A 280,346-nucleotide genomic window follows, 5' to 3' on the forward strand; every position below is an offset into this window, starting at 1 on the left:
TAACTAAGAGAGATTATCTTATACAGAGAGAAAATTCTTAGCTTTAAAACTATTTAACTAAGATTGCTTGATACATTTTTTAACTAACACAACTGGACCAACCTGTATTTTATGTTTAGTCGATGTAAAAATAAACATGAGCCGAATGGCAACCAGATTAAATTGTAAAACATTAATTTAGGATCAGGAACTAAACCTGTGTGGTGGAAGACTGATGTCCCCCTTCTCTGAGTCATCTTCACTCTTGGACTTTTTAGGATGACCTGGATTCAGTTGTCATATACTTGCCTCTTGAAGCAAGAAGCACATAGTGAACTCCTAAAAATGATGCTTTTAATCCAGAAATTCTCCTTTCTAATTCTCCAAAAGGGAGAGTTTCTCTGGTCATTTCCAGGCTCTGCAGAGCCAAAAGATGCATGAGAGCCTATTCTGTAAGAGTTCAGGGACAGACCCGAGAATTTATCACAAGAAGCTTTGTATCCCACGTTGTTATCGAGCAAATGTATCCAATTGCTCGATAACAAATTACCCCCAAACTTAATGGCTTACAATAATCATTTTATTCTGCCCACTGATTTTGTGGGTCAGGGACTCTGACGGAGCACAGTGGGAGTCATTTGTCTCTGCTCCACCATGTCTGCGGCCTCAGCTGGGAAGACTGGGCTGGGGTAACTCAAAGTCTGGGGGCTGGAGTCATAGGAAGGCATCTCCATTCTCGTGTCTGCCTATTGATGCTGGCTGTTGGCTGGGACCTAGGCTGGAGATGTTGACAGAACTCTACCCCGTGTCCTTTCCATGTGGGCTGGGCTGCCACACAGCATGGTGGCCTCAGGGTAGTCGGACCTTTTACATGGTGAGTCAGGGCTTTAAGGTTAGTGTCCCAGGGAACAAGGTAGAAGCTGCATTGCCTTTTCTGACCTGGCTTCACAAACATACAGCATCACATTTGTCTCATTCTATTGATTACAAGTCAATCACAAGCCCACCCCAGTTCAAAGAAAGGAGACAGAGGCCATATGTCTTGATGGAAGGAGAATCAAAGAATTTGTGGACATGTGTGATGGTTAATTTTATGTGTCAACTTGACTGGATCATGGGGTGCCCAGATGTTTGCCTAAACATTATTTCTGAGTGTGTCTGTGAGGATGCTTCCATATGAAGTTAGCATTTGAATTGGTGAACTCAGTAAAGTGGTTTGCCCTCCCCACAGTGGATGAGCATCATCCAATCTGTTGAGGGCCTGAATAGAACAAAAGGATGGAGGAAGGAAGAATTCGGTCCTTCCTGACTGACTGTTTGAGCTGGGTATTAACCTTCTCCACCGTTGGCGCTCCTGGTTCTCAGGCTTTTGGAGTTGGACTGAATTACACCTCCAGCTTTCCTGGGTCTCCAGCTTGCAGAGAGTAGATCGTGGGACTTCTCAGCCTTCAGAATTGTGTGAGCCAATTCCTTGTAATAAATCTCTTCACACACACACACACACACACACACACACACACACACACGCACGCGCACACACACACACACACACACACACACATAGCGCAGGATGGGGACCCCTTCCAGGGCCTGAGAGTGGGCTCTTGTTGAACACTCAGAAATGAATTGTCCGAGGAGACACACGTGCTAACAAAGCAAAAGACTTTATTGAGAGGGGGTGCCTGGGCGGAGAGCAGGAGAGTGAGGGAATCCAGGAGGACGGCTCTGCCTCGTGGCTCACAGTCTCAAGTTTTATGGTAATGATGTTAGCTTTCTGGTTGTCTCTGGCCAATCATCTTGCTCGTGCCCACATTTGGTCTGACTCAGGGTCCTGCCTGGTGGTGTGAGCACCTCTCAGCCAAGATGGATTCCAGCAAGAAGGATTCTGGGAGGGTGGTAGGACAATATTATGGGCTGGTATTTCCTCCCTCTTTTTGGCCCCGCCCAAATCCTCCTGGTTAGTTTTCAGTGGCAGCACCATGTTTCTCGTCAGGACCTCCTGTTGTGAGACAACTCATGCAAGTGGTTATCTTAGAGCCAAGGTGGGTGGTTTTGGTCAACGTTCCCTAACGTATATATCCTATTGGTTCTGTTTCTCTAGAGAACTCTGACTAATACAGCATGGTTTTTTTTGGTTTGTTTTGGTTTTTTGTTTGTTTGTTTGTTTTTGTTTTTGCGGTATGCGGGCCTCTCACCGTTGTGGCCTCTCCCATTGCGGACCACAGTCTCTGGATGCGCAGGCTCAGCGGCCATGGCTCACGAGCCCAGCTGCTCTGCGGCATGTGGGATCCTCCCGGCCTGGGGCACGAACCGGTGTCCCCTGCATTGGCAGGCGAACTCTCAACCACTGCGCCACCAGGGAAGCCCACAGCATGTTTTTAAATTGCCACAATGTGTTAAGCTTTATATATTTATCTCTGAAGGATTATATCATGATTTTTAAGCAATACATTAGACTGGACAAAAATGATGAAATAAATGAACTGTAACCTCAAAAATGAATGAAAAGAACACAGTAGAATTGCCGTCAGATACTGAGCTCAGGGGCCCTGTGTTTAAGATTGACTTAGGCAAATTTCCAGGATCAGTGACTTACACCTCTAAAAGGAGGAAGAGGGAAGAGCTTGTCGGCCCAGTTGCTAAGTGTGTTGTGGGTAGACAGCTTTGCTCAATGATCGCATCCAATGACTGATGGATGCAGGAGTAGATGGCCTGGCCATTTTGGCCCAGCCCAGGACAACTCTGAGGGGCCATTTTATCTCCATCACGGTTCATAGGGTTGGTTGAGGTTCTTGGGCCTATTTTGCAGCTTGACTTGTCTCTCTGCCCAGTTCTTCTCCCTTCCCTTTTTGTTCCAGGTGTTGTTTGTGTCGACTGAAAAAATTCACAACCTAGAAGTTGAGAACTATGTTTTATTTGGTGGACAAAACTGAGGACTTGAGCCTGGGACGCAGCCTCTCAGATAGCTCTGAGGGACTGCCCCAAAGAGGTAAGGGAGGAGCCAGGACATATAGGAGTTTTTGCAACAAAGACCAGGCAGTCAGAACTTCAAAAGATTACTGTTAATTAAAGAAAACCAGACATCTCAGGTTAAGGAATGTGGTGCTTTTCTATGTATGAAAAGATGCAAGAGTCTGGGCTCACTGAAATTGTTCCTTTGATATGCACCCTAGCCATCCAGGGCCAGTATCCTGTGCTTTCCCATCCTGAGTCCCCTTAGGGTGCACCCTCTGGGATGACTGTATTGGCTGAGAGCTTGGCAGTGGGCAGCCCAACCCTTTTGTCTCCATCCTGAGTTCCCTTAGCGTGCACCATGGAGGTGGGCAGCTGTAGTGGCTTGATGGCTGCAACATCCTTTGTTTACTGACATGACAGGCAACATTTTTCATTCACATTTGCAAGGACACTCTTTAATAAATATTCTGTATGCTAAACTCTGTCTCAAGAGTCTGCTTCTTAGAGAACACAACATGCAACATTATCTGCACTCCTGAACTTTACCTCCATGTTATCTCCTATCAACTTTGTCTGTGACTGGGCCCCAAACTGGGAATCTCATGCATTCCCTGCTTAGTCATGGTATCTCTCTCTTTTAAGCCAAGGTTGACCTAGCTTTAATCTCCACTCAGCTTTTACTTCATGGATTGAGCTTGGAGCCCCATCCCACCATCCAACTCCTAATGTGGCTCTTTGGTATATATTTTGGGTGCTCAGCTTGAAACACAGGGCTCACCAACATTAAGTATTTACTGAAGGCAGGGTTAGTAGTTGAGGGTCAATTGTCATGGGAAGAAGACAACCATAGTGTTTTAGACCACTTTAGGAATCACGTATTCATAGCAACAATTTGGTTCAGATGGAAAGAGAGAACATGCAGTTGTTGACTGAACTAAAGAACACAAAAAGAATTTAACATAGTCAGATACACAGCTAGAAATCAGTAGTATTTTCAATGACAGAGGGAGGTGTTTAGTTCCAGATCCCCAAAAGGACCTTACTGGTGGACACACAGCTGTACATAGTAAGTCTGAGAGAAGTAACCTCACATCCAAGCTTCTGGAAGCTCAGCAATATGGTGACAGAGTATAGTTCAGATCAGAATACTCAGATATGTACACAGCCTTTATTTCTTGTCCTCATCTCAGCTAGACCAACGCAGCCTGGGCCAACTGCTTTTCAGAGCTCAGAGCTGTGAGAATGTAATGAAAGTCAGTGACCCAGACATCTCTGGAGGTCTTAGACTAGCTCTAGAGCTAATCCTGGAGGAATCTGTTAGAAGGAGCAATGATAATGTAAAAATGATGCCTAAGAATGATGACAGAAGTCACAAATGGATTGAGACCAGGGTGGGTACCAAAGATGAGAGTCTGACACCATGGTTTTAGTAGATTAATTGCATTAATGGCCCCAATTAATAACTCCTCCCAGTATCCATACCCTTTGACAAGTAACTTGGAGGCTACTCTCATTGCAATGACTGAATATATTTCTGTACCCCTTGATTCCAAGTTTAGCTATGTGACTTGCTTTGGCCAATGGCACGTTAGCAGATGTGAGGCATGCAGAGGCATTAAAAAGCACTTGCATGTATCTGCTTCTGCTCTTGTTCCTCTGAGAACATGCCCAGGCTGGCCTGCTGGAGGATGAAATACATATGAAGCAGAGTCAAGTCACCCCAGTACCAGCCGAGGCTATCTGAGATAAGCTGACAGCTAATCTATCCCCAGAGAGTAGAGTGATCCCAGTGAAAAACAGAGGACCCCCTGCCCCTCCCCCACCACACACAATCTGGGTCCAGTCTATATTTGCTGAGCCACAGTTCTGAGCTAAGTTCGTGCTTACTGTTTTTAAGCCACTGAGTTTTGGGGGTAATTTGTTATGCAGCAATGTTGTGCCAATAGATACCTTAGCAGTCAAGACTGAACATGTTCTGAGGAAGTGTACCGAAATGAAGACTAGGTAAGCAAAAGCAGGGATAAGCGTCAGAGTACTATCTATGAGGTATAATAGGGGAAATGCTTCCCTCTGGTGGAGCAGATGGTTTGGCAGAGGCTGCCCTTTGCTCACATTCCATCTCCATCACTGTCCTCTCCTGCTTTGCAATAGAGCCATCCAGCATGCACATTCTGTACATGTTTTGGTTTTTAAAAAAATAAATTTATTTATTTTTGGCTGTGTTGGTTCTTTGTTGCTGCACGGGGGCTTTCTCTAGTTGCCGCAAGCAAGGGCTACTCTTCATTGCGGTGTGCGGGCTTCTCATTGCAGTGACTTCTCTTCTTGTGGAGCACAGGCTCTAGGTGTGTGGGCTTCAGTAGTTGTGGCATGCGGGCTCAGTAGTTGTGGCTCGTGGGCTCTAGAGCACAGGCTCAGTACTTGTGGTGCACAGGCTTATTTGCTCCACGGCATGTGGTATTTTCCCAGACCAGGGCTCGAACTCGTGTCCCCTGCATTGGAAGGCGGATTCTTAACCACTGCGCCACCAGGGAAGTCCCTCTGTACATGTTTTGTCAGATTTATACCGAAGTATTTCATTTTTGGAGACATTGTGAATAGTACTTTCCCCCCAGCTTTATTGAGTTACAATTGGCACATAATACCGTGTAACTTTAAGGTGCTTAGTGTGTTGATTTGATACATCTATAAATTGCAAAATGATTACCACCATAGCATTAGCTACCACCCTATCCCATCACATAATTACCATTTCTTTTTTGTGGTGAGAACATTTAAGATCTACTCTCTTAGCAACTTTCAAGTATATGATACAGTTTTATTAGCTATAATCACCACGCTGTACATTAGAGCTCCAGAACTTGTGCATTTTATAACTGGAAGTTTGTAGCCTTTGACCAATATCTCCCCATTTCCCTCATCCCCCACCCCTGGTAACAACCATTCTACTCTCTGTTTCTCTGAGTTTGACATTTTTAGATTCCAGATAATATTTGTCTTTCTCTGATTTATTTCACTTAACATAATGTCCTGAAGGTCCATCTGTATTGTTGCAAATGGCAGGACTTCCTTCTTTCTTATGGCTGAATAGTATTCCATTGTATATATATATATATATATATATATACCACATCTTCTTTATCCATTCATCCATTGATGGATACTTAGGTTGTTTCCATATCTTGACAACTGTGAATAATGCTGCAAATAAACATAGGTGTGCACATATCTTTTCAAATTAGTGTTTTCATTTTCTTTAGATAGATACCCAGAAATGGAATTGCTGTATCATATGGTAGTTCTATTTTTAATTTTGAGGAACCTCCATACTGTTTTCCATAGTGACTGTACCAATTTACATTTCCACCAACAGTTTACTAGGATTCCCTTTTCTCCACACCATCACCAAAACTTGGTATCACTTGTCTTTTTTGATGATAGCCATTCTAACTGATGTGAGGTGATATCTCATTGTAGTTTTGATTTGCATTTCCCTGGTGATTAGTGATGTTAAGCATCTTTTCATGTATCTGTTGGCCATTTGTATATTTTATTTGGAAAACTGTCTGTTTAGTTCCTCTGTCCATTTTTTAATTGGGTTGTTAGGGTTTTTTTGCTATTGAGTTGTATGTGTGCTTTATGTACTTTGGGTATTAACTCCTTATCAGATATATAATTTGCAAATATTCTGCCCCATTTCATAGGTTGCCTTTTCATTTTTTGATTGTTTCTTTTTCTGTGCAGAAGCTGTTTAGTGTGATGTAGTCCCATTTGTTAATTTTTGCTTTTGTTGCTTGAGCTTTTGCTGTCATATCCAGGAAATCACTGCTGAGACCAATGCTGAGGAGATTTTCCCCTATTTTTTCTTCTAGGAGTTTTATGGCTTTAGGTCTTAAATTTAAGTCTTTAATCCATTTTGAGTTAATTTTTGTGAGTGGTATAAGACAGAGGTCCAATTTCATTCTTCTGCATGTGGTTAACCAGTTTTCCCAGTACCATTTCTTGAAGAGACTATCCTTTCCTCATTGAGTATTTTTGGTTCTCTTGTTAAATATTAGTTGACTACATATTTGTAGGTTTATTGCTGGGCTGTTGATTCTGTTCCATTTGTCTATGTGTCTATTTTCATACCAGAACCATAATGTTTTGTTTACTATAGCTTTGTAGTATAGTTTGAAATCAAGACGTGTGATACCTCCAGCTTTGTTCTTCTTTCTCAGTGTTGCTGTGGCTATTTGGTTTGTGTGTGTGTGTCTCCATACAAATTTTAGGATTTTTTTCTATTTCTATGAAAAATGCCATTGGAATTTTGATAGGGGTTGCATTGAATCTATAGATGACTTTCGGTAATATGGACATTTTAACAATATTAATTCTTCTGATCCACGAACATGGATTTGTTCATGTCTTCTTCAATTTCTCTCATCAAAGTTGTGTAGTTTTTAATGTATGTATCTTTTACCTCCTTGGTTAGATTTATTCCTAAGTATTTTAGTGTTTTTGATGCTCCTGTGAATGGGATAGTTTTCTTTATTTCCTTTTCAGATGTTTTGTTGTTAGTGTATGAAACACAACTGTTTTCTGTATGTTGGTTTTGTATTCTGCAATTTTATTGAATTTGTTGATTAGTTCTAGCAGGGTTTTTTGTGAAGTCTTTAGAATTTTCTATATAAAGATTATATAATTTGCAAACAAAGACAATTTTACTTCTTCCTTTCCAATTTATATGCCTTTTATTTCTTTTTCTTGCCTGATTTCTCTGGCTAGGACTTCCAGTATTATACTGAATAGGAGTGGTGAGAGTGGGCATCCTTGTCTTATTCCCAATGTAAGAGGAAAAGCTTTCAAGCTTTCATCATTAAGTATGATGTTGTCTGTGGGTTTGTCATATGTGGCCTTCATTGTGATGAGGTGTTTTCTATCTATAGGTAATTCCTTGAGTGTCTTTTTTAAAAATCATGATAGGATGTTGCACTTTGTCAAATGCTTTTTCTGCACCTATTGAGATGATCATATATATTTTATCTTTCATTTTATTAATATAGTGTCATATTATTCATTTGTGTATGTTGAATCACCCTTGCACCTCAGGGATAAATCCCACTTAATTATGGTGAATGATGAATGGTACTGTTTTTAACTTCTATTGCAGTTGTCTATTACTAGTATAAAAAATAGAATTGATCTTTGTGTGTCAGCCTTGTATTCAGTGACCCTGCTAAATTCACTTATTAGTTATAAGTCATTTTGTGGATTCTTTGGGATTTTCTACACGGACAACTATCATGTTGTCTATAAATAGGAAGTGTTTTTTTTCTTTCTTTCCAATCCATATCTTTCTCTGTATTTGTCTTGCATTGACTATTGCATTGACTAGGACTTTCTGTACTATCCCTATTTGTACATAACATGATGAAAAATTTGCCATAACCACATGAGATTTATCCTGGGAATGCAAGGCTGAGTCAATATTCAAAATCGATCAATGAATTACATCATATTAAAAGAAGACAAATCATATGATCACATCAATTTATGCATAAAAGTATTTGCCAAAATTCAACATATGTTCATGAAAAATACAAACAAACTCTCAGCAAACTGGAAGTACAAGAACCTTCCATAATATGATAAAGGGCATGCACACACACACACACACACACACACTAAACACTATAGCTAACATCACACCTAATGGTAAAAGTCTTAATGCTTTTTCCTGAGATCAGGAACAAGGTAAGAACACCCACTCTCCCCTGAATTGCTTAGAATCAATATATTTTAAGTGGAATGCAGAAACATTACTATTGCCACCATAAGATTACTTTCAGGCTTGGTTTAGGAGAACAAAAAAAAAAGAAAAGAAAAGAAAAGGACAACATAACTGGGGATTTCCATATGTTATTTGAGTTTTAGAAGATTCCTTTCCCATTCTTCAAGCCTGAACTAGAGGAGTTCTTTTGGGGCTCTCTCTGTCAGCACTTATGGGTTCAGGCTGCCAGGGGATGCCAGAGGGAGGTAAAAAAGAGGTAAACTCACCATCAGTTCAGTGATACTTTGAGTTCTAGTCTTTTCCCTAATGTGCCTACTCTCATCTTCTTTTCAGAGTCCTGAAAGTAACTGCTCCAGGCTTTATAGCTGCATTCAGTGGGTGAGACAGGCAGAGTATGCTTACTGCATCTTACCTAGAACTGGAACCTGGCATTATTTAATGATATTGAAGCAACACAGGTATGTTAACATAGCAGTTCTACTCCTAGGTATACTTCCAACAGAAAGGCATGTGAATGTGTACTACAATTATACATACAAAAATGTTCATCACAGCACTAATGCTCATGAACAGTAAAATGTATAAAAATTATGGCACAGTCATACAATGGAATACTATACAGCAATAAAAATGGACAAACTGGGCTTCCCTGGTGGCACAGTGGTTGAGAATCCACCTGCCAAAGCAGGGGACACGGGTTCGATCCCTGGTCTGGGAGGATTCCCACATGCCACGGAGCAACTAAGCCCGTGTGCCACAACTACTGAGCCTTCTCTCTAGAGCCCATGAGCCACAACTGCTGAGGCCTGCACGCCTACAACCTGTGCTCCGCAATGAGAAGCCACTGCAATGAGAGGCCCGTGCACTGCAACAAAGAGTAGCCCCTGCTCTCCGCAACTAGAGAGAGCCCACATGCAGCAATGAAGACCCAATGCAGCCAAAAATAAATAAATAAATTTAAAAAATAATGGACAAACTATTTCTATACAATACTATTTCTATTTCTATAACAACATGGATGAATCTCACATATTGTTGAGCATTAAAAAGACAATTCACAGAATATTATATACAATGTGACTTGATTTATACACATATATTTAAAAAACAAAAGCACACTATATTTTTAGGGTTGTATTCTTAGGTTGTAAAACCATGAAGAAAAGCAAGAAATGATTAACATAGGGAATTCCCTGGAGGTGCAGTGGTCAGGACTCTGCACTTCCACTGCAGGGGGGCACGGGTTCCATTCCTGGTTGAGGAACTAAGATTCTGCATGCTGCAGTACAGCCAAAGAAAAAAAGAAAAGAAAAGAAAAGAAAAGAAATGATTAGCATAAAAGTCAGGGTAGTGGTTACCTCTGGTGGGGGATGGAAGGGGAGGAAGTAGGGATCCATGGCAGGGGTGGCTTTTAAAGGGTGACTATAATGTTCTGTTTCCTGACCTGCTAAGTAAACACAGACATTTACTTTTTAAAAAACTTTAATAGACTTTATTATGAGAGCAGTTTTAGGTTCACAGCAAAATTGAGCAGAAATGCAGAGTATTTCCGTATCCTCCCTAATCCTACACATGCACAGCCCCCTTCACTATCAACATCCCCCATTAGACTGTACATTTGTTACAATCAGTGAACCTACACTGATGTTTCATAATCACCCAAAGCCCACAGGTTATATTAGGGTTCATTCTTGGTCTTGTACATTCTATGGGTTTAGACAGATGTATAATGACATGCGTCCACTATCATAGTATCATACAAAATAGTTTTGCTGCCCTAAAAATCCTCTGTACTCAACCTATTCCTCCCTCCCTCCCCTGTAATCCTTGGCAACCACTGATGTTTTTTCTGTCTCCACAGTCTTGCTTTTTCCAGAATGACATTTCATTGAAATAAAACAGTATGCAGCCTTTTCAGACTGGATTCTTTCCATTAGCAATAGACATTTAAGGTTCCTCCGTGCAGGTTTGACAGCTCATTTCTTTTTATCACTCAATAATATCCTATTGTCTGGATGTATCACAGTTTATTTATTCACTCATCACCTACTGAAAGACATCTTGGTTGCTTCCAAGTTTTAGCAATTATACATGAAACTTCTAAAAACATCTGTGTGCAAGTTTTTGTGTGGATACAGTTTACATTTTATTTTTTTTAATTACCTTTTTTTGTAGGTAATTCTATTTATTTAAATTAGATTGAATTTTTTCTGAACAAAATATAGAGGTCAGAACAATTATTAAAGAATTAACTTGGGGGCCTCCCTGGTGGCGCAAGTGGTTGAGAGTCCGCCTGCCGATGCAGGGGATACGGGTTCGTGCCCCGGTCTGGGAGGATCCCATATGCCGCGGAGCGGCTGGGCCCGTGAGCCATGGCCTCTGAGCCTGCGCGTCCGGAGCCTGCGCGTCCGGAGCCTGTGCTCCGCGACGGGGGAGGCCACAACAGTGAGAGGCCCGCATACCGCAAAAAAAAAAAAAAAAAAAGAATTAACTTGGGTAGTTGAAAGAAGTCATCACAATTTTAAGTTTCATTTATGTGATTTTTTTAAACATCTTTATTGGAGTATAATTGCTTTACAATGGTGTGTTAGTTTCTGCTGTACAGCAAAGTGAATCAGCCATACATATACATATATCCACTCTCTTCTAGACTCCATTTCCATATAGGTCATTAGAGAGCACCTAATAGGTCACAGTTTACTTTTTAACCATTTGGTAAAATGTGCCTATAACTTATATATTTTTTGTGTATTTCACACCAAAACATATTTCAAAAAGAGAGACTACATGTAAAGCACAGTGTTTGGCATATAATTAATGCCTAACAATGTTATGTGTTATGATTAAATAATTTACATTCATCTCCCTCAAAGAAAAGAATTTGGGCTTCCCTGGTGGCACAGTGGTTGGGAGTACACCTGCTGATGCAGGGGACACAGGTTCGTGCCCCGGTCTGGGAGGATCCCACGTGCCGTGGAGCAGCTAGACCCATGAGCCATGGCTGCTGAGCCAGCGGGTCTGGAGCCTGTGCTCTGCAACAGGAGAGGCCACGACAGTGAGAGGCCCGTGTACCCCACACACACACACACAAAGAATTTGAGTACCGTTTAAATCAAAGGATCTGACCAAAGCCAAATGTAGCCAATGTGGGCTTTTTCACATGTTTCTGTTAGCAACATATTTCTGCTTGTTATGAAGATAAGACTCTGTTATGGCACAAAGGCCTTATTGTGCTTCATCAAGTATTTCCTTAAATGCACTTCCCTTTGTATGTGTTTCTAGTCCCCACTTTTCTCCTAAGGTGTTAACAATGCAAACATTTTAATGTAATCAGCAAGCTTATTGAACATTGGCTCAACCACTATTTTTAGGTCACTGATAAGAATATTCATTCCAAGCCTCTTAGATAGCCTCATCCACCAGAGGGCAGTCAGCAGAAGCAAGAAGAACTACAGTTGTGCAGCCTGTGGAACAAAAACCATATTCACAGAAAGATAGATAAGATGAAAAGGCAGAAGGCTATGTACCAGATGAAGGAACAAGATAAAACCCCAGAAAAACAACTAAATGAAGTGGAGATAGGCAACCTTCCAGGAAAAAAATTCAGAATAATGATAGTGAAGATGATCCAGGACCTTGGAAAAAGAATGGAGGCAAAGATCGAAAATATGCAAGAAATGTTTAACAAAGACCTAGAAGAATTAAAGAACAAACACCCAGAAGACTTAAAGAACAAACAAACAGAGTTGAAAAATGCAATAACTGAAATGAAAAATACACTAGAAAGAATCAATAGCAGAAAACCTGAGGCAGAAGAACGCATAAGTGACCTGGAAGACAGAATGGTGGAATTCACTGCTGTGGAATAGAATAAAGAAAAACGATTGAAAAGAAATGAAGACAGCCTAAGAGACCTCTGGGACAACATTAAATGCACCAACATTCGCATGAAGGAGAAGAGAGAGAGAAAGGACCCGAGAAAACATTTGAAGAGATTATAGTCGAAAACTTCCCTAACAGGGGAAAGGAAATAGCCACCCAAGTCCAGGAAGCGCAGAGAGTCCAATACAGGATAGATCCAAGGAGAAACACACTGAGACACATAGCAATCAAACTGACAAAAATTAAAGACAAAGAAAAGTTATTGAAAGCAACAAGGGAAAAACAACAAATAACATACAAGGGAACTCTCATAAGTTTAACAACTGATTTCTCAGCAGAAACTCTACAAGCCAGAAGAGAGTGGCATGATATATTTAAAATTATGAAAGGGAAGAACCTACAATCAAGAGTACCCGGCAGGATCTCATTCAGATTCGACGGAAGAATCAAAAGCTTTACAGACAAGCAAAAGCTAAGAGAATTCAGCACCACCAAACCAGCTCTACAACAAATGCTAAAGGAACTCCTCTAAGTGGGAAACACAAGAGAAGAGAAGGACCTACAAAAACAAACCCATAACAATTAAGAAAATGGTAATAGGAACATACACATTGATAATTACCTTAAACGTGAATGGATTAAATGCTCCAATCAAAAGACACAGGCTCGCTGAATGGACACAAAAACAAGACCCCTATATATGCTGTCTACAAGGGACACACTTCAGACCTAGGGACACGTACAGACTGAAAGTGAGGGGATGGAAAAAGACATTCCATGCAAATGGAAATCAAAGGAAAGCTGGAGTAGCAATACTCATAACAGATAAAATAGACTTTAAAACAAAGAATGTTACAAGAGACAAGGAAGGAGACTACATAATGATCAAGGGATCAATCCAAGAAGAAGATATAACAATTATAAATATATATGCACCCAACATAGGAGCACCTCAATACGTAAGGCAAATGCTAACAGCTATAAAAGAGGAAATTGACAGTAACACAATAATAGTGGGGGACATTACTATCTCATCCAAACAGAAAATTAATAAGGAAACACAAGCTTTAAATGACACAATAGACCAGATAGATTTAATTGATATTTAGGGGACATTCCATCCAAAAACAGCAGATTACACTTTCTTCTCAAGTGCGCATGGAACATTCTCCAGGACAGATCACATCTTGGGTCACAAATCAAGCCACAGTAAATTTAAGAAAATTGAAATCATATCAAGCATATTTCTGACCATAACGCTATGAGACTAGATATCAGTTACAGGGGAAAAAAAATGTAAAAAACACAAACATATGGAGGCTAAACAATATGTTACTAAATAACCAAGAGATCACTGAAGAAGTCAAAGGGGAAATCAAAAAATACCTAGAGACAAATGACAACGAAAACACGACGATCCAAAACCTATGGGAAGCAGCAAAAGCAGTTCTAAGAGGGAAGGTTGTAGCAATAGAAGCCTACCTCAAGAAACAAGAAAAATCTCAAATAAACAATCTAACCTTACACCTAAAGGAACTAGAGAAAGAAGAACAAACAAAGCCCAAAGTTAGTAGAAGGAAAGAAATCATAAAGATCAGAGCAGAAATAAATGAAAAAGAAACAAAGAAAATAATACCAAGATCAATAAAAGTAAAACCTTGTTCTTTGAGAAGGTAAACAAAATTGATAAACCATTATCCAGACTCATCAAGGAAAAGAGGGAGAGGACTCAAATCAATAAAATTAGAAATGAAAAAGGAGAAGTTACAATGGACACCGCAGAAATACAAAGCATCCTAAGAGACTACTACAAGCAACTCTATGCCAATAAAATGGACAACCTGGAAGAAGTGGACAAATTCTTAGAAAGGTATAACTTCAAAGACTGATTCAGGAAGAAATAGAAAATATGAATAGACCAATCACAAGTAATGAAATTGAAACTGTGATTAAAAATCTTCCAACAAACAAAAATCCAGGACCAGATGGCTTCACAGGTGAATTCTATCAAACATTTAGAAAAGACCTAACACTCATCCTTCTCAAAGTCTTCCAAAAAATTGGAGAGGAAGGAACACTCCCAAACTCATTCTATGAGGCCACCATCACCCTGATACCAAAACCAGACAAAGATACTACAAAAGAAGAAAATTACAGACCAATATCACTGATGAATATAGATGCAAAAAGCCTCAACAAAATACTAGCAATCAGAATCCAACAAAACATTAAAAGGATCATACACCATGATCAAGTGGGATTTATCCCAGGAATGCAAGGATTCTTCAATATATGCAAATCAATGTGATACACCATATTAACAAATTGAAGAAAAAAACATGATCATCTCAATAGATGCAGAAAAGGTTTTGACAAAATTCAACACCCACTTATGATAAAAACTCTCCAGAAAGTGGGCATAGAGGGAACCTACCTCAACATAATAAAGGCCACATATGACAAACGCACAGCAAACATCATTCTCAATGGTGAAAAACTGAAAGCATTTCCTCTAAGATCAGGAGGAGCAAGACAAGGATGTCCACTCTCGCCACTATTATTCAACATAGTTTTGGAAGTCCTGGCCACAGCAGTCAGAGAAGAAAAAGAAATAAAAGGAATACAAATTGGAAAAGAAGAAGTAAAATTGTCACTGTTTGCAGATGACATGATACTATACATAGAGAATCCTAAAGATGCCACCAGAAAACTACTAGAGCTAATCAATGAATTTGGTAAAGTTGCAGGATACAAAATTAATGCACAGAAATCGCTTGCTTTCCTATATGCTAATGATGAAAATTCTGAAAGAGAAATTAAGGAAATATTCCCATTTACCATTGCAACAAAAAGAATAAAATACGTAGGAATAAACCTACCTAGGGAGACAAAAGACCTGTATGCAGAAAACTATAAGACACTGATGAAAGAAATTAAAGATGATACAAGTAGATGGAGACATATACCATGTTCTTGGATTGGAAGAATCTATATTGTGAAAAGGACTATACTACTCAAAGCAGTCAACAGATTCAATGCAATCCCTATCAAGTTACCAATGGCATTTTTTACAGAACTACAACAAAAAATCTTAAAATTTGTATGGAGACAAAAAAGACCCCGAATAGCCAAAGCAGTCTTGAGGGAAAAAAACAGAGCTGGAGGAATCAGACTCCCTGACTTCTGACTATACTACAAAGCTACAGTAATCAAGACAATATGGTACTGGCACAAAAACAGAAATATAGATCAATGGAATAGGGTAGAAAGCCCAGAGATAAACCCACGCACCTATGGTCAACTAATCTATGACAAAGGAGGCAAGGATATACAATGGAGAAAAGACAGTCTCTTCAATAAGTGATGCTGGGAAAACTGGACAGCTACATGTAAAAGTATGAAATTAGAACACTCCCTAACAGCATACACAAAAATAAACTCATAATGGATTAGAGACCTAAATGTAAGACTGGACACTATAAAATTCTTAGAGGAAAACATAGGAAGAACACCCTTTGACATAAATCACAGCAAGATCTTTTTTGACCCACCTCCTAGAGAAATGGGAATAAAAACAAAAATAAACAAATGGGATCTAATGAAACTTCAAAGCATTTGCAAAGCAAAGGAAACTACAAACAAGATGAAAAGATAACCCTCAGAATGGGAGAAAATATTTGCAAATGAATCAACTGAGAAAGGATTAATCTCCAAAATATATAAACAGCTCATGCCGTTCAATAATAAAAAAACAAACAACCCAATCAAAAAATGGGCAAAAGACCTAAATAGACATTTCTCCAAAGAAGACATACAGATGGCCAAGAAGCCCATGAAAAGCTGCTCAACATCACTAATTATTAGAGAAATGCAAATGAAAACTATCATGAGGTATCACCTCACACCAGTTAGAATGGGCATTATCAGAAAATCTACAAACAGCAAACACTGGAGAGGGTGTGGAGAAAAGGGAACCCTCTTGCACTGTTGGTGGGAATGTAAATTGATACAGCCACTATGGAGAACAGTATGGAGGTTCCTTAAAAAACTAAAAATAGAATTACCATATGACCCAGGAATCCCACTACTGGGCATATACCCAGAGAAAACCATAATTAAAAAAGAGACATGGGCTTACCTGGTGGCGCAGTGGTTGAGAGTCCGCCTGCCGATGCAGGGGACACGGGTTCATGCCCCGGTCCGGGAAGATCCCACATGCCACGGAGTGGCTGGGCCTGTGAGCCATGGCCGCTGAGCCTGCGCATCCGGAGCCTGTGCTCTGCAATGGGAGAGGCCACAACAGTGAGAGGCCCACGTACCGCAAAAAAAAAAAAAAAAAAAAAAAAAGAGACATGCATCCCAATGTTCATTGCAGCACTATTTACAATAGCCAGCACATGAAAACAACCTAAATGCCCATCGATAGACGAATGGATAAAGAAGGTGTGGTACATATATACAATGGAATATTACTCAGCCATAAAAAGGAATGAAATTGGGTCATTTGTAGAGACGTGGATGGACCTAGAGACTGTCATACTGCGTGAAGTAAGTCAGAAAGAGAAAAACAAATAGCGTATATTAACACATGTATGTGGAACCTAGAAAAATGTAACAGATGAACTGGTTTGCAGGGTAGAAATAGAGATACAGATGCAGAGGACAAACGTATGGACACCAAGGGGGAAAGCTGCAGGGTGGTGGGGATGGTGGTGTGATGAATTGGGCAATTGGGATTGACATGTATACACTGATGTGTATGAAATGGATGACTAATAAGAACCTGCTGTATAAAAAATAAATTTAATTTAATTTAAAAAAACTACTCATTCTGACACTTAAGTCAACTCTTTTGGGCCAGGCCTGGACTCACCCTTCTCCACCAGACCTATGCCCTTCTGGGATTAAGAATGTGAGAGTGAGGGACTTCCCTGGTGGTCCCGTGGCTGGGGCTCTACGCTCCTGTGCGGGGTGTGGGGTGGGGTCCAGCTTTGATCCCTGGGCTGGGAGCTGGATCCCACATGCTGCAGCTAGAGGGTCCCGTGTGCCGCATCTGGGACCTGGTGCAGCCAAATAGAGAAATAAAAATAAAATATTAAAAAAAAAGAGAATGTGAGAGTGTATATGTGTTGGGAGTAGAGGGTGACAGCTCAGAAATGAAGGTCTGCTTGATTTGGTCTTGGCTGCAGCCATTGCATGCAAGCATCTCCAACCCTGTCCTGGCACAACTCCACTATGCTCCAGTGCTTCCTAGAGTCCTTTGTATGCTTTAGCCCCTGTTAGCCCTACCTCCATGCTGATGCCCACTCTCAAGGTCAAGGTGGAAGACATCTAATGAGGGTGGCGTTTTCACCATGGTCCTCCCATGTGCTCCAGTGATGCCCTGTTTACTCAAGTAAATGAGCTTTCTGGGGCAAGCATTGTTCTGCATAAGGGAATTTCCCCTATAACTCAATTTACTACTTTTAGTGCCAATTTTTTTCTCTAAAATTGAACAGTCTTAATAGAACACTTTTTTCTTTTGGCCGCCCCGCGCAGCTTGCGGAATCTTAGTTCCCCGACCAGGGATCGAACCAGTGCCCCTTGCAGTGGAAGTGTGGAATTGTAACCACTGGACCACCAGGGAATTCCCAGTGGAACACTTCTTAAAATGGATTGTAGAATTATCTGCCTTCTTTCAAAGTGTATATTACGTATAATTTGATCTTTCCTTTGTGTCCCATGGTGCCATGGCTACGAAGATGTGTAGGACCGTTTGCCCTATGGCTCACCTCATTGTGCTTTCATAGTTCTACCAGCTGGGGTTGTAAAGTAACATTTGCTTTTCCCCTCGTATAAAAATATTACATCTTTATTATAGAAAATTTCAAAAATAGAAAAAAGTAGAAAGAAAATTACTCATTTAGACTTAGAAACATTTAGATGTTTTTCCTTCTGGTCTCTTTTTAAAATATTTCTTTGAGACATTTTTCTATGTATAGCTTATTTATTCTACTTAGTTGCAGTTTCTTACAGCTTCCACAGATGGTTCTGTGTTGGGAGGCAGAGATATTGAATAATATTGTTCAAACTGAGAAGGAACTTCGAGACTAAAAAGCGAAGCAGGCTGCTCCATAAAGTGCAATTATGAAGTTTATTGTGAGTAACTTACATACAGGCAGGACTGGGTGGACGACTACGATCCAGAGGCATTCGAAGCTGCACTCCACACTGATGAAAGGGGTACAGGGGAATTTAAAGGGGCCAAAGCTAAAAATAAAATCTGACTACCAAGTGAGAAGCACCGCCTACATTGATGGGAACTGAGGGTTTTTCCTCCCCGAGGGTGCTCATGACCATTAAGCATCCACGTCAGCAAAAGGCACTCTTCCAGTTTTTATATCAGCTGAAGGCAAGGGTAAAAGTTGATAGGGAACTTATCTGGCTTGAGCTAAAGCTCAGTCATGTGGAAAGAGGAGGGGGTAGGAGTGCAGGCCCAAGATGGAGCTGACAAAATGGAGTCAGTGTGGTTCAGCCACACCATCTCTCCTCTCTCTCTTAGCCTGTTAGTCATCCCTTCTTACTGTCTCTAGGATCACACTGTCCACTCCTCCTCCCTTTCATAATCTGTGACTTCTAAACTGAGCAGGAGAAAGAGTTTACCATGACTATTAAAACTGTAGGCAAAAGTAACAATGGATAGGCTCTTCAGGAAAGCCTGTGGTTCACATCACCATAGTCATATATGTGGGTTTTGAAATGGCTTCTCCAGCCAATCAGCAGATTTCTTGGTTTTCTTGCTCCATTCCACATGTGTGAGATTCCTAGAAAGTCTACTCTTCCCTTAAAGGTGTTGATACCATTCTGCAAGTACCTCTTGTCATTGACTGAGTAAATATTTGATTAAATTTTAAATACCTTGAGGGTAGGGACTATCTTCTAACAATAACTTGTATTATGCTCCACACGTGATAGGCACTCTAGAAATGCTTTTGGTGAATAACATTCAATTGAGATATTCCCAGTCTCAGTCTAGACTCTGTTTTACTGATATCCTTTATCTTGACCAAAGTTTAGATTTTTACCAAGTTTTAATCTGAATAAGATTAAGAGTGTCTCAAGGAGTGATTGTGGGGGATGTGTGAGCATCCTTTTACCCAATCTCTGCCCACTTCCCATGGCTTCCATATGGCAAATTATTCCTCTCCCACCCTGACTCAGTGTGAAGCATGTGTCCTGGACCTAAATCAATCATCATCGCCTTCTCCCAGCCATAGTGATTGGTTCAGACTTGGGGCATTTGATCCAGCTAGACCTAGCTAGAGTAAACTTCAGGACTTCTGGGAATGCTGGGATAAATAAAGATGCTTGTTTCTTCTTGCTGGCTGTGAAATTGGAAGGCTACCCCAGAAGTTCCTTGCTGCCACCTTCCAGCCATGAGGTTGCCTTTCCTGAATGAGCTAACATACGGACATGAGCAGAGCTGTACTGAGAGATAGAAAACAGGGCCTGAGTACATCTTTGAGCCTCTTCATTCCTGTGTATGGCCATGCCTGAAGCCAAATTTACCACTGGTCAGACCACTGTTGCAGGTCGGGGTCTCCAAAAGCAGACACTGATATGCAATTTGGGGAGCGAGAGGTTTATAAGGGGTCAACACCTGTGAAAGGAGGAGGAAGCAGGATGGGGCAGCAGTGAGGCAGGTCTGACAAAGCCTCAGCCAATGCAGCAGGGATCTCCAGGGCAAGTATTTCCTGTCAGAGTTCAAGTCTCAAGGTGAGCCTTTGATCCTCTGCCTTGCTCTGTCATTGGATATGGGCTCAGAAGGGTGTGACCTTGTGGGAGGTGGCCCTTTGCACTTGAGGCAGCCCTGGAAGGAACTGACAACTGGAGGCTATCACAGCTCTCTTAAGGGACACCTGGGGGGTGCATCTCTGTGTCTAGCACAGTTACGTAAGCCTTATCATTATTGTTATTACTATGATGATGCTAAACTAGTTTGAGCTGAATTTTCTGCCACTTGCAGCCAAAAGCCTTCAAATTAATGCAGTGATGATTTTGACAGTTAAAGTCCCACTGTGATGTGATAGAGGCAATTATCTCAGACCCAAATAGTAGTACTTGGATTTAAGTATCTCCGTTTGAGATGTTGAGCAGACATCAGCACTGAAGCTTGACCTGGCATTAGGATTCAGGGACTAATAATGTTGCTCTTGCTTAAATGGTCCCCATGCATCCTTCTGTTATGCTTCTATGCCCACACCTGGCTTCAGAATGTTGGAAGTGGAGCCCTCTGTCAATATTCTTGATTATTTGGAACGGAGGTTATGTCCTCCACAAAAATAAGGGATATTCTCCTACAGTGAAAGAATCACTCATTCAAGGACCCAGAGAATCTCATATGAGTGAAGTCAGACAGAGAAGGACAAATACCATATGATTTCGCTTATATTTGGAATCTAAAAACTGGTACAAATGAACTTATTTGCAAAACAGAAATAGACTCACAGATGTAGAAAACAAACGTATGGTTACCAAGCGGGGGAGGGGGGCAGGGGTAAATTGGGAGATTGGGATTGACATACACACACTACTATATATATATATATATATATATATATATATATATATATATACTAATAGGAACCTACTGTATAGCACAGGGAACTCTACTCAATACTCTGTAATGGCCTATATGGGAAAAGAATCTGAAAAAGAATAGATATATGTATATGTATAACTGATTCACTTTGCTGTACAGCAGAAACTGACACAACATTGTAAATCAACTATACTCCAATAAAAATTAATTTTAAAAATACACCAGGACCCAGACAATCTGATGGTTGGGCCCTGTGGTATATTCAAGATGACCACAAATTCTTTGCCAATCCTCCCATCAAGTGCTGGACTCTGTCTTCCCACACCTTGAATCTTGACTGGTCTTGTGACTTGCTTTGACCAATGGAATAAGGTGAAAGTGTTATTATGGGATTTCTGAGCCCAGGCCTTAAGAGAGAATGACAGCTTCTGCTTTCTTCCTCTTGGAGTCCAGCTGCCATGCCATAAGGTAGTCCAGGCTAGATTGCTGAATGATTAGAGGCCATGTGGGGAGAGGTCCTGGAGCCTGAGAGGTCATCTTAGAGGTCCCGGACCCAGCCACCCTTAGAGATCCCAACTGAACACAACTGCATAAGAGATCCCAAGACCAGCCAAAGAACCACGCAGCTGAATTCCAGCCATCCCACAGAATTGTGAGAGATAATAAGCAATAATTATAATAATTATCTTTTTATTTTTAATTGCAGTTATAAACACGAACATGTAATTTACCATCTTAAAGTGTACAGTTCAGTAGTGTTAAGTGTATTCACATTGCTATGCAACCAACCTCCAGAACTTTTGTATTTTGAAAACTGAAACTCTGTACCCATTAAACAACTCCCCTGTCCTCCTTCCTCCCAGCCCCTGTCAATCCCCATTCTGTTTTTTGTTTCTATGAATCTGACTACTTTAGATACATCAGGTGAGTGGAATCATACAATATTTGCCTTTTTGTGACTAGCTTATTTCACTTAGCATAATATCCACAAGGTTTATCCATGTTGAATAAATAATTATTTTAAGCCACTAAGTTTTGGGATGGTTTGTTACACCACAATAGATAGTGGATGCAGGATCATCTGACAAGTTTTGTTTTTCAAAAGGAATAAGCATTTTAATTTTTTTCATTAAAGGGCTGGACCTATAGGAGAATTAAGAAGATCAGCTTATCTGCTGATAGTTTGTAGCATATTCCTTTTTTAATAATTAGATTGCATGATAGCACCTTGATTAGGAATCTTTTTCTTTCAGTTTTATCGAGGTGTAATTGACATTTAATGTTGTGTAAGTTTAAGGGATACAGCGTGATGATTTGATACATGCATATATGGTGAACTGGTTACCACAATATGGTTAGTTAACATCTCCATCATCTCACAGTTATCTTTTTTTTCTACTCTCTTGGCAACTTTCACGTATATATAGTATTGTTAACTATAGTCACCACGCTGTACATTAGATCTCAGAACTTATTCATTTTCTAACTGGAAGTTTGTACTCTTTGACCAATATCTCCCCATTTTCCCCACCCACAGCCCCTGGTAACCATCATTCTACTGTCTGTTTCTATGAGTTCAGCTTTTTTAGATTCCACATGTATGTGAGATCACACAGTATTTGTCTTTATCTGACTTATTTAGCATAGCACAATGCCCTCAAGGTCTATCCATATTGTTGCAAATGGCAGGATTTCCTTCCTTCTCATGGCTGAATAATATTCCATTGGGTAGATAGATAGATAGATAACATCTTCTTTATCCATTTATCCACTGACAGACACTTAGATTTTTCCATATCTTGGCTATTGTGAATAATGCTGCATTGAACACTGCAGTGCAGATATCATGACAAGATCCTGATTTCATTTCCTTTGGATATACATACAGAAGTGGAATTGCTGGATCATATGGTAGTTCTATTTTTAATTTTTTTGAGGAAACTCCATACTGTTTTCCACAGTGGCTGCACCAATTTGCATTCCCACCAACAGCGCACAAAGTTCCCTTTTCTCTGCAGCCTCACCAACACTTGTTATCTCTTATTTTTTTGGTAATAACCATTCTAACAGGTGTGAGGTGATATCTCACTGTAGTTTTTTTAAATTAATTAATTAATTTTATTTGTTTATTATTTTTGGTTGTGTTGGGTCTTCACTGCTGTGCACGGGCTTTCTCTAGTTGCGGCCAGTGGGGGCTACTCTTCATTGCGGTGCACGGGCTTCTCATCATGGTGGCTTCTCTTGTTGCGGAGCATGGGCTCTAGGCACACAGGCTTTATTTGTTGTGGTACGTGGGCTCAGTAGTTGTGGCTCGTGGGCTCTAGAGTGTAGGCTCAGTAGCTGTGGTGCACGGGCTTAGTTGCTCCGCGGCATGTGGGATCTTCCCAGACCAGGGCTCGAACCCGTGTCCCCTGCATTGGCAGGCGGATTCTTAACCACTGCACCACCAGGGAAGCCCCTCACTGTAGTTTTGATTTGCATTTCCTTGATGATTTGTGATGCTGAGCATCTTCATGTACCTGTTGGCCATTTGTATGTCTTCTTTGGAAAAATGTGTATTTAGGTCCTCTGCCTATCTTTTAATTGGATTGTTTGTTTCTTTTGTTGTTGAGTTGTATGAGTTCTTTGTATATTTTGGATATTAATCCCTTATCAGATACATGACTTGTAAATATTTTCTCCTATTCCTTAAATTGCCTTTTCACTTTGTTGATTGTTTCTTTTGCTGTGCAGAAGCTTTTTAGTTTGATGTAATCCCACTTATTTATTTGCTTTTTCTGCTTGTGCTTTTGGTGTTTTAGTGGATATAGCATATTTCAAAAACACTGCTTTAACTTATTCAAACATTTGGTTTGATAGTGTAGTCAAATTCTTGGAGCTTTGATTTTCACTGCTCGGCTCAAATAGGCTATCCATATAAAGAAACAGGAACTAATGTTAACATTCATTTCAGATGGCCATACATTTATTTACTGATTCATAGGCCTGGGAAGGAATTTGATGGAATATTTATTTAGCCCATCTCTAAGCAGACTTATACTAGACAGATAGAAAACAGGCCTTTTAAAGGAACTAGCAGAATTATTTTAAAGAAGCTATGGCACAGTGGTTAAGAGCACAGGCCTGGCTTTAAGTGTGGGCTCTGCCATGAATTTTAATACTTTCGTAAAGTGGGCATAATGATAGCACCTATCTCACTATCTCAGTCTTGTAACGAAAACTAAATGACTTAATGCATACAAAGGACATAGTAAACACTCAGTAAATATTGGGTTGGCCAAAAAGTTCATTTGGGTTTTTCCATAAGATTACAGAAAAACTCGAATGAACTTTTTGGCCAACCCAATATATACTATATTAGTAAATCACTCCAGTGTTTAATCACATCTTCAATATCAAAAGCTTCCTTCTACTTTTCAGTGTGTGTTTCTAAACTCATATTAAAGCAAACTCAAAGAGAAGAACTCCAGCCATAGAGATAATAGTCTGTTTTCATTCAACAAATATGTATTGAGCACCTAGAATGTGCCAGGCTCTATGTGGGGTGAATAAAATGATATCGTTGATCTCAGATCTTGCATTTTAGAGTAATGGGAGACACAAAATGCATAAATAAGCCAAACCAAAATGGCAAATGTGAAATTTGCTGAGTAAGAATTAAACAGGGCACTGTAATAGAAAGTAACTGGCAAGAGTAGTGTGCATTTAGATAGGGTCGTCAGAAAAGGTCTCTTTGTGAGGATGACATGTAAACTGAAACTTGGTAGATGAGGAAAAAGCAGACACAAGGGACAGGCAAAGAAATGAGTGGTAAGGCATTTCAAGGAAAAGGAACAGCATGTGCAAAGTCCTAGATGCAAGCCCTGAAACTGGGAAAACATATCCTCTAGTATTTCTCTACAGCTTAACACAGTAAAAGTTCTCTCTTTCTGGAGGAACATAAAACTACTACCCAGAGGTATCCATCCTTTCCACTAACATTCTTATCTCATTCATGAGCAGATAACACTGTTCCGTGGTTACAGCAAACTATAAAGACTGTGCATGCAAGAGCAAGAGTTGAGAACTGTAACAGAGGTTAATCTGAATGCATTTAATGATATGATCTGGGCAAATTGACCAGCCCCTCTCTTCACACTCATCTTCCAAATGATGTCACCAATCTCTTCACTGCTCAAGTCAGAGCCAGGGGACCCATTCAATCACCAAGTCTGGTCACTTGTCCCAAGTCAATCTCTCATCCATCCTCACTGTCATTAACTTGGTTTGGTTCTTATCATTTATTTCCTTCTGAATTACAAAAAGTTACCTCCCAGCTGTTGTAGTGGATTGCAGAAATGGCCACAAATAATTGCAGCTCCTTCCATCAAGAGATGGAATCTCTTTCTCCAGTCCTTGACTCTGGGCTGGCCCTGACACTTGCTTTGCAGTTGAAGCAATATTGTGTGAATTTCAAATGAGAGGCTAATGGAACCTTCTGTGCTTCCACTCTTTCTCTGGGAACCCCTACCACTACTGCCATGTGGGCAAACCCAGAATAGCCTGCTGGAGGCTGAGAGACCATGTGGAACAGAGATGAGCCATCCCATCTCAGCTATCCTGGACCAGCCAGCCCCCAGTTGACCCAGCCACTCACAGCAAATGCATGAGCCCAACCAGGTTCAGCCAAGCTTGGCCCAGATCAGCAGAACTTCCCATCTGAGCCCAGCCCAAATTGCCTAAGCACAAAACAGTGAGATAAATAAATATGAGGGTTTTTTAAGCCATTAAGTTTGGGCTTAAGTTCCTGCCACAGCAAAAAGTAAAAAAAAATTAAAAAGCTAACTGATACAACTCATTTCCTGGCTTCTGGTTTTGGTCCCACCACAATCAGTGGTCCTTCAAAAACACGACCCAGTCATGATGCTCCCCAACATTTTCCCATCACCTTCGTGTAAAACCCAAACTTCTCAGTTGTGCCTCATCATTCACCACTCAGTCACAGGCTATACCAATTTCCTGCAACTGCCCAAGCATACAATGCATCCTTTCACCTCCATGACTTTGTGAATACCTGTCATGGGCTGCAAATTTTGTCCCCTCTCCAAACTCATATGTTAAAGTCCTCAGGACCTCAGAATGTGACTTATTTGGAGATAGAGCCTTTAAAGAGGCAACTGATGTAAAATGAGGTCATATAAGTGGGCCCTAATCCAATATTTCTGGTGTCCTGATAAGAAGAGGAGGTTAGGACACAGACAACATAGACAGAGCATTGACCATGTGAGGATGCAGTGCGTAGGCAGCCACCTGAGAGCCAAGGAGAGAGGCCTCAGGAGAAGCCAGCTCTGCCGACACCTTGATCTTGGACTTCCAGCCTCCAGAACTGTGAGATAATAAATGTCTGTTGTTAAACCATCCAGTTTGTGGTATTCTATTATGGGAGCCCTAGCAAACTAATACAATGCTATTCCTTCTACTAGGAATTCCTTCAAACCTCAGTACACCCACACCTGCTACTTCTTCACCTGGCTAATTCTGACTTGTCTTTCACATCAAGCCCACCACCTTGGGGAAGCCTTCCCTAATTCCCTTGAGGCTGGTTAAGTGACCCTGGTCTGTGATTCCTCAGCTGTATAGTGCACTTATCCTGGTGTATCAAAAATTTTTTGTGTGTGGTAAGAACATTTAACATGAGCTCTACATTCTTAACACAATTTTAAGTCTATGATACAGTAATTTTAACCATAGGCACTATGTTGTAAAACAGATCTCTATAACTTAATCATCTTACATGACTGAAACTTTATACCCACTGAACAGCAACTCCCCATTTCTCCCTTCCCCCAGCCCCTGGCAACCACCATTCTACTCTCTGTTTCTATATGTTTGACTATTTTAGATACCTCATGTAAGTGGTATCGTGCAGTATTCATCCTTCTGTTATTGGCTTTTTTCACTTAGCATAATGTTCGGGTTCATCCATGTTGTCACATATGGCAGGATTTAATTCCTTTCTAAGGCTGAATAATATTACATTGTATGTTTATATTACATTCTCTTTATCCATTCATCTGTTGATGGACATTTAGGTTGTTTTCACATCTTGGCTAATGCTGCAATGAATGTGGGACTGCAGATATATCTCCGAGATCCTGATTTCAATTCTTCTCGATAAATACCCAGAAGTGGGATAGCTGGATCATATGGTAGTTCTATTTTTAATTTTTTGAGGAACCTCCGTACCATTTTCCATAGTGGCTACACCATTTTACATTCACACCAACAGGGTACAAATGTTCCAGTTTCTCCACATCTTTGCCAATACTTACCTTATTTTGCTGTTGTTAATAACCATCCTAACAGGTATAAAGTGATATCTCATTATTATTTTGATTTGCATTTCCCCAATAATTAGTGATTTTGAGCATTTTTTCATGTACCTGTTGGCTATTTTGTATGTCTTTTTTTGGAGAAATGTCTAAGTCCTTTGCCCATTTAAAATTGGATTATTTGTTATTTTGCTGTTGAGTTGGAGTTCTTCATACATTTTGGATATTAACTCCTTATCAGATAGATAGTTTGAAAATATTTTATCCCACTCCATAAGTTGCCTTTTCACTTTGTTGATGGTTTCTTTTACTGTACAGAAGTTTTTTAGTTTGACGTGGTCTCTGCCCACTAGACTGTGAACACCTAAGGGCAAAGAGTGTGCCTTTCACGTCTTAGTCTCCAGTGCTGAACAGAGTGCCTGGCACACATCATATGTTTGATAAATGCTTGTTGGAATAAAATCCTGTCATTTCCTGCCTCCACATTTTCCCAACTCTGTGTATTTATTTTTTCACGCTGCCCCCTCACTTGTAATGCTCTTCTCCACATCTTCCCAAGTCCAAATCATACCGTCCTATAAAATTCACCTTAAAAATCATCTTTTGGAGAAATTTTTCTGATTGCACGAGCTAGAAGTGATCTACCTTTCATTTGAATGCCCATTGTACTTTATATGTAGCTCATTTAACATATTTTTCATTGTTATGTTGCCCAATATCTGAACACCCTACCTCTGCTGCTCATCCTATAAATTTTTTTCATAAGTTTATTTATTTATTTTTAGCTGTGTTGGGTCTTCGTTGCTTCACACAGGCTTTCTCTAGTTGCAGCGAGCGGGGGCTACTCTTCGTTGCAGTGCACGGGCTTCTCATGGCGGTGGCTTCTCTTTGTTGTGGAGTACAGGCTCTAGAGCACAGGCTCAGTAGTTGGGGTGCACGGGCTTAGTTGCTCTGTGGCACGTGGGATCTTCCCGGACCAGAGCTCGAAAAGCTGGTGCTTGCTTTGCCTGCCTTCCTTGCAGCTAGGGGGCTGGCACATGATCTAGGCTGAGCCAATGAAACACACTCACCTGGTACTCTGCATCGAAAGCGGGAGAGGTGAAGAATTAGCAACAGTGAGGAATGTGTCCCGTGGTGGTGGCAATGGCAACAGCGACGCCCAATCTCCACTGAGATGCCAGGACCCCAGGGTCACAGTCTACACTCCAGCCTCCAGGAGTCACAGGAAGCAGCAGGGGTGCTTCTGTTGGAATGGTTTGGGGGCACAGTTTGGTCTGTTCTGGCTGCCTTGCTTACCTTGGTCTCTGCTCATTTTCTGAGTGTGATATTCCAGCCTTGCCATTAGCTCTGTGAAAAGCCTACATCTGTGGCTGGAGCAGAAGAGCCTCGACTTGTAAAGAATGATAAGGTCTTTGACGACAGGGCTCTGACTTGGTGAATTCACTAACTTGATTGCAGAGCATTGTACACAGGAGGAATTCATTAAATATTTCCTACATCAATGAAAAAATAATGAGTGATTATTAGATATAGGGAAACCAATTGTTCATAGCTTTCTTTTCCATTTGTTAGCTTCTGGCATTTTTCATCAATGTCACTTTTCCTTGATATATGGACACTTACCATCAACATACTCCATATTCAGAGAAAAGAGTTTAATTCCTGAAGTTGATTCCATTAAGCTATAATGCCTGCTATAAATTATAGTGCTTGTATATGATTGACACCGGATATTTCACTACTTGGTGAAATGAAGGGTTGAGAGAAGTACTTTAATAACAGTTCTATGATCTGTATGGCTGAATATGGGGACGGAGGAAACTTGGTCAGAAGACATAGTCGCATGCTTGCTCACGTATATCTTTTTGCATTATTGTTAATAGTCATCCTAACAGGTGAGGTGGACAAACACACATGCATAAGCAAGTAGAAGGCTGCACATGAAGAAGTGATGATGAATGTGAACCTGTGTGCCTGCATTTGATTGTAAACATGGCTTTGTCCCACCTGGAGAATAGACATTGACTTTTTTTTTTTTTTAATGAAAGCTTCTTTCTTTCTTTCTTTCTTTTTGGCTGTGTTGGGTCTTCGTTTCTGTGCGAGGGCTTTCTCTAGTTGTGGCGAGTGGGGGTTACTCTTCATCGCGGTGCGCGGGCCTCTCACTGTCACAGCCTCTTGTTATGGAGCACAAGCTCCAGACGTGCAGGCTCAGTAGTTGTGGCTCACGGGCCTAGTTGCTCCGCGGCATGTGGGATCTTCCTAGACCAGGGTTCGAACCCGTGTCCCCTGAACTGGCAGGCAGGTTCTCAACAACTGCGCCACCAGGGAAGCCCTAGACATTGACTTTAATGCACAGATGGTAGAAGAGGTAGTTTATCTCAGTCAATTTAATCAAAACTGAAAGAAGGAAAGATTCAAATAAATATAACTTGGATATGAGATTTTCTGTTTTGTTCTTGACTTTATTTATTTATTTTTACAATATTGTAATAAGAAAAAGCCTTTTAGATGACACCCATAACAATGCAAAGCTACAGCAGTTAATTGTGTTAGCCTCTGCCTATTATGTAGAAACCCCGGAGGCCACTATGCTATAAAAATCCTCTTCCATTACCTGGTTTCACTTGAAATCCAGTGGGTCTGAAAGCCCATTATATGCTGTTCAAGGATGGCTATTAGAAAACAGAATAGAGATCATCTCTATTTTGTTCTGGCTCATTCTTTTCTGTTTTTTACTTGCATCTCTTCATCATTTCCCTGTTTCCATTTCTGACTATTGCTTCAAATCATTGCAGAAACATTTTTTTTCCTCCTGGCTTTGAGAGATCATGGAACATGATTGGTTTGGAAGGGTAGCATGATTTTATTCACTGTTTTTTGGCAAAAAGAGGGACCAAATAAAACCCTGTAGCTTCAGTTTTAGTCAGAAACAAACCTAGCCTTTGTAGGGAAGCACACATGATTTTGCCTTTGGAAGATGATTTTAAAACCTCTCTTTCCTTTTCTGAGCTCCCTTCAAAACACACTGTATCCGTTAGGGATGCTTTAGGTCAACACTGTCAAGTAGAGCTTTCTTGATGATGAAAATGTTCTAAAATTCTGGCTGTTCAATACATTAGCCACTAGCTCCATATAGCTATTGAGGATTTGAAATTTGTCATGTGATTGAGGGACTGAACATTTAATTTTATTGACTTTTAATTAATTAAAATTTAAACAGTCAAATGTGGCTACTACATCATATAAATAGTAGCCAGCCCAGACTGATAAAGCCATCTGGTAGGATTAGCAAGATGCAATCCTCAGATTTCTGCCCTGGTATCCTTAATATGCAGGCCTCCATCCTCATGCTCCTTGACTTGTGGCTGCAAATGACTGCTGTACCTCTAACCATCATATCTGCATTCCATCAGGAAAAAGGAGGAAGAGGAAGAAGAGAAACTAGAAATCAGCTGTACTTGTCACAGGGCTTAACTGTAATGGAGATTGGGAAATGGAGTTTTTAGTTTTTATTGCCTTGATAGCAGAGGTAGGCAAGGAGAAAAATGAGTTTGAGTTAGCCAATCTATAATGCGTGTCTCAACACCGAAATTTATTAGGCCCTCATGGATTACTGAGAAACTACACATATGCTTAAAGAAAAATAGCTGATTAGGTAGCTGCCTGGCAAGGGGGCAGGCAGACAGCTGGAATCACCCAGGTGATTCAGTGTAAAAGTGATTATGCTCATTTTCAGTTGATGAAATCCAAGAGACTTAAGTGCAGAAAGGTTAAGTGATCTAAGATAATATGATAATACCTTGGGCCTCCCTGGTGGCGCAGTGGTTAAGAGTCCGCCTGCCGATGCAGGGGATACGGGTTCGTGCCCCGGTCTGGGAGGATCCCATATGCCGCGGAGCGGCTGGGCCCGTGAGCCATGGCCGCTGGGCCTGCGCATCCGGAGCCTGTGCTCTGCAACGGGAGAGGCCACAACAGTGAGAGGCCCGCATACCGCAAAAAAGAAAAAAAAAATATGATAATACCTTAAAGAGTAGGGCTTCTCAAGCATGGTTGAGGAATGGAATTACCTGGGGAGGTTTTAAAAATCCCAATGCCCAGGCTGTACCCTTGACCAATTCATTCATTCTCAAGGGGGGGATGTTCAGAGTGTAGCTAAGCTTGAGGACTGTGTTGCCTGTTGTGGAATAATAAAGTACCCCCAAGACTTTCTGCCTTAAAACAACAATCATTTCTTGGACTTCCCTGGCAGTCCAGTGGTTAAGATTCTGCACTTCCACTGCAGGGGACACAGGTTCAGGGAACTAAGATCCTGCATGCCATGTGGTGTGGTCAAAAAAAACAACCCAACAATCATTTCTTATGGTTTATTGTGGTGATTCTTCTCTTCCACGTGGTATTGACAGCAATCCTTCTATGATGTGCAGCAAGCAGATGGGCTGGAGGGTCTAAGATAGATCTACTCATGTGCCTGATACCTTGACAGAAATGGTTCTTCAGAGGCTGGGCTCAGCTGGGACTGTTGACTAGAGCATCTACATGTGGCCTCTCTAGCACTGGGGCCTCAAGATAGGGACTTTTACATGTCTGCTCAGGGCTCTAAGAGAGAATATTACCGTGAATAAGGTAGACCATGACTTAGCCTCAGAAGTCACACAGCGTCACTTGTGCCATACTCTATTGGTTAAAGCAGTCACTGGCTCACCCAGCATCAATGGGAGGGGCATAGACCCCTCCTATCTTAGTCCATTCAGGCTGTTATAACAAAATATCACAGATTGGGTTTTCTTATAAACAAAATAAAATTTTATTTCTCACAGTTCTGGAGACTGAGAAGTCCAAGATCAAGGCACCAGCATAGTCACATTCTGGTAAGGGCCAGCTTTCTGGTTCATAGCTGGCACCTTCTATAGTATCCTCATGTGGTGGAAGGGGTGAGGGAGCTCTCTGGGGTCTCTTTTGTAAGGCACTAATTACATTCATGAAGGCTCCACCCTCATGACTTAAGCACCTCCCAAAGCCCCCACCTCCTAATAGCATCATTTTGGGGCATTAGGATTTCAACATACGAGCTTTGCGGGGAGGACACAAACATTCAGACCATAGCACCCCCCAACTCTCAATGGGAGGAAAGTCAAGTAATTTGGGGCCATGTTTTAAAACCACCGCAAAAGGTTACAGAGCAGTGGTTCAAACTTTAATATGCATTTGAATCCTCTGGGATTCCTGTTGAAATGCACATTCTGATTCAGGTCTGGGATAGAGCCCAAGATTCTATAGCGGGATCCAATGCTGCCGTTCCTCAGACCACACTTTGAGTAGCAAGGGTGTAAGAAAATTTAAACTTCAAGTTGGTCAGCTGTGTCTTTCTGTTTGCCCCCCACCAAGCACAGTCACTCAGAATCCAATCCTTGTTGCCTTGGTGAGTGTGTGTGTAATAAATGTTGTTAGGAAGGAAGCTCTTGCCCCTTTCAATGAAAGGATTAAAATATCAAATCAGGCTCAAGTGGTGAGCAAAGAAACAGCAGTTGAGTTTTCAGTAAGAACCTATGGTTTTCTTAAGCAGAATCTATCATTTAGCTAAATGCTTTTCCGGGCCAGTCTGGGACCTGGATCACACAGTGAGACCTGGGTTCTCATTCTTGATTTGCCACCAGTTACCTGTGTAAGCATAGGTCAGTTGCATTTATCCCTCAGTTTTCTCATCTGTATAATTAGGTAAATACAGATCTTCCTTAAAGTCTCTTCTGACTCCAACTAGCTCCACAACCCAGTTTCAAAGAGTGGTTACACTTGTACACCTGTTTCACTGAAAATGTAAGTTTGTCTCAAAAATGTAACCAAAGAGACAATATAGCATATTCTGAGGGAATATGGCCTGATTTACCCTCTTGTTCTAGGTGTGCCCTTTGCCTTGGTTAGAAGCACCTGCCCTAGCCTCAGTCCTGGTCAGAACACTTCAAAGTCAGCCTTAATCCTCCCCCACCACAGCCTCTCACCAGGACAGTATAGCCATAGGTCTCACAGACACTAAATTAGGACACTGAATTTTGATAAGGACAGCCATTTCTCCAATGGAAACATTTAACCTCTGTGACAGAATGGATCTAATGGGTAATTAGGTTTCTGCTGTGATAATGCTGTGTAACAAACAATCCCAAAGTTCAGTGTCTTACACAAGCATTTATTTCTCACTCATGGGCCTCAGGGTTAGTTTGGGCAGTTCTGCCTCAGGCTGCAGGCTAAGTTCAGATCTGATAACAGCAGCGACATGGGTCATGTTCTTTTCATGGTGATGGTGGAGGCACAAGATGCCAGGCTAAGCCGAGTAAACACATTTAGAGCCTCTGCTCATGCTGTGTTTGCTATTGTCTCATTGGCCAAAGCAAGTCACATGACCAAGGATGAAGCCCATAGGGCAAGGAAATCTACTCTACCTACTTTACTGGGAGTCTCTGAAAAGTCACATAGCAAAGGGTGTGGTGACATAATGTTAATAAGGGGAGAGAGTAAAGAGTGGGCACAATAATCCAATCTGCTACTGTGGGGCATAGCTTTTTTCTCCCCGATATTTTATTATGAAAAATTTCAAGCACAGAAAATTTGAAAGAATTTTACAGTGAACACCCATATACTCTCCATCTAGATTCTATAATTAATTTTTCATTATATTTGATTTATCACATTATCTATCTCTTCATCATCCATCAATCTTATTTTTGATGCATTGCATATATCAGTACATCTCCTCTTAAGTACTTAAGTATGCATAAAGTTAACTGGAGTTTAATATTGTTGATGGTTAATTTTTTCATTTGAGATAACAATTACATACATTAAAATGCATGCATCTTAAGTGGACCATTTCATGAGTTTTGAAAAAAGCATACACCTGTGTAACCCAAACTACATTCAAGATATAGAATATTATTATCACCCCCGAAAGTTCCTTTGGGACATAGCTTTTCAGTAGTTTTCTTTTTCATCTCACATGTTTATCAATGGTAGATCCACATAATGCAGTCTAAAAGTTGTTCCACCGCTAAGTGAAACACATAGGAATGAGCAGAAACACAACAATGGGAAGCCCCATGCTGCCCTTCCTGGGGCCACCTGGGGCTGTGGCCAGAATTACAAAGTGCTCATAGAAGGAGGGCATTTATTTATTTAAAAGTTATTTGTATTTTATTTTATTTTTTAAAAAAATTAAAAGTTTTTAATACAATTTTAAAGGTTACATTCCAGTTACAGTTATTTAAAAATATTGGCTATATTCCCCGTGTTATACAAGACATCCTTGAGCCTATCTTACACCCAATAGTTTGTACTTCCCACTCCCCCACCCTTATATTGCTCCCCCCCCCCACTGGTAACCACTAGTTTGTTCTCTACATCTGTGAGTCTGCTTCTTTTCTGTTATGTTCACTAGTTTGCTTTATTTTTTAGATTCCATACATAAATGACCTCATACAGTACTTGTCTTTCTCTGACTTATTTCCCTTAGCATATCAAAATTATTTTTGAGAGCCTCCAGAGCTGCTACCACTCCACAAGAAACCTCTGTGTGAATTACAAAAATGCTCACTTTCTGGGCAAGTGTAACTCTTCTCACTTAGCTTGGGGAGCCCAGACGACCTTTGTGCAAGTTAGAAAAACCCTCATCTTCCCAATTGGAAGCAGCCCCCACCAGGGCGCAGGTTTGGTGAGCAGGGAGGGCTGGATTTTAGTCCTGGCTAATGTGCTGTCCTCTTGGCGCACACTCTAGGAAACAACCTGCAAAACCATACACGAAGCCCTAGGTGACTGCTATGCACCGGGCCCTGTGTGCTAGGTGCTGGGGAGACTGCAGTGAGAAAAGCAGACATGATTTCTGGCCTCAAAGAACTTACATTCAAGTAGGACCAACTTACATTCCAGAGTTGAACGATCCATTCAGCAGCAACTATTCAGCAGTAGTTAGCAGCCTGGACACGTAGTTGATCTGTGAACTGCCTGTGGTTGATAAAGACAGACTGAAAATCTTTGAAGTCCAGATACAAGGAAACAGACTCTGACACCGGTGGAATTGAAGTTCAACAGGACTAAGACAGAAATGCTTCCCTAATCACATCCTAAGGCGTTCTCTTCATAGAGAGAAATTTGAAAGTAACATTGGAGCCATGGGGTATATTTTGTATTGTCTGCTATCAATACATTCAGACTTCAGTTCATTGTTAGTGAATCATTTCAAGCTGAGACATTCTTGACTAATTCTCGCCACTTCCTTTATTTCTTAAGTATCAAGTTGAATGAATCATTTCCAGGGACAGTTCTCATTAATGCCTTCAGGAGCCCAGTAGGTTCTGTACAGATGTGAGGCACTCAGCTTGAGAAAATACAGTGAGGGGATTATGGGAAACTGGAGAGCACATGCCCCCTTACCATGTTCAAGTATAATTCAAAAATAATAAAAAAATAATAACAGTAGTAATAATAAAATAAACAAATGTGATGGCCAAACAAAATGTACTTACGGAATGGGTTTGGCCAACCTGTGACCTCTGAGGTATATTGATAGAAATGTACACTTAGTGTTCTTATCAGACAGACCAGGTAAGTGGCAGCAACGCCTGTTATGGAACAGGGCATAGCCCTGTAGGCAGGTCCATTCTTACCTTGGAGCGGAGTATGTTACTCATGCTCTGGGCTGTATGATCTTTCTTTTTCTTTAATAAATTTATTTACTTATTTATTTAATTTTTGGCTGTGTTGGGTCTTCATTGCTGTGTGTGGGCTTTCTCTAGTTGGGTTACTCTTCATTGCGGTGTGTGGGCTTCTCATGGCGGTGGCTTCTCTTGTTGCGGAGCACGGGCTCTATGCACCCGGGCTTCAGTAGTTGTGGCACGCGGGCTCAGTAGTTGTGGCTCGTGGGCTCTAGAGCACAGGCTCAGTAGTTGTGGTGCACGGGCTTAGTTGTTCCATGGCATGTGGGATCTTCCTGGACCAGGGCTTGAACCCGTGTCCCCTGCATTGTCAGGTGGATTCTTAACCACTGAGCCACCAGGGAAGCCCTGGGCTGTACGATCTTAAATAAGTTAGAGAATGAAGGATTGTCTGAAGGAGGTTATGCTGCTGTATCAGTTACAATTAGGTTTGCTTGTAAACAACAAGCTTTGGCTTCCTTAACAAATAATAAGATAGAACTTTCTCTCCCATTTCTCTCAGGTAAAGGAAATCTGGAACTAGGCTGTCTACGAATGGTATAGTATCTTCAGTCTCTTCTCTTTTTGCCCTACCATACTCAGAGCACAGCTTCCATCTTCAAGGTCACTTCACGGTCTAAGTTGGCAGGTGATGCTTCATCCATCAAGTCTGTTTTGCAGGCTGGAAGACAGAAAAAAAAAAGGTAGGACAAATGGTCATACACTGTTAAGGATCCAACTGGGAGACCTGCCCAATGCTTCCATTCACATTTCACTGAACAGAACTTAGTCCTATAGCCATAGCTTGCTGCAAGGGAAGCTGGGAAATTATAGCTTTCTGTTTTTGCTTTTTTGCTGGGCACATTGACTAGGTTTCTGTTACTAAGGAGCAAAGGATAGAAGAAGGGGATATTGGAGGCTGACTAGTTATCTCTGCCTTGGTTGCAAATCAGTGGCTCTTATTGAAACTACTACTGCCAAAATGAGTTTGTAGGAGCTGAAGAATAAATGTTATACAAAGATTATTTGCATAAAGCTGGTATTCATTTTTTCAGTAGAAGGCAACAGAATACCCTTTTTTATTGAGTGAAATTCACAAAACATAAAATTAACCATTTTAAAATGAACAATTCAGTGGCATTTAGTGCATTCACAATGTTGTGCAAACATCAGCTCTCTATTTCCAAAACATCTTCATCACCTCAGTGGAACCTGAACCCATTAAGCAGTTGCCGTCGTACCCCTTCTCCCCCACCCCTGGTAAACACCAACCTGCATTCAGTCTCTATGGATTTACCTATTCTGGATATTTCATATGAATGGAATCATACAGCATGTGACTTTTTGTGTCTGGCTTCCTTTACTTAGCATGTTTTCAAAGTTAATGCATATTGTAGCATATGTCAGTACTTTGTTTCTTTCTCATGTCTGAACACAAGAGGAGAATCCTTTTAGCAGGTATGGTACCTGCCCCACTCCATGCCACATTCTAAACAAAGGCCTTTTAATTGGGTATAATATTCCTGAACAGTCTTGCTGAGGCAGACATTGGTACAAGTCCCGAGACCTTGGTGTAAGTACCCTCTTTGTAGCTAATGAATGGATCCTTGATTTTCTATGAAGCAGCAGCCTCACAACTGCACTAAGCCAATTGTGACAATCCCGCTCCTTGTTTTGTCAGCCTCTCTTGCAGCCAGAGGTGGTAACTTAAGCTCCGGGTGATGAGACCAAGCTGAAGTATGCTGGGACTCAGAAAGATAGGTCTAGAAAATCTTTTGCCTTCTTGATAAAAGGAGAGAGGCTGCAGGGGCCCTTCCCCCATCTTCCTGCTCTGAACCTAGACCCTATGGTTGGAGCTGTCTTACCAAACTGAACTTGGGTCCACTTGACCGCTGCACAGCACAGCCAATTTACTGACACCAGGTTGAGGTGAAGGAAAGTACAAGCATTTATTGCAGGGCACCAAGCAAGGAGAACAGGCAGCTCATGCTCAAAAGGCCTGAACTCCCTGATGGCTTTCAGGGAAGGGGTTTTAAAGGCAACATTTGGGGTGAGGGTTGCAGCTTGTGGACTTTCTTCTGATTGGTTGGTGGTGAGGTAACAGGGTGATGTTTCAGGAATGTCAGTTATCAACCTTCTGGTTCCAATCAGTCTGGGATCTATGTGCTTGTGCTCAGCACGTAGTCATAATCCTCCACTGGGTAGGGGGTCTTAGTTCCTGCAGAGCAACTCAAAGATGTGTGTCAGATTGTTATGTATATTCCTTGAGGAGGAACTAGGACTGTTTTATTGCTGACTATTGTTTAAATTATCATTACTTTTCTTTTTTAACTGCTTTCTCTTTGTTTCTGCATTCCCTCATTTCCTTAATTAGTAACTGCTTAAGTCTGCTCTTTGGAACTTGGGGAAGACCTAGGAGACTAAAACCTTTTTCCTACAAACAAGAAATAGGGGATACAGAGGGGCTTTTATTCCCGGAAAGGCCCTGAAGGGTCCTGTTCAGTTTCAATCCCCCTTTTTCTTTGATACTCCTCAATCCTAAGGGGAACAGGAATGTGACAAGAAAGGGAATAAAGTTTTGGCTAGAGAAGTTAATCATAAACTTGGCAGGGGAGCTCAGTTTTAGGGGGGACTCGGTTTTACCTGAAGTATTTGTCTCTCAATCATAAAGGCTGGGCTATGTGAAGATGCAGTCCTTATATCCTTGAGGCACTGAACTTGTACTAGCAGCTTCCTACAGAGAGAACTCCTGTTATATGCGTAAGATGAACTCCTATTTGCTGTAGCCATTGGGAGACAGATTTTCTGCTACTTATAGCAAAAGTATTTCTAATAAACCTGATGAGTTCCTTTTAACTGATGAGTTTTTCTGTACATGTCAGAGGAAAAAGTTTACAACCACTATGGGAAGAAGGATGGCGTCTGTGGAGGGGACTCCTAAGGTATACTGTGGCTAACCTCTGACTAGAGTCTGAAGCAGCACTTTTCTAATATGGCTACCGAATCATAAACAGGTAGTCTGTGTGGTTACATGCAGGCATGCAGGTAATGGTACCTGGGTCTTCTCTGTGTCTTTTTGCCCATCTTGCATTACGGAAAGGATAATCTATTTATACTTGTGGTAGTCAACACATCCACAGAAGTTCCCCAGGGGCTATTTGACCTTAGCTGTCATCAACTCACAGAGTGGTGCACTGCAGCCATCCCTGGGTGGAAGCCCAAATTTGGAGGATGCTAAAAGGAGCTTAAAAAATGCAATACCAACATTTTGCTTAATGTAGTGAGACAGGAGCAGGCAGATAGAAGGGACAAACCTGAACTGTTAATAAAAGCTTTGAGGAGTATCTTTAGCTCATAATAGGCTCTTTTTAAAAATTTTAAAACATCTTGATAATAAGGGCATTCTCTCCAGCATTTGCTTAACTATCTTCAGATTACTTTAAGATAATTAAAAGGAATCTGGAGGTTTCCCAAGGCTTTGCTTAAATGATTCACATTTAGAGGAATTTCAATGTGTTTAATAAGAAACATAAAACAATGAGTGTCTAGAAATGACTTTGCCTTTTTTCAAGAGAATCTGAACTGAGACTGAATTTGAATTGGGAGGGATTTTTGGCCTTTGGAAATAGAAGAAAAAATGGAGAACTGTAATTTGGGGATTATAAAATAGCTGAAAAAAAACTCCAAACCTTTTCTTTTATATTTAAAAGTAACTTTAATTTGGAATATGTTACAAGGGTATTATAGTATTAAATACATAAAATATATTTAAATCCTTTCAGTTTTCCAAGACTGCACTGAATTTTAACTATACATATTTACTGACACAAATCAAGTAAGTGGATTCCATAGAAATAGATCAATGAAAGTAAGAAGGGGGCAGAAAATATATTAGACAAAAGCAAGTGATAACTAAAAATATATGAATTCGAAATAAAGTAGATGATCAAAAAGCCACACGAGGTACCTTGGAAAAATATAGAATTCACAAAGTGACTTCCAGTTAAATTGTATTATATGTATATAGCTAAACATTAAAAAAATCATCTGCTTTATTTATGTATGTTTAATCATTTATTCAGCAAATGTTTTTGAACATCTACTATGTACCAGGCACTGTGCTCAATGCATTATTTAGCTAGAGATAAATATAAAAAGCAACAATAAAAAATACAACAACAACAAAAAAGACTCAATTTCTGCCTCTAAAGAGCTTAATGTAAAGTGGGATATCAATAAATAATTAGATAATGTGATGCAACATGGGAAGGGTCATATTACAATTAATCACAAGGTATTAGGGGAAAATATAGGAAACAGACCTAACCTAGATTAACAAGGCTTCCTGGAATAGGTAGCATCTGAACTGGGCTTTCAACTACTGGCAGCAGGTGTCAGGTCAAAATGATTATAAGGCAGACAGAGGAGCATATGCAGCAGCCCAGAGGCATTAAGCTTTCTTGATGTTCTTAGGGAAGAGTAAGAGAGTAGGGTCCACAGCTAGAGATGAATCTAGAGAGGTGGGCAGGGGACAAATCACAAATGTATTAGTCAGTATAGGCTAGATTTTACTGTGGTAATTTATTTTATTCTGTTTTATTTTTTAAATTCATTATTTATTTTTAAATTTATTTTTGTTTGTGTCAGATCTTAGTTGCAGCATGCAGGGTCTTCCTTGGGGCACGCGGGATTTTTCATTACAGCACGCGGGCTCTTCATTGTGGCACGCGGGCTTCTCTCTAGTTGTGGAGTGCGGGCTTTCCCTCTCTAGTTGTGGTGCGGAGGCTCCAGGGTGCGTGGGCTCTGTAGTTGTGGCATGCGGGTTCCAGAGTGTCTGGGCTCTGTAGTTTGCAGCATGTAGGCTCTCTAGTTGAGGTGCGCGAGCTCAATAGTTGTGGCACAGGCTTAGTTGTCCCATGGCATGTGGGATCTTAGTTCCCTGACCAGGGATCAAACCCACATCCCCTGCATTGTAAGGCAGATTCTTTGCCACTGGACCACCAGGGAAGCCCCCTGTGGTAATGTTACTGAGTGCAAATTTGTGTGTCTGATGCACAGTGAGGCCAAACAAACCAAAAGGTCGGCGTTTGGAGCAGAGAATGATTTATTGCAGGGCCAAGCAAGGAGAATGGGTGACTCATGCTCAAAAACCCCCAAACTCTCTGATGGTTTTCAGGGAGAAGATTTTATAGGCAAAATTTGGGGTGAGGGCTGCAGGGTGTGTGAATTTCTCCTGATTGGTTGGTGGTGAGGAAACAGGGTGGTGCTCCAGGAATCTCGTGCTCAGCCTGAAGTTACCATCCTCCACCAGACTGGGGTCCTTAGTTGAAAATATTCGAAGTGGTTTTTTTCTTTTTAATTAAATCCTCAGTAAATTAGTAACTCTCCAGCTTATCTGTGAAGACCTATCAGAGAGTTAATTTTGGACACTTGATTTCCAATTCTAGAAAACAGGTCCCTCACCATGATGCTAAGATTTATGCCCTAGGCTTCATAGTACCCTATGGATGTCCCTGGACTTAAGGGTTCAGCTTTCCTTTCCTGCCACATCCTGCCACATTTCAGGGTAACTGAACTTAGGATATATCTCTAGTGGACTTTTTTTTCCAAATCATGGTTTTTATTTTACTTTTTATTTGTTTCCAGTTTCATTGAGATCTAATTGACATACATCACTGAGTTTCAAGTGTACAGCATAAAGGTTTGACTTATATTGTGAAATGTTTAGGGGACTTCTTGAAGCCTTAACGACCTCCTTAAACCAATATAAAATTGGAGAATGTCCATGGGTAACAAAAGGGCTTGTTAACACATGATGTGGAGGAATTATTTAGATCAACACACAGTAAAATGTATTTTTTAATATGCACTTGTATGAATTTAGCATGTGTACAGATTCATATAACCACTACAACAATCAGGATACAGAGCAATTCTGTCACCCCAAAAACCTCCCTTGTGCTATCTGTTTATAATTACACTCTTCCTCTCCTACTAACTCCTGGCAACTACTGATCTGTTCTCCATAACTATAGTTTTGTCTTTTCAAGAATGTCCTAAAAACTATGTGAAGGGTTGGAGGTGGTAGCTAACACTATGGTGATAATCATTTTGTAATTTATAAATGTATCAAATCAACACATTGTACACTTCAACTTACAATGTTATGTGTTGATTATATCTCAATAAAGCTGGGAAAAAAAGAGAATGTCATAAAAATAGATTCAAATAGTATGCAACCTTTGAGACTGCCACTCATCATAATGCCTCTGAGATTCATTCAAGTTATTAGGCATATCAATTGTTTAGTCCTTTTTATTGTTGAGTAGTATTCCATTGTGTTATGTACTAGAGTTTATTCATGCATTGAAGGACATATGGGTTGTTTCCAGTTTGAGGGGTATTACAAGTAAAGTGGTGATTAACTATATATATATATATATATATATATATATATATATATGTATAGTTTTTTTTATGAACATAAGTTTCATTCCTCTTGGATATATACCTAGGAGTGGGATTGCTTGCTTTTATGGGTAAATATATATTAATTTTATAAGGAACTGCCGAACTATTTTCCAGAGTGGTTATACCAGTTTGCATTTCCACCTGCAGTGTACAAGAGTTCTAGGTACTTTGCTTTCTCACCTTTATTTGGTATTGTCAGCATTTTTTACTTAAGCCGTTCTAATAGGTAGTAATCATGGCATTAATTTTCATTTCTCTAATGGCTACAGATGTTAAACATCTTTTCATGTCATTATTTGTCCTCCACATATCCTCTTTTGTGAAGTGTCAAAGTCTTTTGCCCATTTTTAAATTGAGTTCATTTTTTGGGCATATGAATATCTAATTATTTCAAACCATTTGTTGAAAAGAATGTACTTTCTCCATTGAATTGCTTACGTACTTTTGTCAAAAATCAATTAACCATATTTGTGTGTAGACCTACGTCTGGACTCTATTCTATTCCATTGATCTATATATCTATTCTTTCGCCAATAATACCTTGCCTTGATTGCTTTATGCCTTATTACTTAATATAGTAGCTTTATAAGTCCTCTTAAATTGGGTAGTATGGGGTCTCCAGTTTTATTCTTCTTTTAAAAATTTGTTTTGCGTATTCTAGTTACTTTGATGTTCCTATTAATTTTAGATTTTCCTTGTCTATATTTACAAAAATTTCTTCATAGATGTTGGCTGGAATTGCATTAAATCTGTACATAAGTTTGGAGGGAATTACCATCTTTGCTAGGTTTCTGATACATAAACATGGTATGTCTCTCCATTTATTGAGGCCTTCTTTCATTTCTTTCATCAGCGTTTTGTAGTTTTCGGCATATAGATCCTGAACATGTTTTGTTAAATTTATATCTAAGTATTTTGTTTTATTTTCTACCATTGTGAATGATATATTTAAAAATTGTTACCTCAAATTGCACATGGCTAGTACATAGCAATAGTTCTAGGATTTTATGGATTCCTTGGGATCTTCTAAGTAGACAATGATGTCCATCTGTGAATAGGAGAAATTTTCTAATATCCTTTGAGAACTCCTTTTATCCCCCTTCCTTTTCATTTTGTTTCTTCTGGGTTTTTTGTTCCTCTGTTTCCTCACTATTCGATTTAAATTTATATATTGTGATTTTTTGCAATATCTGTATGCCTTTTGTTATTTTTTTCTGCCTTATTGCACTGACTAAGAGTTTCACTCCACTGTTGAATAGGAGTGGTGATAGTGGACCTTCCTGCCTCTTTCCTCCTCTTAGGGGGAAATAATTCAGTCTTTAACCTTAAGAATGATGTTAGCTGTAGTGGTTTTTTGTTTGTTTGTTTGTTTGTTGTTTTTTTGCGGTACGCGGGCCTCTCACTGTTGTGGCCTCTCCCGTTGCGGAGCACAGGCTCCGGACACGCAGGCTCAGCGGCCATGGCTCACGGGCCCAGCCGTTCCGTGGCATGTGGGATCTTCCCGGACCGGGGCATGAACCTGTGTCCCCTGCATCGGCAGGCGGACTCTCAACCACTGCGCCACCAGGGGAGCCCTGTTTTTGTTTTTATACATGGTCTTTATCAAGTTGAGGAAGTTCCCTTTTATTCCTGTTTTGCTGAAAGTTGTTATCATGAATGGACAAGTCAACAATTTTGTCAAATACTTTCTCTGCACCAATATGATCATGTGGTTTTTCTTTAGATAGTTAATATGGTAGATTTCATTGATTAATTGTCTCATGTTAAACCAGCCTTGCAATCCCAGGAAAAACACCACTTGGTTATGATGTATACTTCTTTTTTTTTGTTAGATTCAATTTGCTAATACTTTGTTGGGGAGTTTTATGTCTAAGTTCATGAGAGATAGTGTTCTGCAGCTTTCTTTTCTTGAACTGTCTGTCAGCTTTGGTATCAGGGTAATGTTGGCCTCATAAAATGAGAAGTGTTCAGTCCTCTTATATTTTCTCCAAGGGATTGTGTAGTATTGGTGTTATTTCTTCTTAAAAATTTTCAGTGGAATTTACCAGTGAAACCACCTGGGCCTGTAGAATTCTTCTTTGGAATGTTTTTTACTACGAGTTCAATTTATTCAACAAGTATATGTGGTATGCTGAATTATGACCTCCTATATCTATGTCCTAATTTCCAGAACCTGTGGATATATTACCCTACTGGCAAAAGGGACCCTGCAAACGTGATCAAGTTAAAGATCTAGAGATGGGGAGATTACCTGGATTGTCTGAATGGGCCCCATATGTACTTACAATAGTCCTTTAAAAAGGGAGGCAAGAAAGTCAAAGGAGGAAGTAGGAGATGTGGCAATGGAAGTAAGACACTACATTGCTGATTTTGAAGATGGAGGAAAGGACCATGAGGCAGGTAATGCAGCTCCATTAGCTGGAAGAGGCAAGGAAATGGATTTTCCCCTTGAGCCTCCAAAAGGAACCAGCCTTGCTGAATTTAGCCCAGTGAATTTAGCCCAGTGAAAATGATTGCAGACTTTTGTTCCACGTGCACTTAAAGACAATGTGTATTCTGCTGTTGTTGGGTGGAGCGTTCCATAAATGTCAATTACATCCAGTTGGTTGATTGTGTTGTTCAGATCTTCTATATCCTTGCAGATTTTCTATTAGTTCTATCTATTACAGAAAGAGGAGTATTGAAATCTCCAACTCTAATTGTGGACACGTTTATTTCTCCTTTCAGGTCTATCGTCTTTTGCCTCATGTATTTTAAAGCTCTGGTATTTGATGCACACACATAGCTAGAACTGTGTGGTGGGCAGTCCCTAAGAATGTGTGTCCAAATGAACTAACCTCTTGATGTTCATGCCTTTGTAATACCCTCCCATTGAGCAGGGGCAGGACCAGGGACTTGCTTCTAATGGGTAGAATATGGCAAAGGTTATGGGATGTCACTCTCTTGATTGTCATGTTATATGGCAAAGATGATGAAATGTCGCTCCCATAATTATTTCACATTATATAAGACTCCATTTTAGCAAACTAGAGTGAGAGATTATCTTTGTTGGACTGATGAAGTAAGCAGCCATGTTGAGGAAACCCACATGGCAAGGAGCTTCAGCCAGCCTCTAGGAACTGCAGGTGGCCTCTCATATCTGAGGGTGGCTTCCAAAGGACAGCCAAGAAAAATCTAGGGCCCTTAGTTAGTTATACTGCTGCAAGGAAATGAATTCTGCCCCAAACCTGGATGAGTTTGGAAGGGGATTTTTTCCCCAGTCAAGCTTATGATGAGACTGCACCCTTAGCTGATACCTAGGTTGTAGGCACCTGAAGCAGAGAACCTAGTTAAGCTGTGCCCTGATTTCTGACCTACAAAATCTGTCAGATAACAGATGTGCATTGTTTTAAGTCACTCAGTTTGTGGGTAATTTGTTACACAGCAATAGAAAACTAGTGCAGATTGTAATGTCTTCTTGGTGTATAGATCAGTTACTGTTATGTAATGTCCCTCTTCGTTCTTAGTAATTTTCTTTGCTGGGAAGTCTAAGTCTGATATTAATAAAGTCACTCCAGCTTTCTGTTATTCATGTTTACATGGTATATATGTTTCCATCCTTTTACTTTAAACCTACCTATGTCAGGATATTTGAAGTGAACTTCTTCCTTTCTTTTCTGAATGACAAAGTCAGGTTTATTGCCCTGGGTTAAACCAGTGGAGAAAGGATGTGGGGAGGGGGAGGGAGGACATAGGAAGTGGCTGAAGGCATCCTCCTGGCCTTGGCCTGTGTGGAGTCCTCAGCACTCTGGGAAGCCAACCAGTGTACTTCGGACCTGCTGATCACTTGCTCACGGGCCAGGGCCCCACTAAAGTTCAAGGCGCAACCCAAGGCTCTGCAGAGCAAGCCCCCTCCTCTGTATGGAGTTACCTGTATAGGTCTGAGCACAGAGGAGGGGATTGCGGTGACGGCCTCTACTGGGGCAGCATCCTTAGGAAGGTGTCTTGGTGGAGGAGAAGGCTGCCGCCTTCTTGGTGAGGGTCTTCAACAGTGCCAGGTTCTCGGGCAGCCTGGTGCTGGCTTTCATCACATCATGTTTGATGTTCTTCCACATCCTGACCGCTAGGTTTTTCTCAAGCTTTTGCTGCTGCACCACGCTTGCCTTCTTGGGTGTGATAAACCAGTGGCCCTTCCTCGGGCCCGATTCCACTCCAAGGCCACCGCTGTCTTGCTCTTTGCTGGCTTCTGCACTTGAAGTGAATTTCTAGGCACTTATTTTGGGGTCTTGTTTTTTATCCATTATGACATTCTCTCTTAATTGATTTGTATAGACCATTTACCTTTAATGTAGTTATTGATATGTTTGGAAATCTGCACTACAAAGAAGTATCACTTCCCACCGGTCAAAAGGGACATCCACAGAATGTGTAAAAACCAGAAAGGCAAGACAGGCCCTGGAGAACACGGAGCCTTGTTATGCTGATGGGCGGGATGTAAATTTTATTATTTGTTTTTATTATTTGTTTTTATTTTTATTTTATTATTTGTTTTCTTTTGTTCTCTCTGATTTTTGTTACTCCATTTCCCCTTTCCTGCCTATTTTTGGGTTCCTTTGAACACATTTTAGTATTCCATTTAATTCATCTATTGTGTTATTAAAATTTTTATCTCTTTGTATATTCTAGGGGATACAAAATACATACTTAAGTTTTTACAATCTACCTAGAATCAATATTTTACCAATTCAAGTGGAATATAGAAACCATACTAACATATAGGTCCCTTTATCCCCTTACCCCTTTATGTTATGGTTGTTTGTGTATTACATCCACATATATTGAAAATCCCATTAGATCATGTTATAATTTTTGTTTTCAAAAAGCCTATTTTAAAGAGAAGAACTTCTCTTAGCCATCCTTTTATAGCAGGTCTGCTGTCAATGGATTCTCTCAGTTTTCCTGCTTTGGAGAATGTCTTTATTTCACTGTTACTCCTGAAAGCTATTTTTGCTGGATATATTATTTGGGGTTGACAGTTCTTTCGGCACTTTAAAAATGTTCTGCACTTCCTTATGACCACCTTGGTTTCTGATGAGAAATCCATAGTCATTTGAATTGTTATTATTCTAAATGTAATTTGTTATTTTTCTGCTTTCAATGTATTTTCTTTGTCTTTCTTTTCAACAGTTTGAATATAATATGTGTGGACATTGATTCTTTTGAGTTTGCCCTGTTTGGACTTTGCTGGGGTTCTTGAATCTGCAGGTTTATTTCTTTTGCTAACTTTGGAATGTTTTTAGTTATTATATGCTCACATATTTTTCTTTTCTGTATCACACTCTTTTTCCTGTCCTGGGACTCCAAACACATGAATGTTAGACCTTTTGTTATTATCCTACAGGTCTTTGTGGCTCTATTAATTTATTTCTCCAATTTTCCTCTGTTGTTCAAGTTGGATAATTCCTATTGATCTGTCTTCAGATTTACTGACTCACCTTCATTCTGCTACTGAGCCCATTTAGTCACCTTTAAAATTTCAGTTATTATATTTTTCAGTTATAACGTTTCAGTTTGGCTCTTCCTTTATTGTTTACTCCTTTGCTGAGATTTTCTGTCTTTATATTCATTTCAAGACTGTTTGCTTTAAATCGTTGGAGCATTTTTACACTTGATCTTAGCCAAAAAGTGGAGAAGCGATTGTTGGAGTACTTTTATAATAGCTGCTTTAAAGTCTTTTTTAGATAATTCCAATAGCTATGTCATGTGTCATCTCAGCACTGGTGTCTATTGAACGCCTTTTCAATAAGCAATCAATAGTTGAGATTCTTACGGTTCTTCATGTGCCAAATAATTTTGGGCTGTAGTCTGGACATTTTAATTATTATGTTATGGGGCTTTATATCTTGTTTTAATCCCATGGAGGAATATTCATATTTTTGTTTTAGCTTGTAGTCAACTTGGTAGGGTCCAGATCGTAAGTTCTGACCTGCCTTTTGTGGATCATGGCTCCAAGGTCAATTCGGTTTTCAAAAGTTTTACAGTGCTATTTAGATCTGTCCCACATGTGTTTTAACCAGTGGCTAGTCTAGGATCTGGGTGGTGATCTGTTTCTTAGTTCAATTACCACAGTCTTGGTATGCTATGTAAGATCAGATCCACATGCAGTTTGGGGTGAATCTAGGAGCTCATAAAACAATGTGATAGGGTTGTTTTCCCAAGCAACTCCCTCTGCATAATCTCCCTGTTACTTTGCTACTCCTTGGAGTTCCCCTTTTCAATTCTTTGGCAAGAAATCTGAGTCTTTATTTACTCCTCTCTGCCGTGCACTTCCTGCAACTTCACTCATGTCTGGGGCCAAGTAGTAGGAGGGCAGAGAGAGAAAAATATATATAAATAGGGGGTTGCCCCACTGGCTTGGGACCATAGCTACTCCAATCAGAGGAAAGATCTCCCCTCCCTTGTCATTTTAGGCACTTGAGAGCACTGCTCCCTCCATTGTCACAGTTGACTCAGCTGTCATAGGGGGATTGCCTATTGGCTAGGGTGTGAGAGATTGGAGAAAAGAAATGGTACTTCACTATTTTCTCTGAACATTAGGAGATCTATTTCTTGCTCGTCCTGTTGTGCTTTCTGTCCATGTCAATGCCCCCTACTGGGTTTTGGGCTGCCTTGAGTCCAGTCCAGTGGCTACCGGAGGGAAAAAAATTGTAAACTCGCTGCCAGTTGTTTTACTTCAAATTCGGGTGTTTTTCCTCAAATTACCTGGTACAATGTATTTTTTAGAGTCCTCAAATAGCTGCTCCATGCATTCTGTTCAGGTTTTATAGTTGCATTCAGTGGGAGAGAATGGGTTGAGTGTGATTATTCTGTGTTAACTGGAATCAGAACCCTTGTATCATATACATTAGTTTTCATATATAAATATATATAGATAATGGAGTGTTTTCTTTGGTGTATATTTGTGAATAGCTGGGACTAATCTTTTCATACTCTACCTGAGGCAACCACTTTATACTATAAATACTCTTCTGGTTATCTATTGCTATGGGAGAAATCACCCTCAAACTTAGTAGCTTAAAATAACATAAATTATGTTATTATTATCTCATAGATTCAGGTATTGATTAGGCTCAGCTAAGTGGTTCTTCCTTGCGGGGGGCGGTCTCTCATATGTTTACAGTAAAATGGTATCTGGGAATGAGATATCTGAAGGCTCACTCATTCATGTGTGTGGCATTTGGTCTGGGAACATTCAAAAAGTTTGGCTTCTGTGGTGTCTGTCTCTACTGCTATGTGGTCTCTCCATGGTTTCTCCAGCATGGAACCTTCAAGATAGATAGATTTCTTTCTTTTTCCAGCTTTATTGAGGTATGACTGACATATAACATTGTGTAAGTTTAAGGACTACAACATGTTGATTTGATACACATATATATTGCAATATGATTGCCACCATAGCATTAGCTAATGCCTCCATCCTGTCACATAATTACCATTGCTTTTTTTGTGGTGAGAACATTTAAGCTCTACTCTTTTAGCAACTTTCAAGTATATAGTACAGTATTATTATCTATAACCACCATGCTGTACATTAGATTCCCAGAACTTGTTTATCTTATAGCTGGAAGTATGTACTCTTTGACCAACATCTCTCCGTCTCTTCCACCCCCCAGACCCTGGTAACCACCACTCTACTCTCTGTTTCTATCAATTTGGTTTGTTTAGATTCTACATATAAGTAAGATCATACAGTATTTGTTTTTCTCTCTCTGACTTATTTCAGTTAGCATAACACCCTCAAGGTCCATCCATGTTTTTGCAAATGGCAGGATTTCCTTCTTTCTCATGGCTGAATAATATTCCACGGTGTATGTATATACCACATCTTCTTTATCTGTTCATCTGTTGACAGACACCTAAGTTGTTTCCATATCTTGGCTATTGTGAGTAATGCTGCAATGAACATGGGAACACAGATATCTCGATGAGATCCTGATTTCAATTTCTTTGGATATATACCCAGGAGTGGGATTGCTGGATCATATGATAGTCCTATTTTTAGTTTTTTGAGGACCCTCAGTACTGTTTTTCATAGTAGCAGCACCAATTTACACTCCACCAACAGTGCACAAGGGTTCCCTTTTCTCCACATCCTCACCAGCATTAATTATCTCTTGTCTTTTTGATAATAGCCATTCTGACAGGTGTGAGGTGATATCTCATTATGGTCTAGATTTCTTACATGGAAGCTCAGGGCTCCAAAGTGAGTGGAGAGCAAGAGCATTAAGAGTGAGCCAGGCAGGAACCCGATTGCCTTTTATGACGTAGATTTACAAGTTACTACATTCTATTCTTTGAGGCAGCCGTAAGGGTCTACCGAGGTTCAAGGGGTGGTGGACATAGATGCCACCTCTTAATGCGGGAGTGGCAAAGTTCTGGAAGAACATGTGGGATTGGAAACACGGTTTCTGGTGCTTTTGGAAAACACGACCTGCCATAAGTACTAAGAAATCTTTCCTTTTTTTTTTTTTTTTTTTTGCGGTACGCGGGCCTCTCACTGTTGTGGCCTCTCCCGTTGCGGAGCACAGGCTCCGGACGCACAGGCTCAGCGGCCATGGCTCACGGGCCCAGCTGCTCCGCGGCATGTGGGATCTTCCCAGACCGGGGCATGAACCCGTGTCCCCTGCATCGGCAGGCGGACTCTCAACCACTGCGCCACCAGGGAAGCCCAGAAATCTGTACTTTTAAGGTAGCTCCTGAGTTGTCCTCAGTGTTACCTATAGAGAGAAGCTTTTCCCTTGACTTTTGGGAATCCAAGAGGCTGTGATATTAAATATTTATGCTCAGTGAACATGGCTTTTAGTGACTCTCCAGAAATTAGATTTTCAGCAAACATGGCTTTTAGTGAGTCTCCAGAACTTAGATCAAGTTTTCCCATTGGTTAACTTTCTCTGTGACTATCCACATTTTTAGTGTTTGCAGTTTCATTGGGAACCTGCAAGGAACTTCAAGGTATATTGATTTTGTAGGGGCTGTGTGACAGTCTGGAGGAACGGGGAGAGATGCTAGCTAAAATCTAGATGAAGAGATTCCCCTGCTGCAAAGAAGGTGCTGGGTAGCCTTGGCAGTGTGCTCACCTAGAGGGGATCCAGGAAGTCTGCAGTGCTCCACATATCTTTCCTACCTAATACCATCTCTACCCTATTACTACTCCTTTTAGTTAAGCATTGCTCTCTTCAATGAATCCTCTTAAAAATGCAGACTCCTCTGGGAGACAAAACTTGGACAGTTGGTACAGATTTCAGAGTGGTTCAATAAACGCTTATGAGCACAGTGCTAGGCGCTGAGAATTCAGTGATTAACTCAATCTCTCTTTTCTTCCTTGACCAGAGGAACAAGGTAGATTGAAAATTCTTGCTCCTGAGGATTTGTTCCAAGAGGCTTTATCATTTAGAGTCCACTTTACGATTTTTTTTTTTCCAGACCTGGGCCCGGTCTTAAGAATCACCAAAAACTCCCTGGGCTACCAACAGGTCAACATAAAAGGGCCACCAGGGTAGTTGCCCCTCCCCAAACACCTGCTGCTCATCTACCTGGAATGGCAAGTGTCCAGTTCCTTCTGGTTCAACCCGCTTCCCCCTGAGGGTTAGTTACACAGTCCAGAATAGGAAGTCAGTCTACTTGCCAAGTGGTAAAGGTGCTATTTTAACGCTCTTCCCTCATTTCAACCCCTTATCGGTCCTCACTTTGGGTCAGGCTAAAGCCGAGGTTTGAATGAAGCCTGGCGGATTCTGGGAAGCCCGGAATGCTGGAAGGCACTCTGAGAGACGTGGGAAGAGAGGTGTAGGGGGTAACGTGGCTTCGAGGCTCCTCGGCTTCTCCAGAGTCCCCACTTTACTGGGCCCAGGGCGGCTATACACTGGCAGGAGATCAAATACTTCGAGTGGTCCCAGACACAAGACTCGAGACCGCACATCCAAGAGGATGCTCCTGCCAGGCACAGGCGACCTCTGGCGTCCCGTTTACGAAGCGCGGCGGCGAGTGCCCAGGAAGTGGCCCCGCGAGCCCAGACGGCCTGGCCAGGTACGCCGGGACCGGGCGAGGAGCGCAGAAGGCGAGGGGCCAGAGGCCCCGCCCGCAGGCTGGAGGGCGACAGGCGACCCCGCTGGGGAGGCGGCGGGGCGGGCGCGCGCAACCGGGGGCCGGACAGGTGCGCGGGCGGGGGGCGGTGCTTGGGGATCCTGCGCACTGCGCGCGCCCCTCCCCCAGCGCGGCTCCCGGCGCGGCCCCGGCCCCGGCGCGAGCGGGAGGAGGAGCTGCGGCTTCAGCGGCCACTCGGGCAGGTCGGCGGCGCCACGGGAAGCCGCCGACGGCGCGGGCTGCCGGTCCCAGCGCGCAGGAGGCGCGCGGGCGGCGCTGGGGCCATGGAGCCTGGTGACGCGGCACGCCTCGGCCCGGAGCGGGTGGTTCGGGCGCTGCCACAGCGGCTGCTGCTGCTGCCACTGCTCCCGCTGCTGCTGGGTCGGGGGCTACGCGCGGCGGCCTCGGCCTCCTCCTCTGGGGCGGCGGCCGAGGACAGCAGCGCCATGGAGGAGCTCGCCACGGAGAAGGAGGCGGAGGAGAGCCACCGGCAGGACAGCGTGAGCCTGCTCACCTTCATCCTGCTGCTCACGCTCACCATCCTCACCATCTGGCTCTTCAAGCACCGCCGGGTGCGCTTCCTGCACGAGACCGGGCTGGCCATGATCTACGGTGAGCACCCCGTACCCGCGCCCACCGTCCCCGACTCCCCTCGTCCGCCCGGGCTGCTGCGCTCCCCCCGCCCCCCGTCGCCGCCTTGTGCACCCCCTTCACTTGCCGACGTGTTTCGTTTCTTTTCCGTTTCCCGCTGCGACGGTCTTGGTTCCCAAGGTCAACTGTCTGCATTTTCGGGCTCTCTATTACCATGAGAAAGAATTCCACTCCATTTCGACGTTTCTTCAGGGGGAACCGGGAAAATGAAAGGCACCGGGGTGGCCTGGTTCTGTCCGGTCGGTTCTGTCTCAGCTTCGCCCCCTCTCGCGCCCCCGCCCCAGTTCAGCTCCAAAGGGTGTGTGCGGTGGCGGGAGGTGGGTGACCTCCCAGGGACCGCACCGCCCCAGGAAGCAGGCCACCGTGAGGGTGGGGCGAAGGCTGAGCGTTCCTCGGCTTGGGTAGCGGCTGACGGGGCTTGGTGGATGCCGCCGCGTCCATGGTCAACCTGGGTGGGCGCCCACTTCTGACATCTGTGTTCCCGGATCTCTTGTGAATAAAGTCGAAGCTTGAAGCACTGTGAAAGGTGAGCGTGGTCCAGGACTTAAGAGTGGTGCACCGCCATGGCGGGCCTAGTCGGGGAGATGGGCACGCCTCCCACCCTTATGTCCAGGTGGGAAGTTATACCCAGTTACTTGCCTTCTCTAAGCTAAGAGGAGCTTTCCTATTCCTCAGATTGTAAGAAGGACGCGACTTCGAAGATACATTTGAGGGTGTATGAAGAGGAAAAGTAGTGGTTTTAATTCTGGAGTCAGCCTTCTTTTGTTGTGAAAGGTGGGCTAATGCCACCATCCTGTTCTGGATTCAATGGCACACGGTGTTTTACATGCACAGTGGTCAGCACAAATCTTCCGTTACTACATGGATGTCAGCCACAATCTGAATCATCCCTCTTCCCCCGCCATGCCCCTCCTCCGCCCCCACCCCCGCCCACCATGACATGACTCCAAACTGGAACCAAGTATTCTCTTTTTGAATTTAGTTCAGTGGAGATAAGGCCCGGGTTAGCATCATCATGTGAAATAGATGAGCCCACTTCACGACTGTTCTCAGTAGGGAACATTTGACTTCATCCCTTATACTGGAGGGACCTCTCCACTCAATTTCCATTCAGGGTTCCCTGATAGAGAATGGAAAGCAGACGCCTTAATCTTTAATGTGACAATTACCCTTGGCCCTGGGCCTCGCTTCTCATGGTTCTTGACTGTTGACAACCCAGGCTCATGGCCACCAAGGTTATGAAGTACTATCAGGGAGCCCTCTAGTTTTAAAGAGGTAGTGGCCTAAACAGGTCTTGAATTGAAACAGGACCAGATCTAAAACTGAGTTTGGTTATTGCAAATTATAGGTGTGAACACAAACCTGGCCGTTCTTTAGCTTTGTGGTTTGTGTCAGTCGGTGACGACTGATGCCCAGGCTGCAGGTAAGCTCGAAGTTTTCCTGAGCAGGTAGCAGAGTGGGGAGTTGAAGCATGTTGTCATTTCAGGCGATTGACTCTGCCATAGTGCAAATGAACATTGCCTTTATATGTATATAGATAGCCATGAAAATATTTTTGTTTTATAGCCCTTAGATCCAATTCATTAAAGTACAGTGTGAAATGCTTTTAAAAGGTAGATTTGACAGGCTCGTAAATACATGCTCAAGTGCATGGAAATGGGATTTAAAAATGGATTTTCTGAGGAGTACTCCATGTTCTTAGCAGCTCAGTCACCTTTGTCTTAAGGCTTGAAAACAACAGTGGAATTTTCCTTTGTGGATATGTACTTTTTGAACCCATCTCAATCTTTTAGTCATTGGGATTGTGCTACCACAGTGTACTGTTTCATTTTGTCTTGGGGAAATCTGGTTTAATTGATGATGTTCAGAAAAGGCAGCATCCTCTCATAGCATTCTCTGAAATTTTGTTCTGTGTCTTTGGGTTTTTTAATCTTACTTTGAAATGCACTGAGAAATTTGTTTGTCAATGTGAGATGTCCTAGGTTCTGCCAAATATTAATATTTTGGTGTGGGTTGCCTATAATTGAGAGAAAATATTTCTCTCTTTCTCAGGGATATTTAGTCTTCTGTTTCAAGTCCCCCCCCCACCCCCAAATCTGAATTCTAAAGTCATTTGATAAGCTAACTAGCCAATATATACTTAGACTATTGGGATAGGGATTCTGATTAAAATTCGGTATGAAAATCTTTGAATACTTATGTGAATGCAGTACAGATTTCAGGACTTCTCTTTCTTAATAGTAAGAAAGCAGATTTCACTTCTTGATATCAATAGAGGAAATGAGTAACTGTCCTGTTGCCTCTGAGTAATAAAGGACAAAAAGATCTAAGGAAACATTTGTTAAGTATCTGCTGTGTGCTGGGTGCCCAACTTAATTTATGGAGGTGACCAATTTAACTTTTAAATGTTCGTAAGTTTTCATGAGTGAAAAGAGTTCAGCTGCGAATTTCAACTCTTTACTTTGAAATTAAAAAAAATCTAATTCCTGACACTTTAAAAATATTTAAGTTGTACTTTGAGAGGGAAGGCTTTAATATTTAAAATAAGTTGTGATATATATATATATGACACAATGTATTAATATATAGTAATATATTAAAATGTGATGATATATGTATTTGCTGGTGTAGTTGTAAAATATCTCTGGAAGGACATGCAATAGACTAGTACCATTGGTTTCCTTGTGGGGGAGGAACTAGGTGGGTGGGGCATAGGGGTGGGAGGGAGACATCACTTTATACCCTTTTGTGCTTTCTTTTTAACTTTGGAAGTGGAATCACCTAATAGCATGTCCACGCCTCCATTCTGTGGCATTGTTGTGGCATTTTAAGATGCTCCTCAAATCATCCAGTTTGATGCCCGCTTCTCCCTATTCAAATCACATTGTTATCAGTTTTCTGTGATCTTTCAGTTGTTGACTGTACCCATGAAACTTTTGGAACCCTGTGTTTGGAAGGGAGACAAAACAGGGAAAGGGGAAGAGATTTTCCCTCCTCTTCCTCGCTCCTTTTATCCCACTATCCCCCCAAAAGAGTTGATGTTACTTTAGGAGCGGTGTGTACAGATAGATCCCAAAGGACCTAAGGACAAGAAGAGACACTCTGTGAATGCTTAGCATTTAAATTGAAAGGAGTTCCCCTACTCACCAAGGGACAGTTAGAAGCACTCCTCCTCCCTGGCCACTGGTCCAGGCAGCTACAAGGGAAGGTGACCAAAGACTAGACTCTCCAGGGACGTTGAAGGCAGCCCCCAGACCCTGCGATGGGAGCTGCAGGGCAGTGGGTAAGGTACTTGCCTTTCACCAGTCTAACCTGTTTTGTCAGGGCAGGGAGCTCCCAGCTGTCTGGCTCGGTACGTGATTAAGTGCCATCCTGAAGTTACCGAGCCCCGCATGTCTGTGCAGCAGAAACAGCAAGTGTCTGAGGCAGGGAAAGGTGTCATAAACAAACTGTGTCAGTTAATTGTGGTTCTCTCTCGTGTGTACAGTGGTTCCACTTCCCCCATAATGTTTTTGTGACAATTGATATGGGTCCAGAATATCTAACTCTGCCATGCTAGCCCACCACCTGCTTCTGGCTTCCCCCTCTTCCACGCCTGTCAACTTTCCAAGTACATGTTGGTCAGCCCCTCCAGATTCTGTGGTCCGTGGGCTCATTGTTGTTTTGTTGAAGCTGGATTCCTAAGCACAGGCTGAGGTTGGGTTCAAAGCCAAAGTCTGAAAGAGGAAATATGGCTTTTTGCAGTAGCATGAAATTAACATTTGAGCCTGTGAGCAAACATTTCAGAACAACCCTCTTCCTGGTTAATCCGGAGCCCTTATTTATTTATTTATTTTTAAGAGCCCTTTACTTTGGCCCTAGTTTGGGGAAGCTCTGTATAGTCTCGGTTTGGTACCAGATCCCCTGGGTTCAAATGTTGGCCCTGTTACTTATAAAGCTGTGTAACATTGGGCAAGCTCTCTGAGCCTTAGATTCCTCTTTTCAAAAATGGAGACAATGCCACTCACCTCACAGAATTTTTGTATTATTGTGATATTGTAAAGGTCAAATGCAGTGTCTGGTACTTACTTGGTAAATATTAGTTCTCATTTTCAATTTAGATTTGTGATTCTTTGGCCAGCATTGCTCCTTGAGCAGAGACCTGCTGTAATTTTAAAATGCATTAGGATACAGTTAGTGAGAGTGATGAGAATCATAATTTTTGGTGGGCTATTTGTTAATACTTAGAAAAAAATTTACAGGGTAGCTATTCTACTCTTTTATCCAGCAGTCTCCATTTTTGGACTTTATTTTTCAGAAATACATGCACTAGCATGTTACGTTATATAGATGGCAATATTTGTTGCAGCAGAAACAAGTTGCAGTACTCATTAAGAGGGAACTGCTTAAACTACAGCACATTCCCACTAAGGAATACTATGCAGCTGGGAAAAAGAGGTGTTTTGAGATGTCCTTTTAGGGCAGCTGCCCACACATAGTGTTGTGGGAAGAAACAAGGCACAGAGCAGTATGTATAGTATCTCATTTATTTTTTGAAAGTCATATGATGTATATACATAAACATGATGTTTATGTATGTATATACATAAACATGATGTATATACATAAACATGATACATACATTTATATATGATATGTGTGCTCTGGAAGGATGCACAAACTTAGCAGTGGTTATCCTTTGACAGTGGGACCTGTTGTTGGGAGGGAGAGAGGGGAGATGTTACTTTTCCTTTTGTACTCTTCTGAATGGCCTGACATTTCTATAACACTGACACACTACTTTTGCAATTAAAACGTTTAAAAATAAAGCAAACAAAGAATAGATGCATGTATATGTATAACTGAATCACTTTGCTGTACACCCAAAACTAACACAACATTGTTAATCAACTATACTCCAATATAAAATTAAAATTAAAAAAATAAAGCAAACACCTTTTTTGTAGCAAAAATGCATTAGAAATAGATTATAAGTTGTGTGGTTCGGTAACATTAGTTATTTAAAAGTTAGAAATGGAAGGAAAATGTGTCTTAAAATTAGAAAAATGACATTTCCTGAAAGCATTTCTTAGAACCTTTTTGGAATGATGTAATTAGAAATCACCATTTCACAGCCCCCAAGGACAGTTGATTTAGACAAGGATTTTCAGTGAATTCCAGAGCCATAGGTGAGAGGTTGTTGGGGAACATGGTACTTGCGTGGTACTGAGTATCACCCCACAGATTACTTACCTATCACAAAGGAAAGAAGGTACCTTTACGGTGGAGAGGTCTGGCAGTCACCATCTTATACTCAAGTCATCAAATTTATCCTTGGTCCTTGTGGAACTATCTGGTATTATATGCCTCCTGATGTGTTGCAAGAGGAAGCATACAGCTTTACCTATGTAGTATTCATCCTCAAAATGTTTCATCTGAATCTAATCCAGGTTTAGGCACATATTCCAGTTTATAGGAAATATAGGGGATAGAGAAATAAGTTATAAAATACCATGTGAAAACGGGCATATCCAAAATATGGGACAGTCTACAAGACAGTTGGTCCTGGTTTCTTCAAAAAGTCTATGTCAAGGGAAACAGAAAGGCAAGATAAGTGACTGAATTGTGTCCTCTCAAAATTCATATGTTGAAGTCCCAATCCCCAATGTGATGGTCTTTGAAAGTGGGGCCATTGGGAGGAGATTAGGTTTAGATGGGGTCATGACGGCGGAGTCTCCATGATGGGATCAGTGCTCTCTCTCTTCTACCATGTGAGGATACAGCAAGAAGGCAGCAACCTCCAAGCCAGGAAGAGCATCCTAACCAGACACCAAATCTGCCAGCACCTTGATCTTGGACTTCCCAGCCTCCAGAACTGTGAGAAATAAATGCTGTTTAAGCCACCCAGTCTGTGGTATTTTGTTCTAGCAGCCTGAGCAGACTAAGACAGTGTTCTGAGTTAATGGAGACCAAAGAGACATAACCAAATGTAGCACAGGACAGTTGATTGTCTCCTGGTTTATGAAAATGAGCTATAAAAATGTTTTGGGGACAGTTGGGGATATTTGAATGTGGACTTGGTATTAGATGATTAGGAAATTACTGTTATTTTCTTAGGTGTGATAATTAAGGTTATTTATATAGGAGAATGTACTTATTTGGAGATGTAGGCTGAAGTATTTAGGGGTGAAGTGTATGAGTCCTAACGTATGCAACTTTCAAAAAGTTCAGTCGAAAAAAATTGCATGAGATGATGTTAGGCTTACATGACTTCTTTTTCATTTCAGTTTTTTGGTTTGATTTTTAGGTTCACATGTCTTTTGAAAAACTGCCTCTGTTCCACTTAGAAGAGAGTATATGTTAGGAGACTTTTCTCTTTTGGTTAAATCATGCTCCCTGTCTTTTTTTTTTTTTTTTTTTTTTTGCGGTACGCGGGCCTTTCACTGTTGTGGCCTCTCCCATTGTGGAGCAGGCTCCGGACGTGCAGCCTTAATGGCCATGGCTCATGGGCCCAGCCGCTCCGCGGCGGACCGGGGCACAAACCCGTGTCCTCTGCATCGGCAGGCAGACTCTCAACCACTGCGCCACCAGGAAAGCCCATGCTCCTTCTCTTTTAATCAATGTGAATATTTGTATTAGGGTAATGCTAGCTGTCATAATAGACCAACCCCAAATTTCCGTGGCCTAACTAGAGAAAAGTTCATTTTTTACTCATGTAATGGGCCAGTGCAAGGGTCTGGCAGGTGGCTCTCCATGTGGTGATTCAGGGACCAGGTGTCTTCCATCTTGTGGCTTCCCCATCCCTTGGGGCTTTGGAATCCTCTCCCTCCAGCCAACGAATGAGGCAAGAAAAAGAAGATAATATGGGGAAGCCTTACACACTAAGCCTGGAAGTGTTGCACATGGCTTTGCTGCTTCTGTTGGACAGAATTTGGTCACGAGGCCACATCTAACTGGAAGGGAGGCAGGGAAATATCGTCTAGTTGGAGTAAGAGGAACAGGTTTGGAAAGCAGCTAGCCTATCTCTGATGAAGTATTTGATGAGTACTTTGTAATACATAATCCAGAAAAGAGAAGTAGGAGGATTTGCATGCATATTTCTTGTTGTTGTCAGCTGTTGATAAACTAAATTTTGTATTTTAAGTGATCCAGTTTGAAGAGGGCATTCATCTTCAGTTTATGAAGTTGTTTCAATAGACCTATCAGCATTACCTGGGAGCTTGTTAAAAATAGCATGTCTGGCCCCAGACTGACTGAGAATGTCTCAGTGGGGCCCAGAAATCTGTCATTCAATACACTACCAAGGTTTTTTTCTTTTAAATACTGAAGTTTGAAACTCACTGCTATAGAATATTTAAGTTTTCACCCTTTAAATACATTCACTATGTTGCTTGTAATTAAATAAATGCAGGAAAAAATAGCAACTGTTTATTGAGCACCTGCTATAATAGTCAAGCACCATATTAAGTACTTTGCATACTTTAAGCCATTTAACCTTCACATCAAATGTATGAAGACCGTATTATTGGCCCCATTCTGCGAGATGAAGAAATTGAAAGTTAGGCTTAGTACCTCATTTGTTTAGAGTCACATGTTTGAGATTGGTAAATGGGGATCTATTAAAGGATGAGATCAATAGGTTGAGGATGTGTTTAGCCAGGATAGAGCAGAACCTGAATTGTGCCCTGATTACCTGGTTCCAGGAGGTCTTTGAGGGAAATCCATGCCCAGAGTATAAAACAAAGCAAAGTGACCCTTTATTATTATCTGGGGCTTTGTCTCCAAACTCCAGTGTACAGTTGCAAGGGGTGAGGCTGGCCAGTTTGGAAGAATCAATTTTCCTATGCTAGATCTGTCTGGGGCCCTTGAATCCAAGTAAACCCAAGATACCTGCTCATTTGTTCCCCAAAGGCCACATTCCAGGTGTTACTCCATTGATATGTGTTATGGACTGAACATTTGTGGCCTCTCAAAAATCATATGTTGAAGTCCTAACTCCCAGTGTGATGATTTGGGACATTTGGCCTTTGGGAAGTAATTAGGTCATGAAGGTGGAGCCCTCATGAATGGGATTAGTGCCCTTAAAAAGAGGCCCCAGAGAACTCTCCACCATGTGAGGATACAATGAGAAGGCGTCAGTGTACAACCCAGAAGAGGACTCTCACCAGAACCCGAACATACTGGTACCCTGATCTTGGACTTCAGCCTCCAGAACTGGGAGAAATAAATTTCTTTGGTTTATAGGCTGCACAGTCTATGGTACTTTGTTATAGCAGCCTGAACTAAGACAGTATGACAGAAGTCTCCCAGTGTTATGGAGGAATGTAGTCAAGCGATGATCAGAGTGGCTGCACTAGGCCTTCTCAGGTGGGAGCAGTTGCTTAAAAGTTTTCTCATCTCTAGACATCGCTATCACAGAGGTGGGGAAGTGGGTAGAACTGGGTCTGTCAAGCGCTCGGGTCTCTCTGCTCTCACTGTGCTAGTTGTCACAGGTATATCATAGTCTCCTGGAGAGATTTTCCAAAACACAATACATGAGAAAGAAGCCTAGTGCAGGCAGGAATGTCTCTTTTGTTTGCTCTGTCTCTGCCCCTAGAACAGTGCCTAACCCATAGTAGGTGCTATGGGAATAGTTGTTTAATGGATTCTACTTTGTCTAACAAAAAATGAGATGCTGTAATACTGCTTAGCATTAAAGGTCCTTCCTTCAAGTTGTTGTGCCCCGGATTCACACTAAGAGTGAAGTTTCTGAGAAGGAAACCTTTGTGAAAACATCTGCTTGAATCACAGCGAACTGTTTAAGAAAGGAGAATGAAGGGATAGGTGAGTATGTGTTTGCAGAAAATTGTATATTTAGCTAATAAGCCACATGGTGGGTTTTTCTTTCTTTTTTTATTGTGGTAAAATATATATAACATAAAATGTCATTTAAATTATTTTAACTGTATAATTCACTAGCATTAATAACGTTCATAAAATTGTGTGACCATCACCACTATTCCCAAAAGTTTTTCATCACCCCAAATAGAAACCTTGTACTCATTAAATAATAATGTCCCATTCCTCCCTCACCCTAGCCCCTGATAACCTTTAATCTACTTTCTGTCTCTATGAATTTGCCTATTCTAGAGATTTCATATAAGTGTATTCATACAATATTTGATCTGTTTCACTTAAAATAATATTTTCAAGGTTCATCCATGTTGTAGCAGGTACATGAACTTCATTCCTTTCTATGGCTGAATAGTATCCCATTGTATATATACGCTACATTTTGTGTATCCAGCCATCAGTTCAGGGACACCTGGGTTGTTTCCACCTTTTGGCTATTAGTGGTATAATACTGCTATGAACATTTGCATACAAGTGTCTGTTTGAGTTTCTATTTTCAGTTCTTTTGAGTATATACCCAGAAGTGGAATTCCTGGGTCGTAGGGTAAGTCTGTGTTTAAATTTTTGAGGAACCACTAAACTGTTTTCCAAAGTGGCTGCAGTATTTTACGTTACCACCACAATGCACAAGGGTTCCAATATCGCCACATCCTTTCCTACTTATTTTCTGTTTTTTTTTAATAGTCACCCTAGTAGTTGTGAGGTGGTAGTTTATTATGGGTTTGATTGATGCTTCCCTAAGGACTAATGATGTTGAGCATCTTTTCATGTGCTCGTTGGCCATTTGTATATCTTCTTTGGAGAAATGTTCATTCAAGCCTCTGTCTATTTAAAAAATTTGGTTATTTTTTGTTGTTGAGTTGTAGTTCTCTACATATTCTGGATATTATTCTCTTATCAGATATATGATTTGTAAATATTTCTCCTATCCATTGGGTTGCCTTTTCACTCTATGATAGTGTCCTTTGATGTGCAAAAGTTTTAATTTTGATGAAGTTCAGTTTATCTATTTTTTCTTTTGTTCCTGTGCTTTTGGTATCGTATTCATTGCAAAATCCAGTGCCATGAAGCTTTCCTCCTATATTTTCTCCCAAGAGTTTTATAGTTTTAGCTTTTATTTATTTATTTATTTATTTGGCCATACCACGTGGCTTACAAGATCTTAGTTCCCTGACCAGGGATCAAACCTGGCCCTGGCAGTGAAAGTGCCGAGCCCTAACCACTGGACCACCAGGGAATTCCCTGTTTTAACTTTTAAATTTAGATCTTTGATCTGTTTTTAGTTAATTTTTGTATATGGTGTTATTTTCTTAATTTCCTTTTTGGATTGTTCATTACTAATATATAGAAGTATGACTGATTTTTTTTTGGTATTGATTTTATATCCTGTAGCTTTGTTGAATTTGTTTATTATCTCTAACAGTGTGTGTGTGTGTGTGTCTATTCTTTAGGGTTTTATGTGTGTAAGATCATGTCATCTGCCAATGGAGATAGTTTTACTTCTTCCTTTCCAATTTGGATGCCTTTTATTTCCCATTCTCGCCTAATTGCTCTGGTTAGAACATCCAGTACTATGTTGAATAGAAGTGGTGAAAGCAGGCATCTTTGTCTTGTTCTTGATTTTAGGGGAAAAGGTTTAAGTCTTTCATCATTGAGTATGATGTTAGATGTGTTTTCTTCACATATGACCTTTATCATATTGAAAATTCCTTTTTATTTCTAGTTTATTGGGTGTTTTATAATGAAAAGGTGTTAGATTTGTCAAATGCTTTTTCTGCATCAATTGAGGTGATGATGTGGGTTTTTCTCTTCATTCTATTAATGTGGTATATTACATTGATTGACTTTCATATATTGAGCCACCTTTGCATTCCTGGGATAAATTACATTGGATCATGGGGTATAATTCTTTTAATATGCTGCTGAATTCTGTTTACTAGTATTTTGTTGAGGATATTTGCATCTGTATTCATAGGGACTGTTGGTCTGTAGCTGTCCTTGTCATGTGTTTGTCTGGCTTTGGTATCAGGGTAATGCTGGCCTCCTAGAGTCAGGAAATGTTCACTCTTTTTCAACTTTTGGGAAGTTTGAGAAGAATTGGTGTTAGTTTTTCTTTAAATGTTTGGTAGAATTCAACAGTGAAGCCATGTGGTTCTGAGCTTTTCTTTTTGGGGAGGTTTTTGATTATTGATTCAATCTCCTTGTTATAGATCTATTCAGATTTTCTATTTCGAGTCAGGTTTTGATAGTTTGTGCCTTTCTAGGAATGTGTTCATTTCCTCCTGAGGCGCTCAACAGTATATTTGAGCAGGCAGAAGAAAGAAGTAGCAGTTTAGGTTTATACTCAACAAATCTTTTCTCATCACTCTTCTCCATATCTACCTCTGTAACACATTTTAGGTAAAGACACGTTGACCTCAAATTATCTTAGGTTATTAAAACAGTTGATTCACAGATTACTTTGTTTTGAGTGTAGAACTAACTAGGTGTAGCAGAGACTCCAGTTACCTCCCAATATCCATTCTCCCTTTCATCTTTCTAATGGAACCCTGAGTTTAGCTCAGCATATTTCTGTGCAATGAAAGCACTGCATTTCCTGGCCTCTCTTGCAGTTAGGTATGGTCATATGACCAAGTTCTGGCTTAAAGACTAGAAGAAATGTTGTGTGGGGTTAGTGCAAAGTATCCCTAAAAGGAAGGGAGCATGCCCTTCTTCTGCCATGCCTTCTGTTATCTTGAATGTGGATGTTATGGCTAGATCTCCAGCAGTCATGTTGGATCAAGAGGTAACCTTGGGAATGGAAGGCATTTCTGGCAATACAGTTAGATGGAGCTGAGATCTCTGATAGCATAGAGCTGCCATGCCAGGCTTGGACTACATACTTTGGGACTCCTTGTAAGTGAGAGAGAAATGGGTCTTTGTTTTTTGCTGCTGAACCTAATTGTAACATTTACACCAGGCTCTGAGTTCCACTTGGAACTCGGGTGTCACATATGAGGCTCTTTCAAGGGCCTAATGCAGATGTTCAGGACTACAGTGGATATGGCACTGCTTGGGATTCTAGGAGAGGCTAAAGGGTAGGCAGTACAGATCCAAAAAAAGGGTTTGAGGAAAGGGTTAAGATTTAAAGTACCTGTTTTGGGCATTTGACGATCACCCACCCATTTGGTGATTTGCTAGAAAGACTCATGGGATTTAGAGACATTTGTAGTCACCGCTATGGTTTGTTACAGTGAAAGGATACACAGCAGGATCAGCAAGGGAAAAAGACATAATGGGTGGAGTCTGGAAGAGTCTAGATGTGGGCTTCCATAGGGGTGGGGTTTCACAGAACAAGCTGCTTCCTCCAGCAATTAAATACAGCAGTGCCTGCACAGTGTTTCTGCCTAGGGAAGCTTGCTCAAGGCTCAGAGTTTTTTTTTTTTTTTTTTTTTTTAATTGGGGACTGATTAGGTACTGTTACTGAAATTTCTGATTCCCAGAAGAAAGCAGGTGTTCTCTATGAATTACATTTGCAGAAACTATCTAGCAAGGCTGGTATGGCCATATTCAGCATTCCAGGCACATAAAACAACCTTATCAATTAGTAGCATAGGGGATATTTTACAGGCCAAGTTCCTATTGCATGGATCAGTCATACAAGCAGGGCCTCCTAGAAATAGCAACATCAGGCCTATTATGTTAACTTTTTCCTGTGTTATCAATTGACTGTTAGCTTTTTGTGTTCCTGGGGGTTCTTTGGTTTCAAGACACTTTTTTTTTTTTTTTGGCCACGCCTCGTGGCATTCAGGATCTTAGTTTCCCGACCAGGAATCAAACCCGTGCCCCCTGCACTGGAAGCGTGGAGTCTTAATCACTGGACCGCCAGGGAAGTCCCACTTTTATTTTTAAAATCTTTACTTTTTTAGATTTATTAATTTTATTTGAAAAATTATCATAAGTAATATTGACTTTTGACATACAGTTTTATGAATTTTACAATATATATATACATATGTGTAACCATCACCACAATTGAGGTGAATATTAGTTCCTTCACCCTAAAAAACCCATGTTACCACCCTACTGACAACCACTGATCTGTTCTCCATCACTCTTGTTTTGTGTTTTCAAATGTCAACATAAATGGGATCTTTCAGTATGTAACCTTCTGGGATTAGCTTTTTTACTCAGCATAAGGCCTTTGAGATTTATCCATGTTGTTACGTGTCTATAATTAGTTCATTTTTATTGCTTCCATTTTATGGATATACCATAGTTTATTTGTTTGCAAGTTGAGGGACATTTAGGTTGTTTCCAGTTTTTTTGTGATTATGAATAGAGCTACTATAAATATTAGTATACAGGTTTTTGTGTGAATGTAAGTTTCCATCTTTCTATGGTAAATACCCAGGAGTGGGACTGATGGGTCATAGGGTAAGCATATGTTTAACTTTATAAGGAAACTGCCAAACTGTTTTCTGGAGTAGCTGTACATTCCAGCTAGCAATGTGTAAGCGTTCCAGTTGCTCCACATTCTCTTCAGCACTTAGTATTGTTAGTATTTTTAATTTTAGCCATTCTAATAAATGTGTAGTGGTATCTCATCGTGGTTTTAATTTGCATTTCCCTGATGCTGAACATCTTTTCATCTGCTTATTTGCCATTCACATATTCTTTTTGGTGAAGTGACTGTTCAAATCTTTTGCCCATTTTCTAATTGTATTGTTTTCTTTGAATTTTGAAAGTTTTTTTATATATTCTGGAATCAAGTTTTTTGTTGGATATGTAATATGAAATACATATATATTTTTTTGGTGGGGGGGGCACACCACGCAGCTTGCAGGATCTTAGTTCCCCGACCAGGGATTGAACCCGGGCCCTTGGTAGTGAAAGTGCAGAGTTCTAACCACTGGACTGCCAGGGAATTCCCTCAATTGCCCATATCTGTATGGATGTTTTTCTGGACCTTCTCCTGTGTTCCACTGACACCTGTGTCTAGCTTTGTGCCAGTTCTATACTGTCTTGCTTGCTGCCGCTTTGTAGTACATCTTAAAATTGGCTAGTGTGAGTCCTCCAATTTTATTCTTTTACAAAATTGCTTTAGCTCAAATCTTCTATATTCTTAATGATTTCCTATGTAGATCTATCAATTATTCACCACAATTTTAGGGCATTTTTATCACTCCCTCCCCCAAAGAAACCCTGTATTCATAGTCCTTTCAGGTTATTCTTTCCCCTCATATGCATATGTTGCTCTCTTCTGAATACCTGAGGTAGAGACCCCCTGTGGATCTCCAGGATTCTTTCTCTCTTTAGGTCTCCTTTCTGGTACTCAGTCCTGAGAACTTTAGCTGCTTTTGTATCCAGAATCCCAGCATTGTCAGTTTCAGGAGTTGGCTAGACTTTGTTTCCCCTCCCTGTTTTGTGGCTTGGAAATGCTCTTAAGGCAGTAAGCTGGAGCAATCAAGGGCTTACCTCATTTCCCCCCATCTCTCAGGGATCACTCTTCTTCATTGCCTGATGTCCAGTGTCTTGAAAACCATTATTTCATGTATTTATGTTTGTTTTTGTTTCAGGCATGAAGATAATTCCAGTCCCTCTTTCTCTTTCTTGTCTGGAAGTGGAAGCCTTAATTCCATGAAGGAGTTTTGGTCTTCCTTTTTTGTCATGGTAACCCCCATACAGACTCTTTTTGTTTTATTTTTCTTGAACTGTGGACTTCATGTGTGTGTCTGTGTTTTTACGCAGTTATGCATTTTTATATACACATAGACACACATTTAAAACAAGCCTACCGTGGATGATCTTATTCTAGTCTAGGAATCTGTTGGCTACTGTACATTTTTGCTGTTGAGAGAACTGGGGAAGGAAACAATTGCATTCATTAACAGAGTAGGCTATGAATGGACCAGAGTGATTCTCTTCAGTGACATGAATGAGAGAATTGTCTCTTTTCAATGGCAGTGTTGTGCAGAGTGTTTATGATGGCACTGGAGAGAGACACAAACAAGATGGTAATACTGTAGTGTTGCCTGAAAGAAAAATGCACGACGTGAAAGTTGTGAGTTAAGTTTTATTCGGGGACTTTAGCCTGAGAGACAACCTCTCAGTTAGCTCTGAGGAACTGCTACTAAGAGGTAATGGAGGAGCTAGAATATGTATGAACTGGTGGGCGACTGCAGTGGCTAATGGCTTGATCCTTGCAGAATTGGAATGGCAGGCAACATTTTTTTTTCTTTGCAGTAGTGATTTTTATTCATTGTGGGGAAATCTGGTAAAGAGTGAAGCTCTGATGTGGCAGATGAAGTCCCAATCCCAGTCCACTCAGGAAAAAAGAGGCAAGTAGTACAGTAGGAGACAACTGTGAACCAAGGCATTGGAAGAGCTGAGAAGCCAACCAGCGTGCATTGAAGCGACCTAGAGATAAGGAACAGCAGGAAGCCACTGTCACCCCTGGGGCGGACATAGGGAGAAGGTGGTGTTACCAGAGCCCGGTAGTGAGATCGCCTGAGATACCCTGACTTCATTCCTCTCACCCTCTAGTCTCTTATCAGTGCCACCCATTGGATTAATTTAACTGGAAGCCACTTGCAAGGGGGCCTGGAAAAGTCGTTTACAGGAGTCCCCCCTCTTTTCCTGTCCCCTGCAACACATAGCAGAGCAGCAAAGGGCAGAAAGTGGATCTGAGGGCACATCAGCTCAGGACTGGTGTGAAGGTCCTTCCTCAGATTGAATGTCCATTCTGATATGCAGTATGTCCAATACCTAGATATGGTCCAGAAGGGAGGAGGGAAGCTGCATGGTCAGGATCAAAAGAGCCAGTATTCCTATCAGCAGTCTGGGGGAAAGGAAGCTAGGTGTTGAGGCACAAGCTACATTTGCTATGATAATATCTGCTTAAAGGATGAGATGAGGTAATTATGATAAGCAGTTGTTCACATTTGAAATGTTAAGTTTATGCATTAACAAACCCCATATCAGCTATTTTTTAAGCTTATCTACTGATGCTGTTTGATTGAGTTATTATATATTATTTAGGGAGAGGAAGTGGTGGTAGATATGAGGAGAGACAGGAGGACCCTTTTTATTTTTTTATAATTTTTATTTTTTATTTGGCCATGCCATGCAGCTTGCAGGATCTTAGTTCCCTGACCAGGGATTGAACCTGGGCCACGGCAGTGAAAGTGCCAAGTCCTAACCACTGAACTACCAGGGAATTCCCAATAAGTTCTTTTTTTTTTTTTTTTTTTTTTTTTTTGCGATACGCAGGTCTCTCACTGTTGTGGCCTCTCCCGTTGCGGAGCACAGGCTCCAGACGTGCAGGCTCAGCGGCCATGGCTCACAGTCCCAGCCTCTCTGCGGCATGTGGGATCTTCCCGGACCGGGGCACGAACCCGTGTCCCCTGCATCGGCAGGCAGACTCTCAACCACTGCGCCACCAGGGAAGCCCAGTTCTTTTTTTAATTGAAATTATTGCAACCCAGGCAAGAATATCAGTTATTTCAAACTGATCAGGATCCTTGATTGGGTATTAACACTATAAGAATATCCAGTCTGTTGGATTAACAAAATGTTCAGCGAATTGTTAGTACATTATACTTTGCTTGACACAGTCTTTTAATATTTCAAATATCTAGAATTTGTGGGAAAAGGCTGCATATAAGATATAACTACACTTGTAAAACTAATCAACAGCCTTCTGGTTTCAGCTCAGAGATGTGGACTGTAGAGTTCCCATCCTTAGAACAAGAAAAAAGCTAGACAAATTGCAAATTAATGACTTTTCTTGAACCCAGTGGAAAACTAAGGTTTCCAGGCTTACACCTAACCCCAAATCAGGAGAAATGCAGGTGCCACTGCAGGGAGAAATAGCACGTGAGCATTTGCTTACCTGGGATAGACACTGCCAATGTCATATAAGCCAATAAGATTAAATTGTTAATGAATTACTAAAGGTTGGGGGCCATAGGTATAGAAGGTTCTGTCTTGCAGACTTTTCCTTCAGAATCCCCACCAGGTGCTCACAGGGAAGATCAGGGAGACTCCTGAGAAAGTGTCCCCCATGTGCTGGCTAGGATAGCAGAACAACAGCCACTGCCAAAATCTGCCTAGACATGTCTCCTCATCTCCCAAAGGAACAAAAGTCTTAATCTGCAGGAAGAAGGGGAACAAAGACTGGTAGAAACCCACTGCATCTGGGAAAGAACAGGAAAAACAAAGAAGCTCTACTCTTAGGGAAGGAAAGGAATACCATAATTCTGGGCACAGAATTTTGCTTGGAGGAGGATCACATGCTTATGGAGGCCACAACCCCAAGACCCAGGGCCACAGTACTTATCTAATATTGATGATTGACCGGAACAGAAGAGACTGCCCCCATCTCCCACCTCCCCACTACCAAGCTAACAAGCATTAAGTAAACATAGCAATAGAACTGATAAAATGGAATCATAAAAAATACTAAATAAGACCTAGAGAAAGCAGAAAGAGAGGAAAAAAAGAAATGAAGAACAAATGGAACAAGTAAAAACCAGCTAACAAGATAGATTTTAACCCTACCATATCAGTAATCACTTTAAATGTGAAAATGTGAATGGTCTAAAAGAGATCATCAGATTGGATTTAAAAAAAAGACATAACATGTATGCTGTTTACAAGAAACCCACTTTAATTAATTAATTAATTTTGGCCGCACAGGGTCTTAGTTGCGGCACTCAGGGTCTTTGTTGTGGCATGCGGGATCTTTTTTAGTTGCGGCATGCAGACTCCTTAGTTGCTGCATGCATGCAGGATCTAGTTCCCCGACTAGGGATCGAACCCAGGCTCCCCCTGCATTGGGAGCTTGGAGTCTTACCCACTGGACCACCAGGGAAGTCCTGAAACCCACTTTAAATATAAAAACATAGATTCAAAGTAAAAGGAAGGATAAAGATACACCATGCAAATGCTAAACGAAAGAAAGCTGAAGTAGCTAGGTTAATCTCAAATAAAGTAGACTTTGTAACAAGGAAGATTAGGGACTTGAATTTTATCTGAAAAATCACTTCACCTTTTTCATATAATATAACATAATTGCAGGAATGATATCCCATCACCTTTGCCATATTCTTTTGGTTAGAAGCAAGGTAGAAGTCCTACCCACCCAAAACATAGGTAGTCCTCACTTTGCATCAGTCTGATATTGTAGGAATTTCAGTTACCATGGTTTAGTTAAATAACATCAGTCCCTAACAACACAGTTCAAATTTCTGTTACCATGGTATATTAACTGTGATTAACTGCACAAAGTTCAGACTTTCCTGCTAGCTCTTTGTATTACATAAATAACAAATGGACATCAAGATGAGTGACCAGTCTTTCAAAGTCTGTCCATGCTCACTGCCCACCTGTTATTCAGTTCACACACAGACAGCAAAGCATGCAGTTGGGTTGCCTCCTTGTCTCCCAGTGATAAATCCATGTGACATTTTACAAAAATGGGTAGCTGAAAGAGGGAATTGGCCAACAAAGATGAAAGTGCAGCAGAGAAATGAAAAGTAACAACACTGAAATTTGTATCAAACATAAACTGAATAATAGAAGAAAGGGCTGATAGCAGAAATGTTGACACTGCCACCATTCGAGAAACTCTAAATATACAGCCAGATGAACTTAGTGAAGAACTTACTGATGTAAATGAGCAAAGTGGTTGTGATGAAAAGGATGACGATCCAGAGGAAGTGATGCCAGCAAAAGCTCTTCATATTGAAGGAGCTGTTGGAGAGATTTCAAGACATGGAAAGTGCTAAGGCTATAATGTGAAAGCTGATCCTAACCTAGAAAGGAGTGTGACAGTTCACCAAGGCATAGAGAAGACACTTACTCTGTATCCCTCTGTGTTGTACAATAAGTTATACAGTGAGAGAAAGCAAGCAAGCACTGTTCAGACTACTTTTGATAAGTTTTCTACAAAGAAATAACCCCTTTAAAAATATTTATTTATTTATTTTGGCTACACCAGGTCTTAGTTGCGGCATGCGGACTCTTAATTGTGGCATGCATGTGGAATCTAGTTTCCCAACCAGGGATTGAACCTGGGCCCCCTGCATTGGGAGCGTGGAGTCTTACCCACTGGTCCACCAGGGAAGTCCCAAGAAAAAACCCTTTAATTCTTAATATTTTTGGTGTTTTAACTTACAGGGTACTAAATAAATATAAGTTTTACTACCTTTTCATTTCTCTTTACATTTATAGCCAAGAGTAAGAGTCTTTAATGTTTTGATGACATTTTTTAAAGATCATTGAACGATTATATTTTCCCCATTGATTATTACGTTTGCTTTTCTTGCTTTCAGCTTGCATAGTCATTTTTGCAGTTCCCACTACCATGCAGGACTGTTTATACTATTTAGAGATTAAAAAGAATGAAGTAGTGATTCATGCTAAAACATGAATGAACCTCAACATTATGCTAAATGGAAGAAGTCATGCACAAAGGTTGCCTACTGTGTGATTCCATTTAGATGAAATGTTTAGAAAAGGCAAATGTATAGAAACAGAAAATACTGGGTTGGCCAAAAAGTTCCTTCGGTTTTTAAGTAAAAATAAAAGACATTTTTCATTTTCACGAAGAACTTTATTGAACAATGTATTCATTTTATTCCACTACCTTCTGCCGTTTTTCAGGCAACTTCATAATTCCATCTTCCCAAAACTTTTTATCTTTTTGAGCAAAGAACTGGTCCAGGTGCCTTTTACAGTCTTCCAGGGAATTGAAATTTTTCCCATTAAGAGAATTTTGTAAAGACTGAAATAAATGGAAATCTGAAGGTACAATGTCTGGTGAATACGACAGATGAATCAGGACTTCCCAGCTAAGCTGTAACAGTTTTTGCCTGGTCATCAAAGAAACATGCAGCCTTGCGTTATCCTGATGGAAGATTATACGTTTTCTTTTGACTAATTCCGGACGCTTTTTGTCGAGTGCTGCTTTCAGTTGGTCTAAATGGGAACAGTACTTGTAGAATTAATCATTTGGTTTTCCGGAAGGAACTTATAATAGAGGACTCCCTTCCAATCCCACCATATACACCTTACCTTCTTTGGATGAAGACCAGCATTTGGTGTGGTTGATGGTGGTTCATTTCGCTTGCCCCATGATCTCTTCCATTCCACATTATCGTACAGTATCCACTTTTCATTGCCCATCACAATTTGTTTTAAAAATGGAATGTTTTCATTACGTTTCAGTAGAGAATCACATGGAAATGAAGCTAACAATCAAAGAAAGTTTCAGTATTTTACTGGAATTAAATTAGCATCACACTGAAGTAGATTGCGATCAAGATGACTATTGTAATCCCTGGAACACCCACTATGGAAATAAAAAATAATTCAAAAATATAGTAAAAAAAAGGAATTGAAATTCCACATACACACAAATTATATATATATATATATATATATATATATATAGAGAGAGAGAGAGAGAGAGAGAGAGAGAGAGAGAGAGACAGAGAAAGCATGCGCATGCACACAAGAAAGCAGTGAGAAAGTAAGAAAGAACCAAAAGGGCATGAAACATAGAAAATAAATAGCAAATGTGGCAGTCATAAATCCAACCATTAAATGTGACGACTAAACACTGCAATCAAAAGGCAGACATTGTCACACTAGGAGAAAAACCTGAGATTCAACTCTATGCTGTCTAAAAGACATACTTTAGATGAGGTTTATCAGCCTTGTACCATTGAAATTTTGGACTGGATAATTCTTGGTTATGGGGGCTATCCTGTGCATTGTAGGGTATTTAGTAGCATCCTTGGTCTTTATCCATTATATATCAGTAGCAGCCATGCAATTGTGATAAACATAAATTTCTCCAGCTATTGCCAGATGTCACTCGGGGGACAAAATTGCTCCCTGCTGAGTACTACGCTTTAGATTCACACACACACACACATGCACACAGAGGTTGAAAGTAAAAGGATGGAAAAATACATGCCAGCTAATGCTAATCATAAAAGCACTGGAGTAGCTATGTTATCAGACAAGATAGACTTTAAAATAAGAAATATTATTGTAGATAAAGAGGGACACTTCATAATGCCATCAGGAAGATATAAAAATCATGAATGTGTACACACCTAAAAACAGCTCCAAAGCACATGAAACAAAAATGGACAGACTTGAAAAGAGAGATGCAATTCAACAATAATGGGTAGGGACTTCTATACCTTTCTCTCAGTAATTGAAAGAGCACCTGCATGAACAGGTAGCAAGGTTACAGAAGATTTAAACAACACCATCAACCTACTTGACCTAACTGGCATTTATAGAACAGTCTACCCAGCAACAGTAAAATACATGTCCTTTTTAAGCAGACATGGAACATTCTACAGAATACATCATATGCTTGGCCATAAAACAAGTCTTATTAAATTTTAAAAGATTGAAATCATAAAGAATGTTCTCTGACCAAAAAGTAATTGAAGTTGGACTCAAGAACAACAAAAGAAATTTAGTAATAATTTAAATGGTCTATATAGTTTTATAACAAGTATATGTAGCTCTTAATAATTTTATTGTTATTATTTTTTGCCCTTCCTGAGTCTCTTTTGCAAATATTAAAAAAATTTTGAATAGGTAATACATTTACATGGTCCAAATAGAAAAGAAACTTAAAGGAGACACATTGAAAATGTATGCCCCAGTGAGACCTTCATGATGGCGGAAGAGTAAGATGTGGAGATCACCTTCCTCCCCACAAATACATCAAAAATAAATCTACATGTAGAACAACTCCTACAGAACACCTGCTGAATGCTGGTAGAAGACCGCAGACTTCCCATAAGGCAAGAAAATTCCCATGTACCTGGGTAGGGCAAAAGAAAAAAGAAAAAACAGACACAAGAATAGGGATGGGGCCTGCACCTCTGGGAGGGAGCTGTGAAGGAGGAAAAGTTTCCACACACTAGGAAGCCCCTTCACTGGTGGAGACGGGAGATGGGCAGGTGGAAGCTTCGGAGCCACGAAGGAGAGCACAGCAACAGGAGTGCAGAGGGCAAAGTGGAGACATTCTTGAACAAAGGATCCATGCTGACTAGCACTCACCAGCCTGAGAGGCTTGTCTGCTCACCCACTGGGATGGGCGGGGGCTGGGAGCTGAGGCTCGGGCTTCGGAGGTCAGATCCCAGGGAGAGGACTGGGGTTGGCTGCGTGAACACAGCCTGAAGGGGGCTAGTGCACCACAGCTAGCCGTGAGGGAGTCCAGGAAAGAGTCCGGACCTGCCTAAGAGGCAAGAGACCGTTGTTTTGGGGTGCGTAAGGAGAGGGGATTCAGAGCACCGCCTAAATGAGCTCCAGAGATGGACGCGAGCTACGGCTATCAGCGCGGACCCCAGAGACGGGTATGGGAGGCTAAGGCTGCTGCTGCAGCCACCAAGAAGCCTGTGTGCAAGCACAGGTCACTATCCACACCTCCCCTCCCGGGAGCCTATGCAGCCCGCCACTTCCAGGGTCCCGTGATCCAGGGACAACTTCCCTGGGAGAACACACGGTGCACCTCAGGCTGTTGCAACATCATGCTGGTCTCTGCCACTGCAGGCTCTCCCCGCATTCCAATTATAACCACAATACCCCTCCCTCCCCCAGGCCTGACTGAGCAAGAGCCCCCTAATCAGCCACTGTTTTAACCCCCTGCTGTCGGGACGGGGAACAGATACCTAATCTTATACCTAAAGCAATTAGAGAAAGAAGAACAAAAATAACCCTGAGGTTAGGAGAAGGAAAGAAAGCTTAAAGATCAGATCAGAAATAAATGAAAAAGAAATGAAGGAAACAATAGCAAATATCAATAAAGCTAAAAGCTGGTTCTTTGTAAAGGTAAACAAAATTGATAAACCATTAGCCAGACTCACCAAGAAAAAAACGGAGAAGACCCAAATCAACAGAATTAGAAATGAAAAAGAAGTAACAACTGACACTGCAGAAATACAAACGATCAGGAGAGATTACTGCAAGCAACTATATGCCAATAAAATGGACAACCTGGAAGAAATGGACAAATTCTTAGAAAAGCACAATCTTCCAAGACTGAACTAGGAAGAAATAGAAAATATAAACAGACCAATCACAAGCACTGAAATTGAGACTGTGATTAAAATTCTTCCAACAAACAAAAGCCCAGGACCAGATGGCTTCACAGGCGAATTATATCAAACATTTAGAGAAGAGCTAACACCTATCCTTCTCAAACTCTTTCAAAATATAGCAGAAGGAGGAACACTCCCAAACTCATTCTAGGAGGCTACCATCACGCTGATACCAAAACCAGACAAAGATGTCACAAAGAAAGAAAACTACAGGCCAGTATCACTGATGAACATAGATGCAAAAATCTTCAACAAAATACTAGCAAACCAGATTCCAACAGCACATTAAAAGGATCATACACCATGATCAAGTGGGGTTTATCCCAGGAATGCAAGGATTCTTCAATATACGCAAATCAATCAATGTGATACACTGTATTAACAAATTGAAGGATAAAAACCATATGATCATCTCAACAGATGCAGAAAAAGCTTTTGACAAAATTCAACATCCATTTATGATAAAAACTCTCCAGAAAACAGGCATAGAGGGAACCTACCTCAACATAATAAAGGCCATATATGAGAAACCTACAGCCAACATCGTTCTCAATGGTGAAAAACAAACCATTTTCTCTAAGATCAGGAACAAGACAAGGTTGCCCACTTCCCCTGCTATTATTCAACATAGTTTTGGGAAGTTTTAGCCACAGCAATCAGAGAAGAAACGAAATAAAAGGAATCCAAATCGGAAAAGAAGTAAAACTGTCACTGTTTGCAGAAGACATGATGCTATACATAGAGAATCCTAAAGATGCTACCAGAAAGCTACTAGAGCTAATCAATGAATTTGGTAAAGTAGCAGGATACAAAATTAATGCACAGAGATCTCTTGCATTCCTATACACTAATGATATAATATCTGGAAGAGAAATTAAGCAAACACTCCCATTTACCATTGCAACAAAAAGAATAAAATAACTAGGAATAAACCTACCTAAGGAGACAAAAGACCTGTACGCAGAAAACTATAAGACACTGATGAAAGAAATTAAAGACGATACAAATAGATGGAGAGATATACCATGCTCTTGGATTTGAAGAATCAACATTGTGAAAATGACTATACTACCCAAAGCTATCTACAGATTCAGTGGCATTTTTCACAGAATTAGAACAAAAAAATTCACAATTTGTATGGAAACACAAAAGACCCCAAATAGCAAAAGCAATCTTGAGAAAGAAAAACGGAGCTGGAGGAATCAGGCTCCCTGACTTCAGACTGTACTACAAAGCTGCAGTAATCAAGACAGTCTGGTACTGGCACAAAACAGAAGTATAGATCAATGGAACAGGATAGAAAGCCCAGAGCTAAACCCACGCACATATGGTCACCTTATCTTTGCTAATGGAGGCAAGAATATACAAGGGAGAAATGACAGCGTCTTCAGTAAGTGGTGCTGGGAGAACTGGACAGCTACATGTAAAAGAATGAAATTAGAACACTTCCTAACGCCATACACAAAAATAAACTCAAAATGGATTAAAGCCTAAATGTAAGGGAAGACACTATAAAACTCTTAGAGGAAAACATAGACAGAACACTCTATGACATAAATCACAGCAAGATCCTTTTTGACCCACCTCCTAGAGAAATGGAAATAAAAACAAAAATAAACAAATGGGACCTAATGAAACTTAAAAGCTTTTGCATAGCAAAGGAAACCATAAGACCAAAAGACAACCCTCAGAATGGGAGAAGATATTTGCAAATGAAGCAACTGACAAAGGATTAATCTCCAAAATATACAAGCAGCTCAGTAGCAAAAAAACAAACAACCCAATCCAAAAATGGGCAGAAGACCTAAATAGACATTTCTGCAAGGAAGATATACAGATTGCCAACAAACACATGAAATGATGCTGAACATCACTAATCATTAGAGAAATGAAATCAAAACTACAATGAGGTATCACCTCACACCAGTCAGAATGGCCATCATCAAAAAATCTACAAACATTAAATGCTGGAGAGGGTGTGGAGAAAAGGGAACCCTCTTGCACTGTTGGTGGGAATGTAAATTGATACAGCCGCTATGGAGAACAGTGTGGAAGTTCCTTAAAAAACTAAAAATAGAACTACCATATGACCCAGCAATCCCACTACTGGGCATATACCCTGAGAAAACCATAATTCAAAAAGAGTCATGCACCACAATGTTCATTGCAGCACTATTTACAATAGCCAGGACATGGAAGCAACCTAAGTGTCCATCGACAGATGAATGGATAAAGATGTGGCACATATATACAATGGAATATTACTCAGCCATGAAAGGAAATGAAACTGAGTTATTTGTAGTGAGGTGCATGGACCTAGAGTCTATCATACAGAGTGAAGTCAGAAATAGCAAAACTAATACCATATGCTAACACATATATATGGAATCTAAAAAAAAAAGGTTGGTTCTGATAAACCTAGGGACAGGACAAGAATAAAGACACAGACTTAGAGAAGGGACTTGAGGACATGAGGAGGGGGAAGGGTAAACTGGGACGAAGTGAGAGAGTGGCATGGACATATACACTACCAAATGTAAAATAGATAGTGGGAAGCAGCCACATAGCACAGGGAAATCAGCTTGGTGCTTTGTGACCACCTAGAGGGGTGGGATAGGGAAGCTGGGAGGGAGATGCAAGAGAGAGGAGATATGGGGATATATGTATATGTATAGCTGATTCACTTTGTTATAAAGCAGAAACTAACACACCGTCGTAAAGCAGTTATGCTCCAATAAAGATGTTAAAAATAAGAAAATGTATGCTGCATCCCCCTGTATTCATTTCTCCTTGACATTGTAGTAACCACTTTTGTTTGTCTTTCCTGTATTTCTTCACATAAATATAAGCAAATAACAAATATATGTTCTAATTTGCACCCTTCCTCTATAAAAGGTAGTATATACCATGTGTCCTGTAGTGCATCTTGTGTTTTTCATTTAAGTTATCCTAGAGATGTTGCCATATTAAAACAAAGAAGTCTTCCCCATTTTCTTTTATAGCTGCAAGGTATTCTATTGTGTGGATGTACCATAATTTAGTCCTTTGGTGGTGGACACTAGGATGCTTTACAGTCTTACTGTCACCAAGCAATACTGCACTGGATAACCTTGAGCATCTTGTACATGTGTGGTTGTATCTGTGGCATAGATTCCTAGAAGTAAGATTGCTGGCTCAAAAGGTAAATACATTTGCAATTTTGGGTGATATTGCCAGATTCTTTTCATTAGAAGTTGTACCATTTTTCACTCTTACCAGCAATGAAAGTGCCCATTTTCCCAGTGTTGCCAAAAGAATGTGTTGTCAAACTTTTGGATTTTTGTCAATTTGAGAGATAAGATGGTATCTCAGTGTCATTTAATTTGCATTTCTCTTATAAATAATGATGAATATCGTTTCAAGAGGTTAAGAGCCATTTCTATTTTTTTCTTGTGAAATGCCTATTTATATTCTTTACCTATTTTTTCCTATGGACTTGTCTGTTTCTTGATTCTAGGACTTCTTTTAACGTCTTTATTGGAGTATAATTGCTTTATAATGGTGTGTTAGTTTCTGCTTTATAACAAAGTGAATCAGCTATACATATACATATAACCCCATATCTCCTCCCTCTCGCGTCTCCCTCCCACCCTCCCTATCCTGCCCCTCTAGGTGGTCACAAAGCACCGAGCTGATCTCCCCTGTGCTATGCGGCTGCTTCCCACTATCTATCTATTTTACATTTGGTAGTATATATATGTCCATGCCACTCCCTCACTTCGTCCCAGCTTACCCTTCTGACTCCCCATGTCCTCAAGTCCATTCTCTATGTCTGTGTCTTTATTCCTGTCCTGCCCCTAGGTTCTTCAGACCTTTATTTTTTTAGATTCCATGTATATGTGTTAGCATACCGTATTTGTTTTTCTCTTTCTGACTTACTTCACTCTGTATGACAGACTCTAGGTCCATCCACCTCACCACAAATAACTCAATTTCATTTCCTTTTATAGCTGAGTAATATTCCATTGTATATATGTGCCACATCTTCTTTATCCATTCATCTGTCAGTGGACACTTAGGTTGCTTCCGTGTAGGACCTTTTTAATATATTAGGGAGATTAGCCCCCTTATCTGTGATGGATTGCAAATATTTTTTTCAGTTTATCTTTTTTTTTAAACCTTGATTATGTGTCTTCCTCCTCTTAGAAGTTTGCTGTTTTTGCTATCAAGTAGTCAAAGTTTTCAGTTTTTACTCTTAAGATGTCTGGACTTCATCGTTAGAAAGATTCTCCCCAAATATCTACTTAGTTGTCCCATCATCAGTTACTAAAAAGTTCATATCGACCCTGCTGATTTGAGATGCCTTCTCTATCATATCCTAAATTTCTATTCTGGTCCATTGGTATGATTCTATTCATGAATTAATGCCAGCAATATTATTACTGTACCAGTATTAAATAGTTCCAATGGTTTCAGCCCTTAGAATATTTTAAATTATGTTAGGGCTAATGTCCCTCATTGCTCATTTTTCCCCTTGAGTTTTCCCTGGTTCTTGTCTGTTTAGTTTTGCGTATTACTCTAGAATTCTCTAGTTCCTACCCAAATGCCTATTGGTATTTTTATTGGGATAGCCTTGAATTTATGAATCAGTGTGGGAAGAATAATTTTTACAGTGTTGATTCTTCCTATTCAAGGACCTCCTATGCCTTTCTACTTTTCAAGACTTTTGTGTTCTTCAGGAGTATTTTTGAGTTTTCCTCTTAAGTTTTGCACCCTTCTTGTTAACCTTAAACCTAGATATTTTATATTTTTGTTAATATAAATGAGGTCTTCTTGTCCATTATATCTTTAAATTGTATTGTTGTTCTGGAATACTTTTCATTTAAATTTGCTTAGCCACATTATTTTTCATTTTCTTTACTCTCATTTTCACAGCCCAGGATATTTCCTGAAAATTGTCAAATGATTTTTACTATATTTCTGCCTTGAAATGAAGTATCTTGAAAATTAATGTAAAAAAAATCAAAGTACTGAAAATGGCTTAGGGTTTCTAGTGTAGATGTTAGCGTAAGTGCTTGAAGGCAGAGAAGGCAAAACCCAGAGTGTATTTTTTTTATTAGTTTCTGCTTTACAACAAAGTGAATCAGTCATACATATACATCTGTTCCCACATCCCTTCCCCCTTGCGTCTCCCTCCCTCCCTCCCTCCCACCCTTCCTATCCCACCCCTCCAGGCGGTCACAAAGCACCAAGCTGATCTCCCTGTGCTCTGCGGCTGCTTCCCACTATCTATCTACCTTACGTTTGGTAGTGTATATATGTCCATGCCTCTCTTTCGCTTTGTCACAACTTACTCTACCCCCTCCCCATATCCTCAAGTCCATTCTCAGTAGGTCTGTGTCTTTATTCCTGTTTTACCCCTAGGTTCTTCATGACATTTTTTTTTCTTAAATTCCATATATATGTGTTAGCATACGGTATTTGTCTTTTTCTTTCTGACTTACTTCACTCTGTATGACAGACTCTAGGTCTATCCACCTCATTACAAATAGCTCAGTTTCGTTTCTTTTTATGGCTGTGTAATATTCCATTGTATATATGTGCAAATGAAGCAACTGACAAAGGATTAATCTCCAAAATTTATAAACAGCTCATGCAGCTCAATAGCAAAAAAACAAACAACCCAATCCAAAAATGGGCAGAAGACTTAAATAGGCATTTCTCCAAAGAAGATATACAGACTGCCAACAAACACATGAAAGAATGCTCAACATCATTAATCATTAGAGAAATGCAAATCAAAACTACAATGAGATATCATCTCACACCAGAGTGTATTTTGATATTGGTTTGGTGGAGGCTGGCTTGTCATGAACCAAAAACTTGGCATCCTTAAAGTTAACAGATTGATCACTTGTATTAGAGATAACACTGAATAACTATTTTGCCTAATTGTTGAATGGGAAGTGTTGAAAATTCGTATTTGGCCAAGACCAAACCAAAGTATCACCAACTTAAAATGAATCTCTGAGTTTACTAAATCTATATTTTATTCAGGGATGTATTATTATTGCAGTTTTATTAAAAATGTCAGTTGTCATGTTTTCAAAGTTTGACCTTACAGAGTGTAATTTCTCAGCACTGTCAGCTGCTAGATTGCATGGGGGAGTTCATTAGGTCGTATTTGTGTGATACCAAAGAGATAACTAGAAATTAAATGCAACTCTAGAAGTTTGTTTTGTGATGTCAATGGTACCAAACAATTCTACAAAGATTAGAATTATAACCTAATGTCTATTATTGTATCTTGTGTTGTTACTGAAACTTTTAGATATTTTTGACTTAACCAGATATATTGTTTTTCCTTAAGTTATTTAGTGATTGTACTGTTCATTCAACCTTCACTGTTTACCCCTTTATTTCTTAATGCATTCCTTTTTAAAAGTCAGGTTTATTGAGATATGCTTTCATACAATAAGATTCGTTCTTTTTATGTATACAGTTTGGTGAGTCTTCCCATACACATACACTTGTGTGACCACCACCAAAATCAAGATATAGAACATCTATCCCCCAGAAAGTTCTTGTGCATCTTTGCAGAGCATGCCCTCCTCCTACCCTAGCCCTCGGCAACTACTGGTCTGTTTTCTGTCCCTATAGTTTAGCCTTTTCTAAAACTTCAAGTGAATGAAGTCATATATTAGGTACCCTTTTGTGTCTAGCTTCTTTCACCTAGCAAAATACTTTTGCAGTTCATCCATGTTGTTGTGTGTATCAGTAGTCTGTTTCTTTGTTATTACTGAGCAGTATTCCATTGCATGGATGCATCATGGTTTACTTGCACATTCACCATTCGTTGAACATTTGGGTTGTTTTCAGTTCTGGGTATTATAAATAAAGCTGCTCTGAACATTTGCCTACACGTCTTTGTGTGGGCATGTGTTTTCATTTCTGTTGGATAAACACCCAAGAGTGAGATTTCTGGGTTGTATGATAAGTGTATGTTTAACTTTAGAAAAACCTGGCAACCTTTTTCAAAGGGACTGAACATTTTGCATTCCCAGCAGCAGTGTGGAAGATTGCTCCACAGCCTTACCAATTTTTCTTATTTAGGAATTTTTAATTTTAGCCATTCTAGTGTGAAGTGGTATCTTATTGTTGTTTTAATTTGCATCTCCCTAATGATCAATGATGTGGAACTTCTTTTCTTGTGCTTATTTGCCATCTGTTTACCTTGTTGTGCTCTGTTCATATTTTTTTGGCCCATTTTTAATCTTCTTTTTTCTTTTGGTCTTCTTGAGTTGTGCTTTTATATTTTTTGGGTACAAATTCTTTATCAGGTAAGGGGTTTGCAGTACTTTCTCCCTGTCTGTGGCTTGTTTTTTCATTTCCTTAGCAGTGCCTTTTGAAGAGTAAAAGTTTTAGATTTTGATAAAGTCCGATTTGTCAGTTTTTCCCTTTATGGTTTGTACTTTTTTGTGTTCATCTTAATGCATTATTAATAAGTTAACTGTTGTATATAAAATCAACAGCTCTCCTAGTCATTTATCAATATTTATTTTTACAATAATAAAGATGAATATATCACTCAAGAGACTGGTAGAATTTCTACATGTAAAACACATAAGGCAATCTGTACTCCAAATTACAAATAGACTTTAAATACAAAAGGCATGCCTTGTTTATATTACTCATGTTGATATGCTGGTCACATGTAATGACATTCTATATCTTACTATCACATGGTCGTTGATCACTAACAGTTAAGGAATACCCAAAATGCCATTGAGGGAGACATTCAGTTACTTCTGAAGACTGAAGCTGATTTGTGCCTGAGTCAAACTTTGGGACATCCCTCATTTATACTGATTAGTTCTTTGTGTTTATTTTGGTATTGTTTATTAATTACAGATTTCAATCTTTCCATAAAGAGACCCAAGTAAGCCCAACCTCGATTTTCACAAAATTAAGTCATATGTTGACTACCCAAGTATTTGTGGCTATTTATTGTACAGGGACACAGACCCTTCTCACAAGGACTGCTATGGGAGTGCTATGTGGAGGAGGTTATTAAGAAATTAGCTTTATGATCCCTCTGGAGCTGCTTCTTCCAGCAAGAGAAACAGAAAAATCGAGAGAGTGGTTTGGATTAGGCTTTTGGTCTTTAACATTTCATGTGTGTCCTCACTGTCATCCAGACACTGAGACTTTTAAAATGACGTAACATTCCTTCACTGTAGCAGAATAATTGTGACCCAGCTTTTATTTATTTATTTATTTATTTGAGTTTTATTTTATACAGCAGGTTCTTATTAGTTATCTATTTTATACATATTGGTATATAAATGTCAATCCCAATCTCCCAATTCATCCCACCACCACCACCCCACCCTCGCTTTCCCCCCTTGGTGTCCATACGTTTGTTCTCTACATCTGTGTCTCTATTTCTGCCTTGAAAACTGGTTCATCTGTACCATTTTTCTAGATTCCACAAATATATGTTAACATACGATATTTGTTTTCCTCTTTCTGACTTACTTCACTATGTATGACAGTCTCTAGGTCCATGCACGTCTCTACAGATGACCCAATTTCGTTCCTTTTTATGGCTGAGTAATGTTCCATTGTATATATGTACCACATCTTCTTTATCCATTTGTCTGTCGATGGGCATTTAGGTTGCTTCCATGTCCTGGCTATTGTAAACAGTGCTGCAGTGAACATTGGGGTGCATGTGTCTTTTTGAATTATGGTTTTCTCTGGGTATATGCCCAGTAGTGGGAGTGCTGGGTCATATGGTAGTTCTATTTTTAGTTTTTTAAGGAACCTCCATACCGTTCTCCAGTTGATACAGATAGTGGCTATATCAATTTACATTCTCACCAACAATGCAAGAGGGTTCCCTTTTCTCCACACCCTCTCCCACATTTGTTGCTTGTAGGTTTCCTGATGATGCCCATTCTAACCGGTATGAGGTGATACCTCATTGTAGTTTTGATTTGCATTTTTCTAATAATTAGTGATGTTGAGCAGCTTTTCATGTGCCTCTTGGCCATCTGTATGTCTTCTTTGGATGACCCAGCTTTATTAGTTGCTTAAATGCAGTTAATGTTTTGCTGAGTTTTTCAGGTTTAAGAGACTATGCTGCGGTGCTGGGTAGTGGGAAGAGGAAATAAAGAAAAAGGTTCTGCACCCAAGGAGTTGACACTGAATGGAACACAACTGTCTATGGTGCACCGAAAGCCAGGTCAGGCTGTGTGGCTGAGGTTAGGGCATGTGGCGATCCCTGTAGGGCATAACACAGGAAACATAGGATTCAGGGAACAGAATTCTTTGTGGACCTCATTTGCCCTTTTGGAGTTTTGAGGCTCTGTTCTGTTAGAAGATGGGTTGGCATTTGTGAGCAAAGGTTTGGGTTGATTTAAACCTGCCTTAAGAATGATCTTGGTCTCCCATACTCTGTGTCTTTGGAAACAGTCGAGTTAAGGTAATTGGGGGATATTGTGTCTGCCTTGGTTGTTGTATGGAGCTGTACCTGGCTTGGGGATGTGTCAGCTGGAGTGTGGACCTTTAGCCTGCAGAGGATGGTATAAAAGACTGATGGGAAAATGGGCTGTAGTGTCTCAACAAGACCCCCAAACGTCTTGGCTCCCACTGTGGCAGTCATTCACCACTGGTGTGGGTGAGGGGACAGAAGAACTGTGTACTGGGATGGCTTCCCATGGAGATGAAGCTGCTGTCCCTGATGTATTTCCTGTCCATATCCTACTCTAAAGTGAAGTAAATGTTGTATTAACTGAAAACCTGTTTGGGTCTTGGGAGTCTGATTGCAAGCTTGAACCCATCACTGCGACTGCACTGCTGCCTGGGAATGAGAGGTTAGTGGTACGAGCTGGGGAGATGCCTTTAGAGTGGTTGTGTTGGGGATGAGGAGGACCTGAATCAGGGTTATAGCAATGAGAAGGTGAGAATAGTGAATATCTGTACCCATCATGGGCACTGAGACTCCCGTTAGCAGTTGTGTTAAGTGGTCTGGGGCAGAAGGGAGAACAGAACTCCAACTACAGCTCTGATGAGAGGTCTGAATGGGGTCAGGGGTTCTTCCTAGCTGTGTAAACATTTATATTTTATTTCATTATTTTATTTTATTTTACTTTTTAAAATTTAATTAAAATTTTAATAAACAGTGCTCTCAATATGTGCCAAGTACTATTCCGGGCACTTTATAAATATGAACTCAATTCCTCATAACAACACAATGCCACTTAGCATTTACTGATGAGAAAATTGAGGCAAAAAGAAGTAACTTGGCTGAGGTCATCCAGCTTAGTAAATGGTGAAGCTGAGATTTTTTTGATATTTATTTTATTTTATATATATATATTTATTTATTTATTTGGCTGCATCGGGTCTTAGTTGCGGCACACAGGATCTTCTTTGCAGCATGCGGGATCTTTTGTTGTGGTGCACGGGCTTCTCTCTCTAGTTGTGGCTCGTGGGCTCCGTAGTTACAGTGCATCGGCTTAGTTGTCCCGAGGCATGTGGTATTCCAGTTCCCTGACCAGGGATTGAACCCACGTCCCCTGCATTGGAAGGCAGATTCTTAACCACTGGACCACCAGGGAAGTCCCTTAAGCTGAGATTTGAACCCGGGCAGTCTGGCTCCAGAATCCCTACTTTGAACCATTCCAATTCCTCTAGCTTCTCTTCTGCATTCTTCATCATAGCAAAAGAATGGAACTAGTAGTTGTTTTTTTTAAGGTTATCGTTGATGACTGAGTCAGAATGCTCATGCAGGTTACAGCTGTACAGAGTTATGTCATTGGGCAGTTTCTAGGGAGCACGGATTCCTTACATGGGTGAGGAGAGCACCTACTCCTTGGCTTATACCCCTGTACAAGCCAAGGGAAGGCTTATGCTACAGTTATAGGGCCTCACTTCACATCTGTTGACGCCCTCTGCTATTGAGGCAGCACTTTCCTCAAAGTTCCTCTTGGCATCGTTTGCAGGGCTCACGGCTGTGATGCTTCTGCAGTCTCCTGCTTTGCCTCTTCATAGGAGAGTGAGGGAGTTTGCTTTGGGAGGAAACCCAGGCAAGCTCTGAGCAATGGGTGTGCACTTGGGGCTGGCTCAGGGCTTCAGACATTGCTCTGTTGAGGTTTTTTGCCTTTTCTTGTGAGAAATCTCATTGTTAATACATGGACTGCCCAACCCAGGCCCTTTAGTCACAGCAAAGAAAGCAAATTGTTCCTTTTCCAAGATGAGCCTTATAATACCACATTATATTATTTTATTGGGTTGGCCAAAAAGTTCGTTTGGGTTTTTCTGTAAGATGCTACCAAAAACCCGAAGGAACTTTTTGGCCAGCCTAATGTAATATATTACTTCTCATATCAAGCCCTCCAGTTACGTGTGGTAGTGATTTATGTATTTTATTCATCTTTCTTTTGCTAGGTGGGTAGATTGAACGTGGCTTTTGTATCATGATTTTTATTCTTTGCTACAAAGCAGTGATTTGGTTTCTAGGTCGACATTGCAAGCAGCCTGATGTTTTATCACAGCACCTCAGCTTCCTCTCACTGCTGGCTGACCAAGGGTTGCTGAAATATATTGTCAACTGAAAAAAACCCACAGAACGTGAGAGTTGAGAGTTATGTTTTATTTCGAGACCTTACTGGGAGACAGCCTCTCCCAGGCTCTCTGAAGAACTGATACAAAGAGGTAAGGGAGGAGCCAGGATATACATATAGGAGTTTTTGCTAAAAAAACAAAAAATAAAAAAACCCAAACAAACCAACCAAAAAAACCATGTAGTCGAACATCCAAAGATTACTGCTGATCACAAAAAACAGACATCTCAAGTTAATGGTTTTAGTGTGCTTTTCTAGGTGTGGAAAGATGCCGGAGTCTATGCTTATTGATAATATCAAATTATTCCTTTAATATGCATCTTAACTATTTAGGGCCAGTATCCTGATTTTCCCCCATCCTGAATTCCCCTCAGGGTGGCCGGCAACATTTGGGTACCTGAATGGCAGGCAACATTCTTTGTTTACTGAAATGGCAGGCAACATTTTTTTGTCCACAGTATTGACCAAGTTATTGGTATTTTCATTGTCCTATTTTGTACCGAATGAAGAATGATACGTCCCACTCTGTGACTGAAGCTGTGAGTGACAGTTATTTCTGTGTGGTGGCCTAAAATGACAGAAGGTTACTGCTTACTGTGGAAGAATCTTCTGGAGGTCCCCCCCCCATACCTCTGCTTTGAGCCCACAGCAGAACTTGTGACCGGCATCTAGTAAATTACAGTCTCATTGTTACAATGACCCGCAGACACAAAGGAGTAACTTTGTATATAAAGTTTTGGAGCACTCAGATCACTTATTTAATGCTATTTTTCATGGTTTTATTGGTATATGTGCCTGTGAAAAGGCTTTGTGATCAGCATCTATCTCTTTTTTGGTTACTTTCTTTAATACTCCAATTCTTTGTGTGAAATGCTTAAATTAAATGTCATAAGTGGGGTTGATAAAACTCTTTTCTTGCCTCACTGAACCTTAGTTTTTACAAATAATCTTAGAATAATTCAGGTAGCTAAGATTTGGGGAGGAAACAGTTTTTACTTGTACATGAAAAACCTCTATTACTCTCTCTTATGTTCCATTTTCTGCATATAACTCTTATTAGCTAGATTAACTAACATTGTAACAAAGTGTTTTTTAAAGCCGTAGATCACTGCATTTATATTTAGAAAAGCCATAAACAAACAGGCATTTCTCCCTTATTAGGAGGACTTAAACAGATGTTTAAACATTAAGGTAGTGATGACTCTAAAGTATAATTAAACTCTAAGTTAAGGCTTTATGCTTATTTTGAAACCTGTGTTCATAGGCTACTCATGTGTGGAACACCTTTGCATTTTGTGGCAAAGTACCACTAAGACTGTTGCTGATCCTGGTACCCAGTCACCCACCCCTCCACAAAAAACCAGAGGCAATTTTTCATAGAGCACAGGATCATCAAAATAGGTTTTTGGTTTATCAACCCTTAGACTAGAATAGAAAATCCATGTTTGTTCTAGTGTTGGTGCAATTAATAGTCCAAACCATGAAGTTACATGTTTATTGAGAATGTAGGAAGCAAAATGGATAAAAAAGTGCCCCTTGTTGGTGCATGTCACCAACTGCTTTCACTGACGGCACTTAGCACAATACATAATCATCTCTTCTCTTGATTTACTTTTTTATTTTATTTTATTTTATTTTATTTATTTTTTGCGGTACGTGGACCTCTCACTGTTGTGGCCTCTCCCGTTGCAGAGCACAGGCTCCAGATGCGCAGGCTCAGCGGCCATGGCTCACGGGCCCAGCCGCTCCACGGCATGTGGGATCTTCCCAGACCAGGGCACGAAGCCGTGTCCCCTGCATCGGCAGGTGGACTCTCAACCACTCCGCCACCAGGGAAGCCCTTGATTTACTTTTTTATTGGCTACGCCTCCCTACCTGCACTAGACCACAAGGTCCATAAAGGCAAGGCCCATGGTGGCCTTCTTCTTCGTGATGGCTCCAATACTGGCTGACTGAGAGTCTCCATAGTCTGCAGTGGGTTGGATGGTGATGCATGGAGGGGAGGGTCTTTTCTCAATCCTGACCCTTCACTTTGGAATCCAAGCTGTGTTGTGATACTTATAATAATTTAAAACTGTGAAGCATCTGAAGATGACTTTACAGGAAACTGAATTTCAAAGCTAACTTACTTATTTCTTGAAAGCTGAATGGATGAATTTAAAGAAAGAGGACCATTTGCTCTAGCTTTAAACCAGAGAAACCAGAGGCTGAGGGATGTGCTCTTTTCCCTCAGTCTCCTATTCCCTTTCAGCTCTGATTTCTATCCAGGGTAACATGACCTAGGTGAACTATTTGCATCTTTGAAAATTCCACTCTTCTGCTAGCTGATTAGAGTGGTAAAATGGAAACATATCTTGTGTGTTCTCTATCATTCTGGAGAATTATTAATAAAGTCTCTTTCTGGCAGTTCTCATTGAGTAATTTAATTTTAGAAGTGAAAAGAACATTATCTGTTGGAACACTTGAACCTAAGCAGGCTGTTATATTAAACTCATTTAAGAATAAAAATATTTACTAGAATTTTGTAAGAACAACTCAAAGGTAAATCAAATTATATCTTCAAATAGGATCAGTAAGATAATCAACACAGGAAATATATTTTAAAAGCACTATTAATATCATTGTATGTATTTGGACCAGAGCTAATCATCTTGTGGGAATGTGATTTGAAGTCCTTTCTTCAATTTGTTTATTCCTAAGTTTGGGTTTTCGTGTATCAGGAGACTTCATCTTTAACATCCACTCATATGATGCTTTATCACTTTTTGGAGAGATTTTGCTCTGGGAATTCAGGATATAGCCTCGGCAGTCTTTATGTGTAGGTGGTTTTGCTTTGATACATCATCTCAGAGATCCCCAGGGTTTATTTGGAATAGAGGCCCCCTTAGCTGAGATTCCCTTCTTCTCCATTTTTCTTGTCTTCCTTTTTTTTCTCTCTCTCTCTTTTTTTTTTTTTCCTTTTCTCCTCTCTGCCAATGCTGTGAGGAAGGTCTTGGAGGACATCATTGTCAGGATGATAGCAAGGTGAGTGAGGGGTACTCTGAGGTGTTTTTTTTGTTTTTGTTTTTTATTTTATTTTTTAGCCACGCTGCGTGGCATGTGGGATCTTAGTTCCACGACCGGGGATCAAACCTGTGTCCCCTGCATTGGAAGTGCAGAGTCTTAACCACTGGACAACCAGGGAAGTCCATCTCTGAGGTGTTGAATAGGACGAGTGTTTATGTGTGAGGGGCAGATGGTGGTAGAAAGTGAAATTGGAGAGGTGGCAGATGCCAGGTCTTTGTGGGCCTTGAATGCCATGTTAAGAAGCTTGGGTTTCTTTTCCATGGGCAATGAAGTCACTGAAGAATTTTAAGCAGGACTATAGCATGACTAGCCTTATTTGTGATTCAGAGAAGTTAGTCTGGTGGTGGTTGGAGAATGGACGATTAGGGAACCAGGTTAGCAGAGAGGAAAGTTAAGAAATTATTGTGGAAAGTCCAGGCAGGAGACTGAACCAAAGTAATGTTAGTAAGTTGAACTACTAACTTGCTATGATGAGCAGGAACAGTGAGTACTTAAGAAGCAGGGTTGGCAAGACTGGGAAATGATAGATGTGGAGGTGATGCAGTGCCCCTCAGTGGTACCAGGCTTTTGTGCTTGAATCAAGTAATTGCTCAAGTGCTTGAACCAGAGTTGCTTTCTGAGGAAATCTTGTTTGTGATTTAAGAACCTTTCTTTAACAGGCAAGAAGATACACTTGGAAACTGTAGCTTATAGAGCTTTTAAATAAACAGCTATTGAGGTCCTCAGTAATGATCTTAGTCATGTTGGTCATTCATCCTGCACGTGTCAGAAGCCTGGCTGAAAATTTTAGAATTTGAGAATGTTCTTAAGGAATATATTACTTATTAATTCTTTAAAAAAAATTTCAGCCTACAACACCAGGAAATGAAAGATTGGACCATAGTATTTTGTTCTCCAGTGTTCCACCCCCAGAGTTGTCCTTATAGAATCAAACTGACATCATGTCTTTAGTTTTCTCTGAGGGCTACGTATATATGGAATACCTTTGCGTTTTGGAGAAAAATGTTATTAAGGCTATTGTTGACCATAGTGGTCCTCTTCCCCTCAATTTCCACAAAGACCCTGAGACAGATTCTTCTTAGAGCACAGGACCAACAAAATAATTTTTTTAATTTAATCAACCCTTAGTATCTATGGCTGAGTTGCTTTACTGTGCACCTGAAACTATCACATTGTTTATCGGCTATACTCCGATATAAAATAAAAAGTTAAAAAAAAAGAAATGAAAACTAGAACTACCATATGATCCAGCAGTTCCATTCCTGGATATATATCTTAAGAAAACGAAAACACTAATTCAAAAAGATACATGTACCCCAACGTTCATGGCAGCATTATTTACAATAGCCAAGGTATGGAAGCAACCTAGGTGTCCATCGACACTGACATTAGCAACAACATGTGTGGACTTGGAGGGTATAATGCTTAGTGAAATAAGTCAGACACAGAAAGACAAATACTGTATGATATCACTTATATGTGGAATCTAAAAAATAAAAAAAGTAACTATAACAACAATAAAAAAATTTATTAACCCTTAGGCTAGATAATGAAACTCATGTTTATTCTTGTCTTTTCACTTTGCTCTTGTCAGCAAAAAGCACAGAATTTTAAGCTTATTTTCTATGGTTTTCCTCAGATAACTTTTTTTCTTTTTTTCGATTATGGATTTTTTTCTGTTCTTTTTCTTACTGTATTTATTAATCTTTTAACTAGATTTGTGTTTTTACTTTAAGTCATTTTAATCAGTTGGATATATATTAAAGTATGTTTCTAAGGAGAATGAAGATTTTGGATGACCCTACGTCAGTATTTATTAGGATATTTAAGAAGAGGACTGCTTAGACTTCCTTGAACAGTATTTTTTTCTCAGTGACTTTAATACTTTATTACCCAAACATAATATAAATTAACAAGAGAAATATTAGGGCAATTTTTGTGGTACTAAGTGGGATTTCTAGTCACTTGACCCTTTGTATAATTAATGCCTATACTATATATGACCATTTTATATTACTTGGAGCACCTTTGGAGTATTTTCCAGGAATATAGACTGTAGCTGCAACTTTGCTTTTTATGACATAGCTCCTGTCTGCAATGCTCAAGAATGTGACACCCCCTTCCCAATTATTTCATTATTTGTGGGGAAAATGCAATTAGATTATTCTAGTGACTGCTTTGGCATAACTCATGTGACCAAATGTCCAGGATGGAGAACCAGGACTAGGTTTTTTTAAGTTATCATTTGTTTATTTTATAATTACATAAAGAGTTAAATATTACATCCACATTAAGTGTCTTTAAAGTTTATTCTCTTTTTTTGTTGCTTTAAGCTCTTTTTTTCTTCCAGTTTTTTTTTTTTTTTTTTTTTTTTGCGGTATGCGGGCCTCTCACTGTTGTGGCCTCTCCCGTTGCGGAGCACAGGCTCCGGATGCGCAGGCCCAGCGGCCATGGCTCACGGGCCCAGCCGCTCCGCGGCATATGGGATCCTCCCAGACCGGGGCACGAACCCGTATCCCCTGCATCGGCAGGCGGACTCTTAACCACTGCGCCACCAGGGAGGCCCTCTTCCAGTTTTATTGAGAGAAAATTGATACACAACGCTGTATAAGTTTAAGGTGTACAGCATAATGATTTGACTTATATACATCATGAAATGATTAGTAAACATTCGTCATCTCATACAGATACAAAATTGAAGAAATAGAAAAACTTTTTTTTCCTTGTAATGAGAACTCTTGGGATTTACTCTCTTAATAACGTTCATATATAACAGAGCAGTGTTAATTACATTTATCATGTTGTACATTATATCCCTGGTACTTATTTATCTTATACCTGGAAATTTGTACCTTTTGACTACTTTCATCCAGTTCCTCCTCCTCCCCCCTGACCCCGCCCTCCTCTGATAACCACAAATCTGATCTCTTTCTCTATGAGTTTGTTTGTTTTTGAAGTGTAATTGACCTACACCACTATGTTAGTTCTTATTATACAGCTTAGCGATTTGATATTTTTGTACATTTCAAAATGATCACCAGGATAAGTCTAATTACCATCTGTCACCCTATGGAGATATTGTACAATTACTGATGGATAGAGAAGATGTGGTATATGTATGAGGGTGAGGGGAGAAGAGAAATAGGTGAGGGAGAGTAAGAGGTACAGATTTCCAGTTGCAAAATAAATGAGGCACACGGATGAAATGTACAGTGTAGGGAATACAGACCTAGGGGTTTTGTTTTGTTTTTGTCCTGGGCAGCCCATATCTTTATGGTCAGACTTCTGGCTTTATCTGGAAGCCAACTGACTTCAGGACAGGGTGGTCCTCCCTTTCCCAAACAGCAAGGAACTGGAATGAGAAACAGAAAGAAAAAAAAAGAAAAGAAAAAAAAATCAAGAAAAACTAAAGCATGATCAAAACAGCTTCAAATAGGGTTTGAAAGTCATTTGGGAATTATTTGCTTATTGATATCAGAGTCAACCCTTCCTGTTTGGGTGTAAATCAGTTAGACCTCCAATTTCCTGCTGCTGAGTATTTTGAATGAGAAGAATTAGTGCCTTCACAATAGGCTTAGATCTCTTACAGTTCAATATTTCAAGTGTTTTTCAGGGTGAGTCAGTGGGGAGTTTGAGAGCAGATTTGGGAAAGGTATTTACTTCCCCTCCTCTGTGCTTCCTTAGCCCTTGCCTGTACTGCCGGGCTCCTGCTCTGTGCTAGGCTTCTTGTCTTACTGAGTAGGATCCTGCCTTAGTCATCTCAGGGCTTTCAGCATCTAGTGGCTGAGTAATGCAGGTAACAGGGAGTCCTTTCTTGACTGATTTCCATTTGTTATGAGCTTAAGTACTCTAAAAATAAGCATATGTTACCAGAAGTTACTGGAAGGCAGAGCCCTTTAAGGCCCTGCAAATGTTCACTTAACCAGTTAGCCACTTGGAGATGTATTGTGCATCCACTTCTGTGCATATGAGCACTGGCTTAGGAGTCAAAAGTCTTGGGTCTGAGTCATTGCTTCACTCTTCAATACCCACCTGTACTTGAGCAGACCACTTACTATCTGTAGATTCCGGCATCTTGATTTACAAAATAGGGCTAATATGTGCACTGCCTACCTTGGAGGGCTTTTGCCAGGAATAATATTAAGTAATGTATATTTAAGGACTTCTCAAGACTGAAAAATAGACCATATGTGGCATTTGTCATTCTTAACTGACCAGGGATGATGGTGCCCTCACAGAAATTTGATTAGATCCACAACTTATATTAATGGACTCATATTTTAATTTTAGGATCAATGAACCACAGTATAGTTATTAACAATATTGCGGCCATTTCCAGGAGCTAACTGCACTTGAGCCATTATAGAGAAGAAGCTGTTCAGTCAAGTCATATGGTGGCAGGGATCTCTCTGGAACCTCTTTTAGAAAACACTAATCTGATTCATGAGGGTTCTACCCTTATGACTTAAGCACCTTCCAAAACCCTCATCTACTATATCACCTTTGGGGGTTAGGATTTCAACATATGAATTGTGGGAGCAAAGGAGAGGGACACACATTCAGACCATAGAAATCAGTATTTTAAAATCTAGTTTAGCAATCTTTTTTTTCTGCATTCTTTCTTCCATTGGCTGAATATACTGATCTTCCCTTTCCTCCTTGAAACCAGCTTTTTACCATTCTGCCTGTTCCCTAATTAAGCAGTTAAATATTTTTGACATTTGTTCACTATGCATTTTAATGAGAATCTTGTTTTTAACTCTTTGAAGTTCATACTTCAACAAAAATGAGAACCTAGAAATAATATATACTGTGGTTAATCCCCAGCCATCCTCCAAATAGATTTAGTCCATGATGTAGCTGATAGAATATACAATTAAACTTTAGAAAATTAGACGGTTGTAATGACAGTAATTTAAAGATAATATTAAGGAATGTTATCTTAATTGACTTTTTCTCTTTTTTTGGCTGCATCGGGTTGTTGAGGCACGCGGGCTCTTCCTTATGGCGTGCAGGCTTCTCTCTAGTTGTGGCACGCAGGCTCCAGAGCGCGCGGGCTCTCTCATTGAGGTGCGTGAGCTCAGTAGTTGTGGTGCACGGGCTTAGTTGCCCCGCATCACGTGGGGTCTTGGTTCCCTGACCAAGGCCAAACCCACATCCCCTGCACTGGAAGGGAGATTCTTTACCACTGGACCACCAGGGAAGTCCCTTAATTGACTTTTTGATGACAAGTAGATTTGATTAGAGGATGAGAAGAAAGTAGATGGAAGGAGGCATTTATAGTTAACTATTCTGATAGGACAGTTTACAGGAGCTCAATACTTTTAGACATTTGATCCCATTGGTTCTTTTTTTGTGTGTGTGGGGTACACGGGCCTCTCACTGTTGTGGCCTCTCCCGTTGCAGAGCATAGGCTCTGGACGCGCAGGCTCAGCGGCCATGGCTCACGGGCCCAGCCGCTCAGCGGCATGTGCGATCTTCCCGGACCAGGGCACAAACCCGTGTCCCCTGCATCGGCAGGTGGACTCTCAACCACTGCGCCACCAGGGAAGCCCTGATCCCATTGGTTCTTTATTGTCCACACTTATCTCAGAGCTTCTGGTGTTGTTTCCTTGATATGAGTGTATTCTGAGCACAATTCTTACATTTTCCAGTCACAGATAGTGTCCTTGGTTACAAATATTACCTCAACATTATGAGGCAGGTACTGTTATTAACACATCTACTTTACAAATGAGGAAGCCAAGGTATGATAAGTAGTTTACCCAAAAACCATCAATTGAGAAGTAATTGAGAAGCAGAGATTTGAACTCAGTCAGGTTGAGGCCAAAATTCACCTACTTAACCTTGCTTAAGCAGAGCTGCCTGTCAGTTCTGGCTTTGCAAATAGAGCTCACTTAACCTTGGCTGCCAGGAGGGAAAATTGAGGCCCAAGAGGGTTCAAGCAATATGCCCAGGGTTAACTAGCTAATTAGTAGTGATTGGACAGTCAAATGTTTATTGAATGCCTACTGTATGTACTGTGCTGTTCCAAGTGGGAGATGTAAAAGAAATCTTATCTATAGAACTAATCCTTAAGGAGTTTACAGTCTAGTTAGGGATATGGAATAATTTAAGAACTGGTCTGATCTGTGATACAAATAAATTTTTTTTTGTTTTGGCTGCGTCGTGCAGCTTGTGGGATATTTGTTTCCTGACCAGGGATCGAACCCACACCCCCTGCAGTGGAAGCACAAAGTCCTACCCACTGGACCGCCAGGTAATTCCCAAATATTTATTATTTTAAAATGATAAGTAGAGTAATTGTTCAGAGAAATAAGATATCAACATGAACAAGAAACTTGAGTAGACTTTAGAAAGTTGAGGTTTAACCTGGGAATGTAATCCAGGTGAAAAGAAAGTTTGTGAAGGTATAAAGGTGGAGTAATTGCATCTAGCACAATGTCTGATATATGGTAGGTGTTCAATAAACATTAACTTGCTTGATGAATGAATCTCTTTCAACACATTTATCTTCCAGTTTGCCAGTTCTCTCTTCCACTGTGTCTAGTCTGCTGTTGAACTTGAAAATGAAACAAAAATTCTAAGGTTATGTTTTTCTCTCCTGGAGTTTCTCTTGGTTCTTTCTAAAATTGCAATCTTCCACCCCACACTACTCTCTTTAACCCTTTCTCTGCTTTATTTTTTGCCATAGCACTTACCATGTTCTTTACTTATGTAATTTACTAAGTTTGTTTCTTGTGTTTCTCCCTCTACTAGAAGTAATGTTCCACGAGAGCAGGACTTTCTCTTCGTTTTGTTCACTGATATGTGTCCCCAAAGACTAGAACAGTGCATAGGACATAGTAGAAGCTGAAAAAATATTTGCTGAATGAATGTGTGGTCTGTAAATGTGGAGGCAATGATGAAACCTGTCAGGTCAGATTGAGGGAAGAGATCCGTGTAGAGCATAGTAAGAAATAAGATTGGGGGGAGGGACAGTCATTATGGCCAGATTATAGAGAGTAGCCTGTGTTGAGGGGAGGTTTGGGGGTTCAATAAAATAGGTAATATATTATTTATAAAGGTGAGCAAAATTTTTCCTACAATTCATTTGTCATCTGGGAGGCATCAGGAAATAGCAGAAAGAATTCTGGCTTTGGAATTGAAGTATATGAGTTTGAATCCTAGTTCTATAGTTTTTGTGACCAGACCAGCTTTGTGACCTTAGGCAAATTATTTACTCTTGAAGATCTAGTTTTCTTAACTGTAAAGTAGTGTTAACGATCCCTACTTCATAAAGTTATGGTGAAAGTTAAGAGAGAATATTGTTAGGTAAAATCCTTAGTACAAATTAGGTATTCAATAAGTATTTCTTATCCTGCACTAATTGATTTGAAACTGTTGTAACATACTAAAATGTACCTTTTCTGTTTGGGGCAAATTAGCGTAATAAGGAGAAGCGAACAACGTTGGGGTAGTGTATTATAACTGTGATTTAGAAAAAGTAACTACTTAATATGAGTAAAAATGAAAAGGAAGATACTATATTTGGGTGTTTTACAGTCATGAAAAAAACACACAGAAATAACCAGTATCCTTTCACTTCTCCAAAATGGTTTGAAACCTTGAGTAAATTACAGGAGAGAGAAAATCCCCTAATTATACCAGAGTCACTAATAGTATGATCTCCAAAAGTACCAAACCACAGGGAAGCCACCAGGCTCTGGGGGAGAATTGGCCTTTCCTGAGTGGTCAGGTCCTCATGGATGTCCTCCTCCAGGCAGGAATCTCATGTTGAACCTGGGGCACTACCCTGACCCTCTGTGGAAAAATTTTAATGTTAAGTCTTCTGTTAAGGGTCAACCAAGGAAACATTCTCCTGGAGAAGCCTTGTGCATTTTTTTGTATAACTGGATGTAAAAGACATTATCCTTTCGTGCTATTTGAGCCTTGGACAAGGGCTCTTGTGACAGATTTGTTTTAGAATTAGGATTAAGCAAACATCTGTTTTACTTAACTGGTTTATTTCCTTTTATCAGATGATGTGAATCAAATAGAACACAAGTTTCCTTTTTATTTCAGTTGTCAAGAAACCCAGAAACCGTGTAATGCTTGACTACAGCAACAGAAAGTCAAGGAACACCATAGGTTTAATTCTTTCTTTTATGTACAGTGTAGTTAATATTATCGTTTTCTATTTTAATTGGCTTGCTGTAGGGTACCTTAAAGGCTTTAGAAGCAATCAGAGTGTTCTGAATACATATTCAAGTACTATATACTCCATATAGTTTAGCATTTAACTGACATAACATTTCCCCTGATGTGATCCAAACACTGTAATTTAAGTGTTTAAAAGACCCAGGTGCTTAGCAATAGGGGAAAAGTTTAATAAATGTGGTGTATTCATAAATCCTAATTTAGGATTCATAGATCCTAAATTGTAAAGCAGATCTGTCACGTGAGCCCTTATAAGGTGCACGACATACAACTGAACAGCAGTGAATGTGCATGAACTTATATGTTTCGAACATGGGTAACTCTCAAAAACATCAAAAAAATGTCATATTTGAGCGAAAAAAGGGAGATGCAGCAGAATCCATCCAGTAACTATGGTAGAGAATGCTACTTGTCCCCAAGTATCTGCTTTCTATTTCTTCCATATACATGGAATTTTAGAAGAACAAATGGCTTTCCAGAAAGAAGACTTTGTTTTCTAACCTCTCTTACAGCCAGATGTGACCACGTGACCAGGTCCTGGCCAGCGAGGTGTGAGGGTGTGGGTGGAAGTAGTGTGTGCAGTTTAGAGGCTGTCCCCATAAAGAGAAAGGGAGAGCCTTTCCTTTTCCTGGTCTCAGTTCTCTCTCACTGAAATGTGGGCCTGATGGTGAGGGCAACACCCCGTGGATGGTAGAACAGTAAGACTGGGGAGCCACTATTTTATCCCAGAAATATTTATACTCTGACTCTTATGTGAGAGAAAAATAAACTCTTGTCTCAATTAAGCCACTATTATTTGGGTCTTTGTTCCAGCAGCTGAACCTGTTTTCTAATTCTATATGATACTATTTATATAAGTTAAAAGAAGCAGAAGAATATTTTATATTTATGGATATTTATGGATATTTAGTAAACCTTGGATGGGACATAAAGTAACACGAGCGATGGTTGTCTTGGAGGCAGAAAGGAGAGAATGGGACTTGGGCGGGGAATACAGCCTGCTTGCTCTGTATAGACTAAGCCGTAAGGGGTTCTCTCTCTTCTGTGTGTGCTGCTCAGTCAGCCATGTCCGAGTAGGACAGTTAATTCAGTAATGAAGGATGAAGAGTCTATATATCTGAGATTTTTGCGATTGCTTTATACCAAGCTGTTTTCTGATGGCTTTTAACAGTGACTTTTACCCCGGTATAAAGTGACTGGGTTAGCAGAAAATATTGGTGTTATCTAATCACCCTTAAAACAGACATGGAGAACACAGCTGCCGTTGTCATGAGAGGAGCGAGCTGCGAAATAGAACTGGGAGAATAGACGCTTTTGCAGTTCGATGTTAAGGCCTGTGGCACAGATGTTGCTAGGAGAAGGCTGGCAGGCTGCAAGAAGTCACACTGGTAGCATGTACCTTGGTCCAGACTCTAGATAAGGACATTGCCTGCTCAAACGCTGCAATCATCAGCAGCCTGAGTGACTGTCTCTCAGGACCAGGCTTATGTTGGTCAGGCTCAGAGAGCCTGTACCTAAGCCAGAGTGCCAGTTTATTAATTTATGGTAAGGGAGTTGACTGTGCAGCATAGCAGAATGTACATTCAGGCAGAGCAGAGCGTTTTCTTTGTGTAGACCAGCAGCAGGGGACCCTCGGTTGTCGTCAGAAGGTTGTTTAGGACAGAATAAGAACAGAGGCATTATGCTATGTTTATATACAGACTAGAAAAGGCTAGTGAACCCATGTCCTTGCTAGGGATAGGCTTGTCGCCTACCCCCTGACCCCGCTGCCAGTCCAGTGCAGGCACTGTATCCTTTCCATCAGCCAGTGGTTGCATGGATAGTCTCACCATCTGACTTTTGGAGGTTTGCTTTTCTTCTTTTTTTTTCCATGTTATTTTTCCATACTAGATACCACATGATGGACTGGATTTCCCTCCAGTGAATCTCAGATTTATGTCACCTTGTGGTTTGGGGATTCCCAGGCTCTTCAGGACACATGAACAGCTAATCTGGTTTACTCCCACAATTTGCTAGTCACATCCGATGTATGGCAGTTGTTGGCTAACTCTGAGGAAAGCCTTCATTCTCTTACCTTTACATCTGTGGGGGCCCTCACTTCTGCTCCCCTATTCCAGGTACATTCATGATGCTTTCAGTAGTATTTTTGAATGAGGTTCTTCCCGTCACAGAGGAGGATCCTCTGTCTGCCCAGTTGTCCCTCCTTTCACTCTGTTTGCCTAAATGTGGAGGTGCCCAAGGGCCAGTCCTTGTTCTGATAACTTTCTTTCATTCTCTGATCTGTGGCTTCAGATGTCATTTTTGCATATATGCCTTACAGGTCTTTGTATTCAGTCCACATGTTAACAGAGGTTATTTTGGAAGGTGGAGTACATGGGATTTTGCTTTCTGTTTTTTACGATTTTATATTGCTGTCTTTTAAAAATGTGTGTATGTATATGTATGGGTATTACTTTACACATACATATAGGAAAACTGATTTATATAATAATAATAAATCAGGAAAAAATGTAATTCCTACAATACAGTCCTGAAACTCACCACTTTTCTTTTTAATTTTTTATTTTTGGCTGCATTGCGTTGCTGTGCACAGGCCTTCTCTAGTTGTGGTGAGCGGGGGCTACTCTTCATTGCGGTGCGCGGGCTTCTCATTGCAGTGGCTTCTCTTGTTGTGAAGCACGGGCTCTAGGCGCGTGGGCTTCAGTAGTTGCAGCATGCGGGCTCAGTAGTTGTGGCTCGTGGACTCTAGAGTGCAGGCTCAGTAGTTGTGGTGCATGGGCTTAGTTGCTCCACGGCATGTGGGATCTTTCCGGACCAGGGCTCGAACCCGTGTCCCCTGCATTAGCAGGCAGATTCTTAACCACTGTGCCACCAGGGGAGTCCCATTCACCACTTTTTTTTTTTTTTTTTGTGGTACGCGGGCCTCTCACTGTTGTGGCCTCTCCCGTTGTGGAGCACAGGCTCCGGATGCGCAGGCTTAGCGGCCATGGCTCATGGGCCCAGCCGCTCCGAGGCATGTGGGATCTTCCCGGACCGGGACACAAACCCGTGTCCCCTGCATCGGCAGGTGGACTCTCAACCACTGCGCCACCAGGGAAGCCCTCACCACTTTTTAAAATTAATTTTTCATAAGGTAATACATATCATAATACAAAATTCAAAAGTTCCAAGAGAAGACAGCTGAAAAATAGGCCTCCCTTTGTTGCTGGACAGAAATATATCCCTTTCTCTTCCTTGGAAGCAAATGCTCTCCTCATTTGGGCCATTTCCCCCTGAATGTGCCATGCTCTGAAATCAGTGTATGTGATGACAGAGTTGGCACCTTCCATTTAAAAAAAAATTTTTGAATTTAATTTAATTTATTTTTTTATACAGCAGGTCCTTATTAGTCATAATTTTATACACATCAGTGTATACATGTCAATCCCAATCGCCCAATTCATCACACCACCACCCCCACACCCCGCTGCTTTCCCCCCTTGGTGTCCATATGTTTGTTCTCTACATCTGTGTCTCAGTTTCTGCCCTGCAAACCGGTTCATCTGTACCATTTTTCTAGGCTCCACATATATGCGTTAATATACGCTATTGGTTTTTCTCTTTTTGACTTACTTTGCTCAGTATGACAGTCTCTAGATCCATCCACGTCTCAACAAATGACCCAATTTCATTCCTTTTCATGGCTGAGTAATATTCCATTGTATATATGTACCACATCTTCTTTATCCATTTGTCTGTCAATGGGCATTTAGGTTGCTTCCATGACCTGGCTATTGTAAATAGTGCTGCCATGAACATTGGGGTGCATGTGTCTTTTTGAATTATGGTTTTCTCTGGGTATATGCCCAGTAGTGGGATTGCTGGATCATATGGTAATTCTGTTTTAGTTTTTTAAGGAACCTCCATACTGTTCTCCATAGTGGCTGTATCAATTTACATTCCCACCAACAGTGCAAGAGGGTTCCCTTTTCTCCACACCCTCTCCAACATTTGTTGTTTGTAGATTTTCTGATGATGCCCATTCTAACTGGTGTGAGGTGATACCTCATTGTAGTTTTGATTTACATTTCTCTAATAATTAGTGATGTTGAGCAGCTTTTCATGTGCTTCTTGGCCATCTGTATGGCTTCTTTGGAGAAATGTCTATTTAGGTCTTCTGCCCATTTTTGGATTGGGTTGTTTGGTTTTTTTAATATTGAACTGCAGGAGCTGTTTATATATTTTGGAGGTTAATCCTTTGTCCGTTGATTCGTTTGCAAATATTTTCTCCCATTCTAAGGGTTGTCTTTTGGTCTTGTTTATGGTTTCCTTTGCTGTGCAAAAGCTTTGAAGTTTCATTAGGTCCCATTTGTTTAATTTTGTTTTTATTTCCATTACTCTAGGAGTTGGATCAAAAAAGATCTTGCTGTGATTTATGTCAAAGGGTGCTCTTCCTATGTTTTCCTCTAAGAGTTTTATAGTGTCTGGTCTTACATTTAGGTCTCTAATCCATTTTGAGTTTATTTTTGTGTATGGTGTCAGGGAGTGTTCTGATTTCATTCTTTTACATGTAGCTGTCTAGTTTTCCCAGCACCACTTATTGAAGAGACTGTCTTTTCTCCATTGTATATCCTTGCCTCCTTTGTCATAGATTAGTTGACCATAGGTGCATGGGTTTATCTCTGGGCTTTCTATCTTGTTCCATTGATCTGTGTTTCTGTTTTTGTGCCAGTACCATATTGTCTTGATTACTGTAGCTTTGTAGTATAGTCTGAAGTCAGGGAGTCCAGCTCCGTATTTTTCCCTCAATACTGCTTTGGCTATTCGGCATCTTTTGTGTCTCCATACAAATTTTAAGATTTTTTGTTCTAGTTCCATAAAAAATGCCATTGGTAATTTGATAGGGATTGCATTGAATCTGTAGATTGCTTTGGGTAGTATAGTCATTTTCACAATATTGATTCTTCCAATCCAAGAACATGGTATACCTCTCCATCTGTTGGTATCATCTTTAATTTTTTTCATCAGTTTCTTATAGTTTTCTGCATACAGGTCTTTTGTCTCCCTAGGTAGGTTTATTCCTAGGTATTTTATTCTTTTTGTTGCAGTGGTAAAGGGGAGTGTTTCCTTAATTTCGCTTTCAGATTTTTCATCATTAGTGTATAGGAATGCCAGAGATTTCTGTGCATTAATTTTGTATCCTGCAACTTTACCAAATTCATTGATTAGCTCTAGTAGTTTTCTGGTGGCATCTTTAGGATTTTCTATGTACAGTATCATGTCATCTGCAAACAGTGACAGTTTTACTTCTTCTTTTCCAATTTGTATTCATTTTATTTCTTTTTCTTCTCTGATTGCCGTGGCTAGGACTTCCAAAACTATGTTGAATAATAGTGGTGAGAGTGGACATCCTTGTCTTGTCCCTGATCTTAGAGGAAATGCTTTCAGTTTTTCACCATTGAGAATGATGTTTGCTGTGGGTTTGTCATATATGGCCTTTATTATGTTGAGGTAGGTTCCCTCTATGCCGACTTTCTGGAGAGTTTTTATCATAAATGCATGTTGAATTTTGTCAAAAGCTTTTTCTGCATCTATTGAGATGATCATATGGTTTTTATCCTTCAGTTTGTTAATATGGTGTATCACATTGATTGATTTGCATATTTTGAAGAATCCTTACATCCCTGGGATAAATCCCAGTTGATCGTGGTGTATGATCCTTTTAATGTGTTGTTGGTTTCTGTTTGCTAGTATTTTGTTGAGGCTTTTTGCGTCTATATTCATCAGTGATATTGGTCTGTAATTTTCTTTCCTTGTAGTATCTTTGTCTGGTTTTGGTATCAGGGTGATAGTGGCCTCATAGAATGAGTTTGGGAGTGTTCCTTCCTCTGCAGTTTTCTGGAAGAGTTTGAGAAGGATGGGCACCTTTCATTTTTTAATACCAGCTTTCCCACTGAACATTCTCATTTCTATAAATGGTATCCACATCTTACCAGCCACCTAAGCTCAAAGCCTTGGTGTTTTCTTTTATTTCTCTTTTGTCCTTTTGCCTCATTCATATCTTCTTAATCATCATATTCCGTTGACTTATCCTTCACAGTGTATTTTGCAGCAGGCCTTTCCTTTCTGTTACAGTAGGCTGCCATCGACACCCCGATAGACAGTGAGGTGACCTCCCTGCCCACACAGCATTTGACTGCTTCATGATTCTTCTGAGAACCATGAGCGTCCACTGCTGGAATATAACTAGAAGGATGATAGATGCATTCTCTCTCTAGTGCTTTTTTTCTTTTCTGCATTTTGCCTTCAATTGGATTATGGACTCTTAGAGGGCAGGAGTTATCGTGTACTATTTCTGGTCTGTCCCCTTTAGTGCTTTTCACAGTCTTATACATAGAGTGGGTTCTCATTATGCGTTTGTCAAATGATGAGATGAACACTGTTTTATTTTTGTCAGTTTCAGTAATTAAGATGCGGGCATTTTGTTTTTAAAAACATGGACAGACATAACTGGTGGAGAATATAATGGCAAGGAGAAGAGCAGATAACCTGTTATATTTAGGACGGTTTATCACCTCTTCTTTGGTCTGTAATATTGCATCACTGTCTTACCTCAGGACCACCCACAGCACCACCTGTGCTCCTTCCCTCCTTTATTTCCTCCCTAGTACTTACAATGTACTATTTAACTTATTTATCTTGTTTTTAAAACATTCTTTACCCCAGTAGACTGTAAGCCCTACGAGGGCAGGATTTTTGTCACTCTTGTTGAATGCTGTACTCCCAGTGCCTGGCATGTGGTAAGCTACTCAATGAATATTTGTTGAATGTATAATCCGGAGAGGTACCAATTGTGTGTGTTGTCATTAAATTGATTATTGTCACCAATCGTAGATTTCACTTTCTTCTGTTCAGTGTTAATTAGTATCAATGCTTTGAGGCTAGGGAGACATTTTTCATCTGTCTGCAAAAAAAAAAAAAGCTATAGTTTGGGGCTGAGTGACTGAGAGGCACATGGAAAGAAGAAATAGACAACATAGTGGATGGTATTGGAAAAAGACATCTTGGGCTCTTCTCTCCAGTGGCTGGCATATTCTCCAAACACTCTCCACTTGAATTTTGCTAACCTATTTTGAGTGCTTTTTATAAAGGTGATTCATACGCCTATTTGTTATTCTTACCAGAAAGTATATCCTTTTTAGTGGCTTAATTTCTCTTCCTTTTATGGTTAATATCTGGATTCCTTTGCTTAGGAGCTGTCACTATGATATTAAGGAGGAGGACAGTTGATTGGGTTTGAGTTTGCACCTTAAATAGATCATTTATTCACACAGAGCAAAATTCTGTTTTGTGGCCACATTTTGCCTATCTAGTCAGCCAGCCGCTGTGAATATATGAGCCTTGGGTCCCATCTCTCGTGGGGGCAGTCGGGGGGGCCATGGCATGAATATAGAACTGGGGGGTTGCTGGCTGAATGGCGACACTGGCTTTCTGGTAAGGGCTGCCTGGCCACCCCGCCTCAGGAGATCCCTCGTTATGACTGTGGCTGTCAGAGGTGAACTGGCTGTGCCACTCACTAGTCAGATAATGAGCTCTAAAATGGGTTTCGTGTCCTTTGTGAGAACTGGATTCACTAAGATGGTATCAGGAAAACCTCAGGGCTGATAAACACAAAGAAATCAACAGAGTGTGCTTTGCTCAGAAGTGGAGACTTTTGTGCTATAGATGGTAAGGAGCCATCAGAAGGCTCGAAGCTTGGCAGAGATGTTTATTTTAGAATTGCCATCCTTGCAGTGGTTTTGAGGTGGACTGCTGAGGAGCATGAGATGGGTGCAGGGAGGTGAGGAGGTTGTCAAAAAAAAAGTTTATGTGAGAAGAATTGTTGCTACTTGTGCAGAACTAGATGACTGCCTTGTGAATGAATGAGATAAGGATGACTTGAAGGTGTCTGGTCTCACAGGGACAGGGAATGGGGGCGAGAAGCGATGTTTACAGGGAGGAGTGAGAATCACCTCTCGGACCTATTGAGTTAGAGGTGTTAGGGAGATGTGGAGCAGAAATTTGGATAAGGTTCTGGAGCATGGGGGAGAAGACTGTCTTAGAACTATAGTTGCTAGAGTCTGCTTTAAAGCTTCAAGTTGGGTGGATGACTTTTTTCAGTTTTTATTATGGAAAATTTCAAACACATAAATGTCAAGACAGTAAACCACAATATAACAAAATATTATGATAGTGTGATTTATAATAAGAAATATATATTTGGTTTCTTTGTTTCTGGCACCGAGCCTAAAAGCCTTGGAATTTCCTAAGTAATAAGAGCTAGAATGGCATCTTGATATTCATAACAAGCCCCTTTCAACCACACCTCAGTTTATGTTAATGAGGTGACTTTTGGAAAGCACCTTAGGGTGGGTGCTGGTTGCCAAGGAAACCAGCTAGTGATTATAGGGGTGGGACTTTCAGTCCCACCCCCCTGACTTCTGAGGAGGGGGAGTGAGGCTGGAGATTGAGTTCAGTCACCAATGGCCAGTGATTTAGTCAATCATGCCTATATAATGAATCTTCCATTAAAAAACCAGAAGGACAAGGTTGTAGATCTTCTGGGTTGGTGAACATGTGGAGGTGCTGGGAGGGTGTCATGCTCAGAGAGGGCATGGAAGCTCTGCAACCCTTCCCACATACCTTGCCCTAAGCATCCCTTCCATCTGGCTATTTCTGAGTTATATCCTTTTATGATAAGCCAGTAATTTAGTAAGTAAAATGTTCCTCTGAGTTCTGTGAGTCTCTCTAGCAAGTTAATCCAACCCAGAGAGGGTGTTGTGGAGGCCACTGATCTATAGCCAGTTGGTCAGAAGGACAGGTGAATAACCTGGACTTGTGATTGGCATCTGAAGTGGGGTTGGGGGAGTATCGTGGGACTGAGCCCTTAACCTGTGGGATCTGATACTATCTCTAGGTAGATAGTGTCAAAATTGAGTTGAATTATAGGAAACCCAGCTGGTATTGGAGAATTGCTTGGTGGTATGCAAAACACACACATACAGAGAAGTATAATAAACCAAACCCCATGTCCCCATTACACAGCGTTGTTAATTACCAGCTCATAGTCAATCATGTTTCATCTATATCCCCCATGGCTACCCCTCCCCATGTCACTGACACAAAATCCCCAATTTTATTTGTAAATATTTTTGCATTTATCTCCAAAAGATAAGGGATCTTTAAAAAACATAGCCACAATACATTATCACCCTTCAAAAATAACAGTAATTTCATAATATTTGCCAAATATCCAGTGAGTTCACATTTCCCCAATTGACTCTTCTCTTTTTGCAATTTGATTTAAGATGCAAATAAGGTCCCTACAACTACATTTGGTTGCTTTGTCTCTGTAACTCCTAAATCTGTCTTAATCTGTAGGTTTGGGTGGGTAACTTTTCAGAGCATTCTGGGTCCTATTTGTGTGAACCCGAATGATAACCAGCACTTGAACAAAAGAAAGAGGTGGAGGCCGATGGGATAATGTAGGGATCTTCTTAATTGGAGGAATGATTTTGATATTTTTCCCCTGAGAGGCAGATGTTTTTAGGAAAGCCTGATGAAGTTCTTATTCTTGTAGCCTCTCTCTCCAGCAGTTAATTCTCTGTATTGCTACTATGGTATCTTCCAAAAGTCAGGCCCGATCATGCCCCTTCTTAGCCCAGAAGTCTCTGTGGCCCTGTGGGCTGAAGTCTGCTCTTGTGAGCTTGGCTTAAGGAGATGGCTCACCATCTTCCTCCCTCCTTGATGCTCAGTCTCCACCTTCCCCCTTCTCCCCAGCCTTGCTGCTCTAGTCAGTGTTCACTTTCCCACCTCATGCTGAGGGCTTTCTCTGAAATATAGTTCACACCCCCGTCTTCTTTCATCAGAATAAGTCTGACTCATCTTGAAAGGCCCAACTGAGAAGTCACCTTTTCTGTGAAGTTTTCCTGAACTGTTTTTTCACCTGAAAGAATTATTCATTCTGTTCCTCACTGGGCCGCCTTTTTATGCCTCTGAATTCATTGTTAATTATGTGTTCCCCAGGGTGGGCTGGTGGGGGGCTGAGGGGGGAGGTGCTGTGTCCCAGCCAGCTCAAAGTCTCCTCAGCACCCAGCCCAGAGCCCTCCCCTCTTGGAATGTAGAGTATATCTGTTTGGTACCAACTCTTAGAAGGATGAACAACAGATTTTCTATCAGAGAAAATCTGGTAGAAAATCAGATTTTCTTCTCCACTCTGTTTTGTTTTAAAATAATTTTATCAAGTAGGCTGTTAAATAATGTATGGTTTTCAGCTGGACTGAATTAAACCCAGTGAGTAATTACATTTTATTCTGCTCACATAAGCACATAAAGGATTTTGCTGGGTATATGGTGTGAAGTGTTTCTTGTTGTGTCATTAGTGTTGACTTTGATACTTCCCAGACACCAATTTCATGACTCAAGAAATTGCAACAAAAATACAGAAATCTAATCTTTCCAGATACTGTTTCATTGCCTGCCAAAACCCAGACATAAATTGAAAGGGAAAAAGGCATTATCTTCATAATTTAGGGAGCTGATGCTTCCCTATGTGTATAATCTGTTAATATTATTTGTAGTCAAATTATAGTTTTTGATTTCCATTATCTCATTCTTTCAGCAAACATTTATTGAGTGATGACCGTGTTCCCGACTTTGTGAGGGGGTAAGACTTTATTTAGCCATTACCCTTTGGAGGAGACATGTAGGCCTTTTATAATAATGTGTTGTTATCCATTCCATGACGTAGATTGGAATAAGTGAGCAGCAGCCACAAGGTGCAGAGCTGAGGATTGTAGATACTGTTTTCAACTCTTAGTCCACATTCTGTTAACTCACAGAAAGTCAGGTGTATTTGGTAAAGAACCAAATAGAATTTCAAGAAATTGAAAATAGTCATTGAAACTACAAACCCAATGGAGAGGGTAAAGAACTGAAGAGAGAATTGGTGAACCAGACAATGTATCTGAAGCATTATCCAGGAAGGGGCACAGAGAGGCAGAAGGAAAGTGTACCCATATACTGAAATACTACACAGCAGCGAGACCACATGAACCAGAGCCACATGTCAATATGGATGACACTTACAAGCATATTGAGGGGTGAAAAAAAGCAAGTTCCAGGATAACTCATACCATACATAATTCAAAGACGTGCAAAATTAAACAATATATTTATCCGTAATTTAAACTCTAAGGGCATAATCAACATCAGATTGAAGTTAGTGGTTTCCAGGCAGTGGAGTGGGAGGAAGTGGGGGGATTGATTGGGAAGGGTACGAAGGGTTCTTAGCTCTCTTGGTAATGCACTGTTGATTAAGCTGAGTGAAAGCCATGTAGATGACTGGCAGACCATTCTTGTCCTAATAAATTCTTGTGAAATATAGTAAATATTTGAAATACTATATATAACTTATGTACAGATAAAAAATGGAATAAACACCTGTGTTTACTGTCCAGCTTATGAAACAGAAAATTACCTGTACCTTTGAACCCCCTTGTATATTCCTTCCCAATTATATTATTCTTTATCCCTTATATATACTATACCTCTACTTTTAGGTATCTAATATAATTCATAATAAAAATTTTTTAAAGGATACCCTATAGTCTTATTATAGTTATCTTACTAGTATATGTAATTAATCAATTTGAACTTAAACCTTTGTCCCCACCCCCCGCCTTTTATTTCTTTATTTTTAGCTTCATTGGGTCTTTGTTGCTGCGCACAGGCTTTCTCTAGTCGTGGCGAGCAGAGGCTACTCTTTGTTGCGGTGCACGGGCTTCTCATTGCGGTGGCTTCTCTTGTTGAGGAACACGGGCTCTAGGCGCACGGGCTTCAGTAGTTGCAGCTCACGGGCTCAGTAGTTGCGGCATGTGGGCCCTAGAGCATGCGGGCTTCAGTAGTTGTGGCTCGTGGGCTCTAGAGCGCAGTCTCAGTAGTTGTGGCGCACGGGCTTAGTTGCTCCATGGCATGTGGGATCTTCCTGGACCAGGGATCGAACCCGTGTCCCCTGCGTTGGCAGGTGGATTCTTAACCACCATGCCACCAGGGAAGTCCCGTCCCCCTTTTCTGAATTGTTGTATTGGTCACCTAAGTAAAAAATTATGTATTGTGTGACTATGACTAAATTTCTAAACATTTTCAGGATCTTCCCAAGTGTGTGATGTTTTAAAAGCATTAATGAAAATTAAACTTGGGTCTGGCCCTATCAAGTTTGATCAGGGAGAACAGAGGTGTGGTAATTTCTTGGTTAGAGCCATAAGATAATACTTTCTACAAAAGTGGGACTTCATGTCAGGAGGTCAACATGGTGTCAGTCTCCTTTGGAAGATTAAGAAAACTCATGATGGTGGTATGGTAAGAGCAAAACAAATAAGCAAAAGACATTTCTGGAGTAGGGTTTAGGGACCCTGTATTACAGCAGTGAGAGCTTAACTTCTCATCTGTAAAAGAAATGTTTCCTGGTTGGCAGGTGGGATGTGAGTTAGCTGTAGAGGTAGGTATTGCTGATGGTCCAGAGAAACCACCTGCAGTTTCTCAAAAAGACAGTATACTAGTCTATATGGGCTACCATAACAAAATACCACAGACTAGGTGGCTTAAACTGTAGAAATTTATTTTCTCACAGGCTGTAAGTCTGAGATCTGGGTGCCACCAGGGTTGGGTTCTGGTGAGGCCTTTCTTCCTGGCTTGTTGGATAAGCCACCTTTTCACTGTGTGCTCACTTGGCCTTTCCTCTGTGCATGTGCACAGAGAGAGAGAGATCTCTCTTCCTCTTCTTATAAGGCCACTAATTCTATTGGATTAAGACCCCACCCATATGACCTCCTCTAACCTTAATTACCTCCTCAAAGCTTGATCTCCAAATACAATCACTTTGGGGGTTAGGGCTTCAGCATATATTTGAGAGTTTGAGTTTGAGTTTGAGAGGACACAGTCAGTCCATTGCAGATAGTTTATTTTGGTTGATAGTCTTTGAATTCGGGTGAATTCTTAAATAGTTTTTTAAAAAAATATATACCATCAAAAATTGAGGTAAGTACACACGAGCTCTGTTTTGTTCATTTATTTTACCATGTGTTCTCCAAACCCGCCCTTTTCAGTTGTGTATATCTGTATATTTGCATGTATTTCAGTTTAAGACTCAACCATCCCTTAGTAATTGGAGTAACTAGAGCAGCAAATGGAGTTACTATTGTATGTTCCAGTTTCATGGCTCTCTAAGATAACTGTGATTCGTGCATTTGTTTATTTGCAGTGTTGTTTAAATCCAGGGCTTCTAGGAAGTAGATTCTGTAATATGCCTCAAAATTATTGGAAGTTTTTTAACCTATGAGAGTACTGGAATTTTATTCATTAATTTGGGCCAAATTATAAAGGCTGATAAAGGTGGGCATCCTTGAATTTAATGGCAGGTAAGAGGCTGAAAATATGTAGTTGCTTCCTTAGGCGTCAGAACTAAGGCTCTTTCCTTATAACTCAAATGGAGTAATTCCTTGTTAACACATGGCTACTGGCTCATGTCTCCGTAGTCTCTTGTCGTTTGCTGAGTGGTTGTGGTAGTCAGATGCAGGGATGGGTGGTGAGTACTCATTGAGCATTGCCTTCAGGAAAATTAGCCCTGGGGATGAGGGACAGGCACTTAAATGGCAGTCACAGTGCAGTGCAATCATTGTTCTGATAACGTAGTCACTATCAGAGACTGTTCCGGAAATGCATGATGAGATGGGTTGCCACATACGGTTGTGTACATTGTGCCCTGAACAATTCCAGGGAGCCTCTTTCATGTTGAAGTCTGTGAGGGCAGCCCTGATTGTGGAGAATCCAACCCAGTCCTGAGGTATCAGGAAGGGCTTCCCTGCCAGGAAGAAGTGATATCTACATTGTGACTTGAAGGATGAGTAGGAGTTAACCCAATGAAGATGGTTAGGGAGCAGAGAGTGGGAAGAGAGTTCCAGGCAGAGGCTCAGAGGAAAGATTGATTCATTTATTTCAAAAGGTAGCTGATGTTTAGCTGAAAGTCTTGTCCTGGACCTTTAAAGAGTGGCAAACGGGTCAGGAAAATGTGTGATAATCTGCTGTAGTAACATTTGTAGTCCTTTGGCAGTTGACTTGAACTTGATTAATGTGTTTTAATTAAAGGGGGAATACACAAAACAGCAATTAAAATGTGTTGAGTGATGATTCAGCCACAAGTACACTGTCCTTGATTTTGGGAAATGTCAGAGTATGAGGCAGAATCAAATATTTAAATACCTGACTTAAGGTCCTTAGACATTATCCAGTAATCTGCTAGCCTCCCATTATTTTCTCAAAATCTGTGAATTTTATTTTAAAAGCATTTTAAAGAAAATATGTTTAAGAATTTGGGTGGTCATCCATATTGCTTGGGATTTGAGGGGTTGAATTAGTGATGCTCTCTCTGTTATCAAAATTTGGAACCAATTGGGAGATAAAGGAGCCAGGTGGATAGAGCTTGGAGAGTGTGGTTTGGGTGTGTGGCAACAATGGCTTCCTGAGACTGTAGCCCTGGATTAGACAGAAATAATCTCTCCAGGCCCTGGAGGTGTTGAGCCAGCAGAGACCCCTCCTAGAATGAGGCAAGTGTAATCAGTTTATACTTGGGTACCATATTGGACTCTAGTTAAAAGTTCAGTCATCCAGATGAATGGATAAAGAAGATGTGGCATGTATATACAATGGAATATTACTGAGCCATAAAAAGAAACGAACTTGAGTTATTTGTAGTGAGGTGGATGGACCTAGAGTCTGTCATACAGAGTGAAGTAAATCAGAAAGAGAAAAACAAATGCCGTATGCTAACGCATATATATGGAATCTAAAAAAAAATGGTACTGATGAACTTAGTGGCAGGCAGGAATAAAGACGTAGGCATAGAGAATGGACTTGAGGACACGGGGGCGGTGGGGGAGAAGATGAGCGAAGTGAGAATAACAACGACCTATATACACTACCAAATGTAAAATAGTTAGCTAGCGGGAAGCAGCAGTATAGCACAGGGAGATCAACTCGGTGCTTTGCGATGACCTAGAGGGGTGGGATAGGGAGGGTGGGAGGGAGGCTCAAGAGGGAGAGGATGTGGGGATATATATATGCATATGGCTGATTCACTTTGTTGTACAATAGAAACTAAGACAGTATTGTGAAGCAATTATAATCCAGTAAAGATCTATTTTAAAAAGAGTTCAGTCATTGAGTCCAAGTCTGCCTCCTTGGTTCCTAGTTTTCAATGAAAGACTCTCCCACTCTTCCATTATATACTAGAATGGGCATCTCCATTTTGTAAAGACTGTCAGAAGGTATGTGGTATCTGGTCACCCATAGAGAAATGCTGTGCAGCACAGCAATGATGAGAAGATGTTCCTGGTGTCCCAAAAACTTCATGGGACGATATAATGATTTTTCCATATCTTGTTTTCCCAAGTAGATATCTAAGACCTAAAGTCATTTTCTTCCTCTTATTCTTAACTGTGACATTCCATATTTAGGGAAACTACTTAGAAATGATGGTGTTTTTTGACTCACATAAACTTGTTGCATGTTGGTTTTAATCAAATCTTTGGAATTTTAGCTGTTGAAGAAGAGGAACATTGGATTGGAGGTTGAACTCTTGGCTAATGGGCCTGATTTTCACTATTTTAGTATCTCATATACTGATGGAAGCAAGACAGAACATTTGTCTTGAAGGGCTACAGACTCAGTTTATTTCTTTAATTAAAGTCAAGCTTTATCAGAATAGCATTGGCTGGCTGATTGGCGATTCACAGATTTTCTGTTGTATTGTCAAGAGTTATCAGATTTGAAGCAACTAGAACTCTCATACATTGCTTGGCGCTGGGTAGATTGTTGCAAAATGGTATATTAACTCTGGGAAATGATTTGACCAATTCTTATAAAGTTAAACATACACTTGCCCAATGACTGAGCAATCCCACTCTGGGTGCTTGCCCTAGAGAATTGAAAACATGTTCACATAAAACCCTGTTTTATGGATGTTCATAGCAGCCTTATTTGTGATAGCCAAAAGTATGCTTGACATCATTAGGCATTAGGGAAATGCAAATTAAAACCACAGTGAGATATCACTTAACACTCTCTAAAATACATACAATCAAAAGACAATAACAAGTGTTGTAGAGCATGTAAACAACCTATAACTCTCATACTTTGCTGGTGGGGATATAAATTGTATAAAATGGTATACAGTTTCCCATATGGAAAACAGTTTGACAGTTTCTTAAAGTAGTAAACATAGATTTACCATATGACACAGCAGTTCTGCTCCTAGGTTTCAACCCTAGAGAAATGAAAACATATGTCCATACAGACTTGTATGCAAATGTTCATAGTAGCATTATTCATAATAGCAGAAAAGTGGAACCAATGCAAATGCTCATCAACTGGTGAATGGATAAACAAAATATGGTATATCCATACAATGGAATACTATTCAACAATAAAAAGTAATGAAGTACTAATACCTTTCTTCCACACTGGGTGAGCCTTGAAAACAGTATGCTAAGACAAAGAAGCCAGACACAAAAGAGTACATATTGTATGATTCCATTTGTATGAAATGTCCAGAAAAGGCAAATCTATAGAGAGAAAATAGATCAGTTGCCTGGGGCTGGGAGTGGGAAACAGAGAGTGACTGCAAAAGGAAATGTTCCAAATTAGATTGTGATAATTGCACAACTCTGCGAATATAATAAAATCATTGAATTGTACACTTAAAATGAGGAATTTTATGATATGTAAATTGTACCTCAATAAAATTGTTTTTAGGACTTCCCTGGTGGCGCAGTGGTTGAGAGTCCACCTGCCGATGCAGGGGACACGGGTTCGTGCCCCGGTCCGGGAAGATCCCACATGCCGCAGAGCGGCTAGGCCCGTGAGCCATGGCCACTGAGCCTGCGCGTCCGGAGCCTGTGCTCCGCAATGGGAGAGGCCACAACAGTGAGAGGCCCGCGTACCACACACACACAAAAAGTTTTTAAAAAGTATTTCACTACATATTCAAAACAAGTAACAAAAATATTTTAAATGAATTCTCCTTGAAACGAATATATCAATGAATAGCACAGCTGCCTAATAAGTAATAGAACAAGTAGAAAAGGATATTGAAAAGGCTGTAACATACATTCTTAAAACCAGAGTCGCTTAAATGACCCCCAAACTTGAAAAATCATTGTCACTGCTGGCATCCATTGCATCCTCTTTATTTGCTCAATTAGACATAGTTATCACTCTCTTCAAACACTGTGTAACGGGATGTGGAATGGGATGCTTTCTTTTCTCAGAATTTCAGATGAAGCTTTAGAACTCAGAACAACTACAGTGCTGTAAAAATCCCCATAGCGGTGGCCAAACCGAACTGATGATCATCTGCTCCCAGTAGCTCATATAAGGGAAGGTGGAGTCTCGTTAGAGAACAGTGCATCCATGCACCTGTTTCCAACTCCTTAACAAAGGCTTATTAATAGAGACATTTAAATATTGCAGCAGGTGGATAGCTGTCTAGAATTACAGCTGAGTGTCGATTTGTTCAACTGTCTTCCCAACAACCTGAGTCACAAAAGCAGAAACTGGCACCAGACTAGTGGGGCTAGTTCCTTTAATGGCCTCATAGCATTTTTGAACAATGCTTTGTCCATAATTAAATTCCTTCCTCATACCACCGATGGGCACATGCATAAATTGTACATAGGGTTCTTTTTTTGGTTATGTGTTTCTTTTAAACATTAGAAAAGTTGGCAGTTGTATACCATCAGCACAATATGCAAATACAGGAGTTTTTTCATACTCAAAAGTTGAAACAGTCTTGAGTTTTTTCTACTGAAAATGTCTTGAATTTTTGCACCTTTGGAGTTCCCCATGTTGCTTTAAGCTACATCAGATGTCAAAGGAATTTCATGTATATTTGCTTTCTGTAAAAGTTCAAAACTAAATTCTTTCCTAGCATTAGTCATATACCTGTGAAATCAGTGAGTCTCTTTTCATCAGCTGACATGTGATATTTTTCTGGCCCACACACAGTTGATTACTGCTCTTTGTAATCTGGAACACTATGATGTTGATCCAGTAAAGTTATTAATGCCTCTTGTTCTCCATCATTTTTTGGGGAATACTGAAGTTTCTGAGCTTTGAAAAATATCTAATGTCAAATTCTAATTCCTTGTAGTTATGACCCCTTTATAGTTCCCTGTCAGAGGATGTCTTCCATATCTAGAAGATGAAAATATGCCATTCATGTTTTTTCCAAGTCTTTGTTATATTCTCACTAAAATACCCCTCTGCAGTCCTAATGTCTTATTCTTTCTTGAAGTGGAAGATGCCACACGTGAACTTAATATAGCAATGACTGTCCTTTTGTGCCATGGACTAGAGTGGTAATAAATATGAATCTAAATGTCTGAGGAGCTACTCGAACTCTACCTTGAATTAGCAGCAAATCCTGTTGCTTGGTATATTTTTGGTCAAAACTATCAATTAGGACGTTTTAACCTGTATCTTTGCTGTGAGGGGGCTTTGTTGCCATATTTTAACACAAGGGGGCAGCAGCATCACCTTCACTGTCTCCATCACATTGGACCCGGGTAGGGAGGGAAAGATTTTCTAAGTATGTACTATTATTTTTAATATTCGTCATCTAATAATGCTTCTACGTATGATGGTGATGATTACAGAGAGAGACTCCAAGGGTATTTCCTGTAGTTGAGGAATTTGTCTGCAAATAAAAGCCTCCTGTAAGGAAAAATCTCCTGTTTCCCTTCTGCTCTCAATACTCTTACTGGACATTTCTGTGACCACATGTGTGGGAGTTTTCTCACACCAAAGCAATTCTCCAGCTCTCTAGTAGATACCGATTGAATATCCCACAATTTAACTCAACTCTGACACTATCTACTTGGAAATAGCATCAGATCCCACAGGCCTCATAAGACCCCTGCCCCTCTCACTTCAGAGGTTAGTCACAAGTCCAGGTTATCACCTGAACTTCTGACCAACTGGCTATAAATCAGAGGTTCTCATGTTCCCCTCCTTAGCTTTGATCATTTGCTAAAATAGCTCCAAGAACTCAGGAAGCCCATTTACTTAACTATATTGCTGGTTTATTATCAAAGGGTATAACTTAGGAACCGCCAGATGGAAGAGATGTATAAGGTAAGGTATGTGGAAAGGGACATGGAGCTTCCATGCCCTCTTTGGGTGAGCTACCCTGTCTGGCGCTCCACGTGTGCAGCAACCCAGAACTTCTCTGAACCTGTGTACTTTGGGGATTTTTATTGAGGCTTCATTACATAGGTATAATTAATTAAATCATTGGCCGTTAGTGATCCAATTAACCTCTAGCTCCTCTTCACTGCATGGAGGTCAGGGGTGGGGTGGAATTAAAAGTTCCAACTCTGGGGACTGCCCTGGTCATCCAGTGGGTAAGACTCCGTGCTCCCAGTGCAGGGGGCCCAGGTTCGATCCCTGGTTGGGGAACTAGATCCTGCATGCATGCTGCAACTAAGAGATTGCATGCCATAACTAAGAGTCTGCATGCCGCAACTAAGAAGTCCTCATGCCGCAACTAAAAAGATCCCGCATGCCACAATGAAGACCGTGCAGCAGCCTAAATAAATAAATAAATAATTTTAAAAGTTCCAACTCTCTAATCACCTGATTGGTTCCCCTGGCAACCAGCCCTCATTCTGAGGCTAAGCCGGGAACCCCCAGCCACCAGCCATCTCATTAGCATACAAAAAGACACTTAGCACTTCAGAGATTGGGGGGTGGTTTAGGAGCTCTGTACCAGGAAACTGGGACAAAGACCAAATATATATTTCTTATTATAAATCACAGTATCACAACTCCTCTTTTGTTAGAATAGTTGTCGTTGTGAAGACCCTGTGCTATTGTGGTTTATTTTTTTAGTTAGGTCTGCAAATAATGAGGCTAGTACAGAAAAGAAACAGTGAGTTATGTAAAGCAGCTATTGATCTGGGAGAAGGATAGCCTTTTGTAAATGACTTATTTTGGTTTCCTGATGAAGACACTGTTAACTGAAGAAAAACGTGTTTTATTCAGGGACCTTACTGAGTACTATACAGCCCAGGAAACAGCCTCTCAGATAGCTCGGAGGATCTGTTCCAAAGAGGTAAGGGAGGAGCCAGGATATATAGGAGTTTTTGCAGGAAAAAAAAAAACAATGTGTAGTTGAACATCAAAAGATCACAAAAACCAGACCTGTCAAGTTAATGAATTTGGCGCTTTTCTATGTCTGCGAAGATGCAAGAGTCTGGCTCATTGAAATTATTCCTTTGATATGCATTTTAACTATCTATGTGCATATCATGTTTTTCTACATCTGAAGTCTCCCCAGGGCACACCTTGGGTTGGGGGAGGGCGCGGTTACATTGGCAGCTGATGGCCGGCAATATTCTTTGTTTACTGGAATGGCAGGCAACATTTTTTTTTCCACAGCGCCTCCTCTTAGTCGTAAATTAGACCAAGGTTTGGGAGGCATTTCTTTTTTTTTTTCTTTTTTTTTTTTTTGCGGTAAGTGGGCCTCTCACTGCTGTGGCCTCCTCCGCTGCGGAGCACAGGCTCCGGACGTGCAGGCCCAGCGGCCATGGCTCACGGGCCCAGCCGCTCCGCGGCATGTGGGATCCTCCCAGACCGGGGCATGAACCCATGTCCCCTGCATCGGCAGGCGGACTCTCAACCACTGCGCCACCAGGGAAGCCCTGGGAGGCATTTCTTGACCAATTTGTCCCAAGGTGCTAAGAAGGCGCATTCCGAGATCAGATGAGGATTGTGTTGATAGGCCACTCAATGTGCTAAATTTTGTATTAGGCCCTGTTAATAACCTAAAATTCTCTGGATCTTCTGTTATGATCCAGGGGATGTTTTCCCTTGTTGCTTCTTCCCACATCTAGAGTTGCACTATTACAATTAATTCTATATAGAGTTAAATGTATGATCTACTATCTCAAGATGTTTAGCCATCATTAATTTTGTCAAGAGGCCTGGTTACACATTGGGTAAAAATTGGGTTACAATTGGGTAAAAAGCATATATATATTTAACTGGGGTAAATAGAGTGGACTTGTTTGGGTCCCTTTAATGTTGGGGACCATAGGGGGTCCCTTTGGCCCATCCAACCTTAGGTAGTGTTGTATCAAAACGTTTTGTTTTAATCCCATTAACATCTGTTTTATTTATCCCATTTCTTAATAACCATCTAAAGATTTTTATCCTTTTGGGATGAGTCCCTTTAAAATTTTCACCTTTTTGGAAAGAAATCAATAGACTTTCTCTCAGGTTCCTATTTTTCTGTTAATCAACCTAATTAACAATTAATCTCCTGTTCATTAGCATCTGTAAGACCCATTGAGGGTAAGTTGAGACCACAAATGAGGCTTCCCAAACTGGTTTTTTGGTTTTGTTTTGTTTTAAACTGAGGGAGCTCTTAGGTTAGCTATTTTTTTTTTACCGCCTTCTAATTTGTTTTTTCATAGGTACCAATAAAATGGCTGTTTATGAGAGCGCTCTAAAAATTCACAAATTTAGACGTTTCCCCAATTTAAAGGATCCATTGTCTGGCCATTGATGAGATATATGTTAATAGTGACACAAATCAATAACACGCTAGAGGCGTCCCCACAAGAGAGTGCAAAGGATGCAGCCTTCACAAGATCTAGAAAGTTTACTCCCCAAAATAGTCTAAGAGAGTAAAGGACCTTCGTTGTACAGGTTGACACAACGAAGGTGAGGATGACAAAGGCCCCTTATGGGCACCTCGTATGACAAATTTCCTTTAGAGTTGGCACAGTCAAGCCAGAAAAAGAGACTGCTCAGGACCCCAGTCTATTTGATTGGCTGCCAAATGGTAACCATGTGTGTACCTTCCAGAGCACAGAGACCAAGCTCTCAAATTGAGATATTAAGAACCTCATTTTTAATTTGTAGTAAAATTTTACAACTTTATTTTTTCACAAAAGTCAGCAAAGTTCAGGTATGTTCGTACAGGTCTTTAACAACAACAACGGCAACAACAATAATAAAGCAATACAGACACAGAGCACAGAGGTTGGCTTAAAAAATTATATCTGTCTGGATTTTATATATTATTTGTTCTTCAACAATGTCTTGTGAGTTCTCATATGTCTTGGTGATAAGAGACATTGTAGAACATTATACATAGGATATAATAAACATTTTCTTTCTTTTTCTCATATAACTTTCTCCATTAATGGCAAAATGAGATGGGGGAGCATTTTACCATTCTCTCTCTTAATATTGCCAGCAAAGAACTGAATATAGAGAGAAGTCTGAAGTCTTCCACCTAAGAGAGAATTGTGGAAAGTGTCTGGTGGTTATTTATGTTTTCTTTTTTTTCACATTTCCCTCACTTTTGCTTGGGCGTGTGTGACTCATGTTCAGAACCAGGGGAGCAACATTTCTTCATAACTCATGGAATTAAATGCTTACACACAATTTTGCTGTTTTTTTCCTCCTAAAGGGAAAACCCTGCTAAGAACAAAATGAGATGGAAAGACTTGCAGCTAATTATGCTAGCTGTGTCAATGGCATAGCCCCAAGAAGCCAGCTCTCCAGTCCCTGAATCATGACTGCGAAAATTGGCACTGTGCTGTTTAGCTCCCTAAGGAATGTAATTATTTTCTCCATGATACCCAATACTTGAAACGACCTCAGCAAAAGCATTTCTTTTCTTTTTTTTCCCTTCCTCTAGCGTGTGGCAAAACAAATTGCATTTGTAACAACTAGAAATTCCCGAGGCCTTGTCCTCGCTGGCGGATGGCCTGAGGGATGCTGCTGGTGCAAATAAAAGAGCTCAGTGGTTCTGCTTTGTGCTGTGCTAGGCAGAAAAAAACTTTGCCTCTTATCACCCCATCTTCCTCCAGCAGAAACCTGAGAAATGAGACATGATCAGTGGTTCACAGTACTCAGAGTACTGTCATAATCCCGAAAGGTACTGTCCTACCTTGTCGTCTTGGTGGCTGAGGGACTCAGACCAGAATAGATGGATTTTTAACCCTTTTGAAGGACTGTGTAGTTGTCCCTAAAATACACATCATCTACCTGGTCTCTAAGATTACTTCAGAGTTTCTTAGTTGTTGCCATTATTCCCACGCTCTCTGTGTCCTTCCACAGGCCTGATGTTTTCTTCCACTCTGTTTCAGGGCTCATCGTCGGGGTGATCCTAAGGTATGGCACCACTGCCACCAGTGGTCATGACAAGTCACTCAGCTGCACTCAGGAAGACAGGGCCTTCAGCACCTTATTAGTGAATGTCAGTGGGAAGTTCTTCGAATACACCCTGAAAGGAGAAATCAGCCCTGGCAAGGTCAACAGTGTAGAGCAGAATGACATGCTGAGGAAGGTGAGCTCGGGCCACTCAGCCACTTTGGTCCTGACGTGGTTTTTGATTTTCCGATTCTGTCTCAACTTTGTGAACAGAAATCTTTTCACACTCCTGGAACATCAGTAACATTCCTGGCTGTCAGTTTGGCTAGGAAGCCTTTGGACTGTGATGAGGAGAAGGAACCAGATTTGAACTTGAGCCTTTTAGCTTTGTCAGACTGATGTGGGCCACCAATGGTGCAGTGGGTTCGTACATCCCACTCAGCTCCTCTCTCCAACTCCCATCTCTTTTTGATTATGTCTCTTACTCTTGTTATGGTTTAGGGATGAGATTGTTTCTTTCTTAAATTAAGATTGGTTTCTTATTTTTCTTTTAGCTTGTTATAATCAGTGTTCAGAAGTGTTACTCTTACTTCTTTGTGGTTGGTTATTTTACCATATTCTACAAACATTTATTGAGTTTCCCACTCTCATTGGTGATTGATGCCAAAGGCTTCATGAATATTCAGAGGAAAAATGTCTTGTTGTCTTAGAATTTGAGTCCATATGTTGTTTTTCATTTAATGTTGGGGGTAGCTAAAATACTCCACAGGAAAAGGGGTTATATATCTCTTCACTTCACTTGGGTGATTTCCAGGATAAGCACAACATCTGTATTTATCCACATACATTCTAGTACCTTATAGACCCGGGCTTATCAGCAGGAGGGCTTCCATATAAAGTCTAGGGATCCAAGTTGTGGGAGACCCCTTTAATATGTGAAAGCTTGCAGTCAAAGAGTGTAGCCTGTGCTCCAAAAATTAAATTATTATTGTTCTCAGGATCTGCCATAATCCTTAAAGAAAATTATTCTCAACCTGGAGCGTTCAACATGCCCATCTTCTCTCTGTCCCTAAGGGCGGTCCTAGTGAGCTCTTTGCTCTCAACCCTTCATAAGAATGCATGGGATTTCCATAAACATTTGTGAAATTAAATGCAACTGAGAAAGATACCCAGTGTAATACCACACTAATGGCTGTTTACATTTAATAATTAGAATGGAGATTTAAAATAATTAATTGAAATAAGAGCCAGTTAATCTACCAACGTGAACAAATTCTTTAAAAAGGTTAGGAGGCTTTATAGAATGTTTAATTCTTTTCTGGATGTGATAAGGCTTTGCTGATAGTCTCAGAGTGATTTCCCTGATTGCCTACAGATAGTTTTAGTCCCCTTAGAGTTGATGAATTTATGTTGATATTCAGGAAGTCACTAGCACCACTGGAGACTTTGATCTAGTCCACATTACGTATCACAAATGGCTGGTCACTCAAAAGAGACTTAAATTCAGTAAGATTATTTCTATAAATCATTATGTGGTAGGATACAGGAAATTAATGAAGAATCATGACTGCATCTTTTATTGTAGTTGAACCTTTATAAAGGTTTGATAAAAATCAAGATGTTTTCATTTCTTGTTTAAGAACATTGACCAGAAGCTTTCTGTGAGTTCTCAAAATTGCATTGAATTGTTGTGTCTTAATACATATTCAACAACACACCAAGAGTAGAAGGCAGAAGTACTGTGTGGAGAAGAACAGGCCAGTGCTCATGGGAACTGTGGCTTCTCTACTGTGCTGAGTCTGTGATTTTTCACATTTATGTCATTTGTTTTAAATATTCAAACTTTAGTCAGTGGCTTAAAATATTAAGCAAATATTATGGCAGCAATTGGTATTCAACAAAAAATTGGCTTTTTTTCTTTTTAAACTTTTAGGTAACATTTGATCCAGAGGTCTTTTTCAACATTCTACTGCCTCCAATTATTTTCCATGCTGGATACAGTTTAAAGAAGGTAAGGAATTTTTGCCAGTATTTCTTAAAGCATGGGAATCTCTGCTTTAATTTTCCTGCACAATATTCTAGTTTTTTTCCTTCTCTCAGATTGCTTATTACTGTGTTCTGTACCCACTCAGAGACTACAGTTGACTCACCATCAGTGACTCATTTCTGTTTTAAAGTCTAGAACTCTCATCCATTGCTGGTGGGAATGTAAAATGGTATGACCACTCTGGAAAACACGTTTGCAGTTTCTTATAAAACTAAAGTTGAAATTACCATATGACCCAGCGATTTTATTTATGAGGATTTATCCCAGAGAAATGAAAACTTCGGTTTACACAAGAAACTGTATATGGTTGTTCATAACAACTTTATTTGTAATAGCCCCAAACTGGAAACAAACAAAATGTCCTACAATAGGTGAATGGTTAAAGAAGCATCCATACCATGGATACTACTCAGCAAAAATGGAACAAACTATTGATACACAAAACAGCCTGGATGGATCTCAAAGGCATTATGCTGAGTGAAAAAAATCCAGTCTCAAAAGGTCACATACTATATGGTTTCATTTATATAGCATTCTAGAAATGACAAAATTATAGGGATGGAGAACAAATTATTGGTTGCCAGGGGTTAGGGATGGTGGGGATGAGAAGGGGAGGGGGTGGCTGTGACTATAAAGTGGGTAGCATGAGGGAGTGGAACAGTTCTGCATCTTGATTGCAGTGGTGGTTACAAGAATCTACACATGTGATAAAATGACATAGAACTATGCACACACATTGTACCAATGTCAGTTTCCTGGTTTTGATATTGCACTACAATTATGTGAGATATAACCAGTGGAGGAAAATGTGTCAAGGTACCGCGGGACCTCTCTGCACTATTTTTGCAACTTCTGTGAACCTATAATTACTCCAAAGTAAAAAGTTTAAAAAATATCATTATTGAGGGAGGGTCATTGTGTTCAGCAGCAAGGTTGGGCCTAAGCCCCTAGATATTTAAAATACCAAATACCTTTATAAATAGTGTGGGTGGCTCCCTTCCTCCCCATTGTGGGACTATTCTGTGAAAATTTAGCCTCCAAAAAGGCCTACTTCAGATAACAGCCAAGGACCTTGTTTCAGCTGTCTTTCTGAAAGGGGACTAAAGGAAACCTTTTCACTGAGCCTAGAGAAGAGAGATCTTGGCTGCCAATAAAACTCAGTAGCATCCTTAGGAAGTAGAGAATGCCTTCAAAGTTGATAAACCTCTAGATAGATCAATCAAGGTAAAAAAAAAGAGGAAAGAGGGGCTTCCCTGGTGGCGCAGTGGTTGAGAATCTGCCTGCTAATGCAGGGGACACGGGTTCGAGCCCTGGTCTGGGAGGATCCCACATGCCGCGGAGCAACTAGGCCCGTGAGCCACGACTACTGAGCCTGCGCGTCTGGAGCCTGTGCTCCGCAACAAGAGGCCGCGATAGTGAGAGGCCCGCGCACCGCGATGAAGAGTGGCCCCCGCTTGCCACAACTAGAGAAAGCCCTCGCACAAAAACGAAGATGCAACACAGCAAAAATAAATAAATAAATTAAAAAAAGAGGAAAGAAACAAATTACCTATATCAGGAATGAAAGAGGGGACATCAGTATAGACCCTTCATACATTAAGAGGACAATAAGAGAATAATATGAACAACTTGGTACCAATAAATTGGACAACCCAGGTGAAATGGATGAATTTCTCAAAAGGCACAAATTACCAAAACTGACCCAAGAAGAGATGAAAAGCTTCAACAGCCCTATATTAATGAAATAAACTGAGTTCATAGTTAAAAGCCTTTATATAAGCCCAGATGGCTTCACTGGTGAATTCTATCTAGCATTTAAGGAAGAAATAATGAGTCCTACACAAAATCTTTCAGAACACAGAGGAGGGAACAGTCACAACTCATTTTATGAGAGGGTGCCTGCCTATCAGGCTGGTTCTTCTGTCAAAGCAACTCTGCAGTTTTCAGAAGGTTTTTAAACTCTTACCAACCCACACAAATATAGTTATTTATGGAGCATATGATATAAAGAACTTTGCATATATCCTTTATTTCGGTTTTTACATACGTTATTTCTGATCATCACAGAAACTCTGTAAGAATGTGAGGGTGGTAGATTACCTCACACCCCTTCTCCCCCAGGTTTCCAACTCATTTATAAACAGACACAAGGAGCTAACTGGCAACTGAATGATCAATTTATGACCCAAAGTCCCTGGTGACGCATCTTGGATGATATAGTTTAGCCCTTGGTAATGGGGCTCCTTACTGCCGACCTCATGTATTGAAGACAGATGCTCTTTAGCCACCACGTCGGTCACAGTCACAGATAGGGAGGCTGAAATGGAGAGATCCTAGAAATTGCTGGGCCTGCCAAAGGCTGCCTCTTTTGCTCGTAGCATGGAGGCCATAGGAGCAAGAGCACTCCCCCACTTTTCGTAAGAGAGTCAAGGCTACAAGTCAGGGTCAAGCCAATCTCCTCCTTCAGAGATCACATGGCCCCTTCTTACTGCATCACCTCCAAGGGAGGAGGGATGGAACTTAAGTCCCCTCTCCACAATGGATGCTTGAGGAGCAGGAGGCTGTGTTTCTGCACACCAGCCCAATGCACATCTGGACACTCAGACATGTAGAGAATGTCCTGCATTTTACTGATGATGAAGCCAAATTGAGAACGATTAAGTGACATTTGAGGTTATGTAGGTGGTGGAGGACTGAGTCAAGGTTATCCCTGTCTGTCTGACTGGAGGGCCTAGAATTGTTCCTCTGTGTTACATTCTTTCCAGATATAGGTTTTCTGTACCAAAAAAGTATCCTTTTTCTGACTTATTTATGAGGTTGCCGAAGTAATGTGAATCTATATGTCAGCTATTGACATGTAAAAAATGGTAGATGATCTTACAGGTATAAATAATGGTATTCTTTATCTGAATAAAGAGTTTGGGAGCTGCTCTTAAGATCAAATGGGTGATGAATAATTTGGTATTTTAGATAACTAATCTTAATGTACAATCAAGGTCATAGTTGCTTTAAAATGAAACCAAACCATTGGTTGTGAAAGCCACTCTAATGGCTAAAAAAAAACCTTAGTGTTTGCAGAGCCTTCCCTTTGTCAGCTTCATTTTCTCAGAAGAAAAATAACAGGCTTTGCCAGTTAGCAATTTAAGTTGTTTTTGAAATGCTAGTCTTAAAGTTTATTATTAGCTCTTAGTTTAGTCTCTTTCCTTTTTAATCAGACACCTAAATAGTTGGTACTTATGTGGTTGCCATCTCTGATTAAATGTTCCCAATTAAATGTGTAATAAGTGTTTCACCATTTAACCTCTGGTATGTAAACAGATTCATACCCTTTGACCTATGTACATGTAGTTGTCATTCAGACATGGGCCTTCTTTTTTTCTAACTTGAAAAAAGTACCATGGTCTTAGCTCTAATTTTGTGCTACCACTCAGTTTGCTTAGAGGGCATTGGCAGGGAAAGAATTCACCTATAGAAGCTTTCATGTTTTGTGAATTTCCCCCAATACACACACACACCATGTTCAAATTTGTCAGGGGAATGGGCGATGATAAGGTTTCCCAAGGAGTAGGAATGTAAGGCTTAGAATGGTACAACTAGGAATTGGGATGCCAGGTGGATTTTCATTGAATGCAAACCTTCTCATCCTGATCTGTTTTAGGTTTATATTCTCAAAGGCTTTACCAGGGCATGTCATCTCCTTTTGTTTCTTTTTGCTATTCTATAATGGAAAGGGAAAAGAAGGGAGAGACTGAACCAGTCATGGCCATGTGAACCACACGTGACTGTGAACTGTTAAGGCCAAATAAGAAGATGATGAAAGATACAGGATTCCACTAGACACCTCCTGTCCTTCTTCCCCAAAAGGATGTGGTGGGAATCAAGAAGGGCATCTTGTGCGGTGAGAGTGCAATGCGTTGGGGTCAGAAGACCTGCTTTCCTGTTCTGGTGCTGCGGTTTGGTAGACATGTGACTTCAGGCAGCTCACATCACACTTTTGAGCCTTAGTTGTCTCTCGTATAAAATGGTCCAAAAAACACCTTCATGATGAGGTTGTTGTGAGAATTGGATGAGCTAATATGCGAAAGTACTTTGTAAACTATGAAGTGTATAATGAAATACTAGGTGTAATAATATACAAATAAGTGGCATGTTATACCTTTTCAAGGTGCAATAAAATTCCAGTTCATATCAAGAGATATGAAGGGGATGGGTAATTTGTGTGTGTGTGTGTGATTTTAGAATATATCATGAATGCAGTTTTGGTGGTAGATTTACATTTCTAATTTTCTGCTTTGGCTAATATCATAAATACAAATTTACTTAATATATTCAAACCAACCATAGGAATGATTACCCAAAAGAAAGCCGAGTGGCAGGGGAAAGCACATCTAGGATTAAAATTTTGCTCCTGGATACTTTGCATGGGTTTCATTGGTCTCATGTCTTGTCCTTGATGCACTCCCTCCCTGGTTTAAGCACTTGATGGAGCTTTTAAAGGCAAGTAGGTCACAGTTGTTGATTTTTTTTGAAGTCTAATTTTTTTTCAAAACAGTGGCATATAAATGCATTAGCATTAAAAAAAGACTGAGGACAATGACTGATTTAGGAGGCAAACATAATGTGTCTATAATATGTACAGGCAGTACCTTCATTTGATGACTGTCAGTGTGGGAAGCCCTTGAAGGAGTCTGTTCTGAGCAGGTGGTTTAGGGGCACTAGGGGTTCTTTGATGCCTTCTTCACAGCCTCAGAGATGGGCAGGCATTGGGGAAGGCTGAAGCCAAGGTCTTAGGTCCTCTGTCTGGAATGCAAACCAGTGGTCGCCTGCAGCCCTTTGTCTGATCAGACTTCATGATGGCTGCTTGATCCAGGCTGAGTGCTTCTTCTGTGCCCTCTCTTTCCCTGATGGTGCTTAGCTCACATGCTGGGACTCTCCTGCCTTTTAACATTTCTAGATAAAGTGTTCCTGGTTCCTGTTTAATTAGGGTGTTTAGGGGATTTTGTTCGTCTGTTTTTGTTAAATAGTTATGATTGTCCAGTGTGAACAGCTTTATGCCTTGAGAAGTAAGGATCATGTCTCAGGGTCCCAAGAACAAGGATTTTCCCCATCAGAATATCCACAGGCCCAGTGATTTATGAGAAGTAAATTTGTGTGTGTGTGTGTACACATACTTATAAATTTGCCCATCTTAGATGAACTACCTGTTTCTTGTTTCTCCACACCTATCTCTATTTTCCCTCTTTCCCAGACTCCAAAGATTAATTCAGATGAATATCAGAAGACGCCTCTGATGCTGAGTTAACCAGAAAGCTCCTTAGCACTTTCATAGCTTATTAGTTTCAAACTTATATCTGTAATGTTCTTCTAAGGTACCACCAGAACTGGAAGTGACTAGTTGAATCACTAGGGTAAAATAGTTTGGGTGAAATCTGTGAAAATGATTGGTCTACTTACACACACATACTCACACACACACACACACACACACACACACACACACACACAAAACACACAAATTGTAATTTAATATAATCAGCCAGAGTAGTTTTTTTCTGAAATTTACTAAGGCCTTGCTTGCTTGCTCACTGATTGGTAGGACAAAGGATATCTTAAAACCATGATTTCCTAAGGCTAAATAGCATTATTCAGGAGTAACTTCAGTTGTTAATTAATATAATGGAAGCAGTAAGTAAAGTTTCACTTTTTAGAGACTTGTAGTGTTTCTAATGTTCACTGTCAAAATTCACAGTGTGATTCCTGCTTTTTTGTTTTATTCAGAGACACTTTTTCAGAAACCTTGGGTCTATTCTGGCCTATGCCTTCTTGGGGACTGCCGTTTCCTGCTTCATTATCGGGTAAGTGACTGTCATATAACCAAATTACCACACTTCCAAAGAGATGAGATCCACATGGGTCCACAGAATCCAATATTTTCCCCAGCTTTATTGAGATATAATTGACACATAACATTGTGTAAGTGTAGGGTATACAGTGTGTTGATTTGACACATTTATAAATTGCAAAATGATTACCACCATAGTATTAGCTACCACCTTCATCCAGTCACATGGTTACCATTTCTTTTTTTGTGGTGAGAACATGTTAGCAACATTCAAGTATGTGGTACAGTATCATTAGCTATAATCACTATGTTGTACATTAGATCCCCAAACTTATTCATCTTGTTACTGGAAGTTTGTACCCTTTGAGCAACACTTCCCCATTTCCCCCACCCCTCAGCCCCTGGCAAGGGCCAGAGTCCAGTATTTTGATGTTTATGATGATTGTAATTAAGATCTAGAGTTACATTGTCCAGTGTGGTAGCTATGAGCCACATGTGGCTATTTAAATTGAAATTAAAATTCATTAACATTGAAATAAAATAAAACCTAGTCCCCAGATCTTAGTTTCTAATAGCATTCTTCAATGAAAAGAACCAGGGCCCCTTGCAGAAATGGCTGATTCTAGGGCTGGGGCAGCAAATATACAAAATGACAATGGAGCATCTTATAGTGTCAGGGAGTAAGGAAATGCTCAGAAAACAAGCAAAAAGGATATGGAGCATGTCAAAGGGACACAGAGCCAACCTGAAACCGCCCCCTCCCTAATGGCTAAAGAACAACAAAAGAAATAACATTGTTTTGGATCATCACCCAAAGTATAAAACAAATATATTTGAGTCTATACTGATATAAATAAATGATTGGATGAATAAATAAATGGGGGAGATGTGACAAATCTGTGCAGAAGAATTCCAAATAATTTATGCAGATACAGCCCCCCTCAAGGAGATGAAGCTTGGGCCTTCCCCCCTTTGATTGTGGGCTGTGCGTAGTGACTTCCTTCCAAAGAGTACAGCATGCAAAGGAAGAAGAAAGAGTAGCTTTACAGAGGAGAAACCTGGCAAACACTGCCTCAGCTAGATGATCAAGATTAACACCAAAATTGGTAAATCATGTTGATATGCTGTACCTTTGATATCTGTGATGAGAATGGCACTTAACTGCTGTGTCTTCCTCCCAAAATCACATTACCTCAGTCTAATCATGAGAAAAAAAAAATCAGACAAGTCCCACATTCTGCAAAATACCTGACCAGTACTCCTCCCCAACTGCCAAGGTCATCAAAAACAAGCAAAGTCTGAGAAACTGTCATAGCCAAGAGTAGACAAAAGAGATGTGATGACTAAATGTAATGTGGTATCCTGGATGGAATCCTGGAACAGAAAAGGGATATTAGGTAAAAACTAAGGAAATCTGACTGAAATGTGAACTTTAGTTAATTAAAAAAAATTAGCTTGAAAGCTGGAGATGAAAGCAGGATCCTTTTATGCCACCAAAACAGGAGGGGCTTGGACTTCGTCCTTTAAGAGAGACAAGCCATTGAAGAGTGACAGGTTAGATAACTGGTATTGGTGACTATAGGGAAAACGCTACCGTGGAGAAATCTATTGCTCAGATCTAAGCTTATGATAGAAGGAAATGGAGAGGAAGGTCTAGTTTTAAGAAATATTTAAAAGGTAGGTGAAAGAAGCCTTTGATAAGCAACAAAGAGCAAATCAACTCTGTATCATAGAATTTCTGTGAATTGAAATATAGCTGTTTAGGTGTCTGGAACAGTGTCAATGTCTGGCACACAGTAGGCAAACACTAAGTTATAGCTATTTATTCTCAAAAGGATTCAATTCTGCAAATAGTTCTTGAACTTCTAGCTTCATCAATCTACTGTTCTAGACACCTAAGGTACAAAGATGAGCAATGATATGGTCTTGACCTTTAAGAATCTTATTATTGGGGGTTGGCTGTAGGGTACAATGAGTCTATTCTGTGGCTATTTATTTTTGGCATTTTATTCTTTTCGATGCCGTTGTAAATGGGATTTTCTTAATTTATCTTTATTCTGTGGTTGTTTTTATTCCCCTAATCCCTACAGCTGTTACCAACACACACACACACACACACACACACCCTTAATAACATGTACTAGGCCTTTTAACACTCTTCACTCCTCCCAATTTGTCAGCTGTCCTGTAGGAAATGTGCTCTGGCCAACTTGAAATATTAACTTGGTGGTCCTTCTTGGGCCATATCATATTCTGCACAGTATAAAGAGGGCTGCTGCTGGCCTGCCTAACCCATGCAAAGAGTGAGAAGCCAGGTATGTCAATGAGTATGCTGATATTTTAATGGGATGTTCAAAGAGTTTTGCCTCTCTTCCCTTCTTTGAAATAATTATTGGCAGAGAAGGTTGACCAGTTGGATCTTTGTGGCCAACCCATTTTTTTTCTCTCCAGCTTCATCCAGTCCACTCATTTCCATGACTTTAAATGCATTGTCTTAGAATCCTGGGAGTTTTGTAGCAATTCATTACCCATTTTGCAGGGTTCTTTCTCTTGCTTTCTTCCCTATGACCCAGTTGCTTAAAATGCCCTAACTATTGCTAATTGAGGATCATACTTTATAGTTGTAAATAAGCACAGTTTTTTTAAATGGAGTGTTCAGATATTTCAGCAAGATGACATTAACTGCAGACCATTACTTGGTGCCAAAGTCTTATTTGCACATGTTCCTGGTAAGTGTCCAAGCACAGCAGCTGTCCAATGTTTTCACAAACGTCTTTGGAAGTACAGTATTCTAGTACTCCTCTGCTTGCTCATATGCCAGGTTACTCGATTAGATGGGTTTTCTTTTCTATTTTTTTCCTTCTGACATAGTTTACCTTCCCTTCTTACAGAAATCTCATGTATGGTGTGGTGAAGCTCATGAAGATTGTGGGGCAGCTCTCGGATAAATTTTACTACACGGATTGTCTCTTTTTTGGAGCAGTTATCTCTGCTACTGACCCAGGTATTTGCATATTTGGCCTTATCATTATGATGTTTTATTATTTAAATCTTAAAAAGTTCAGAGCAATCATTAATTTTCATTACAGTAGGGAGACTGTAGTATTAACATGGAACAGTGGAGGAAGAGACCAGTAAGTGGTCTAACAGACTTAGATGGCTTTTCTAAGAAGGGCCTGCATTTCCCTTTTCTTCTTCTTCTTATTATTATTGTAAAAAAAAAGACATAAAATTTACCATCTTAATCATCTTCAGGTGTATAGTTCAGCAGTGTTGAGTATATTCACACTGTTGTGCAACCAATCTCCAGAATTTTTTCATCTTGCAAAACTGAAACTCTATACCCATTAAGCAACATCTCCCTATCCTCCCCCCACCCCATCCCCCAGTCCTGGGCAACCACCATTCTACTTTCTGTCTCTATGAGTTTGACTACTGTAGATACCTCATATAAGTGGAATCATCAGAAGTTGTCTTTTTGTGTCTGGCTTATTTCATTAGCATAATGTCCTCCAGATTCATCTATGTTGTAACATGTGTCAGAATTTCCTTCCTTTTAAACCTGAATAATACTCGATTGTATGAATATACTGCATCTTGTTTATCTATCCATCTGCCAACAAGCACTTGGGTTGCTGCCACCTGTATTTCCCTTTTGTCTGTCATTTTAGAATGTCTAATTTAGTCATAATTTTTACACTTAGACTGTCTTTTTTCTCAGTGTTGTGCTTTTGCGTTCTTTTAGGAAACGTATCATTTGGTTTAAATAGTACCTTTGCTTAGTAGAAATGTACACCAGTTCCTGTAGTGAATGTAATTTAATTTGTAAAGTCCTTTTGTGCGATGTTCCTGCACACTGTGATGTGGTTCCTATTCATAAATCTCTTACCTTGTATTTTTCAAGTGTTAGTTGAACCAGTTCTTAACAGTGGAATTATTATATACCCTTCCTCCCCTGCAGCTCAAAACAAACAAACAAGCTCTCCTCTCCAAGTTGGAACCCATAATTGAATCAGTTCACATAAAGTAGTTATGGCTATTCTTTCCTCTAGTGTTAACTACTGAGAGTGCCATTGCAGGGAAAGAATTTATGGAGAAAGAGCTGATCTTGTTCTTACAGTACAGATGGAAAGGTCTTTTCATTGTCTATGATGTCCTCTAACATTCTGGGCAGTAATGATCTCTAAGATATACAGATTCCCACCATGCCCCACCTCCACTTCACCATGCCTCTTGGGGGGTCCTTTAGATCAGCGCTACCCAATAGACCTTTCTGTGATGATAGAAATGTTCTATAGTCTTCCCAATCCTTTATGGTAGCCAGTAGCTACATGTGGTGGCTGTTGAGCACTTGAAATGTGGGATAGTGCAACAGAAGAACTGATTTTTGAACTTTATGCTCAGCAATTTAAGTTTAAATGGCTACATGTGGCTAGTGGCTACCGCATTGGATAGCACAACTCTAGACAGTTGTGTAGCTCTGAAAAATCTTGATGATCCAAAAACCGTTGATCTCTCTCACCGCCCCCCTATTTTTTTTAATGTTTTTAAAAAATTTTTGTTCCTTTTTTTTTTTTGGCCGCACCATGAGGCATGTGGGATCTTAGTTCCCTGACCAGGGATCGAACCCATGCCCCCTGCAGTGGAAGCGTGGAGTCCTAACCACTGGACCACCAGGGAAGTCCCTCTCACCTCCCTGTTTTCTTACAAACACTCTAAGTAAATTGATACTGAAGACTTGGCTGGTTGAAGCTCCCTTGTTTGTGAGAGGAATGTGGGATGCGGAGTTGCAGGTGGTGGTTTGAGTTCTAGCCCTGCCAGTCACTAAGCGGGTGGCCTGGGCACACTTTATCTCCTGAGCATCAGTTTTCTCATTTATGAAGTAGGAATAATGGTACCTGTTTCCTATTGTGAGGGCTACTGTGAAGATTAAATGAGATAATGCATGTAAAGTGTTGAGCATAGCATCGGCTGATTATGTTGGTCTCTATCAACATCTTCTGACTCAGGCAGAGATTTCTCTGTTTTACCTCTGTGTGTGTGTGTGTGTGTGTGTGTGTGTGTGTGTGTGTGTGTTTAATAACAGGTTACCACTTAACCTAAGCACTGTGAAAAGTAGCTTTATTATTCTAACACTACAATGTCTGACATCTCCAAATGTGTGTCGAGAAATGATTCTATATAAGTTTAAGAAAGGTGTTTAGTGTCTCTGAAAATATATTACTAATATACGCATCTATAACTTTATTACTAAAATCTTACTAGTACCACCAATAAGCAAGGGAAGTTAGTGTAACATAAAGATTACGGATACTGTTTTCTGAGCCATTAGTGTTGCTTCATTTAATTGGATAGAAAGGCTTATTTTTCCAGATTATCTTTGTAATTGTTTACTTCACTTTAATGTGTCCATGCTGTGGTAGAAAATAATGGAAGGTATTACCATGACACACCATTTTTATTTGTCCTGTGAAGATTGGCACAGTAAGGGTTTTATAGAAATGAAAGTTCTAGAAAATTGAAACTTTAAACTTATTAAACATCAGGACATTAACTTTAACTGCTTTTTAATGGAAATCTTTCTGAAATGTAGAATATTTTTGTAAATTAAAAGTGTTTTACCAGCTTTCTAAACATCTGTTGTTTGAGAACCTGGGCCATAAAAGAAATAAAAACTTTAAGTGCAGAGTTAGAGGGGAACCATAAGACCAAATTGACTTCTTGTGCCTGGTGCATCAAACAGAAATTCTGGTATTGGGATATGTAGTGGTATTGATGGATATGAAAGGGTAAGAGTCCTTGTCCCTGATCTCACTGTACTTGGCTCTTGTGTTTGGTCTTTCCGTTGATGGGGGCAGCCTGTGCGTGGTATGCTATAGGCTGCTCTGTGACCAGGAGCCCTCTCCATTCCGTGGTTATGTGTCATGGGTACCACGTGCCATCTTTGTGAACTGTTACTTAAATGGATCCACAATTCAAGAAAGAGAATATAAGTTTCCAACCTGTAGTATTGCTACATTCATAAGCAGCTACCAGAGAAAACGAGCGCCATTCCTTCCTGTGAACCATTATGCAGTGATTCCTCTCACTGTAATCCTGTCACTTTTACACCCCTCGAGTCAATCAGACCCACTCACAGGTTTCAAAAGCTGTGATCTGTGCTGTCAGAGAGTAATTCTCTAGTTGCACCACCCAGGCTGGTCAGCCTTTTGCTTAGTCTTTGAGACTGAGTTCAAATCTGCCACCTGCCAGGTTATTCTTCCTTTACTGCTTCAGTCAGTAGCTCCCCCAGCTCTTGAGTCAGGTCTGTTTTCTACATAACATTACTTGCCGCTTTGTGCTGAGCGTTCGCAAGTGCTAAGTACTCTTTAGTACACAGATGGAGTGTTCAGGGAAAGTTAGTTGAAGGAACAAAGTCAGGTTCTTGATTTTTCCTTCTTTCTCTTTCCACTATTCTTTCATTTTTCCCACTGCTTTTTAGATACCTGTACCAGCAGTCTTCAGTCAGTGAATTGTAATTTCTCAGTCCATGTCCAGTTGGAAACAGCTGCCGTGACCTTGTTCTCTCTGATTGCAGGGGTCCAGCTGTGGGGGGAGCCACTCACCCAGTCTGTCATCCCCTTCCTACCCCCACCCCCGCATCACCTTCTGGTTGTCCACACCCGTAGTCCTCATCTTGGTTGGGCACAGGCTTGCCCAGGAGGGACATGGCCGACTTCCTGCCTTGCTTTCTAAGGTGGTGGGCAGGGAGAATGAGAAATTGAAATTCAGAACAGCCAAATTCAGACCAGTACAAAGTGTTCATTATTAATTATGCAGAGCTAGTGTTTATTGTCATAAATGAGTTAACTACACATTATTATTATTTTACTACTGGTACAGTAGTATTTTAGGGAAATAGTGTTTAAAAGTCAAAGGGGGTTTTGAAAATCATGTACTCAAGGCTTCGCTTTACTCTGTCTTTGGACTTTGCTGTGCACTATTGGATGGCTTCCATTTGCCCCTCCACATTTCCACACTACCCTTCCCCACTCTCTTCTTGGCACTGGGAGGCTGACTGGTATGGAAGATTGCCTTCTACTTTCCCATTGGATTTGTCCACGGGGAGAGCACCAGTGGGAGACTAGGAGGAGGCTAGACATGCAGGGTCCCTGTGGGCTGGCTGTGTCCCTTGAACAAAGGTCACGGTTCCTGTTGGGTGACCCTCTCCACACAGCTCCTGGTTCTGGCAACCACTCCTTCCCTGGACCCTTTGAGCCTAGGGATGGTATAAAAGCTCCCTGTTTTCAGCCACAGGTGCTGCCCTCCCCCTCTCCCGTGCTCTCTACACACTTCTATAAATAATGCCTTTATAAACACTCCTCAGATTACTCATCTGTTTCCTGCCAGAACCCTCGCTGATAAAGTCCTGGGACCCAGGTGTCCTGGGCTGCCAGCCCTGTGCTCTGTTCGTTGAGATTAGCCTCCACCAGTCTTGAGTCCCTGAGTGACTGACTGACTGATGTGAACAGAGGCCTCTGGTGCCAACCCCCAGTGGACATACTGCATGAGTAATAGATAAAATTTCTCTCGGGTTTGACCACTGAGATTTTGGGAAGTTTGTTACGGCAGCAGAAAGCAGCCCACCACACAGGGCCTGTTTTCTCATCTCTAAATTGGGAGATATGATACTACTGCCTTCCTAGGGTTTTTATGAGGACTAAATGAGATTGTAAAATGTTTAGCATAGTGCCTGCTTCCCGATAAGACCTTAATAATTGTTATTATTATCATTGTTAATTTTTCTTCAACATTGGGTTCAAAACAAGACAATTCTTGTGTCATATAATGATAAACTTAGAGGTTTTGTATTAGTCAGGTTTCTTCAAAGAAACAGAATAAATAGGAGACATATGTGTGTGTGAGGGGGAGAGGGAAAGAGACATATTGATTGATTGACTGCTCGATTGTAAGGAATTGGTTCATGTGATTATGGAGGCTAAGAAGTCTCAAGATCTGCAGTGCAAAGGCTTGAGAACCAGGAGAGCCAATGCTGTAGTTCCAGTCTGGGTCCAAAGACAGGCAGAGAAAGTGAATTCTCCCTTACTCTGCCTTTTTGTTCTAGTGAAACCTTCAACAGACCACATGAGTCCCACCCTCACTGAGGGGGCCATCTGCTTTACTCAGTCTACTGATTCAAATGTTAATCTCATCCAGAACCTCACAGACACATCCAGAATAATGTTCAATCGAATATCTGGGCACACCATGGTCCAGTCAAGTTGACAAGTAAAATTAACCATCACAGGTTTTATGTAAGGAGCCACACGTATCGTTCATGTAATAAATAATCCAGAAAACAAGAACTTTTTTTAGCCTAATCCCTAAAGATTTTTCCTGTTGTGTAACTTGATAAATTGTTTTCAAGGGTGGAAGAAAGAGGTTGACCTTGTTTGTGTCTTGTTTTATGCAGAAGACATGTCTGTCCTTTAGGATGTATGCCTGCTGGTGATGCCCCCAGTTGATGTCTGGTTAGCATCTGAAAGCTTAGAGTAGTGGTTTTATTGTCTAGATTTATGATTATCTGGAGCAGCCTCATGATATAGTTGACATTTTTCAACTCCAAATTATTTTTTGTTTACTCTTAATAAATGAGTTAAACTTTTTGAAAAGAAAGGCGTGATGGGAAGTGGTTTCAGAATCTCCCTTAATCCCTAACAAAAATAGAGAAAGCAAGACAGCTAAAAAGAAAACACAGACTCTACTAGCTGACAGAGTATCTCCATGAATCCCCAGTTATCAACTGGGGGGGTCAAACTACCTGTAGCAGTGAGACTTAGGGATAAGAACAGCAACTGTGCTGGAGGAAGCAAAGGAAAGAGGGGGCTGCTGGTCATTTTGATTGTCAGGGAACCTAGAAATTTCCCACAAGTATTCACACTCAAAAGGAGGGATCCCCACTGGGAGCAAAGAATTTTATGGTCGTATTGGATAACAGCAGTGAATATTGGGAGGAGGCTTTTCAGGCTCTAATTTGTGGGGGAGGGCAAGGAGACTGGAGGAGGTGTGAGGCTGCTGGAGTGACCTGGGACCTCAGACCTCTCAGGAAATCCCTTGTAGAAGATCTCTCTGCAAGGACAGAGCCACTCCCTAAAAATGACCTGCTCGGACCACAGACCTTGATTGATGGGGCATTAAAGGAGAAAGAAAGCTCAGATAGTAATAATGGAGAAGGCCAGAGGAAGTCGATCTGAGTATTGGCTACACCTCTGGGTGGCTACACCTCTGGGCCATATTTTTAATACTTCAATGTAAAACCAGAAGAGGGAGCCCTAGAGCCATGAAACTGGAAAAGCTGTTCTGGGCCTTCTACACCCTACCCACCTCACTTAATGTGGGCAGCAGAAATGGATTGAGGTTGAACTTCATGTAAATATAAGAAAGAATGGGGATAACCCCTATGAAGAATAAAGTTACAGATAATGAAGTCATACCAGAAGAAGAGGGTCCCAAAGCAGATGAAACTTTATTAACATTCCAACAGAAGCTAAAGGAAGTTAAGAAAATGATAGAAGTTATAAAAGAACTGTATACATCAGGATTGGAAAATTCAGAAATGAGAGGACTACACAATAGGGCGTTATGAAAAGAGAGTTGACAGAAAGGAATGGAGGGGGAACCCATGGAGAAAAAGAGATGTAAAGTATTAAAACAATAAATTTGAAAATGGGAAAACCCTGAATGATAGTGTCAAGGAATATACATCAGTGGTCAAACTATAAGGAAATGCAAGGAAATGATTCCTATAAATCAGGTTACTGGTTACTTTTGAGGGAAGGAAGGGCTTGAGATGGGGATGGAACATATTGTGGGGGGGGCTTCTGTGGGGGTTGGCAAAGTTCCATTTCCTGAACTGGATGATGGTTACAAGAGTGGTTGGCTTATAAGAGTGCTAAATATTTGTTTGGTTTTGTTTTCTAATAGTATCAGTTAGTAATGCGTTTGGCTGCAAATAACAGAAAAATCTGGCGAATATTAGCTTAAACAGAGAGCTGGTGCCATGGCTGCCACTACAGTCAGGCATCCAGGCACTCAGTCTTTCTAGGGCATTACCCTTGGCTTTCAGACACACCTTAGTTGCCCCGTGGAGGCAAGACAACTGTACTGCGTCCAGTCTCCACCCTCTTCCAGGCAGCAAAAGTGGCACTCACCGCAAGGGAAGCTGAAGAAGTGAGTTTAGTTTTTCAGGTCCTTATGGCAGAAACTAACAAAGCAGAAGGTAGTTGGGTGTGAGTGTTGAAAGAGAACCCCGCCTGCATGTATACATTTAGAGCAGTGGTTCTCAACCGGGGGTGATTCTGCACCACCCCCCTCCCCCCACCCCCCCACCCAACAGACATTTGGCAATGTCTGGAGGCATTTTTAGTTGTCACAACTGGCAGGGGAGAATGTGCAGTGCTACTGGTATCTTGTGGGTAGAGGTCACGGATGCTGCTAAACTGTCTTATGATGCACAGGACAGCCCCCACGACAGAGTTATATGGCCCCGAATATCAGTAGAACTGAAGTTGAGAAACTCCAAAGTCCTTTCAGGTGGGTCCATAAAGTCAAAACTGATTTAATAATAATAGTAGTACATCATTTGTCTTTTTTACTTACGTTCTTTCACAAGTGTACCATTGAGTGGAGTTTTCCAGGGGCTATATAATGTGTGATACTGACTCTCTGTTGATCGAATGCAGAAACAGATATGAGAACCATCTGTCTTCCATTACTTCAGATGTTAAAGAGATCTGAGAAAATGTAAAACAGTGGCTCTCTTCTCACTATTTTTTTTTTTGTTTTGGAAAATATAATTAGTTTTCATTAAAAATATGTTAACATATAATGGTTTTACTAGTAATTTAAATGAATAAATATTTAATTTTTTGTTTAATTCAATACAGTAAATGTTGATACCTATACCCCACAAAACTAAAGCTCTTTGGGGCCTCAAAATTTTCTAAGGGTGTAAAGAAGTCCTGAGATCAAAAGTATGAGAGCTGCTGGTCTGGAAAATAGATGATTTTTTAAAAACTTTTTAATGTAATTTTATACAGCAGGTCCTTATTAGTCATCAATTTTATACACATCAGTGTATACATGTCAATCTCAATTGCCCAATTCATCACACCACGATCCCCATCCCCCTGCCGCTTTCCCCCCTTGGTGTCCATACATTTGTTCTCTACATCTGTGTCTCAATTTCTGCCCTGCAAACCGGTTCATCTGTACCATTTTCTAGGTTCCACATATATGCGTTAATGTACGATATTTGTTTTTCTCTTTCTGACTTACTTCACTCTGTATGACAGTCTCTAGGTCCATCCACATCACAACAAATGACCCAATTTCATTCTTTTTTATGGCTGAGTAATATTCCATTGTATATATGTACCACATCTTCATCCATTCGTCTGTCGATGGGCATTTAGGTTGCTTCCATGACCTGGCTATTGTAAATAGTGCTGCAATGAACATTGGGGTGCATGTGTCTTTTTGAATTATGGTTTTCTCTGGGTATATGCCCAGTAGTGGGATTGCTGGGTCATATGGTAATTCTATTTTTAGTTTTTTTAAGGAACCTCCATACTGTTCTCCATAGTGGCTGTATCAACTTACATTCCCACCAACAGTGCAAGAGGGTTCCCTTTTCTCCACACCCTCTCCAGCATTTGTTGTTTATAGATTTTCTGATGATGCCCATTTTAAGTGGTGTGAGGTGATACCTCATTGTAGTTTTGCTTTGCATTTCTCTAATAATTAGTGATGTTGAGCAGCTTTTCATGTGCTTGTTGGCCATCTTTATGTCTTCCTTGGAGAAATGTCTGTTTTGGTCTTCTGCCCATTTTTGGATTGGGTTGTTTGTTGCTTTCATATTGAGCTGGATGACCTGTTTATATATTTTGGAGATTAATCCTTTGTCCATTGATTCGTCTGCAAATATTTTCTCCCATTCTGAGGGTTGTCTTTTTGTCTTGTTTATGGTTTCCTTTGCTGTGCAAAAGCTTTTAAGATTCATTAGGTCCCATTTGTTTATTTTTGTTTTTATTCCCATTTCTCTAGGAGGTGGGTCAAAAAAGATCTTGCTGTGATTTATGTCAAAGGGTGCTCTTCCTGTGTTTTCCTCTAAGAGTTTTATAGTGTCTGGTCTTACATTTAGGTCTCTAATCCATTTTGAGTTTATGTTTGTGTATGGTGTTAGGGGGTGTTCTCATTTCATTCTTTTACATGTAGCTGTCCAGTTTTCCCAGCACCACTTATTGAAGAGACTGTGTTTTCTCCATCGTATATCCTTGCCTCCTTTGTCATAGATTAGTTGACCATAGGTGCGTGGGTTTATCTCTGGGCTTTCTATCTTGTTCCATTGATCTGTGTTTCTGTTTTTGTGCCAGTACCATATTGTCTTGATTACTGTAGCTTTGTAGTATAGTCTGAAGTCAGGGAGTCTGATTCCTCCAGCTCCGTATTTTTCCCTCAATACTCTTTTGGCTATTCGGGGTCTTTTGTGTCTCCATACAAATTTTAAGATTTTTTTGTTCTAGTTCTGTAAAAACTGCCATTGGTAATTTGATAGGGATTGCATTGAATCTGTAGATTGCTTTGGGTAGTAGAGTCATTTTCACAATGTGGATTCTTGCAATCCAAGAACGTGGTATACCTCTCCATCTGTTGGTATCACCTTTAATTTCTTTCATACGTATCTTATAGTTTTCTGCATACAGGTCTTTTGTCTCCCTAGGTAGGTTTATTCCTAGGTATTTTATTCTTTTTGTTGCAATGGTAAAGGGGAGTGTTTCCTTAATTTCTCTTTCAGATTTTTCATCATTAGTGTATAGGAATACAAGAGATTTCTGTGCATGAATTTTGTATCCTTCAACTTTACCAGATTCATTGATTAGCTCTAGTAGTTTTCTGGTGGCATCTTTAAGATTCTATATGTACAGTATCATGTCATCTGCAAATAGTGACAGTTTTACTTCTTCTTTTCCAATTTGTATTCCTTTTATTTCTTTTTCTTCTCTGATTGCTGTGGCTAGGACTTCCAAAACTATGTTGAATAATAGTGGCGAGAGTGGACATCCTTGTCTTCTTCCTGATGTTAGAGGAAATGTGTCAGTTTTTCACCATTGAGAATGATGTTTGCTGTGGGTTTGTTGTGTATGGCCTTTATTATGTTGAGGTAGGTTCCCTCTACGCCCAGTTTCTGGAGAGTTTTTATCATAACTGGGTGTTGAATTTTGTCATAAGCTTTTTCTGCATCTATTGAGATGATCATGTGGTTTTTATTCTTCAATTTGTTAATATGGTGTATCACATTGACTGATTTGCGTATATTGAAGAATCCTTGCATCCCTGGGGTAAATCCCACTTGATCATAGTGTGTGATCCTTTTAATGTGTTGTTGGATTCTGTTTGCTAGTATTTTGTTGAGGCTTTTTGCATCTATATTCATCAGTGATATTGGTCTGTAATTTTCTTTCCTTGTAGTATCTTTGTCTGGTTTTGGTATCAGGGTGATGGTGGCCTCATAGAATGAGTTTGGGAGTGTTCCTTCCTCCTCAATTTTTTGGAAGAGCTTGAGAAGGATGGGTGTTAGCTCTTCTCTAAATGTTTGATAGAATTCACCTGTGAAGGGGCTTCCCTGGTGGCACAGTGGTTGAGAGTCTGCCTGGGGATGCAGGGGACACGGGTTCATGCCCCGGTCCGGGAAGATCCCACATGCAGCGGAGCAGCTGGGCCCGTGAGCCATGGCTGCTGGGCCTGCGCGTCCGGAGCCTGTGCTCCGCAACAGGAGAGGCCACAACAGTGAGAGGCCCTCATACGGGAAAAAAAAAAAAAAAAAGTATTCACCTGTGAAGCCATCCAGTCCTGGACTTTTGTTTGTTGGAAGATTTTTAATCACAGTTTCATTTTCATTACTTGTGATTGGTCTGTTCATATTTTCTATTTCTTCCTGGTTTAGTCTTGGAAGGTTATACCTTTCTAAGAATTTGTCCATTTCTTCCAGGTTGTCCATTTTATTGGCATAGAGTTACTTGTAGTAATCTCTTAGGATGCTTTGTATTTCTGCGGTGTCTGTTGTAACTTCTCCTTTTTCATGTCTAATTTTATTGATTTGAGTCCTCTCCCTCTTTTTCTTGATGAGTCTGGCTAATGGTTTATCAATTTTGTTTATCTTCTCAAACAACCAGCTTTTAGTTTTATTGATCTTTGCTATTGCTTTCTTTGTTTCTATTTCATTTATTTCTGCTCTAATCTTTATGATTTCTTTCCTTCTGCTAACTTTGGGTTTTGTTTGTTCTTCTTTCTCTACTTCCTTTAGGTGTAAGGTTAGATTGTTTATTTGAGATTTTTCTTGTTTCTTGAGGTAGGCTTGTATAGCTATAAACTTCCCTCTTAGAAATGCTTTTGCTACATCCCATAGGTTTTGGATCATCGTGTTTTCATGGTCATTTCTTTCCAGGTATTTTTTGATTTCCTCTTTGATTTCTTCAGTGATCTCTTGGTTATTTAGTAATGTACTGTTTAGCCTCCATGTGTTTGTGTTTTTTACGTTCTTTTCCCTGTAATTCATTTATAATCTCATAGCATTGTGATCAAAAAAGATGCTTGATATGATTTCAATTTTCTTAAATTTACTGTGGCTTGATTTGTGACCCAAGATGTGATTTATCCTGGAGAATGTTCCGTGCACACTTGAGAAGAAAGTGTAATCTGCTGTTTTTGGATGGAATGTCCTATAAATATCAATTAAATCTGTCTAGTCTATTGCGTCATTTAAAGCTTCTGTTTCCTTATTTATTTTCATTTTGGATGATCTGTCCATTGGTGTAAGTGAGGCGTTAAAGTCCCCCACTATTATTGTGTTACTGTCAATTTCCTCTTTTATAGCTGTTAGCAGTTGCCTTATGTATTGAGGTGTTCCTGTGTTGGGTGCATATATATTTATAATTGTATATCTTCTTCTTGGATTGATCCCTTGATGATTATATAGTGTCCTTCCTTGTCGCTTGTAACATTCTTTATTTTAAAGTCTATTTTATCTGATATGAGTATTGGTATTCCAGCTTTCTTTTGATTTCCATTTGCATGGAATATCTTTTTCCATCCCCTCACTTTCAGTCTGTATGTGTCCCTATGTCTGAAGTGGGTCCCTTGTAGACAGCATATATAGGGGTCTTATTTTTGTATCCATTCAGCGAGCCTTTGTCTTTTGGTTGGAGCATTTAATCCATTCACGTTTAAGGTAATTATCGATATGTATGTTCCTATTACCATTTTCTTAATTGTTTTGGGTTTGTTTTGTAGGTCCTTTTCTTCTCTTGTGTTTCCCACTTAGAGAAGTTCCTTTAACATTTGTTGTAGAGCTGGTTTGGTGGTGCTGAATTCTCTTAGCTTTTGCTTGTTTGTAAAGCTTTTGATTTCTCCATCAAAGCTGAATGAGATCCTTGCTGGGTAGAGTAATCTTGGTTTTAGGTTCTTCCCTTTCATCACTTTAAGTATATCATTCCACTCCCTTCTGGCTTGTAGAGTTTCTGCTGAGAAGTCAGCTCTTAACCTTATGGGAGTTCCCTTGTATGTTATTTGTCATTTTTCCCTTGCTGCTTTCAATAATTTTTCTTTGTCTTTAATTTTTGTCAATTTGATTACTATGTGTCTCGGTGTGTTTCTCCTTGGGTTTTTCCTGTATGGGATTCTCTGTGCTTCCTGGACTTGGGTGGCTACTTCCTTTCCCATGTTAGGGAAATTTTTGACTATAATCTCTTTATAAATATTTTCTCAGGTCCTTTCTCTTTCTCTTCTCCTTCTGGAACCCCTATAATGCGAATGTTGTTGCGTTTAATATTGTCCCAGAGGTCTCTTAGACTGTCTTCATTTCTTTTCATTCTTTTTTCTTTATTCTGTTCCGCAGCAGTGAATTCCACCATTCTGTCTTCCAGGTCACTTATCCGTTCTTCTGCCTCAGTTATTCTGCTATTGATTCCTTCTAGTGTAGTTTTCACTTCAGTTATTGTATTGTTCATCTCTGTTTGTTTGTTCTTTAATTCTTCTAGGTCTTTGTTAAACATTTCTTTCATCTTCTCAGTCTTTGCCTCCATTCTTTTTCCGAGGTCCTGGATCATCTTCACTATCATTATTCTGAATTCTTTTTCTGGAAGGTTGCCTATCTCCACTTCATTTAGTTGTTTTTCTGGGGTTTTATCTTGCTTCTTCATCTGGTACATAACCCTCTGCTTTTTCATCTTGTCTATCTTTCTGTGAATGTGGTTTTTGTTCCCCAGGCTGCAGGATTGTAGTTCTTCTTGCTTTTGCTGTCTGCCCTCTCTGGTGGATGAGGCTATCTAAGATGCTTGTGCAAGTTTCCTGATGGGAGGGACTGGTGGTGGGTAGAGCTGACTGTTGCTCTGGTGGGCAGAGCTCAGTAAAGCTTTAATCTCCTTGACTGCTGATGGGTGGGGCTGGGTTCCTTCCCTGTTTGTTGTTTGGCCTGAGGCCATCCAACACTGGAGCCCACCTGGGCTCTTTGGTGGGGCTAATGGCAGACTCTGGGAGGGCTCACGCCAAGGAGTACTTCCCAGTGCTTCTGCTGCCAGTGTCCTTGCCCCCATGGTGAGCCACAGCCACCCCCCACCTCTGCAGGAGACCCTCCAACACTAGCAGGTAGGTCTGGTTCAGTCTCCTATGGGGTCACTGCTCCTTCCCCTGGGTTCCGATGTGCACACTAGTTTGTGTGTGCCCTCCAAGAGTGGAGTCTCTGTCTCCCCCAGTCCTGTCAAAGTCCTGCAGTCAATTCCCACTAGGCTTCAAAGTCTGATTCTCTAGGAATTCCTCCTCCTGTTGCTGGACCCCCAGGTTGGGAAGCCTGACGTGGGGCTCAGAACCTTCACTCCAGTGGGTGGACTTCTGTGATATAAGTGTTCTCCAGTCTGTGAGTCAGCCACCCAGCAGTTATGGGATTTGATTTTACTGTGATTGCACCCCTTCTACCATCTCATTGTGGCTTCTCCTTTGTATTTGGATGTGGGGTATCTTTTTTGGTGAGTTCCAGTGTCTTCCTGTGGATGACTGTCCAGCAGCTAGTTGTGATTCCGGTGTTCCCGCAAGAGGGAGTGAGAGCATGTCCTTCTACTCTGCCATCTTGGTTCCTAATCGAAAATAGCTGATTTTTAAATGTCTATGAAATGTGAAAACTGTGAGAAGTGTAATTTTGTATACTCTGTTATAAATGAAGACTTTCATTATTTCATAATCCTTTATTAAACCTTCACTGTGCCCCGACCCTATGCTGGAGCACAGTGATCAATAAAATAGGGTTTCTATTTCCATGTTCTTTCTTTTTATTCCTGGTGGTCATTAACAGACATTTAAAGAGAAATTGATTTTGTTAGCTCTAAACTCAAACTTGAATGACCAGAAATAGGCATTTTCCCCCCATTATGGTTTTTTTTTCATTTTTAATTAGTATAGTTAATATGTAATGTTACATTAGTTTTAGGTGTACAGCAAAGTATTATGTTATTTTTTCCAGATTATATTCTTTTTTTAACATCTTTATTGGAGTATAATTGCTTTACAATGGTGTGTTAGTTTCTGCTTTATAACAAAGTGAATCAGTTCTACATATGTATATGTTCCCATATCTCTTCCCTCTTGCGTTTCCCTCCCTCCCAGTCTCCCTATCCCACCCCTCTAGGTGGTCACAAAGCACCAAGCTTATCTCCCTGTGCTCTGCGGCTGCTTCCCACCAGCTATCTATTTTATGTTTGGTAGTGTATATATATGTCCATGCCACTCTCTCACTTTGTCACAGCTTACCCTTCCCCCTCCCCATATCCTCAAGTCCATTCTCTTATATTACAAATTTTTGAATACACTTTTTATTGTATCTTTTGGATATTAAAAGGTGTAAGTCTGGGCTGATGACAAATTACCAGGAAATTAAACCTGCACTTTAATCTTATAGTTTGGGAGCATGGCAGAGCCAGCTAGCACCAAGTTTACATGCTCTTCAGATCCCCAGCGAGCCCAGGTTTATGATCTTCCCTTTTGCAGAGTCCTTTTTCCAATGCTTTACCACTAAGATTTTGAGATAAAAATGGTACTTATGGGACTTCCCTGGTGGCACAGTGATTAAGCATCCGCCTGCCAATGCAGGGAACATGGGTTCGATCCCTGGTTCGGGAGGATCCCACATGCTGCGGAGCAACTAAGCCTGTGCGCCACAACTACTGAGCCTGCACTCTAGAGCCTGCGAGCCACAACTACTGAGCCCGCGTGCCTAGAGCCCATGCTCCGCAGCAAGAGAAGCCACCACAATGAGAAGCCTGCACACCGCAACAAAGAGTAGTTAGTCCCTGCTCACCACAACTAGAAAAAGCCTGCACACAGCAGCAAAGACCCAATGCAGCCAAAAATAAATTAGTTAATTAATTCAAAAAATAAAATAAAAAATAAAGTAAAATAAAATAGGGTTTCTTTGCAGCAACATGGATGGACCTAGAGACTATCATACTAAGTGAAGTAAGTCAGAAAGAGAAAGGCAAATACCATATGATATCACTTATATTTGGAATCTAAAATATGACGTGAACGAACCTATCTACGAAACAGAAAGAGACTCACAGACATAGAGAACAGATTTGTGGTTGCCAAAGGAGAGGAAGGTGGGGGAGGGATGGAGTGGGAGATTTGGATTAGCAGATGCAAACTGTTATATATATATCAATCGAATGGATAAACTAGCACAGGGAACTATATTCAGTATCTGTGATAAACCATAATGGAAAAGAATACGAAAAAGAATGTGTATGTGTGTGTGTGTGTATTCAGATATCACTTTGCTGTAACCTGAAACTAACACAACTTTGTAAATCAACTATACTTCAATAAAGTAAAAAATAAAATAGGGTTTCTGCCTTCAAAGAGATTTCACCCCACCAGTAGAGCCAAGTCACATTAATTGTGATTATTTTTTACGTTCTGTAATAGAAGTGTTTTCAAAGTGTGATGGGATTACAGTTGAGAGCACAGTGTTATTAGAATCAAGCATCATATCACTCCTCATTAAGATTAGGAAGATTGGGGCTTCCCTGGTGGTGCAGTGGTTGAGAGTCCGCCTGGGGATGCAGGGGACACGGGTTCGTGCCCTGGTCTGGGAAGATCCCACATGCCGCGGAGTGGCTGGGCCCGTGAGCCATGGCCGCTGAGCCTGCGCATCCAGAGCCTGTGCCTCACAACGGGAGAGACCACAACAGTGAGAGGCCCGCGTACTGCAAACAAAACAAAACAAAACAAAAATAAACAACAACAAAAAGATTAGGAAGATTGCCATTTTCATTTCTGCCGTAGACAGAGGACCCATCTTTGACTCCCTTACTGTCTTCCAAACCACCCTGTCCCACCAAAGATAAGAATTGCTTCTATGAATTTGTTATCAATGGCTTAAAGTCAGAAACCACAACTAATTTGTATGCTTTTGGCCCATGTTTTAGTGACTGTACTGGCGATATTTAATGAATTACATGCAGATGTGGACCTTTACGCACTTCTGTTTGGAGAAAGTGTCCTAAATGATGCTGTTGCCATTGTACTGTCCTCGTAAGTAACAATATTTCTGCCTGGGAAGAGAGACTCTGGCTTCCTGAATGCTCTGGGCTAAAATCAGAGGCCCATCTTAAATGTGTTAAATTTTGAATTGGGTGCTCTTTTAAATGAGGTTTATAGACTTAGTTGATAAAGTTATGTTGCTTTGTCCAGTTGGCAGTGGTTGGAATACCGATACCATTATAACATGGTGACTGCAGATTAAATTAAATGAATACACCATGGGGAGGGATCTGCAGAGTGTAGATACCTATGTTTGTCGATATTTGTAAGTACCATGGTGTAAAACCAGCTTAGTGTTTTTTAACTCTCTCTTTAAACTCCAGGTCTATTGTTGCCTACCAGCCAGCGGGGCTGAACACTCACGCCTTTGATGCTGCTGCCTTTTTTAAGTCAGTTGGCATTTTTCTAGGTATATTTAGTGGCTCTTTTACCATGGGAGCTGTGACTGGTGTTGTGACTGCTCTAATATCCTTTTTGTAGTTTCTGCCCCTGCCGAAGTATGACTATGTGGCATTGCACTTGGGAAAAGAAAGTTCTCAGTTCTTCTTTCAGAAATGAATGTTAAATTAATTGTTCCACGGGGGGCTGGGGGCTCCTGAAATGTCACCCTTTGGTGAAACATGACAGTCAGTGGCCTAGCTAAGGGTTTGAGAAAATGTTTGAGAGTGGAGCTCGTGGCTTAGCTCTGTCCTCACCTTTGTGTTTTCTGTCCTTCCTATAAACCTGTCGGAGATAGGAGCTTGGGGGAAGCGTCAGGTTTTTTTGGGGGGTGGGGTGGGGCGGAAAGAGTGGAAGAGCCAGGAGGAGGCTGGGAATCAGGGACCACCTCTCAGGAGGCTGGGAGGAAGCAGGCTGTGAAGTACTTTAGCCACAGCCTGACTGCTGTTGTCCAGTGTTCCAGGCCATATGGGGCTAACGTGGCCGTAAGTATCCAGGGACTATCTGGGGGAATTACAGCAAGGTGGCCTTCCTTAAGCCAAGGACTGTACAATGTTGACTTAAAAACCAACCAACCGGGCCTCCCTGGTGGCGCAAGTGGTTGAGAGTCCGCCTGCCGATGCAGGGGATACGGGTTCGTGCCCCGGTCTGGGAGGATCCCATATGCCGCGGAGCGGCTGGGCCCGTGAGCCATGGCCGCTGAGCCTGCGCGTCCGGAGCCTGCGAGTCCGGAGCCTGTGCTCCACAACGGGGGAGGCCACAACAGTGAGAGGCCCGCATACCGCAAAAAAAAAAAAAAAAAAAAAAACCAACCAACCCACAAACCAACCAACATAAAAGCAAAGTGCAGAATGAGCAGGCAAGCCTTCCACAGGTTAAGATTTAACCATTTTAAGTGTACAATTCAGTGGCCTTAGGTGCATCCACGATGTTGTGTAACCATCCCCACTATTTCCCAAACCTTCTTCGTCATCCCCAGCAGAAAGTGTGTGCCCATTAAACGATATGATCCCTATATCCTCCCCTCTCCCAGCCCTTGGAAACCCCTATTCTACTGGGAAGCTTCATTTTCTTTACTTTAAAAACCAAGCAGCTCTGGGGCCCCAAAGGAAGAGCTGAAGGGAAAGGGTAGCCCTTAGGGAGGGGTCCTGGGCTAAGAGAGTGTGGTTCTCGGTGACCCTGATGCTTGTTGCTGGAGACAGTTCCTTGACAGGAGCTGACGTGACCAAGTTTACCAAGCTGCACTGCTTCCCCCTGCTGGAGACGGCGCTCTTCTTCCTGATGTCGTGGAGCACCTTCCTCTTGGCAGAAGCCTGTGGGTTTACCGGTGGGTTTCCTCTGCCCTTGGCCACCCTTCCCCTCACTGTGGCGGAGGCTGTGGGAGCTTGAGGGGAGCGAAGAATTCTTAAATAGCTGCTGCCCAGAGTTGATAAACCACTCACGGAGTGTCCATATGGAGGACTGCTGAGCAAGGCTGGTGTTCTGCCTTATGAATAATTTAGTTTCCCAGCGCTACATATTTTTTAAAGGATAAGCTTTATTGTTTCAAACTCAGTTACATCCTCGAGTACTCATTCTAACTATAAGTAGATACTTAGCTGCAAAAGTTACTGAATATATTAACACCTTATTTGTATCCTCCCCTGGATTGCTTCGTTATTTTACAAACAGTAGCAATAACAAGCAAAATACATATCCTTTTAAAGGTAATTTTGCTTCTACTCAGATGAGTGTGAGCACTATTTTTCCTTGTTTTGTTTCTGGTCTGTTTAATCATTGCTTTTCAATACTGTGTTTTTATGGTGCCCGTTTCACAGATTATTAGTGTGAGTGATCATGTGGTTTTAGTTCCTCACATTCCCTCATTAAAAAAAATAAATCATTGGATTTTTCTATTAGAAAACTCAAGTACAGTTACTATACATAATCCAGCTAATTCGGAAGTCCTTTTTATCGTCTTTTCAAAATATTGCAGCATATCTTTATATGCCTCACTTCCTTTAAAACTTGACAGTCATCTGTAAATATATAGGCAAAGTCCCAGGTGTGTTAATTGTCTTACACAGCAAAATAGTCACCGTTAACCAGAAATCTAGATTATCAGGGCCAGGATAATTGGACTAGTACTCTGGATCCATTTTGTCTGAAGCCCTGGACCATGCAAAAATATAAAGCATTTGTTTGAAATTAAATTTATTCATTCAGTGAACAGAGAGGAATATGACAAAAGTGTGTGATGGGCGCACACTTCACAGTCTCTTTGAGGGAATGAATGCTAAATGCCATATAGAGATGGCCAATTCAGTAGGAGTTTAGAAGAGGGGAGAGAATGCTCTTAAAACTGGAACAAGGGGGAAATCAGGGGCCTTGTCTTTGAAGGAGGGCAGGGTTGGGAGGAGCAAAGGTTGATATGAGAAGTGTGGGCAGAGGGAGCTTTCAGTAATAGGAAATTTTCAAAAACTTTCAGGAAGTTGGATATGCTGGGCTTGCCTACCTTAACTTTTTGTTTCAAGGAGAATTTTTTTCTGCTTCTTTTTTTCCCTCCGTTGATTTTTTTTTAACTCTCTTGCCAGGCGTTGTAGCTGTCCTTTTCTGTGGAATCACACAAGCTCATTACACCTACAACAATCTGTCGGTGGAATCAAGAAGTCGAACGAAGCAGGTGAGGGAGAGGCCTGTGTCCCCACAAGTGGCCTGCGAATACAAGGGAGGGGACCCACAGGGTTTACGGCTTCCTTTTCCCTTTTTGTGCAGCTCTTTGAGGTGTTACACTTCCTGGCAGAGAACTTCATCTTCTCCTACATGGGCCTGGCGCTGTTTACCTTCCAGAAGCACGTTTTCAGCCCCGTTTTCATCATTGGAGCTTTTGTATCCTTTTTTTGGTTCCCCCATTTTCTACACGGAAAGACAACCACGGCTGCGGAAGCTGTAACAATAATTTCTGGTTTGGCGGGGAGGTGACTGAGCCAGCGCTGGTTCAGGGTGTTTTTATGATGAGAAAAAGAAGGCTTAAGTGGTAAATATAAAGCTAGGTGTATTTGATTTCAAGGACCGGTGTTGATTCTAGGGTTGCCCTTTCTGCATTTTCTGTGTAAGGTGGCCTTTGTGTTACACTGGTGATTGGCAGGTGGTAGTTTTTTTTTTAAAGCACCCTTCCTAGCAGAGCTAAAAATCGGCAACCCGTGTCAGTCCCCCAAATTGTTTTTTTTCTCATCGCCACGTGAATTCCAATCCAGGAGCTTCCCCGTTTGGAAGACCTGAAGGTTCTGTGTCTCCTGCTCTCAGCTGCACGTGGTTGCAAGCTGCCCTTCCTCTCGCCACCCAGGGCAGCCTGCAGGCAGTGTGCACGCTTTCACCCGAGTTTCCGTATGGTGACCCTTTAACGCAAAAAAAAAAAAAAAAAAAAAGAAAGAAAGAAAGAAATGGAGAGGAAGGGCAGATGAAATGGAGAAATACTGGGTTCTTTGATTTAGTCCCATCGTGAGAGCAGTTTTTGGAAGAGAGACACAGTTTGGGGGGTTGGCTCCTCTCAAATGAGGAGAAATACGAATGCCCAGCAGTGTGTGGACAGCTGAGAGCTTTGCTCAGTTGGCCTCAGATCCTATTGTTTTCATTAAAGTGAACTCTTCTGGGCCTTGGAACTATAGCAGTTCAGCTCAGCCTGGTGTTCCAAATTCTGAGCAGGTATCCACTATTGCTGGTTATTCCCTTTTGCCTTTTCTGAGGTCTCATGGGTATCCTTAGATCTTGGGATGCTGGCCCCCCCCCAAAAAAGGAGTATTTTTCTCTTCTGGGCTTCTCATTTATTGTGCAGGTATAAATGATACTCACCAAGCAGCTAGAGAGCGACAGTGGCCTAATGCCATGCCAGAGTCCTGCCAGTTAGAGTATTATCTGCTTCAACTGGGGCTCATTTCTTAGATTTACACACTCAACAGACCAAGAGCTAAAGATCCAGCGGATCAGTGCTTTTATTCTTAAGAAAGACCTGACATGTCATTTTGATTTGTATTCTTAGCACGGCATCCTGTGAGAGATAGTGAGAGTGCTGCCTTGTTTACAGCGTGGGGGCCTTGTTCAAGGGGGAGCCGGGGCCTCTGTGAATCCTGAAGGCCGCTTCCACTTGCGGACTTATGCGTGGCTCCTGGGATAGAATGTTATAAGCACGACCTCTTTCCCTCTGTGAAAAAGAAAACAAAACAGTAGCAAAAAGGGAAAAAATAGAGAGCGATAAAAGAAGAAACGTAGTTCGTATTTTATCCTAGAGAAGGCAGAAGACAGTCCCGCCCTCACTTCTGTCTGAGACAGCTGCAGCTCCGGCTGGTCGAACCGGAAGCTCCCTGTTCCTCTGGTTCCCACAGTGGTTTCCTCCTATGACCAGGGCAGTGTGCATCTCTCTGCTGGGCTCTGTTCTAAACTCAGCAAGTGACGAATGACCGGTTTCCCTGAATTCTTTGGTTTGCACAGTAAGAGTTCCTCTTCCACACTCCTCTGTTGCCATCTCTTACCTCCCCAAAGATACGTTAGCCTCTTAGGCAGAGAAATCTCCCCAGGCTGATCCTTGTGAGGAATATGAATATGTCTTCATGGTAGGAATACTGTAAGTTTCCCCACCTCTTATTTGTAGGATCTTCCTGGTCATACAAACCCCTGATGTTTACTTCCAACCAAAGCTTATGAGCTCACCCACTGAGCTTTTTCTCTATAGTTTGACTCAGGGGGTAGTAAGTTTTTCTTCTTGTGATTCTTTTTCTTCCAATAGAGTCCGGCACGCTCTTTGCTTCTCTTAACTCCCCACCCCAGCCATGGCACCTTAGCTTATTTCTGGACTCATTTTTAGGTAGGTCGGAGACTTGGTCCATATCAGTTTAATCAAATCAGGAAGTTACAACAGTGTGTTTAACAGGCCAAAAATTGTCTCTCTGAGTCAGGAGGTTGGGGAAATTGGCCAGTGGAACCCCACTTGCTGCTGAGACTTGTTTGGCGGGAAATGAGACAGCCTGCCTTCTCTGTGCAACTCTCCTGATCACAGCAAGGTGTCATGGCATTCCTAAAATTTTCTGCTCAGTCACAGGTTGTGTGCAAGTGCCATCCTGGAAACCTGTTGGGCCCTTAACCTCCACCTGGCGACCAGGTTGCCATCTTCCTGGGCAGAGCTGCACACATCTACCCGCTCTCCTTCTTCCTCAACTTGGGCAGAAGGCACAAGATTGGCTGGAATTTTCAACACATGATGATGTTTTCAGGTAAAAAAAAATGTAAATAAAATGAGTTTTATTAACTTCCTATGGAGTAAAAGAAATAAAATATACTCACATTAGCAAGATGAACCCCAAACTGGAAGATAACAGCTGTGATAGTTCTGCTTGACTTACACTGTCTCCCAAATGCTTCCTCTTCACTACAAAGCTGAGAAGAGTGGAGAAGCCACTGAGGGGACAAAGGCCAATAAAGAAATATGTGGAGATAAAGAAGGAGAGAGCAATTGGCATGAGGTAGATGATGCAGTGAGAGTGGAAAGCATCCGACTTTATAGACGAGACCCAAGTAAGAGCATCTCTGTAGAGCAGAGGGAGGAGATAGGCAAAAGGCCACCGTGACCCTTAAAGGTGCCTCTGTCCGGGAAGGGGGAGGGGCTGTACAAGAGGCAAAGTGAGTAGCAGCCCTTGACTGCCACACAGTAGTTCTTGGAGGCCTCAGAGAGTCATACTGAAGTCACACCAGCAGGCACTGCTCAGCAAAGCAGTTGCTTTGTCTAGTCCTTGCTTGCATCTGTACTTAAGTACACAGCCCGCCTTAATGATTTCCTTTCACTCTGACACACATTTGTTGAGCATCCTCGTGATATATGTCACACTTCAAGGTTGTGGAGGATACAGAAACCCACCTCCTTCCAGGAGCTCACAGTCCACTGGGGGGAGACAGGTGTACAAAGAGCTAAGTTTCTCCCAAGAGAGGCTGGTAAATTGCACAAAAGAAAAGCAGGGCCCAGGCCCATCTTCGCCAAGGGGTAGCCTTCGAACTGGGCTTGGATGCAGTGGCATTTCAGGAGGTGGCAGGTTGGAAGGGCAGGAAAGCATTGCTGTGTGTGGCTTTTTCAGGGTAGGGTAGCAGTCTGGTTTAAATGTGAGACACATGGGATAATGCAGAACGAGGGTGAGGTTGGAAAGGGAAATTGCATGTAAACTGGCGCAAGCCTTCAGGTTGCATCTGAATCACCTGTTGGTCCGGTTAAAAGCAGATTGCTGGGCCCCACCACCAGAGTGTGATTCTGAGGGTACGGGGTGAGCCCCGAGAATTTGCATCTCTAACATCTTCTCGGCTGCTGCTGCTGTTGCAGCTGGTTTGAGCACCACACTTTGAGAATCATTGTTGGAGTCTAGACCACGGAGAAGCTCCAGTGCTATGCCAAGGAGTTGGGCTTTTATCCAAGAGCAGCTGGGAAACATTAGAGGCTTCTGAGGAGGGCAGTGACAGACTAGATCGTCCATACATATTAGAAAAATGCCAGTGGAAAGAGAAAGATGAATTGGAGATAGCTCAGTCACCTAGATAAAGTTTTAAGTGTGTTCATTATCTTCTGTGCTAAAAGACCGAGAAGTACACAGTGCTGTTTAAAGATATCTCCTATCAAAATTATTTTCTGCTGGGAGAAATCTGGCTTTCAAAAGGAACTCATTCTTCAAGGCGATGAAAGAAATACCTGAGGTTTCACCTTCATATTGCTTACAGTGTTTACCTAATAAAGAAGAATGGAGCACACGTTGTCTCTCTCTGGCCCTCAAGTTTTCTTCTTTGAGACAACGTCCATTTAAAGGTTCAAATATTAAGTGGTGTCGTAGCTGGCTGTAGGATGGTCTAGATGTGTGTCAATATTTGACTAGGACAGATTAATAGAGAACATCGACTTTGCTCTATTTTTTAATGTACATTTTACTGAATCACTCTTCTTTAGTGAATTGTTGTGAAGTTCTCAGGTTAATGAGATTGTGAAATTATTGGAAAAGGTGGGAAAATACGTGAATAAATATACTGAGTATTAATTTTTCATTCTCATAATATACACACAGTCTTACCCATGGTGAATAGGAATTTATACTAGATAGCTATTAAAGACCATGGATTAAGTCTTTACTATAGAACAAATTAGGAGCATGGTATGGGGAAGGAACAAAAGAGCTTAGAAAGAGAAGCTCTAGAACATAAAAATGTGGCTGTAGACCACGGGTCAGCCAATTTGGTTGCTGCCTGTTTTCATCTACCCCATGGGCTAAGAATGACTTTTACAGATGAATATTTGCAACCTATTTGATGATAGGGGACACTAACTTTGAAACCCAATTAACTGAAATCTCCCACCCCCAGAAGAATTCCATTCTTTTCACTAGTAGACCTGGATTACAATAACTTGAACTCATTATTAGAATAATTATTATTACTTATTATAATTACTTATTATAGTTTTATAACATGGTACTTACATATTATACTTTATAGTACTTATTATGCTCTTGGTTTTTGTCAATAAAATTTTGTAGAAATTTGTTTTCTCTCTTTTATGTAAGTACCTACATAACATCCTTGGTTTTTCCTCTTGGCCCACAAAGCCTAAAATAGTATCTGACACTTTACAGAAAACTCACCAACTCCTGATATAGATCAGGTTATATTGTTACTTCTCTGCCTGGCTTTGCTAAGGAAATGCTGAGCTGTTTTGTGCATTTCACATACTCATACCTAGCCTGCTTCTTAAGTTTATAATGACTGTATAGTGCTTGGGTAGTACTTGGATCACAGACTCAGAGAGCTTATATGATTATTTCTTATTTATATTTCTTTTTGGTTCATGTTATTAGCAGGAGAATTATTTCAGTAATAAAAGAGTATTATTATTCTAAAATGTGCTATACAAAGCGGTGCAGTGTTTTTCTCATTGCATTTGGGCATTTTGCAAAAGAAAACTTCAAATAGGAGGAAATCCTATTCCTTTAAAGTTATTTTCTGTATAAAACAACTCGACTCCTGAAGCATAAGCAGATACAATTTATTAGCCCCAAGGGGCAGCAGTGGATTTGAGGACACATTGTTATTTATCCTTATGACAGGAGAGCTTCCTCTTTGGTCCCTGCAGGCCTCAGGGGAGCGATGGCCTTTGCACTGGCCATCCGAGACACGGCATCCTACGCACGCCAGATGATGTTCACGACCACCCTCCTCATTGTCTTCTTCACCGTCTGGATCATTGGTGGAGGCACGACGCCCATGTTGTCATGGCTTAATATAAGGTCGGTTTGAAACTCAGGCCAGTTTTGTGTCTAACTATGTCACTGTTCCCATGCAGGGGGTGCTACATACAGCTTAGTGCATGGAAGGCTTTTATAGTTTCTTGTTTTGTTTGGGGAAGGATTAAAAATTAAAAAAAACAATAAATAAAAATTCAGAGTATTGAATTTTCCACGAGAAAAAAAATCATTAAACTGTTTGTGGGTACAAAAACACAAGGAATTAGAAACACCTGGACTTTGCTAGTGCTGCGACATTAGGGCAAGAATTCAAAAAGTCTTAAAGCTGCAGGAGAGAGAATAAACATAGCTGCTGGCAATGTCTGGCATTTCACATTCCTTTGAAATCAAACCTAAGGCCTTGAAAAATAAGCTCATCAGCTGGAAATAAAGGGAGGCCATTAGAGTTTTGTTTTAGGAGGAAACTGTATGCTGCGTCTCTTCTTGCTTTAGTGCACAGAAGAGGTGACATTTCCTGCATAACCCTCACTTCTTGCAGCCTCATGGACATCCCCGGCCTGTGGTTTTGTAGCTGTGTCAGGATGGAGAGTCATTGACCCAAGTTTGATTTTTTTTAAGAGCATTTGAATTGCAAACTGTGCCTGTGAGCTCCAGCACCTTACAGTAAAGAGGACATTGGAACAGGGTTCAGGAGACCCACAGCCTAACTCTGACCCTGGTTTAAGACAAGCTCCTCATGTCTTTCGGCCTCCGTATTCCTTCACGTTAAATAAAAGCATGCTGTCACCTTTTCTCCAGGTCCCTGCAGCTCTAAGTGTGTCCTGTGCGTCATCGAAAGTGCTCTTGCCACTTGCCTCAGTTTCAGATCTGCAAAGGGTGAACATGCTGGGAATGAGAAGACTTGGGTGGCGCATAGGTGTGAAGAATTCTCCGAAAAGCCACAAGATGGCAATGTTTTTTTTCTCTTTCTCTGCTGGCTGGCAGTTTGCTCAGGGCTGACAACTGCGGAGTACACCTAGCTTGGAGGAGGGAGAAACCGACAAGGATCTTGCAGTCATCCTTGGGGTCAGGGAGGATACTGGGATTTGAGAGAATAGTCTCCCTCTTCTGGAACTTTTATATTGATGGGAGGCAGGGATTCCTGGGCGTGGCCACTGCCGGCTGCACCATTTCTGGGTTAGTGGGTCTCAGCCTCAGATCTGAGTGGGTCTGCAGAACCTGGGTGGGCTTATCAGTAAGAGTCTTACAATAGCTAACGTTTGTGCTGCAGCTGTTGGTTGAGATGCCAACACGTACATTAAGATAATCCTCATAGCATTCCTATAAGGGAGCTACTACTATTTCATTTTAGAGCTGAGGAAACTGAGGCATAGAGCAATAACTTGCCCAAGGTCACAAAGCTTTAAGTGGGCAAGCTGGGATTTGAACCCAGGTACACTCTTAGCTACTGTGCTATACTGCCCAAAAGGCTTGCTGTGTTAGGGACCGTTTTCACGTTGTAAAATTCAGGATGATTAAAATTTCAGTTTCCTGGAGTGAATGTCAAGAGTCATATTAGGGAAAATAATTCATCTGTGGAAGTAGGAATCTGAAGAAGAAAATGTACAGATTTTTGGCTTTAAACTTGAGACATAAGATGGTACCATCTTTGTTCTGTGTAGCAAAATAAGAGCAAGAAAGGAGGTTTACCCTGCACAGAGTTGAGAATCTTTGCATTTGGTGACCTCTCTGAGATTACTTCCTGCTCCTATTTATCTGGTTACCCAGTAGGTGCCCTGGATGCTCAGAGCCTGGTTAAATCATGTTTGTTTTTCAGGCTATTTCATAAGTTCTTTTCTGACCGCCCCCCTGGCAACACATACAGGACCAAATAACTTTCCACTGAGAGTAGACGGTTGACTTGTGACATTTTGCACTTCTCATAACCCTTTTCAAAAAATGAGCCATTGAAGTAGTCCTACCCAGAGCCGGGAGCGTGGGCTACTTTCCCTGATGTGTTCAAGCTGTATATGTACACATATAATAATTGGATTGTTGTGAAAATATTAATGGGGTATATAGATAGCACTTAGAACATAACAGCTAGCACATGGTGAGAGGTCAGGAAATGACTGCGTATGAGGGATCCAGTTTCTCCCATATCCTTGCCAGCATTTGCTGTTGACACTTTTTTATTTTAGTTGTTCTAATAGGTATGTGGGGATACCTCATTGTGGTCTTAATTTGTATTTCTCATGGCTGATGATGTTGAATATCTCTTCATGTGCTTATTTGCCATTCAAATAAGCAATGGTGAAATATCTGTTCAAGGTTTTTGTCCATTTTCTAATTAGATTATTTGTTTTTTTAATTGAGTTTTGTCAATTCTTTATTTGTTCTAGATACTAGGCTGTTATCAGATATGTGGTTTGCAAATATTTTCTCCTAGTCTGCAGCTTGTCTTTTAACCCTTTTAACAGTCTGTCATAGAGCAGAACTTTTAATTTTAATGAAATGCAACTTATTTATTTACTTACTTATTTATTTATTTTTAACATCATGGTTTTGGTGTTATGTCTAAGGACTCTTCATCAAGCCCTAGGTCCCAAAGATTTTCTTCTGTGTTATCTTCTAAAAGTTTTTTAGTTTTATGCTTTACATTTAAATCTATGGTCCATCTTAAGTTAATTTTTATATTAGACATGAGGTTTAGGTTGAGGTTTTATTTTATTTTTTTGACTATGGCTATCTAGTTGTTCCAGCACAATTTGTAAGAGAGACTGTCCTTACTCCATTGAATTACTTTTTCTCCTTTGCCAGAAATCAGTTGGCTGTATGCATTCGGGTCTGTTTCTGTTCTGCTCTGTTGATTTATGTGTCTGTACCTCCACCAGTACCACACTTTGATAACTATGGTTATATAATAAGCTTGAGCATCAGGCAGAGTGGGTCCTCCCACTTTATTCTTTTTCAAAATTGTCATAGCTCTTCTTCTAATTCCTTTCTATATACATTTTAGAATAAGCTTGTCTACGTCTTAAAAAAAACCTTGTGCTGGGATTTTCATAGGAATTGTGTTAAACCTGTATATCAATTTGGGGAGAATTGACATCTTTACCTTATTCAGTCTTCCAATCCATGAAAATGGCACATTTCTCCATTTATTTATGTCTTCTTTGATTTCTTTTAGCAGTATGTTATAGTTTTCAGCATAAAATGCCTGTGTGTGTTAGAGTTACGTCTTGAGTATTTCTTCTTCATTTTGAGCTATTTTAAATGTTATTCTATCTTCAGTTTCACTTTCTGTGTGTTCATTGCCAGGATATAGAAATACGACTGGCTTTTGTAGGTTGACCTTGTATCCTGACACCTTGCCAATTTCACTTATTCGTTCTAGGAGAGTTTGTTTTTGGTTTTATAACTTCTTTGGGACTTTCTATGTAGACCATCAGATCATTTGCAAATAGAGACAGTTTCATTTTTTCCTTTCCAACCAGTGTGCTATTTCCTTCTCTTAACTTATTGCTCTGGCTAGGACCATCAGTACTATGTTAAATAAGAGTGATGTGAGCAGACATCCTTGCTTTGTTCCCGATCTTAAGGGGAAAGCATTCAGTCTTTCGCCAGTAAGTGTGATGTTAGCTGTAGGGTTTTTGTAGATGTTCATCATCAAGTTGAGGAAGTTCCCATCTATTGCTAGTTTTCTGAGAGTTTTATCATGAACAGATGTTGAATTTTATCAAATGCTTTTCTGTGTCAATTGATATGATCATATGATTTTTCTTGTTTAGCCTGTTAATATGATAGGTTACATTGAGTAATTTTCAAATATGGAACCAACCTTGCTTGTTAAACCCCACTTGGTTGTGGTGTATAAATAAATGTTTTACATACTGCTGAATTCTATTAACTAACATGTTGTTAAGGATTTGGGATACCGGTCTGTAGTGTTCTTTTTTCATACTGCCTTTGATTTGATATCAGCGTAATCTGGCCTCTCAAAGTGAGTTGGGACATATTTCCTACTCTTCTGTTTTCTGGAAGAGGGTGTTTAGAATTGGTATTAATTCTTCCTGAAGGTTTTATGGAATTCTCCAGTGAAACCGACTGGTCCTGGAATCTTCTTTTCCAGAAGTTTTATTATATAAATTATGAAGCCAGTTTCTTTAACAGCTATATCTCATATTGGTGAGTTGTGGCAGTTTGTGAAATTGGTCATTTTCATCTAATTGTCATGTTTATGTTGTTCATAGCATAACCTTATTATTGTTTTTATGTCTGTGAGATCTGTAGTGATATCCCATGTTTCATTCATGACACAGTATTAGTAATTTGCATCTTCTCTCTTTTTTTTTTCTTTCAGTCTTGCTAGAGGTTTGTCAATTTTAATGATCTTTTCAAAGAACTAGCTTTTTATTTCATTGATTTTCTGTATTGTTTCTCTGTTTTCAATTTCAATCTGCTTCTATCTTTATTAGTTCCTTCTTTCTGTCCAACTCTACCCAGATAGTGTAATGAAGCAAAGTGTGCCATTGGTGAAAAATACATATGGTGTCAGTTCATTGCGTTTTTTTCAGATGTGTATAAATAGTGATATGTTAGAGGTAGAAACTGACATTTACGGAGATTACATCAAAAGAAATTCCCTCAGAAATAAGGTAATGAGACTGATTGGTTTTTGTGGCTTGTGCTTATGGTGTTACTTAATGGCCACGAATCATTTATGTGGACCAGGTTCTTATTCTAAAATGATTCGGAAACCCCCTGAAGTTCAGTGTGGTGTTTTGACATCTGTGACCTCAGTAAGATCAGTACCTAGTTGTTTCTTACTTCTCCAGGCTGCTGACAGAGGTCCTGATCAGCTGCTAAGTGGCTGCCCAGAAGTCAGAAGCCCAGGGTAGGACTTGGAGTTCCTCCATAAATAATTAGGAGTTAGCTATGACTTTTAACCATGGCTAATTTCTAGTCTGTGTATAATATAAAATGAATATAACCACAAATCCAAATCCAGGTCACTGCTTTCCAGAAATCCAACTTATCTTTTTAAATTGGAATTTTGTGATTGCTATTTTGTTGTTTTTTGTTGGTTTTTTTTTGCGGTACACGGGCCTCTCACTGTTGTGGCCTTTCCCATCGCGGAGCACAGGCTCCGGACGCGCAGGCTCAGCGGCCGTGGCTAACGGGCCCAGCCGCTCCGTGGCATGTGGGATCCTCCCGGACCGGGGCAGAACCCGTGTCCCCTGCATCGGCAGGCGAACTCTCAACCACTGCGCCACCAGGGAAGCCCTGCTATTTTTTTTTAATTATTTCTTTAACCATTAAAAAAATTGAAATATAGTTAATTTATTACAATATTGTATTAGTTTCAGTAGTACAGCAAAGTGATTCACCATCCATGTTGCTGCAAATGGCATTATTTCATTCTTTTTCGGGGCTGAGTAATATTCCATCGTGTGTGTGTGTGTGTGTGTGTGTGTGTGTGTGTGTGTGTGTGTGTGTGTGTTGTGTTCATATTATCACATCTTCTTTATCCATTCCTCTGTTGATGGACATTTAGGTTGCTTCCATGTCTTGGCTGTTGTAAATAGTGCTGCAGTGAACATTGGGGTGCATGTGTATTGTTTTGTTTTGTTTTGGTTTTTGGTCACACCACACGGCTTGTGGGATCTCAGTTTCTCAACCAGGGATTGAACCGGGGTCACAGCCGTGAAAGCCCAGAATCCTAACCATGGGGGCCACCAGGGAACTCCGCATGTATCTTTTCGAATTATAGTTTTCTCCTGATATATGCCCAGGAGTGGGATTGCTAGATCATGCGGTAATTCTACTTTTAGTTTTTAAGGAACCTCCATACTGTTCTCCATAGTGGCTGCACCAATTTACATTCCCACCAACGGTGGAGGAGGGTTCCCTTTTCTCCACACCCTCTCCAGCATTTATTATTTGTAGACTTTTTAATGATGGCCATTCTGACTGGTGTGAGGTAATACCTCATTGTAGTTTTGATCTGCATTTCTCTAATAATTAGTGATGTTGAGCATGTGATTGCTATTTTAAAACATAATGGCAAAATGCTGAAATTGCTTTCTGGTAATATACAAACTACATACTATTTTTCTTAGTCTCTTGAGCAAGTTGTTGTTGTTCACAAAGGTTGTAATTTTGGCAACTTGAAAAATCCATCAGATGCGCAGATTCAGCAGATGAGCCTCATCTATGTCCTGAGCACATTTTGGTGGCATGGTGGCTGTCCTCTTGGAAGGCCCAGCTTCAAGTGACACACCAATGAAGTGGTGGTGATTGTGGTGGGGGGTTAATGGCATACACCCAGGCAGCCAAATGAACAGGATAACCTTCATACTCCAGAGTGCAGCAATACAATCACTCAAGGACAAGTAAGGTCACTCTGCTAGGTATAATCCTGTCACACTGAGAGTTTAAGATAAAGCTCTTTAAAGATAAATTAAGGAATAAAGGCAGGGAGAAGCCCTGAGATCTTTATGTAATAGCATTTGTTACTGGATATTTTGAAAGAATTTAAAGACGCCACCTTGTAGTCAAAGGCAATATCCTGTAAGGGGTAGAGGTAGGGCTCTGGGATCTAACAGCTTCAGTTGCAATCTTGGTTCCATCATTTTCTACCTTTGTGACCTTGGGCAACTTATTTAACCTCTCTTGCTCTCAGTTTCCTGTCTGGGTAAATGGGGATGGCAACAGTGTGAAGAAAAAATGTGATACCAAATAAACATGATAAAGAATTCTGCCATTAAATGTACCATCTGGCACATGGAAAGCATTTAGTGTATTTTAGCTATGACATTATCATTGCTAATCATAACCTTAATACTGCTGCTATTACTATTATTATTACTAGTGAATCGTACATTAATGGAATCCAGCTTGCTCTTCTGGAATTTGTTATAATTTTTCAATACTATAGTCTGGTTTAAGTCACATTCTGAACATATACCTCATTAAAAGTACCACCTTAAGAAGCATCGTGTTCTCACTTGCTTTTTTCAGGGCATATTAGTAGCATGAGTATTTGGACATTGTCTAGCACAGTGTTTCTCAACCTTTTTTTTCCATCAGTGCTCCTCTGAATAAGAGCCTTTAAAAATGTTCTTTTTATCTACCTCTTCCACTGAAATTTTAATACCACAGGTCTATATGTCTGTTTATGTACTATGGTGCTTTAGAGGGCTACAAACCACTGTAATATCTTAAAAAAATCTAAAAAAATTAGATAATATCTAAAAAATTTAGATATCTGTAATATCTAAAAAAACTTTTTGTCCCATAAGAACCGATTTTCATGCGCCTGGGGTCTATATCACCCCCCACTGAGAATGCAGGACTTAGAGTAGAGGTTCTCAGCTATGGGCAGTTTTGCCCTCTCAGGACATTTGGCAATGTTTGGAGACATTTTTGGTTGCTCCAGCTGGAGGGGGGCGCTACTGGTGCTATATTGAAGGTAGAGGCCACGGCCCAAAATGTCAGTCAGTAGTGCTGAGGTTGTGAAACCCTGCTCTTAGTATGATGGTGTAATTCAAATGTAGTCTGAATAACCCAGCAGTTATTAAGGGAGGTGCAAATAGACCGTGTCAACTCCTGAAGCCGTCAGGTAAAGAGAATAGCAGAAGTTGGGTTCCTGACCTTCGGATACAGCCCATGGACAGTGTGATTACTTGTCTAGAAAAAAAGGCCATTTTATCTTCTGTTTTTGCTGTTTTCAGCGATACAGTGTTCTTTCTGTCAAATATGTGTAAAACTGCGTGTAAACACTTCAAATATATGTTTAATAACAACTTTCTGTTTTCTAGTTTTTGTATGGATGTGTCTTGCTTTATAAAACAGATGAATTCCTGAAAAATTGTATGAAGTCATTTTCTATGAGTTGCATTTATTACTCTGATTTTATTACGTTATATTTTGAGAGGCTTGTCTTCATTCCTAATCAATCCTCATTTGACCTGACTGCTAACATTGCTGCTTTTGATGTAAATTTAGCAGCCTCTCTGGATTTTAGAGAACAGGGGGACAGTTTAAGAGGGGGTGCGGATTTTATTCTTTGATGGACGTGGTCCAGGTCATGTGCCCAGAGCTCCTAGTTCCCCTGTTGTCCCCGTCACACTCACGTTCCCTTCTTCTGCTGCCCAGAGTTGGCGTCGAGGAGCCCTCCGAAGAGGACCAGAACGAACACCGCTGGCAGTACTTCAGGTGACACAGGGCATCCTCAGAAACAAATTAACTGGGCCTGGCTTTTCTCCTCTTTCTAACCTGAGATGTTTCTCTTTATGCTGTTTATCTCTTTCTTCCTTCCCCGTGTGCGCCAACCTTTTCGAAAAGGGGCAGGAGGTCCGGTTAATCATTATTCTATTATTCTACCCTCCTCTGGGCTGATGGATGTGTTGGTGTTCTTGAGAGTCTGTCCCCCCTCGCCCCATTTTAGACAGTGTGTGGCACCAAAGCTGGAGTTGGCGAGTCTCTCCATGTACAGCTGAGCTTAGTGTTAAGAGCAGCCCATTTTCAGAGCCGCAAACGCTTTCCCCACAAAATTCTGCTTGTGATCTAGTAAACAAGATCTTTTAACTCATAAAGAGAACTCGAATTTTGTATTTCAGCCGTGACTGGGGTATGGTTTATACCATTTTAATTAAGCACCAATGCTGTTTTACTTTTTAAGTATGAATTTGTGTACTTGTACCTTATCATGGTGAATCAGAAGATACAAAAAACAGATTTTTCTTGAAATCAGAAGATAATGAAAGACTCTTCTAATGCAATTTGTTTCTCAGTGTCCATCCAAGTTTATGATTTGATTATGCCTCAGGGTGGTGATTTTGGGCTATCAGAGTAAAGACTTTAGTGTTTCTTCTTTCCTTTCCATATCTTTAACTGGCATGCTTTCTTCCTGATCTGATTCTGGGTGCTGGTAGATAAATCAAACACAAAACAGGCTTGAACTCTGTTCTTCTCGTTGTGAAAATGTTTTACTCTCTGAGGACAGTGGTAAAAGCAGCAGTACCTGTCATGGGGCATGAATCTTGGGATATTGCCAGGCCCCAATGTAAACTGTAATGACATGCATACAATTAATTGAAGCATTTAAGTTCCCTGGATTCACACTTTTTTCTACTGTTTAAAATACACACACATACACACACACACACACACGCACACACACACACACACACAGATTCATTTTCAGAGACCTGACTGTAACTTCCAGTTAAGTAGCGGGGGAAATCCTTTCCTTTGAAATATCCAACCTTCAAGAAGGGAGGTCCCTCAGGCAAAGTGCAAGTTATTACACTTGGGACATGAGAGAATTCAGATAATGATCTGTTTGTTGTTCAAGGTTTTATATGAACGTGTGTGTCTCATATTCCCCAAATTATTTAGGACCTCAGCCATTCCAATTAAAAAGTAAAAACCTGTTGATTAAATCTAGCTTCTAAAATTTCTGAGATTTCATGGCATTTTATATGGTGGTTAATCAGAATGTACAAACTATATCAAAAGGGAAATGATTCATTTTTTGTATTCATTCCAGAATGAGCACATCAGTGTGATAGCTTTATTTTCTCATTTGGTATGCGATTACCACATTTGTCTTATTCTTAATGAAAGTAAGGATAATTCAATTCATTCTGGAAGAAAAGAGTGTTGTATGTGCTTAGATGAGCTCAACCCTGATGTATCAGGGGAGTGCTAAAATATGATGTAATAAAACAGCACAGAAGTTTTAGATTTATATAGTGGCCTAGATCAAAAGCGTTGTAACAGGTCAGGAGGGAAATATATATTGTGGACAGTTTCCTGAAACCAGGAATTTCAGAAAGTTAACGAACCCTAAGTCTTCTGAAGCACTGTACTTAAAATACTGTACCTGGTCTTTCTTGCTGCCCAGCACACCACCACACACCCTGCCCCAAGGGTGAGGCCCTTTGTGAGGTCCATTATCATCCTTGGGGATTGGTCCAAGAGACCATCAACCCTGCCAGAAAAGTAATCATTCGATTGTCCTGAAGTAAACAGCCTTGAATGGGGAAAGAAATCGCAGAACACCGACTGTGTCGCAAGTCCCCTGGTCTGTTTTCTTTAGGCATTTAAAACCCAGTAGCAAGCTGGGAAACAGGTTTACTTTCTCCTGTTCAGCACTCATGTCAGTAGCAGGGACCTCCGAGACCCTCCAAGGGGCCCTCCCAAGTTACTCCACCTGTGGGAGGGCCCCAGAGGTCTTTGGAGGCTCTGAGTGGGCCAGGAGTTGGGCTGCATCTCAGGCAGGTAGTTGATAGCAAGTGGCTGCAGCAAGGATCAGAACTGCCATAGCAGAGGGAGGGAAAAGCAAGGAACGGGGGCTCTGGGTAGGCCTGTGCTCAGAACTGCAGGTTTCCAGGGGATGTGCACAACCAGATCTGAGGATGGCTGTCTTGGTTGGAATTTAGTTAACCATATGTTTCAGTTAACTAGCATTTTTCTCCTTGCCCTTCACTTTTAGGAGAAAAACCTCAACAGAATATTGTAAGATTTATCTGGGATTTAAAAACCCATGTAATTACTAGACTGTATCTACCTATTTACCTATTATAGCACCCTATGTCCATGACTCTTGACAATTTGTGATTTTTTTTTTCTTTTCTTTTTTTTTTTTTTTTTTTGCGGTACGCGGGCCTCTCATGTTGTGGCCTCTCCCATTGCGGAGCACAGGCTCTGGACGCGCAGGCCCAGCGGCCATGGCTCACGGGACCAGCCGCTCCGCGGCATGTGGGATCTTCCCGGTCCAGGGCACGAACCCATGTCCCCTGCATCGGCAGGCGGACTCTCAACCACTGCGCCACCAGGGAAGCCCGACAATTTGTGATTTTTCACACCCTGGAGTAACATGAGGATCCCGAATCATCATTATTAGTAAATTAGATTAAATTATAGAGACAGGAAATTGTACTCACGTATTTGTGAAACATTTTCACCAAAGATATAATTAAATATTGTTTTTAAGTTGTGAAAAATTTTAAATCTGTAAAAGAAGCTGAAAGAATGGAGCAATGAATATCCAAGTTCTAACCTGGATGCGCCATTTGTTAACATTTTGTCATACATTTTTGTGTCATTTTCTCTCTCTCTCTCTCTCTCTCAACCATTTCCGAGTACCTCAGAGTACGTTATAGACATCATGACTTTCTACCCCTAAATACTGCAGCATGTATCCCCTAGGAATCTAGTCTTCTACATAATCACAGTATATTTATCACACCTGAGAAAGTAACATGAATTTTATACACACACACAGGATCCAGGATCCAATCAAAGTTTCCTTTGGCTGTCATCTTTTGTTGTTTTTTTTTAAATTCAGGCCCGTGGTGGCTCCATGCCCCTCCCCCCGCTCCTTGCCACTGTGTGCTCTGACTGACCTGGTTGTCACCTCTGCAGTCTCTTTTTTTTTAAATTAATTAATTTATTTTTGGTTGCCTTGGGTCTTCGTTACTCATTGCGGTGGCATCTCTTGTTGCGGAGCATGGCTCTAGGTGCGCAGGCTCAGCAGCTGTGACTCACAGGTTCTAGAGCGCAGGCTCGGTGGTTGTGGCACGTGGGCTTAGTTGCTCCGCGGCATGTGGGATCTTCCCGGACCAGGGCTCGAACCCGTGTCCCTTGCATTGGCAGGCGGATTCTTAACCTCTGCACCACCAGGGAAGCCCCTTTAGTCTCTTTTAATCTAGAACAATCCTCCCCTCCTCTTTTTTGTCTCTTATGACATTGAGAGTTTTTTTTTTTTTAAGGAGTCAGGATTTTCAGGATAATTGTCTTGCATAATGCCCTACAAAGTGGATTTTTTAAATTTGTTTTCCTCTTGAGTAGAGATAGATAATCATTTTTGGGGGGGGGCCAAAAATAATGTAAAAGTGATGTTATACTTTCTTGTTGCATCATATCAGGTGGTGCATGTTGTCAGACTGGCCTTTTATTAGTGATGTTAAATTTGATCACTTTAGACACCAGGTCTCTCCATAAGAGCACTGTTTTCCCTTTGTAACTAAAAAGTTACCTGTAGAGTGATCCTTTAACATCATATGAATAGTCAAATTCCCAACAACCTTTTACCCACTGGTAAAATTGTCTCCAAACAATTATTGCAGTGTGAGGGGCAAGTGGTGATTTTCTAATCCTGTCATTCCTTTCATGTTTATGACAATTATCTGTATAGAAGAGCTTTCAGCGGGTTTTCAATCTTATTTTCTATACCGAGGAAGTGAGAAATCTCTCCATTGTCTAAGTAATCAGTTCAAGCAAATTTTTACTTAATATTTGTGGGACTACAGAGTTGCATCTCCACAGGATCCCAGCAGGAATCTTGGGTATTATCACTGAGAAGGCAGAAGGAAGCAGATAGTTGTCATTTTTTTTTTGGCAGAGAAAAAAGTGATGCTAGAGAGACATGGCTGGAATTAGTACTTTCTAGAATCTGCACTGTGCAATTTGGTAGCCACTAGACACATGTGGCTGTTTAAATTTAAATTAATTAAAATGAAATAAAACTTAAAATGCAGTTCCTCAGTCATATTAACTACATTTCAAGTGCACAGTGGCCACATGTGGCTGGTGGCTACCACATTGGACAGTGCAGATCTAGAATACTGCCATCACTGCGGAAAGTTCTGTTGGATGATGTACATCTAGAATCACTCTCAAGTTCCCCCAAGCAAAATGTCGAACCAGTTTGGGATGAGGTTAGGGTGGCCCTGATTTTGTGAGTTTATCAGGTTATTCCAATGTTTCATACTCCATTGTTTGAATTCTGGCCTGGCCATGTGGGCCGAGGATAATAGATGAATTCCTCTTATGTTTCCAGGACTTGAATGAAAATAGTTAAAACCTGGTCTTTATAAGCAGTTCTTGTTAAACAGAATTTATTTTAATTCTTGTTAAACAATTTTTTTTCTCCTAGCAGAGGTTAGTTGAAAGAATAGAGGGGGCTAGACTTCATTTGGAAGCTTTTATTATGTTTGGCTTTATTTTCTTCATTGTAGGACAAGGCACACTTAAGCCTTTTCTCTTACCCATAGGTTTCCTATTTCACCTAGGCTGATAAAATCCATTTGTTTTATCTTTACTGCGTGGAAGCCACTTACAAAGGCAATACACCTGTTTCAGAATTCACAGTAGAGAAAGGAGAGACTGTCCGTGGCAGGTATGAGCTGCTGTGCTCTTGGCCATCCTGCCCGCCGTGTCCTTCAGGTCACATCATCTCGTTGCTCCTGCCCCACAGTAGCCTCTCTGTGGTTAGGCAGAAGGCTGCCGTGTCACCAGGCATTCCAGTAGGCTGTCTGGGAGACAGACTGGCAACCAGTACTCTGCCCCTCTCTCTGAGGCTTTACTGGGGAGCTCATCTATGCAAATTAGTCTGCCATGAAGTGGCTCCATGCGGCTGTAGAATCCACAGAACAAGACCTAATGTTGGATTCCTAGCTGTTGGTCTTACAGATCTGACACCATATAGAGGACATTTCTCTATGGAACGTACATTAGAGACTCTCAAAACAGGTGAGAGTTAAAGATCAACAGCTAGGAATTCAGTGTGACCTCTCCTCTACCACTTCAGTATGTTAGACACTTTGGGAGCACTGAGGCTCTCGTGTGACCTCTGTGGGTAGTCCTGGGGCCCCAGAATATTTCATTTACAAAAAAATCTCTGTGAGGTTTGTTGCTTAGAAGTCCCTGGATAGGGGCTTCCCTGGTGGCGCAGTGGTTGAGAGTCCACCTGCCGATGCAGGGAACGCGGGTTCGTGCCCCGGTCTGGGAAGGTCCCACGTGCCGCGGAGCGGCTGGGCCCGTGAGCCATGGCCGCTGAGCCTGCGCGTCCGGAGCCTGTGCTCCGCAACGGGAGAGGCCACAACAGTGAGAGGCCCACGTACCACAAAAAAAAAAAAAAAAAAAGTCCCTGGATAATGTCCAGCTATGAGGTCAAGCCTCCAGGCCTCAGAAACTCCTGCCAGAAATTGACCTCTAGACACAGCAAAGTCAATCTAATTCACTACAAAGATTCCATCAAACCTCAGGCCTGTGGGGAGGAAATCTGGTGCCAAGTACAGTATAGGTTTTAACAGAGTGCTCAGAACAGGGCCTGGCTTGGTGGGCACTCAGTAACTATTTGCTGAATGCATGAATTCATCTCGTGGTTTTTAAACCTTGCCTTCAGCAAAATATGGGATGACTGTTCTCTTTCCTTCTGTATCTCCTCACCCCTGTCCAGGGGGCACGCACCTTGGCTTAGTGCTCAGCAAGCCTGGAGTAAAACAGTGGAGGCTGCCAGTATGTCCGTGTTGTCTTCTATTCCTCCTTTCCATTAGTCTCTTTTCTCAAGATATATCCTGGGCATCACAGGTGGAGAAGCGGGAGGGAGAGGAGGAAAAACAAGGCACACATGGGGCTTTGCACATCCACTGTCTGCTCATCGGAGTCAGCGCCCTGGTGCCAGACAGCAAATAACACACGTGGTTGAGGCCATTCAGCACCTCTCTTCAAGCTCAAATCAGACCTGCTGAAAGCTGTGTTTTCTATTTGGCTTTTATGATCCCAGCCACTCTTTGCAGTATTGGAGGGAACATGTCATCCATGTCATCAGTGCCACAATTCTCTGCCTTACAATGAGGAAGGTTCAAGGATACAGAATTAACAGATACATAGGGCAACAGTTGCTATGTTGCTAAGCCAAGTCAGCTTACCCTAGTGCTTTCATGGAATTCGTTATAAGTGGATTGTGCCACCTTGCTTTTTCTTTCTGTCTTCAGTTGCTGATCTCAAACGTGTGAGTTCTCAGGTCATCTGTGCTGCAGGAGGATGCGGGGCCACCAGGATAGAAAGTTAACGATATGCATGCTGAAATATTTAGGGGAAGTGTACGGATGTCTGCGACTTTATTTGAATTCATCCAAAAAATAAGGTGGATGATAGAGAGAGGGCTAGGTATGTAATAAAGAAAATACAGCAAAATGTTAATGGTAGAATCTAGGTGAGGGGTATACAGGTATTCACTATAAATTCTTTCAAAACTTCCCTGAATATATGAAAAATTCCATAACAAAAGGTTAGGAAATAAAAGCAGGTCAGAGGGGAGTAAGGAAGCAGCAGAGAGGAAGAGGCCTGGGGCGGCAGGACCCACCTTTTGCTACCTGGGACCATCTGGTGCAGGAGGGCAGGCGGACAGTTTGCCCGCTGGTGCCGTTCCCCAGAGGTCTTGCTTAAGGTGTCAGCACACAGGTTGATTGCCCGGCCTACCCCTGGGATCTGATGTGGTGTATGACCTCTTTCGCACGACTTTTGCATGACAGCCTTCCCCTTCTTTTAGCTAACCACTCCTTCCACCTTGGGAAGATGGTCAGCCTCTTGGCTACTTTCAGCCAGCCTGGCCGCTATGGTCCAAGCTAATACTCTCTGTTTTTCTCCTTGTCTTTCTCTCTGATGACTTATAGAGTTGGTGTTGATCCAGATCAAGACCCACCACCCAACAATGACAGCTTCCAAGTCTTACAAGGGGTAAGTCACGAGAGATGCTTCTTCCCAGGGAGGTGTTATTAAAAGTAGCTAAAATTTATTGAACGTTTACTACATGCCAAGCAGTTTACGTGGATTCCCTCATTGTGGTCTTGACAAAAACCTTATGAATAGGAACTGTTATCCCCAGTTTACAGATTAGAAGCTGAAGTTTGAGAGTTGAAGTAAGTCATCTAAGGTCAGAGAATTAGAAAATGATGGAGGCAGGATTTGAGTCCAAAGTCCCTGTTCTTAAACAACATATTAAGGGGCCAAAAAGTGTGTTTAAGCTGACTCCCTACCTTCCAAGAATGGATATATGGATACATTGGTGGTTGGCTCGCGGTAACTGGTTCTGGGAAGGAGAGGGATGTGATCAACTCTCCAGCCCAGGGAATCTGAGCAAGAGAGGAGGGATGCTGGGTGACGGCGCAGCAGTAGCAGAGCAGCAGCCCTCAGCCCCATAGGCGATGAAGGTCACAGCAAGGCTAACGGTTAAGGTTTGGGCAGGATCGTGGTGGCAGTGACAGCCTGGAGTGGAAGCTGTAGAAGCAGGTGAGGGCAAGAGCGCTATGGCCGCATCTCGTGTGACAGCAGGGAAGAGTTCCTGCTGCGACAGAGAATCCTGATGGAGACCGGGGTGGGGCGGGGGTGGGGATGGTGGGGGAAGAGGCGCGTGCTCGTCCTTGGTTTTGCCATCTGCTCCGGTCACTCTTGCAGCATAATGCACTGCCCCAAACATAGGAAGGAAAGTGAACAACAATTTCGTATCCACATGCATTCTCTAGGTTTGGAAAGGGCATAGTCGGGACAGCTTGCCTTTGCTCCATGAAGAAACCTGGGGGTAACTCAACAGCTGGGAGCTGGAATCATCCAAAGGCTCATTCGCTCATATGTCTGGTGCCTGGGCTGGGAGGACTCAGACTAGGACCGGCGACTAGAATGCCTGTGATGGCCTCTCCATGGCCTCAGGGTATGGGACTTCTTATGTGATGGCTCAGGCTTCCAAAAGCCCGTGTCCCAGCAAGCAGGTTGGAGACTATGTGGCCCTTTCTGGCCTAACCTGGGGAGTCACACAGCATCACTTCCGTGATTACAACAAGTTGCTAGGGCCAGCCCAGATTCAGCGGGAGGAGATAGAGACCATCACCTCTGGATGGGAGGAGCATAAGCGAAGTGGCAGCCATGTTCTAAAGCTGCTGTATCAGCCCTGTTGTGGGGCTGGTGGGCTCATTCTGCCTCCAGGTTTTGCTCCTTCCCCAGGCCAGCATTTCCTGGGCAGGCAAGGTGGGGGAAGGGAAACTCACGATAGGAGCAGAGATTTGTTTCCAAAATGTTATTATTTGGCCTTGGGAGTGAAGAACTGTTTTGTTCAGCATAGAATACCCAGTGCTGAGCACAGTGCCTGGTCCATGGGGGGCCTGATCGGTATTTGTTGGGAAGATGGGGGAGTGAGAGCAGCACAGGGCCTGGGAAGCTTCACTCACCACGTACATGTGTTGTCCACAAAGCCACGTTGAGTGTTTCTTTTCCTTTCAGTCAACTTTGCATCACACTCATCATTGCACTTAATCCCAAATCCAGTCTGCATGTCTTAGATTCCCTAGGATCTTCTAAATGACTCCAGCTACCAAATCAGATTTAACACATCTCGCAAAATGTGGTGCCGCGTGGGGCCCAGGGGTGCCACCACAGCTTTCTCTGAGGGTGGTTACAGCCTGATGAGCCATTCTTGGGTTGATGCCCCTTAAGGGACACACAGCCATGACCTCTGAAAGTTCTAGGCATTTTGGGAAGAGCGTTCAGTGAGCTTCACTTGGAGATTTGGTGCCCAGTTTAATGGTGCTCCAGAAGACCTTTGCAGCTATATTAGAATTGGCCATTGTGCCAGTTGGGAACATGTGGTTTCAATGAGAAGCTCTTTTTGAAAAGTTGCTATTTGACTCGAGCTTTGATTAAGGACTTTAGAAAACAGGGGTTCAGGAACTGTGCACCTGGCAGCCAATTTAGAGTCTGACAGTTTGGGTTCCCCCAGACTGGGAGCTGAGGAAACCTGGGTGAAATTCATGATGGACATCCTCATTTCACCGAAGGGAAAATAATGGCTCTGGTAGGATACACATCCTCCATAGACCTGTGGCCAGTCAAGTTAATTTTGTAAGAAAAACAGGTCACTGCCAGGTGGATATCGAGGGTTTGGGGCAATTTCATCTTGACAGTTCCAAGTTGGTCAACACCGCCCCCCCTCCCCCCGGCCATTTTGCTGTTTTCCATTGCTCCTGCCTCTGGACTCAAGCATCTGTGAAAGGAAATATGTGAAATGGTTCGGTTGGTTTCATGTAGCTGAACGTACTATGTCTCAGAGACAGTGGGCTTTTAACTAGACTTAGTAACAAACTTGCTGTGGAAATGTTTGAAAAGCAGTGGGTCCTAAATGCTAAGGGTTCTGGCAGTGCATTTAGTCCATGCAGTGGTAGCTAAGGTAGCGCCCCCAGCCTCAGGCAGGGTGAACATTGGAAACCGCCCTTTGGGCCAATTTTGACCAGGCAGATGGTAGCCACTTCCGCTGCACTCCCAATGGCACCCCTTTGGCCAGCCCTGGTCAGGAGCTGTGTCACAGCTTCGCTTTGACCGCCCTCCTTCCAAACCTCATACGCAGTCGTGCAGAGGGCCCTCAAAGGCAGTTCTGTTGGCATTTTGAAAGTCTTTCAAGATTGCTGTCAGAGGGAAGAGATATGGGAACATATGTATATGTATAACTGATTCACTTTGTTATAAAGGAGAAACTAACACACCATTGTAAAGCAATTATACTCCAATAAAGATGTTAAAAAAAAAGATTGCTGTCAGACTGGGAAAAAAAGGCAAACTTCAAGTTCAGTTCTTCAGGACACCTTCTGAAAAATGACTCATGCCCTCATGCAGAAAGGGCCTCATTTCTCCAAGTCCTTCTGGCCCGACTTCTTGATCCAGTAAGCCATTAACAACAGGGCTGGGAGTGCTCAGTGGTCATGAGAAACCAGTAAAACAGAGAACTAAATGGGCTTCTCAGTTTTGGGTGAAACCCTGGGTTCCTTGCAGCTTCCGCTGAAATGGATCCAGGTCACATGCTCAATGTTGTCATGAAACTGAAATCAGAGGTGGGGGAAGTCCAGATGTTTGTTCCCCATCTTGCTAAAAGCAAACAAACAAACAAAAAAGTGATTTTTTTTTTTTTTTTTTTTTTTTTTTTTGCGGTACGCGGGCCCTCTCACTGTTGTGGCCTCTCCTGTTGCGGAGCACAGGCTCACGGACGCGCAGGCTCAGCGGCCATGGCTCACGGGCCCAGCCGCTCCACGGCATGTGGGATCCTCCCGGACCGGGGCACGAACCCGCGTCCCCTACATCAGCAGGCAGACTCTCAACCACCGCACCACCAGGGAAGCCCCAAAAAAGTGATATTTGATGGGAAAGCACAGTTTATAAGGAGCACAATTTTCCTCACCGGTCCTAGAAGCCCAAGGTTATAAGTAGAGTCATGGCTACAGAGCCACAGAATATTAGCTCATGTGGGCGAAAGAAGGGAGCTGTTGGCCAGAACTTTTGGCTCTGTGTGAGGGAAGCATGAGAATATTGTGGATAGGCTTCAGCTTCATGTCCCTGGCAAGTTTGACTCATTAGAACAAAACAAAACAAAATACTCAGCTGCTTTGTTTCTGTGGAGGTCTTGGTGACTTTGCAACCAAAACAAAAACAAGCCCAGCTGGAGGCAAGCTGCCTGGGCCTGGGGGTGGCCTCCCAACCCATTCAAGGGGGGATTTTTCATGCCAGATGCAGCTGAGATTTATGTTGGCCGGACACGCAGACACATCATTCACTTCCTTCCCCAAGTTTACAGAAGCGCGCTCATTGATGAGGCCGCTTTGGAGTAGGCAGGAACACGAATCTGAATGTATCCCGCCTCTGTCATCTCAGCAGGACAAGGTCACAAGCAGGATATTAGTGGAATGTGGGGGAAGGGAAACCACTGTGCTTGTGGTGTGTGTGTGTGTGTGTGTGTGTGTGTGTGTGTGTGTGTGTACCTGAAAACTGCAGAAACTCAGCTGTTTATAGTTGCATTCACATACACCTTTCTGGGCAAGTTGGATTTGTTTGTTCCTGGGTCCTCCCCCAGTTTCCTTCCAGGCTAAAATCTGACATCCAGTCCCTTAAATCTTTAACTTCAAACAGTTGCTGAAGTGCCTTTCCTCAGATTACTACTCTCTGACTGCCTTCCCCACCACACTTTTTTATTTTTCTGATGGCCTCCCTTGGCCCCTGATTTCCCTTTCTGCTATTCCTTTTTTTTTGTCTTAGAAGTTCAAAATTAACATTTATTCATTCATTTGACAAATATTTATGGAGCATCTGTTATATTTCAGACATTCTTGCAGGCTCTGGGAATACATTTGCAAACACGACAGATGAATCTCTGTCTTTAAGGGCTTAGTGACAATGTGATACAGGATAAGGGTGGAGAGTGGCAGAGGTGAGATGGTGGAGGGCTTTGTCTGCTTCTCCAAGAGGGACCGTGAACCTCCCCCTGCTGTTCCGAGTGTCCCCATGGACAGCAGCCCGGGCATCACCAGAGAGCTCGTTAGAAATGCAGCCTCTCAGGCCCCACCTGAACCCACAGAATCAGAATGTTCACTTTAACAGGGTGCCCAGGAGGGTTGTGTGCACTTTACAATTTGAGAAGCCCTGGTGGAGGCAGTGTGGAGCTCTTAATTCCCTGTTTTTAAACCCTGTGTTACCCGCTTCTGAGAAATCTTGGCCTCATCATCCCAGGGACATGAGAAAGACCCAAATCGGGTTGCATCAATTATGTACTCTTTTGCTCTGCATTAGTTTCATATCATTGCTGTAACAAATTGCCACAAACTCAGTGGCTTAAAACAACACAGTCTTATAGTTCTGTAGGTCAGAAGTCTGGTGGGTTCTACTGATTTCTCTCTTTTAGGTCTCTTAAAGCCAAAATCAAGGTGTCAGTGGGGTTGGGCTCTGGGGGAGAAGCCACTTCCAGTCTCCTTCAGGTTGTTGGTAGAATTCCCTTCCATGTGCTTGTAGGACTGAGGTCCTGTTTCCTTGCCAGCCATTGGCCAGGAGTCAAGCTCAGGTCCTAGAAGCACTCGTGTTTCCTGGCTCTTGACCCCCTCCACTTCCAACTATGAAAACTTCATGCTCTGAATCTCTCCTGCCTCTTCTCCCTCCACATCTCTCTGACTCTCTTCGCCCCCTTGTACACTTTTCAGGGCCCATGTGATTATACTGGGCCTACCTGGAAAACCTTAAGTCCACCCACAAAGCCCCTTTAGCCGTGTAACGTTAACAGACTCAGGCTCCAGGGATTAGGATGTAGAAATCTTTGGGGGGCAGGGGCAGTATTCTGCTCCATCTCTGAAAAAAAAATAAGCTGTTCTCATTATTGTAATGACCGTAACATAAAAAATACATCTCTTAACAATAAGAATGGAATGAAATATAACTCTACCCAGAAATCATTATTCATTAGTTCTAGAAAAATTATTTCAAAATAGGACCTTTTGCCACTCCCCAGGTCTTCAATCTGCTTTCTTTTTCTTCATCCCATATGTATCTGTCTGTTGATGTCTCCCCGTCTGGAAATGTGCTCCTCAAGTGGCAGGTGCGGGGTCTCATTCCTCTTTGTGTTTCCAGCACCCAGCATGGTACCTGGCACACAGTAGGTGCTTAATGAATGCAGGAGAAATAGCCATTCATTGTTTCATGCTCAAAAATTGGTGATAAGCAGAGCTAGTGGTATTTATTTTCCTGAAGGGGCTTCTCTATTAACAATTTCAGTAAAATGTTTTAAAATCCCTTGTGTAACTCATAAGGACAGAGAGCAGAATGGTGGTTACCAGGGGCTGGGGGATGGGGGAGGGGGAGATTTGGGGAGATGTTTAAGGGTACACACTTGCAACTAGTAGATAAACAAGTTCTGGAGAGCTAATGTACAGCATAGTGAATGTAGTCGACAATACTATATTATAAAGTTGCTAAGAGACTAGATCTTAATTGTGCTCACCACAAAATAGAAATGGTAATTATGTGACAGGATAGAGGCATTAGCTAACCTACGGTGGTAATCAAACTGCAATATATAAACATATCAAACCAACACTGGTGTACACCTTAAACATATGCAATGTTCTATGTCGATTATGTCTCAATTTAAACTTGTCCAGAGTCACACAGCAGGGCAAAGGCACAGTCAGGAGTAGAGCTAGGACTTGGACCCAGGTAGTCTGTTGAGAAAGCCTGTGATGGTTACACCTATGCCTCTTGGAGCACTCCATTGCCTTTGAAACATTTCTCAGAGATGCCAACCTTGTGCACAGCCTTGAAAGATGAATAGGGATCAGCCAGGTAGGTGTTGTGGGTGGAAGAAGGTGAGAGTATGCAAGGGTGTTCTGGATTCTAGAAGCAGGCTGAACTAAAGACATGGTGGGGTGTGAACCGTCCTGGTGGGGATGGAGGTTTTGAGGAGGGCATGGTGAGAGAGCCAAGTCCCCGCTTTTTCTCTGGGCAGCCCAGGCAGGCGACCCACCTACTGTAGGATCACCTGCACCCACACCGACCCCTGCTTTGAACCCGCAGGAAGGGCTGGCTGGCTTGTGAATGGTAGCCACCCAAATCATGCTAGGAAGCAGTTGTTGGTTGTCTTCTGGGTCAGCTTAAAAAAATCAGTCCTGTTCCACAGACCCTCCCCGATTTCCCCAAAGCCTCTATATGTGGATTTATCCAAGTTCTTCCTGTACATAATCATACTTCTGGCCCCATCTCTTAGAATAAGAAGTTGTTTAACACCCCCGTTACAGAGTTGCACTTTTTATTTGCCCTGAATTTGTAACCTTTCAGGGTTGGCTCTTAGTGTCTTACATTTCTAAGGTCGCTTTATCGTATTTGTGGACTGTAGGCATATCTCTTTGTAGCCTGAGAAGACCTTTTCTTAATTTGCCTTCAAAAAAAAGCCTTTCCCTTACTTTACTCATTTTCATTGTCCCTCTTGGGGCTTATATAGGTCAGTCTCCTGTAGCTTCCTTAAGGTGAGATGACAAGAACTTAAGTGTTTCAGGTGATGAGAATGCACTGTGATTTGATAATGCAGAGGTTAGGATGACAGAATAGGGGTTTGCCATTTTTATTGTCATTTTAGTGGAAGAGCAGACAAAAGTGACTTTGGGGAACTTGTCTTATGCCCAGTGGTTTATAGCATCCTTCCAGAAGATGTTTATCATCTTGCTAGTTTTTTCTTTAGTAAGATTCTACAGACACTTAGAACCAAGAGCTTAGAGCCTATCACTTTATAAAGAAGCATTTAATTTTTTTCGTAAAGTGGTCATCTCTCAAAAAAGTCATCTACCACCTTTCCACTCAGTCGTGTGGCATTTCGAAATCTCCCTAGAGTTGTCATTGGGCTAGCAATCAGTTACCTGAAGGAATGATTGTTTTCTGCAAATAGAGACATTTCTGTGCCCCCTTTTCCCTATGTGATTTATTAAAATGTGAAATAAAGTTGGTCTCTGGGGTCTCTCCTTTTTATTTCCTCATCCACAGAAGGGCCCATTTAACTAAGCCATTTGCATATATGTCACTTAAACATTCCTCAGATACCGTGGGGACTCTGTTTTTAAAAGTCATCTTTGCCGTTGGAAATATTAGGAATTTAAATAGTGCTTGCTAACTTCCCTCCCTATGCTTGTCTGTATCTTACTTACCTTCTCAGAGATTTCTGACTCCTTCTTGGCGTCTCTACTACAGGTAGAATTTACACCCACGGAGATTTGGAACTACATACTTGTAATCGTTGACTCAACTTTTATTTGGTTATTCTTTTTTTTTTTTTTTTTGCGGTATGCGGGCCTCTCACTGCCGCGACCTCTCCCGTTGCGGAGCACAGGCTCCGGATGCGCAGGCCCAGCGGCCATGGCTCATGGGCCCAGCCGCTCCGCGGCACGTGGGATCCTCCCGGACCGGGGCACGAACCCGCGACCCCTGCATCGGCAGGCGGACTCTCAACCACTGCGCCACCAGGGAAGCCCTGGTTATTCTTTTTTTTTTTTTTTTTTGCGGTACGCCGGCCTCTCACTGTTGTGGCCTCTCCCGTTGCGGAGCACAGGCTCCGGATGCGCAGGCTCAGCAGCCGTGGCTCACGGGCCCAGCCGCTCCGCGGCATGTGGGATCTTCCCGGACCGGGGCACGAACCCGTGTCCCCTGCATTGGCAGGCGGACTCTCAACCACTGCGCCGCCAGGGAAGTCCTATTTGGTTATTCTTGATTGCCCCTTACTTGTAGAGCTGCCTCTCCCTAGAACATTCAAGAGGAGGATGATAAAAATGGCTGCGCTTCACAAGCAGCCTGTACTTTCAGAGCTTGTCATCCAGCAATATAGAACCCCAGCACTGCCCTCAGACTGCTGCCATCAGCCCACTTTTTAATATCAATTGTGCTGCTTATCCTACTCGCACAGAACAGATTTCCTAAACCACAAATGAATGCTTGATTGTGCCAGTTACTTTGAAAATGAAATGATGGGGATGTTTGAGTTGGAAAGGCATGAGAGGAGTAGTAAAGGAGCGTACTACTTGAGGGCAGAGAAAATAACAGAGATGCTGATTCTGGCTCCCTTTCCCCTGCCCACCCCCACCCCCCTTCCTAAAGCTGGGAGGGCAAGTTACTAACTGCCTGGAACACAATGCAGGTGCCTGGGTGAGGACCACAAAGAGTCCTTGGCTGGTTTGTCAGGAAACTCAACCAAGTGTGATTTCCCCAGGCCAGCTGTGGGGGACCTGGAAAGTTGGTTTTACAGACGCTTTCTTTAATCTTCTCTATAAATCAATTTTGGCCTGTTAGGATCTAGACTACTTTAGGGTAATTAACCTGCTAAAAGACACTCTGAGGGGCTTCCCTGGTGGCGCAGTGGTTGGGAGTCCGCCTGCTGGTGCAGGGGACACGGGTTCATGCCCCGGTCCGGGAGGATCCCACATGCCGCGGAGCGGCTGGGCCCGTGAGCCATGGCTGCTGGGCCTGCGCATCCGGAGCCTGTGCTCCGCAGTGGGAGAGGCCACAACAGTGAGAGGCCCACACATCTAAAAAAAAAAAAAAAAAAAAAAAAAACACTCTGAGGAAAATTACAGTAAAAATGCCAAAAGAAATTTTATACTACATTGAGTTGGTCTACCCTCAGACATAACCAAGCCTGTTTCTTTGGGGATTGATTTGTCTGCCTTTTGGATTTATTTGATTTCTTTTAAAATATTACCTCCCGATAAATCTTTGAAATTTTGGTGATACAGGATGTTTGACTCTGAGCTCAAAATCTCTAAAGGTTATGGTTAAAAGGGAAGCTTTTCCCCCTATTTCAATCCCTTTTCTGCAACTAAGTATCTTTCTTCTTGTTTGTTCCTAGGATGGTCCAGATACTGCCAGAGGAAACCGGACAAAGCAGGAGAGTGCATGGCTATTCAGGCTGTGGTACAGCTTTGACCACAAGTATCCTTTTACGAGGATTCCCTGTATTTGTGAAACATCAGTGATGAAATCCTCTTGTTGAGTTGTCAGTGAATGACTTCTGATGAGCAAGGAAAGATGTCTGCTTGCTGCTACAGGTGTAGTCAGTCCTCTCTTGGGACACATGCAATGATCATTCAACCACAGGCAGTCATAACAAGCATCTCTCTGGCCAAGAGGAATGTTTGTTTGCACATCATTAGGGTAGCCAGTCCACAGCCTGGTAGACTCACGTGGCTCTTCAGAGCTTTGTGTCCAAGGGAAATATGCCTGTGTAGGTGAATTAGTTAAAATTCCACTTGAACCATGCTGTGGTCAGGAAGGGAAGTGGAGGTTGGCCAGTTAATCCATGTGGAGAGGATGATTCCTATTGGCTGAACTGAGTCTGGCCAAGTCTGATCCTGGCCTTAAATGGATCACATGCAAGGCAGACTCTGTTCTAGTAGATTCACTTGGCCCCAGGTGAAAAATTAAAAACCAAAAAGTTACACTTTCATGGCTTCTTAGGTTGACATAGCAGTCAAATGGGTAGGTAGCTTATATATGGTCTTTGGAGACTTTGAAAGTATTTAAAATTTTTTTATTGACGTAAAGAATATGTATAGGAAAGTACATAAATCATAATTGCTCTGCGAGTTATTGCAAAATAAGTACACTCAATACCAAACAGGTCACGAAACACAAAATTACCAGTTCCCCTCATGCCATAACCCAATTACTGCCCCTTTCTCCTCCCCAAATGTAGCCACTCTCCTGACTTCAGCAACACTTAATAATATTACCTGTTTCTGAACTTTGTATAAATATGATTATAGAGTGTTTATATTTTAGTATCTGGTTTGTTTGGCTTGACATTATTTGTGTGATTCATCCATGTTGTAGCTCTAGTTCATCTATTTTCATTGCTGTATAGTATTTCATTATATGACTATCATAATTTATTTATCATCCTATTGATGAACATGTAGATTATTTCTAATTTGGAGCTACGATGAAAAATACCGCTATGAACATTCTTATACATGTCTTTTGGTGCATGTATACGTACATTTTTCTTGGGACTATACCCAGCAGTGAAATTGCTGAGTCATAGGACATGCAAAGGTTCAACTTTAGAAGATGGTGTCAAACAGGTTTATAAAATGGTGGTACCACTTTTCACACTTACCTCTAGTGTATGAGAGTTCCATTTGCTCCACATCCTCACTGATGGTTGGTATTGCCAGTCTTGTTAATTTTAGCCTTTCTAGTGGATTTGTAGTGGTATTTTATTGTGGTTTTTTTAAATGGAAGTATAGTTGATTTACATATTAGTTTCAGGTGTACAACACAGTGATTCAATATTTTTATAGATTATACTCCTTTGTGGTTTTAATTTGCATTTACCTAGTGACTAATGAGGTTGAGCACCTTACCATATATTTACTGACCCTTTGGTATGTTCCTTTGTGAAGTGTCTGTTCAAGTCTCTTCCCATTTTTCTCTTGGGTCATTGGCCTTTTTATTACCGATTTTAAGAGTTCCTATGTATTCTAGATATGAGTATTTTGCTAGTTATATGTGATAAAAAATATCTTCTCTACTTGTGACTTGCCTTTTCACTTTTAGATAGAATCTTTTGATGAACAAAAGGTCCAATCCAATTTCTTGATCTTATCTGTTCTGGTTATTATTGTTTGTGTTCTGTTTTAGAAATCTTTGTCAACTCCAAAGTCATAAAGCCAATTTCCTATGATATCTTCTAGGAGCTTTATTGTTTACCTTCTGTACATCTGTGTTTGTTTTTTTTTTAAATAAGTGACAGACATGAGCAATGAAAATGTATAGAGATAATTTGAGATGTTCTAGATGAGGTTATCATCTTTCATCTTTCAGAGATGATTTACCTTACATCTGGTCAGTGGCAAGGTTAGGGGAATTAGCAATTCCAGATCACTTTAATCCAATCGGGAATAAAGGTGATATGAATCTGGGCTTCAGTTCCTGTGAGGGTTAATCTGTTTTCTGTGTGCCCTTTCTTCTAGGGTTCCAACCTAGAGTCTAGAGTATTTATGTAGACTTCCTCAGAAGACCCTGGACTCCAGTTTTTGTCAGATTCACTCTGTTTTGTGAGTCTTCCAGATGTTCTGCTTAGCTTCTCAGGTGCTTTTAGGGAAATCGTGGCTCACTGTGTACAGGGCTCACCTCTTGGATTTCCTTTTCCAGACTCTGGCCCTCTTCACTGCCATGGTAGCTTTCTGATGCCATTAAGCAGAACATTTTGTTGTGTTTTATTTTCCCAGCTTTTCTAGTTAGCCTCAGTGGAAAAGATGGCTCAAATTACCTTGTTTGCTATTAACTAAAATAGAACCCCCAGGGATTTTTTTTAAGTCATATGAACTTTGTCTACATTGTAATTCAGAATGCATGTTACTCACTGGGCTTGGAAAGAATGTAGAGAAAATTGGAGAGAGTTCACAGGAGAGTGATGAAAAGCTAAAGTGATAGATCATTTGGACAGTAAATGAATAAGGAAACATTGGGCTTGAACTACATTTTAGACTAAATGACATTTAGGCATATACAGAACATTCCATCCAACAACAGAATATACATTCTCCTCAAGTGCACATGGAACATTCTCCAGGATAGATCATATGTTGGGTCACAAAACAAGTCTTAGCAAACTTATGAAAATTGAAATCATACCAAGTATCTTTTCCGACCACAATAGTATGAAACTAGAAATCAGTAGCAGGAGAAAAACTGGAAAGTTCAAAAATATGTGGACATTAAACAACACACTCCTAAACAATCAATGGGTCAATGGAGAAATCAGAAGAGAAATTTAAAAATTATCTTGAGACTAATGAAAATGGAAACACAACACAGGAAAACTTATGGGATGCAACAAAAGCAGTTTTGACTCATAGTGATAAGTGATACATTAAGTGATACATTAAGAAAAAAGGAAGATCTGAAACAACCTAACTTTACTCTTCAAGGAACTAGAAAAAGAAGAACAAACAAAGCCCAAAATTAGTAGAAGGAAGGAAATAACAAAGGCCAGAGCAGAAGTAAATAAAATAGAGACTCAGAAAACAATAGAAAAGATCAACGAAACTAAAAGTTGGTTTTTTGAAAAGATGAACAAAATTGATAAGCATTTAGTTAGACTAAGAAGAAGACTCAAGTAAATAACATCAAATGAAAGAGGAGACATTATAACTAATACCACAGAAATATATAGGCTCATAAGAGACTACTGTGAACAATTATTCACCAAAAATCGTATTACCTAAAAGAAATGGATAAACTCCTGGAAACATGCAACTTACCAAGACTGGATCATGAAGACATAGAAAATCTGAACAGACCAATACAAGTAAGGACATTGAATCAGTAATTTAAAACCTCACAGCAAAGAAAAGCCCAGGACTATATGGCTTCACTGGTGAATTCTACCAACCATTTAAAGAAGAATTAATCCAGGAATTCCCTGGAGGTCCAGTGGTTAGGACTCCAGGCTCTCACTGCCGAGAGCCCAGGTTCAATCCCTGGTGGGGGAACTAAGATCCCACAAGCCATGCGGTGCAGCCAAAAAAAAAAAAAAAGAAAAAAGAAAAAAAGAATTAACTCTTCTCAAACTCTTCCAAAAAATTGAAGATGGGGGAATACTCCCAAATTCATTTTTTGAGGACAGCATGGCCCTGATATTAAAGCCCACCAAGGACACTACAAGAAAAGAAAATTACAGGCCAGTATCCCTGGTGAACATAGACGTAAAAATCTTCAACAAAATACTAAAAAACTGAATTCTATAGCACATTAAAAGGATCAGACATCATAATCAAGTGGGATTTATCCCTGGGGGATGCCACATAATCAATGTGAACACCACATTAACAAAATAAAAATCATGTGATCATCTCAATAGATGCAGAAAAAAACATTTGACAAAATCCAGCATTCTTTTATGATAAAAACTCTCAACAAATTAGGTATAGATGGAATGTAACTCAACATAATAAAGGCCACATATGACAAACCCACAGCTAATGTGATACTCAATGGTGAAAAGCTGAAAGCTTTTCCTGTCAGATCTGGAGCAAGGCAAGGTTGTGCACTGTTGCCACGTCTATTCAACACAGTACTGGAAGTCCTAACCAGAGCAGTTAGGCAAGAAAAAGAAATAAAAGGCATACAAATCAGAAAAGTAGAAGTAAAATTGTCTCTGCAGATGACATGATCTCACATATAGAAAACCCTAAAGATTCTACCAGGAAATTGTTTGAAGCTTTTAAACTAAATCACTAAAGTTACAGGAGATAATATCAGCATACAAAAATCAGTTGCATTTCTATATACTAACAATGAACTATCCAAAAAAGAAATTAAGAAAACAATTCCATTACAGTAGCATCAGAAACAATAAAATACTTAGGAATAAATTTAACCAAGGAGTGAAGATTTATATACTGAAAATTAAAGAACATTGACAAAAGAAATTGAAGAAGACACAAGTAAACGGAAAAATACCTGTGTTCATGGATTGGAAGAATTAATATTGTTAAAATGTCCACACTGCCCAAAGCGACCTACAGGTTCAGTATACTCTCTATCAAAACTCTGATGGTATTTTTCACAGAAAAAGAAAAACCATCCTAAAATTTGTATGGAACCACGAAAGAACCTAAGTAGCTAAAGCCATCTTGAGGGAAAAGAACAGAGGTGGAGGCATCACACTTCCTGATTTCAAATTATATTACAAAGTTACAGTAATCAAAAAAGTATGGCACTGGCATAAAAACAGACACACAGATCAAAGGAACAGAATAAGAAGTCCAGAAATAAACCCTTGCATATAGAGTCAAGACCAACATGCCAAGGAAACACAGTGGGGAAAGGGCAGTCTCTTTAATAAATGGTGCTAGGAAAACTGGACAGCCACATGCAAAAGAATGAAACTGGACCTCATTCTTATACCACTCATAAAAATCAACTCAAAATGGATTAAAAACTTAAATGTAAGACCTGAAACCATAAAACTCCGAGATGAAAACAAAGGGGAAAAGCTCCTTGACATTGGTCTTGGCACTGATTTGTTGTTGTTGTTGAGTTTGACACCAAAAGCGCAGGCAACAAAAGCAAAAATAAACACGTGTAAAATTTTTTACATCAAACTAAAAAATTTCTGCAAATCAAAGGAAACCATCAACAAAATGAAAGTCCTAGGATGAAAAAAATTTTTCTGAGCTTAGAATTCTATACCCAAACTGTTAATCAAAAATGAGCAAAGGGCTTCCCTGGTGGCGCACTGGTTGAGAGCCCGCCTGCCGATGCAGGGGACGTGGGTTCGTGCCCCGGTCCAGGAAGATCCCACGTGCCGCAGAGCGGCTGGGCCCGTGAGCCATGGCTGCTGAGCCTGTGCGTCTGGAGCCTGTGCTCCGCGGGGGGAGAAGCCACAACAGTGAGAGGCCCGCGTACCGCAAAAAAAAAAAAAAAAAAAAAGCAAAAATAAAGGAGGGTGGCTTTCAGACATGCAAGAATTCGGAAAGTTTAGCACCGTGCAGACTCTATAAGAAGGGGGGAAAATAACATAAGGATTAAACAAAACAAAATCCAACTAAGGGGACAGTGATTTGTTGTAACCCAGAAGAAGTGAACACAATCAAAAAGAAATTAAAAGATCTTTTTTTTTGCAAGATACTCAAATGTTCTTTTCTAACAGAGTTTAAATGACATTGTATTACATCTCCTTTAATAGTATTCCAACCACTCTGCTTGGTTACAGTGAATAATATTCATAAATTACATTTTTACAAGTGCTGCTTATTGGTCTTTAACATTAGGCTCAATCCATAGATAAAGCAGATATTTGCTTATTAGTTACAGAATGCAAATGTTATATACCTACAGTATAAAATTAATTATAAATAAAAATTAGAAAGGAAAAAATTGAAAAGAGGCAGGAATGTAAATGAATTAAATTTACCATCCTTCATAAAAGGGAGCTAAAAGCTGACTACAGTTTATAAATCAGGAAATAGGCGGAAAAAACTGTATTCTATAAAGTTGTAATGGTAAATTACCAGAAAGACTGGGTGGGAGGGAGGCTTGATATTTCATTTTTGCCCTTCCAACAATCTGAATATTTAAAATCTATCTGTAAATATTTTTTCTCTTTTAAAGAAGTTGTTAGAGGGCCTTCTGTATTTGGGAAGAGCGAGCTTGTCTTTGAACTGCCCAAGACAGGGAACTGAAAGGTAACCTCTGGGTTCCCTGGAACTCTTTTGTATTAGTCATTCTGCAAATCCAGCTGCTGTCAGCTTCTGAGCTGAAGACACAAGAAAACTGATAGGCCTGTAGGGGCTGTTTCTAGGAATGAGGACAGCAGTCAGAGGGGGCTTGTTCTGCTTATAGAGTCCCAGCAGAGCCCACACATCCTCCTTTGATGAGTAATTCCCAGTCAAAATTTTACCCAGGGGTCACCCTTCCATCTCCTCCTGTAGAGAAGCCTTTTCTCTCTCGTGCTGCTCTGAATGAAGACAGGAAGTGATGGTGCTAGGAGCAGTCATCTGCTTGGGTACAGACAGCTGTGACTCCTTCTCACCTGCCTTTAAAGTCTCTTGGCCATTCCTGCATTTGAGTTGGCCCTGTAGGTCTCCACCTTTTCCACATTGCTTCGGCTCTGGGTATCAGAAATGATCCCAGCTCCATTGTAATGTGACACAGGGCTGCACATTTGCCAGCACAAATATCCGTAGATTGGCAAACCCTGAGCCGGTCTCCACAGAACAGTTGACCTTCATGTTAGAACAGGGGGCTCAATTGAGGGCAGGTTTGCTTCTCAGGGGACACTGAGCCATGTCAGGAGACATTTTTGTTGTCACACCTGAGGGAAGGGTTGGGGGTGCTCTAGTGGGTAGAGGCCAGAGATGCTGCTAGACATCCTACAACGCAGGACAGCCCCCTACGACAAAGGGTGATCTGGCCCACAATGCCACTAGTGTCGAGGTGGAGAAACTGTGTTGGAGAGTCTGGGAGAGAGGCAGCGGGTAGAGGGTAGAATAGTCCTGTATGGGAAGGTGGGAGGTTGAGGTCTGAGTGACCTTCGTGAAACCATTTTGCCTTTTGCCGAGTCCTCTCAGGTCCTGTCCACCTCGAACATTTCCACCATGTGACCTCTGGGGAGAGGGGACCCAGGGGCTGTAACATCTCCACTCCAGCTACACGATTTCCTGTTTCCAAAACATGAGCTGGTTGTGTGTCAAAAGCTGGAAGGCTGATCAAAACCAGAATTTTCATTCAGCATAACAAAGAAGGCAGAAGGATGTTCTAATTAATCAGATATTCTTTGTAACTGAAAATGAGGAACCGCAAACCTGAAAGTTAACAGTTAACATTTAAGGCTGATGGGGCATAGTTTAATCTTGGATTCAGACTGTTGCAGACTACAGGTACTTTCTGTATTGTACTGGTAAAATGGGGGAAAAGAGGCTTTTGTGGGGTAGAATGCCAGATGATTTACTCTTTGGGATTTCTAAACACATTTTGTTGGGTCTGTGTTTTCTTTGCAGGCACTTTTCCTTAATTCTCTTTTTAAAGTTACTTGAAGCCCATCCTCACACACAGTGGCCCCCCATTAACCACCACTCTCCCAGCCTGGTGTGGCTTGCTCGCTCGGTGTCTGACCAGTCCCCAGGTGTACGAGGTAAGTACAGCATGGCCGGGTTGCCATGGTAACACTGCAGTTCTGCTATGGCCTTTGCTTTGAATTTCCACCAAACGTGACAGAGAACAGCATCAATGTCTCCTTCTCTTAAAGATAGTTGAGGCTTCCAGCCTCCCCAGCCCCTCCCCATATACAAATGGAATTCCCGTGCCACCTCTGATAAACTGTTTTTAAATTACAAAAAATGGGTCAGATGCCAAGAACACCATTTCCTTAGAACTGCTCCCGGTTTTGTAAAGTGATTTTTAATGCTTATGGTGAGTTTTTAGTGGAATATGAGCCTAGGTAATAATGCTAATTACCTTTCCTTTTATGTTGGAAGGATACAGACCAATAGATTAAAAAGTTACTTTTATAATTTCCCATCCCATTTTATTTAATAGCTCTGTCTTTTTTTGAATGCTGAATAGTTTGCTCAGTTTGGACCTCTGTGTAAAGTGACAGTGTGGGCCATTTGGATGTGTTTTATCATCAGAAACAAAGGGTAGTGACTCGGCATCCTCACTTCTCCCACTAAAGAAGCTCCAATTGATTACACTGTTTGATTTTGTTTCACTGGGCTTACGTGTTTCTTTGCCTTCTAGCTCTAGTCTCTTTTAACCAGTTTCTAAAGCCTTCCTTCTTACTTAGGTTTTACAAGGGTCACCTTTCATGTCTCTGTAATAGTAAAGTAACTAACCCACTATGAAAACTTTATAAAAACCTTACCTAATCGGAAGCTTACCAACTATTCCTCACACATCAGTTAGGGGTATTTGGCCTACTTTGAACTCAGCATAAACTCAATATACTTCCAGGGACTTAAATTGAAAGTGCTCCCCTCACCGCTTCCAGAGCCTGCCCAAGGTTTGCTTCCTGGGGTAATGTTTTGGCTGTGGACTCCCACAGCCAACCCAAGATGCAGTGACTTGGGCTACAGGCAAGAACCACCCTCCATTCTGCTGCTATTGCCTTGGGCTGGGGTCCTGACTGGGGTCCCAGCCACCTCCAGACACGGAGAGGCCTGCTACTGAGAGACTGAGAGCAGAGAGTCTTTGGAAGTTTAACTGAGGAAGCCAGAGGTGAGAGAATGGATGGGGCTCCATGTGGAGTCTAGTGCCGGGTGAGGGCATCAGATGAGCCATTCTCTGGGCTGTTTGACACACTTTTGGGTGGCCCCTCCATCACCTGTAGGGCGTTTTATACTTCACCAAGATTCTTTGGGAGATATGAAAGATGTTCGTTATTCCTCATTTCCACTAACTCTAAACGAAATTTAGGTTTGAGAACCGCCTGGAAAACAGTGTTCTTCCACTTAATGAAAATGATGTGTGGATATTTAAATGCACACATTCCCACGACACTCTTGCTTGCAGGTGTTTGCAGGGTTATTTCACTCCATTTCCATAGCAGCCCTCACTGGACAGCTAGTTATGTAATTACACAAACCTTCAGCTGAACAAAACTTTTGTCAATCCTGTCATCTGGAATTCGAGGGTGTGGGATGGTTTTGTCGTCAGCATAGAACATTCCTTAAGCTTCCATCTGGAAATCCCTCTCCACTGGGTTTTACTACGTCCTTGTTTCTGAGTGACCTTACCTGGGGTACTATTTGTCTGGACTTGTGAGTTTCATCATGGAATGGGACAATTTTGGCCCTGCTTCCCACTGCGTGGGGTCAGAGTGGGCCACACCGGAGCTTCCATCTGGGGGTTCCTCTGTGCTGCTGGGGAGGGAGGGGCTTGGCTCCATTTGCAGAATTCCCTGCACATGCAGTTGTTCTGTATTCCTCTCTGTCCCCGTGTGGCTCCTAACCTCGAATCAGCAAAATACGTGCCAGGAGAGTCTTCTGAACATTGGGAGCTAAGGAGCCCTGGGAGAGAGATTTTGACAGAGATGAACAAAAACATTACTTAGCACATGTATGAATGGGAGAAATGGAACGTGCTAAGACAGGGAACATGATGTCATCTGTCGTTAAGAAAACCATCATGGAACAGATGGAGTTTCAGGACTTTCAGAACTACTAATGGGGAGGAGGAAATTGGGGAGTTTGGAGTGAGCTTTAGAATTATGCTCTGCCCGAGTCGAGGGTGTTCATTGAACTGTACATTTGCTCCCTGCCTCATTCCGGTGAGGGTTGGAGGCAGCAATCAAGAGGACTTGTGTGCTTGCCTGTTAAAAAAGTCGGAGCCCTGGTTAAGTGGAGCCACACTGTGGAGAGTGGAGAAGCCGACGTCACTGAGAAACAATGCAGAAAACAAGCATGTGCTTGTCACCCTTACGTGCCCAGAGATGGGCCAGAACCCACGGGTCCTCCCTGGGTCGGTGCATTTAACAGGCGTTCATCTAGCACCTCCTAAGAGGTCAGCAGCTCAAGCAAGGGCGCCAGGAAGAGGAGGAGATCACTGCTGTTCGGTGGTTTCTCACGTAGATGGGGATCCCCGGCCCGGACACGGGAGAATCTACCTCAGCCTCGGGCAGCGAGACTGAGTGGGGGCCACGTGGCTCTCAGGGAGGCATGCTCAGCATCCCACACCAAGGAGACCCTGTCGTGTAGAGGCTGAAGGACCGCAAATGCACTTTGAAGGTAGATGGGAAATAGGAGAGAAAGAACCGTTTACGTGGAGCAGCTTGGAAGCATATGTTTGCCATTCAAGGAAGAAGCTCCCCGTGTTTGACGGCTGTGCAGCGGGGGCGCGGGGAGTGTACCACCCCTTGCTTTGCTTGTTAAACCATCAGAGGGTGAAAGGTTGTGCCTGACTTCATGCTGCTTCCTGACACTCTCCCCGTAGTCTCGTAGTTTCAAGTGGCTGCCACTTAGCCTGCTTTGCTCAGCCTTGTCTGTTCTGCTACCACCGCAGCCTAGCATGAGATGCCCCACCAGTCCTCTTCCCGACGGGGTGATTTTTCACATCTTTTATGTGAGTAGAACCAGTCTAGGGACAGCATAAATCCTAACTCTGCTTCCAAGCAGCTGGACAGCCACAGGCAAATTCCATGGGTTCTCTCAGGTTTTCTTCTCTGTGACCCGAGTGTTTGTGCCCTTCATAGGGAAGGGGTGAGGATCAAATGAGAGCTTCTGTGATGTTCCTGGCAGGCGTATAATAGGTGCTCGAGAAAACGTCCCCTCCCTCTCTGTCCCTCACTTCATCCACCTGAGGGCTTCCTTCCCATCAGGGTGTTTCTGTGGGGACAGGAAGGAAATCCTAATTATGGCTTATCCTCTTCCCTGAATTGCTGACTAGGACAAAGAGTAGTTCAACTGTAAACCAGGTGGGTTTAGGGTGGTTTGTACAGGGCAGGAGGCTGCCTCCACCCCCGGAAAACCTTCCCAAAGAAGAGAGGACTTGAAACCTATTTGTAGGTTTGCCCAGGGACCTTACTCCTTCCTACCTTTGTGGGTTGGGAAGCCGAAAATTGGAGCTGATCTCCCTTTCTTCCCTTTTGTCACTTTTTGTTCCCAAGCTGTCAGGCATTTAAAATCAGAACTGCTTTCTGGTGTTTGAAGTGCTGGTTCAGCAACAGCCTTACATTGACTAGCACTCTACAGTTTACATCCAGTTATCATGCTAGAGGTCAAGGCAGGCAAGTTTTATGATCCCTCTTTTCAGAGGAGGAGCTGAGGTTGGGGTTGGCTTCAGCCCGGGAAAATAGTGGTCTTCCATTTGTTGATGTTCATGGTGTTTGTTGCACATTTCAGAACCAAGAGCCGCTGAGAGAGGAAGACTCTGATTTCATCCTGACCGAGGGCGACCTCACCTTGACCTATGGGGACAGCACAGTGACTGCGAACGGCTCCTCAGGCTCCCACGCAGCCCCCACAAGTGCCGAAGAGGTGCTGGAACGAGACCTGGGAATGGGAGAGCAGAAGGTTTCCAGCCGGGGCACCCGCCTGGTGTTTCCCCTGGAGGATAATGCGTGACTCCCCGCCCCGAGCCCTGAGTTGACGGGGTAGGCCCACTGGCGGGGTGAGGATGGCTGCGAGCTTGACGTGGGGCCTTGACTGAATGGAACTAAACACTTCTATTTTATTGGGGTCTGAAGATATCTCCACATTTAAAATTTAACCCAAGATGCAGCTGGTGGGGCTAAAGTGTCTCTAAATCAAGACAAATGCAGACCTATTCCCACTTTGTTCACATAGTAGTGCACTGTTCAGAGTTAAACAAACAAACTAACTAATAGCATGCTTTAATGCTCTCTTCATTCATTCACCTGCAGATCTGAACAAGGTGTGGCAGGTTGAAGAACTCCTGGGGGTTCTTCCCAGGAGAGGCTTCATATCCAGACATAGCGATGCAGGTCTAGCTGGTTGTAGGAATAGCAAGGGGGGAACAGGCTAGAAAAAGACCGTGAAGGAAGGCATTTGAGACTGGACCTCCAAGGATTGTGAGAAGCTGGTGTTAAACGGGCCAGAAAACATGAAAAAGCAGTTTGAGTGGAGGCTCCAGCAGCGAGGCTGCGTGACTGCACCCTCCTATCAGGATTCCTGCCCTTTTTGGCTACCTGTGTTTCCTCTAGACTGAAGATTGGAAAATATGTCCATGAACATTTCAACATGGGGGAACGAATTCCAATTCCTTCTCTGGAAATCTCCATAAAGAAGAAGTTACTGAAATGTTTGAAACCAAAGGCAAAATAGTGTTATACTGTTGTTTTTAATTAATCTGAGGACAGGAGAAACTGTTTAGAAACTGATGGTGATATCATGGCAAAAATCAGTCAGTTCTTGAAGGCTCCCATATGAGCTGACTGCCTGGAAAATGATTAATAGGACTGGATTCTATTGTGGGTTTAGAAATAACACCACAACTTGTGGGGTGCAATTTTATCTAGGGAAGAGAAGGCAGTAAGAAGCCTAAGAGGGAACAAGCTAGTATTCGGAGGGAAGAAATCTCACTGCAAACAAAACTAACTGCAAAGAAAATACAAAATAGTATTCTTACGACTGAGTAGAATTCCAGACTTTGAGCTAATAAATACATGAGAGTTCAGTGGCCACATGGGGAATCAGAGGCAAGTCAATGAAAAGTTCAGCATTATTCAACTTGATGGAAGGTTCTGTCTACCATAGACAGATTAAGAATCCAGATGTCTTGACATTGAATGCCATGTAGAGAAGGGCCATTTTCTTGGTATCTGGGGAGCCTTGCACCAGCTTAATGTGTAAGTGTGGTTTAAAATTTAGGGTTTTAGATTGGGTTCTTTGTGGATGAGCTCTTCCACCTGCCCGCACCTGCAGTAGGTGAAATACTGAGAGAACTCTTGGAAACCAAGTTTGAGATTCTCCCCCTGTCTCTATGCTTCAGTGCTAGTATATTTGAAAACCCAATTTCTAAAAAATGCTTTCATAAAATGTGGGCATTTTTCTTATTATGGCAGACAAAATAGTGGCCCAGTTCAGTCTAGGACACCCATAATGAAGTCAGTCATTTAATCTTCTTGACTCGCATTTTTAATGGTTAATTTTTAAATAAGACATTACTTGATACTTTGTTTTTGAATTGATAATTTGTGCAAACCAGGAAAATTTTATTATTAGGTTAAGCCATATGAAATTGCTGACATTCAACCATTTAAAAAAATAGGGCAATTTCATATGGTTCAATATAATATAATTGAATCATTTTTATTCCCCTCTTTCCTTCATATCTACACTAAAGTCCATTTTGATTTTATGGTCATCCATGGGCTTTGTCCTCTTCACTGCAAACATTTTATTCTAACCTACTTAAATATAAGTAAATGGAGATCTGCTAAGGCTACAAGTTAGCTAGGTTTGTAATTATGTGGTTGGATTTTTTATTCAGTGGATCAGAGTAAGTCACTGACCTGTCGTCCTAATTTTGGTTTGCAAGATGTGGAGATTAATCCTGACCTTACCAGGGGTCATGGGAAGTGAGTCCACTCATCAACATGCTTCCACCTCTCAGAAACCTCATGCCTGTGCTGAGTGGCAAAAAAGTAGGCCTGAAATTACCTCACTCAAGGCTGAGTGTCTGTTGCCAGTCTGGCAGAAATCAGATCGAACCTGCTAAGTAATGGTGCATCCAGCTGAAGAAAGTTCCCCTGAGAGAGTAATCCCAAGTCATCTTATAAACATGTTTGTTCTGGGTTGGGGGGGTGACAGTTCAGTAGTCGAATGCTCTAGAGCACAGGTTCTCAACCCTGGCTGCACATTAGGATTACCTGGCCAGTTTTTAAAACGACTGATGCCAGGGCCCTACCCTCAGAGATTCAGATTCAGTAGGTTTGGGGTGGGGTCTGGCTGGCATGCTTTGTTCTAGATCCTCAAGGATTCTAATGCACAGCTAGGGTTGAGAGCCTCTAGTCTAGAACTTGTAGTGGACCCTATTTGGAACCTTAAAGAATGGCCTAGCAATGAACGTTTTGTTTTAGTTGTTAGTCATGTGGAACAAACAGTTGTTGATCGGTAATACAGACTGGGCAGCTGTGAGAGTTTCATGCTAATCTTTGCAGAAGTCAAGAATGTACCCTTAAAGTGCAACCTAAAAGGTCACTTTTGAAAACCTTAGAGCGTGAGAAGGAGAGATGGGCGACTTGAGTGTATGTTTGCCAGGGGGGATTAAAAACCTGTCATCTTTGCCCCCATCTGTGGGAAAAAAGGGGTTTTGTCTTAACTGAGCTGCAGACTAATCAAATGTGAAGGTTTCTGAGATGGTATCTTTGCAGTTTAACCTGAGATTATATTAATAGTCCCCATTGCAGTTAAGTGAACTTTCTTTCTCTTCACACTTCGCTTGTCCCCATGCCTGCATCCACGCTGGACTCCTCAGGATAAGGATGGGCCCATTTATTGCCTGAGCAGAGGCCCCGTATTAAGTGGAAAGTTGTGATCACTTTGCTCTCACGTGGAGGTGGTGCCAGTAGCAGGTAATTAAGGAGTTGCAAACTTTTGTATAGCACCGACACAGGAAAGACAAAAACGCCTGCAATTCCTTTTCATACTCTTTTTGGGGACTACAAGGAGAACTGAACTAAAGAAGGAAATTTGGAATTTAAAGAAATTTGCTATTTCTTCCTAGGAAACAGGTATAGGAAGGGCGTATGTGATTAAGTGGACTCTGACCATCAGGACTCAGAGTGACCAGACAAAGCATTGATGCCCTGCAGCCCAAAATCACACTGTGACATCAAATGTTTCATCAAGCAAACAGCAAGGCGCTCTTTACGCCATGCTCTCTAGACCTGAAAATGACCTTCATGGTTCGGTTGACAAAATCTCTTTAGAAAACCTGAAAAAATGTTATCTCAGCTATCCGCGAACATTTCAGTCTCGGGCAAAGAAGTAATGGTTCTTTCCAAAACAGAAGTCTGTTTCACACACACACCTCCCACCCCCCATCATAGCTCTCCCTTTCTATGTCCAGAGTGGAAGTTAATGTTATCATGTCAGCTATTTAATGTGAACAAAATGATTGCTAAATGTAGAAACACCGCTGATGCGCTCAGGGGAGGTTGCTGGCAGGGCAAACAAGCAACTCATCAGGGGAAAATCATCTGCTTGGAAACCTACCTTGGTATCCATTGCGAGTTCTAAGAGGTAGATCAGAAAGCTGATTTTCCCATCTGCTATAAAGTGCAATCTGGACTGACAGCATCTGGAAAGTCAGCTTTCTGATTCAGTAAGTATATGACTCCTTATTCCACTTCAGAAATGGGACACTTGACAGGTTTCGTGCCTGCTTTTTGATGTTGCTTCTGTAGGTGAATTAGTGTAGGAGCTAGTCTGTCAAATACAGTAGACTGGTATCATTGAATTCTGATCTCTTCTGTTGTTTTTTTAAGTGAGAATCTGGCTCACCAGTGTCAATTGCTGCGTTCTGATACAGTAAATTGAGGGCATCTAGTGGCCAAGAGTTAGAGTTTAGAAACGACCCACCTGAATGCTGCTTTCACCATGTGGATACCTCAAAAGACCTTCCCTCTTTCTAAAACCTAATAAGAACAATCTACAGCGAAATATTCTGGAAACCAATGCTAGTGTCTGGCGAGGAAAAGCAAGTAGGCTCTTTGACAATCCTTTCAAAACGAGACCTAGAAAGAAACCATTTTTTTTTCCAGTTCCAAGTTTCATAAGCAGAGTTTTTATAAATTAACAAGCCCATCTTGTCAGCCAGTGCTAGCAGAAATTGTAAAGAGCAAAACCAAAGTTTTTGATGTCAGTTTTATTTTTGTAAGCAGGGTATAGTCTAACCATGGCCCACATGGCGCACACAGGCAGCCAGTTTTCTGCTACATGAGCCTTGGAAAAGATGAGAAGGAAGGGCTGCCTGTTCTGCTGCCCTTTGTAAAGGTGTGTACCAGACATGAGAGTGCTCGGGAGAGGGAGAGGTTACCTTCTCATCCTGATGGCCACCTTTTCAAATGGGTTCACAGAACTGCCACGTGTCATGGTCAGCTCAACTCTTGGCCAGTGGAAAATTATCTGGGCCTGTATGTGTTGGGGGAACTCAGGTGGAAAAGGACTTGGAAACAGCATGAACTCTACATCTGCTGTCTAAAGCACTTCAAAAAAGTTAAGATCCCAGTGTTACTGGGTGAGTATCTAGCTGCATGGACATTTGGGGGTTGACTTTAGTTGTGATTATTCCAGCTGTGGGCTTTGGAGAAGCAGTGGGATGATTTTCAGTCATGCGGGTGTTAAGTCTATGGATTTGGAATTTGTCACTGAAATCACTCATTCGAAGTATGACTTCATGGTAGGGTCACCTCCTAGGTTTTTTATTTTTTACATAAAATACATCTGGTACTTCTTACTTAGGAAGTTTTACTATGTCCATTAAAATGATTAAATGGGAAGGCCACCAAGATTCATTTAATAGCTGAAAAGCAGTTTTTTAAATAGAATAGGATGAATTTAATATGGGCTGATGTGACCTTCTGGGGAATTTTTTTATAGAGAGCTTACATACTGTAATTGGGGAAATTTTTGTCTTTACTTCCATGCAACAGTAGCAAACTGGTGGCTTTATAAAATTAACATAGGATGTTATATAAACATGTTATATAAAATAATATTAAAGTATGTCTAACTGTGAAAAAGTGAAGACTTGGAGTTATCAGCAACCTTTATGTGCAATAAGAAAAACTGGAGTTAGGCCCCCAAAGTGCTCCCTTTCCCTAGCATTTTACTTAATGTTTGCCTTTGTGTATATGTTTAGATTGATATTATAAAGCTAGCTACATGTTTTCTTGCCCTTTACTGATATTTAACACATTTTTCTCAAAGCTTTTTTTTTTTTTTTAACAAAACTCAAAATAAAAAGATTAACTGGGTGAGCTCATCTTGCTTTGTATTTCTAAAAGTATTGTCTGTTAGTAGAAGAATGCAGTATGATCCTGTTCTTAGTCTATTTCTTTCCCTCACAGAGAGGTTCTGTTCTGGGTGGAAGCTATTCCTCTCCAACTTCATTCAGAACAGAGATTGACAAATTACGGCAGCCCCTGGACCAAATCCAGCCTACTGCTTGTTTTTGTAAATAAAGTTTTATTGGCACACACTCCACTCACTCATTTGCGTATTGTCTGTGACTGCTTTCACGCAGAGCTGAGGAGTTGTAACCGCAGTGAACAACTAGCTGCTCATAAAGGCTGAGCTATTTACTATCAGGGTCTTTACAGAAAAGTTTTTTGCTGACCCCTAATTTAGATGCTTGAAAATTTTTAGTTTTAAAATTAGATCTAAAAATCACAGCAACAGATTTTTTTTAGATGTTAAAAATGTGCCTTAGGATTAAAAGAAACACTTTAAACCTGGTCTCTGCCTGTGATTTCTCCCGGCCTGCAATCATCTTTAAGAGGCTTTGAGTGTTGGCTAGTTGCTAAGATTATTGAGCTCGCTATAGTTTCCTTCATAGTCTTTGTATTCTTTTGTATGTAGACTAGCTTTTCCCTAAACCATGCAATTGAACTACATCATAACAAAGCAAAAACAAATCTTGTCATTAACAGTGCCTCCAGAGTCATTTAATAATAAATTTACAAAAACATCAGATAGAACAATTTAAAAGCAAAAATTTCTTTCAGTTCATTAGGGTTCTCCCACCCCAGGGAGAGAAATTACTTTATAAAAATCCATTCAAGGGTCAGGGTGAGGGGAGCTATTTGAATTAGAGCTGGATGAGTCAGATTTTAAAAAATACCACCCAGACCTTTTATTTAATATTAAGTAATTTAATCAAGATACACAGGACTGCACTTGAACCTTTTTCACATTGATGTTTTGTCCAGACACCTGCTGATGGGAAATGGTACCAAATCACATCTCTTCTTTGTTCTGAGAACGCCTTGTTGACATGGCTCCAGCAGAGGCAGGGTCAGGCTGGGAACTAAAGCTCTTCCTATTTTATTGCCATAATTATCCACATTGCACTGTCACTTCCTTACTGGAAACTTCATTTCAACCAATGTGTCAGTCATTATTGAACAGCTCATGATATTCCTGCTCCGCAGAATAGCACAGCAGTTGGTACCAAGTCAAGCCCCAGTCTCTGACAGTGTGATAGACTGCCTCCACAGCGTGGCTTCCCCAATGCTGGGACAACGTGCTGAGTGCCCTGGTTCGTGGTGACTGACCTGGAAGGGAAGGAACAAAGGATGTTTGAACTTCAGAACACAGAACTCCATGGAAAGCCTGTTGAACCTTGACGATATAAGGCCTCTTAAATATGAAACCTATCATCTTCCCTACCCTAAGCTGCATTATCCAATGCTGTAGACCCATACAGAATCAGTATCTATCATTTCTGCTTGTGACCCAAGAGGTGTTTGGTGAGGATAAAGACAGGGAAAAGATGGGGGCACCTCTCTTAGTGTGACTGTGCTTTCTGCAGCTGCTGCTGTGGGGCACCTGTTGAGAACTTTCTGAGACCTGGGTAGAGTGGGGTAAGGGCTGGGACTGAAGCTGTACCTTTAGGCACCGACCATGTAACCATCCACCTTTCACTTGTGTACTGGTTCATATGTGTGAAATAAATCATGCCAACAATGATCAGCTGTTCTGTAAAACTGAGGCTGTATATAAGCAATGAGCCCAGCTTCCTACCTCTGTGGGATCTGGGCTTTTTCCATCTTCCATTAAAACACATTGCTGCATCACTCTATGGGAGCGGCAAAGGGTGAACTGACGATGTTCATGCTACTTCTGCCACCAGTTTCTGGCTTTCTTGTGATCCTTCCTCTGATCCCGGATATGTGCCAAATTTGACATCATTTTCTAATGTAGTGAAACTTGATAGAACTACTGATGCAGCAGAGTTTGGGTAAGGAGCACTTTCAAGGTGATTAAAAATGCAATAAAGATTCACATTAAGCATTAGGCAAGAACTGATTTCATAAATGCCTTGAGGCCTGTCTCATGACCTTTACCATTCTGTTAGTACTGGTTATTTACATAAAGAAAGAGCCAGCATGTCAATTCAGTTGAATTTAGTTTAATAAAAACCAATTTCCAGACAGGCTGACTGTGGTTCCAGGTAGGGTAGAATAGATGCATTTCTCCTTATTCCTCCCACAAAGTGTAACTAAAATTCCCAAATATATTTATAAAATGAAGATACGACTCTGAAGGATAGGGAAAACAAGCTGGACTGACTAGGGACCTTGGGAGTTGAGGAACAACACAGGTGTGAGTTGCCTGGGTTTTCTTTTTGCCTCCTCAGTATCCTAGGATGGATGCTGAAGAATCCAGCAGGCCAGAAATACCAATGGCCATAGACCATAAAAGCCCCATGAAAAGCCTGTTTTCTCTAGCCAAAGGGCAGGGAAAGGGTCAGCCTAGAAAGAACCCAAGCACCTCAAAAAAAAATCCCCCCTCCTGTCAGCAGAGGCCTAGTGGGAAGCCAGGGCTTCTGGACTACCACCCCCACCTGGCAATAACCAGGTGATGCACCCCTTCTACCAGCACAGTGTCAGTGGAAGCCTGCTAAAATAAATAAATAAAATTCAGAGATTCATAATATATGTTCAAATGTATGCCAAATGTTTAGGATACAATAAAAAAAATAACATCAAACCAAGAACCAGGGAGATTTTGACTTGAATGAGAGAAGACACCTGACAGATGCCAACACTGAAACAACACAGATACTGAAATTATCCAAGAAAGATTTTAAGCTACCATCGTAAAAATACTTCAATTAGCAGTTACACACTTGAAGCAAAAAAAAAAAAAAAAAAAAATTCCTGACAAAGAAATATAATACAAAAACAAAAGAGGAACCAAATGGAAAATTTAGAACTGTAAAATACAGTAACCAAAATTTTAAAAGCTCACTGGATGGGCCAATTGCAGAATACAGATGACAGAGTAAAGAATTAGTGAGTCTGAAAATATAACTATAGAAATTACCCAATCTGAACAAAAGAGAGAAAGTAGAGTGAAAAAAGATGAACAGGGCATCAGGGACCTGTGGTACTACAAAAAATGATCTAGTGTTCATTTTTTTTAAATCAGAGTTCCAGAAAGAGGGAATAGCAATTGAGGCTGAAAAAGTACTTGAATAAATACGGCTAAAAATTTCCCACATTCGGCAAAAGACTTACAGATTCAAGAGGTTGGGTGAACCCCAACAAAACCCCAAAGAAATCGACACCAAGATACAGCATAATCAAATTTCGGGAAAGTAAAGACAAAGAAAAAATCTTGAAAGCAACTAGAGAGAAATGATGCATTACTTATGGAAACATGATTTGAATGTCAGTGGATTTCATATCTGAAACCATGGAGGCCAGGAGGAAGTGGCATGACATTTTTCAAGAGCTGAAAGAAAATAACTGTCAACTCATACTTCTGTATTCCATGCTAATATCCTTCAGGAATGAATGTGAAATAAAGACATTCTCAGATGAAGGAAACTAAGAGAATTTTTTGCCAATAGAACTGCTGTAAAAGAACTGCTAAAGGAAGTTCTTCCAGCAGAAATGAAAGGATAAAAGAAGGAAACTTGAAACATCATGAATGAAGAAAGAACAGAAAGGATAAGATACAAGTAAATTTAATAGACTATTCTCTTGAGTTTAAAAAATTATGTTTGACAGTTGAGGCAAAAAATTATAACATTGTATGATGTAGTTCTCAATATACAGAGAGAAAATATTATAAGAGAATTATAAAGGGCACAGGATAATGGAACCTAAATGGACATAAAGTTTCTACACTTCACTTGAGGTGGTAGTAAAATGTTGAGACCAGTAGGTTGTGATTAGTTACATATGTGTAACCTAAAGAAGCCACTTTTTTGTGCAGCAAAGAAAACCATAAACAAACCGAAAAGACAGCCAACAGAATGGGAGAAAATATTTGCTAATGATGCAACCAACAAGGGATTAATTTCCAAAATATACAAACAGCTCATACATCTCAATATCAAAAAAAAAACAACCCAATCAAAAAAGGGGCTGAAGATCTAAATAACATTTCTCCAAAGAAGACATACAGTGGCCAACAGGCACATGAAAAAATGTTCAACATTGCTAATTATTAGAGAAATGCAAATCAAAACTACAATGAGGTATCACCTCACTCTGGTCTGAATGGCCATCATCAAAAAGTCTACAAATAATAAATGCTGGAGAGGGTGTGGAGGAAAAGGAACCCTCCTACCCTGTTGGTAGGAATGTAAATTGGTACAGCCACTATGTGTAACAGTAGGGAGGTTCCTTAAAAAGCTAAAAATAGAACTAACATGTGACCCAGCAATTCCACTACTGGGCATACACCCAGAGAAAACCATAATTCAAAAAGACACATGAACCCTAATGTTCATTGTAGCACTATTTACGATAGCCAGGTCATGGAAGCAACCTAAATGTCCATCGACAGAGGAATGCATAAAGAAGATGTGATACATATATACAATGGAATATTACTCATCCATAAAAAGGAATGAAATTGGGCCATTTCTAGAGACATGGATGGACCTAGAGACAGTCAGACAGAGTGAAGTAAGTCAGAAAGAGAAAGACAAATATCGTATATTAACACATATATGTGCAATCTAGAAAAATGGTATAGAAGATCTTGTATGCAAAGCAGAAATAGAGAGACAGATGTAGAGAACAAACGTATGGACAGCAAAGGGGGAAAGGGGGGATGGGATGAATTGGGAGATTGGGTTTGACATATATACACTACTAACTAATTAGAACCTACTGTATAGTTCAGGAAACTCTACGCAATGCTCTGTGGTGACCTAAATGGGAAGGAAATCCAAAAAAAGAGGGGATATATGTATACGTATAGCTGATTCACTTTGAGGTACAGTAGAAACTAACACAGCATTGTAAAGCAACTATACTCCAATAAAAATTAATTTAAAAAATAGTGTTACATTAAATGAATTAGCTGTTAAAAAAACCAAGTCTACAAATAATAAATGCTGGAGAGGGTGTGGAGAAAAAGGAACCCTTCTACCCTGTTGGTGGGAATGTAAATTGGTACAGCCACTATGGAGAACAGTATGGAGGTTCCTTAGAAAACTAAAAATAGAGCTACCATATGATCCTGAATCCCACTCCTGGGCATATATCTGGAGAAAATTATAATTCAAAAAGATTCATGCACCCCAATATTTACTGAAGCACTATTTACAATAGCCAAGACATAGAAGTAACCTAAATGTCCATCAACAGATGAATGGATAAAGAAGATATGGTATATATATATATATATATATATATATATATATATATATATATATATATTGCTCAGCCATAAAAAAGAATGAACTTATGCCATTTGCAGAAACATAGATGGACATAGAGATTATCATACTAAGTGAAGTAAACCAGACAGAGAAAGACAATTATCATATGATATCACTTATATGTGGAATCTGAAAAAAAAAAGAAATACAAATGAACTGTTTTACAAAAAAGAAATAGACCCACAGACATAGAAAACAAACTTACGGTTACCAAAGGGGAAAGGGGTTGGGGAGGAATAAATTGGGTTGGGATTAATATATATATATATATATATATATATATATATATATATATATATATATATATATCTGAATCACTGTGCTGTACACCTGAAACTAACACAACATTGTGAATCAACTATATTTCAATAAGAAAAGAAGCCAGTAAAACAAACATACAAAGATATATACTTAAAAACACTGCAAATAAATAAAAATAAAATTCTAATAAACATTCAAGTAATGCATAGGAAGGCACAAAAAGGGAAATAGGAACAAAAAATAGAGGGAAGAAACTGAAATCAAGTTTTTAAAATGGCAAGCTTAAGCCCTATAATATCAATAATTACATTAAATATAAATGGTCAAAAAACACAAATATGGTACATGAAAAAGACCAGCAGAATGGTTTTGAAAACATGACCCATCTATATGTTCATATAAAACATATAAGATTCATTTCAGGTATGATATAGGTAGGTTGAAAGTAAAAGGATGAAAAAGATAACCGTACAAATATTAATCAAAATAAAGCAAGAGTGGTTATATTAATATCAGATAAAATAGACTTTGGAGCAAAGAAAATTACCAGAGACAATGAAGGACAGTACATAATAGCAAAACGTTCAACCCACCAAGAAGACAATAACAATCCTAAATGTGTATGTGTATAGCAAACAACAGAACTTAAAATTCCTTGAAGCAAAAACTAAAAGAATAGAAAGGAGAAATAGACATGTCCACATTTATAGTTAGAAACTTCAATACCTCTTTCTCAACAGTTGATGGAATTACTAGACAGAAAATCAATGATAGAGAACTAAACAACACCATCAACCAAACGTTTGAACTGACATTTATACACCATTCCACCTAATAACAGTAGAAACACATTCTTTTTAAGCATGCATGGAACATTCCCAACATAAACCATATCCTGGTTCATAAAACAAACCGGAACAAATTTAAAGGAATTGAAATCATAATACAGAATGCATTCTCTAACCCTGATAGAATCAAACTAGAAATCTATAACAAAAAGATAGGAGGAAATTCTCCAGACTCTTGGAAATTAAAGAACATACTTCTAAATAATCCATGGGAAGTTAGACAACAACAATATATTAAATGAAAATGAAAATGCAACACACCAAAATTGGTGACACACAGCCAAATGAGTACTGAGAGGGAAATTTATAGTATTAGATGCTTACATTAGAAAAGAAGAACGGTCTCAAATCAGTAATCTAAGCACCTACCTCAAGAAACTGACAAAATTTAACAAATTGACAAGACTTAACACCCATTCATGATAAAAATTCTCAGCAAACTAGGGATAGAGGACAACTTCCTCAACTTAATTTTAAAAATCTACATAAACCAGATGAATGGATAAAGATGTGGCACATATATACAATGGAATATTACTCAGCCATAAAAAGAAATGAAATTTGAGTTATTTGTAGTGAGGTGGATGGACCTAGAGTCTGTACAGAGTGAAGTAAGTCAGAAAGAGAAAAACAAAATACTGTATGCTAACACGTATATATGGAATCTAAAAAAAAAAAAATGGCTCTGAAGAACCCAGGGGCAGGACAGGAATAAAGACACAGATGTAGAGAATGGACTTGAGGACATGGGGAGGGGGAAGGGTAAGCTGGGACGAAGTGAGAGAATGGCATGGACTTATATATACTACCACATGTAAAATAGATAGCTACTGGGAAGCAGTCACATAGCACAGGGAGATCAGCTGGGTGCTTTGTTACCACTTAGAGGGGTGGGATATGGAAGGTGGGAGGAAGACGCAAGAGGGAGGAGATATGGGGATATATGTATATGTATATGTATAGCTGATTCACTTTGTTATAAAGCAGAAGCTAACACACCATTGTAAAGCAATTATACTCCAATAAAGATGTTTAAAAAAATCTATGTAAACTGACATCTAACCTCATTATTTACGGTGAAAGACTGAATACTTCCCCCTTAAGATCAGGAAGAACACAAAGGTGTCTGCACTTACCATTCTTAGTCAACATAGTGCTAGAAGTTCTAGCCAATGAAATAAGGCAAGAAAAAGAAAAGCCATATTGATTGGAAAGAAAGAAAGAAAACAGTCCTTATTTGTGTTTATATGATTATGTACATAGAAAATCCCAAGGAATACAAAACAAACTCCTAGAACTAATAAGTGAATTCAGCAGATTTGCAGGCTACAAGATTAATATTAAAAAATCAACTTTATATATACTAGAAATGAACATCTTGAAACCAAATTTTAAAACTCATGCTATTTATAATCACTCAAATTAAATACTTAGGTATAAATCTAACAAAACAATAAAGGACCTGTATGCCAAAAACTACAAAACACCAATAAAAGAAATCAAACAATCTAAATCAATAGAGAGATATAACTATGTTCATGGATTGGAAGACTCAAGTAAAGATGTCATTTTTCCCCAAATTGCTTTATAGTTTTAACAATATTCCTACCAAATTCTATCAATGCCTTTTATACATACAGAGAAGCTTATTTTAAAATTTATATGGAGAGGCAAAAAAAACTAGAATAGCTAAAACCTTTCTGGAAAAGAATAAAGTAGGAATAGTCACTCTATTCAATATTAAGCTACATCTAATGACATTAATCACAACAGTGTGATACTGGTGAGGGACAGGCAGTTCTTAGACATGACATCAAATGCACAGTCTACAATAGAAAAAATGATAAATTGGATTTCATCAAAATTTTAAAACTGCTCTGCAAAAGATCTTGTTAAGAGGATGAAAAGACAAGATACAGTCTGAGAGAAAATACCTGCAACCACATATCTGACAAAGGGCTTTTATCTAGAATATACCAATCACTCTCAAAATTCAAGAGTACAAAACAATCCAGTTAGTAAATGGGCAAAACACCTGAACCAACATTTCACCAAAGAGGAGATATGGATGGCAAATAAGCACACAAAAAGATGTTCAACATCACTAGCCACTAGGAAAATGCAAATGAAGAGTACAATAACATACCACTTCATACCTATTAGAACAGCTAAGATACAACATAGCAACAATACCAAATACTGGCGAGGCTGCACAGAAATTTCTCTCTCGTACATTGCTGGTGGGAATGTAAAATAGTACAGCCACCCTGAAAAACAGTTTGGTAGTTTCTTATAAAACTAAACATACATATACCACACAAACCAGCAATTCCACTCCTGGGCATTCATCTCAGAGAAATGAAATTTTACATCCACACAAAAACCTATACCCAAATATTCATTGCAGCTTTATTTGTAATAGTCCAAAACTGGAAACAATCCAAATGCCCTTCAAATGGGTTAATGGGTAAACAAATTGTGGTACACCCATACCATGGAAAACTACTCAGCAATGAAAAGGAATGAATTCTTGATACATGCAACAACCTGGATGGATATCCAGAGAATTACGCTCAATGAAAACAGACAATCTCAAAACGTTATATATTGTATGATTCCATTTGTATAACAATCTTGAAATAACACAGTTACAGAGATGGGGTACAGATTAGTGTTTGCCAGGGAAAGGGGTGGGATGAGGTAGGGTATGTGACTATAAAGAGATAGCACAAGAGAGTTTCTTTTTGCTGATGGAACAGTTCTGTATCTTGATTGTGGTGATGTTTACATATATGTGATAAAATCACACAGATCTATGCACACACATACACACAAAACGAGTGTACGTAAAAACTGTTAAAAACTAAATAAGGCCTGTAGATTGTACCAATGTCAATTTCATGATGTTGATATTGATCTATGTGTAAGATGTGTAACACGTTACCTTTGGGAAAAGCTGGGTGAAGGGTACACTGGACCTCTCTGTACTATTTTTGCAACGTCCCATGAGTCTATAGTTATTTCAAAATAAAAAGTTTTCCTCTGTCACTCTTTCTTTGTACAATGCATTTAGCTCTCCATTTGGGTCATTTTAAAGACTGAGAACACTTGGTAGTAACTCAGGGTGGCTTTCTGTCAAAAACTAACCAAGTGCTAAATGTTGCCTGATCATATCCCATGTCCTGACAGATGTTTATGGAGATACTATCAGCCCAACCTCTGGACCCATAAGCACTCTTTAAGTCCTTTTATTAAAAACCTTCTTTAAAAAAATTTTTAAAGTCTACCTGAAAAGCTGCTTTTTATAAGTCCAGTTTTTTTTATCAAATCACTCAGCAGTACAAGGTGGGAGGAGAAGAGAAACAGGTGCCCCCAAAGATCTATTACTGCCTCTGGGGTATTTGAAGAACAATTCTGAAGTCCTGCTAAGCCAGGCTGGGCCCAGGCAGCAACCCCACAAGGCCCTTCCTTCACATCAGAAATGGATTCCCGTTCTGGTTTGGTCTCAGTTCCTGAATGTCACCACACCAGGGCAGGGATGCTCAAATACCTTCCAGTTCTGACTTCACCTCCAAGTAGACCCTACAAAAACTATCAGTTAATTTCCTCCCATTTTTAATTACTTTTGGTTGTGTTTAAAACATTAACATGTCCATGAATTCTTAGTGTGATGATCCCCCAAATTCTTAAGCTCCTTAGATGTAGGATTAAGAATTTAATTAACTCCAGACCCCACTCTTCTTAATACTATGGGGCCTGATTCGTTTGGAGCAATGAAGTATTCAAGTTTGCGTGCATAGTTTAAAAGTGAACGCTCAGGTTATCAGCCAGCTACAGTTACCAAGTAGCCAGCTTTGCCCTTTTTACAACTGCTAGATTTTTAACAATGTAGAAGTAAATTTTAAGCTACTAAACTTCTTGGTTAAAATTATTTCCGCTTGTCCAGCGTCTGGGGAGAATGTTTACTACTGCCTGAACCGCCTGAAATGGTGTAGACCCTTCTGGTCATTCTGAAGTCAAAACTATTTAAAGACCTATCCTGTATGATAATAGAGAATAGATAATTTTAAAAACTGTCTTGGTGCAATTAATTTCCAGAATTACAGAGATTTCTGTATATTGTTTTGTGAAGCATGTATAAAAGGTTATTTTTTTAATATGTGGCATTGAAGTGTGAAGTCATTCCTTAATGGCTTAATTAATACTCAAATTAATCCACAAATTCACTTGCACTTTTAAAAAATGGATTGTTTACTTAAAGATTCAAAGTCATACTCCCATGAGTTGGGTGTATTTTATCTCCTTTGCTACAGTTCCCCTGAGTACTTAAATGACCAGCCGGGCCCTAACTGCAGCTGGTTGACCTACTAATAGCCTCATTGCCATCAAAGGGAAACGTCATTCCAGGCTGTGATTGCCTGCAGTTGGCTTGGCTGAGGCTCCCCGGGCGGAATAACCCAGGAAGACACACTCTTAGCATTTTAATCAAACTTTTTTCAACGTTTGAAGCTGGGATGGGGGAGGAGGAAGAATCAACTTCCTGCCGGCTTTCAAGGTTGAGAACAGAAGATTGGGCCAAATGAACTTGCCTCTTTCAGTGGCCTTCCTGGCCCGTTTCAAGTCAGATACCGATCCCTGGGCGTCGCCGGTGGCTCTGCGAACCGGCATGGGCACCTCCCTCCCCTCCTTGAATTGCACTTGTAGATTTCTACTAGCCCCTCTTTCCTTCCAGTTTTCTTGGTTTCACCTGTCCCTGCCCACACACTTGTGCCAAGTGAGGTGCCCCAGGTTCCCCACCAGAAGCCACTACACAGATGCTAAAAGTTGGTGCAGGGACCTGGCACTTTGGCTGCGGGAGCTGAGGTTTCCGGGTATTCAGTGGGTCCCGTTATCTCGGGGGAATTACTTTCCAGCCTATTGTAACAGCCTTCCTCCCGGACCCGCTGCAGAACAAATGAGCCGAGGACAGGCATTAGCCTCCTTTTCAAGGGCGACGTGTTTTGTGTGTGTGTGTGGGGGGGTGTCATCTCCCAATATCCTACTCTGGAACAGCCTCCTGTGAGTGATGTTACCATCTAAGTTTATGTTAACGTTGGTAAAGCTTTCTTCACCTTCCTGTTTTCACCTCCAATTAGTGAAATGCAGTACCAAGGAAAACGGAAATAACTGACAAAGTTTGTGAAAATAGAGCCATTAAGTTGTCTTTTTTTTTTAAGGGAGCTGCCTAGGGATAATGTTAAAATAATACTTGAAATACCAGAAATGTCAAAGTGCAAACGTTCCCTCCCTGTGACTCTAAAGCAAAATGGAACAGGAAACATGGAGTTTGCTAATACAACCACACCCCCCAAATAGCCTAGAAATGTACTTGAAGCAGCATACATGTTATAAATCGTTTCCAGACTTTCAATCTGAAAAATTAAGTAGCAGTGACAGGGGGCACCAGTATCTTTGCATTAGTCAATACTAGTTTCAGTTCTATTTAATACATGAAACAACTCTCCCTTTAGGTGAAAACAGAGACTGAGTTTAAAAGAAAAATAAGGGACTCCCCTGGCCGTCCAGTGGTTAAGACTTCGCCTTCCAATGCAGGGGGTGTGGGTTCGATCCCTGGTCCGGGAGCTAAGATCCCCACATGCCTTGCCGCCCAAAAATGAAAACATAAAACAGAAGCAATATTGTCACAAATTTAATAAAGACTTTAAAAATGGTCCACATTCAAAGAAATCTTTAAAAAGAAAACCCACTAACAAACAAAACTCTTGCCTGGGGAGTAAAGGGGGAAACTAGGGGAGAAGCCACTTGCCTGACCCTGGGCAGCCCATGTCCAGAGTTGAGCTGCATCCCCATCCCTCCCTGCCTCCAGTGGAAGAAGAGGACTCACTGCTCTGCTCTGGAATTCAGAATAAAACCTCATTCCACGGGACTCATTAGTCAAGACCCAGAGTCAGCCAGTGCAAAAACGGAATGGCCATGACATTTCCCCAATAGAAGAGAATAAAATAATAACACGTTTCCAATTTTATCATACCCACCCCCCGCTACAAATTTCCTAAATTTTGGAGCTCACTTCAGAACAAAAGGAATGTGCTCCAAACCAGTGTTAATAAAACTTGGAAAGACGTGAGTTTGGCTAGTTGACTTTTGTTGTTTTCCTTTCATTGAGCTGCTCCAAGATACAATTTTAATTGGTGTACCTACTTGCTTTTGTGAGTAAAGTCGTTCCCAACTCAAATAAAGGAATGGAGTCAGTATTTTATAATATATATTTGACCGCCCACTTGTAGATGTTTGCCATCTACCAAGTGGGGTTGGCAGGGCTTAGTGAGGGCACAGGGTTGGGAAGCTTGGACCTACCATTCAGGCAGCCCTTTGGCCTCTACAGGGGGCCAAATGGAGTGGGGGGCACTAGGGCCACTCCCGATCAGCTTCAGGATGGCTAGTCAGGGGACAGAGTTTGTGTGTCACTGCAAGTCTAGCCCATCACTTCTGGTTCTCTCTCCCTGTGGAGCGAGGCACTGTGTCTGTGCCACCCTTTCCTAACGCTGTGCACAGTCTGGCAGGGATGAAATGGCCCCATGGCCAAGAGCAGGTTCACATTCTCACAGGACACTGGCGAGCCGTACACCAGTCTTCTCCTGGGCCTGTAGGATTGCCAGAGATTGCCATACTTAGGAGAAGGACATGGACTTTTCCTGAGCTCAGAATGATTTCTCCTTCCCTTTGACTGCTGAGAAATAAAAATAAATCTAAAAGGCATTCGATAATGCTGGGAGTTTTGTTGGTCTTCGGTAGGGCTGTGTGTTTATTTTTAGCCAACCATCTCCTCTTTGTAAAAGAGTCCCCTTGGCAATTCCCAGCTGGGGGGATGGGGTGGGGGAGGGGAGCGCACAGAAAAGGCAACAAAGTTTAACTTTTTTGTTGTTTGCAGAACCTGAAAAATGTATTGTTTTTCCTTCTCACATCCCTGTTAGCGATATCCTTTATTACAGGAAGAGACAGCATCTATTTTATTGCTTCTAAAATCTGTATATTTAACATACGCCAGCTCTAGGCTGTTTAAAAGGAAGTCCTATTTTTAAAACACTATCTTGGTTTTAGTATTTTTGGCTTACTGTTCCCATAAGCTCTCCGAGGCAGTAATGAGTCCTTTTTGGTAATGTCTGGTCTCAGTCATGGGGAAAGTGACCCTCAAAGCCCTGGGACATTTTTTCCTTGATGTTCACTTGATCTGTATGTATGTCAGGACTGCTTCAGCCAGCCTCCCAGTTGTGCTATTCCTAACTTTCCCCAGTTCATCATCTTTACAAAAGAACTCAAGAGTCTCGAGTCCCCACCCGCTCCCCATAGCTTACAAACGCTTCTGTAACGTTCTACTTCAGCCTTTCAGTTACGCTGGTTTCTCTTTACAGCCTGCTGGTTACTGTGACCAAACCATCTTAATCACACAAGATTCATCTGTCCAAGCTGGCCCTCCAAGCGTTTGGATTTCACGCCAGATTTGAGGCTTCTTGCTGGCAGGGCCCAGAGACTGCCCTGAATTCTCACAACTCTCCCTGTGCCTTCGGGGCTCCTTCTAACACCTCTGCCTGAAGGTAACACTTAAAAGAAAGGGCTTCCATTCCAAGAGTGAAAAACACAAGTCTACCTCAGTGGCTATTTTTAGAATGTGACTCTACAGCCAAGCCCCCTGCTGCATCCATTTCAGGGGAGGAGAAATTTGCTCACTGCGGTCATCATTGAAGTCAAACGTGGTGGTGGTCTTCCACCACCCCTTAACCCCCCAGATTTCAAAACATTCACTGCCAGCTGCCGTTCCAATGTCTTCTCAGCATCCAGTGGACTGACGGCCTCTGGCTTGGTGCCTGTGGGCTGCAGCAGAGCTGAAGGCTTCCCATTCCCATGAAGACATCACTAAGCTCAGCAACTTTGCTCCGACTGAAACTGCTTCCTGTTCAACTCCCCAGTAGTTCTCCACTTCCCTGTGTTCTTGAACTTGGGCCAGAGCTGTTTCTTAGTCCCTACTGCTCTTATTTTATACTGCACCTGAGCAGAAATGGTTCTTTCAATAGAGCAAGTTCCTCAGGTTCCATTACGAAGTGAGAGGATGAGGGGCCAGGAGACCTCACAGAGACAGAGGTTCATTTATCCGTCACCTCGTTCGACTGGACACACAAAAGCAAGGCCCGTTTAGCTTTTTTTCAGTTTCAGTCTTTTCTGTGCTGTTTGGACTGAGGAATTTTAAGCCAGCCCCTTATAAATGTTTTTTAAAAGCATCACTCCCAATTATTTATATTCCATTTGTATTCATGGGAAACAAATCCCTGCCCAGACTAAAAAAGCCTCTTTGAAAATCCTCTGAATCCTGCCTCAACAACTGCAAATGGGCACTTCTGCCTTCCACCCCCGCCCCCTCCCCCAATAAAGAGGGCTCTCAGGAGTAGAGAGAAAATGTATAGAGTTCAACCTCATTTAAAATCAGCCTCAGTTCCCCACTGATAGTGTCCCGAAATAGCTGAAGTTCAAGTCACTAGGTACAATCCCCTGCAGCAGTAGCAGGAGTTCAGCTTAAGTAAGAAGCTTGCTACAACCTGATGTCCTGTGTAAGTGTGGTTTTATAAAGGGATTATCACTTTGATTTCAAGATGTGTCCAGTCCTTCAAAAGAGCCACAGAAGTGACACTTTGCAAACCCAGGTGCATCAAAGAAGGACTAAGGAATGAATTTCATCTTGGCATCTGGTTATCACAACCTGATGTGGGAGGCATTTATTCACCACCTGGGATGAACTGTAGGGTCAGAGAGGGCCAGGGCGCTGGGAGAAAGGGTTTTCCACCTATCACACTAGCCATGTTGAAAAAAAAAATAGCTAAAACGCTTGTTGTTGAAAGTCTAGGAAGCAGACACTCCAAGAAACAGCTGGTGGGGGCAGATGTTGGTGCAACGTTGAACAACATAACCTCTCAAAATGTATACATTTTGCTCTATACCGTCACCCTACTACAGAAATTTTTCTTACAGATATACTTACATGTATGCAAAAGATGCTATGAAAAATGCAGCAATGAAATGTCGGGACTAGGAACTGGTTAAATATGTTACAGTACATTCCTACAATGAAATACTAGACAGTCACTGAAAAGAAGACAACATAGGAACTTTTTGTCTTTTTTAGGTTTCATTAGTTTTATCTCTGTAACCTTTAAATCATACCTCACAAGTTAGCTTTTGTCACAACTGGATTTAGAGAAAGCAGAGGACTTGAGTTCATTATTTTCTGAAACAATGACACAAAAAAGGGAAGGGAAGAATGACTTAGAAAAGATTCTTCACAAAAAACCCTCAGAAAAATCCCTAAACAAAAGCGAAATACTTAATCATTAAGTTTAATGCTAATCGGTAAAGGATTTTAAATCAATTCGCTGGCATTAAGTTTCTTGTTTAAGTCCACAAATCTTTCTCTAAACATTACTGACCCTTTGCCAAAGGATAAATGGATGAACTGAGCAGTACCTTATGACACAACTAGCTGTGGGAACATTCCATAAAAAATGGAAAATAAGGGCTTCCCTGGTGGCGCAGTGGTTGAGAGTCTGCCTGCCGATGCAGGGGACACGGGTTCGTGCCCCGGTCCGGGAAGACCCCACATGCCGCGGAGCGGCTGGGCCCGTGAGCCATTGCCGCTGAGCCTGCGTGTCCAGAGCCTGTGCTCCGCAACGGGAGAGGCCACAACAGTGAGAGGCCCGTGTACCGCACACACACAAAAAAAAAGGAAAATAATTTTGTAAGAACACAATGGCAACAATGAGCAGCCAATATTCTCAGTTTCCAATTACCAAAAGCGTATACAATTTTAGTCTAGAAAAGTAAGTCAATTTTATAAAATTAAGCTTTTTAGATTGAAAAGCATGCCACTTTAGGGAATTCCCCGGTGGTCCAATGGTTAGGACTCTGTGCTTCCACTGCAGGGGACCCAGGTTTGATCCTCGGTGGGGTAACTAACATTCTGCAAGCCGTGCAGCCAAAAAAACAAAAAGCATCCCACTTTAACTGGCGCAAAGATACTGAAAAATCTTCCCTAAAATTCTCACTAAACAATTTATAGAACGAAAAACATGCCCTTATAGTTATTAAATGTAGTCAGTATTGGGACTCTTCAAAAACACGTGATAGGGCTTCCCTGGTGGCACAGTGTTTGGGAGTCCACCTGCCAATGTAGGGAACACGGGTTTGAGCCCTTGTCTGGGAAGATCCCACATGCCGATGGAGCAACGAAGCCCGTGCACCACAACTACTGAGCCTGCACTCTCGAGCCCATGAGCCACAACTACTGAAGAAGAGAAGCTCCGCAACAAGAGAAGCCACCGCAACGAGAAGCCCGTGCACCTAACGAAGAGTAGACCCCCGCTCGTTGCAACTAGAGAAAGCCCGTGCGCAGCAACAAAGACCCAACTTAGCCAAAAATAAATAAATGTATTTATTTATTAAAAAAAAAAAACAGGTGATATACGTGCCCTCAGCTGCTGGCCAGGGACTGGTAGATGGGTGGCTGAGAGCAGTGAACGTGCCCCATGGCCGTGTTCTCTCCATAGCACAACTTCCAGTACTTATCCAAGATAGTGATTACCTCATCATTTAGAATCTGGGACTCGTGAATTCGAATTCTCTCCACCATCTTCTTCAAAGGCACGGTTTTGATAACCTCATCTTTGCCATCATGTTTCTGGACTTTAAGTAGATGATAGAAATCCAGTACAACAAAGTGCCCCTCCCTGTCACCCAAGAATTCTGGGAATGTGAATTGGTGCAGCCACTATGGAAGATGGGATGGAAGCACCTCAAAAAGTTAAACATAGAACCATCATATGATCTAGCAATTCCACGGCTGGGTATTTACCCAAAGGAAATGAAAACACTAACTCAAAAAGATATCTCAGCTCGGTGCTTTGTGACCGCCTGGAGGGGTGGGATAGGGAGGGTGGGAGGGAGGGAGACGCAAGAGGGAAGGGATATGGGAACAGATGTATATGTATGACTGATTCACTTTGTTATAAAGCAGAAACTAATTTTAAAAAAAAGATATCTGTACACCCATGGTCACTGCAGCATTATTTACAATAGCCAAGATATGGAAATGTGTTCATCAGTGGATGAATGGATAAAGCAAATGTGGTATATACGTGTACAAGGGACTATTATTCAGCCATAAAAAAAGAATGAAATCACCACTTGTGACAACATGGATGGACCTTGAGGACATTATGCTAAGTGAAATAAGTCAGAAAGAGAAAGACAAATACTGTGTGATGTCACTTATATGTGGAATCTAGCCCTCCGCCCCCCACCCCAAAACCCATGAACTTGCAGATGCAAAGAACAGACTGGTGGTTGCCAAAGGCACTGGGTGAAGGGGTCAAAAGGTATAAACTCCCAGGTATAAAATAAATACGTCAGGGATATGTAATGTACAGCATGGTGACTACAGTTAATAAAGCTGTGTGTGTGTGTTATTATTATTTTTGGCCATGCCGCATGGCTTGTGGGATCTCAGTTCCTCAACCAGGGATCAAACCCAGGCCCTCAGCAGTGAGAGCATGGAGTCCTAACCACTCGACCGCCAGGGAATTCCCATATATTTTAAAGTTATTAAGAAAGTGGATCTTAAATTTTCTCATCATAAGAAAAAAAACTACATAACTTTGTGTGGTGATGGATAGTAACTAGACTAACTGTGGAGATCTACTGCAATATATACAAAGAGTGAACCATTATGTTGTACACCCGAAACTAATATAATGTTATGTCAGATCTCAATTTTTAAATTTTAAGGAATTAAAAATGAAAAGATTTAAGTATAAAAAGCCTACATACTTCTGTTTGAATTTGCATAAAATATTTCTAGACATATATCACAAGAAACGTAGTGGTTACTTCTATGAAGTGAGCCTGGCAGGTATTTTATATCCTCCTAAACTGTTGAACTCTTTTTTCACCACGTGCTTATATTATTCCTAAAAAATTTTTAACACTAGTTTCAAAATAGAGAGCACCTAATTTTAATCCTCTGGCTGTGTTATCCTTAGCAATTACCCAACCTCTCTGAGCTTGTTTCACCATCCATACAATGGGGATACTATGTACCTCATAAAGCTAAGATGAGGACTAACTTGGACAACATGCACTAAGCTAGTAACACAGTACACAAAATAGGCACTCGATAAATGTCACTCACACCCCCACTTAGTGCCAAGAAAACTTGTAAATCCTCTTAATTCAACCGCGTCTTCTTATTGGTAGAACACTAAAGCCAGAATGGTTTAGGGACTTGCCAAGGTCAATCATGTAATAACCAGGAAAGCCAGGCTCTGATGCCTGGGTTCCTGTACCCTAATATAAAAAACTGATTTCAAGGATTTCCGGGTAAGATGGCAGAAGAGTAAGACGCGGAGATCACCTTCCTCCCCACGGATACACCACAAATACAGCTACACGTGGAACAACTCCTACAGAACACCTACTGAATGCTGGCAGAAGACCCCAGACCTCCCAAAAGGCAAGAAACTCCCCACATACCTGGGTAGGGCAAAGCGGAGAGATTCCCGCACAGAGGATCGGTGCCGAGCGGCACTCACCAGCCCGAGAGGCTTGTCTGCTCGCCCGCCGGGGCGCGCAGCGCTGGAAGCTGAGGCTCGGGCTTCGGTCAGAGCGCAGGGAGAGGACTGGGGCTGGCGGCGAGAATTCAGCCTGAAGGGGGCTAATGTGCCACAGCTAGCCGGCAGGGAGTCCGGGAAAACTCTGGAGCTGCCGAAGAGGCAAGAGACTTTTTCTTCCCTCTTGGTTTCCTGGTGCGTGAGGAGAGGGGATTAAGAGTGCTGCTTAAAGGGGCTCCACAGACGGGCGCGAGTCACGACTGAAAGCGCGGAGCCCAGTGACGGGCGTGGGACGCTGGGGCTGCTGCTGCCGCCGCCAAGAAGCCTGTGTGCGAGCGCAGGTCACTGTCCACACCGCCCTTCCGGGAGCCTGTGCAGCCCGCCACTGCCAGGGTCCCGGGATCCAGGGGCGGCTTCCCTGGGAGAACGCACGGCGCGCCTCGGGCTGCTGCAACGTCACGCCGAACTCTGCCGCTGCAGGCTCGCCCCGCACTCCGTGTCCCTCCCTCCCGCCCGGCCTGAGTGAGCCAGAGTCCCCGAAGAGGCTGCTCCTTTAACCCTGTCCTGTCTGAGCGAAGAACAGATACCCTCCGGCGACCTACATGCAGAGGCGGGGCCAAATCCAAAGCTGAGACCTGGGAGCTGTGAGAACAAAGAAGAGAAAGGGAAACCTCTCCCAGCAGCCTCAGAAGCAGCGGATTAAAGCTCCACAATCAACTTGATGTACCCTGCATCTGTGGAATACATGAATAGACAACAAATCATCCCAAATTGAGGAGCCAGGAGTCAGTGCTGTGCCTCTGAGGTGGGAGAGCCAACTTCAGGACACTGGTCCACAAGAGACCTCCCAGCTCCACATAATATCAAACGGCGAAAATCTTCCAGAGATCTCCATCTCAACACCAACACCCAGCTTCACTCAACGACCAGCAAGCTACAGTGCTGGACACTCTATTACAAACAACTAGCAAGACAGGAACACAATGCCACCCATTAGCAGAGAGGTGGCCTAAAATCATAAAAAGTCCGCAGACACCCCAAAACACACCACCAGACGTGGACCTGCCCACCAGAAAGACAAGATCCAGCCTCATCCACCAGAACACAGGCACTAGTCCCCTCCACCAGGAAGCCTACACAACCCACTAAACCAACCTTAGCCACTGCGGACAGACACCAAAAACAACGGGAACCTGCAGCCTGCAAAAAAGAGACCCCAAACACAGTAACATAAGCAAAATGAGAAGACAGAAAAACACACAGCAGGAGAAGGAGCAAGATAAAAACCCACCAGACCTAACAAATGAAGAGGTAATAGGCAGTCTACCTGAAAAAGAATTCAGAATAATGATGGTAAAGATGATCCAAGATTCTATTTCCCAGATCCAAAATCTTGGAAATAGAATAGACAAAATGCAAGAAACAGTTAACAAGGACCTAGAAGAACTAAAGATGAATCAAGCAACGATGAGAAACACAATAAATGAATTAAAAAATACTCTAGATGGGATCAATAGCAGAATAACTGAGGCAGAAGAACGGATAAGTGAGGTGGAAGATAAAATAGTGGAAAAAAATGATGCAGAGCAAAATAAAGAAAAAAGAATGAAAAGAACAGAGGACAGTCTCAGAGACCTCTGGGACAACATTAAATGCACCAACATTCGAATTATAGGGGTCCCAGAAGAAGAAGAGAAAAAGAAAGGGACTGAGAAAATATTTGAAGAGATTATAGTTGAAAACTTCCCTAATATGGGAAAGGAAATAGTTAATCAAGTCCAGGAGGCACAGAGAGTCCCATACAGAATAAATCCAAGGAGAAATACGCCAAGACACATATTAATCAAACTGTCAAAAATTAAACACAAAGAAATCATATTAAAAGCAGCAAGGCAAAAACAACAAATAACACACAAGGGAATCCCCATCAGGATAACAGCTGATCTCTCAGCAGAAACTCTACAAGCCAGAAGGGAGTGGCAGGACATAATTAAAGTGATGAAAGAGAAAAACCTGCAACCAAGATTAATCTACCCAGCAAGGATCTCATTCAGATTTGATGGAGAAATTAAAACGTTTACAGACAAGCAAAAGCTGAGAGAGTTCAGCACCACCAAACCAGCTTTACAACAAATGCTAAAGGAACTTCTCTAGGCAAGAAACACAACAGAAGGAAAAGACCTACAATAACGAACCCAAAACAATTAAGAAAATGGGAATAGGAACATACATATCGATAATTACCTTAAATGTAAATGGACTAAATGCTCCCACCAAAAGACACAGATTGGCTGAATGGATACAAAAACAAGACGCATATATATGCTGTCTACAAGAGACCCACTTCCGACCTAGAGACACATACAGACTGAAAGTAAGGGGATGGAAAAAGATATTCCATGCAAATGGAAACCAAAAAAAAGCTGGAGTAGCAATTCTCATATCAGACAAAATAGACTTTAAAATAAAGACTACTAGAAGAGACAAAGAAGGACACTACATAATGATCAAGGGATCGATCCAAGAAGAAGATATAACAATTGTAAATATTTATGCACCCAACAGAGGAGCACCTCAATACATAAGGCAAATACTAACAGCCATAAAAGGAGAAATCGACAGTAACACAATCATAGTAGGGGACTTTAACACCCCACTTTCACCAATGGACAGATCATCCAAAATGAAAATAAATAAGGAAACACAAGCTTTAAATGATACATTAAACAAGATGGACTTAATTGATATTTATAGGATATTCCATCCAAAAACAACAGAATACACATTTTTCTCAAGTGCTCATGGAACATTCTCCAGGATAGATCATATCTTGGGTCACAAATCAAGCCTTGGTAAATTTAAGAAAATTGAAATTGTATCAAGTATCTTTTCTGACCACAATGCTATGAGACTAGATATCAATTACAGGAAAAGATCTGTAAAAAATACAAACACATGGGGGCTTCCCTGGTGGCGCAGTGGTTGAGAGTCCGCCTGCCGATGCAGGGGACACGGTTCGTGCCCCGAACCCGGAGGATCCCACATGCCGCGGAGCGGCTGGGCCTGCGAGCCATGGCCGCGGAGCCTGTGTGTCCGGAGCCTGTGCTCCGCAACGGGAGAGGCCACAGCAGTGAGAGGCCCGCGTACAGCAAAAAAAAAAAAAAAAAAAAATACAAACACATGGAGGCTAAACAATACACTACTTAATAACGAAGGGATCACTGAAGAAATCAAAGAGGAAATTAAAAAATACCTAGAAACAAATGACAATGGAGACACGACGACCCAAAACCTATGTGATGCAGCAAAAGCAGTTCTAAGAGGGAAGTTTATAGCAATACAATCCCACCTTAAGAAACAGGAAACATCTCGAATAAACAACCTAACCTTGCACCTAAAGCAATTAGAGAAAGAAGAACAAAAACATCCCAAAGTTAGCAGAAGGAAAGAAATCATCAAAATCAGATCAGAAATAAATGAAAAAGAAATGAAGGAAACGATAGCAAAGATCAATAAAACTAAAAGCTGGTTCTTTGAGAACATAAACAAAATTGATAAACCATTAGCCAGACTCATCAAGAAAAAAAGGGAGAAGACTCAAATCAATAGAATTAGAAATGAAAAAGGAGAAGTAACAATTGACACTGCAGAAATACGGAAGATCATGAGAGATTACTACAAGCAACTCTATGCCAATAAAATGGACAACATGGAAGAAATGGACAAATTCTTATAAAGGCAAAACCTGCGAAGACTGAATCAGGAAGAAATAGAAAATATGAACAGACCAATCACAAGCACTGAAATTGAAACTGTGATTAAAAATCTTCCAACAAACAAAAGCCCAGGACCAGATGGCTTCACAGGTGAATTCTATCAAGCATTTAGAGAAGAGCTAACACCTATCCTTCTCAAACTCTTCCAAAATATAGCACAGGAGGGAACACTCCCAAACTCATTCTACGAGACCACCATCACCTTGATACCAAAACCAGACAAGGATGTCACAAAGAAAGAAAACTACAGGCCAATATCACTGATGAACATAGATGCAAAAATCCTCAACAAAATACTAGCAAACAGAATCCAACAGCACATTAAAAGGATCATACACCATGATCAAGTGGGGTTTATTCCAGGAATGCAAGGATTCTTCAATATACGCAAATCAATCAACGTGATACACCATATTAACAAATTGAAGGAGAAAAACCATATGATCATCTCAATAGATGCAGAGAAAGCTTTCGACAAAATTCAACACCCATTTATGATAAAAACCCTGCAGAAAGTAGGCATAGAGGGAACTTTCCTCAACATAATAAAGGCCATATATGACAAACCCACAGCCAGCATCGTCCTCAATGGTGAAAAACTGAAACCATTTCCACTAAGATTAGGAACAAGACAAGGTTGCCCACTCTCACCACTCTTATTCAACATAGTTTTGGAAGTTTTAGCCACAGCAATCAGAGAAGAAAAGGAAATAAAAGGAATCCAAATTGGAAAAGAAGAAGTAAAGCTGTCACTGTTTGCAGATGACATGATACTATACATAGAGAATCCTAAAGATGCTACCAGAAAACTACTAGAGCTAATCAATGAATTTGGTAAAGTTGCCGGATACAAAATTAATGCACAGAAATCTCTGGCATTCCTATATACTAATGATGAAAAATCTGAAAGTGAAATCAAGGAAACACTCCCATTTACCATTGCAACAAAAAGAATAAAATATCTAGGAATAAACCTACCTAAGGAGACAAAAGACCTGTATGCAGAAAATTATAGGACACTGATGAAAGAAATTAAAGATGATACAAATAGATGGAGAGATGTACCATGTTCTTGGATTGGAAGAATCAACATTGTGAAAATGACTCTACTACCCAAAGCAATCTACAGATTCAATGCAATCCCTATAAAACTACCACTGGCATTTTTCACAGAACTAGAGCAAAAAATTTCACAATTTGTATGGAAACACAAAAGACCCTGAATAGCCAAAGCAATCTTGAGAACGAAAAATGGAGCTGGACGAATCAGGCTCCCTGACTTCAGACTATACTACAATGCTACAGTAATCAAGACAGTATGGTACTGGCACAAAAACAGAAAGATAGATCAATGGAACAGGATAGAAAGCCCAGAGATAAACCCACGGACATATGGTCACCTTATCTTTGATAAAGGCGGCAGGAATGTACAGTGGAGAAAGGACAGTCTCTTCAATAAGTGGTGCTGGGAAAACTGGATAGGGACATGTAAAAGTATGAGATTAGATCACCCCCTAACACCATACACAATAATAAGCTCAAAATGGATTAAAGACCTAAATGTAAGGCCAGAAACTATCAAACTCTTAGAGGAAAACATAGGCAGAACACTCTATGACATAAATCACAGCAAGATCCTTTTTGACCCACCTCCTAGAGAAATGGAAATAAAGACAAAAATAAACACATGGGACCTAATGAAACTTCAAATCTTTAGCACAGCAAAGGAAACCATAAATAAGACCAAAAGACAACCCTCAGAATGGGAGAAAATATTTGCAAATGAAGCAACTGACAAAGGATTAATCTCCAAAATTTATAAGCAGTTCATGCAGCTCAATAACAAAAAAACAAACAACCCAATCCAAAAATGGGCAGAAGACCTAAATAGACATTTCTCCACAGAAGATATACAGACTGCCAACAAACACATGAAAGGATGCTCAACATCTTTACTCATTAGAGAAATGCAAATCAAAACTACAATGAGATATCATCTCACACCAGTGAGAATGGCCATCATCAAAAAATCTAGAAACAATAAATGCTGGAGAGGGTGTGGAAAAAAGGGAACACTCTTGCACTGCTGGTGGGAATGTGAATTGGTACAGCCACTATGGAGAACGGTATGGAGGTTCCTTAAAAAACTACAAATAGGACTACCATATGACCCAGCAATCCCACTACTGGGCATATACCCTGAGAAAACCATAATTCAAAAAGAGACATGTACCAAAATGTTCATAGCAGCCCTATTTACAATAGCCTGGAGATGGAAACAACCTAAATGTCCATCATCGGATGAATGGGTAAAGAAGATGTGGCACATATATACAATGGAATATTACTCAGCCATAAAAAGAAATGAAATTGAGCTATTTGTAATGAGGTGGATGCACCTAGAGTCTGTCATACAGAGTGAAGTAAGTCAGAAAGGGAAAGACAAATACTGTATGCTGACACATATATATGGAATTTAAGAAAAAAAAATGTCATGAAGAACATAGGGGTAAGACAGGAATAAAGACACAGACCTACTAGAGAATGGAGTTGAGGATATGGGGAGGGGGAAGGGTAAGCTGTGACAAAGTGAAAGAGCGGCATGGACATATATACACTACCAAACGTAAGGTAGATAGCTAGTGGGAAGCAGCCGCATAGCACAGGGAGATCAGCTCGGTACTTTGTGACCGCCTGGAGGGGTGGGATAGGGAGGATGGGAGGGAGATGCAAAAGGGAGGGGATATGGGAACATATGTATATGTATAACTGATTTAATTTGTTATAAAGCAAAAAAATAATAAAAAAATAAAAAATAAAAAATAAATTGCATTCAGAAAAATGAGAAATTTTAGATTTGGAGATTTCAATCCAATTTACCAACAGTTGGTGGAGATCATGTCAGCTTCTAGCTTGAAATAGTACATAGTTTCAACAATAGTTTGAACCACATTTCTTTAGATGACATCATATCTTTCCAAAGCTGGGTTTTTGTTAGTTGTGATAAAAGCAAGTGTTGTGTGAAGATCATTGTGGAACAGGAAATGACAGTGATGAGGCCCAAACTGATGTCAAGATTTGAAAAGTTGTGCAGTGTCTCAGACAAGCACACCCATCTCATTAATAAGTAATTGAGGTTATTTAAGAATGTAATAAAAATATTGTTTTTGCTTGCAAAAAAAAAAAAACTGATTTCATATGAGCCAAGGAATGACTCTGCTACTACTCTATGGCCACACCTCAGTTCGCAGGACCAGCCTCCTCCCCTGCTTCACTCGCCACATTTGATGAGCCTTGATTTTTCCTAAACGTTAAATCCACCATGAACTGAGGGGGTCCTGCCTGGGAAGGCAGCCCCAAGGGGGAGCTCCAAGAATGTTTTGGTCAAAGGCAGCACTAACCTCACAGGGGGGCAATAATAATTTGGATGTGGATGTGTTTTAAAAAATTGCTCGCACCTTACTGCATGCCTGCCACTCAAGTACCTATCTATATGTACACACATACATACACACACACACACACACACACACACAGCATCCTAACTTCTAGCCCTCTGGTTTGAACACAGTACCTACATTAATTTACAATTAGGAATTATTTTAACATCTTTATTGGAGTATAATTGCTTTACAATGGTGTGTTAGTTTCTGCTTTATAACAAAGTGAATCAACTATACATATACATACATCCCCATATCTCCTCCTTCTTGCGTCTCCCTCCCACCCTCTCTATCCCACCCCTCTAGGTGGTCACAAAGCACCGAGCTGATCTCCCTGTGCTATGCGGCTGCTTCCCACTAGCTACCTATTTTACATTTGGTAGTATATATATGTCCATGCCACTCTCTCACTTCGTCCCAGCTTACCCTTCCCCCTCCACGTGTCCTCAAGTCCATTCTCTACATCTGTGTCTTTATTCCTGTCCTGCCCCTACATTCTTCAGAAACAGTTTTTTAGATTCCAAATATGTTAGCATACGGTATTTGTTTTCCCTTTCTGACTTACTTCACTCTGTATGAGTCTCTACGTCCATCCACCTCGCTACAAATAACACAATTTCATTTCTTTTTATAGCTGAGTAATATTCCATTGTATATATGTGCCACATCTTTATCTATTCATCTCTCAATGGACACTTAGGTTGCTTCCATGTCCTGGCTATTGTAAATAGTGCTGCAATGAACATTGTGGTACATGACGCTTTTTGAATTATGGTTTTCTCAGGGTATGTGCCCAGTAGGGGGATTGCTGGATCATATGGTAGTTCTATTTTTAGTTTTTAAAGGAACCTCCATACTGTTCTCCATAGTGGCTGTATCAATTTACATTCTCACCAACAGTGCAAGAGGGTTCCCTTTTCTCCACACCCTCTCCAGCATTTATTGTTTCTAGATTTTTTGATGATGGCCATTCTGACTGGTGTGAGATGATATCTCATTGTAGTTTTGATTTGCATTTCTCTAATGAGTAAAGATGTTGAGCATTCTTTCATGTGTTTGTTGGCAATCTGTATATCTTCTGTGGAGAAATGTCTATTTAGGTCTTCTGCCCATTTTTGGGTTGGGTTGTTTGTTTTTTTTATATTGAGCTGCATGAGCTGCTTATAAATTTTGGAGATTAATCCTTTGTCAGTTGCTTCATTTGCAAATATTTTCTCCCATTCTGAGGGTTGTCTTTTGGTCTTGTTTATGGTTTCCTTTGCTGTGCAAAAGCTCTGGAGTTTCATTAGGTCCCATTTGTTTATTTTTGTTTTTATTTCCATTTCTCTAGGAGGTGGGTCAAAAAGGATCTTGCTGTGATTTATGTCATGAAGTGTTCTGCCTATGTTTTCCTCTAAGAGTTTGATAGTGTCTGGCCTTACATTTAGGTCTTTAATCCATTTTCAGTTTATTTTTGTGCATGGTGTTAGGGAGTGTTCTAGTTTCATTCTTTTACTACAATTAGGAATTTGAACAAATTTTGTTGAATGAGAAATTCTAGGCAGGAACAATGTTTAACAAATGCCTGTTCTTTAGCAGTACAGACTGCTGTTTAAGCAAGAGATTTCCCTTTCAGTGATTTTTATACATAAGCCATTTGGCTTTACTAAAATAGAATGACTTTCAAAATGCTTTGTTAGGGATTTGGTGATGGCTGCTCATTTCTTTTTGTTTGGATGATTTCCTTAGAAAGAATGCTTTCTGATTGTTGGGGTTTCAGTTACAGTGCACTTACCTCCCTTCCTAATTTCATTCAGAGGGTCCATCTATCTTGTGAAGAGCAAAGACCAAGATGTCTTAAATGCCTAATGAAATGAAATCTTGGGTCCTACCAAGGGCAGAGGTCAAACGGATACATGCTGAAAAGGACAGGACAGCACATGAGTCTGTTCAGAATGGTAGTGGATAGTGTACCATGATGGATTATAGATAAGGAGATACAGACAACAAAGCATTTGAAGGAATGTGAGAGGGTGATAAATGGAGCCGTGAATAATTTAAGACGTTTCCATATTAACACCCTACAGCTGCTTGGTATTTCACAGCTCCAAGTTCTTTCACATAAATGACTACGGCAGACAGTTCACTGCTCATCAACTTTAGTCCGCATCCTCATCTTGTTCCAGTGGTAAGGGCTCAGCCCAGGGGATGAAGCATGACTGGTCCAAGTAGGTGGCTCTCAACTTTGGCTGCACTATCCAATCCCCTGGGGGATTATACAGAAATTATATAACTGGATCCCACCCCAGACCAATTAAATCAGAATCTCTGAGGATGGAGGTTTTTTAATATTGACATAAGAACAAAAAAGCTCCTCAGGTGACTGTAATGTTCAGCCAGGGCTGAGAACCCGCTGGTCTAAGCCAATCATGACAACCCCCTTCCCTCTCACCAACTACTGGACTAGGGTAGAACACGTGACCCAGTTCTAGCCAGTGAGACATAAAAGGAAGTCAACTGGGGTAGGGGGTTCTGGGGATGGTTTTATAACCAGATTGGAGGAAAGAGAGATACATGAGGGAAAACACTACCCCTTAGTAGCCACCTTCCTTCCTTTCTGCATTTTCACAACCCTGTGTGGTTGGGTGAGGAAGTGATGCTTCTTGTTGAGGTTACCATCTTGTGACAGTGGGAAGATAAGTTGGTGAACGAAAGCCAAGAAGATGAAAAAGATGGAAAGGGCCTGGGGTCCTCGGTGACTTGGTTTGGTGCTGCGGTCCCCATCCAGCCCTGAAAAAAAGCGCACTGACTCCCTCCCTGCCAAATCCTGGCTGTCAGGTCTGGAGCATCCAGAAGTCACTCAGGTTAATTCACGTGCAGTCCCTCTTCACTGCTGAGCCAAGGGTGCCCCAAGGGTGCTCAGGTGCCCCAAGCGAAGGACAGCCATGAGGAGGACGGCTATAGAGTCAGGGGCTCTCCCGTGTAGGTGCTGTTGGCAGCGCTCAGGGATATTTTATTGGTTTGTTCGGTGTTTGTTAGTAATAAAGCTAAGTGTGGTTCTCACCCTAGACTAGCCACTAAGCCTGGCTGCAGTGTCAAAAGGGTGCCAGGGGATGGTAAAGGGGGGGCAGGTGAGGGTGTGTTATAATGGAGAGATTCTGAGCTCTGGGGTCTAACACTCAGCTCAGCAGCCCAGCAGCCCGGGTGTGACTTTGGGCAAGGTACCTGACTTCTCTGAATCTCTGATTTCTCATCTGTAAAACGGATAATATGTCATGATGAAAGAAATGTTCACATATGGAGGTATGGGGAAGTCATTCTGGCTTATACATGATTTAACCCGAATGTGATGCTAACTAAAACAGCCTGTTTGTGGCCTATCAAACATACATGGTACTTCTACTTTAATTATTAAAGAAAAGGGCGCATTGACTAGAAGTAAAGAATGTCTGCGTTAAAAATAAAGATTAAATGCCTTCCTTCCTGGGATGCCACTGCTGGTACTCCTTCGATGATAAGGCTCCCTTCCCAGGTGCTGAGGACATACTGGCTCCTGGTGTATGTGCTGATCTGTTTTGTTTTGTTTTGTTTGTCTGTTTGTTTTTGGAAACCTTGAAGGAACGGATCCCTGAGTTGCTTAGTGGTTTTGTTCTGACAAGATGTAAAACTGGTCTGAAAACCAAGCTTCTCCGGAGCAGTTCCTCAAAGTTATCTGACTGTCTTCGGGGCTATAGTCTTCAGTTTGGCTCAAATAAAACTCTTTTCTATTCTTATTATAGATTGTTTATTGATTATTTTCATCGACAGTCACAGTAATGATATATCCACAATGCCTAACTCAACACATGGCACCTGAGGATCCATCCCCTTCCCATTCCTAGAGTGGAGCGTGACAGACTTTTGGAAACTCATCAGTTGGTTGGTAACATTATCTTTCTCGGAACCAGAAATACAAGCATTTTGATAAATCCACTGGTTGGTGGTGACATGGTAAGTGCCCGATAATTCCAGCAGAAATGTGGGAGGAAGAGCTCAGTCACCAGAGTTTGAAAGAGCTTAAAGCTTGTTCCCAAATGTCCCTGCAGCCCTGCAAAGGAAGCCCCATCGGCTCTTCCAAACAGCAGCACTGATGTCTGGCCCCATAGTCACTGTCACGTGCACAGACTCCAACCTCCTAGAGGATGAAGACTGTGTCCTCTAACCATCCTCTCTATTCACTTTCTTACCTCACACCCCAGTCAGTGCCAAATGTTAGTAAAAATGAAAAAAAAAGAGTCAAAGTTTCTGGGAGGTTGTCAATTCTTAAAACCATAAAATGCTGCAGCCATTTGTCCTCGAGAGGCGTTCCCTCAGACCGGTGAAGGAGGATTGGAGACCCATTATGTTACATCTGTAAATACAGGATTAGCAGATGAAAGGATGTTTTTGTTAAAATGTGACAAGTCACCCTGTGTCTTTTACCTTCACTCTGGAAATCAGGAAAGAACACAGACTTCCTAAGCAATTACAGAAACTGACTAAGAAAACCACTTGATCACTAGGAGAAAAATCAGCTTCCGAAATCACTCTGAAACCCCGGCTCTATTCACAACAACAAAATCCATCTTCATTAACGTCTTCGACTATTGTCCTCAGAGCTTCATCCCAGAGGAATACTGAATTACACTATAAACTAATGAATGGAAACTTAAGTCATTTCCGCCCACCCGGCACTGCTTTTCCTCCTCTGGACTGCACAGTGCAGAAGGCTGCACTCTTCCAGCTCACACAAAGTTTGGGAAATCGCATTCCCATGCCACTAACTAGACTCCTGAGGTCAACATCACGTAGAACAAACTTCCCTCATCCCAATGAACAGGCCACAGACTGACCCAGACACTGAACACATTTTGAGATCATTTAAGCCCCATTTTGGCATCTTAGGATATCTTAGGATATATGCTTTACAGAGAAAGGGGAAAAATGGGGGGGGGGTGCGGAAAGGGAATGTCTTTTCACAAAGCTCCTTCAGCAGTCACAGCCAAAGCTGCTACTGCCAATCCAAGGTTCCATCTCTCAAGCAGATCTGGCAGAGTGAGGGAAGCCCAGCCCCGAGGTTCTGGCCGCACTAGAGGAAGCAGACCAGGCAGCTTTTGTGACCTGACACGAACGGAATATGGTCAAATATCCTGAGAGCGCCAGCCATTGGGGGCGGAGGTGGGAGGTGGGGGGAGCCACCCCTCGAGCCAGGGGAAAGCAAAGTCCATTCCACGCCAGTATACCAGAGCCTGAGGCACACACATGTGCAAAAGCTGTTGCAAGAGAGGCCTATGACTGTATGTTTGGTAAATCCGAAAGAAAGGCTCGGAGTCTGCACATGAGAGAGGCAGAGGCAAAGAAATATGAAACAGATTAGGGGTAGGTAGGATAAGAGTCAATAACTTTCCCGCCAATTTTGCTTTTGGTTTTCCCTGTGCCTGCAAACACTGCTGCAAAAGGTTTCCCCACAGGACCTAGTGGCATCAAGATAAAATCATAATCATGGACCTCATATGGTCCCCGAAATTCTGTACTTTTCATGTCAATTCCCAGTCTCAAGTTTCATTGTGACTTTCAAACCTTCTCTACTCTGCTCAGACCCGTGATATCCCTCTTCCCTCTCCTTCCCCCATTCCTCATTCTCCACAGACGATCCTACCTTTTACTTCATAGGGGAAACTGGTAGTGTGGAGACCTGCGTTCCGCCTTAGCCATAATTAACCTCTCGCTTCTCTGGATCTTCCTCTGAGAAGGCAGGGGGCTATGCTAGAGATCCCAATGACTCTCCCAAATGCTCCCAGCTGGACTTCCCCTACCGCTCGGATCTATTTTCATCAGGTGAGATCGATCTGAGATGGCATCCCTCCCCTCCCCCTGAAGGCTGATCCAAGCTCCCCAAGACCCTTTCCTGACCCTACCCTGCCAGGGGCCACCTTACCCGGATCCGTCCCCAGGGGCGCGGGAGCGGGGCTACGTGGCGCCGTCGGCCTCCGTCTCCAGCGGCGTCTCCTCGTCCTCGGACGGCTCGGCGTTACCGTCTTCCCAGCTGCGAGGGTAAGCCAGCAGGCGCATGGCTGGGGCGCATGCGGCCTCCACCTGGCGCACCTGCTCTCGGCTCAGGCGCTCGCGCCAGGCGTGCACGGCCTCGCGGGCATCGCGCGCCGACAGGTGGAAGGGCCGGTCCGCGCCGTAGGCTGCGCCGCGCGTCATGTTGAGCGCGAAGGCGTCGAGCGCGGCGAGCGCGCGCAGCCCGGCGAAGCGCTGCAGGCGGCGCAGCTGGGCGCGCGGCTGCCGCACCAGGTCCTCGTAGCGCAGCCTCAGGTAGCGGCGCCGTAGCCAAGCTGGCGCGCCGCGCGCGAACAGTAGGTCGCGCAGCCAGGCTTCGCAGATCACCTCGAGCGCGCCGGTCAGGAAGAAGTCGGCGCGCGGGGCGGCAGGCAGTGCGCGGGACGGGCCCCCGGGTCGAGCGCCCATGCCGTGCGCCAGCAGCACGCGGTGGAAGCGGTCGCCCCTCTGGCGGGTGCGCAGCACTTGGATGCTCTCGCGCAGCAGCCCCTGCCGAGACTTGAGGCGCGAGTTGTGCACGGCCCGCGGGTCGCGGAAAAGCTGCACCACCTTCAGGTTGAGGCCGGGGTCGCGCAGCAGGGGCACCAGCACGCCCAGGTCGAGGAGGCGCACGTCCTTGATGACCACCACCGGATACTTGCGGCACTCGGCCTCCAGGGCTCGGAGAGCCACGGGTGGGCAGCTGCGCTCGCAGGCGGTGTCCTCGACGAGGCCGACCTCGGCGCGGGCCCGGGGCGCGCCGGGGCACAGCGGCGGCGAGCAGATGACCTTGTTGGTCCGCCAGCGAAAGAGGGCAGCCGTGGTGAGATTGGCCGCGTCCGGGGCGTGCGCGGCGGAATCCCCCGGCGGCGCGTACAGCTGCAGCACCGAGAAGTCGCAGCGGAAGAGCGAGCGCAGCATGTCGCGCAGCGCGCCCTGCAGGCTCTCAGCGTCTCCCGGATACAGCGCCTGCCACAGATGCCACATGGGCTCGTACAAGTAGAAAACGTCCGGGTGCTGGTTAAAGAGCTCACCCAGGAACGACGAGCCCGTGCGCCAGGTGGCGTGTACATAGATGTGTTGCTTTTCGCGAGACGCCGCCTCCCCGACGGCGCCGTTGAGGTTGCCCTGGGACCTGGGGGACCAGCCCGCGTCCTCCTCCGCGGCGGGCCGCGCCTCCGAGCCCTGCTCACGCTCGCCCGCCGCCGCCGCCTCCAGGCTCCACACTCCCAGGCTGCGCTGCAGGCCCGGGCAGTGCCCAGCGCCCTTGTCCCCGTCGCGGCCGCCGTCCAGGACAGAGGGGACGAGCAGCAGCACCAGCGTGTACAGCACCAACAGCAGCGCGAACTTGCAGTACTCTCGGCGCCGCCGCCGCCGCCGGCCCTTCATCGTTCACGCAACCCCTCCAGAGCGGGTGGGGCGCCCTTCCTCTCCCTTTCCTCGGAAATCCCGTCCCGAGTGCACTCCTCCGGCCTCTTGGGGCCCCTCTGCGCCGGGAGGAGCGGAGTCACTGGGGCTGTGCATCCACAAGGGAAACTCTAGAGGCGGTGGTGCTAGTGGCGAATCCCCTGCCCTCTCCAGGCTCTGCGCTGGAGAGCCGCCTATTGGCCGGCTAGGCAGCGGCCCGCCCCGCCTTCCACCCCGCAGCTTCTCCCCGCCTCTCTACCCGCTGGGGTTCGTCCAGGGCTCTGCCAGATCTGGGAGGGGTTGCCGCGGGGTGGGGGACGACGGCTGGGGCGCACGGAGCCAGACCCCACCTTTCCCCAACCCCTCCGTGATGAAGTCAAGTCTTCATGAATTGAGTGCAGGCAAGGGAGGGGCTCGTGTGTACAGAATGTACCCAGTGACAGGACGTGGACCCCACCCGGAGAACTCCACTGTCTCTCCTGTTTTATGTCCCCAGCTTGACCATCTCTGTCGTAAGCAGACTCGCCTCCACACTATTTAGAATGGGGCCCCTGGTCACTATCTATATCCAGCGCCCCCGTCAGCCCCGGGGTGGGTGTTACTGAGTTCTGGATGGGAGCACTTCTCCACTAGCATAAAGACGCAGATTGCATAGTGCCTCGTGGTCCAGAGGAATTGGAAGCACAGCTGCGTTCACGCAGAGCATTTAATTGTTAAGGTGTAGTCTTCTTTGCGGAAATATGTGTTGTCTTCCTAGGGTTTTGCCCGCTGAGGGCCATGCACGTTTTACAGACACCCTGAAGATCAGTTTACTCATTTGTAAAATGCGGATAAGTTTTAGTGCCTCCATACCTTCCAGCCTGAGATTTTGGGGTCCTTTGTTAGCACAGAATAACCTAGCCTATTATGACACACATGAGCAAAAGACATTTACAGAATCAGAGTGGTAGGATGGTGGAATTTCTCAGGAGCTCAGTGTTTACAAGGACCCATAAGGAAAATGGATACATGTGTATGTATGGCTGAGTCCCTTTGCTGTGCACCTGAAACTATCACAACATAATTAATCGGCTATACTCCAATATGAAATAAAAAGTTAAAAAAAAATAAAAGGACCCATAAGGAGGAACATGTACTCAAGGATGGATGAAAAAGTGACAGGAAGTCCAAGAGGCAGATTAAGCTTAGAGTGCCTGAAATCCAAAAAAGAACTAAAAACGTTACTTTTTGCTCTGTTTCAGGAGGATAATGAACACCCCCTTGGGGAAGGTGTTGTAAGGTTAATGAGGTTAGAAAGCAAATACACTCATCTCCACCAGGGAAGGTGTTCAAACTGGAAAAGTGAAAATATCTCCAAAGATCTTCTCCTCTAGTCTTTTTCATCACAGCAATGACTCGACCTCTGAAATCACTAGCTCAGGCATCCTGCTTTTTGTCCACAATTCCCTCTCCTTTCAGCCACTGGTTCAAATCCTCTCTATTTTCCAACCTCATTGACCACTATCCCCACTTCCTTCTCAATTTTTCATATTCAGCTAAGAGACCCCAGACCATTATTTGTATTTTATTAATCAATTAATTTTTATGGCTGCATTGGGTTTTTGTTGCTGTGCACAGGCTTTTCTCTAATTGCAGCGAGCAGGGGCTACTCTTCGCTGTGGTGCACAGGCTTATTGTGGTGGCTTCTCTTGCTGCGGAGCACGGGCTCTAGGTGCGCAGGCTTCAGTAGTTGCAGCATGCAGCTCAGTACTTGCAGCACGTGGGCCCTAGAGCGTGTGGGCTTCAGTAGTTGTGGCATGTGGGCTCAGTAGTTGTGACACGTGGGCTCTAGGGTGCACAGGCTTCAGTAGTTGTGGCTCCCAGGCTTTACAGCGCAGGCTCAGGAGTTGTGGCACACGGGCTTAGTTGCTCTGCAGCATGTGGGATTTCCTGGACCAGGGATTGAACCCGTGTCCCCTGCACTGGCAGGCAGATTCTTAACCACTGCACCACCAGGGAAGCCCCCAGACTATTATTTTTTTCTTAACACCTTTATTAGAGTATAATTGCTTTACAGTGGTGTGTTAGTTTCTGCTTTATAACAAAGTGAATCAGCTATACATATACATATATCCCCATATCTCTTCCCTCTTGCGTGTCCCTCCCTCGTACCCTCCCTATCCCACCCCTCTAGGTGGCCACAAAGCACTGAGCTGATCTCCCTGTGCTACGGGGCTGCTTCCCACTAGCTGTCTATTTTACATTTGGTAGTGTATATATGTCCATGCCACTCTCTCACTTCATCCCAGCTTACCCTTCCCCATCCCCATGTCCTCAAGTCCATTCTCTATGTATCTGTCTTTATTCCAGTCCTACCCCTAGGTTCTTCAGAACTTTTTTTTTTTACATTCCATATATATGTGTTAGCATACGGTATTTATTTTTCTCTTTCTGACTTACTTCACTCTGTATGACAGTCTCTAGGACTATCCACCTCACTACAAATAACTCAATTTTGTTTCCGTTTATGGCTGAGTAATATTCCATTGTATATATGTGCCACATCTTCTTTATCCATTCATCTGTCGACGGACACCTAGGTTGCTTCCATGTCCTGGCTATTGTAAATAGACTGCAGTGAACATTGTTGTACATGACTCTTTTTAAATTATGGTTTTCACAGGGTGTATGCCCAGTAGGGGGATTGCTGGGTTGTACGGTAGTTCTATTCTTAGTTTTGTGGGTTTTATTTTTTAACGTTTTTATTGGAGTATAATTGCTTTACAACGGTGTGTTAGTTTCTGCTTTATAACAAAGTGAATCAGTTATACATATACATATGTTCCCATATCTCTTCCCTCTTGCATGTCCCTCCCTCGTACCCTCCCTATCCCACCCCTCTAGGTGGTCACAAAGCACCAAGCTTATCTCCTTGTGCTATGCAACTGCTTCCCACGAGCTATCGATTTTACGTTTGGTAGTGTATATATGTCCATGATACTCTCTCACTTCGTCCCAGCTTACCCTTCCCCCTCCCTGTATCCTCAAGTCCATTCTCTACTAGGTCTGCATCTTTATTCCCATCTTGCCCCTAGGTTCTTCATGACATTTTCTCTCTTTTTTTTAGTTTCCATATATATGTGTTAGCATACGGTATTTGTTCTTCTCTTTCTCACTTACTTCACTCTGTATGGCAGACTCTAGGTCCATCCACCTCACTACAAATAATTCAATTTCGTTTCTTTTTATGGCTGAGTAATATTCCATTGTATATATGTGCCACATCTTCTTTATCCATTCATCTGTTGATGGACACTTAGGTTGCTTCCATGTCCTGGATGTTCTAAGTACAGCTGCAATGCACATTGTGGTACATGACTCTTTTTGAATTATGGTTTTCTCAGGGTATATGCCCAGTAGTGGGACTGCTGGGTCGTATGGTAGTTCTAGCTGTGGCTTTTTAAGGAACCTCCATACTGTTCTCCATAGTGGCTGTACCAATTCACATTCCCACCAGCAGTGCAAGAGTGTTCCCTGTTCTCCACACCCTCTCCAGCATTTAATGTTTCTAGATTTTTTGATGGTGGCCATTCTGACCTGTGTGAGATGATATCGCATTGTAGTTTTGATTTGCATTTCTCTAATGATTAATGATGTTCAGCATCCCTTCATGTGTTTGTTGGCAATCTGTATATCTTCTGTGGAGAAATGTCTATTTAGGTCTTCTGCCCACTTTTGGATTGGGTTGTTTGTTTTTTTGATTTTGAGCTGCATGAGCTGCTTGTAAATTTTGGAGATTAATCTTTTGTCAGTTGCTTCATTTGCAAATATTTTCTCCCATTCTGAGGGTTGTCTTTTGGTCTTGTTTATGGTTTCCTTTGCTGTGCAAAAGCTTTTAAGTTTCATTAGGTCCCGTTTGTTTATTTTTGTTTTTATTTCCATATCTCTAGGAGGTGGGTCAAAAACGATCTTGCTGTGATTTATGTCATAGAGTGTCCTGCCTATGTTTTCCTCCAAGAGTTTCATAGTGTCTGGACTTACATTTATGTCTTTAAGCCATTTTGAGTTTATTATTATTATTATTTTATTTTATTATTATTATTTTTTTTTTGCGGTACGCTGGCCTCTCACTGTCGTGGCTTCTCCTGTTGCGGAGCACAGTCTCCAGACGTGCAGGCTCAGCAGCCATGGCTCATGGGCCTAGCCGCTCCACGGCATGTGGGATCTTCCCAGACTGGGGCACGAACCTGTGTCCTCTGCATCGGCAGGTGGACTCTCAACCACTGCGCCACCAGGGAAGCCCTTGAGTTTATTTTTTCTTTGGTGTTAGGGAGTGTTCTAATTTCATTCTTTTACAGGTAGCTGTCCAGTTTTCCCAGCACCACTTACTGAAGAGGCTGTCTTTTCTCCATTGTATATTCTTGCCTCCTTTATCAAAACTAAGGTGACCATATGTATGTGAGTTTATCTCTGGGCTTTCTGTCCTGTTCCATTGATCTATATTTCTGTTTTTGTGCCAGTACCACACTGTCTTGACTACTATAGCTTTGTAGTATAGTCTGAAGTCTGGGAGCCTGATTCCTCCAGCTCCGTTTTTCTTTCTCAAGGTTGCTTTGGCTATGCAGGGTCTTTTGTGTTTCCATACAATTCTGAAATTTTTTGTTCTACTTCTGTGAAAAATGCCAGTGGTAGTTTGATAGGGATTGCATTGAATCTGTAGATTGCTTTGGGTAGTACAGTCATTTTCAGAATGTTGATTCTTCTAATCCAAGAACATGGTATATCTCTCTATCTGTTTGTATCATCTTTAATTTCTTTCATTAGTGTCTTACAGTTTCCTGCATACAGGTCTTTTGTCTCCTTAGGTAGGTTTATTCCGAGGTATTTTATTCTTTTTGTTGCAGTGGGAAATGGGAGTGTTTCCTTAATTTGTCTTTCAGATTTTTCATCATTAATGTATAGGGATGCAAGAGATTTCTGTGCATTAATTTTGTATCCTGCTACTTTACCAAATTCATTGATTAGCTCTAGTAGTTTTCTGGTAGCATCTTTAGGATTCTGTACGTATAGTATCGTGTCATCTGCAAACAGTGACAGCTTTACTTCTTTTCTGATTTGGATTCCTTTTATTTCTTTTTTTCTCTGATTGCTGTGTCTAAAACTTCCAAAATTATGTTGAATAATAGTGGTGAGAGTGGGCAACCTTGTCTTGTTGCTGGTCTTAGAGGAAATGTTTTCAGTTTTTCACCATTGAGAACAATGTTGGCTGTGGCTTTGTCATATATGGCCTTTATTATGTTGAGATAAGTTCCCTCTATGCCTACTTTCTGGAGGGTTTTCATCATAAATGGGTGCTGAATTTTGTCGAAAGCTTTTCCTGCATCTGTTGAGATGATCATATGGTTTTTCTCCTTCACTTTGTTAATATGGTGTATCACATTGATTGACTTGCGTATATTGAAGAATCCTTGCATTCCTGGGATAAACCCCACTTGATCATGGTGTATGATTCTTTTAATGTGCTGTTGGATTCTGTTCGCTAGTATTTTGTTGAGGATTTTTGCATCTATGTTCATCAGTGATTTTGGCCTGTAGTTATCTTTCTTTGTGACCTCTTTCTTTGGTTTTGGTGTCATGGTGATGGTGACCTTGTAGAATAAGTTTGGGAGTGTTCCTCCCTATGCTATATTTTGGAAGAGTTTGAGAAGGAAAGGTGTTAGCTCTTCTCTAAATGTTTGATAGAATTTTCCCGAGAAGCCATCTGGTCCTGGGCTTTTGCTTGTTGGAAGATTTTAATCACAGTCTCAATTTCAGTGCTTGTGATTGGTCTGTTTATGTTTTCTATTTCTTCCTTGTTCAGTCTTGGAAGGTTGTGCTTTTCTACGAATTTTTCCATTTCTTCCAGGTTGTCCATTTTATTGGGATATAGTTGCTTGTAGTAATCTCTCATGATCCTTTGTATTTCTGCAGTGTCAGTTGTTACTTCTTTTTCATTTCTAATTTTATTGATTTGAGTCTTCTCCCTTTTTTTCTTGATGAGTCTGGCTAATGTTTTCTCAATTTTGTTTATCTTCTCAAAGAACCAGCTTTTAGTTTTATTGATCTTTGCTTTTGTTTTCTTCATTTCTTTTTTATTTATTTCTGATCTGATCTTTATGATTTCTTTCCTTCTGCTGCTGTTGTGGTTTTTTGTTCTTCTTTCTCTAATTGCTTTAGGTGTAAGGTTAGGTTGTTTATTTGAGATGTTTCTTGTTTCTTGAGGTAGGATTGTATTGCTATAAACTTCCCTCTTAGAGCTGCTTTTGCTGCATCCCATAGGTTTTGGGTCATCGTGAGTGCCAGTCGGCACCGATCCTCTGTGCGAGAATCTCTCCGCTTTGCCCTCCGCACCCCTGTTGGTAAGCTTTCCCCCTCCACCACCCACAGTCTCCGTCTGTGAAGGGGCTCCTAGTGTGTGGAAACCTTTCCTCCTTCACGGCTCCCTCACACTGGTGCAGGTCCCGTCCCTATCGTTTTGTCTCTGTTTATTTTTTTTTCTTTTGCGCTACCCAGGTACGTGGGGAGTTTCTTGCCTTTTGGAAGGTCTGAGGTCTTCTGCCAGCGTTCAGTAGGTGTTCTGTAGGAGTTGTTCCACGTGTAGATGAATTTCTGATGTATCTGTGGGGAAGAAGGTGATCTCCACGTCTTACTCCTCCGCCATCTTGAAGGTCTCCCATGCTCCAGACCATTATTTTTAGTAACGCTTCTACCAATAACCTGAGCTCCCTGACCCTCTGTCTTTTTATTACTCACTTAGCAACATCCCCCAAACCCTGCTTTTGGCTTTCTCTGTGCCTGCCAACACTGTTGCAAAAAGTTTCCCCAAAGGACAGATTGGCATCAAGATAAAGTCATAAGCATCAACCTAAATGGTCCCTGAAATCCTGTGCTTTTCTTTCTTTTTTTAATAAATAAATTTATTTATTTTTGGCCTCATTGGGTCTTCGTTGCTGTGCGGGGGCTTTCTATAGTTGCGGTGAGCAGGGGCTTTCTCTAGTTGTGGCAAGGGGGGGCTACTCTTTGTTGCGGTGCGAGGGCTTCTCATTGCGGTGGCTTCTCTTTGCTGCAGAGCATGGGCTCTTGGCGTGTGGGCTTCAGTAGTTGTGGCATGCAGGCTCAGTAGTTGTGGCTCGCAGGCCCTAGAGTACAGGCTCAGTAGTTGGTGGCGCATGGCCTTAGTGGCTCCACAGCATGTGGGATCTTCCTAGACCAGGGATCAAACCCATGTCCCCTGCATTTGCAGGTGGATTCTTAACCACTGCACCACCAGGGAAGTCCCAGTCCTGTGCTTTTCATGTCAGTTCCCAGTCTCAAGTTCAGTTGTGACTATTTCAAACCTCTTCTCTGAGGAGAGGTCTACTCTGTTATCCCTCTTTGCCCTCCAGCCCCCGTCCCCATTCTCAACAGGTGACCTTACCTCTTACTTCATAGAGAATATGAAATGGTTGGAGAATCTCAATTGTCCACTATCAGATCCATATAGCTATTTACTTCTGTACCCATCTTGTCCTTTGCAAGGATATTATTTTCCAATATTAATCTATAACTTTTTCCTTCCTTATGTTTTCACTTTTCCCTTCTCTCCTTTTTTAAGCAAGTAAGTGACTCTGTGCTCACCTGTAGGGAGGGATGTGGATGGGCAGAATGCAGAAGGTCGCTGGTGTTTCTTTCCAAAAGCCTAAACTCCAGTACTGGAGAGTGTGGTAGGTAGGTTTTTAAAATAACCACAAAGTTTTCCCCTCCTCTCTCCATGTCCTTTGGTATTGCCTTCCCACACTGACTCTAGGATGGCCTTGTGACTTGCATTGGCCAATAGGACAGTAGCAAACATGAAACAAGCAGAGGCTTGAAAAATGCTTGCACTTTGGAGGTTGCCCTCTTGCTGCTCTTGGGAACCCTGAGATCACCGTGTGAAGAAGCCTGGGTAGCTGCATGGATCAGAGAGTAAGCCATCCCAGCTGAGGCCCCCAGACCAACCAGCATGCCAACCACCCAACAGGTGAGGGAGGATATCTTAGATCAGTGCTTCCCAAACTTTATACGTAACCCACCTGGGGATCTTGCCAAATGCCAAAACTGATTCATTAGGCCTAGGGTGGGGCTAGAGAGTCTACATTTCTAATAAGCTCCTGGGTACTGCTGGTCTGAGAAGCATGCTTTGAAAAGAGGCAACACTGTCCAGCCCCATTCAAGTTGAACCAAACCAGGAGAATCACCAAGCTGACCCACAGAGTTGTGAGAAATAACAGCTGTGGATTTTAAGATACTAAGTTTTAGGGGGTTGTTACACAGCAAAAACTAGCTGATACAGAGAAGGTGTGAGGGCTTAGATAAAATATCTTGGAGAAGCAGAGGAAAGAGCAGTGCTCCATGGGCCCCTCCCCTCGGCTGGGGGTGGGGGAAGGGAGAGAGAAAGGTCTACTCCCCCAGAGCAGAGAGTACCTGAGCTCTTCTTCCTGGCCACACATCAGGGAAGAGCAGTACTCAAGGAGGAGTGGCTGCATGGTTCATCTTGACAGGCACAGCTGGGAGGCAGCAGAAGGGTCACAGAGAGAGTGATGGCGACATCTCAGCGGCAACCATGTGAACCAAAACCCAGTGATCCTAAGACCCCAGATTAACTGTACAGCCCTAAGAGTAGAGAAACACTAGGAATCATCAAGGTCACTTGTCTGTCACCCCAACAGTCAATTAACAAACCCATAAAGTTGTTTTCTACAAAGTGACTTCTATCACACCTAAGTTAGTGAACCTGCCACCCCTTTTTTCTTCTTTCTGGTATAATAGAGTAGGCCCCCACCCCTTGAGTCAACACTTCTCCCTCCTGTTAATTCAACCACACTCTCTCAACCAGATTATTCTCACCAATGTGAGAATTCATTTTAAAGTCCCATTGATCCACAGCTTCATGTAGCACAGCTGCTGCTGACACATTCAACACCTTTATGGGGATCAGAAGGTGCCCCCTCCAGACAGAGGAATTGCAGAAAGGAGGACTGACCACAGTAAAAATAAAAGCACCCCTGCCTTCAGGCCACAGCCCCAGGCCCAAGTTAACAGCTGGATGCAGAGCCTGGCTGGATTCCAGCCTGCACTTGCATCCTTCTGCCAGGCATCCGCGCCACACCCTCCACCTTCTGTCACCAGTTTCTCTGCCCGCTCCTCACAGCCCAGCTTCTCGGTGGAGTTGTCTATACTTGTTCCCTCCCTGTTGTCATCTCCTACTCATTCTCAGCACAGTCCAGTCTGGATTCCGACCCCATATTGCTACCTAAACAGCTCTTTCTAAGCTTATTAATAGCTTCTGTGTTATTGAATCCAGAGGACATTTTCAATGTCTCGCCTATTTGACCTTGCAGTAGCATTTACACTGTTGACAGCTCCCGCCTACAAACTCTCTCTTCTTTCAACTTTGGCAACATGCCCTTTGCTCAGCTCTCCTCCCGATTCATAGCTGCACCTTCACAGCACAGTGCTTGGGAGACCGGGCTCTGTAAAACAGTGACCCTAAAAGTACCTACCCTGTAGGGTTATTGTAAGAATTAAATCTTATAATACAGATAGCTAGCTAGATAGATATAAATAGAACCCCAGAGCATGACGTGGAGTAAGAATCAAGTATTAGGTTACTGTCTTTGTTGTGAGAAGCTCACCCGCCTCTGCCTGGTCATTCAATGTTAGAATGTTTAGAATTCCTTCAGGCTCAGCCCTAGGCCCTTTTTCTTCTCTGTGGTTTCTTCAATAACCCCAGATCGACATTTCTGGCCCAGATTCCTCCTTGGAGCTCCAGACCTAGAAATCTAGTTGCCTACTTGACAATCCCTCTTGGTCATCTCAAGTTTAATATGTGAATGGGAAAACCATCTATTTTATTATGCAGTCAGAAATGTAGGAGTTGGTCTTGGCACCTCCCTCTTTCTCAGCCCCACCTTCTTCAATCCAATCCATCACCAAGGCAGGTTGGTTTTACCTCCTCATATCCCTTTAATTTGTTTACCTCTCTTCATTGCCACTACCACCAGCCTAGCCCAGGTGAGCACCCTCTGTCCCCTGGAGCACTGTAGAAACTGCTTAGCTGGTCTCTGTCTCCACTCTGCTCTCCTCTGTTTTTTGTTTTGTTTTGTTTTGTTTTGTTTTGCGATACGCGGGCCGCTCACTGCCACGGCCTCTCCTGTTGTGGAGCACAGGCTCTGGACGCACAGGCTCAGTGGCCATGGCTCACGGGCCCAGCCGCTCAGTGGCATGTGGGATCCTCCTGGACCGGGGCACGAACCCGTGTCCCCTGCGTCGTCAGGTGGACTCTCAACCACTGCGCCACCAGGGAAGCCCTGTTTTTTTTTTTTAATCGTAGTTTGGCCGAGCCTCGCAGCATGCGGGATCTTAGTTCCCCGACCAGGGATGGAACCCGCGCCCCCTGCAGTGGAAGCGGAGTCTTAACCACTGGGCCGCCAGGGAAGTCCCCTCTCCTCTGATTTTGAATCAGTGATTTATTCCAGTCCTGTCACTCCTGGGCTTGGAGTCTGTCATGGCTTCCAATGGGCCTTTGGATAAAGACTCAAATCATTAAAGCTTGTAAATTGTGTGGTTAGGGGTGTTGAATGCCAGAGCTTATCATGGTGTCAAGCACATAGGTGACTGCTGCAGGAAGTGCTTTTGCATTTGGTCTTTGAAAGCAAACCACTGACTATTTTTATTGAGGGAGTAAGTAATATTAGCAGAAATGACTTTCCAAAAATAGTCTTGCTGGAGTCCAGTGGATTGAGATGGAGGCAAGAAGACATACTGGGAGGGAAGGGGAGGAGGATTTGAAGTAGATGGCAGTAGGAAAGGAAAGGATGGAGAGAGCCTGGGAAAGCAGAAACTCCAGGCCTGGCTGAGGAAAAATGAGGCCAATGGTTGAGGTGGGAAAAAGAAAAAAAATGATTCCTTTTGATTCATTTATTCTGCTACATTTTCTCTTTTTCATGAGGTTTCAAACATTATAAACAGGGGTGCTAAGATCACATCTTTAATCCTTTACAAACCCTGAACTGGAGACCAAACTTCCTCAAAAATGGCTGGAACTTTCCTTTGTATTTTTTTCATGTCTTGATATTTATTCAAAAATATTTACCAAATGCAATCATGCATTTACACCTAGGTTTGTGCTGGGCTGAAGAGATACATGGTGAGGTAAACAGTCCCTGTCTCTCCTCTCTTGTCCTTTCCAGCCTAGGAGAGGAGACCAGCTTTAACCAGATAAATCCCCCAGTGTGTAAATAACTCCAAATTGAGCCAAGTGCTATGAAGGAGAGGAACACAGTTCTGTGAGAGTGTATAACAAAATGCCTGCCTTAGACTGTGTGTGTGTGTGTGTGTGTGTGTGTGTGTGTGTGTGTGTGTAGTAAAGCCTTCCCAGAAGGGACACTCGAGCTGAGATCTGAAGATGGAGAAGAACCCAATTAAATAAGGTGGCAATGGAGTAGCAGAAGAGAACCTGGCCAGTTCAAAAAACTTAGACCATTTTGTTATTCTCACAAATTTGTTTTTCCATATAAATTTTAGGGTCAACTTGTCTAGGTCCAGAATAAGACTTATTGGTATTTTTATTGAGAGTGTGGTAAATTTTTAAAATAACTTAGGGAGGAGAATTGTCTTTATGATATTGACTTGTCCTATCCAAGATAAAGGAATGTCTTTCCATTTGCTCAAGACTACTTTTGTGTCATTCAGGAGTGTTTTAAGGTTTTCATTGTATAGATTAGCATATTCCTTGTTCAACTTATTCTCAAGTATTTTATCTTCTTTGTTGCTATTGTAAATGGATTTTTCTCTAAGATTACATTTGCTAACAGGTTATTGTTTACATGAAGCAGCTGGTTCCTTTATGTTAATTTTATATCCTGCTAACTACTGAATTCTTTCATTGTTTGAGTTAGTTTTTATTATTGACTCTGTAGGGGCCTCCAGGTTTACTATCATGTCATCTGCAAATAGAAATAGTTTTATTTCTGTTTTTCAAACTCTTATGCCTCTAATTAATTTCTCTTGTCTAATTCTATTGGCTAATTCCTTCACTTTAGTGTTAAATAGTCGTGGAGATAATGGGTATCCTTACCTTGTTCCTGATCTTAACAGAAATTCCTGAGATGCTGGGAAGTATGTAAAGGAAGTATCCATAAATTTCTATTTTCTTGAGTGTTTTTAAAATTAGGAAATAAATTTAAATTCTGTCAAAGGCTTTTTTCACATCAATGGAGATAATCAAATAATTTTTCTTCTCAGATGTGTTAATATGTTATATTAATGAATTTCATAATATTGAGCCAACCTTTCATTTCAGGATTAAATCCCAGTTAGACATGGAGTATTACTTACTAATGTCATGTTGGATCACATTTGCTTATTTTTTATTTAGTATTTTTGCACCAATATTCATAAAAGTGATTTAAGTTGTGATTTTTTATGCTGTCTTTATAAGGTTTAGGTATCAAGATTATACTTGCTTCATAAAAAGAAAGTAAAGGTTCTCCTTCATTTTCCATGCTATGGAATAATTTATGTACTATTTGAACAGTATTGTCTATGGATGTTTGACAGAATTCTCCTGTGAAACCATCTGGGCCAACTGCTTTTTTGTGGAAGAGTTCTTTTATAACTTTAAAGAAATTGATATGTTTAAGCTTTGTCTCTCTAAAGGGGTCAATTTTAGCAACTGTATTTTCCTAAAAACTTATCTATTTCATCTGCTTTCAAATTTATTTGCATAGAGGTCTATGAAAGTCCTCATGATTGAAAAAATTTCTTCTATTTTAATGATTATTTCCCTCATGTCATTTCTAACTTTCTATACGTCTGCCACCGTTTTTTTTTTCTTGGAACACCAGAGAAATTTCTGCTAAGATCAGGAACAAGGTAAGGATACCCATTATCTCCACAAATATTTAACATTAAACTGGAACTATTAGTACAATAGTGGTTTGTCTATTTTACTAATTTATTCAAGAAAAACAGGCTTTTGATTTACTAATTAGATGTAAAAATATAGTTTTTCTATTTTTTAATCTCATTAATTTCTGCCTTTATCTTTATTCTTTCCTCCCTGTGCTTTTACTTTGTTTACTTTGTTGCTCTTTTTCTAGTGTTTTGAGTTGGGAATTTATATGTGTGTGTGTGTGTGTATACATATATACATATATATATATATATATATATGTATATATATTCTTTTTTTTTTTTTTTGGCCATGCAGCATGTGGGATCTTAGTTCTGTGATCAGGGATCAGACCCACACCCTCTGCACTGGAAGTGTGGAGTCTTAACCACTGGACCACCAGGTAAGTCCCCGAGTTGGGAATTTAATTCATACATTTTCATGTTTTCATTTTTTCATGTTATTAGTATGGATATTATTCATTTGTTGTTATTTATTGATATTGTTTAAGGGTATGGGGTTTCATCCAATCATTTAAAAAATTATATCCAATAATTTCTGATATGTAGTGTTTTTATTAGCATTATTTTTAAATTAATTCTATTATTTCATTTTTTAATTTCCCTTCCTCTCAAGAATTATTTACTAGAACATTAAAAAATTTCTAGGTAGAATTTCTGGTTAGCAAAGCCAGAGAATCATAAAATTTACATGAAACCATAAAAGACCCAGAATTGCCAAAGCAATCTTGAGGAAAAAGAACAAAGCAGGAGGCATAACCCTCCCAGACTTCAGACAATACTACAAAGCTACAGTAATCAAAACAGTGTGGTATTGGCACAAAAACATACAGATCAGTGGAACAGAATAAAGAGCCCATGAAAACACCCATACACATACAATCAATTAATCTTTGACAAAGGAGGCAAGAATATAAAATGGGAAAAAGTCTCTTCAGCAAGTGGTGCTGGGAAAGTTGGACAGCTGCATATAAATCAATGAAGTTAGAACACACCCCCACACCATGCACAAAAATAAACTCAAAATGGCTTAAAGACTTAAACATAAGATATCACACCATAAAACTCCTAGAAGAGATCATAGGTAAAATATTCTCTGACATAAATCATACCAATGTTTTCTTAGGTCAGTCTCCCAAGACACTAGAAATAAAAACAAAAATAAACAAATGGGACCTAATCAAACTTACAAGCTTTTGCACAGTAAAGGAAACCATAAACAAAATGAAAAGACAACCTATGAAATGGGAGAAAATATTTGCAAACAATGCAACCGACAAGGGCTTAATTTCCAAAATATACAATCAACTCATACAACTCAATAATAAAAAAACAAACAACCCAATTGAAAAACGGGCAGAAGACCTAAATAGACATTTTTCCAAAGAAGACATACAGATGGACAATAGGCACATGAAAAGATGCTCAACATCGCTAATTATTAGAGAAATGTAAATCAACACTATAATGAGGTACCACCTCACACAAGTCACAATGGCCATCATTAAAAAGCCCACAAATAATAAATACTGCAGAGGGTGTGTAGAAAAGGGAACCCTTCTATACTGTTGGTGGGAATATAAATTGGTGCATCCACTGTGGAAAACATATGGAGGTTCCTCAAAAAACTAAAAGTAGAGTTCCCATATGATCCTACAATCCCACTCCTGGGCATATACCTAGACAAAACTGTAATTCAAAAAGATACGTGCCCCTATGTTCATAGCAGCACTATTTACAATAGCCAAGATATGGAATCAACCTAAATGTCCATTGACAGATGAATGGATAAAGAAGATGTGGTATATATATACAATAGAATATTACTCAGGCATAAAAAGAATGAAATAATGTCATTTGCAGCAACATGGATGGACCTAGAGATTATCATACTAAGAGAAGTAAGTCAGAAAGAGAAAGACAAATACCATATGATATCACTTATATGTGGAATCTAAAATATGATACAAAACAACATATCTACAAAACAAAAACAGACTCACAGATATAGAGAATAGACTTGTGGTTGCCAAGGGGGAGGGCCGGTAGGGGAGGGAAGGATTGGGAGTTTGGGATTACCAGAGACAAACTATTATATATAGGATGAATAAAAAACAAGGTCCTACTGTATAGCACAGGGAACTATATTCAATATCCTTTGACAAACCATAATGGAAAGGAATATGAAAAAAATATGAAAAAGAAATATATATATATATATATATATATAACTGAGTCACTTTGCTGTACAGAAGAGATTAACAAAACATTGTAACTCAACTATACTTCAATAAAACTTTTTTTAAAATGGTACTGGAACAATTGGGCATCCATATGTAATAAATGAACCTCAACACATACCTCACACTTTTTACAAAAATTCACTCAAAATCAATCATAGACCTAAATGTGAGATGTAAAACTTTTAGAAGAAAACATAGAAAAACATCTTTGTGCCCTGGGCACAAGAATTCTTAGATATGACACCAAAAGCACCATCTATAAAATTAAAATTTGATAAGTTGGACTTCATGAAAGGTAAAAATTTTTGTTCAACAAAAGATGCTGTTAAGAGGGTAAAACTAAAAGCTATATATTGGGAGAAAATATTTATAAATAACATGTTTGACAAAAGACATAACTAGAATATACAAAGAACTCTCAAAATTCAACAATAAGGAAACAAAAAGCCCAATATGAAAATGCACAAAAGATTTGAACAGACACTGCACCAAGGAAGATATTCCACTGCATTTCCTGTAAGAAAAGATGCTCAACGTCGATAGTAAAATGCAAATTAAAACCACAATGAAATACCACTGAACGCCTATTATAATGGCTTAAAAAAACCTGGCAATAACAGCAGCTGGCAAGGTTGTAGCACTCTAACACATTGCTGGCAGGAGTGTAAAAGTGATTCAAACAGTTTGGAAAAACAGATTGGCAGTTTCTTATAAAGTTAAAAATACACTTACTACATGACCCATCAATTCCACGGCAACATATTTACCCAAAAGAAATGAAAACTGATGTTCAAACCAAATCCTCTACGTGAATATAGCAGTTTTTGTAATAGTTTCTAAAAATTGGAAACAACCTAAATGTCCTTCAGTTGTTGAATGGAGAAACAAACTGTGGTGATCTATACAATGAAATACTACTCAACAATAAAAAAGAATACACTGTTGATAATACACAACATGGATGAATCTCAAATGCGTTATTCTGTGTGAAGGAAACCAGGCTCAAAAGTCTACATTCTGTATGATTCCATTTATATTACATTCTGGAATATGCATAAGTATATTGATAGAAGAGATTAGTGGTTGTCAGGGATTAAGGACAGAGTAGAGGAACTGATTATAAAGTGACAGATGAGGGAGTTTGGGGCGTGGTGGTAATTATAACTATTCTGTATCTTGCCTGTGGTTGTGGTTACATGACTTGGTGCATTTGTCAAAACTCATAAAACTGTATGCCCCAAAGAGTGAGTTTTACTGTAGGTTAATTTAAAAATAAAATTAAGAAATCCAGATATTTCTAGCCCTGCATTCTTCCAATGACCAAGCTCAAATGGATGAAAAGGTGGGCCTAGGGTTTGCCTGCAACCCATGTGTATGCTCTATGAGTTCACCCCTGTTATAGGTTGAGTCTTCTGTTGACGCAGACTCTGAGATAGAGATTAGCATGCAGGAGATTTATCAGAGGCATCAACGTCTATTGAATGGAATGGAAGGATGCAGGATTGGAAAGAGGGAGAAGCTGGCTTACAATAGGAGCCCAACGACTCTTTTGGTGTACCACATGGTGACCTTTGAAGATGGAATGGCTATTGAGAGTTGTCCCAAGTTGAGGGAACAGGTCCCCTGTCATTCGGTTATTAGTTTCAGGCTGATCCATAGAAGGCTCTGACTTTGGGTGAGACAGTTCTCTTCAGCCAAGGCAATCTCTGAAGGGGCTGGCAGCTGAGGGCTCTCTGTGGGCACCACTCCCAGCAGCTGGGGAACATTTTCTTTATTCCTGAAGGAGAATCTGGACAGCATCCACCACACGCTCTGACATCGACAAAGGCAGAAAGGGTGGATTCCTGTTGAAATCCAATTACAACTCATTTCCCAGGTCCCTCTGTATGTTCTGATAGAAACTTAAATCAGCAAATAAATGTATTTTCTGGGTGAAGAGTGTCTTCTCACAGGAATTTTCCCAATTTTACACATTTTCCTTCCTTGTTGTAATATGTATAATTTATCTTGTGAGGAGGAAAACATAGATTTTAATGGAACTTAGTTAAGTTTGTTAATTTTTTTCTCATCAGAAAAGAAAAATTAATTAAGTACACAGTGTAGGTCAGGGCATCTTTCATAATACTCTCACTTCACATTCTTAAGATGTTGACTTTCTGGCATGGACAGTCTTCCAAGCTCTGGCCAAAGTGAGGCAGGGATTATTCTAGAAATATTGTTAGGATATCACTGTATACCACTCCATCTCCCACAAATATGGAGGTTACACTGTGAGAGGAGGGTTAGTTACCATCTTTCCTCTTCAAACACAACTCTATTCCTTGCTACTGCTCAAGCTCCTCCTTCTTAATCTCCTCGGACCCCTCTTCTCATTGCACTCAACCACCTGAGACTCCATTACCATGGCCTCTCCCAGCAAGTTTACAGTGTTCACTCAAATGCCATTTCCAGGTTTCTCTCTTGAACTCCAATGAGACTCATATTTCCACTTCTGTCTCAGCACCTCCACCTGGATGCCTGCAAGCATCTCAAATTCATTTTGTCCCCAACCAAATCCTCTGCAGCCCTCTACGAATTTGCTATTCTTCATGAATTTTGTGTTTTGAATAATGCTATCATTAGGCACCAAGATGGCAGAATTAGAAACCTCACAGTCATCTTTGGGCATGCCTCCCCTTTTCTCAGGCACCACATCCAGCCATTCGCCTCAGCCCAGAAGTCTACCATGTTAATGTCTCTTACACTTGCCTTCATCATTGACACTTTTCACTGAAAGATGTCACCACTCATCAATCCACACTGTGTTATTTCTCTCAGGCTTTGTGCGATTTGTCACCTTTCAATTGGTCTCTCTGCTTCCATCCCTCACTGCTTTTAAAATACAGCTCTCTGAGGCTCACAAGGTCAAGTCCACACTCCTTAGTACACCTCATAAGGTTTTTCATAGAGCTGTCATTACTCTTTTTTTTTTTTTTTTTTTTTTTTGCGGTACGCGGGCCTCTCACTGTTGTGGCCTCTCCCGTTGCGGAGCACAGGCTCCGGACGCGCAGGCTCAGCGGCCATGGCTCACGGGCCCAGCCGCTCCGCGGCATATGGGATCCTCCCAGACCGGGGCACGAACCCGTATCCCCTGCATCGGCAGGCGGACTCTCAACCACTGCGCCACCAGGGAGGCCCTGTCATTACTCTTTAGCATGCCTTCTAAGGGGTTCACAGTCTGGCACCAACCTACCTCTACAGTCTCACTTTCCCCCATTTCCTTCCTCTTCCTCTCCCATCCACCATTCCAGTTCTGTTGGCACACTGTGTTTTATGCTGTGTATTCAAACAAGACTGTTCTGGGTTTAGCAAAAATGCCAAGTAGTTTGATGCTTCTAAATCTGAGCTCAAGTTGTTCCCTCTGCCTGAAATGCCCTTTGCCCATCTCAGTCTATGATATGCCACTGAGGTTTGAAACTCACATATAAAGTTCCTTCAACAGAATTAACGATTCACATTCTGGGTTCCCATGGAATCTTGTGCACACGTGCATTAAAATACCTCTTACCTACTGTTTGAGTTTGTTTCCCTTACTAGATGGACTCTGGACTCCACAAGAAACCTTGAAATATATGTTCAATTGATGTTTGGTTTGAACTAGTGTATTTAAAATCCTCAGTATAGTTAGCACATTAAGCTGTGACAACTAATTACATACACCTAAGAATGAATTTTAATTAGATTCTATACTGTAGGTTAGAAACTAGGGAAGTAAACATTAATGTGTTGAGTTTAAAGGAAGGGAGAATTGATTCTAAAGAACTAATTTGGGAGACTGAGAGGAACGAGGGACCTCCATGGAAGAAAGAAACAAAGATAAATCAGAGGTGGACATTATTTAAAGACAAATTTACCCACTTGAACATTCTGTCCTTGCTGTTCTATTTTTGTATATGGGCAGGCTGATGTGCCCTGATGCCAAATGAGAAAATAGCTGATTAAAAACGCTATGTAACTCAGCACTGAAGAAGTTGAAATTTTTACTGTATATATTAGTCATGATTTTTTATTGTTCTTAGACTACTTTGATAGATGTAGCTTCTTGAGGAATGCTTTTTTTGTAAATGAATTCAAGATGTAGATAAAGAAGAAATGAAATAGATACAAGTCTATTTTAGTCACTTAGCTTGCTGGTCCTTCTGGACAATTTATCCATAATCTATAAAATGTCACCATCTGCTGGAGGAAGAAAATATGTCAATTCAACTTTGTTGTGTGAAGTGTTATTTCTAGTCAACATGATTAACTACTTTGAACTATAGAACTTTTAGTAAGATGATTACACTAGTTCAGCTGGTGAATAATTACCAAATCACACAAGTATTAATAAATATTACTCACCACTCTAGTTTGTTTGAAAATAGGTTTTCTTCAATGGGCAATTCAATTCAAGTATCCTTTAAAATGTTTTAACAAGCAGTTATTTCTCAGGACCACTTGCCTTCTGTTTTCAGCTGTTTGACTTCCACTTGACATGGAAGTATTAGGTATTAAAATGAGCTCCTGTAGAGGTGGGACTTCCAAAATAGGTTAGTGAGAAGCTCAACAAATCCGTTCCTCAAAAAGCAATGATAAAACTAACAAAATTGCAGAAAAACAAAAACAAAAATAAACAAACGAAAAAACGCACCAACTTCTTTGGGACTCTGGAAGTTGGCCAGAAGGGGAGGAAAGAAAGGGGCAGAAAAAACGTTTCAGAAGTAATGGCTAAAACTATCCCAAATTTGATGAAAAACATTAATCTACACATACAATAACATTAATGAATTCCCTGTAGGATAAACACAAAGAACTCTATACCTAAACATATCATATTTAAACTGTTAAAAGTCAAAGAAAAAATCCTGAAAGCCACAAGAGGAAAATGACTCATCAGGTACAAGGGAACCACATCACATATAAGGGAATCACAGTGACTTCTCATCAGCAACAATGGAGGCCAGAAGGTGGTGGTATGATGTATTTAAAGTGGCAGGAGAAAAAGTATGTTAGCCAGAATTCTATATCCAGCAAAACCATATTTCAAAAATAAAGGCAATGGGTAAAGGATCTGAATAGACATATCTCCAAAGAAGGTATAGAAATGTCCCATAAGTACATGAAAATATGCTCAACATCATTATCCTTCAGGGAAATGCAAATAAAAATCACAATGAGATATCAATTCACACTGCCTAGGATAGCCATTGTCAAAGTCAGATAGGAACAAGTGTTGGCAAGGATATGCAGAAATCAGAAGCTACATACACTGCTGGTGGGAATGTAAAATGATGTACCCACTTTGGAAAACATTCTGGCAGTTCCTCAAAAAGTTAAACATAGAATTAATATTTGACTCAGCCATTCCACCTTTAAGTATAATAAAGACACATGTCAACACAAAAACTTGTATATGAATATTCATGGCAGCAATATTCATACTGGCCCACAGTGGAAACAACCCAAGTGTCCATCAATTGATGAATGGACAAATATGGTATGTCCATACAATGGAATATTACTCAGCCATAAAAAGAGATTAATTGTTGATACATGCTACAACTTGGATGAACTTTGAAAACTTCATGCTAAGTTAAAGAAGCCAGTCACAAAAGACCACATAGTATATTATTCCATTTTTATGAAATCTCCAGAATTGGCAAATCTATAGAGACATAAAGCAGGTTAGTGGTTGCCTAGGGCTGGGGAGGGTAGTGGGGTTGTGGGAGAGTAACAGCTAAAGGGTACAAGATTTCCTTTTGTGTTTATAACAATGTTCTAAAGTTGATTGTGGGTGATAGTTGCACAACTCTGTGAACTTACTAGAAACCATTGAGTTGTACACTTTAAATGTGTGAATTGTATGGTATATAAATTAGATCTCAATAAAGCTATTATCAAAAAAGAAGTATGATTAAAAGTTATGATAAGGAATTCCCTGGTGGTCCTATGGTTAGGACTTGGCACTTTCACTGCTGGGGCCCAGGTTCGATCCCTGGTCAGGGAACAAAGATCTCACAAGCCATGTGGCGTGGCCAAAAAAAAAAAAAAAATGTTATGATGGTAAAGGCTCTAATGGAAAAACTGCACAACAGCAAGACTAGATATGTGATATGTAATGTCACAACAGAGATGAAAACTAAAAGAATATTTTTTAATGCTAGAGAGAGTAACATCATTGAAACAGTGGAGAAGGGAGCTCCAAGGATTCATCCCTCCACAGAAGCAATGATTAAGCTGACAAAAATGATCCAAATCAACTCATTTGGAACTCTGGAATCTAAAAAACTTACAACAACCATAGGAGTGATTAATGGGAAAAGAAGCTGCTAAATTTTGGTAAGAGATCATTGTGGCATTTTTGTTTACTCACCTACCATCCCCCATGCCCCAGCTTGGAAGTGGTTGTGGAGACAGTGGCCTTAGTGCTGTGGATTTCTGGTACCAGAGGGGGTAGTACAAGTGTTCTTAAAGAACAGTGGTTGTGTATTTTTACCTATCTGGTGTTTCCCTGAGGGTTCAGCTTAAAGTCTTCCTTTTGTTTCACCTCCCTTGGAGATTTTTCAGGGCTGGAGTGACTCCTGGGTGGCATCTGTCAAAAGCACTTAAAAGTACATCCTCCTCACAGCTACCTGAGGCAAAGGACAATGCAAGGGGCAAGCAGCATTCAGACTTAAAAGCCTTAGAGAAGATACATAGGAGAATAAGGGCTTTGAAGGGCTCTTGCATATACCAGTGAATCTGGAGGGCCACACACATGCCCAGGATTGGACACATGCTTAGAAAAGACCTGAGAGGACAACAGGCTTTTATATCTGACTGAACTTTGGTCTCCATGTAGCAGGAGGTGAGAGCTAAGGTAGAGTATAAGTAGCTTGACTAAATGTTAAAGTTGTGTCCTAGCTCAGAGTCAGTCTGCAAAGACCAAGAGGTTTTTTTTAAAGCTCCATGCATCTAAAGATGTCTCTTCAATTTTGCTGGCTGACTGCTGAGATAATGGAATGGAGACTCCAGTGACCACACATGATTAGGAATACAGTCTTTGCAAAAATAATAATAATAATAATAAATAAAATAAAAAAGTGGAAAAGTCACTAAATGAGTAAATGACTGCAGCCCACAAAACACAAGAAAAAATCCTGGGGAGAGTTTGCCCAAGTAAGATAGACTCAAAGAGATCCACACTGAAACATTATAATCAAAATGTTGAAGAGCACAGAGAAAATCAACAAAACAGCAAGAGATAAGTGACATGTCATGTAAAAGGGATGCTCAATAAGGTTAAGAGCCAATTTCTCATAAAAAATATGGAGGTCATAATGCATTGGGATGACATATTTAAAATGTTGAAAGAAAAAAAACCCAATAATGCTATATCTGGCAAAAGTATCCAAAGAGAAATCAAAAGATTCCCTGGTAAACAAAAGCTGAAGAAGTTTGTTGCTAGTAGACCTGCCCTACAAAAAATACTGAAAGAGTGTTTCAGGATGTCATGAAAGGGCCCTAGACAGTAACTTAAAACCATATGAAGAGGGACTTCCCTGGTGGTGCAATGGTTAAGAATCTGCCTGCCAACGCAGGGGACATGGTTCAATCCCTGGTCTGGGAAGATCCCACGTGCCGCAGAGCAACTAAGCCCATGCACCACAATTACTGAAGCCCACACACTCTAGGGCCTGCATGCCACAATTACTGAGCCCACATGTCTAGAGCCCATGCTCCGCAACAAGAGAAGCCACCACTATGAGAAGCCCACATACGGAAATGAAGAGTAGCCCCCACTCTCCACAACTAGAGAAAGCCTGCGTGCAGCAATGAAGACCCAATGCAGCCAAAAAAAAAAAAAAAAAAAAAGAGCTACATGAAGAATACCAGTACAGGTAACTACCTAGGTGGATATAAAAGTCTGGGGAGTTCCCTGGTGGTCCAGTGGTTGGAACCCTGTGCTTTCACTGCTGAGGGCCCAGGTTCAATCCCTGGTCAGTGAACTAGGATCCCACAAGCTGCATGGTGTGGCAAAAATACACACACACACACACACACACACACATACACAAAAGCCAGTATGATTGTATCTTTGGTATGGAACTCCTCTTAGTTTTACCGTATGACTTAAAAGACAAATGCATAAGAAATAAATATAAGTCTGTGTGAATGGGCACACAGTGTTTAAAGATGTAATTTGTGACAATGACAACAAAGTGGGATGGAATGGAGCTATATGTATGTAGAGTTTAATATGCTATTGAAGCTAAGTTGTTATCAATTCAAACTATATTGTTACAAATTTAGGATGTTAATTGCACTCACCAAGATAACCATTAGGAAAATAACTTTAAAATATACAGAAAAGGAAACGAGGAAGTAATCAAAACAGTAGCCTAGGAGAAAAATATCAGTGAAATACAAAAGAAAGCAGAAATGAATGAACTGAGGAACAAAAATGATATATAGAAAACAAGTAGTAAAATGACAGAAGGAAGTCCCTCCTCATCAGTAATTACTTTAGAAATAAATGGATTAAACTATCCAATTACAAGGCAGACATTGGCAGAATGTATTTTTTAAAAACCCAAGAACATGACGTAACAATATACTGTCTACAGGACACTCAATTTTCTTCTTTCCTTCCTTCCTCCTTCCCTCCCTCCCTCCCTCCCTCTCTCCCTTTCTTTCTCACACCACATGGTTTGTAGGGAATCTCAGTTCCCCAACCAGGGATTGAACCTGGGTACTGCCAGTGAAAGCCTGGAATCCTAACCCCTAGGCCACCAGCGAACTCCCTCAATTTATTTATTTTTTAAAATTTTATTGGAGTATAGTTGATTTACAATGTTGTGTTAGTTTCAGGTGTATAGCAAAGTGATTCAGTTATACATATACATATATTCATTCTTTTTCAGATTCTTTACCCATATAGGTTATTACAGAATATTGAGTATAGTTCCCTGTGTTGTACAGTAGGTCCTTGTTGGTTATCTATTTTATATATAGTAGTGTGTATATGTTAATCCCAAGCTCCTTATTTAAGGAGACTTGATTTAGATTTAAAAAAACCAAACCTACATATGGGGTAAAGTGAAAGGATAGAAAACAACATCCCTTGCTAATAGTAACCAAAAGGTATGAGATGGCTATACTAATATCAGACAAAATAGACTTTAAGTCAAAATTTGTTACAAGAGAAAAAGAAGGATATTACATATTGATAAAATGTCAATCAATCAAGATAATACAAAAATTATAAACATATTCACACGCAAAAACAGGACCCAAAAATATATTTAAAAAATTGAGAGCATTGATAGGAGAAATAGACATTTTTTGAAAGGAGAAATAATAGTTCTAGACTTCAATACCTCACTTTCAATAATGGATGGAACAACTAGACAGAAGTTCAGCCAGGAAATAGAAGACTGAATAACACTATCAAGCAACTAAAACTAACAGACATATATAGAACAGCCCACCACCAACAACAGAGTACATGTTCTTCTAAAGTTTAAAGGGAACATTTTCTAAGATAGGCAGCATGCTAGGCCACAAAACAAGTCTTAATAAATTTTAAAAAGATTAAAATCATACAAGGTATCTTTTGCAACCACAATGAAATGAAACTAAAAATTAATAACAAGGAAAACCAAAAAATTCACAAATATGTGGAAATTAAACAACCAATTGGTCAAAGAAGAAATAACGAGAAATTGAAAAATACTTTGAACTGAATGAGAATAAAAACATGGCATATCAACCCTAAAGGGATGCAGCAAAAGCAGTGCTCAGAGGAAAATTAATACCTCTAAATGACTACAGTAAAAAATAAAGATCTCAAATTAATAACCTAACTTCACACCTTAAGAAACTAGAAAAGGAAAAGCAAGCTAAATCCAAAACTAGTAGAAGGAAGGAAATAATAATGATTAGAGCAGAGATAAATAAAATAGAGAATAGAAAAACAGTAAAGAAATCAACTAAACTAAAAATTAATTCATTGAAAATATCAACAAAGTTGACAAACCTGTAGCTAGACTTTAAGAAAAAAGGGAGAAAAGATGAAAATAACTAAAATCAGAAATGAAAGTGAGGACATCATTACTGACCTTACAGAAATAAAAAATATTATAAGAGTATACTATGGAAAACTGTACAGCAAAAAATTAGGTAACCTAGAAGAAACAAACAAATTCCCAGAGACACAAAAATTACCAAAACTGTTTCAAGAAGAAATTAAAAATCTCAACAGGTATGTAACAAGTAAAGTGATTCAATCAGTAGTCCAAAACTTCCATCAAAGAAAAGTCCAGAGCCTTGGTTGGCCTCAGACAGCTGGCCCCCCACTGTCCCCATTTGGCCCATCAGGTGTCCAGTGTGGAGAGCCCTTTGTCCTGGGAAACAGGATGCAGCCAGAAAGGAAGCTGCCCCCTCACCCATCACACAATTGCACTGTTTGTGGGGAACCTGGTGCTAAACCATTAGTAGATGACCTCTTCTGGATCAGGGTTTCAAATGTAGCAGATTAGCTCCCTCACCAGTATCTATTGAAGGTCAGCCCTTGACACAAGGGTTTGTAAATATATATATATATATATATATATATATATATATATATGGATATTTAAAACAAGAAAACAAAAAAAAAGCAAAAGCAAAAAAACCCCAAAGAAGCCCAAAAAAAATCAAAGAAAAGAAAAGTCCAGGACCAGATGGCTTCATTGGTGACTTCTACCAAACATTTAAAGAATTAACACCAATACTTCTCCAACTGTTTAAAAAATAGAAGAGGAGGTAACACTTCCTAACTCACTCTATGAGGTAACACTTCCTATTTCACTCTGATATCAATCCCACACAAAGGAAGTCCAAGAAAGGAAAATTACAGATGATTATCTTTTATGAATATAGATGAAAAAATCCTCAACAAAATAGTAGCAAATCAAATCCAGCAGCATATTAAAAGGGTTATACACCATGACTAAGCAGGATTTATTCCAGGGATGTTAGGGTGGTTCAACATATGAAAATCAATCAATGTAATATGCCATATTAACACATTATTGACCAGGGGATTTTTGCAGAAACTAAGGCCTGTGGCCGTAATATGTCTCCAGTCAAAAATGTGTTCACAGAATAAAGGAAAAAAACACATGATAATCTCAGTGGATGCAGAAAAAGCATTTGACATAACCCAACACCCTCTTATGATAAAAAATCATCAGTAAACTAGGAATAGAAGGAAATTTCCTTAACATAATAAAGGGCATTTGGGGCTTCCCTGGTGGCACAGTGGTTAAGAATCCATCTGCCAATGCAGGGGACACGGGTTCGAGCCCTGGTCCGGGAAGATCCCACATGCCACGGAGCAACTAAGCCCATGCGCCACAACTACTGAGCCTGTGCTCTAGAACCCGCGAGCCACAACTACTGAAGCCTGTGCACCTAGAGCCTGTGCTCCACAACAAGAGAAGCAACCACAATGAGAAGCCCGCACACCACAATGAAGAGTAGCCACTGCTCACTGCAACTAGAGAAAGCCCACGCACAGCAACAAAGACCCAATGCAGCCAAAAATAAAAAATACATAAAATAAATAAATTTATTAAAAAAATAAATAAAGGACATTTTTGAAAAACCACAGCTAATATCATATTCCAAGGTGAAATACTAAAAGCTTTCCACCTACAGTCAGGAACAAGACAAGGATGTCTGCTTTTGCCACTGCTATTCAACATTGTTCTGGAAATTCTAGCCAGAGCAATTAGGCAAGAAAAAGAAATAAAAGGCATCCAAATTGGAAAGGAAAAAGTATAACTATCTGTACTCACAGATGACATTTCCTAGCAGATATTGTTTTGAAAATGGCTGGTGGTATTCTTGAATTTGGTACAGTTCAGAAAATTCAAGTTCTTAGTGATACAGGACTGTGTCTGAAACCGCATCCACAATGGCCACCTGGCTCCATTTTGGATGCCTGGACTATGACTATAGTTACTCCATTTTGATTTTTAAATGATCTTAAATACGTCATCAACTGCAACATTCTTGTATCAATAATCGACAGGTCCAGCCACAAGAAAAACAGTAAGGATATGGTTGAAATGAAAGGCACCATCAATCAACTGAATCTAACTGACACTTACAGAATACTTCATCCAACAGCAGCAGAATACACTTTCTTCTCAAGCTCACATGGAACATTCACCAGGATAGACAACATACTGGGCAACAGACACACTGTAACATAATTGGAAGAATACAAATCATACAAAGTATGTTTTCTGACTACAATAGATTTAAACTAGAAACCAATAACAGAGGTAGCTGGAAAATCCCCAAATGTTTGAAGATAAAATTACACACTTGCAAATAACACATGGGTCTCAGAAAAAGTCCCTAGAGAAATGTCAAACCAACAGCCTAACCTTCCACTTTAAGAAACTAGAAAAAAAGAAGAGCACACAAAAACCCAAAGAAAGCAGGAGAAAGGAAATAATATTAATGAGGAAATAAATAAAATAGAGATTAGAAAAACACCATAGAAAATCAACAAAACTAAAAGTTACTTTGTTGAAATGATCAACAAAACTGATAAACCTTTAGGTAGAAAAAAAGAGACCAAACTCAAATTATTGAATCAGGAATGAAAGAGGGGACTTTACTATTGACCTTACAGAAATAAAGAGGGTTATAAAGGAATACTTGAACAATTGTATGCCAACAAATTAGATAACCAATATAAAATAGACAAATTCTTAGAAAGACACAAACTTCTGAAACTTTCTCAAGAAGAAATAGAAAATGTGAATGGACCAATAAAAAGTAAGGATATTGAATCAGTAATTTTCAAAAAGCTTCTCACAAAGAAAAGCGCAGGACCAGATGACTTCTCTGGTGAATTCTACCAAACATTTACAGAATTAACACTCACAAACTTTCAAAAAATAGAAGAGTAGGGTATACATCCCAACTTATTTTATGATACCAAAACCAGGCAAGAAAACTCCAGACCAATTATCATTTATAAATACAGACACACAAAAACCTCTGAAACAAAATACTAACAAACCAAATCCAGCAATGTGTAAGAAGGATTACATGCCATGACCAAGTGGAATTTATCCTAGGAATGCAAGGTTGTGATTTAACAAACAAAAAATCAATCAATCAATCAGTGTAACACAATGTATTAACAGAATAAAGCCCAAACCACATGATTATCTCCCTAGATGTAGATAAAAATTGACAATAGCTAACACCCTTTCATGGTAAAACCACTCAACACACTAAGAATAGAAGGAATCTTCCTCAAACTGATAAAAGATATCAATGAAAAATGCACAGCTAACATCATATTAATGGTGAAAGACTGGAAGTTTTTTCCCTAAGCAGGAGCAAGACAAGATGTTTGCTCTCGCCACTTCCGTTCCGCATGGTAGCAGATGTTTTAGCCAGGGCAATTAGACAAGAAAATAAATAAATGGTGATTTGAAAAGAAGAAGTACACTTAAAAGAGGTGAATTTTGTAGTATGGTAATTATACCTCAATAGAGTTGTTTTAAAAACTTTGCTACTGCAATGATAACACTTAGAATTTTAAGTCAGTTGTTTCAATCAAAAATAGATACAGCCGCAGAGCACAGGGAGATCAGCTCGGTGCTTTGTGACCGCCTGGAGGGGTGGGATGGGGAGGGTGGGAGGGAGGGAGATGCATGAGGGAAGGGATGTGGGAACAGATGTATATGCATGACTGATTCACTTTGTTATAAAGCAGAAACTAATAAAAAAAAATAGATATAGTCCAGGAAGCACAAGTAATCATGTGTTGACTGTAGACTATTTCTTCACTAGATAACAGAGAACAAATAGTTCATGTCTAAATGCCAACCTCCAAGTGTTTGCAAATTGAGAAAGGCCCAGGGGGCTCCTCTCTGCATTCGGATAGGTGTGGTCCAGGTTTCATTGTGTCAAATCTGGAGCCTGGCCATTTCCTCCTGGCAGAACTTCTTGCCTCAATTTTCTCTCCACACTATTGCCAGCTTAACGTTTTTTTTTTTTTTAATGTGGTAAGATATACATAACATAAAATTTGCCATTTTAACTCTTTTTAAGTGTGCTGTTCAGTGGCATTAAGTACATTCACATTGCTATACAACCATCACCACTATCCATCTCCAGAACTTTTTCATCTTCTCAAACTGCAACTATGTACCCCTTAGACAATAATTCCTCATCTCTACCCCCTACCCAAACCTGGAAGCCACCTTTCAACTTTCTGTCTCTATGAATATGACTATTCTATGTACTTCGTATAAGTGGAATCATACAGTATTCATCCTTTTGTGTCTGGCTTGTTCAACTTATAATATTCTCAAGGTTCATTCCTTTTTAATGCTGAAGGATATTCTACTGTGTATATAGACCACATTTTGGTTACCTATTCATCCACTGATGGACCTTTAGGTTGTTTCTACCGTTTGGCTATTGTGAATAATGTTGTTATGAACAATGGTGTACAAATATCTGTTTGAGTCCCTGCTTTCAGTTCTTTTGTGTAGATACCCATAAGTGGGATTACTGGATCGTATGGTAATTCTACACTTAACTTTTTTTTTTCTTGAGAAATAGCCATAATGTTTTCCACAACATCTGCATCACTTTATATTCCCACTAGCAATGCACAAGTGTTCTGATTTGTCCACATCTTTGGCCAACACTTGTTATTTTCTGTTTGTCTATTTTTTTTTTAATAATAGCCATCCTAATGGATAAAAGTGGTATCTCATTGTTGTTTTGATTTGTATTAACCTGATTAGTGATATGGATGCCGGGTTCATCAAGTTGATTTTGGGGATTTCATCCACTGCTCCTGAGGCTGCACGGAGAAATTGCCCTTTCTCTTTTTTGTTTGCACACCTCCTGGGGTTCAGCTTTGGTTTTGGCCCTGCCTCTCTGTGTAGGTGCCCTCAGGTGTCTGTTCCCTGCCCAGACAGGACGGGGTTAAAGCAGCGGCTGATTAGGGCTCTGTTGCTCTCTCAGGCCAGGGAGAGGAAGGGGTATGGTAGTCATAATTTGAATGCGGGGCGAGCCTGCAGCAGCAGAGGCCAGCATGACATTGCAACAGCCTGAGGCGTGCCATGGGTTCTCCTGGGGAAGTTGTCCCTGGATCCCGGGACCCTGGCAGTGGCGGGCTGCACAGGCTCCCGGTAGGGGAGGTGTGGAGAGTGACCTGTGCTTGCACACAGGCTTCTTGGTGGCTGCAGCAGCAGCCTTAGCATTTCATGACTGTCTCTGGGGTCTGAGGTGATAGCCGCGGCTCGCCCCCATCTCTGGAGCTTGCTTAAGTGGTGCTCTGCCTTCTGTGGGCACACAGGGAAGGAATCTCCTCTCCTCACACACCCCGAAACAATGGTCTCTTGCCTCTTAGGCAGTTCCAGACTTTTGCCCGGACTCCCTCCCAGCTAGCTGTGGTACACTAGCCCCCTTCAGGCTGTGTTCATGCAGCCAACCCCAGTCCTCTCCCTGGGATCTGACCTCCTCCGAAGCCCGAGCCTCAGCTCCCAGCCCACACCCCACCCCCGGCGGGTGAGCAGACAAGCCTGTCAGGCTGGTGAGTGCTGGTTGGCACTGATCCTCTCTGTGGGAATCTCTCCGCTTTGCCCTCTGCACCCCTATTGCTGTGCTCTCCTCCGTGGCTCCAAAGTTTCCCCCCTACCCACCCCCCAGCTCCACCAGTGAAGGGTCTTCCTAGTGTGTGGAAACCTTTCCTCCTTCACAGCTCCCTCCCACTGGTGCAGGTCCCGTCCCTATTCTTTTGTCTCTGTTTATTCTTTTTTCTTTTGCCCTACCCGGGTACATGGGGAGTTTCTTGCCTTTCGGGAGGTCTGAGGTCTTCTACCAGCGTTCAGTGGGTGTTCTGTAGGAGTTGTTCCACATGTAGATGAATTTCTGATGTATTTGTGGGGAGGAAGGTGGTCTCCATGTCTTACTCCTCTGCCATCTTGAAGGTCCCCCTCAGCAGGTTAACTTTCTAAAGTGTAACTCTCATCCAGGCCTGCCCTCTCTCTTAATCCTTCAGTTGTATCCAATGTCTAAAACCCGAAATCTAACTTAGTCTAGCATTTAAGTACTATCAAGTCTGGTCAAAGCCATCTTTTCAGCCTAACTCTCCCCATTCCTTTCATACCAACTCTGGGTTTCCTACACAAACGCCCTTCACTCATTTTCATCTCTGTAGTTTATTCAAGCTATTGGGTTGGCCAACAAGTTCTTGTTTTTCCATAACGTGGTATGGAAAAACCTGAACGAACTTCTTGGCCAACCCAATCTTTCCTTTGCCTGTAATACCCTTCTTTCCTCTCACTCCCATTCCCATCTCTGCATGCTAAACCCTGGCCATTTTTCAAGGCCCTGCTCAAATATCACTTCTTCTATGGAGGCTTCCCCAATTTTCTGTTGAAGCTCTTTTGTTCTTCCCCCTTAAGTCCCCCTTAAGGCATTTATTATTCTCCTGTAGATGTAGCATTGTTAGACAGGTTCCAGCCCTACTGGAAGACTCTCTATGCCAAGAGCTTTGTCTTATGCTCAATTATCTTATGTTTAACAACTCATTGTCTGTTCTATACTTATTATAGGACCTCACACAGTAGTGTAGTAGAGGTGGATGCTCACTCAACAAATATTAATTCATTACCCTGAACTACCCACCAAAAAAATACAGCAAAGTTCCCCTCCTCCTACTGCACTTGTGAGTGTCAATCCTACTAGGACTCTGGCTGGATTCAAGATACCAGACAGGGGACTCTCAACAACTCTGCAGAAAAGCCTCATTACCAAAGGAACATTCTCAGAAAGGACATGGATGTGAGGCTCTTTGCTTGTTTTTTGAGTTAACATTTGTTCAGGCTTTGAGACATGCGTTCATACCCTTGCTCATTTGGTTTTCTCATGCTGGGGAGACACCTTGTGAGGAGTTAGTGGCTGAGTCAGGGTGACTTAGTTCCTACTGGCTTGAGCTAGAACTGAAGCCAGGAGTTCATGACACTAGAGCCTCCCAGGCTTACCTGTCATTCTTGCAAATGAACTTCCTGAGTGGAAAATTTTTTTGGCTGCCCTGGCTTGTGGGACCTTAGTTCCCTGACCAGGGATTGAACCCACGCCCTTGGCAGTGAAAGCACAGAGATCTAACCTTTGGATCACCAGGGAATTCCCCTGAGTAGAATTTTTTTGTTTTGTTTTGTTTCTGTTGAGCAGAACACTGTGTACTGGTTACCAGTCCCAGGTGAGGATTCCAAACACTTTCTGCTCACTGCATCTTGGTATTGGAGTCACCAAGGAAAATACAATGCAGTCAAGTACTATATGCAACAGTACTTTACTTACATAGAGAAGAGACAGCAAGATCAGCTTCAGTAGTGGGTGTTGGTCCCCCATGGCCACTGGGTCTCTCTCCACAGCTGACTCAGGGCAATTTGCCTTTGCACACCTCTCTTGTACCTTAGTAAAAGGCCCTGTCCCCTCCCCTCATTGGACAGATACAGCAGTGGGGTTGGCCAGGTGCCATATGACACACATGCTTAAGTGGTACAAAGGAGCATACATTGAGCTGGCAACAGGGAAAGATATTCACTCAAGCAGAGGTTGTGTGGGCTCTTTATCTCTTGGTAAGGAAGTGTTCCAAGCCCAAGGCCCATTCTTATATGGCCAAATGGGGGTCAAAGACTGCCTGATAATATTGCCTGTCCCCCAATGACATTAATAGCTAACACTTATAATGGTGTTTACTGTATATCAGACACTGTTCTAAATACTTTATGGATATTAACTCCATTTAGTTTCCACAATAGCCCTAAGAAGTAGGTACACTTATTATTGTCATAATAATATAGATGAGAAAACTGAGGCACAGAGAGTTTAAGTAACTTGCCTAAGACCATGCTGCTAGTAAGTGGCCGAGCCAGGCTTCAAACTCAGGCAGTTTGGCTCCACACAACATGCTTTTAATCACTGTTCCATGGTGACTCTTGGGAAGACAAGGGACTCACTGCAGTCTGACCAAGACAAGAATGGCCCCGGGTCTGAGAAATACAGAGATTGTGATGCCAAGGAGAAGAAGATGAATACAACCATAGGCTATATGCCTGTGAGGCTGATAGTTGGACTAGGCATTGTCAGTGTCATGACTAAGCATTGTTAATATGTTCACATTTCCTAATAAATGTTTTATTTACTGATTATATAAACGTGATGGGGAGAAAACAGGGTGTAGGTCACTTAGCTCTTTTTTATACAGTCAAAAGTGTTTATTACTTCTTATGTATTGGCTTTGAAAAAAATTCATTTTGAGTAAAGCATTTGATTAGTATTCCCTTTTCAATAGTCTAGTTGCTATGTAAATCTAGTGATAGGTACAGCGTGTTGATGTAAGAGCTTTGGAATTGGGCAAGAGATATGCAGTCACTTTAAGGTTAGACCACAAGGATGTTGGAAGCTCCTGGAAAGGAAATGCAAGACTTGAGTGCTCTAACCCAGGCAACAGAATCAATTACAAATAAAGTATATACCAATATCTCTCATGAGCAAGGGATGCAAAAATCCCCAACATAATGCTAACAAATTGAATCCAGCAATATATAAAAAAATAATAATTACCATGACTGTATGGGTTTACTCCAGGTATGCAAGGAAGGTTTGACATTTGAAAATCAATGTAATGTATCATATTAACAATTTAAAGAAAAAGATGACCTGATAAGATCAATTGATGGAAAACAATTCGAAAAATATTTGACACCCATTCACAGTAAAAATCCTTAGCAAACTAGGAATTCATCCTTTTGACCAGGGCTTGACTTGTGTTAGACGAAGTAGGCATTTGACAATGGCATAATAGGGACTGATGAGAACAAAACCAAACCAAACAAAATCTGCCTTAGGAAAATTTTCCTCCTCCAGATTCTTTTGACAGGTTTTTCTTCTTGTCTGCCTATCTGGGTTCACAGCAGAACTCCGGTGGAGGATACGAAGTCACCCATTTTCACTCATAGGAGGCCACTACAAGGGAAAGAGCTCATCAATCACTGAAAATCTAAAGAACCAATCACTTGTTCTTCAGCCTTTAATTCTCCTTGCCTTCCCTTTCTATCATTCCTTGGCTCTCATTCGGGCTCCAGTTTCATTACTTCCAACCATCATCCACTCCCTCCATCTCAGAAGAATCACATGGCCTTGATAGGAAATGTAATATACTGTAGTGTATGCAGTAGTGTGCCTCTCAGATGTCTCCCCCTTTAGGACTAAGTTACTCATTCTCTCAGCTGCTTAGAAATTCGGCAGCCAATAACTCTCAGCTGAGTCTCTCTCAGGACTTGCCCTTGGCTCAAGAAAGTCATCTAATGGAAAGTCATGCCCCATCTCCACATCCAACAACTGTTTCAAGGCCTGGCACCTTTGCTTCAATTAGGGATAACACTGAAGGGCCTTTCCAACTCCATGAAGACTTAGTACAATTCAAAAATCAACATAGGGTTCCAAATGTTAACAACTCTACTAAATCATGTCTGTGCTGAATAATCCCCTTTTCTTCTACAGTTTCACTCACCAACCTTCTCTACCCTGCTTTGTGTGTCTTAGGAGCCTCTCCTCTGCATCCACCAGGCTCCCTAGCCTTCTGGCTTCTAGCTGAGAAAATGGGAATCACAAAGCAAGTCTTTTTTTAAAAATATTTTATTTAGGGTCTTAGTTGTGGCAGGTGGGCTCCTTAGTTGCGGCTTGTGGGCTCCTTAGTTGCAACATGTGGGCTCCTTAGTAGTGGCATGTGAACTCTTAGTTGCGGCATGCATGTGGGGTCTAGTTCCCTGACCAGGGATTGAACCTGGGCCCCCTGCACTGGGAGCATGGAGTCTTATCCACTGCGCCACCAGGGAAGTCCCACAAAGCAAGTATTAACAGAGTAGGAACATGGGAGATGATCCATTTGAGAGAAATTTTTTAGAGATGATGAGTTTTGCTACTTTTCTCTATTTTCAGCTAAAAAGCTCTTTGAGCAGTGATGACCCTGAATTAGACTTTGCCATCCCTCTCTACTAAGGCTGCAACAAGATTTCTGCAATGAGAAGACTATTAAGGCACTGTTTGACTGTAGTATTTAAAACCAGATTAATTTTAAAGGTTACATATTTAAGATATTTTACCTCTCGGATGCACAATTTTAAGACATGGTATAAAACACTCATTTATTTATCTATTAATTCAACAAATATTTATTCATCATCTATGATGTTTCCAGCAGTATACTAGGCACTAAGATGCAGATTACACAAAAATCCTTGTCCTCACGGGAGCTTATATTCTACGTAAATTGTGAGGAATAACATTGCACCCAGGCTTGAAAAAGACAACCTTGCCAGAGGGTTAAGGTTTTTTTGGGGGGTAATTTTTAATTGAAATTTAATTCACATAACACAAAATTCACCATTACAATGTTCAATTCAGTGGTTTATAGTATGTTCACAATGTTGTGCAACTACCACCACTCAGTAATTCCCAGAACACTTCCATCATCCCCAAAAGAAACTCCATACCCATTTGTTACAGGTTGAATTGTGTTTGTTCTCCAAATTTCATGTTGAAAGCCCTACTTCAGAAAGTGTCCTTATTTGGAAATAGGGTAATTGCAGATGGAATTAGTTAATATGAAATCATACTGGAGTATGGTGGGTCCCTAATCCAATGTGACTGATGTCCTTATAAAAAGGGGAAATTTGGACACAAAAAGACACACACACAGGGAGAACACCACGTGAAGATTAGTATTATGCTGCCACAAGCCAAGGAACTACCAGAAGTTGGGAGAAAGGCCTGGGGCAGACACTTCTCTAGTGCCTCCAGGAGGAACATGGGTACTGCCAACACCTTGATCTCAGACCTCTAGTTTCCAGAATTATGAGACAATGAATTTCTGTTGTTTAAGCCACCCAGTTGTGGTACTTTGTTATGGCAGCCCTAGTAAATTAATAAACCATTAATAGCCACTCTCCACTTCCCCCTCCCCTCAGCCACTGGAAACTAATCTACTTTTGTCTCTAGGGATTTGTCTATTCTGGATATTTCATATCAATGGAATCATAGAATAGGTGGCTTTTTGTGTCTGTCTTCTTTTTTTAACTGAGGTATAGTTGATGTACAATAGTATATGTTTCAGGTGTACAACACAGTGATTCGATTTTTAAAGGTTATATTTCATGTATAGTTATTATAAAATGTTGGCTATATTCCCTGTGATGTACCATACATCCTTGTAGCTTATTGATTTTATACATAGTAGCTTGTGCCTCTTAATCCTCTACCCTTATCTTGCCCCTACCCCATTCCCTTTCCCCACTGGTATTTTGTTGTCTATATCTGTTTCTGTTTTGTTATATTCATTAATTTTTTAGAATCCACATATAAGTGATTTCATATAGTATTTATCTTTCTCTGATTTATTTCACTTAGCATAACACCCTCCAAGTCCATCCATGTTGTTGCAAATGGCAAAATTTCATTCTTTTTCATGGCTGAGTAGTATTTGACTTCTTTAACTTATAATGGTTCATACACATTGCACATTGTATCAGTACTTCATTCCTTTTTATGGTTAAGTAATATTTCATTGTATAGATACACATTTTGTTTATCCATTTATCAGTTGATTGACATTTGGTTTGTTTCCACTTTTTGGTTATTAGGAATGATGTTGCTCTGAACGTTTATGTACAACAAGTTTTTTTGGTGAACATGTTTTTCAATTTCCTTGGGTATACACCTAGGAGTGAAATTGCTGGGCCATATGGTAACTCTGTTTAATCTTTTGAGGGACTGCCAAACTGTCTTCCCAAGTGGCTGTATCTTTTTATTCACTATATTCCCACCAGAAAAGTAGGCGAGTTCCAGTTTCTTCTCATTAATTTAATACAATGATTGCATGTTACTCTGATTAAAAATATGATGAGTTGTTTGGCTTTTAATGGGTTTGAGGTGTGAATTAGATTCCCAAGCATTATGTGCAGTAGGAAATGTAAGATTATAGTTTAGAAAGAATTCAGAGTCAGAGATGCAAATATGAGATTGAGCACACCTCCCCCTCATAAATATGAACTTACTTTATTCCTTTGAAGACTATATCCACATGGTATACCATCCAAAAGAAAAACTAATTCAAAATAGTTACAACTTTTTTCTTATTCTGTGACTAGCTTCTTCATATTCTTTGTCCATTTTTCTATTTTTCTATTCTCTCTTACAACAGTTTGTGGGGATATTTTTATTAGGAATAGTAGCTCTGTTGTAAGTGTTGCAAATATTTTCCCCAATGTACATCTTTTTAAAAAAAAATTATTTATTTATTTATTTATTTATTTATTATTTTTGGCTGCGTTGGGTCTTTGTTGCTGTGCCTGGGGTTTCTCTAGTTGTGGCGAGTGGGGGCTACTCTTTGTTGTGGCGCACGGGCTTCTCATTGTGGTGGCCTCTTGTTGCAAAGTACAGGCTTTAGGCGCGCGGGCTTCAGTAGTTGTGGCTCACCAGCTCTAGAGTGCAGGCTCAGTAGTTGTGCCGCACGGGCTTAATTGCTCTGCGGCATGTGGGATCTTCCCAGGCTAGGGCTGTGTCCCCTGCATTGGCAGGCAGATTCTTAACCACTGCACCACGAGGGAAGTCCCCCCAATGTACATCTTACCTTTTAATTTTTTTTTGGTTTTAAAGATGTTTTAATGAGGTCTAGGATTTACTTTATGGCTTCTGAGTTGTTCCTATTTATCCTCCATCATAATGTTATATGATATTTTCCTATATTTCATTATGACATTTTATTATTTTGTCGTATTTAATTTTAATCCATCTGGAGTTTGTCATTGTATATGATATGATTTAGGGGTCCAGAATTTTTTTCCCTTACAAACAGATTTACATCATATCAGCACTATCAGTTTCCACAAACTTGGAAGAACACATTTGTCATGTTATTTTCCATATATGCATGGCTATGCATTGGACCTCTGCCTTCCACTGACTTTTTCATCAACCATCATAACCTAGTTTAAGTAGATTTATAACTTTATATACAGTAAGGCAAATTCCCCTCTCAATTTCTTAGTTTTTTCACACTATTGTTAGCTAAACTTCATTTAGTATTTCATATACTTGACACTGATTCTGGATTTTTTATTCTGTTTCAGCGATTTCTTTAATTCTGCTCTATGCTACATGTTTTATTTACTGTAGTTTATAATGGAGTATAATATCTTGCATGTCTTCCCTTATTATAACTATCCTCAAAATACCCTTGGCTGTTTTCATATATATTTTTTCCTGCCAATTAAAATGAAGAATTGTACCAAAGGCCCCTGATCCTATTTAGAATATTGATTCAAATTGCCTGAAATTCATGGATTAGGTTTATGGACAATTGGGGTTTTACAGTATTGAGTCTGCATTCATGAATACAGTTTATTTATTCTCTTTTATATAGATGACATACAATCTTCTTAGGTTTATTTATAGTTGAATTCTTGCTTTTTGATGTGCATCATTCTTCCTAGTACATATATTTTACTAGTTATCATTGACATGTACATGATGGCTAATCTTGATTCTACGAAGTCCCTAGTTGGTATCTAGCTAGGATATCTGCGTATATTAACAATGATACAATTTTCATTTCAGAAAAAAAGTGACAATGCAAAGGTTAATTTGAGATGCACAGGGGAAAAGGGAGGCATTTCAGGTAAAAGTTATCTATGCTAAAGAAAAAACTGGGGAAAAAAGAGGCAAATGTAACATACCTGGTAAAGGTTTCCATTTGAAGCCAGTGATTCAAGAGCATTTTCACAAAAGGAATTAGAGAAACTCAGTATTATATATATGATAAAAAAATCCCATATAAATTTACTCCCAATAAAACAATATTATATATGTGATATATATGATATATATATATATGTATTATATATTAATACTGTATTAATTTTTACCCAAATAAATTTACTCCCAATAAAACAAAGTTGTTTATGCTAAAGAAAAACCCTTGAAATATAATGAGCGTGAAGAGAAGTCTACTCTTGGGAATTCCCTGGCGGTCCAGTGGTTAGGGCTCTGCACTTCCACAGCCATGGGCCTGGCTTCCATCCACAGTCAGTGAACTAAGATCCCACATGCCCGTGTGGTGTGGCCAAAAATAAATAAATGAATAATTTTAAAAAAGAACCCAGCATGTTTAAAAAAGAGAATTCTACTCTTGTGCTCAAGGACAAAGATTTATTTTGAGTAAAATCCTATAAACTTGAGAAATGGCAAAGACTTTTAGTTAATGCTCAGCATAAACATCAGAGAAAACATGGTGTAGAGAAAATGTACAATTCAAATCAATTTGCAAATGCATTTAGTTCTGGATCACAACTTATTCAGCATTATAAACTTTCTACTGAATAGAAACCTTATTAAAGTAAGGAACATGGAAAGACCTTAGCCAATACTCACTTCTTACTCAACATTAGAGAATTCATATCAGAGAGAAATCCTGCAAATGTGTTGCATTAGCCAATACCCATATCTTACTCAACATCATAGCATTCATACTTAAGTGAAACTCTGTAAATGACATGAATGAGGGAATGCCTGCAGACATGACCTCTGCGTTGCTGAGATATGAGAATTCTTGCTGGAGAGAATCCTACAAATGTATTAAATCTGGGAAATCCTTTAGATGTGGCTGCACTGTTGCCACTACCAAGCACGAGAGAATTCATACTTCAGAAACCCTGTGAATATAGTGAATGTGGTGGGAGGGATGTGTTCTTACTCAGAAAACTCATATAAAATAGAAATGTGAATCTCCTCTATACTCTTTTAAGCATACCTCATACTTTATTCATCAACAGATAATTTAATAAAATCTAAATAATTGTAATTTATAGGTTATCCTTTTATTTCTTAAAGAATCAAGCATTTTTTAAGGGAATTCCCCCATCTTATAGTTATTATTTTAAAAATTTACTTTATTTTATTTTTGGCTGCATTGGGTCATTGTTGTTGCACACAGGCTTTCTCTAGTTGTGGTGAGTGGGGGCTACTCTTTGTTGCGGTGCACGGGCTTCTCATTGTGGTGGCTTCTCCTGCTGTGGAGCACAGGCTCTAGGCGCGTGGGCATCAGTACTTGTGGCACACGGACTCAGTAGTTGTGACTCGCAGGCTCTATAGCACAGGCTTAGTTGCTCCATGGCATGTGGGATCTTCCCGGACCAGGGCTCGAACTCATGTCCCCTGCATTGGCAGGGGGATTCTTAACCACTGCACTAGCAGGGAAGCCCTATAGGTTTTTCTTGCTTTAGCATGTGAAATTCACAATGGAGATGGACATTAAGAATTTGTTTTGTGCTACTACATTACAAATCAACAGGAAACTCGTACAAAAATAACTGAGGGTCTTCCCTGGTGGCGCAGTGGTTGAGAGTCCGCCTGCTGATGCAGGGGACACGGGTTCGTGCCCCGGTCTGGGAAGATCCCACATGCCGCGGAGCGGCTAGCCCCGTGAGCCATGGCCGCTGAGCCTGCGTGTCTGGAGCCTGTGCTCCGCAACGGGAGAGGCCACAACAGTGAGAGGCCCGTGTAACGCAAAAAATAAATAAATAAATAAATAAATAAAATAACTGAAGCAAGCAGAAGTATAAAAATACATTTGGCTACAGGCAATAATTTTAATATATTAACCAGTGGTAAGACATCTGGCAAAAACCACTGTTAAATTCAGATGAGATAGTGACATCAACATAGGACATGACGAATGCAGCAAAATGACTGAAGAGAGGGGCACAAGAGGAAAGAGCCTTCATTTCTGAAAACAGCAGCTCTACTCACTCTACATACTCTCCTGCCTGTTTCCCACAGTACATATTATTACACACTGGCTTATTACAACATCCTTCAATAACAGAGAGACCTTGAAAGTAGAATTGTCATCAGCTAGCTGAAGTCTTCCTCCTTTGGGGTTTATTGTGGTTCACACACTTCTCAACTAACAGACACAGTCATCCAAAGACTGAAGCTCTAACCTCTGTGCCACCCGACAGTCATGTGATTGGCTTCATACCACCATCTTGGAGCCATCAACCACTTCCCTGGGGTGGATTCCCATTTTGTCTATTCCAGCCCCATTCACTCTGCACACTCTCCTGCCTGTGGAAATCTGCAGAGGCAGTGGCACACACACCAATGCAGTGCAGCAGGAGATGAACACTTGCAACTGGCCTTCCCCTTCCTACAGGAACTCACGCAGTTCAAAGAGCAGAACGTCATCAAGACATTGCTGGATGGACCTGTCACCTCAGTCACTGCAGGGAAGACTTCCAGGAAGAGGCAGGTACCAGGGACCCTCCGCAGAACCCTGCACCACAGCAAGAAAGCAAGCTCCCTCAGCTGCCGCCCACTGCAAGTACTCGGGACCCCTGTTCCTCGGAGGCGGGAAAATCACAGCAGTGCCGTCCGGCTGCTGCTCCTCAGGTCTGCAACCTCCGCACAAACACCAAGCAAGTGTACTGCTGGGGGCGGAGTCACACTGTGTTCATGAGGTCCACCCACTGGGATGGTGGCAACAAATCAACCTCAGAATCTACAGCAACAGTATGTTCAGGTTCCCCAGGACCACCCTCAGGCTTGAAGATTCCCTAGGACTCGGAACTCAGAAAAGCTGTTAGTTCTTTCCAGAGTCTGTGAGTCCTGCTGACCTGTTATATACGGAGTTATTATTATTTTTTTAAGATATTTATTTATTTATTTATTTGGCTGCACCAGGTCTTAGTTGCGGCATGCAGGCTCTTTAGTTGTGGCATGCGGGCTCTAGTTCCCTGACCAGGGATCGAACCCGGGCCCCCTGCATTGGGAGCATGGAGTCTTAAACACTGGACCACGAGGGAAGTCCCATACACATAGTTAGGATTTATGACAGTGAAAGTAAAATCAGCAAAGGCAAAAGGTGCAGGGGTGAAGTCCAGTGGAAACCAGTGGTGAGATCCACTTGTCCTCTCCCAAAGAAGTCACATGGACAATGCTTAATTCTCCCAGAAATGATGTGTGACAACACATGCAAAGTGTTGCCAGTCAGGGAAGCTCACCCATGCCTAGGGATTCAGAGATTTGACTGGAGGTCACTCATGCAGGCATGCAGCTTCCATGTCACTCACTTTAGCTACTCGGTCTACAGCCCCCAGATGTCAAACTAATACAGCACAGCCGAGGACTTCACACATACAAAACACAGCCTCACCACATGTCACACCAGTAGCATGAACTACCTGGTCAGATGGAACAGAGGTGCCTGGATTACAGAAATACCCTACTAGGCAGAACACGCCAGGGTCTGTGTGGTGCTCTCCCAGGAGTGGGACAAGGACCAGTCTTCCCGAGACAGGCTTTTCTTTGGAATGTAAGGGCTTGAGTAAACTGGGCCTGCTGGGATTACACTTTACAATGAATTTTAACTTAATTAGAGGCCTAATTGCCATTTAAAAAAATGTTTTCAGGGAATTCCAGGTGGTCCAGGGGTTAGGACTCTGTGCTCTCACCGCCAAGGGCCCGGGTTCACTCCTGGGTCCTGGGCAAAAAAAAAAAAAAAAAAAAAAAGACGTTTTCAGTGGTGATCCTGAGCAAGGTTGGTGGCGAAGGGGAGGGAAGAACACAGTGCAGGAAGGAGTAGCATTGGCACCAGCATGCTCCCTAGTGTTGGGGAGAGGACAGCAGAAATTGCCACGGTAACCAAGCAGGACCCTATAGGCCTTCCCGGGACAGACCCCTCCCATGTCCTCCACCTGCTTCTCATCTGTAGAAAAATTTTAGCCTCCTTGGTCTTCCCCAAGTTTCAAAGAATAATTTAATCAGAGAAGTGAGAAAATGCAGAAACAGAGGAAAACAGTCAAGCAAGACAAAATAATAGTTTAGCCATTAAACAAAGTCAAGGACCTTTAGTTCCTCCCCAAGGGCTATAGATAATCTTCGGAGCCATATCCTGTGAGCTGTTTTGCAGATACTGAAACCCCCATCAGGTGGAAGACCTTAAGTGCATGCTGACCACGAGCACGTAGACCCCAGACTGGTTGGAAGCAGAAGGTTGATGAGGTTGACTCCCTGATTACCTCACCACCAACCAATCAGAAGAATGTCCATGAGCTGATCACACATCCCACAACCTCCTGCCTCACTCTGTGTTTAAAAACCCTTCCCTGAAAGCCATCGGGAGTTCAGGACTTTTGAGCACTAGCTGCCTGGACTCCTTGCTTGGCGCATGCAGTACACACTGTACTTTCCTTCACCACGACCTGGTGTCAGTACATTTGCTTTATGGGGTGTGGGTGAGTGGACCCAAGTTGGCTTTGGTAATACCACCACTTACCAGGTGCCTGCCTTAGGACACATTCTGGGCTGGGGGCGCTAGAGATGTGCCTTTAAACAATCCTGACAGCCCGTTGGGATGTGTGGTCTTTAGCTATGACGTAGAAGAGGTCCAAAGGGCCGGTAAGTGGTGGAGCCAAGCCTTCTCTTCTACGGATCGGTAGATCCCAATGGCTGGGTGGAGTGTGGCCTGGAAGAACACCTTGGCATCTTTTTTTGGTTCCTGGATGCCCACGTCACACTAGGAAATGCTGGCACGGCATGAGCAACAACTGCACGCCCTTTGCCCGCCCCTTCTCTTTCTGAGAAAGCACTCATTCCTGCAGAGTCAGGATATGGGGAGCGTCTGACCAGGGCCAATAACCAGGTCTTTCTGCAGCTGGGGGTTTCTCTACTGTCCTCAGGACACTGTCATTCTAACTCTATTAACTTTCTCCTGCCTCCTGACAGGGGTGTCAGAAAAACTTATCAGGTCACCTCTCTTCTGGAAATAAATAGGTTAGCATCCCTAAACCTGGCCAACATTTAAGAAGGTACAAAGAATCACAGTGGGGGGCAAGTCCCCAGTCACGTGCCTGACAGAAAACAGACTCTTCTCCCGGGACTTCTACACAAGACTGGGACAGAGTCACTTCCAAGGAGACCTCCAGGTTGTCGATTTGGGCAATGATTCATCCAACCAACCTGGGAATATCACACATGCCACCACCTCCTCAGAGGCGAAAGGGAAAGACAGGGAGAAAGCAGTATGTTCAGATGGAAGAGTAAAGAAATGTATGTTGGATTCCATGACTGCTTTTGTCACTTGCTTCTCTCAACAGTGCCTGGCACGTGTTGGCTGTAGCACAGAAGGAATTGGGTGTACTGAGCCCAGACCCTGCCTTGCCCAGCCCACGGAGTTCTCCTTGGTGGCCAGCCAGGTACCACAAGCACACGGCACACACTTGGCCTCTTTCCCCAGATCCCGACAGGGAACAGAAAACTTTCCTCAAGGGCACTCCAGGACTTTTAGCAGGCCATGTTGCCACTGGCTGGCATCGTCAGAGAAACAGCTCTCCCCCCACTTTATGCTGTGCTTTCAAACAGGCAAAGCCCAGATTCTCCAAGGATCCCCAAGGTCCCAGAAACCGGAGTTCCTCGATTTATTTCAGGAGAATCAGACATCATGGTTTCCTCCTCATTTGTGCATGCTGCCTGCCCTGCAGCCCAACTCCCAGCCCCTCCTCCATGCTGCTTCCCCGACTGAGCCTGAACCCTGCTCTCTGAACCCTGGCCTGAGACCAGAGCCCGGCTCCGACGGCTCCACCCCGCGCCCAAGATGGCCGCGCCCATGTGCCGCCGTGGAGGCAGCAGGCACGACTACCGCTTTCTTATCCTGAGGACCTAAAGAAAGAGGAGAGCGTGGCTTTGGAAGATGGAGGGGCGGGAACTCCCCAGGGAGCACAGCAACAAGGAGGCCCGGCCGCGCGGGAGAACGGACTGGGAGAGCGGGCCTCGGTCTCTGAGGCGGCGGACTCGGATCGCCACGACAGGCCGCGCGGAGCCCGCTCGCCTCCCGCCGCCCGAGACGCCTCCCCAGCCTCTTTTACGACTCGTCGCGGAAAATGCTGGCACGCTCTCGTCGCTCCATCTAACCTCAGAGGGAACGACGTCAGAATCCTTCGTCCCCGAAAGGCGCCGTGTTGCCCATTGGCTGTGTTGTCCCCCGCCCCCAAAGCCCGCTCCTGCGCGTGCACAGCGCTCGGGCTCCCGGCGCGACGGCGAGCGGAAGTGCCCTGCTCACCCCGAGGGCGGTGCGAGTTGACGCTTGCGGTTGTTGTCTGCCCTGAGACCTAGGGTCCCTGGCGGTGGAGTAAGGGGAGGCGGAGTTGGGGATGGGCTGGATGGGGAGGTCGGAGGGCCCTTGGGCAATGAGGTCGCGCCCCTGGGGTGTTGAGCGACAGGGCCGCGGTGGTGAGGGGAGGGGGCGGGGCTACGGGAGTCAGCGAGTGATTGGTTCATTGCTTGATTCATTCAGCGACCGTTTACTCAGTGCCTAGTAAATGCCGGGCACCCCTGTGTTTCACAGTAGCCCTGTGAGTAGGTACTACGATGCTCTTTGTTTTACAGAGAGA

General features: G+C 41.3%; 2 protein-coding genes and 1 non-coding gene across 4 annotated transcripts; 1 reads left to right on the top strand and 2 right to left on the bottom strand.

The window, feature by feature from the left end:
• Positions 1-52,960: 52,960 nt before the first annotated feature.
• On the top strand, positions 52,961-202,425 carry SLC9A7 (solute carrier family 9 member A7). Its single transcript, XM_060086593.1, has 17 exons — positions 52,961-53,358; positions 122,491-122,690; positions 124,428-124,505; positions 130,320-130,396; positions 133,275-133,387; positions 149,898-150,003; positions 150,336-150,477; positions 151,672-151,777; positions 153,024-153,112; positions 153,205-153,318; positions 155,585-155,696; positions 158,582-158,735; positions 166,833-166,892; positions 174,146-174,209; positions 183,655-183,737; positions 191,343-191,448; positions 195,152-202,425. The coding sequence occupies exons 1-17, from the start codon at positions 53,031-53,033 to the stop codon at positions 195,371-195,373; spliced, it is 2,154 nt and encodes a 717-aa protein (XP_059942576.1). The 5' UTR covers positions 52,961-53,030; the 3' UTR covers positions 195,374-202,425.
• On the bottom strand, positions 69,395-69,466 carry TRNAE-UUC (transfer RNA glutamic acid (anticodon UUC)). The gene has a single exon. It is a non-coding gene; the product is annotated as a tRNA-Glu (tRNA).
• CHST7 (carbohydrate sulfotransferase 7) lies at positions 201,431-234,725 on the bottom strand. 2 transcript variants are annotated; one of them, XM_060086591.1, is made up of 2 exons: positions 233,094-234,725; positions 201,431-202,050 (listed from the first exon to the last, which is right to left on the bottom strand). In XM_060086591.1, exon 1 carries the CDS (start codon positions 234,587-234,589, stop codon positions 233,126-233,128), a length of 1,464 nt encoding a protein of 487 aa, XP_059942574.1. In that variant the 5' UTR covers positions 234,590-234,725; the 3' UTR covers positions 201,431-202,050; positions 233,094-233,125. The 2 variants fall into 2 exon arrangements, with proteins under 2 accessions (XP_059942574.1, XP_059942575.1); XM_060086592.1 differs by lacking the exon at positions 201,431-202,050 and adding an exon at positions 231,430-231,527.
• Between the last annotated feature and the right edge of the window lie 45,621 nt (positions 234,726-280,346).

The sequence above is a fragment of the Mesoplodon densirostris genome, chromosome X (assembly GCF_025265405.1).
Source record: "Mesoplodon densirostris isolate mMesDen1 chromosome X, mMesDen1 primary haplotype, whole genome shotgun sequence".
NCBI lineage: Eukaryota > Metazoa > Chordata > Mammalia > Artiodactyla > Ziphiidae > Mesoplodon > Mesoplodon densirostris.

Bases quoted from the DNA above. Each gene is read 5' to 3' on its own strand.
- SLC9A7 (XM_060086593.1), top strand. From the start codon at position 53,031: ATGGAGCCTGGTGACGCGGCACGCCTCGGCCCGGAGCGGGTGGTTCGG. The intron at 124,506-130,319 runs GTAAGGAATTTT...TGTTTTATTCAG, and splicing joins CTGGATACAGTTTAAAGAAG to AGACACTTTTTCAGAAACCT. The intron at 174,210-183,654 runs GTAAGTCACGAG...GTTTGTTCCTAG, and splicing joins GCTTCCAAGTCTTACAAGGG to GATGGTCCAGATACTGCCAG.
- CHST7 (XM_060086591.1), bottom strand. From the start codon at position 234,589: ATGAAGGGCCGGCGGCGGCGGCGGCGCCGAGAGTACTGCAAGTTCGCG.